The 288,358-nt window shown below is 39.4% G+C and overlaps 2 protein-coding genes across 3 annotated transcripts in view; one reads left to right on the top strand and one right to left on the bottom strand.

The window, feature by feature from the left end:
• Window positions 1-25,759, top strand: part of PIGK (phosphatidylinositol glycan anchor biosynthesis class K) — a 145,100-nt gene extending 119,341 nt beyond the window's left edge. For both annotated transcript variants that reach the window (XM_049875622.1, XM_049875621.1), the window contains one exon: window positions 22,253-25,759. In XM_049875622.1, coding sequence (XP_049731579.1) covers window positions 22,253-22,355 — 103 coding nt within the window. In that variant the 3' untranslated portion in view covers window positions 22,356-25,759. The remainder of the gene's footprint in view (window positions 1-22,252) is intronic.
• A 33,159-nt stretch (window positions 25,760-58,918) lies between these two features.
• Window positions 58,919-274,405, bottom strand: ST6GALNAC5 (ST6 N-acetylgalactosaminide alpha-2,6-sialyltransferase 5). Its single transcript, XM_049875629.1, has 5 exons — window positions 274,267-274,405; window positions 273,231-273,449; window positions 86,001-86,410; window positions 75,032-75,139; window positions 58,919-59,476 (listed from the first exon to the last, which is right to left on the bottom strand). Exons 1-5 carry the CDS (start codon window positions 274,279-274,281, stop codon window positions 59,245-59,247), a joined length of 984 nt encoding a protein of 327 aa, XP_049731586.1. The 5' UTR covers window positions 274,282-274,405; the 3' UTR covers window positions 58,919-59,244.
• Window positions 274,406-288,358: the final 13,953 nt, after the last annotated feature.

The raw sequence follows: 288,358 nt of genomic DNA, 5'->3' as shown, positions 1-288,358 counted from the left end.
TTTTGAACTATCCTATCAATCTAACTACCGTTTATAACTTGAGTTCCAAAAACACCTTTTCTGATTTCATAAAACTGATAATAAAAAGAAAATTTGGAATATAACTCATTCACTGGTTGAAGATTGCCTCTACTAATTCTTTATCTGTTCCCAGCCACTGTGGGTAGCCTAGTAAACAGGGGGATGTCCAAAGTTGTGTGAAAAAAGTGTCAAAGAACCTTGATAATCATTCATTTGCATGAGTGAACCTTGAGTACTTGAGAATTAGCTACATACAACCAAAACAAACAATCAGTAATTAAAAATAACTAGACAAATATTTCTTTCACAAGTCAAAGTAATTTAGGGTTCATCACATTTAGAAAGCAAACATCCCTGGTGAATATTAGGCATTTGATCCTTTGTATTGTTTTGAATGTTAAGATACTTGGTAGTAATTAACTTTACCCTCTGTATTGAAGCTTCTTCATCTTAGTTATGAAGACAAAAAGCTTTCAGAAAGATTCGAAGAGAATATATTATAAAATTTTAATTTTAATGAAAGTTTTTTGTAAATAGTAAAACTTGTTAAAATATATTTTATGGTGGGTGGGTTTTCATATTTTTAAACAGATACCACAGTAAAAATCAAAATAACCCATTGCCGTCGGATCGATTCCAACTCATAGCTACTCTATAGGACAGAGTAGAATTGCCCCATAGGCTGGTGGATTCAAACTGTCAGCCTTTCGGTTAGCAGCCGAGCTCTTAACTGTTGTGCCGCCAGGGCTCCAAAATCGTAATGGCAACTCTAAATTGAATTTTTGTTTTTTTAATTATAATTTTATAAATGTGCCAGATCTAAAGAATACTTTCATCTTCTTTATTCCATTATACCAAAATGTATCACATAGCTTCTAATTATTCTTAGGTTTTCTGACTGTACTTGTCTTAAGGGTGAAGTGTAGACCATAATATTGGGGGTATAAATGTGCTTTGATGAATGTTTATTGGTTTTTAATAAATCTTGGCTTCCTGGGGACTGAGGTAAGTAGTACTGGAAATAGGGATATGCCCTTTTCCAGCTCCAGGAAATGGAAAAGTGGCACTCATTGACTAGCTCTTAGTTTCCACTGGTGCCCACTTTTAAGATAATCTGTACAAGGAAGAAAAAGTATTTAATGAAGAAAATAGAACCAGAGCACTCTTGCCCCATGTAACCTGTGCTTCTAGTAAGAAGGTTTTAATTTACAGTACGATATGGTAACTTGACATCTAAGAGAAAAAAAAAAAAAAACAGAGCAATATGTTGTGACTGTCATTAGAATATGCCCATGTTATTAAACTTCAAATCAGTCAAAGCCAGGGATCCACCAAAAGCAATACTAGAAATTCTACTGAAATGAAGCCTGTCTCTTCTCATATAGCTGACTGGATATAAACATATTAAAATATAGTAGTTAGATACTGACTTGCAACAGATTGAAGTAGTGCAACTAGGAGTTATTTAATCTGTCATCTAAATTGACCTAAAATCACCTTAATGTGCTTCCCACTAAGATTTGAGGTTATCATTCACTCTAAGGCTGATACGTGCGTGTCAGAAAAGTCATGTTTTATATTAAAGTAATAAATATATTTAGCTACAGATTTTTAATATTCAGGATTAACTCTCATTTAAAAAATATTTAGTGGGTTATAAATCAAAAAACCAAACCCGTTGCTTTCAAGTTGATTCCAACTCATAGCGACCGTATAGAACAGAGCAGAACTGCCTCATAGAGTTTCCTAGGAGCACCTGGTGGATTCAAACTGCCGACCTTTTGGTTAGCAGCCATTGCACTTAAACACTATGCAACCAGGGCTTCCAGTATATTATTATTTCAGTAATCTCAGATTATAATTTGTAACATCTTTTAGGCAAGCACAGATATTACTCTCAAAGATCTATTTGTTTTACTTTGCTCTGTACCCAAGTGTCAACGGCACTGGGTTTTAATCTGCCAGCTGCTCCTTGGAAACTCTATGGGGCAGTTCTACTCTGTCCTATAGTGTCGCTATGAGTCGGAATCGACTCGACAGCACTGGGTTTGGTTTTTGGTTTAATCAAGGTTTTGGAAACCCTTGTGGCATAGTGATTAAGAGCTACATCTGTTAACCAAAAAAGTCAGCAGTTCAAATCCACCAGGCACTCCTTGGAATCCCTATGGGGCAGTTCTACTCTGTCCTTTAGGGTTGCTGTGAGTTGGAATTGACTCAACAGCAGCGGGTTTGGTTAGGTTTTTGGTTAATCAAGATTTTTAATTGTTTGGTTTTGTGTACCTTTTTTATTTACCAGTTCTATCTCCAAGGTTATTAATAACTTGTGAAAACAGTATACTATCCATTTTAAGTAATTAGTGAGTTTCTAGTTCAAAATGTGCTAGTAAACATCTTAATCTTGTGGAATAATTAGGCATGGTCACTTTTAGGTAATGTTATTAAATCTGTAATATTTCTAGAGAGAGTTATAGTAGTTAGGAATGAATGAATATGTTAGGTACTAATTACCTTTTTTTATGCTAAATATCTCTACTATAACTACAATAAGTAAAGTCTGTGTTGCAGTAGATTAAATTTACATTTCAGCAATTAATTTTTAGAGATTTTAGACTTCTTTTTTACTTCTTTGCTGACACATTTCGGTTGGCTGTTGCAGCCAAAAATAATTGCAATAGACGATAAACCTTAGACTCTTGTCTTGAATTAGTAGAGAAATAGAAGTAAGCTGTTTCAGAGCACTGTCATTGATTAAATCATGTAAAAGGCCTTTAACCTGGGAAAATTATTATGAGTATGGGGAACATAATTATAAGATTTGTTTTTATTGTACAAATATATTAAGCATTTTCATAATGACTGCTATGACTAAAAGTGACTTCTTTGTTAAAAGTACTTTGCTAAACTTCAGATAGTTTATTTTTAAAGGAATCTATGATTTGTTCTTTTTTTGGATCTAAGCAAATGGTGTTCCAAAAAATTAATTTGGCCGAAATTCACTTGTTTGCCCCAAGAATGACTTCAATTAAGCTCAGAGGGAGGCTTACTGATTTATTTTTCACAGCAAATAGACTTCATATCTCAAAAGAGAAGATACTAATGCTCTGACTTTAACATTGAGAGCGTTGTGGTGCCTCTCTTGGGAGACCATAGTAAAAGAAGTTATAAAAATTCTGCCTACAAACAAGGAGATGGAATTTAACTTGCTTAAACAGGAAAGTAACAAGAGCCCATTATTAGTAATTTTTAAACTTTTTCCTTAACTAACCACTTTAAAATAGTTGTACATCTAGGAAAAAAGCATTATTTATTATTGGTGTGCTGGTGACTTGCTCGTTTTGTTTTGTTTTATAGTAGTTTGGTACTACTTTCTGGACTTCCAAGTGGAGTAAGTTGTGCTAAGTATGTAGTTGAGGTTATTCATATCAAGTGAAAAAATTTTTGTAACAATTTGAAATCGTGAAAATATAAGAGTATACTGATTCCTCACTGCTTTCATAGAATCATATTATCCCAATGTTAAAAGACCATCTAGACATTTTTTAATCCATCTAGTTCTTACATGTCTTGGATGGCATCCCACCAAAAGATTGTAAAGTATAGATTAAGAAAACTTTAAATTATGGAAAAGTCCTCTCATACCCCTCAAAACAGCCTGTACTGTCTTTGGACTACTCTATTAGAAATTTTTTTTCTTATATTTAGTTCAAAACAGTCTTTCATACATACCACTCTTTCATTCTAGTTCTAGCACTAAAAAAAAACTGTTGCCATCAAGTCGATTCCAACTCAAAGACCCTATAGGACAGGGTAGAACTGCCTCATAGGGCTTCCAAGGCTGTACGAAAGCAGACTACCACATCTTTCTCCCTCAGAGAAGCTGGTGGGTTCGAACCACCAACCTTTCAGTTAGCAGCCAAGTGCTTTAACCATTATGCCACCAGGACTCCTGCTCTAGTACTAGAGACTACATAAAACAAGTATAATTTTAGTTCCATCTGCAAATTTTATTCAGACATTTGAAAGGTTATTACTTGTCTTTTCAGCTTTTCAAGATTCTACCTTAAACAAGGCTTTCTGGTATAGTGAAAAAAGCATGGTCTTTGGATAAGCAGGGTTCTGCTAATTAGTAGTTTTGGTATCTGAGGCATTTTACATGCTTCTTTTAGTCTAGTTCTTCCTCTGTAAAATGGGGTTATTAATACCTTCACATTTTGTATATTACATGTTCTGATTATTAATGGACGTTTATAGCTGTTACTTCTCATTTTGATTTATGCCACATCGACAAGTGAAAGTTCTGAAGACTTTATTTGCATCGTTAAGGTAGACTGTACCTTGAGGAGGGAGCTTTTACCCAGTTGTGTTTGGGTGCCTTCCAACCTGAGGGCTTCCATATTCTAGGACTATATTGACCAATTCTGTTGTGATCCATAAGGTTTTCATTGACTAATTTTTGGAAGCAGATCGGCAGGCCCTTCTTCCTAGTCTGTCTTAGCCTGGAAGCTCCACTGAAACCTGCCCACCATGGATGACCCAGCTGACATTTGAAATACCCCAGTGGCTTGTTTCCAGCATCATAGCAGCACGCAAGCCACCACAATATGACAAGCTGACAGACTCATGTGGAACCTGTGCATAGACCAAGAGGCAGCCCTTCGAACAGAACAGAACAAGGGATACTGTATAGTTTAAAATCGGGAAAGGTGTGTGGCAGGGCTGTGTCCTTTTACCTTACTTATTTAATCTATATGCTGTGCAAATAATCCAAGAAGCTGGACTATATGGTGAAGAATGCGGCATTGGGATTGGATGAAGACTCATTAACAGCCTATGATATGCAGATGACACAACTTACTTGCTGAAAATGAAGATGACTTGAAGCACTTACTGATGAAGGTAAGAGACTACAGTCTTCAGTATGAATTATACCTGAATGTGAAGAAAATGAAAATCCTCACAATTGGGCCCATATACCACATCATGATAAATGAAGAAATTGAATTGCCTAAAATTTCCTTCTAGTTGAATCAACAATCAATGCCCATGGAAACAGCAGTCAAGAAATCAAATGACACGTTACATTGGGCAAAGATACTACAAAAGACCTCTTTAAAATCTGAAAAAGCAAAGATACACCTTACAAAGGTGTACCTGGTCTTTTCAGTCACTTCATATGCGTTCAAAAGCTGGACAATGAAAAAGGAAGACTGTAGGGAATTATGCTGAATGAAATAAGTGAATCACAAAAGGACAAATATTGTATGAGACCACTACTATAAAAACTCATGAAAAGGTTTACACAGAAAAAGAAACAATCTTTGGTGGTTAAGAGGGAGGGGAGGAGTGGGAGGGAACAACACGAAATAGACAATAGGTAAGTGGCAACTTAGGAAACCCTGGTGGCATAGCTGTAATAAAAAGGTGGGCAGTTTGAATCCATCAGGTGCTCCTTGGAAACTCTATGGGTGGTTCTACTCTGTCCTATACAGTCGCAGTGGGTTGGAATTGACTGGACAACAGTGGGTTTGGTTTGGTTTAAGTGGTAATTTTGGTGAAGGGTAAGACAGTACGCAATACTGGGGAAGCCAGCACAACTTGTATAAGGCAAGGTCATGAAAGCTCCATAGACACATCCAAACTTCCTGAGGGGCCAAATTACTGGGGTTAGGGCTCTGGGACCATAGTGGGGATGGAAAAACACCAAACAGACAATAGGTAAGTAGTAACTTTGGTAAGTCCAGCACAACTAGATGGTGCCAGGCTACTACCACTGACTGCTCTGACAGGGATCACAGTAGAGGGTCCTAGACAGAGCTGGAGAAAAAAGTAGAACAAAATTCTAACTCACAAAGAAAGACCAGGCTTACTGGCCTGCCAGAGACTGGAGAAACCCCAAGAGTATGGCCCCCAGACACCCTTGTAGCTCAGTGATGAAGTCACTCCTGAGGTTTACCCTTTAGCCAAAGACTAGACAGGCCCATAAAACAAAATGAGACCAAAGGGGCACACCAGCCCGGGGACAAGGATTTAGAAGGCAGGAGGGAACAGGAAAGCTGGTAATAGAGAACCCAAGGTCAAGAAGGGGAGAGTGTAACCAACGTCATAAAACAATATAGGTACTAAATGTTTAATGAGAAGCTAGTTCTGTGAAGCTTCATCTAAAGTACAATAATTAAAAAAAAAAAAAAAAAAGAAAAACGGAGACAAGAAAAATTGATGCATTCAAATTTTGATGTTGGCAAAGAATATTGAATTCACTATGGACTATCAAAAGAATGAACAAATCTATCTTGGAAGAAGTACAGCTGGAGTGCTCCTTAGAAGCAAGGGTGGCAAGAATTTTATCAGGTGGGATCAATCCCTGGAGAAGGATAATATGCTTAGTAAAGTAGAAGATTAGCAAAAAAGAGGAAGACCATCAATGAGGTGGAATGACACAGTGGCTGCAACAATGGGCTCAAACATAGGAACGATTGTGATGATGGTGCAGGGCTGGGCAACATTTTATTCTGTTATACGTAAAGTTACTATGAGCTGGAACTGAGTTGATGGCACCTAACAACAAAATACATTCATTGAAGAATTGTTACAAGGTAATGTTTAGAGGGTCGCTATGAGTCAGAATCAACTTAATGGCAAAGGCTTTAGTTTTTTAATGTTTATAAAGCACCTGGCACATTCTTCACACTCAGCAAATGTTGGTTCTTGATAAATGTTGACTGCCTTCCTCTCACCTTTTCTGTCTTCCTCCATATCCTCTGTTTAGGAGCTTTTACAGCGGAATTTTCCTTCTACTTATAATTATTTTAATATTTTATTATTTGACTCTTTCCCACTATACTGTAAATGCCAAGGATCATGTCTGTGTCTTTGTTCACTGTTATACTCCAGTTCCTGATGCAATTATCTGATACATGGTAGGCACTCAGTTTATATTTACTGAGTGATGAACCATTGATCCATGTATCTGACTGGCAAAACTGTATGTACACATAGGACAAATTCCTTAACAAGAATATAACTAGCTGGTATACATAAATAACCAGAAATTTTTGAAGTGTTAACCTATTTCATTCAGCTTCTGTAAGAGATGCAAATGGCAAATAAGCCAGAATCTGTGTACAAAATAAAAAAAATTTCTCATATATGCCATATTTCTACTATACAGTTTAAATTCATATTCCTACTTGTAACATGGGATTTACATTTATTTAACTCTGAGTTTCCTGTAGTATGTTCCCTGAAACACTAGTTCTACAAGACGTTAATAGTTACTGGGTAAAAAAGTGTTTCATAATAAAAGCTTGTGAAATGCTTAATTAGACAAAAATTACATGTTTCTTTATTGTAGGACTTGTGATCATCTTTAATCCACTAATGTGTGTAGTGATGGTATCAGAGATTTAAAACACTATTTTGTCCTCTCTTGAGATTATGCTTTATTCTTCTCTTTTCCTTTATAAATATTATAAAAATACTGACTATAAGATAGAGAAAATCACTACCCAGCAATTCTCTAGAGCAGGGATTAGCAAACCATGGCCCACAGGTCAAATCTGGCCTACCACTTGCTTTTTGTAAATAAAGTTTTATTGGAACACAGCTAAGCCTATTTGTTTATGTATTATCTGTGACTGATTTTACACAACAAGGCAGAGTTACGTGTCAGAGTCGAGTACTTTCGACAGAGATCATATGGCCCACCATGATGAACATATGTTTTATCTGGCCCTTTGCAATAAATCTGCTTATCCCCGCTTTAAAACCTTGAACTATTTTCTTGTAAGCATCATTAATATTTATGAAAATGCCTAATTTACAAAAAAATATTACCTGTACCTTAACTTTTATTTCAGAAAATAAGGATTTGTCTACCTTTTCTGTACAAATTTAAGTGAGAATGATCTTTTTTCATGACCTAAAACTATAAATACAAAATAGCCTATGTTATTTTATACTACTACTTTTGGACGAAAAAATAACTATTTACAAGCCTCTTAGCCCAAGTGGCTTGTGCAATAATGAATTTGTTGAATTATTGATGAAAAATCTAGAAAAATTCAAGTCCAAGGGTATACTACAAAAGGGATTCTTCTAGCTTTAAAATAGAATTTCTGAATTTTGAAAGTGTCTGTCATTCTAATAGGAAAGCCTATTTTACTTAAATTTCCGTGTACAGACATTAGATTTTTACACATTAAAGATGCTGAAATAATGAGACAGTGCCTTTCTATCTTTCATAGGCACTTAAATATCCTTTTCTATCATGAAGTAAATACTATAAGATTTACAAAAGAAAAGAAAATCCTAGTTGTTTTTAAGATAATCATGTATCTGTAGAAATATAAACTAAACCCGTTGTCATCGAGTCGATATATAAACTAGTACATATTTATGTGGAAGTATTTCTTGGTATAAATTATCAAAATTGTGTATGATTAGAAAGACCTTTACTCCAGGCAGTTATGCCTGCCTCCTTGTGCCAGTGTAAAGTTGAGATTAAAACATTTAAAGATGCATTCGTCTAAGCTGTAATCGCTACATGGTCCTGAATCACAGCCCAGGCGCACGGTACTCCATGGGACAGCCAGCATCTCTGAACACTAGGTGTCATAACCCCTTAGCCATTCCCTTGTTGATATACCACATCTTTCTTCCCCAGCTGCACCCAAGAATCATAACACCAACTATATCCAGTATATGCCCTATAGTTTATTGGTCTTGTGCTTATTTAGTTATTCCATAATATCTATGAGGTGAAGGGAGTTGCCCGGAAGAAGAGAAGTCTGGACACATTCCCACAGAGGAATTCTGCAGTTTACTAGTGTTATATAGTGGTAGTCTTAGTTATCCAGCGCTGCTGTAACAGAAATACCACAAGTGGATAGATTTAACAAAGAGAGATTTATTCTCTCCCAGTCTAGGAGGCTTGAAGACCAAATTTAGGGTGCCAGCTCCAGGGGAAGGCTTTCTCTTGTTGTCAGTTCTGGGGGAAGATCCTTGTCATCAATCCTCTCTGGTCGAGGAGCTTGTCAGCGCAGGGATCCTGGGTCCAAAGTACAAACTATTCTCCTGGCTCTTGTTTCTTGGTGGTATGAGGTCCCCCTGTCTCTCTGCTAGCTTCTCTCTTTTATATCTCAAAAGAGATTGGCTTTAGACAAAACCTAATCTTATAGATGGAGTCTGCATCATTAACATAACTGCCTCTAATCCCACCTCATTAATATCAGAGGTAGAATTTGTAACACATAGGAAAATCAAGCCTGATGACTTGGTGGACAGTAGCAATACTGAGAATCATGGACTAGCCAAGGTTACACACATTTTCGAGGAACATAATTAATCCATGACAGTGGTTAAGAGCACAGACTTTGGAATCAAAACCACTTTTCAAACCCCACAAAACCACTTACTAAAGCTCCTACCATATGACTAGTCAGGTTACTCAATCAATGTTCTCATATTTAAAATAAGGTAATAATAATTCTGTCGCAGTACTATTGTAAGGATCAAATCAAATAGTACATATGAAGGCATTACTGTTGAGCTTTCAGTCAGCACTCCATAAATGGTAATCATGATTGAGTAGTGGTTGTAGTTTTTGTCTCAACTGTTAATATTCCCCATTTGTAAAATAAGGTAATAATATTATCTACCTCAAAGGCAGTGCATTAACAAATTTAAAACTCTTAGGATAATGCATGGTGTATGATAAACATTTAAAAAGTGTTAGACAGAAGTACTTTTTGGTTAATTTCTGCTTGACTCTCTTGAGTTCTTCCCTAGGTGTTCTTATTAGTATAGATCTCTCTTAGATCTGACTGCAAAATCCTTTCCTTTTTCTATACTGAGTCTCTCCTGTTTTCAAATTTAGATAAGATGGTAGTTTGAATCTTTCAAGGCATAAGTTGTCAAATTTATTCCCATACAGTTATTCCTTTTTTTTTTTTTTTTTAATGTGCTTTAGGTGGAAGTTTACAGTGGAAATTAGTTTCTCATTCAAAAATTTATACACAAATTGTTTTGTGACATTGGTTGCAATCCCCACAATATGTCAGCATTCTCCCCCTTTCCACCCTGGGTTCCCCATATCCACTCGTCCAGTTTTCCTGTCCCATCCTGCTTTCTCATCTATGCTTTTGGGCAGGTGTTGCCCACTTGGTCTGGTAGACTTGATTGAACTAAAAAACACATTCCTCATGTGTGTTATTGTTTGTTTTATAGGCCTGTCTAATCTTTGGCCAAAAGGTAAACTTTGGGAATGCCTTCAGTTCTGAGTTAGCAGGGTTTCTGGGGGCCGTAGTCTCAAAGGTTCCTTCAGTCTCTGTCAGACCAGTAAGTCTGGTCTTTTTTTGTGAATTTGAATTTTGTTCTACATTTTTCTCCCCCCTGTCTGGAACCCTCTGTCATGATCCCTGTCAGAGCGGTTGGAGGTGGTAACTGGGCACCATCTAGCTCTTCTGGACTCAGGTTGGTGGAGGCTGTGGCTCATGTTGTCTGTTAATCCTTTGGACTAGTATTTTCCTTCTGTCTTTGGTTTTCTTCATTCTCCTATGCTCCAAATGGGATAGGACCAGTAGTTGTATCTTAGATGGCCACTTGCAAGCTTTTAAGACCCCAGATGCTACTCACCAAAGTTGAATATAAAACGCTTTCATTTTCATTCATCTCAAAATATTTTCCAATTTCTCTTGTGATTTCTTCTTTAACCCGTGGGTTATTTAGAAGTGTGTTGCTTAATTTCCAAGTATTTGTGGGATTTTCCAAGTATTTTTTCTATTACTGATTTCTAGTTTATTACCACTATGGTTAGAGAGATGTTGTGTGATTTCAGATCTTTTAAATTTATTGGGGCTTGCGTGAGAGACCTTAATTTTGTTTATCTAGGTGGTGCAAATGGTTTATGCTCCATTGCTAACCTGAAGGTTGGTAGTTTGAACCCACCCAGCAATACATGGAAGAAAGGCCTGGCTATCTGTTTCCATTAAGATTACAGTCAAGAAAACCCTGTGGAACAGTTTTGTTCTGTAACACATGGGGTCTCCATGAATCAGAATCGACTCCATGGCAGTGGGTTTGGTTTTGAGTTTTGGTGATCGTTACATGTGTACCTGTAGAAATTTTACATTCTGTTGTTGGGGAGTAGAATGAAATTGGTATCAACAACTTGATAAAGTTTTATCCTGTATCTTTACTGATTTTTTGTTTACTTGTTCTGTCAATTCTGAGAATATGTTGAAAACTTGCAATTATAATTTTACCTATCAGTTTTTGCTCTGTTTTTGTAGCTCTGTTATTAAGTACGCACATACTTCAAATTATGTCTTCATGATGCACTGATCCCTTCTATCATCATGAGAAGTTCCTTTTTATCCCTAGTAATATCCCTTGTTTTGAAGTCTACTTTGTCTGACCTGACTGATATTAAGATAGCTTGCCCAAATATTTTTTTCCCTTGGCATGTTTTTTTGTTGTTGTTTGTTTGTTTACTTTTAACTATTTGGTGGCTTACATTTAAAGTAAGTTTGTTACAGACAGCAAATGATTGGCTCTTATGTTTTTATTCAACCTGGTACTCTCTGCCTTTTAATTGAACTTTTTAGATCCTTTTCACTTAATATATTTATTTATATGTTTGGATTTAAATCTATAAAATATTGCTATTTGTTTTCTGTTTGCCTCATTTGTTCTGTTTTCCTCCTTTCCTGCTTTTTTTTCCCTTGACTGAATATTTTGTATAAGTCTGTTTATTTCCACTATTAGTTTTTATCAAGGAGCCCTGGTGGTACAATGGTTAAGTGCTTGGCTGCTAACTGAGAGATCAGTGGTTCAAACCCACCAGCTACTCCACGGGAGGAAAGACCTAGTCATCTGCTGCTGTAGATTACAGCCTGGGAAGCCTTATGGAGCAGTTCTACTCTGTCATATAGGGTCGTTATGAGCCAGAATTGACTTGACAGCCCACAACAACATTGGTTTATTAGTGTATCCACTTTGTTATTATTGTGTTAGCGTTTACAGTATACATCTTTAATTCATCACGGTATGCATAATATCATTTCAAGTAAACACGAGAACCTTGCAATAATATATTCCTAATTCCTCCCTCTCATCATATGTGCTGTTGTTGTCATATATCTTGATTCCACATTTGTTATGGACCCAGTACATTATTATCATTTTTGTTTTAAACAATTATATTTTAAAGAAATTTTTAAATGAGGAAAATATTTTTATATCTATCCATCTAATTTCTATTTCTTACTGTCCTCCTTTTTTATATAAGTCTACATTTCCATCTGGTATAATTCTCCTTCTGCTTGAAGAACTTCCTGTAACATTTCTTATAGTCTGCTGATGTTGAATCCTCAAAGGTTTGTTTTTTCTGAAAGTGTTTTATTTCACATTCATCTTTGAAAGTTACTTTCACTTGGTACGTTTACCCTAGAATTTTAAAACTGTTTTCTTTTAGTACTTTAAAATGTTTTTCCATTGTCTTCTGGCCTCCACTGTTTCTGACAACACATCTTCAGTCATTCTTTATTCTTCTGTAACAGAGATCTACAAACTTTTTCTTAAAGGGCACCATAGTAAATATTTTAGGCCCGAGGGCCATGTGGTATTTGTTGCAACTACTCAACACTTGGTATAGTATGAAAGTAGCAACAGACAATGTTGTAAATTAATGGGAGGGGGAGGGTTCTAATAAAACTTGTAAAAAACAGGATTGTTGTTAAGTTTTGTTAGCAGACTCAAGCAGTCTTTTTTCTGAGATAGTCCAACTGTCTCTGATTTAACCCCACTACTAAGCTCTGACTGATGCCCTACATATTACAAGGTCTTTCCACTTCAGTAAATGTAAACATGAGCTATTCCCAGTGCTGAATGAGCACTGGCAATTGTTTTACTTGTTGCTTTCAGTGTTTGGGGCTTGTTTGTTTGTTTTGTTTTACCAGCTGCAGTTAGTTTCTTGACATGCATGCACACATAAAATTCTACCCAAAATTCAGAGGGGCCGTCTTGCATTCTCTAGAGCTCTATGTCTGTGTAGTTCCCTTCACTCTAGTATTCTTCCCTGTAAATTCTGCTGCCTAAACCTCCCTAAAGGAGCCCTGGTTGAGCAAACAGTGAAGGGGTAGGCTGCTAACTGAAAGGTTGGCAGTTCAAACTCATCAAGCAGCTCTGTGGGAGAAAGGCTTAGTGGTCTGCTTCTGTAAAGATTATAGCCAAGAAAACCCTATGGGGCAGTTCTGCTCTGTCACTGAGGTCGTTATGAGTTGAAAACAACATGACAGCACCTAACAACAACAGCAACTCTCCCTGAATTCTAATCTGTGTCTTCTCAACCTGGCAAGACTGCCAAGCTCTGTTTGGGTCTCCCTCCTTGTGCTGTGACTTGGAGACTGTTTCCAGGCAATAAGCTTTGAACAGTTAAAGGAATCATCTCATGTGTTTCTGTTTTTCTCAGGAATCAGAATACTGTGCCGTAACTTATACAAAGTCTGAAAACTCTTGTTCCGTATCTTTTGCCTGGTTTTCCAGTTGTTCAGAACTGGCAGATAGTTTCTGTAGCATTTAATCATAGGTGAAAACAGAACTCTGATTATCTCTTAACAGACATTGATAAATACTATTGACAAATGAACCTTTATTATTTATTTGAAATAATAATGAGGGAATAATTTCTCTTAGTTAAGAACTAAAAGCTAGATTCATTATTTCAAACTTCAAATTGTTTTACACATTTTGAATAATTTTTTAACCTATGATATCACACTATGAATTCTTAAAATAGATGGTGTTATTTGATTAATAGCATTATTAATTTTTTCTCAAGTCATAAAACCAAGAGCATAAGCTAATAAATTGGTATTTAACATTTGGTATTTCTTATTTGCTATTTTCAAGAAGAAAATAATATATAATTAGCACAGCTTGATTTATTTATTGTATTCAAGGCTTATGAGACCTTGATAAGTTTCAGAGATTGATAAGATATCACAAAGAGATTAAAGTATACAATCTTACCTATAAATTAACTATAGTATAATATATAAACCAAGTATCATTAGTCCCCAAAGAAGAAATGAATTCTTGCTTGGGTATGTGTACAGGCTTCACCAAGGAGCTGATATTTGAGTTGGGTCTTAGGGGATAAATAGCCATGGAAATGTAGGAAGAATTACAGTAGACTATTTAATTCTCTTTTCTTTTTTCAACATAAAGTTAATATCTTAATTGGTTCTTCCACCCAAGAAACAGGTGTCAGATTTAATGAATGGTTTAATTTTCTGTTAATGTATTGCTTATTCGTCCAAGTTTGACAGTCTTATTTGTGAATTACAGTTTCCACGGATTGGGAGTCTGGGCATGACTTAGGTAGTTCCTCTGCTGAGGATCTCACAAGGCTTTGTTTGAGATGTCGACCAAAGCTGCATTCTCATCTGAGGCTCGGGATCCTCTTCTAAGCTTATTGATTGTTGGCAGAATTCAGTTCCTGTGGTTATGTGACTGAGGCCCTCAATCCTGGAGGCTGCCCACGATTCCCTGTCATGTGGTCATCTCTACAACGTGGCAGTTTGATTATTTAAGGCCAAAAGGAAAGCATCTCTACTGCTTCTGATCTCTCTGATGCCTACTGTCTCTAAACCCTCTTTAAAGGGATCACTTGATTAGGTCAGACTCACCCAGAGTAATCCTTTTGATTAACTGAAAGTCAACTGATTAGGGACCTTACTTACATCTGCAGAATCCCTTCACCTTTGCCATATAATATAACCTAATCATGGGATGATATCCCATCACGTTCACATGCCAGTCTACACCCAAGGTTACATGAGATATGTAAGCCAAAAAAGAGAGATTCTTGGGTTCTGTTTTAGAATTCTTCCTACCACAGTTTGATTTATAATGTTAATATAATTGGAAGAGTACAGATTATGTCTTCCATAGAGTATGTAGTTGGACTGGAAATACTAATAAACTACTACTTATTAAATAGTTGAAAATGAAAAGCTATTGTCTAAGCTAATTATAGCTGTAACCTTAGTAGATATATTTTGTAATTTTTTTTCTTTACCTTTATTGAAACCTTGGAAATTTTCCCTTTACTTCCCAATAAAGATGGACAATTTTGAAAATTCCCAGTTTCCTCTTTTTACACAATTTTAATAGTTAGATCTATGCACTCTTAACTATTTTGAATTTGTATGGTAATGTTCTCCTAGCAACATGAAGGGGGAGACTGAGTACTGTTCACAGTTGGAAGTGCAGTGTTGCTTAGCTACCTATCTTTTTTAATTTGAAATATTAGGCATTTCAATGATAGGTAGCCCTTAAGCTTTTAAGTGTTTGCTCATGACACATTGTGATGTTTGATGTGTGCTTTTCACCTTGATATTATAGCTGTTATTGTGAAAGTTAAAAAAAAAAAAAAAAAAAAGAGGATTGTATTTAATAGCAGTCCATAGAGTACCTTAACTATATAACATCAGGCATTTTATGAGGTCTAATATGAACACAAATGAAATTATAAGGTATACTTTAATATGAACTTACTTCAAATACGGCTGTACTACAAAATGTAATAATTATACCAATCTGTCATTTGATTGTGAGTAAAATCGTTGTAGAATGTCTGAAATGTTACCTATAGTTGTTTTAAAAATAACAATGTTGTTATACAGCAGCAAGATCATTAAATACATACCAGAGAAGCACTTTATTATATTATGTTGCTGTCATGCTATTCATGTTACATTTTCTTAAAGTGGAATATCAAGTACTAAACAATACAATTGTAAAACAGAAAAAAAAACCATTGACATGGAGTCAATTCCGACTCATAGTAACCCTATAGGACAGAGTAGAACTGTTCCATAGGGTTCCCAAGGAGTGGCTGGTGGATTTGAACTACCGACCTTTTTGGTTAGCATCCATAGCATACCATAGCTCTTAACCACTGTGCCACCGGGGCCCCGTATAATTGTAGTGCATCCCCTAATTGGAAAAGGTGAACATATGAAGATTCTTCTGGGTGGAGTCTTTTAATACACTGTTTCTCTGTACACTCTCCCTCTCCCCAAACATTATAATTAAAATATATACCCATTGTAGAAAACATATTTTTCAAAGTATAGATAAGTATAGAGAAGAGATTAAAAACCACCCATAATCCTACTTCCTCCAGAGAGTCTCTTTCCAGAAATACTGTAGGGGAGAGGTAGAGGTGAGAAGTACTGCAGCTCCTTTAAATTGAGGGGTTTGGCAAAGAACGTTCATGAGATTTACCTCTGAAGACAGTATAGCAGATATTTTCCCAAGATGGGTACATCAGAGTCCAGAGGTGAATACCATTCAAGTGAGACAGGTGGTTGTAGAAATCCTTATTTTGTGGACTTTACCTCAGGCTTGGTAAGGGGGTTGGATTTCTCATTCTAGGAGAGTCAGGGGATTATCTTGATGGGCCTCCCCCACCTCAGCAAACTTCATGAGTAATGGTGGAGAAGGGGTTGATTAGTTGCCCTCTATGCTGTTCTTATTTTTGCCATTGTTGTAGAAACCTGAAGCTACCTGTATGTAGATAGAAACTTTTTCTATTATTACAGAGAAGGATCAGGGTTTTCCCTTCCACATTAACTGTTACTTTGCTGGAAGTATTCCATAGCTTTTGATGTATAGCAAAGCACTCCCAAACTTGGCTTAAAATATCAGCCACTTATTTAGGTGATAACTCTGTAGGTTGACAGTTTAGGCAGAGCTTAGCTGGGCAGTTCTTCTGTTCTTACCTGGGCTACCTCATGGGTCTGTGGTCAACTTGAGCTACTCTGTTCAGGGATTTGACTGGTTGTTGGCTAGGGCACCTCAGCTGTTCTCTACATGGTGTCTCTTCCTCTAGAAGACTAGTCTAAGCTGTTTCTCATGGTGGTGGCAGAGGTCTGAGAAAGAGTAGAAGAGGGCAAAGCCTCTTGAGGCTAGGCTTGGAACTGGGACACTGTTACCTGTGCTGCATTTTGTTGGCAAAAGAAATCACAAGGCCAGCTGATTCAAGGGTTGGGGATATAGAGTTCAGCTCTTGAGATGAGGGCTGCTACAAAGCCACCTTGCAAAAAATATGGACATGGAAAAATGGAGAATTGGGCCATTTTCCCATCAATCTGTAAAGGTTGAATGAATGACTCAGAGATGCGCTTAGGACACTATCATCCTCATCAGTGTGAACTTCACTTTTGCTACTACAAACTTATGTCACTCAGCCTCTTTTTATCTCATCCTGTTGTCTTTGTATCTTGTATTGTTTTCTTTTTATGCTATTTTTGAAAAATTTTTGGTTTCTTGGGCATCTTTATTGGAGTTCATGCCAAGTAAAACTTCTCTAAGTTTTATGATTCCTTATTAAATTTTATTCAGAGAGATGTTCTTTGCATTTTGGGATGATATTTCTTTATCATATGTGGAAATGTTTTTACTCATAGACCTCATCTTGGTGGTTTCCTTTTAACTCAGACAGAAGGCAGTGCTTCTCGCTATCCACTTGGGTTTGAATGTCATATCAAATCTGTGTCTGAAGAATAGATTATTTCAGTTGCCAGTGTCGTAAGGCAGTCATCAAATGTGGTTCTGCCGAACTAAGCTAGGATCATCTGCTAACATGTATTCTTGCTTTTCCAGTACTTTAAAAAGGCAAAGTATATGGAAAAATTGTATGTCTTAATACAGACTTACAAATAGGATTTCCCTTGTATTTTCTCTTTTCCTCAGAGCTTTTCATGTGGATATTGAACCTTCTAGGATGCAGTGAACCACTGTCATTGCCCCTCTACCTCCCAACATGTTGCTTACTGGGAATTGTATTTAAAGACATGTATCCTTTTTTTATAAACAGGTGTGGTGTTGGGGAGGTGAGGATGAGCTACACTACTTTGGCTGCCTCATAAAGCCATCCTACAAATAAACACTGTATCTCTTAAACAGCAGACAGAAAAATGTAGATGGTTAAAGTCCCTTTCTTAGCTGACAGAATTACTGTGTTTCATAGAGCAAAGCACATGGTGCCTGGGTGTGTACCAATCAGAAATCTGCCCCCCCATTAATACGTTTCTAGACTTGGTTTCCAGGACTTCCAGGTAGTGAAAATATCTGAGGCTTTTCATAAGTGCTTAACTTAATTTTGATAAGTGTGTCCGGTCATTTTTTCCGTGTTTTTGTGAGCATTCTCATGAGAAGATGAAAGAGGCTCCGCTGGGGGATTCTAGTCAGATGCCACATAAGACTGAGTCCCAAGTGCATTCGTTAATAATTTTCCATTTTTTGTTAATCAAAAATATGTAATCAACGTAAGATAAAAAATCAAAGCAACTGCAAAAAAGCAGTTTTAAAGGGCTAAGATTTAGTGCTTTTGTTAGCCTGTGCAGTTTTTAATATGAATAATTGTACCATGCCGTTATGATTTTGGAATTATAACACGTTTCTTAGCTCCTCATTACTACTTTTGAAGTTTGCTGTTGGGGTACCACAGCTCTAGCACTTTTATTTTCTTTCTAGTCCTCTCCTGGGCGTCAGCAGTCTAGATGTGGGACACTGAAGGGCCAGGAAGCAATGCCTCCAGAATTCTCCAAACCAGCCTTTGGAATAAAAATAGCTTCCAGTACCAATTCTTCAGCCTTTGGTGAAATGATAGTTACTTCCGAGGAAGCCGTTTTCTCTCTTAGTTGTCTTATATCTGGCAACTTTCCGATTGCTAAATTTAAGATCTAATGGCAAAATTACAACCTTGAAGAATCCATCTATTTAGAAAGTAGAGTTTCTACAGCTGTAAAAATAAAATTCAATATTAACTACCTGATCATGATTTTAATAATCTCTGTTGAACCATAGAACTTAAATTACGTTTTTAAAAAAAAAAAAAAAGATTTGGTTTAAACACCTGCCGAACCCCTTTAGCACTGAAATTTATTAATTTGATTTTTATGATGTGTTGTAGCCTATATTAATGCCAGATTTTGAAAATATTTATTTACTTCTCTACATTAGTAAGACAAAAGTTTGGCGGTTTGAATCCACTCAGAGGCCCTTAGGAAATAGGCCAGGCGATCTGCTTCTGACAGGTCACAGCCTTGAAACCCTGTGGACTGCAGTTCTACTCTGCACACATGGGGTCACTATGAGCAGAATCAACTTGATGGCAACTAACAACAACAGTCTAAGTGTGTGTATGTTTGTGTATGACTTTTCAAATACCATGTAAATTAGAGACTCCTAGTTTTGGGGGAAAATCAGAATCTTGTCTCTAATTAGGTCAGTGCTTTTAAACTGGGTTCCCAGGGAACATCTCCAGGCCATTGTATAAAGGTGTTCTTCCATTAATTAGGAATAATGGTTATCTTTTTTTAGTTCATAGAAAAATAATTTAATGGTCTTAAGCTTTTTTAATCTTTTGGCATGAATTACCAACTTTTTGAATAGTAGAAAATAAACAGGACAAAAACTTAGTAGTAGTCAGTCATTTTTAGTTCACTTGCTTTTTTTTTTCATCGACCCATCCTTGTGATGTTCACATTAAAAAAAAAAAAATGCCAAATGCACTGCCCTCGAGTCGATTCCAACTCATAGGGACCCTATAGGACAGAGTAGAACTGCCCCATAGAGTTTCCAAGGAGCGTCTAGTGGATTCCAACTGCCGACCTTTTGGTTAACAGCTGTAGCTCTTTCTTTAATATAACCCACTGCCATCGAGTCCACTCTGACTCATAACAACCCCTTAGGGTTTCCAAGGCTGTAAATCTCTATGGAAGGAGACTGCCACATCTTTCTCCCATAGAGCCGCTGGTGATTTCAAACCACAGGCCTTTACAGTTAGCAGTCTGTTGCTTTAACCACTGTGCCACCATGGCTCCTTTAATATAACTGTGCTTAATTATTATAGATTGCCTGCTGAAATTAAGATTTTTCAGTTTTGCACAAAGAGCACTGTGCCTTCCAGAAGATCTGCCATCTGAAGTGGTTTGAGAACCACTGAAGTTGTTGTGCAAGATATTAGAGACCAAGGACTTTTATATCATCATCATCATCACATGTAATCAGAAGCCATTGTACACATTTTAGTGGGAAGTAACATGAGGAAAATTAGTTTTAATATTTTTTTTTCTGTTTGGGGGTTTTCTGGAAGGAGTGGTAGAACATGAGAGTTGGCAGGGGAGTGATGGTGAGAGGCAACCACTGTAAACAATATTGTCATTTAAGTTCATATTAAACATTTTATTAAAAGTTCCTAATACTCTAGGATTATAATCCAAATTAAAATATTCAGATGGAGTTCTCTTCTTTTAGTTGTACAAGTGAATTTGGAATTGATGAAAGCTGTACAAATTAAAATAATTCAGTTAACAAAAATCAGATTTTTTTCAAATATTATTCCCTCAAACCTGATAAATGCATAAGTATATAAAACATTTTGTATTAGCACCTTATTATATTGCCCTATTAATTTTTTATGAAATGTAAGGATATTTTATATTTATATACGTAGTGCTTTGTAATTTCACAGAGCATTCAACCATATATTTACAAGTTTACAGAATACTTCTCCATAAATTAAATTGCTTAAATTTAAAACATACTTGAAAATTATGGAGGCTCTCAATTTGCATTACTTGACTAACTTGATTAATTCTTATGTATTTATGTTTTAGATCATTGTGTTACCTTTTTATATTGCCCTGCCTATCCCTGTATAATGGAATGCCTTTTTCTTTATTTTGTACTACATATAGTACACAAAATGAAAGTTGTCTAGTTTCACACCATCACTTTTCTGGGTAGGAATGAGTAGCTTTAGACTGAATTTTCAAAAAGCACATCATTCTAGTAATCTTACACTCATTCATTCATATAAGGCGTGTGTTACTATGCCTATTTTAAGAAGTGACTTGTGCAGGTAAGATAGGTCTGTGAAGCCTGTATTGAAGCCGAGGCTTGAATTCAAATCCTTTGACTATAAATCTCATGCTCTTTGAACCATACCACACCATGCCCCAATTTGTTTTTTGATTATTTAATTTTCAAAATCGTAAATGTATGTTTAAAGCAAACAACACCTAAGAGGACTAGGTGCCCTGGCTCTATAAGAGAAAACCAGACAGTAAGATGTGGATACCTCTAAGAGATTTATGAACTTTTTTTTGGACCTAGTGTACATGGTGATTAAAACACGTCAGATGACAATTTCCCTTCACTCTATTCTTTTCTAAAATTTGATTCTCTAATCATCATAACTGTCCTTGCAATCATAGCCACTAATTCACTAAGTAGAGATCATAAAGAGATCATAGTCATAAACCTCCAATCTCAGGGCCATAATGTAGCTGCTGAAATGTGGGGAAAGGCTGGTATACCTTTTCTTACTGAACAAAGAAAGATGAAGACACCTAGCTGAGTGTTGTGGGGTAGGAATGGAGAAAGAAATACTAAATGGATTCAGACAGACTTTGCCCCTAGGAAGTTTGCAGGAAGATAAGTGATAAAGATAGTTATAATACTAGATAAGAGTAACAGTAGAGGGAGTTATGGATCAAGTACTATGAAAATTCAAAGAAGAAAATACATCATCTGGGTTGATCTGGAGGGCTGAGCATTTGAGTTGGGTGAGTTTTGAATAGGCAGAAAGGGATGTGGAGTATTCTGTCTCAAGGGAGCAACATGACCAAAGGCACTGTGCACAAAACAATTATTTGTTGAATTTATGAATGAATGGAGTCAGTTGGCATTTGTTTTTTCACTGTTTGCTCGGTATAACATGTGAGTGTCTTGTATGTGCCAGGCCCTGTGACAGGTAGGTGCTGGGAATAAACAATGAACAAAATAGGAGAAAAGGCCCTCCTGGAACTATAGCTAACAAGAGAGACAGATAAAACCAATAAATTAATGAATATGTAATTTTAAGGTGGAAAAGACTGTTAAGCTACTGAATAACTTGAGTGAGGACAGATGGTTGAATAGGGTGGTCACGGAAGTTCTCCTTGAGGAAACAAAATGTAAACAGACCGATCTTCGTAAAGCCACTTGGGATCGTTTACTCTGTTTAAAGTCTTCACCATTGTTGCTAGGCCAATATATTAATTATTTCCTCTTAAAGCACCATCAGTGAAATTTCCACATTTCCTCAGTATTTGCTTTATTCATTGTTGGATTATTTACCTGTTGTTGTATTTAACGTGTCATTCTTGTTTTGCAGAAACCGAAGCCGAAAGACTGGCATCCACCTGGGGGTTTTATTCTGGGATTGTGGGCACTCATTATCATGGTGTTCTTCAAAACATATGGAATCAAGCATATGAAGTTCATTTTCTAGACTCAGTGATTTATGAAGAAGAGTGAACAAAAGACTGCAGCCTTTGATAAAAATCTGTCATTATGTGTTATTTTTTATGTATATTGCCCATGTGTGAATTGGCAAAAAGTATAAGGAAACTGTAAATTTGGATGTACTATTGATTTTGTAACTTAAAGAAAAATCAAATTGTAATTTGATTGCTTAATAGCACTAAAAATATATTTCAATTTTCTGTTTTTTTGTGTGTGGAAGGAATAAGGATATTAGAATATATTGGTTGATTCTTTTTAAAAATAATTCTCCCTTTTTTTCTCCCTTTATTAGAAAAGAAAAAAATGTGAAGACATTAAACTCTCACATTTAGAGGTAACTTCTGTTAATATTTTCATGTATGTCCTCTCAATCCTTTTTCTATGTACTTTTTTTTTTTTTTCTTTTTCCAAAATAGAGATCACTCAGAATATGCCACTTTGGAACTTCCCTTTTCATTTTACAATATGTAAACCTTTTCCCTCACCTTGGATACTCTTCAAGAACATGTTAACAGCTCCATAGTATCCACCATATGAATGTACAGTAATTCATTGTATACCCTTCCACTGTTAGACCACTTGTTCCCAATATTTTCCTTTGGCTTGTTCTTGAATGTGTACTATTTTACTGTCAGTCATTCATAGAATTCTGCAGCTTTAATTATAATATAAAAAATTGGTTTCAAAGGTGTGATACTGACAGTCTCTAGGACCGTTTTTGCTGTCAGTTTATCTGGAGAATTTAAGACATTTTGGAATTTGCAATATTGACTGCTCAACAGAAACAAACCCCATTATTTTACATTTCTAAGCATGATTCTCTGGAATTGGTCTCCTCTTCAGTTTCTACCTTGAAAAAGACAACCAAAAGGGATTTTATTTTATTCTACTTAAGGTAAACCTTGCTGGCTGGCTGGATCTATACTTCCTCTGACAGCAACCCTATAGTATGGATGACCTGTATGGAAAACTTACCTTTATGGCCCTGCCCTCATGTTTGATGAATCACATTAGGTACTAAGCCTTCTTTCTGGCCTTTGACAAAAGGCAAGAGCTTACATCCCCATCTCTGATTTCTTTTCCTTTTTTAGCCTCTCAGCCATCTTTGCATTTTTCTGAGAGCTGGAAATAGTATTGAGATTGTGCTTTATGACCAACCCCAGATACCGTTCTTTCTTTTCAAAACTTGTCATGCAAGGGGGCAAAAGCCTGAAAGTTCAGTGTTGATGTCTTGTGTTTTATCCAGGAGCTTACATGTTGTCTTTATTCATTGCAAAGATGTTTTATAATTATTAGTAACATTGAACCGACATCTCTTCTTCCATAATAAAATCTCCTAAATTATTATTTTTTAGGATTTGGTTTTCTTCTGGCACTTAGTGTATTGCCCTTTAATTGCATACAAAATGGTCATACTTTCCCAGGTAGAAGATTAACTCTGCTGTCTCCTAAGTTAAAACAAATGATATTGAGGCTTTTGCTAGCTCCGAATCTTTATTTTAATTGCTGTCTTTATTGATGTACTGTGTAAATGAAGAAGGACATTTTTCGGTTATATGGGGAAAAAAACTTTGTGCCTGGAAAAGGGGGAAAGAAAAACCGTTATATTTGAATAGCTTGATCATTGCACGGCTAAGAGACAAAAAGGTTTAATGTTTCGTCCTCCAAACACACAAGATTATGAACATGATGGTGGGATGGAGATACTTACAGTGGTAAAGGAATTATGATTGTTCTTGAGCCAAAGTAATTTACTTTGAATATAATGGCACATATCTCAATAGTAAAGACTGCTGGAAAGTAAAGGATTCCTCATCAGAGGTTGTAGAAGGTGCCCTCCTTAGTTAAAACCAGACTGGGAAAAGTAATACTGGATGTATTAAACAGGATTAATTTTGTCCAGGCAGAGTTTCAAAGGGCAGTTATTTCTCTCTGTTTCATTACTGAATTTTCAGTACATACTTAAAGCAAAAAGCTTAAAATAAGTTAAATGTTTAGCTTAGAACCGTAATCTTTTTACATGATGTATATTCTGCCTTCAGTAGTCAGTAAATCCTCTACAGGTGGTTTAAGTGGGTATATTTAGGAAATATTCTAAGTACAATTAAATAGTCCAGCCTTTAAATGATAACATAAAAGCACATTTTAATTCCACTTGAGACATAAAGAGCTGAACAATGGGAAGGGGTTTTTGCCTTTTCACAGTGTTGTTGAAAGATGAGATAATATTATGACTAAACACTTTGGAAATTGTAAATACTTGGTGGCATTATTGTTCTTATTTCTGCTTAGGAAGATAACGTGCTGGAAGTTAACAGTGACAGTGTCCCTCTTTCTGTTGTACTTATTTACCTTTCTAAGCTATTCAGTGTGATTCTTATTCTCTTTGGTATTCTTTTTTTCCGTTCCCACTGTGTCCTTCAGAGAGAAAAGAAATATAGATAAATGAATCCCAGCAGACACATCCTGACATTTGGGGGAAGGACAGGGTATAATGATGCCATCCGGCAAAGGCAGCCTGCCTGAGAAAAAGAAACCAAATGATGTGATTTTAAAATTACAAAAGACATTCATTTGCAGTTTATGAAAGGGAAATGTAGCTTGGATGCAAAGCTGAATAAACTGGACCAAGAAAAATTAGATTTAAATACATAAAATAATGTATGCATTTATGGTTTCAATCTTTATATATCCTGAGCTAGTTGAAAGCGATGATTCCCACAGCAAGCATAACTCAGCTTGTTTCTGCTGAGTATTTTCTACTATGGTATATGTTGGTAACATTTTTTTCCGTTATGTATATTGTATAGTGGAGTCACAGTTACAGTGGGAATCATAATTTGAAATTTTGATTGTGTGTTTCTAGAATCTTTACAACAAATGTTGTATTAACAGAAGATTTATTCCGTTGATTGTACCAAAATTAAAGCCATCTGTAAAAGATACTGTTTAACTTGTGAAAGAAATATTTTATAAATATACCATAGGGTATGGCTATAAAATAATGAGATCAGTGGCCATTTTTACTTTACGGCATTAGTCTCTTTACTTCATTGTCACATCTCATACCTGTGGGCATTTTCAACAAAGAAAAGATTCTCCAATATTGCTGTTCCGTTGCTGGCTGCTCTACATGTACCTGTCTGAAAAGTTAACTGTGTGCTGCTTAAAGATGAAAGCTTTTCAATTAATAGTCAATATACCTTGGTGGTAACCAATCTTTTTTTTTTTTTTTTTTAAATGCTAAAGATTTATTGGTTTGGAAATGTGGTTTGAAATATTTGATTTAATTAACTGTGTAGACCTGTGAGTAACAGAATTGTTGTAGATGGAGGTGTAACCAAGAAACTGGTTATTAAAAATGCACTTACTTTAAACATGAGAAGGTGGTTGTGATCATTCTTATTTCACCTGGGTTGCTTGCAACCTGCGAGACTTTAAGATTTGTCCAAGGCATACCCAGTCACAGGGTCTGCCAGATGGGAGTCATGTGATTGACCCACGTTCAGTTTTCCCTCTTCTGACCATGGAAATGCCAGCTCTGACTGCTAGAGTCTCAGGATCAGCTGGCATGACCAGTGACGTTATCTTAAGTGTCATTAAATAAAGTCACAGATGTGAAGCACATCACACAATGCGTGGCACGTAGGTAAATTTCAACATTTTGTTCCTTGTTGGGCAGGACCAATCTCTTGTTTTTAACATCTACTCAGACCCCGAGGCTGGCTGGTCACCCTTTAAGGAACATTAGCCTTGGTACTCTTACACTGATCTTTGCAGCAGACATCATTTTAGGGTAAAGTTTCTTTTTGCTTTCACACTATTCAACAATTTCAATGTACAGACTCTCTTCCCTGTCTTTTCATCTTTTTTTCCTATTTAGGTAGGTTTACGCTTTTTTTTAACCTTCCCCACCCTTAGTTTTCAAGTGTCTTCTCTCCATGATCTACCACTTTGTTGGAAACACACCCTTCAGCATGTTTTAACCGGCAGTCTGTCTCCAGCCCCAGGCCCCGGATCATCTGGATAATAATCCATCCTGCATTTCTCCTTTATCCTTCCAAGACAGTGGCTACTTTCCCTTCTCCCCCAACCTCATGTTAGTCAGAACAGTTTTAGTTTGAAATGATAAAAACCAAACTAAAATTTAGCTCTAGAGGGGAATTGACTGGATGTATATTAAACCCATGGCCATCGAGTCGATTCCGGCTCATAGGACCCTATGGGACGAAGTAGAACTGCCCTATAGGGTTTCCAAGGAGTGGCTAGTCGATTTGAACTGCCGCATTTCTTCAGCAGCCAAGCTTTTAACCACTGTGCTACCTATCTCATATAATCTTGGGGAGGGGAGTTTGGTCTAAGCCTCAACAGGAGTGGAATGTTACCTGGATTCTCTTCTCTCTGCATATTCCCTGGAAACTGACGTTCTCACATGGCTGGTAGCTCCAGAGCCTCATAAGCCATGCTTCTACCACCAGAGAGTGGATACTCACTCTCTTCCTTTAATTCCAGTTCTAAAAGACCTGTGGAAGGATTGATTAACCTTAAGAGTACCAGAGGGTCATGGTCATGTATGCATATAATGCTCGTATTAGCGCTTATCCCAGAGGAGAGTGGGATCACAGGAGCTGGGCAGTCACCCTTTAGCTTTAACTAGTTGCCATCAAGTTGATACCAGCTCAGGCAGCCCTATTTGAGTCAGAGTAGAACTGCAGAACTGCACTCCCTGGGTTTTTTAATAGCTGATTTTTCAGAAGGAGATCACCAGGCCTTTATTCCAACTAACGTGCCTCTGGGTGGCTCCAACCTCCAACCTCCAACCTTTCCATTAGCAGCCAAGCACTTTAACAGTTGGCACCACCCAGGGACTCCTTTACTGCCTTCTTCTAACTGATTTGCTATTCACCGTGTGGTCCATGTGTGGTCCGTAGAGCAGCAGTATCATCTTGGTGCTTGCTAGAAAGGCAGAATCTCAGGACCCAGCCTCACACCTCCTGAATCAGAATCTATATTTTAACAAGATCCCCAGGTAATTCATACGCACATGAAAGTAGGAGAAGCACAAATCTGCTACACCTCCCTGGACTAAACAACTCAATTTTATCTCCTGAAAGGAGATTGTAAAAGAAGATTACAGACACACACTTGTAAAACAAACAGCCTTGAGTAGCTTATTTCATGGGTTAATTGACAGCATTGTCAACTTCAGTTGGACCTTTTAAGACTGGACCACTCTCAGTCTCAGTTTTTTTTTCTACTTCTGAGGCTTTTTTAAAATGTAAGAAATGCTTAAAATCAGTCATCTGTTCAGTGTTTACTGTGGTTGGCATCTGCAGATTCTTTGACACTCCTCTCAATAAGAGGTGGAGTCTCAACTCCGCTCCCTTGAATATGAGCTGGCCTTAGTGACTTAATTCTAAAAATAGAATGTGGCAGAATAATACTGCATGACTTCTGAGGCTAGGTCTTAACAGGTGATGCAGCATCTACTGAGCTCTCTCTCTCGGGACACTTGCTCTTGGAACCCAGTTACCCAAACAAAAACACCATTTATATGTATTCTGGCAACAGCCCCACCTGAAGTCCCAGCCAATAGCAAACATCAACCTCCAGACATGTCAGTGAGGGAGCTTTTACATGTTTCCTGACTGCAACCACATGAGAGCCCCCAAGGGAGAACCACCTAGTTGACCCCTAGAACCATGAGAGAGAATAACTAGAAAAGATTGTTTTATGCCACTATGTTTAGAGTGGTTTGTTGTACAGCAATAGTTACTAAAATAGTATTGGTATATATTACCCACTCCAATAGGTGCCATGTGGGATACAAAGAAATATGAGTTGTTCTTAAAGAGTTACAAATTAACTCTAGAAAAACAAACATGAAAAGATGAAATAACTACATGGCAGAAAATGACATGCAATTTAAGAGCTATAGAGTAGAGATTTTTAAGAGTAACTTACATATTAATTGCTATTGTTGTTAGGTGCCATCGAGTTGATTCTGACTCATAGTGATCCTATGTACAATGGAATGAAACACTGCCCCATCCTGCACCATCCTCAAAATCGCTGCTATGTTTGAGCCCATCGTTGCATCCACTGTGTCAATCCATCTCTTTGAGGGTCTGCATCCACTGTGTCAATCCATCTCTTTGAGGGTCTTCCTATTTTGCACTGACCTTCTGCTTTACCAAGCATGATGCCCTTCTCCAGGGACTGGTCCCTTCAAATAACTTGTCCAAGGTATGTAAGATGAAGTCTTACCATCCTTGCTTCTAAGGAGCATTCTGGTTGTACTTCTTCCAAGACAGATTTGTTCATTCTTTTGGCAGTCCATGGTATATTCAATATTCTTTGCCAACACCATAATTCAAAGGTATCAATTTCTCAGTCTTGGACATTTTCATCCCCACCTGTCATTTCTGCTATTATCTATACATCATTGACAGCCAAATTTCTATATTTAATTGCTATGTAACTGTTATTAATATTTGTCGTCAGCTGAACTGGCAGACAAGACAGGGAGGAGGAAGTGAAATTTAACTGAATTAGGATTTAAAGGCAACCAGATCAGATTCCTCTATTCCTTTCTCCATTTCCCACTACTGCTCCTTCAAAGTTGTAACTTTTCTTCAATTCTCCTGTTCCACCAACTCAGACCTTTCTGTCATCAGAAGGTTTTGCCTTATAATCTGAAAATTAAATTGAAAGAGAGTAACCAGCTAAACCTCCTGCTCTACCTCCTACAAGTTTACCTGTTTCCTCCTACTCCTCTCCTACTCTCCACTCTTCTGGTCTCAGAGATTGAAGTAGGGATTTTCCACTTTGAATTTTTGATTACATCCCTTCTTCTGGGACCTTGTTCACAAATCACCTCATCTTTCTATCTCCCTTTGTATAAATGTGCTTTTCTTTGCATTTTATAAGATGCTCAAGTCTTGCGCATTTTAAAAACTCTCAGAATTCTATGTTCCCTTCTGAATGCTATGTACAGCTTTTCTCCATTTCATAGCCTATTATTTTGAATGAGTGGGCTGCATTCATTGACTTGGCTTCCCTGCCTGGCACTCGTTTGTGAGCCCTTTGTAATCTAGTTTGTACTTTCCCTACTCCCCTGAAACTATTCTCTTTACAGATATCAATGATCTCCTAATTGTCAAATCCAATGGAAACTTCTTCCTGTGTCTTCTTAATTTCTCCTTAACAGTTTTCTTGTAGAAAACTGTCCTCCTTTGCCTTCACAATACGGCTCTTTTCCCAGGTTTTCTTTGCTTAAGCCACTCCTTTTCAGTCTTCTCCAAGAGCTACTCTTTGGCAGCCCACTTCAGATGTTCTTCAGAGTTCTGTCCTCAAAATACTCTGTCCCTGGACATTTTCACCCCCACCTGTGATTTCCACTATTATCTGTACATCATAGACAGCCAAATTTCTATATTCAAGTATCTCTCCTGAGTTCCAGAAGTGCCCCTTTCTATGTGAAAATCCCATGGAAATCTCAAACTCAACATATTCCAAAACTGTACTTATCTTTTCTCTTACTACCCAGTTCTTCCTTCTCTATTCCCTTTTCTTATTTTGTTTTCCAAATCCCCTCTGAATGGGCACGTATTGTGAAGATATCTGTGGCCCATGTTTATGCCCAACAAAAGGCATCCACTGCAGAGGAGGTTCTTAATAATCAGGTGGGCAAAATGGTGCACTCTGTGGATGTCAGTCAGCCTCTTTCCTTAGCCACCCTAGTATTTCTCAATGGGCCCATGAACAAAGTGGCCATGGTAGCAAGGACGAAGACTATGGACTTTCTCCTAGCAAGGCCGATCTGGTTAATACTACTGCTGAATGCCAAACCTGACAGCAGAAAAGACCAACATTGAATCTCCAATATGGCACAGTTTCCTAGAGAAAACATACTGTCATTTGATGGTACCCAAAAAAACCCAAACCCATTGCCATCAAGTTGATTCCGACACATAGCAACCCTATAGGACAGAGTAAAACTGCCCCATGGAGTTTCCAAGGAGTGCCTGGTGGGTTCAAACTGCCAACCTTTTGGTTAGCAGCCATAGCACTTAACCAGTATGCCACCAGGGTCATCTGATGGTAGGTTGATTATACTGGACTTCTTTCATCATAGAGGGAACCAAAATTCAACTTCACTGGAATAGACTCATATTCTGGATATGGATTTTTAGTCCCTGCTCCTAAAGCTTTTGCTAGCAGCACCACCATCCATAGACTCAGATGCCATGTTCACTGTCATGTCATTCTGCACATCACTGAACCTAACCAAGGAACTCATTTTACAGCAAAGAAAGTGTAACAATGAATTTATGTCCATGGAATTAGCTGGACTTACCACATATCATATCCCATAACCCAGAAGTGGCTGGATTAATTGAAATGTGGAATGGCTTACTGAAGACTCAGTTATGGGACCATTTGGGAGGCAACACTCTGAAGCATGAGGTTCTAGTTTATAGAATGCTGGATAGACTTTGAGTGAGTGACCCATTATATGGTGCTCTTTCCTCCATAGTCAGAATGCATAAATTAGAACCAAGGAATAGAAGAGGGAGTGGCTCCTCTCACTATTACATCTACTAATTCATTCACAGGATCTTTGCCTGCTGTCCTGGCAACTTTAAACTTTCCCAGCTCAAAGGAGGCCTAGCCCCTAAAGGGAGTACATAGTGCTTCCACTGAATTTGAAGGTAAGATTGCCATCCTGCCATTTTGGGCTCCTTATGTCACTGAATAAACAGGTCAAAAATAAGGAGTTATTCTTCTGGCTGGAGTAACTGATCCCAATTACCAAAGGGAAATTGAGTTGCTGCTACACATTGAGGACAAGGAAGATTTATGTGGAACCCAGGACGTTTCTTGGGGGGTGCCCATAGTAGTTCCATGCCCAATAATAAAGGTTAATATAACCTTTAACCTATGACAACCAAAAAAGGCAAAACAATTGAAGACTCAGACCCTTCTGAATGAAGACCTGGTAAAGAACCTGGCCGACTGAGATACTGGCTAAGGGCAAGAGAAACATGGAATGAATAGTGGAAAAAGGGAGCCATGGATATCAACTATGGCCTTGTGGCCACCTCCAGAAATGATGACTGTGGTAGCTTTGCATTTTCTCTTCGTGTGTTATATGTACGTGTTTCTTCGTGTGTGATAACCATTTTCCTTTCTCTCTCTTTTCCTATTTTAGTTTTTATGCAAGTTGGTGGTGGTTAGACTTACAGTTTTGTGTTTAGGTAACACGATATTCTGTGGGACTGCGATGGAATTTGAGGAGTAATTGATATACTCAGCAATGGATACAAGAACTGTGCAGACTTGCACGTCACCTCGTTCTGGGGAAACGGCGAGAATGTATTCCCTTGTAAGAAGGATAACGGTATCTTGTGAGGTGGAAATACAGAGTTGTTTCATTATTGTACAGAAGCTTAAATGTGTGTAGGAGGGTGAATATGGAAGCTGAGTAGCCAACGGAGTTGTCCTAGTTTCCAAGTCCTGCCGTAACAGAAATGCAACTGGGCGGCTTTAAAAAACAGAAATTTATTTTTTTATAGTTCAGGAAGCTAGAAGTCTGAATTCAGGGCACTGGCTATGACGGAAGGCTCTCCCTCTGTCAGCACCCGGGGGGAAATGCCTGTCTCTTTCAGCTTTTGTAGCCCAAGCGTTCCTTGGTTTTTTGGTGATCTTCACATGGCATCTATCCCCCATTTGTGCTTCCTGTCTCTGTGTCTAAGCTGCTCCTTGTAACCCAGAAATGATTAGGTTTAGGACACACACAGCACTGATATGATTTCATTAACATAACAGAGAAAACCCTATTCTCAAATGGGATTACATCCACAAATATAAGGGTTAGAATCTCAGCACTTATTTTGAGGGGACATAATTCAGTCCATAACAGGGGCATACTGTACTAGTTATCAATTCGCTCTCCCTCAGCTCCAAATCTACTCATTACTTGTTCTGTGATAATGAAGCTGAATCCTTTAAAGAAAGAATTTTGCCTTCACAGTGAACACATTGTTAAGCTCTGTTACCAGGAGGAAAATCTTCACTTCCTGTATCCAATGTGTTCCTCACATAAGTCTCCTGCAGTATAGTGTGTGTGTGTGTGTGTGTGTTCTGCAGCACCCGGTGGCTAGCAACACAGAGAACCTTCCTGTGGGCTGCTTCATAGAGAGGGTTATGGGCAAACACCTCCCCATTAATGACTGCCCCATGTACTCCTGCCTCTAGTGGCTTTGCAGTGGAAGATAGAAGGCATATCCCTTTGAACCCCTTCCCCCAGCACACCACCTGGGGCATCTCCATTGTGGAGTGGTGCTGGCAGGACACCTTCCCGTAACAACTTTCCCTACTACTCAATAAGTTTTTAATTTTTTTTGTACTTTAGATGAAAGTTTACAGATCAAATTAGTTTTTCATTAAACAATTAGTACACATATTGTTTTGTGACATTGGTTGCCAACCCCATGACATGTCAACACTCTCCCCTTCTCGACCTTGGGTTCCCCATTACCAGCTTTCCTGTCCCCTCCTGCCTTCTTGTCCTTGCCTCTGGACTGATGTGCCCTTAGTCTTGTTTTGTATTATTGGCCTGTCTAATCTTCGGCTGTAAGGGTGAACCTTAGGAGTGACTTCGGTACTGAGTTAAAAGAGTGTCTGGGGGCCATACTCTCAGGGTTTCCCCAGTCTCTGATAGACCAGTAAGTCCGGTCTTTTTTTGTTGTTTTTGGCTATTTGATAAGTTTTGAGGCATGGTTCCCCCTTGAGGGTAGCTTCCCCTAGCACTCCAGAGGGTGACTTTCCAGTAGGTCCTGCTGTGGTGACACCTCAGTGAACTTCTCTGCCACCCAGTGAGCCATGGCCATGTCCTCTCTAATATATTCTGCAAATATATTGCCTGCCTTCATAGCTCTTGGTGAGGTTATTATGGACCCTCCTTCCTCCCCTTCACATTGCTGGCTGTAGCTCAATCATACTGTTATAATATTTCTAGCATCAGATAGGAAGCTGATGAGTGATTTTCAAACTTTCTGGCTACCACCCACAGTAAGAAATATATTTCATATTGTGACTCAGTACCCATATATGTATATATATCTATATGACTGAAAATGAAGTTTTACAAAATGGTATCCTCTCTAATGACACAGTGGTTAAGTGTTTAGCTACTCGTTGAAAGGTCGGCACTGCTCCGTGGGAGAAAAATGTAGCAGCCCGCTTCTGCAAAGTTTACAGCCTTGGAAACCCTATGGGGCATTTCTACTCTGTCCTATAGGGTTGCTCTGAGTCAGAATTGCCTTGATGGCAACAGTTTTTTTGTTGTTGTTATTATTGTTTTTGGTTACCTCCCCTTATATACTCTGCCATTTTCTATTTTTTTGCATTCTGTATTACAGCATTATCTCATGTGGAAGCTAGATCAACGGTTTTCAAAATCTTTTGCTTCCATCCACAGTAAGGAATACATTTTACATTGTGACTCAATGCATCTATATAATTAAAAGAAGTTTTACAAAACATTTGCCCTTTTTTATATAATGCATATTTTAATTTCCTAATCCATCGTATTATAGTTCTCTATAGATCGGCAGTTCAAACCCACCGGCCACTCAGCAGGAGAAAGATGTGGCTGTCTGCTTCTGTAAAGATTTAAAGCCTTGGACTGCAGGGACCATGGTCTTGGGGAAACATCTAGCTTAATTGGCATAACATAGTTTATAAAGACAATGTTCTACATTCTACTTTGATGAGTAGCGTCTGGCATCTTAAAAGCCTGTGAGCGGCCATCTAGGACACTTCAGTGGTCTCACCCTTTTGGGAGCAAGGAAGAGTGAAGAAAACTAAAGATAACAAGGGAAAGATTATTCCAAAGGACTACTGGACCACATATACCATGGTCTCCACCAGACTGAGCCCAGTACAACTAGATGGTGTCTGGCTACCACCACTGACTGCTCTGATGAGTATTGCAATAGAGGGTCCCAGACACAACTGGAGAAAAATGTAGAACAAAATTCCAACTCAAGAAAGAAAGGCCAGACTTACTGGCCTGACACAGTCTGGAGAAACCCTGAGAGTATGGCCCCCAGACACCCTTTCAGCTCAGTAATGAAGTCACTCCTGAGGTTCACCCTTCAGCCAAAGAGAGGACAGGCGCATAAAACAAAACCAGACTAAGGGGGCACACCAGGCCTGGGGCAAGGACTAGAAGGCAGAACGGGACAGGAAAGCTGGTAATAGGGAACCCAGGATTGAGAAGGGAGAGTGTTGACGTGTCGTGGGGTTGTTAACCAATGTCACAAAACAATATGTGTACTAACTGTTTAATTAGAAACTACTTTGTTCTGTAAACTTTCATCTAAAATACAATAAAAAAAAAAAAAGATTTACTGCCTTGGAAACCCTATGGGGCAGTTCCTTTCTGTCCTATAGTGTTGCTAAGAGTAGGAATTGCCTTGATGGCAGTAGGTTTTGTTTTTTTGATTTGATGATATGGCTTGCCAGCAATATATGGCTATATTTTCCCCTCCAAACATCCTACCAAACAGACTCAAGTGAGGGTATGAAGAACCACAGCCAAGGAAGGTGCCCAACAAAGTGGTAGAATTATTACAAACATCTTTGTACTGACAATGCACTTTACTGGTCCCTGCTGCTGATCTGATCTATACATTGTCCTTTTGTTCCAACATATGTGAAGTATGAATACCTTCTATGTGAATGACACAGCCCCTATCTCTAAGGCGCTTATGGTAGAGAGTGGGGAGCAAGACAACGGTGAAGAGAGCTCCAGGAGAGTCTTAAGGATGTGTCATTGAATGAAGAGTACCAGTCAGATACAAAGTTTTAAATGTGGCCAAAAATACAACACAAATATGCTTAAATAACAAATGCAATTTATTCTCAGACTGAATGTTCAGGAGAAATTTATCTTCAGGCTCAGCTTGATCCAGGACTCAGTGACATCCTAAGTGCCATCTCTCTGGCTCCATTCTCACACTGGCTCTCCTTGTGGTAGCAAAAATGGCTACAGCAGCCCCAAACCCTAAAGCACATGAGTTGAGAAGAAGAGTGTGTCTCTGCATATGGTCATGTTCTTATCCCTGAAACAATGCCTGGAAATACAGGATTTGCTAATAGGTTTAAGACAATCAGGGCCTAATCCTGGAGCTGTGTTTATGACTAAAGAGAAGAAAAGAAAACTGTTGCCATTGAGTTGACTCGTAGCGACCCTATAGGACAGAGTAGAACTGCTTCACAGAGTTTCCAAGGCTATACTCTTTATGGAAGCAGACCGCCACATCTTTCTCCCGTGAAGCGGCTAGTGGGTTCAAATCTCTGACCTTTTGGGTAGCAGCCAAGCACCTAACCACTGTGCCACTGGGGCTCCTTGCATATGGGACTAATTCCCTATAAACAACATGGTTAAGGCTGGAGGGATTGATTTCTCTGAAAAATATGGAGAACTATGACCTGAAAGTGAGAACATGGAAGCTGGACTGCCAACAATGGATGTTTACCCTCCTGAGCCTCAAAGGCAGTGTGGAGACATTAAGAAGCTGTGGTGGGGGGGCCTTGTTCACAGTTGGGGACATGGAGAGAGGAGGGCAGCACTCTAGGTGGTGGGAACAGCATGTGGGAAGCCTGGAGCTGCCTTAAGTTTCCCTGTGTAGCTGGAGTTTAAGGACACATACCCAGGAGGAGTGAGAGATAAGACTGATGCAGACAGGCAGACTGTGGAGCCCTGCATTCTAGGCTATAGAATGAGGACTAACTCTAGCAGACAGTCAGAATTCAGAGAAAGGCTCTGAGCAAAGGTTTGTACTTTATGAGACTGATTTTGCATTGGGTAGGATGAATTCATTCATTTCTGGGTAGAATGAATTGGAGAAAGGCAATCCTGGAAGATCACAGCAGCCCAGGAAGGAGTTAAACAAGTGGGACCAAGGTGGTGATAGTGAGCGTGAATCGAGGAGAGGAACAGATTCAAAAGCTCGGGCTCCTCCATCTTGTTTCCCCATGAAACTTCCAATTCTGTTGACTTATGCAAAGGAGGCAGAGATCCTTTAATATTTAAGTGAATTCAAACAAAGATTAAATCTGGAAAGTTTACTTTTCAGAAGGGAAGAAGCCACCTATTGAGGACAAACAACAATACTAAAAAAAACAAGCAAATGGTTATAAAACTCATTATACAAGTCTATCCCATTAAATGTGTAAATTACTTTGCAAATAAACTAGCTAGAATAAAGACATTTCCACCTTACCAGACAGCTCTGGTCAGAGTGCCTCTCCTCCCTACCCCAGAGAATGTCAGTATCAGCATTACATACATGCATCTTTATCACCCACTAGATTATGAGCGCCAGGCACTCCTTGGAAACTATCGGGCAGTTCTACTCTGTCCTATAGGGTTGCTATGAGTCGGAATCGACTCGACGGCAGTGGGTATAGATTATGAGCTGGAGGACAGAAATTTCTTTCTGTTGAGTGATATCAAAATCATTTCTTTTTTTTAATTTCCTTCACTCCCTCTTTTTCCCAAGGACCTCTGCTTGGATCTAAGCACTGTAATACACCCTGTAGATAAGGAGATGAATCACAGCTAGACTTAATCTCAAGGAGGCTCCAGTCCAGTGGAAGAAGTGAATCATTTAACAGGTGCTGGTACAGATATCTCTACCCAGTACAAAGGGAAGAGGGTCAGCCCTGCATCCAGCAGGAACAAAAAAATTACCAAAATGTGACAAGAGACACAAAGTGAGCACATGCTGTTGGAAAAATTGTGCTGATAGACCTGCTCAATGAAGGGTTGCCACAAAACTTCAATTTGTAAAAAGTGCAGTATCTACAAAGCACACTAAAATGAGACCTCTTATAAAATGCAAACATTGATACTTAAAGTTATTTTGATGTTTTTCTTTAAAAAAAGTCTGTAGCAGAAGAAAAAGTTTTTAACATTCCTAGATACTAAAGCACTGCTTTGTACATATGACTTCCGTGCTATGAACTTCACTGATACACTGCTAACATCACCAAGTCCATACCCTTCAAGGTGGCATTCAAGACCCTGAATAATTTCACCACAAACCTTGTTTCTAGTTGTACTTCTTAGCTTTCTTCTTCATGCCTTGTAGTTTTCCCCCTCTTTGTTCATGGTCACTTCTCTCTACTTACTTAAATCATGCTGGGTAGTTTTGGCCTCATTGAGGGCTTAGCTGGATGACCACTTTGGTAACCATCCAACTCACATCTTGTCCTTATCTCAAAGAAGGAAAACAAGAACTGATAATGAAAATGTAGGACGCAAATTACTGAGACAATCCCTCCAATCTCTTGTCTCATTTCATCCCTCGTTAAAAATTCCAGGCAAGACACTCATATCTCTTTTGAAATCGAGGGGAGGAGGGAGGCAGACATGTGGGTCTAAGAGGTGGAAGAACGTCGTTGTGACACAAGGAAAAGAATACTGCAAAGATGGGTTATATTCTAAATAAGCCAAGGTTCATAAAAAAGGGCTTTGAAAATTCTTTGTTCAAAGTAAGAACTTAAGAGAGGGAATGCAGTAGTCACCAGGTGCCAGCTTGGTTTTCTTTTCAGGTTGGTGATAGACTAGAGGAATGATATAGACAGAGAATATTTGTATTTCAGCAAAGGGGTCGCTGAAGGTTTCCACTGCATCCTTGTAAAAAAGCGGTGAAATATGCACTGAAGGAACGTTGCAAATGCTGTATGGATCAGTCCTTTCCAAATTATCAACTTTCCCATCACCATAAATAAACACTCACTAAACAAAAACTCCTCCTTTCCTTCTTCCTCCTGCTCCTGGTAAACTCTGATAAACTTTGGTCTCTATGCATTTGCCTATTTTCGTTAGTCCATATAAGTGGGATCATATAATATTTGCCCTTTTGTGATTGACTTACAATATTTATGGGTGGAGGTTACTCAACATGATTAATGTAATTGATTCACTAAATCGTACACCTAAAAAATTCTGAATTGGCAACTGTGTTATATATATTTTTACAACAATAAAAAAACTATCAACTTCCTATTAATCTACAGAGAAGCCTCTGCTGGAATGCCATCTTTTGAAAAAAGTGTTTATGAACTGTACACTTGGCACAAAAAATAGAAGATTAGATATGTGTTGAGATGACAGTATTAAAATTACTTTGACAGGCCAGAACAAATAAGATTAAATTTAACATAGATAAATGTTAGATTCTTTATTTAGATTAATTGATTTTCCTTGAAGAGTAATATGGTTTAGCATGTAGAATTTTAAGAAGATGCTATTGGGAATTGTAGTTGATCATATGGCAACATGTCCATTTTAAAAATGCATTTAATTAAAAAAAAATATTCCATATTTAATTATTTTATATTATGTACCTGATAATTCAAAAATCTAAAGTTTGTTATTTCTGTTGAACCTCCCTTTGATCGTTTATGTCCTTGGGTGTCTGATGATTTTCAACAGATTAAACAGGTACAGGCGTAAGAGGAAGCCTACAAAGGAATGTTGCTGCTCAAAAAACATGTATGAATAGAAATATAGACTTTGATGAAAGGACAGGTATCTAGGAGAGGAAATAGGTGAAGAGATACAGGCTAATAATTTTCCACAATTGACGAAAATACAAATTTATAAGATATAAGAAGTACCCTGTATACTGGGCAGAATAAATAAAGAAAATTACACTTAACTGTATCTAGTGAAAAATCAGAACTCCAAAGACAGAGATCAGAACTTAAAAGCACCCAGAGACCCTACAAAGGAGTAATAAAGTGAATAACAGCAGACTTGTCAATAAAAGCATATGTCATATCTGTAAATATTGAGAGAGAAATCATTATCCACCTAGAATTCTGCGTACAGAAAAGCAAGGATAAAATAAGGAAGTTTTCAGATGCTGTCTCAGTTATCTAGTGCTGCTATAACAGAAATACCACAGGTGGACGGCTTTAACACAGAGAAGTTTATTCTCTCACAGTCCAGTAGGCTAGAAGTCTGAATTCAGGGTGCTAGCTCCAGAAGAAGCCTTTCTCTCTCTGTTGGCTCTGGAGAAATGTCCTTGTCATCAGCCTTCCCTTGGTCTAGGAGCATCTCAGCACAGGAACCTCGGGTCCAAAAGACAAGCTCTGCTCCAGGCTCTGCTTTCTTGGTGGTAGGAGGTTCCCAACTCTCTGCTTGCTTCCCTTTCCTTTTATCTCCTGAGAGATAAGATGTGGTGCAGGACACATCCCAGGGAAACTTCCTTTACATTGGATCAGGGAGGTGACCTGAGTAAGGGTGGTGTGACAATCCCACCCTAATTCTCTCAACATAAAATTACAATCACTAGATGGAGGACAACCACAGAATACTGGGAATCATAGCCTAACCAAGTTAACACACATATTTTTTGGGGGGATGTAATTCAATTCTTGACAGATGCATAAATTGAGTGTGTTTCCCCGCAAATAAAACTTTGTCAATGGAACTTCTAAAAGATTTGATTTAAGGGGGGAAAAAGAGAAAAACAGAAAAACACTCTAAGTTGCAAAAAAAGAAAAGAAAAAAAAGTAGAGCCCAGAAATAAGCAAGCAAATATAAATTTAAACAAACATTATACATATTTGTATGTATATACATATATAAAATAAAAATTTCTAATGTAAGGCATTGAAAAAGAGGCAGATGAAAACATATTATATTTACGAAAGGTATGATTGAGAATTAAAGGGTTCTACGGCCCTTAATTATTCAGGCAGGAAAGGGGAATCTATAAAAAAAATAGATACTGATTAATCATAAAATTTTGTAAGTTGTTAAATATATATGATAAAATTTAAAGAGTGATCACTAGCAAAAAGAGTACATAACTTCCAAATCAATAGAGAGAAAATGGAATATTAATAACAAACACGCAAAGTCAATCAATTGAAAGAAAGGGGCAAAACAGGACAGAAAAGCTTAGAAAAGGAATAAACGGAAATTGCAAAGTAAGGCAGTAAAATAAGTTTAAATACCACTAATCTCTCAAAATTGGAAATGAATTCAATTCTCCAATAAAATAAATAGCCAGATTTGATAAAGAAAAATATCTTATGTTGTTAACAAGAAATACCTAAAATATAAGGGCTCAAAAGACTGAGAGTAAAAGAATGATAAAAAAGATATTCCCAGAAAATAGTAACCAAAAGAACACTGGAGTATCTATATTAATAGCAGAAAAAAAAAATAGACTTTAAGGAAAAAGGATTGTTAGGAATAAAGATGGTTTATACTAAATCATAACAGCTAATTTTACCAGAAAGATAAAAACAGTTCTAAATGTGTATGCACCTCAAAATAGCTTAAAGCAAAATTCTTGCAGACTTACAGAGGGAAAGTGACAAATCCAGTATCATAGTGGGGGATTTTAAAACACTATTTTATTATTGTTTGGCCAACCAGTCTAAAATTAGTAAAAATATAGAAGATTTGAGCAACACAGTTAACAAACTTGATTTAATGGACACACAGAGAAATCTGGACCCAAAATTTAAAAAAAATACACATTCTTCTCAAGTGCACATGGAACACTTATACAACTTGCCTATGTACTATATAAAGCAAGTCTCAAATATTTCAAAAGATTTGTATCAGGCTGATGATATTCTCCAACCACAAGCAATTTGGATAGATAGCACAAAAAGACAAATAGGACCCTATATATTTGAAAAATTTAAAAACCTGAATAAATGGAGAAGAGAGAGCTCTGCCTTATAGCAGAATTCCAAAACGCAAAGAAAACAAATGTAGAATAAATGATGAAAACAGGAAAAGAATCAGCATTTGACAGACACTACGGTAATAATTGTGGCAGCAAGAATTATCAATGATGGTTAAATTAGTGGGTAAAAGTATGAGTATAAGCAAGGTATTTCCATATTTACAAAATATCTCCTTGTAAGATTCTTAATGATTACAAAGGGAAAAACAGTAACTTTACAGTGGAGAAACTTGAGACACCACCTTAATGTAGTGACCACGTTTAATATCATTGATAATGAGACATCCTGACATCACATTATCTCCTGAAACAATGCATTTATTAGAATACAACATTACTTCTAGGATCCTGCATAACCTGAATTTAAACTTTACAACAAAAACTGAGAAACTGTCACAGATTGTAGGAGAATATGGAGACACGGCAACTAAATGCCATGTGAGATCCTGGACTGGATCCTGGTCCAGAAAAAGGACATTCATGGAACGATTAACAAAAATTTATCGATACTGTGTAGATGAGCTAGTGACACTTTATAATTATTAATTATTAATTTCTTCATTATGATAATGATATTGTGGTTATGTAAGATAAGGCAAAGGAGCCCTGGTGGCACAATGGTTAAGAACTTGACTGCCATCCAAAGGGTTGACAGTTGGAACCCACCCAGTGGTTCCATGGGAGAAAGACTTGGCAATCTGCTCCAATAAATGTCCCAGCCCAGGAAACCATTTGGGGCTGTTCTACTCTGTCACATGGGGTTGCTATGAGTCAAAATCGACTCAGTGTACCCAACAAAAACAACAAGAAGGGGAAGCTGGATAAATCTTATGCTGGAAACATTTGTACTATTTTTTGCAACATTCTTTTAGTTTGAAATCATTTGAAAATAAAAAAAAATAATCAAAATTAAATGAGTGAAGAATTATAATGGATATTGATAAATATGTAGGACTGATTAATAATTAAAAACTAAGTTATAAAACTTTTGAGGTGTGGAAAATACAGTAACTTGTGGGGGATTTATAGTCATAAAATTTTATATTAGAAAAGAGGGTACATATTAATTATGAACTTCTTCAAGGTAAGAAATTAGAAAGAAATAAAGCTTAAAAAAAGCAGAAGGAATAATATAATAAAGAGAGGGACAGAAATCAATCAAATAGAAAGCATATATGCGAACAACAAAGAAAACACTAATGAAAATGTTGTCGTTAGGTGCCGTTGATAGGTTCCAACTAATAGCAACCCTATATAATAGAGTAGAACTGCCTCACAGGGTTTCCAAGGAGCAGCTGATGAGTTTGAACTGCTGACCTTTTGGTTACCAGCTGAGCTCTTAGCCACTACATCACAGATATCTAATGATACCAATGAAGAAAAAAAGATTAATTCTTAACTTGAAAAATAATCTATACCAAGTCTTTATAAGAAATACCAAACTAATGTTAACATTAGGTTTTCCTGGTAATATCAAAGTCAAACTAATGAAAATCAAAGACAAAAAAAAAAAAAAAAAATCATAAAATCAGCCAATAAAAAAGGAAGGAACAACACTGAAAATAATAGTAGACTTTTTAACAGAAAGTATGGAAGTAAGAAGATAATGATATAATATCACTCAAGTGCTGAGGGAAGAAAAAAGAAACAAAACAGTCAAAGTAAAACGGAACACTCAGGAAATATATCCTTCAAAAATGAAGATAAAACAAACATTCTTTATGACAGACAAAACCTGAGCAGTTTCATTCCCAGCAGACTTACCTTTAAAAAATACAAAAAGAAGTTCTTAAAACTGAAAAAATAAATCTCCGTCTGGAAATATGAAATTGCAGAAAGAAATGGAATACCAGAAAGGATAAATATATGGGTAACATGAAAGAATAATGATTATTTTAAACAATAATAATAAACTTTGTGGGGTTTACAATAAATGGAGAAAGTAAAATATATGATACCATAATAGCACAAAAGGATGACTGGAGTTAATGAAGTTAAACTCTCATAATGTTTTTACTAATGAGAGGTGGACTATAATAAGTCAGTAATAAATATTGTGACCTAGAATGACCAGTAAAGGATTCATAACATACTATATGACTACAAAGCTGATTGTTGTTATTGCTGTCACCTATCAGTCAGTTTGTTGTACTGTGGGGGCTTGCATGTTGCTGTGATGCTGTACTATGCCACTGGTATTGAAGAAATACCAACAGGGTTACCCGTGGCGAACAGGTTTCAGCTGAGCTTCCAGACTAAGACAGGCAAGGAAGAAGGACCTGTCTACTTCTGAAAAGCATTAGCCAGTGAAAACCTTATGAACAGCAGCGGAACATTGTTTGATATAGTGCTGGAAGATGAGTCCCTCAGGTTGGAAGACACTCAAAAGATGACTGGGGAAGTGCTGCCTCCTCAAAGTAGAGTCAATTTTAATGACATGGATGGAGTTGAGCTTTTGGGACCTTTATTTGCTGATGTGGCGTGACTCAAAATGAGAAGAAACAGCTTCAGACATCCATTAATAATTGGAATGTGGAATGCACAAAGTAGAAGTATGAATCTAGGAAATTGGAAATCATTACAAATGAAATGGAACCCATAAACATTGATATCCTAGGCACTAGTGAACTGAAATGGACTGGTATTGGTCATTTTGAATTGGACAATCACGTGGTCTCCTATGCCAGGAATGACAACTTGAAGAGGAATGGTGTTGCATTCATCGTCAAAAGGAACATTTCAAGATCTATGATGAAGTACAATGCTGTCAGTGATAGGATAATATCCATATGCCTGCAAGAAAGACCAGTTAATATGACTATTATTCAAATTTATGTACCAACCACTAAGGCCAAAGATGAAGAAATTGAAGATTTTTACCAAATTCTGCAGGCTAAAATTCATGAACTACGCACTCAGGATGCATTGATGAATTACTGGTAATTGGAACGCAAAAGTTGGAAACAAAGAAAATACTGCCTTGGTGATAGAAATGATACTGGAGGTTTCGCAGGGCCAACAACTTCTTAACTGCAAATACTTTTTTTCAACAACATAAACAGTGACTACACATGTGGACCTCACCAGATGGAATACACAGGAATCAAATTGACTACATCTGTGGAAAGAGACAATGGAAAAGCTCACTACCATCAGTCAGAACAAGGGCAGTGTCCGAATTGCTCATATGCAAGTTCAGGTTGAAGCTGAAGAAAATTAAAAGAAGTCCAAGAGAGCCAAAGTACAACCTTGAGTATATCACCTGAATTTAGAGACCATCTCAAGAAGAGATTCAAGCTGGATTCAGAAGAGGAGGTGGAAGCAAAGATATCATTGCTGATGTCAGCTGAAAGCAGAGAATACCAGAAAGATGTTTACCCATGTTTTATTGATTATGCAAAGGCATTCTACTGTGTGGATTGTGACAAATTACGGATAACATTGCAAAGAATGGGAGTTCCGGAACACTTAATTGTGCTCATAAAGAACATGCACATAAGTCAAGAGGCAGTTGTTTGAACAGAACAAGGGGATACTGCATGGTTTAATGTCAGAACAAGTGTGCATCAGGGTTATATTCTTTCACCATATTTACTCAGTTTGTATGCTGAGCAAGTAATCCGAGAAACTGTACTATATGAAGCAGAATGGGGCATCAAGATTGGAGGAAGACTCATTAACAACCCGCATTATGCAGATGACACAACCTTGCTTGCTAAAAATTAAGAGGACTTGAAGCGCTTACTGATGAAGACCAAAGACCACAGCCTTCAGTACGGATTACACCTCAACATAAAACAAAAATCCTCATAACTGGGCCGATGAGCAACATCACGATAAACAGAGTTAAGATTGAAGTTGTCAAGGATTTCATTTTACATGGATCCACAATCAACACTCATGTAATCAGCAGTCAAGAAATCAAACTACGTATTGCATCAGGCAAATCTGCTGCAAAAGACCTCTTTAAAGTGTTAAAAAGCAAAGATGTCACCTTGAAGACTAAGGTGCGCCTGAGCCGAGCAATGGTGTTTTCAATCACCTCATATGCATGCAAAAGCTGGATAATGAATAAAGAAGACCTAAGAATTGTTGCCTTTGAATTGTGGTGTTGGTAAAGAGTGTTGAACATGCCATGGACTGCCAGAAGAATGAACAAATCTATCTTGGAAGAAATATAACCAGAATGCTTCTTAGAAGCAAAGATGGCGAGACTACATCTCATATACTTTGGACATGTTATCAGGAGGCATCAGTCCCTGGAGGAAGACATCATGCTTGGTAAAGCTGAGGTTGAGTGAAAAAGAGGAAGACCCTCAATGCGATGGATCAACACAGTAGCTGCAACAATGGGTTCGAGCATAACAACAATTGTGAGGCTGGCACAGGTGTTTTGTTTTGTTGTACATAGGGTTGGTATGAGTTGTAACTGACTTGACGGCACCTAACAACAACAAAGAGCTAATTCTTGTTGTTATTATTGTTGTTAGTTACCATCAAGTCGATTCCAACTCATGGTGACACCATGTGTGCAGAGTAGAACTGTTCCATAGGGTTTTCAAGGCTGTGACCTTTCAGAAGCAGATCGCCAGGCCTGCCTTTCAAGGCAGAGAACAAAAATTAAGGTAATTGAAAAACCACTCAATCTAGTAGAAGGTGTGACAGAAGAAATAAAGCAATAAAGAACAATGAAAACAAATAGAACATAAAGTAGCAATATCGTAGATGTAAATCTGTATCAGTAATTACATTAACATAAATGACATAAACATCCAAATTAAAAGACATAGATAATCAGACTTGATAAAAAGGCAAAATTCAATCATTCCTGTTTGTAAGAAAACATTTAAGTTAAAGAATATAAAACAATTAGAATTAAAAGGATGGAAAATGACATAAACACACACACGAATAAAATAAAACCAAGTTTAGCTATACTGTTAGACAAAGCAGCCTTTAAGGAACAAAGCATTGTAATGAAAAACAAGACATTTAATAATGATAAAAGAGTTACTTCACCAGGAAGACTTAACAATCCTAAATGTGTATGTACATGACACATTTTCAAAATATATAAGTTGAAAGTACATAGACTAAAATAGGAAATAGCAATTTCACAGTGATAGTTACAGATCTCAATATACCCCTCTTATTAACTTATAGAAAAAAACAGACAAAAAAATATATCAGTAAGTTTAGAAAATATTTGAACCATGCTCATAATCAGCTCGGGGCCCTGGTGGTACAGTTGTTAAGAGCTCGGGTGCTAACCAAAAAGGTCAGCAGTTTAAATCCACCAGCTGCTCCTTGGAAAAACTATAGGGCAGTTCTGCTCTGTCTTACAGTGTTGCTATGGGTCAGAATCTACTTAACAACAACAAACAGTAATTAACTTGACATAATTGACATTTAAGGAAACCCTGGTGGCTTAGTGGTTAAGAGCTATGGCTGCTTACCAAAAAGTTGGCAGTTTGAATTCACCAGGTGCTCCTTGGAAATACTCTGGGGTAGTACTACTCTGTCCTATAGGTTCCCTATGAGTCAGAATAGACTTGATGGCCATGGGTTTGGTGGTTTGGGAATTGACATTGAAAGAATACACAATCATAGCAGAATACACATTCTTTCCAAGTACACATGGACAATCACAAAAGTAGATAACACTCTGAGCCATAAAACTATTCTCAATAAATTAAAAAAGCTGAAATCCTACAGAGTATGATCTCTCACGACAATGGAATTCAATCAGAAGTTAATAAGTAGAAAATATTTAGAAAATTCCTAAATATTTTAAAATTAAGCAACACACATCTGAATAGCCCATGCATAAAAGAAGAAATTACAATGGAGATTAGCAAATATTTTGAACTGAATGATAATGAAGACTGAACATATCAAAGCCTGCTAAAGTCACACATAGTGAAAAATTTACGGCCCTAAATTCACATATTAGAGAAGAAGAATGGTTGAAAAATCAATGATCTAAGTTCTATCTCAAGAGAAGGAGCTAGAACAAGTACAGCAAATTAAAAAACCCAAAGAATGGAGGGGCCCCCTATTGTGATCCCTGTCAGAGCAGATGGTGGTGGTAGTCAGGCACCATCTACTTGTGCTGGACTCAGTCTGGCGGAGGCTGTGGTAGTTGTGGTCCTTTAGTCCTTTGTACTAATCTTTCCCTTGTTTCTTTGGTTTTCTTCATTCTCCCTTGCTCCAGATGGGGTGGGACCAGTAGACATATCTTAGATGGCTGCTCAGAAGTTTTAAGACCCCGGACGCTACTCACCAAAGTAGGATACTAACATCATTTTTAATAGTGAAATATTAAATAGTTTCCCCTGGGAACAAGATGAAAATGATCACTCTTAAAAACCATAGGACCAAAAGTCTTGTTCAGTGTAATAAGAAAATAAAATACATAAAAATTGGAAAGAAAGTAATAAAACTGGCAGTATTCACAGAATTATGATTGTGCATGAAGAAAATCCAAAAGAATCTGCAAACAAACTTTTAAAATCACTAAGTTCATTTACCTGGAATGATGGGTATAAGACTGATACACAAAAAAATCAATTGTATTTCTGAGTACTAACAACAAACAGATAGAAATTTAAATTGAAAAAAAAAAAAATGCCACTTATAATAGCACAAAAAGATTCACCAAATGCCTAGGAATAGTTCTAACAAGAGGTGTGGAAGACCTCTACACTAAAAACTTCAAAACATTTTTGAAATTAAAGAAGATCTGATTAAATATTGGGATATACCATATTCATGAATTAGAAGACTTGATATTGTTAAAAAGTCAATTCTTCCCTCAAGTGACCCGTAGATTCAGTGCAATCCCAATCAAAATCTTTTTGTTATTGTTGTTAAGTGCCATCGAGTTAGTTACAACTCATAGGCACCCCACGCCCAACAGAAGAGAACACTGCCAGGTCCAGTGCCACAGTCACAATCGCTGTTTGAACCCATTGTTGCAGCCACTGTGTCACTTCATCTTGTTGAGGGTCTCCTCTTTGTCACTGACCCTCTACTTTACCAAGCATGATGTCCTTCTTCAGGGATTGATCCCTCTTGATAACATGTCCAAAGTGAGCAAGACAAAGTCTCACTAACCTCACTGCTGAGAAGCATTCTATCTGTACTTCTTCCAAGACAGGCTTCTTCACTCTTCTGGCAGTCCATGGTATAGTCAATATTCTTTCCCAACACTGTAATTCAAATGCATCAATTCTTCTTTCTTCTTCCTTATTCACTGTCCAGCTTTTGCATTCATATGAGGTGACTGAAAATACCATGCCTTGGGTCAGGTGCACCTTAGTCCTCAAAGTGACATCTTTTTAACACTCAAAGAAGTCTTTTGCAGCAGATTCGCTGGATTCAATAAGTCGTGTGATTTCTTGACTGCTGTTTCCGTGGGTGTTGATTGTGGATCCAAGTAAAATGAAATCCTTGACAACCTCAGTCTTTTCTCCGCTTATCATGATGTTGTTTCTTGGTCCAGTTGTGAGGGTTTTTGTTTTCTTTATGTTGAGGTGTAATCCATACTGAAAGCTGTAGTCTTTGATCTTCATCAGTAAGTGCTTCAAGTCCTCTTTACTTTCAGCAAGCAAGGTTGTTTCATCTGCATATCATAGGTTGTTAATCTTCCCTCAATCCTGATGCCCCATTCTTCATATTGTCCAGCTTCTCAGATTATTTACTTAGCATACAGATTGAATAAGTATGGTGAAAGGACACAACTCTGACACTCACGTTTTCTGATTTTAAACCATGTAATATCTCCTTGTTCCGTTTGAATGACTGCCTCTTGGTCTATGTACAGGTTCCGCATGAGCACAATTAAGTGTTCTCGAACTCCCATTCTTTGCAATGTTATCCATTGTTTCTTACAATCCACACAGTCAAATGTTTTTTGCATAGTTAATAAAACACAGGTAAACATCTTTCTGGAATTCTCTCCTTTCAGCTAGGATCCATCTGACATCAGCAATGATATTCCTTGTTCTGTGTCCTCTTCAGAAACTGGCTTAAATTTCCAGCAGTTCTCTGTCCATGTATCACTGTAAACGTTTTTAAATTATCTTCAGCATAATTTTACTTGTTTGTGATACTAATGATATTGTTCAATAATTTCTGCATTCTGTTGGATCATCTTTCATTAGAATGGGCACAAATATGAATCTCTTCCATTTGTTGGCCAGGTAGCTGTCTTCCAAATTTCTTGGCATAGACAATGAGCCCTTCCAGTGTTGCATTCCTTTGTTGAAACATCTCAATTGGTATTCCGTCAGTCCCTGGAGCCTTGTTTTTCACCAGTGTCTTTGTGCACCTTGGACTTTTACCTTGAGTACCATAGGTTCCTGATCATCAAAAGGCTGAACATCGATCAATTCTTTTTGGTATAGTGACTCTGTATTCCTTCCATCTTCTTTTGATGTTTCCTGCATCATTTAATTTTTTTCTCATAGTCTCCTTCAATATTATAACACGAAGCATGAATTTTCAAAATCTTGCCAGCTTTTATTACAATTGGAAGATGACACTCTGATTCTAAAATTGCATGTAAAATACAAATTGCCAGGAATGGTTAAGGCAATACTGAAGAAGAAGAAACTGGAGAACTTTCACTCTAAATATCAAGACATAAAGTTATAACGAAGTAATGGTTCAAGTATAAAAAATGGAATAGAATTCAGAGTCAAGAAACAATCCTGACCCTATATAGTAACCTGATTTAGCACCAAAGCACCCCTGTAATTCATTGGATAAAGGATAGTATTTTCAATACATGCTTCTGTGTCTATCAGATTTCTCTAAGGGGTGGAGGATGAACTGTGACCCCTATCTTACAATATACTACAAAGTCAACTTGAGATGGATCATAAAACCAAATATGGAAGACAAAGCAATAAAGCTTATAGAAGAAAGCATAGTAGATTACCTTCATGGTCTCAGGCAATGCAAAGGATTCTTAAACAGGACACAGATGATATTACAAATGAAATATGTGTAAGTTGGGCTTTATTAAAATTAAGAACTTCTAATCATCAAAACATACCATTAAGACAATGAAAAGACAAAGCACATACTGGTAGAAAATATTTGCAATTCATATATCCAACAAAAGACTTGAATAAAGACTGTACAACTCCTACAAATTGATAAGAAGAAAAAAAAAGACCACCCAATAGAAATATAAAAGAGGATATCCAAATGGTCAGTAAGGATATAAAAAGATGCTCAACATCATTATTCATCAGAAAAATGTAAATTTAAAACCACTGTGTTATCCAGGAAAAAAAAAAAAAAACTTTTTTTTTTTTTTTTGAAAGAAGGGTTAAAATTTAAAAGGACCGAGAATGCCAAGTGTTGGCAAGTAGCTGAAGCAATAGCAGCTCTCAGTTGTTAGTGGGAGGTACACTTGGAAATCTATTTGGCAGTATCTGTTAAGGCCAAATGAAGGCATGTCCTACGATTCAGCAATTCCACTCCTTGCCATATACTGAAAAGACATGAATGCTATGCCCACCAATAACATACGCACAAGATATTCATAACTGCCTTATTCATAGTATTCCTAAACTAAAACAACTCAAAAGATCATTAACATTAGAATTAATCATTTAGGTGTATTTATACATTATACCATATGGCAATGAAGGAAGAACTACTGCTATACACATAGAAATGGGTGGATTTTATTTTGAATGAAAGAAGCTAGAGGTAAAATTGTATATATCACATGATTCCATTCATATGAAATTTAAAAACAGGCAAAACAATGTTGATGGAAGTTAGAACGGTGGTTACCTTTGACTGGGAGACTGCATGGAAGGGAAAACACAGTGCTGGAGATGTTCTATGTTTTGATCTTGCTTACACAGGTGTTTTGTTGTTGTTGTTACTAGTTGTTGTCAAACCAGCTCTGACTCACGGCCCCCCATGTGTGCAGAGCAGAACTGCACTCCATCGAGTTTTCAAGGCTGTAACTGTTCGAAAGCAGACGGCCAGGACTGTTTTCCCAGGCACTTCTGGGTACCCCCGAACTGCCAACCTTTCGGCTACTAGTTGAGCTCTTAAAAGTTTGTACCACCCAGGGACTCCTTCATGGGTGTATACATATGTAAAATTCCATCACTCACTCTATATACATATGATCTATGCATTTAACTGAATGAAAATTACACATCAGAAAAAATGTAAAAAGGAATGAATGACAAAAAAAGATAAGCGAGACGTTTCTTAGAAAGAAGAATAAGGGGGAATTGCTCTACAAGATACTAAGACTTATAAAGCTATAGTAGTTATGACAGCATTGTATTAACACAGAGATGGAGAATTTGATCAGAATGGAATAGAGAGCATAGAAATAAACTCCACATATACGGAAATTTGACTGTAGATCACTGGGAAAGAATGAATTCTTTGGGAAATGATGCTAGGACAATAGGAATCTTCGTAAAAACAAAATTGATTCCTACCTTACATCATAAAAAAAAATAAATTTCTGACTACACATGAAAGACAAAAATGTTTTTAAAAAATTTGAATAAATTTTTTAGAGGAAATATTTTAGAATAAAACTAGGAAAACACTTAATGATTGCAAGTAGGGGGATTTATTAAATAAGATATAAGAAGTTCTCATCTTATAAGAAATGATTAAAAATTGGCTACTTTGAAATTAAAAGCTTCTGCTCATTAAAAGGCACATACAGAGAAAGAAAAGTTACCAGTTGGAAGGAGAAATTTATAACACATATAACTAACAAAAAAATAATATCTTGGGTATATTAAGAACTCTTTAAAAGAAAAAGAACCCAGTAGAAAAGTGAGCACAGACTCAAAAAGCTATTTCATAGATAAGGCAATGGAGAATGAATATAGCAAAAAAAAAAAATCTTAACTTATATGGATTTGGGAATTACAAGTTCAAAACACAGTAAGATAACATTTACATCTAAAAGATTGGTAAAAACTTACAGTCTGAAAATACCAAGTAGTAGCAAGGGTGTAGGTAACTATTACAAGGAGAATGAAGTGCCCAACCACTTTGGAAAACAATATGGCAATATTGTGCACATATGAAAAATTTTACTCTATAACCCAGCAATTTTATTTCTGGGTATACATACCCTAGAAAAATCTTGCACATATGCACTAGAAGAACGTTACAAGAATGTTCATAAAAATATTGTACATATTAACAAAAATGAGAAAACAACTCAAATATTTGCTGAGAGGAGAATAGATTAAAATAAATTATGGTATATTCACACAATAGTATTATACAGCAGTGAAAATAAATTAGAGTAATAGGCAAATAAAATGGATACATCTTGAAAAAAAGCAAGTTGCAGGAGACTATATACGATGATATAACCTTTTTGTAATGCTCACAAATATGCAAAAGTAAACAATATATTATTTACAGATATAGTTGTATGTAATAAACTATTTAAAAAACAAGAGAATTGATAAACAGAAAATCCAAGATAGTAGTTGCCTCTGGGGGGAACAGAGGGACTGGATGCGGAAGGAATACTCAGGTAGCTTCAAAGGTAATGGAATGTTGTACTTCTTATGTTTGTTTAATGTTACGTGTTTGTCACATATTATTTGGCATGTATCAAATATAACATGATAAATGTAACAGAATTTATGTTACCGATAGGATTAAACTTCTTCCAGGCAGTACACCCTGATTAAGGACAGAGACTCCCAAGACAGACCCTCTGGGTTCTAATCCTGTCCCTCTCACTTAATAGCTGTAGGACCATAAACAAATCACTGAAACATCCTTTGCCTTCGTTTTTCCATCTGTGAAGTGGAATAATAAGAGAACTTAAGTCATAGAGTCACTGTGAGAATTAAATGCATTGACACATGCGAAGCATTTAGACAAGTGCCTCACGAGGGGCAAGCCATGTGTTTGCTCTCATTTTCTTCACACTGGGTCACATGACCAAGGGGATGCAGACGCACAACCTCTTTTAGTTTCAGCTTGCTTATTTGCAAAATAAGATAATAGGATTAGTGTAAAATGATATACATAAAGCAAATGACACTGTGCAAAGTGCCCAGGGTCTATAAATGTTCAGTAAATGATATATTATTGTAAAAGTTTGATTCCATCTGCATGGCAAAGAACTGAAGATGCCAACACCTGAGATGTTTTATATAGCAGCAGACAGCCTTTTAAGGGTAGTTGGACATAGCATATTCTCGATTTTTTCTAACATCCTTGTTGAGATTCTGTTTAAATCCTATTACAGTGTCTTTCTCAATGTTTTACAAAATAATACTGCATGATCATAATAAAATTCTTGAAAATGTAGGATTATCTACTACATTCAGAGATAATCACTGTTCTTAGTTTAATATAGTGTCTCCTATCCCTTTCCCTGGGAGCCCTGGTGGTGCAGTTGTTAAAGAGGTTGCTGCTAACCAAAAGGTTGGGGGTTGGAACCCACCAGCTGCTCCACAGAAGAAAGATATGGCAGTCTGTTTGATTTATAGCCTTGGAAACCCTACAGGGTCTCTATGAGTTGGAACTGACTCAATGGCAGTGGAGATCCCTTTCCTTGTGCTTTATAAAATAAAATGGAGGTGACGAGTAAATAAAAAAAACGTAAATAAGCATGTGAAAAAGAAGACAATGAAAGGTGCGAAATCTGAAGTGTCTACATGTTCAAGAAAGTAATGATTATGGTCTCTTGTAAAGTACCCATTGGCAGCCAACTCACCTTTACCGACTTAATGCAGTCTCGCCCTCTCTTATAACCTGGGGAACCGGACACCAGGTGCCAGCAAGGACTTCTAGGTGGTGACACAGGAGCCTAGGACAGTCTGTCTAAGGACATCTTTTCCCAAAGTTGTCCTTTCCCCTTACATTCTGGCAGAGATGAAAACATTTTAGATCTGCCTCATGGAAACACAAGTTTTTTTTTTTTTTTAAGATAAATGTATGCTTAATTTTTATAGACCCTCAGCAACCACAAATTTTATCCCCAGCAGCTGTAGGAAACTGTCAAGTTTAAGGCAGGAGATAACTGGCCTCATCTACCCTCCCTTTTTAAGTTGAGCCACAGAAGTCCGAGCCTGAGCTGCCTTTCTGTGGATGATATAGCATTTGTCAATACTAAATTTAATTTGTGCCAAGAGCAGCTCGCTAACAGTGAGAACACAAAGCTTGCTGAATTTTACTTCGCCTGTGTGCTCAGTACATCCAGCATTGGCAAACCTAATGAATTCAGCAACATTATCCTATCCACATCTAGGTCAGCTGTGTAAAAACATTGTAGGTTTAAGGACTGACCCTATGAAAGCTCACTTAATTCTTCTCTTGGTCCTCCATAATGTAACTGTTTCATCACCTACTCTGTCTTCTATACTTTTAAAATGAAAGAATGTATTTATACCCAATTGCCGATCTGAAGTGACAATATTGAGATCATTGACAACAGACATTTATTGAGCGCCTATTGTACGCAAGGCACTATACTAGGCACGAGGCTACAAAGAAAAAGGAGAAACAGTCCCTGCCCTCAAGGAGCTTACAACCTAATTAGATAAATAAGACATATACATACAAAGACAAAAAGACAATCCAAGGTAGCATGTAATATTAGGGCACTGAGTAGAAACAAAGAGAACTTCAGCCATTTTTGCATTTCTATAGTGGCTCAGTACCCTGAACAGGTGGGACTGAGTGAGCTAAAATCGAGGGGCTAGTCCTTTTCATTTTTAAGCCTTACAGACACTCTCTCACTTCTTCCTGTTTCAAAGTATCTCTGGCATGTACTAGAACCTAGGCAATTGCTCATACGCCCCACCCCCCCACATGTTATTATTATACTTCTCTTTGAAGTGGCCATCTCATAGGGTCATCAGCTGTCCTGGTTTGTCTGTTACTGCACTGGTTTTAGCACTAAAAGTCATTTGTCTTGGAAATCCACTCTCCCCCCAAATAACAAAACCCATTGCCATCGAGTCGATTCAGACTCATGGTGACCCCACGTGTTACAGAGTAGAACTACTCCATAGGGTTTTTTGGGCAATAATCTTAATGGAAGCAGATTGCCAAGTCTTTCTACCGCAGCACTGTTTGGTGGCTTCCAACTGCCAACCTTTAGGTTAGTATTTGAACACAAACTGTTTCCGCCACCTTGAAACTTGCCCTCTATTTGAAGTACCTTGGTCTATTTGAAGTACCTTGCTCTGTAGCTAGTATATTCCTCCCATCTACCATGGTTATTGCTTGGGACAATCTGTTCCTCAGATAGTTCTCTAGTTTAAAAACCTACAAGGAAGACCTTGGCAGCCCCTAAACACTGCTGGTTTAAAAGTATACTGCAGACAAAAGAAGACAATCAGGAGAGAATGATGGTGAAGAGACTGAATGAGGTTCAAGACAGAAGCAGGAAAGATGGAAGAAATAGTTGGGTCTGGTATGAAATACACGCCTTTTAACTTCACCTCCTAATACTGCAGAGAAAAGAAAAGGCACACAGTCTTCTCTCAGAGGAGGTCTATTTAACGATTTGAATTATTACCTGGTGTAATCTACGGTAGATATTTGAAAGGTCACTTCTACACAAGGGTAAAAATTTGGGCAGGTATTAAATAGGTATATGTAAGTTTAAATAACCCTGTCTTAAACCTAACATTTTTAACTTTTTCCTTCCACTTTTACCTAGCCTTCACTTAGTTTCTAAATCAATAATTTTTTGAGGGGAGTCATTATTTCAAAATGAGGTTTTTCCTTCCATTCAAATGTAATTCAAATAGGTCAGTAATGGTGAGAACTTCAGGAATCAAAGGTAATATGTCTCAAGAGGTGTTGTTTTGAATGTAGTACACAAATCCGGTTGTAACCTAAGGATTCCAAGAGACAGCGCAAATTTCTCTTTTAGGCATAGTGATTTGTGTTTTGCTTTCATTTATTTATTTTAGAAGAAAAAGGCAAATTCTGAAATCTTAGGACCTTGGAAGTTCCCAAATTGCTTGGCTTTATGTCAAGCCCTCAGGAGTACATCCAGGGTTAGCGAAGCACAGGGACTTACCTGCCAACACCCATTAACCTTAATGGAAATCACACAGCTAAGTCCCCACGCAGCACACTGAATATTTACCTCCTAATGTTCTTTTAATGTATGTTTTCTTGGGTGAATATTTACTGTAGAATATTAAATGTGAGATCCCTCTTTTTATGGGCCATTTGAAGTGATTGATTTTGTTTGTGCATTCCTGTATCTCTGCCCGTAATGGCTATCTATTGTAATGGCCCCTGCCAAATGTTCCTGCGTTGAAATAACAGAAGCCATGGATCGGCCAGCTGTGGCATTGTATTACTGTGGTCTTAAAAGCTACGAGAAAGCTGATGACACAGCTGGGGAGGAAAGAAAAAGGTATGAAACATAATGAATATGACTTAGGCTTCAAACACAATATGGATCTTAAAGTCATTGAGGTCTGTAAACACAGTTTCGTAGTCATCTTTTACGTCGGAGTTTGTGAATGGTATTGAGTGGTATTAAGACTGACAGTCATGAAATGATAGCAGCAAGACAAGAATTCAATTGCCCACAACCAGATCCATCAGCACAATCTACCGGAATTTTAGTCATTAAAAAAATTGCTGTAATAAAACCATTGCCGAAGTGATCATTTCTTGCACTTATTTACATTGTATTATTATTATTTTTTAATATGAACTTAACTTATCTAGCCACATGTAGATTTAAAACATTTCCCGACGAAGCCAGGAATTTCAGAATTTGGTTGCCTTTAACTGTTTTGAGCATTTGAGAGGGGCAAGTCGCAAAAAAGATGACGCTATTAGGATGGTCTTCTTGTTTTTTCCTTTAACCTAAAACTTGAAGATACACAGACACTTGAGATACTAGTAGACTACATAATACAGCTACATCCTTGCTTGGATGTTCCAACTATGCCTTTACAAATTTATACAAATAGACATTGTCAAAGGATCCATTTACATCTGAGCAACATAATCTCTTCTGGTGATGGTAAAGTCGGCCTATAAATCAATTGGATAAAATTCACATCATTTTTCATAAATTCCTAAAGCATATGTCCAGAGTTCTTGCTACCCAAGAGACTGTGTTAGAATAAAAGTCTATGGTCCCTTTAAAAACTATAAGAACATCTAAAGACCACATTCTGCTATGTTTTGGGCCCCTCCCCAAAAATGTTTTGGACAGACATTTTAATTTTACTGGCTTTGAACAGCTCAAGCCACACCACAATAACATCAAGTCTGTTTTTGCTACATGAATATCTGAACCTTGTTTGCATCTCAACGATAGTACTCCTTATAATCAATAGTACTTCTTCCCTGTCCCCCACCCCTGTAGTTAGTGCAAGGGAATTGGATCTTAGTACTAATTAAGGAAAGGGAAAAGAAGTGGTAATATGAGAAATTTTTAATCACAGGCCAGATCATGTTCTGTTAAACAGTGTAGGTCTAGCTACCTATATTTGTTGGTGCCTTCAGATTTGGCATTTAGAGAAACTACTACCTTCTAGGCCATGTGTAAAGGGAACACTGGTATATTTTTTTAAAAGAACCAATTTTGAATATTATTTGTTTAAATGAAAATCTTTAATACTAATTGATCTTGGCTCTGAATAAACGAAGTCCTTCATACTCAACCAGACCAGGGAATGGCAGTGAATAACATTTAAGATTTGTAGTAAGTGAGTTTGAATAGTTCATAGGATAAATGAATTGTGTGATAGAAAACCTCCTTGAATTCTCTTCTCTCTATGGAACTGCAGTTCTTCATTCTCGTAGCTAGGGAATACCATGGAAGTAGGTCTTTTTTTCTTTTTTTAGGGGTTGGGGGGAGTGGTGCAAGAAGCACCAGAGAAGCAGAGGGTAGATTTTAGCCAATGGGGACAAGGTTTCTAACCATAAGAGGGAGATAGGTAGTAGGGAAATACAAAAGGACCTTCAAAAATAATGGCCTGCTAATGTTGGAATCCATCATTCCACATGCAAAGTCCTCAAGAGGTCAATAAGAGGCTCACAGAATTTTAGACTTAGACTAAACTTAAGAGGTCAGTAACCTCATTCTGCACAAGAGGAAATTAGGGCTTAAGAAAGTGAAGTGAATTTACATCAATTACCACTGAAGAAAACTATCTTTAAAAAAGTTTCTCTTATTAGCCTTTTTTTTAATAACACAGTTTTTGGTTTTAAATTTTGTCATTTTGGAAGCACTTCTGTACACAGGAAAAAGTCATAACTATTCTTGCCATAAAATAGCAAATCTGAAGTCAAGGGGTTCAAAAAATACAGCACAACATTTCCAAACCAAATATCAGCTACCTGCTAACAGTGAGCATTGTGAACACAGTGGCTTATCAGCCCAATTGTAGGTTTTCCCAACTATCATTCAGGATTAAAGGATTAGGAAGCATAAATTATCACATAATCATAATCTATAAAAATACTGGCCTACAAGACAAATTTAAGGTGCACTAAAAAACTGAATGGATAAATATTGGATGTTTGCTTTATGAGAGTCAGTGGAGATGTGCTCTTCAGAAATCATGTCCATACTTTTAGGTGGCTTTTTACAAATCACACATACAGACTCCCAACAGATGACAAAGATTATAGATCGGATTAGAATACAACTTGATAGAAAAATGTCTTTTGATGTGGTATTTCTATAAAGGAAAGCAATTAATATTGTTGAGTTGCTCATGTTTTGGTTTTGAAGGCAATACTTAAAGAGATCCAACATGTTTTTAACCTTGGCAGCATCAATAAAAAGTGTTCAGCTCCTATGGTAACCCCTTCGAAAGGGACAAACTCATTAGGATGTGTTCATTCTAGAAAATTTCCTTAAAAACCAACTGCACTGCTCTGTAGTGACACCTGGTAGTCATCTGTCCATGGTACTTCTTGAGGAGGGAATCTATTTCCTGCTACAAGTTCTGTTCACCTGTCCTGCCTGGTGACTCCAGGAAGTTCAGTGCCCAGGTGACTGGTACAGTGGGTACTTGGGATTATGGTCTTGCTCATTGATTCCTCAGAACACAGGCTTAGTCTCAGGATGATTTATAGCAAGTGATTCTGGTTTCCAGTCAGGTTGGAAAAAGTGAATATTGAATGTCCGTGCCCAGTTCTTGAAGACTCGCTTCTCCGTGATAAAGCGGTGATGACTGCCCTTCCGTCCACGCTCGTGTGAAAGGTACATCGTACATTCGTCAGGTCCAAAAGGTTCATAATAATGATAAGGTACTGAGGGGTGACTGGGATCCCTGTGGGCAGAAAAGGAGATAAGTGATTGAAGAGAACAAAAAAACAAATAATCCCTTGGACTGGTTAAGGTAAGATGTTATCTTTAAAAAGATGATGAGCACAAATCATATTTTCTAGTTATATAAATTTCAGCAAATGGTTTTTCTAATGTTTAAACAATAAGCAAGTAGAGAGGTTTTGAGTTGCCTAAATAAATGCAGTGACTATCGTTATCAAATAAAAAGATTAAAAATGTGCTGTAGGGCAATTAAGTTCCCCAGATTTGAAACTACATTTCAGGAAAACCCAGCTTAATTCTTGTTTCCAAACCAAAGTCTATCTACCAGAAGGAGCTACACAGTCTTTTTACGAAACTTAAAACAGACCGTTTACCATAACCCCCCACCCCAAACAAAAAAAAAAAACCAAAAACCCACTGCTGTTGAGTTGGTTCTGACTCATAGCAACCCTATAGGACAGAGTAGAACTGCCTTATAAGGTCTCCGAGGCTGTAAATCTTTACGGAAGCAGACTGCCACATCTTTCTCCTGCAGAGCAGCTGGTGGATATGAACCACAGACTGTTTGGTTAGCAGCTGAGCGCTTTAACCGCTGCACCACCAGGGCTCCTCACAGCCCTCCAAGTCCTCTAGAGACTTCCTGATATACTAGGAGCATGTCCTACAGGGTGTTACATGATCAGCTCCTCTCCAGAAATCTTGTAACCCACTTGGCCTTGTCCACTATGCTAGACATACTGGCCCTTCTGGTCATCAACTCTGCCAAGCTCTTTCGTACCATGTGGCATTTGCACCTGAGAGCAGTCACCTGCCTGGAACATTCTTCCTCCATTACATCCTCATGGCACTCTCCTCTTCCCATTGGGTATCAACTGTCTCCTCCTCTGATAGGCTTTACCTGATGCCCACCCGCCTTTACTCCATCTTACTCTGATATATTTTCTTTATATCATCAATCACTCTGAGATTGCTCCTGTTGTTTGTTTGTTGCTTGTCTGTTCATGAGGCCAGGACTGTCTTGTTCCTAGAACAGTGCCTGGTAGTTGCTCAACAATTATATTTTGAACTTCTGTTATTGAGAGAAATTTATATGGAGTTCACAAGTTAACAGCAAGCCTCTAAGACAATTTCTCCTCTAAGTACGGAAAGTTGATGATCCTACTTTGATCCCACAGGAGAAAAAAGAAGACATCAAACAGATGCCACGATTTTCCTCTACTTGCTCTAGATAGATTATGTACTAGTGTCAAAATTTAGTCTCTAAATATATTCTATTTCCTCAGTTCCCATTGTGCAGCCTGGCAGTTCCAAAGTATTTCTAACTCTGTAACCCCAGGTCATCCACAGACAAAAAACACTAGCTCATATCTTCAAGGTGGTGTCCATAAGATTAACACGTGAGGGTATGCGGGGGCTCTTGCTGTAGGATTACTAAAAGGTTTAACCTCGAAGGGCCCTGGTTTCAGAGACTAGTCTCCATTCTAGCCCAGCCCACCCACATCTCTGTCTTTTGGAGTCTGGATGATAAGATTAGTCAAGACTGCCCAGTAGTCAAACCTCCCTGCCTTGAACTACCCTCACCAACTGGCCTTGTTGCTAAGACTAAAAAGACAAACAAGGGAGCCCAGCTTCCTGTTAACCACCATCCAGCGTCTGAATGACTAGGGGCTTCCCCTTCTCGTCACTTGGCTCTATTCTAATTACAGTAACTTGGTTTCTCAAGGATGCTCATCCTGTTAGACACCTATTCGTTTTCTTCAGAGGGGATCAATACACAAATGGCTTTTAGAGTAGCAACTTTCCTGGGGGCAGAGATCGAAGTCTTTTATCAAGAGGAGTATCGGGTTTGTGGCTCTGACAACAGTACACCTTTGAGCTGTCTCTTCTTTTAGGTTAGAGTTCTTCCAGGAAGAGAAAATTTATTTTTGTCATGCACCATCCCTCATCCTTGCTTGGACGTGGTGCTGCATTAACACTTTGCGAAGTATCTCATCTTCTATAATGGGACATTGAATCCTGTTATGTCCTATCTTTTTTATTATAGATTTCACTAATTTACTTATACTAGAAATTGGAACCCCCTGAAAATTGTAGTAGAAAGAGCTCAATACAGAAAATGCATGCTAGGAAAAATTCAGGTAGGAATTGACCACTATGAAGAAAAAGAAATGAAAACTTATAAGACAAACCTCCCCTGATTCATGTGACATAATTTTGGAAACCATGCCAAATTCATGCTGCCATGGGATACCCAGGGTTAAGCTTTTATTCCATCATGAGTTAGGTTTTAATTCTGATTCATCCTAGTTTGGGACATATTATTGGCATCAATCTGACAAGAGAAACAATTAGGTTTCTAAAAATATCATGAAATTGATTTGGCATCTAGGAATAGAGGGTAATTGCAAACCAGCTAAAGGATGCTATAGGATCAATTTTCTTCTTCAGGAAGACCATGTCTTTGAATGAAAACTTATCTGGCTCCATATCGATCACCTAAAAGGAGAGTTAAATTGACATATTTTGTTACTATGATTTCAAAGGCGTCAAAATAAGCCATCCTTGTAAATGAGGGTTGTTTATATACTTTAAACATCTGTCCAGCCAGCAAAAAAGTGCTCTGTGGGTCCTGGAAAGGCAGAGCCATGGTCACTGAAAGAACGGCTCTCACCAAGGTGAGTTAGGCATCAGCAGAATCCACCACTCCTCTCAGAAATCCCTTCTAGTTTAAGGTCATAATTCCTTAGAACTTTTCTCGACCCCGACTCTCTAAAGGAGGCCACGGCTTTTCCTTCCTTCACCTGACCACAGTAAAGATGACAATAAACTTTAGCAGAATTTCCACAGAAGAAATTGTAAAAGGGGGGATTTTGGTACCCTGGCTCCTGTTTTTGGCCAGGGGAAGCTGGGGGAATGGAGGTGTGGATGGTAGATGATAATCACAGAACCACTTCTTCCCAACAGGCTACAGCCTGTCATCAGCACCCCAAAGGCCAGTAAAGGCACAAATCTTACGGAATAATATGAAGAAGGATTTTTTTTTTTTTTTTTTAAGAGAAAACAGGTAGGGAAAGTGAAAAAACTAACATTTAGTGCATATGGGAGCTTAAAAAAAAATACCATTGCCTAGTCTCCACCCCCAGAGATTCTGGTTTAATTGAATTGGAGAGGGCCCAGGCACAGGTATTTTTAAAATGCCTTAGGTTTGAACACCAAAATAAATGACAGCAGTATTGAATTACAGAACCCATAAAATAAATATCCATGAGTCCATGGTGATTTTAATAAATAACTGAATAAATCAATGGGAGGGAAAGGACAGCATTTCCTTACAGAAGAATTCCAATTATAATAAATGTGGGAAGAATGAAGGAAACAGAAAATCACCATTGGAACAAAGCACTAGTTTTTGCAGGCAAGATTTATTGTCCACGATGAATGCAATGTCACTGAGGAAAAAGATGAGGAGAAACAGGTTATTTGCATAGTCTTAAGTATCTTATGCCACTAAGATATTTATTAATGTCAAAAGGAAAAATAGTAACCTTACAATGAGGAAATCTAGTGGACACCACCTTAATCAAGTGAAAAGTTAACATTGCCAGTAATAGGACATACTGACATCATGTGGCCTCTGCACATGATGCCAATATGGTGCAGTGGTTAAGGGCTGGGTTGCTAACCATAAAGGTTGGCAGTTCGAACCCATCAGCCGGTCCTTGGAAGCCCTACGGGGAAGTTCTACTCTGTCCTATAGGGTTGCTATGAGTTGGAATTGACTGGACGGCAACGGGTTTGTGCCCTCTGCTAGGTGCACTGAGAAGGGAACATTGCTTCTGTGGCATTCTTCTATACAATGCATAACCTTCAGTCTAATACTGTGAAAAAAAAATCAGGTAAATCCAAAGTGGGCATTCCTACAAAATCACTAACCATGAGACATGAAAACTAAATGCAACACTGAATGCTGGCTCGGGTCTTGGGGCAGATAAAGGACATTAGTGGAGAAACTGATGAAAGCTGAATAAAGTCTGCAGTTTACTTACAAATATTGTACTGGTATTAATTTCTTAGTTCAGATCATTGTACCATGGTTAAAGAATGTGTTAGCATTAGGGGGAGCTGGATAAAGAGTATCATATTTTTGCACAAATAACTTGAGACTTCCGCATTTGTTTACCAATCGCTCCCTCCCCTTGCACTAGTATGGCAAAGTTTTTTTTTTTAACCTGTTGCTGTAAAAAAAAAATTAGCATAGTGCACTTATGAAAATACCTCAGGTGGGGAGAGACTTGGCAAACAAATGCAAAGAAAAGACATACATTATTTGCTTTAAAGTTTAGTATACAGGAACACTCTGGACTAGTTTTGCCACTTTTCTGTACATCTAAAACTATTTTAAAACAACAATTTTTTAAATTCATTTTTAAGAAGTTCCTTAGGAGATTCTAATATGGAGGTAGGCTCAGTTTTGAGACCACTAACTTAGTGCTGTTGCATTGTTAAGTGTCATTGAGTTGAACCCTATGTACAACAGAACAAAACACTGCCTGGTTCTGCACCATCCTCACAATTGTTGTAATGCTTAAGCCCATTGTTACAGGCACTGTGTCAATCCATTTCACTGAGGGTCTTCCTCTTTTTCACTGACCCCCTACTTTACCGAATATGATGTCCTTCTCTAGGGACTGACCTCTCCTAATAACATGTTCGAAGTATGTGAGACTTAGTCTCACTATTCCTGTTTCTAATGAGCACTCTGGTTGTGCTTCTTCCAAGACAGATTTGTTCATTCTTCTGGCAGTCCATGGTATATTCAATATTCTTCTCCAATACCACTATTCAAAGGCGTCAATTCTTCTTCAGTCTTCCTTATTCATTGTCTAGCTTTCACATACATAGGAGGTGACTGAAAACACCATGGCCCGGGTCAGGTGCACCTTAGTCTTCAAGGTGACATCTTCACTTTTCAACACTTTAAAGGGTCTTTTGCAGCAGATTTGCCCAATGTATTTCGTCTTTTGATTTCTTGACTGCTGCTTCCGTGGGTGTTGATTGGCGATCCAAGAAAAATGAAATCCTTGACAACTTCAATATTTTCCCCATTTATCATGATGTTGCTTATTGGTACAGCTGTGAAGATTTTTGTTTTCTTTATGCTGAGGTGTGATCCATACTGAAGGCTGTGATCTTTGATCTTCATCAGTAAGTGCTTCAAGTCCTCTTCACTTTCAGCAACAAGGTTGTGTCATCTACATAACACAGGTTGTTAATGAGTCTTCCTCTAATCCTGATGCCCTGTTCTTCTTTATATAGTCCAGCTTCCTGGATTATTTGCTCAGCATACAGGTTGAATAGGTATGGTGAAAGGATTCAACCCTGACGTAACCTTTTCTGACTTTAAGCCAGGCAGTATCCCCTTGTTCTGTTCAAACAACTGCCTCTTGGTCTATGTACAGGTTCCTCATGAGCACATTTAAGTGTTCTAGAATTCCCTTTCTTCGAAATATTATCCATAATTTGTTATGATCCACACAGTCAAATGCTTTTGCATAGTCAATAAAACACAGGTAAACATCTTTCTGGTCTTCTCTGCTTTCAGCCAGGATCCATCTGACACCAGCAATGATGTTCCTGGTTCCGAGTCCTCTTCTGAATCCACCTTGAATTTCTGGCAGTTCCCTGTTGATATACTGCTGTAGCCATTTTTGAATGATCTTCAGCAAAATTTTGCTTGCATGTGATATTAATGATATTGTTCTATAATTTCTGCATTCGGTTAGATCACCTTTCTTGGGAATAGGCATAAATATGGATCTCTTCCAGTCAGTTAGCCAGGAAGCTGTCTTACACATTTCTTGGCTTAGACGAGTAAGCACCTCCAGCGCTGCAGCTGTTTGTTGAAACATCTGAGTTGATATTTTGTCAATTCCTGGAGCCTTGTTTTTTGTCAGTGCCTTCAGAGCAGCTTGGACTTCTTCCCATAGTACCAAACTCTTAAGCACTGCATAATCTTTGGCTGAAGGGTGAACCTGAGGAGTGACTTCAGTATTCAGTTAAAAGGGTGTCTGGGGGCCATCACTGGCTGATTTTTGGAAGTAAATCTCCAGGCCTATCTTCCTAGTCCATCTTTGTCTGGAAGCTCCACTGAAAACTGTTCAGCATCATAGCAACACTCAAGTGTTCACTCAAGGTTGGGTCGTGGCTGCACTTGAAGTGCACTGGTTGGGAATCAAACCCAGGTCTCCCTCATGGAAGGTGAGAATTCTACCTTCCTACAATAGCCTTTCCTGAACTATTTCCCCAGGCTTCTGAGGACCTTACTCTGGTACTTCAATGTCTTGCTCGTAGAGTCTCTTTAGAAGCAAAGCTGCTACACATATTGGAAGCCTGTGGAATAACACTCATGTGTCTGGAAGTGCCCACACTTCAAGGGGCAAACAGCCAAAAGGAATCACTTAAAACCCGCCCCTGCCACTGACTCAGGGCACTTCAGGTGGTGCCATAATGTCCCATATTTGACCAGTGAATATTCCACGGTACCCACGGGGGAGAAGGTACAAAACAAAAAACCAAACCTGTTGCCATCGAGTCAATTCCGACTCATAGCGACCCTATAGGACAGAGTAGAACTGTCCCATACAGTTTCCAAGGAGTGCCTGGTACATTCGAACTGCCGACCTTTTGGTTAGCAGCCGTAGCTCTTAATCACTATGCTACCACGGTTTCCAGGGAGAAGGTAGGGGATAAAAATAGTGACTCATCAGCAATTATTAAAAGTTGGCCAAATTATGGCAAAGTTGGAAGAAACAAGAAACATCTAGGAAGAAATGCAATAACGTATTTTAAGTCTCCATAAGATGTAAACTACGTGGGTGACATTACCATTCCATACCAGTCCTCTGTAAGCCTCTGCTTCTACGCAGTAGACTGTTGCCAAGTAGGGACTTTCCCTGTTATGCTGGCAGCTTTATTAATGTTCACTAGCTAATAATTCTAGCAGAATCAACCCTCTGATATTCACAATACCTTTGAGATGTCCTTCACATTATGAATGAGATATTAATTTAGTTCCATGACAGTGGTCACTCTGAATCATTACTCCGCTAATTAATACTCATGAAATGATGGGTAACAGGGAGTTTTAAACTTGGTAATGTGCTAAATAAGACTGGAAATAAGATTATTAGGTAGAATCTAAATGCTTAGCCCATTATTACCAAAAATAATTTACAATGGAAAATGAGATTAAAAATACTCATTGTAACTTAGTTTGGAAAGCAATGATAACAGATCTTTTCACTGCAATTTGTAGTCCATCAGAGAGAATAGATTTGGCTTCCTATATGGATATGGCATGATTTAAAGGTCTACTGTCCAGATTAATATATTTTGATGTTGTCTGTGATGTGACATAGCATTAATTTTCTCCAGCTTTCTGAACACTGATGAGGCTTGGAGTCTGATTATGGAAGCAGAGTAGGGGACTGATGCCCAAGTCTCTCTTGGGGGACTCAATACTGGCTGATTATGAAACATGGATCCTCCTCCAAGGTGGTCACTGTTGGCATCTGGGGCCTCTCAGAATTTGAATTTGCCCTTTTCTAATTATATATTTAATTATTTGGCATTTTTGGTTTCAAGGTAAGCTCAGAATCAGTCTCTTAAAACTCCCCCAAGGAAAGGAAGATTTTTTAATGTATTCATTGAATCAATATATACTTGTTATGGATTGAATTGTGTCTTCCAAAAAGGTATGTTACAGTCCTAACCCTAGTATCTGTGAATGAGACCTTGTCTGGAAATAGGGTCTTTGAAGATGTAATTAGTTAACATGATACGATAATAGGTTGGGTCCTAATCCCATCCGAACGGTATTTTTATAAAAGAGGAGGAGAAACACAGAAAGACACACAGAAGAAGGCGCATCTATCCTATCAGCCAAGGAATGCCAAGAAACACCTGGGGTTACCAGATGCTGAAAGAGACAAGGAAGGATATTCCCTGAGAGGGGATACAGAGAGGATGGTTCTGCCAACACCCTGAATTCATACTCCTAGCCTCTAGAACTGTGAGGCAACACATTTTTATTCTTATAAAACACCCAGTTTGTGGTATCTTGTTACAACAGCCCTAGGAAACTAATAGAGTACCGAATATATACTATGTGCCAGACACAATGACAAGTGCTAACGATACAAATGTAGACTGGGGCATGGTCCCTCCTCTCAAAGTGCCTGCAGGTGAATGAAGGAGATCAACAAATCAATCGGACTGAGGGTCAGGGGTGGAGGCGGCAGAGGGTTTATAGTAGGGACATAGAGTCTGACTTAGACAGGTCAGGAAAAGCTTCAAGGAAGAGAGGCTGCTTCATCTGAGTTGAGTGAGGAGTTAAGAGCTTTGGTTCTCAGGAGCCCAGGATTCAAATCCTACCTCTGCTGCTTCTCTGCTCTATGACCCTGGCAGGCTGTTTCATGTCTTTGAGCCTTTTGTGTAAAATGGTGATGATAATAGTGTTTGCCTCATGAGATTATTACAAAGATTCTATGAAATCCTGCATGTATTTATGACTACCATAAAAGAACAAATATTGTATGATTCCACATATACAAAAAAAATTTAGAATAAACAAATTCATAGAGACAGAAAATAGATGCCAAAGGACTGGGGTTAGAGAGAAATAGGGAGCTATTGCTAAATGGATACAGAGTTTCTATTTAGGTGGTAAAAAAGTTTTAGTAACAAGTAGTGGTGATGGTTGCAAAACATTTAAATGCCATGGAACTGCACACTTAAAGAAATGGTCAAAATGGCAAGTTTTACGTTATATACATTTTACCAAAATAAAACTAAAAAAAAAATTTATAGAATTAAATTTAGCATTGAAAGTAGAAATAGACATATTTGAGTCCTATGGCAAAACATACTTCTTTCTAACAAGACTACCTACTTTATTGATAGAAAATTGTCACTGCCTTTTAGCCACTAGTATTAGCATCTGGGATATTTAAGATGTAGCAGCATGTGGGCAATTTCATAAATTTTCAACCTGAAATGAGGTATCAGTAGGTGAGTCTCATCCCTTCTGCTGGCAACAAAGTGTTCAGTACTGATCCAACAGATGAAGTTTATTCTGGAAGAGAGGAAAACCAATCCAAGGAGAAGTCTTCGAGCACACAGATTATTTAAAGCCCTGTTGGGAAAGAATTATTTTCTGTTTTTTACTCAGTTTCTTCTGTATTTTGCAACTGATTTGTTTCCACTTTCTGTTTCATTATTCCTCAGTAAACCTCATGAAAAAAAAAATTTTTTTTAACAAAATCTTTTTAAGTAGAGAAGAGACTAAAGTGGTGTGTAGGAGCAGATCCTGCAGGGTTTATGTGCTGAACTAGGGAGTGTAAACTTGATTCTAAAATTTTTGGGGAGCCACTGAAGGGTATTAAGTGACAGGATCAGACTTGTGGTTTTATCTAGCAGCATAGTGGTGTTTGAAGAGGGAAGAGAAAGAGTTGGAGAGAGAAGTCAGAGAATACCACAGTACCAAATTAAAGAGGAAAGATTTGCATATTGGTCAAATGACTTTTAGTTGATATTAGATTTTGCAGTATAAACTACGCCTCTCATCTACTATCAGGGCCAGTTGTATGTATAGTGCTTTCATTCACGGTTTGAAAAAAAAATGTGTTGCTACAGTTCTTCCCATAGAGCCTATGGGAGGTGACTAGAAATTTTCTTGCCACTGAATGACTCCTAAAAGTAACTCAGGCTTTTTGAGCGGAATGAGAAGGCAAGACTACCTCCAAAAGAGCTGGCTAGAAAATAATAGCTCTAGGGCTGTAGGGGCAAATGTCCAACACGCACATATCTCAGAAATCAGGTACCTGCAGGTTCCTTAGCTGTTTGCTCTCACAAGATATAATTTAGCCCCAACTTCCTCTGCCATCCCTTTCCCTTCCTCGCACCATATATATGGCAGCTGCTACTGTCTTTGGGTCACTGCCATCCTAAATTATTAGAAATGACTTCAGGAGTTAAATTCAATTCTTTGTCCTCTGTGCCTTGGTTTCCCTGGCAATGAGAAGGTGATAAGTCAATGTTCCTGAAAAGTGTGTGAGATTTTGATTTAGATTGGAAAGCACCATGATTTTATGTTAGTCCAGAAGTTGTCTTATTTGCCATGGAATTCCTAGTTAATAAAACACAGAAACAAGTTTTACAAAGGCCCACATATAAAGTAGATAGAAGTGAGTCTGCTTTTCATAAAGTGGGATGGGAGGACCAATATTCTGTTATCTTGGCTCCTTGCTCCAGTCCCTGTCTAGTTGATAGGGTAAGAGAAATGCAAGGACTCCTCAGTACATAGTTTGAAATTTAGAGAATATTTCAATAAAGTTCAATGGGTCAGATCTACTGACAGGCAGAGAGTGAATAATACCTCCCACTAGGTCCTTTGTGTAATCTTTGGTATCTCATGACTGAACTGCTTTCAAGTGGACTCAGGCAACTGAAGGTAGAGGTCCCATCTCATTCATCTTTGATTACCTCCCCAGTGCCCAACACAAGTTAGCTGACTGAATTAAAGTCTCTGTGGTTAATTTAAATGACTTCTTTTGAGGAGACTAATTGTGTCTTGGAGCTCTGGTGGTACAATTGTTAAGAGCTTGGCTGCTAACCAAAAAAAGATTGGCAGTTCAAATCCACGAGCTCCTCCTTGGAGATTCTACAGGGCAGCTCTACTTTGTCCTGTAGGATCACCATGAGCTGGAATCAACTCAACAGCAGTGGGCTTGGTTTCTTTGTTGTTTGTTTGTTTAATTGTGTCTTACTGGGGGCAGCAGTGGTTCAGTGGTAGAAGTCTCACCTTTTATGCAGGAGACCCAGGTTCTATTCCTGGCCAATGAACTTCAAGCACAGCTACCCCCTGACTGTCACTGGAGGTTCGTGTGCTGCTATGTGATAAGCAGGTTTCAGCAGAGCTCCTAGACTAAGACAGGTTAGGGAGAAAGGCCTGGCAATCTAATTCCAAAAATTAGTCAACGAAAACCCTGTGGATCACAATCACCAGGCAGCATTTTATTCAGTTGTGCATGGAGTCGCCATGAGTTGGGGGCTGACTTGATGGCAGCTAACAGCGACAACTATGAACAGTTAATTTTCCAAAATGAATAGTTGATGCTCTTTGGTTGCTGAATGTGGCCCCAATGGCTAATTCTTTATTTAGTGTGAAACTGGGCAAATTAAGGAAGCAAAAGAATGGCTAGGTACACTGTGACAGTCTATTTTCCGACAAGGAACATGAGACAATGCGAATGGTGAAGAAAAGTAAAAACCAGTATTCAGTTCCCACAGGCCATTCGTCACCCCCTTTCCAACAGCCAGCCTCCTTCTCCCCCCAACTGAGCATCATTACTTGGTATTATCTGGACATCACCTTAAAAGATGCTAATGGGTTTCCACAGTCGCAGATCGGTAAGTCCTTTTAACTAGTAACTTACTGTATGCTTAACATACGCCATGACTGTGACAAGCATTCTTCATCTATTCTTCATCTCGAGATGTACTATCATCAACACCATTTTACAGATGTGGAAACTAAACTTCTGAGACATAGAGTCATTAATAACTTCTCTAAGGTCATTAAGTCTCTGTAAACCTGTTGCCATCGAGTCGTTTCTGACTCATAGTGACCTTATAGGACAGAATAGCACTGCCCCATAGGGTTTCCAAGGAGTGGCTGGTGGGTTCAAACTGCCAACCTTTTGCTTAGCAGCTGAGCTCTTAACCACTGTGCCACCACAGCTCCCTTTAAGCCTCAATGAAGTCAAGTAGTTTTCTCAAGGTCACAGCTTCTGAGAGGGAGAAATGGGTATTCTGACTCATATACAAATGGCCTTTGACTACAGCACTAGGAGGGAGTGGAACACAGTGTCATTTACTCACCTATGCTTATGGAGCACTGTTATATCCCAGGACAGAAAATATAGACTGTCCTATGCACTAGGACTCCAGCAACGAACCAAACAGCCCAAAATTCCTATTCTTAGGGAGTTTACATTCTGGTAGACTAGATAAATTCACAAAATCTTCCCTTACCACTTTGGGCCCTGGTGATCTCTTATCTCCTTAAGTCCTAGAGATCACAACACATGTACCAAGTTTTTTTTTTTTTTTAAATTGGACTTTAGGTGAAGGTTTACAGAACAAACTAGCTTCTTATTAAATGGTACACATACTGTTTTATGACATCGGTTAACAACCCCATGACATGTCAACACTCCCTTCCTAAACTTGGGTTCCCTACTACCAGCTTTCCTATCCCCTCCTGCCTTCTAGTCCTTGCCCCTGGGCTGGTATGCCCCTTCAGTCTAGTTTTGTTTTATGGGCCTGTCTAATCTTTGGATGAAGGGTGAACCTCAGGAGTGACTTCACTACTGAGCTAAAAGGGTGACCAAGGGCCATACTCTTGGGGTTTCTCCAGCCTCTCTCAGGCCAGTAAGTCTGGTCTTTTTTTGTGAGTTAGAATTTTGTTATACATTTTTCTCCAGCTCTGTCTGGGACCCTGTATTGTGATCCCTGTCAGGGCAGTCAGTGGTGGTAGCTGGGCACCATCTAGTTGTACTGGATTCAGTCTGGTGGAGGCTGTAGTAGTTGTGGTCCATTAGTCCTTTGGACTAATCTTTCCCTTGTATCTTTGGTTTTCTTCATTCTTCTTTGCTCCAGGCACAGTGAGACCAGTGGACTATATTTTAAGACCCCAGGCACTACTCATCAAAGTAGAATATAGAATATTTTCTTTAAAAACTATGTCACACCTATTGAGCTAGATGTTCCCTGAGACCATGGTCCCTATAGCCCTCAGCCCATTAATTCGGTCCCTCAGGGAGTTTGGATGCGTCTGTGAAGCTTCCATGATCTTGCCCGGTATAAGTTGTGCTGGCTTCCCCCATATTATTGTACCATGCTTTTGGCATTTAATAGATTTGCCCCTTACAGTTGTCTGCCAAAAAGGATTCAGCTTCTTTCAAAATAAAGATGAGATAAGGAATGATTAGACCAGTAGCAGGGCTGACTGACAAGTTGCTTTCTTATTCTCTGGTGCAGGCAGCATTTGTAAGAGTAATTTGACTCTTGGATGAGAACTGCAAAAAGCCACTTCTTTTGCCTTCAAAAGGTAGGTAAGTGGCTTTGCTGTGTTCACTATATTTTTCTGTGGGTAAGGTTTATCACAGCCTTTAGAAGCCAAAAGCTGTGTTCTATTCTTTTACTCCTGCATAATGCTCAACACCTTTCGGGGCAACTCGGAAGTGCTGGGTATAATGTTGATAATCTTTCCTGAGCACTAATTATATGCTGGGCACACCATCAAGCATTCGCGTCCATTATCTCATTTAATCCTCATCATAACTTGATTGCCCTTATTATTTTCTTTACAGATGAAGAAAATAAGGCTCAAGGTCACCCAGTGAGGAACTGGCAGAGCTACATTTCAAACCTACTTCTGCTGCTCCCAAACTCAGGCTCTTAACTATCATGCTATGTGCCCGGTGGGCAGTTCAGGCAACATGCTCTGGAAGTGAAGATTTGAGGAATTTGGGAATAAGTCTGTGCTGCTCCTGGTCTTTCCCTTCTCACCCTTTCCAAAACAGGAATTATGACTGAGAGTAGGATTTTCCCTCTAGCCCTAACCCTCTCCACCAGATGGCACTTAGCAAACTTCACTTTTCAGAGGAACTCCGGGTTCTTTTGAAGAGCTGTTGCTGAAAGCATCTTGTGAGAAAAAAAAACAATTCTTTGGGATGGTAGGATCAGAACAGAAAACCAGTGCTGGCTGCAACATATAGTGTACAGACATTATCTTGATATCATTGTATCACTCCATAAAGTGTTTCCATCCTACTGTATATGAAGTCATGATGAACTAACTCTGACTAAGAGAAATGACAGGTTAACTTGTCTTCCATTTGTTTTCCATAATAAATGGAATATTTCCTTGGACACTCTAAGTCATTAATATTTTAATTTATTCATGCTTTTTCTCTCTGGCATTCTAAATGGCAATATTACATAATTATATCAGCTGCATAGCCATCAACTTTGACAGCTCTTTGCATGCCCACAAGTGCTGTTCCCACTGCCTTGGTTAGTCTATTGATCTGGGAAGGCAGTTTGCTTTTTTCATACCCTCTTACGTACTTTCTGCACATGGGTTGTTAAACAGGGAGACCACATCAGGGAAATAATTGATGAGGAATAGGGTGGGGATCCAAGCTAGCTCTTATCATTTGCTCGTCATATGCCAGGTGCTGTTCCAAATACTTTACATGTATTAATTTATTTAATCTGCCCACAAGTGTATGAGGCAGAGTCTATTATTATCATCATACCCATTTTTGTAGATGAGAAAACTGAGACACAGAAAGGTTAAGCAACTTGCTCAAGGTCACATGATTAGCAAGTGGCCAGGCCAGGCTTTGAACCTGTGCCACCTGGCTTCAGACTACACTACATTATATCACCACCGGGAATGAGATGTCAAAGTCCTGCTCTGTCCACATATTTCCTTCTCCTTTTGGTGACCTGGCTCTTACACATGAGCTAGTCCTGCTGTTATGTTGGGCCTTTGGGCTTAAAAGGGTAGGAGAAGAGTGACAAAACGGTAATGGCGTGATTAAGTTATCCTTTCTCATCATTGCCTCACATATCCAAAGTGTAGCTTTTGGCTAAAGTCCCATGGCCTTCAAGAAGTTGTTAGATTTATAAGACACAGAAGTATAAGCAAACATAAATTTTAACTAGCAAGTTTAAAATGCCTCCCACCCTAGGTTTTACCATATAAAGATCAAGATTGAGGCCAAGTGCAGGTCATCAGCCATTCCAGAAAACCAGGGCGCTTTCTAAATTTATCAACATAACTTCATTACATTATGGGCGTATTTTCAAGCATGCTTCCACAAATCAGACCCCAGATACTTCTCACTATATTAGCTGGTACACACCAAATCCGGCCTGGGCACATGCCAGGAGGTAACTACAGGTAGCAACCAAGATGCCTGCATATTCTATTTAAAGTGATACATCAAAATAATTAGGCCTGTGCTCTTGGCCTTAGAAACACCAACTGAGGCTGCTATTGCGGCAATGGAAAGAGGCTCAGCGGAATATTTTAATTTTAGAAAACAGGCCCCACTGCCAAAGGAATTGCCCTCTTTAATGCATTAAAGAGTACCACGTTCCTTTCAAATAAGGAGAAAACTAATATTTCTTACTGCTTTTAATAATATGCCAATTATTATGTTACTTTTGGCTGACAATTATTCAGAGGATAAATGAAACCCACAAGATGGATTAATTCTCCAGCAGTACGAACAAAAACTTTCAGTATTTTACATCACATAATTAAATGCTGTTTGTTGTTTCTACAACCAGGACTTGGAACATGTTAATTAATTGCTCCAAGAAGACAGTTAGACATGTTTCATGGTTGATATTGGGAATCAGGTATTTATGAACCCTACACAACACCACTGATGGATTATGCTTGCAGGATAAATCCTACCTGCAGAAGTCTGGGGGCACCATTCCATAAACATTGATTCTGTCACAGAGCTCCAGTGCGATTGTCATCGTGAACCAGCCAGTGCTGAGCCAAGTGTTGGAGATCTTCCTGGAAGGAACAACAATTAAGTCTGCAGGCTGGCAAAGTAATCATACCCACTCCCGTGGAGCAAGGCTGACTATAAATTATCTCTCTATCTCACTCTGTCTGGTAAATATCTAGGATATTACCAAATAAAAATATTTTACCAACACTGCCATATTCCATGGTATAATGCTAACTGATGTTGATGCTCCACCATGGTGAATTTGTGTCACTAAAAGATGCTCAAGGGACTTCTACATCACTAAAAGTGATGATCAATGTTACAATGTTTAAGTGCATGCTGTTATTGTTGTTGGGTGCTGTCAAGTCGGTTCTGACTCCTAGCGACCCCATGTACAACAGAAGAAAACACTGCCCGGTCCCGCGCCATCCTCACAATTGTTGTTATGCTTGAGCCCATTATTGCAGCCACCGTGTCACTTCATCTCATTGAGGATTGTCCTCTTTTTCGCTGACCCTCTACTTTACCAGGCATGATGTCCTTCTCTAGGGATTGGTCCCTCCTGATAACATGTCCAAAATATGGGAGACAAAGTCTTGCCATTCTTGGTTCTAATGAACATTCTGGCTGTATTTCTTCCAAAACAGATTTGTTTGTTCTTCTGGCAGTCCATGGTATATTCAGTATTCTTTGCCAACACCATAATTCAAAGACATCAATTCTCCTTCGGTCTTCTTTATTCATCGTCCAGCTTTCACATGCATAGCAGGTGGTTGAAAACACCATGGCTTTGGTGTTTGTCCTCAAGGTGACATCTTTGTTTTCTTAACACTTTAAAGAGCTATTTTGCAGCAGACTTGCCCAATACAATGCGTATTTTGGTTTCTTGACTGCTGCTTCCATGGGCATTGATTGTGGATCCAAATAAAATGAAATCCTTGACAACTTAAATCTTTTCTCCATTTATCATGACATTGCTTATTGGTCCAGTTGTGAGAATTTTTGTTTTCTTTATGTTAAGGTGTAATCCATACTAAAGGCTGTGGTCTTTGATCTTCATCAGTAAGTGCTTCAAGTCCTCTTCACTTTCAGCAAGCAAAGTTGTGTCATTTGTATATCACAGGTTGTTAATGAGTCTTCCTCCAATCCTGATGCCCTGTTCTTCATATTATCCAGTTTCTTGGATTATTTGCTCAGCATACAGGTTGAATGAGTATGGTGAAAGGCTACAATCCTGCAGTACATTTTTACTGATTTTAAAACATACAGTATCCCTCTGCCCTTTTCCAATGACTGCTTCTTCATCTATGTACAGGTACCTCATAAGCACAATTAATTGTTCTGGAACTCCCATTCTTTATAATGTTATCCATAATTTGTTATGATCTACATAGTCAAATGCCTTTGCATGGTCAGTAAAACACAGGTAAATATCTTTGTGGTACACTCTGCTTTCAGCCAAGATCCACCTGACATCAACAATGACATCCCTCGTTTCATGATCTCTTCTGAATCTGGTTTCAATTATGGCAGCTCCCTGTTGATGTACTTCTGCAACTGTTTTTGAGTGATCTTCAGCAAAATTTTACTTGAGTGTGATACTAATGATATTGTTCAATAATTTCCACATTCGATTGGATCACTTTTCTTTGGAATGGGCACAAGTATGAATCCCTTCCAGCTGGTTGGTCAGATAGCTGTCTTCCGAATTTCTTGGCACTTCCAGGGCTACATCCATTTGTTGAAACATTTCAGTTGGTATTCCACCAATTCCTGAAGCTTTGTTTTTCACCAATGTGTTCAGTGCCGCTTGGACTTCTTCCTTCAGTACCATCCGTTCTTGATCATATGTTACCTCCTGAAATGGTTAAACATCAATCAATTCTTTTTGGTATGACTCTGTGTATTCCTTCCATTTTCTTTTGATGCTCCCTGTGTAGTTTAATATTTTCCCCATAGAATCCTTCAATATTGCAACTTGAGGCTAGAGTTTTTTCTTCAGTTCTTGCAGTTTGAAAAATGCTGAGTGTGTTCTTCCCTTTTGGTTTTCTATCTCCAGCTCTATGCACCCATCATTATAATACTTTACTTTGCCTTCACAAGCTGCCCTTTGAAATCTTCTCTTCAGCTCTTTTACTTCGTCATTTCTTCCTTTCGCTTTAGCTACCACTTCTTAATTCCTTATAAAATTACAATCTCGGTGTAGATGACAACACTTCATTAACCAGAATACTTGATGAACTAGAAATACTAATTGTTCTCCAAGCAGGCTAAATAATGAAAAATTTATTAAATACAAATCGACACAGAGATATCTATCTACCTATCATCCGTCTCTCTTATCTATTTATCTAACTATTTATCTGTCTGTCTGTCCTATCTACCTATCTATCTGCAAAATTTCCCTTCAATTAGACTGATTAACACCAACATTTTGACTGAATGTCTTTCCTTAGAAGGAGTACATTCATTTGGGGAAAAGTTAATGACCTGAGGAAAAGGGCCACAGGGATGCTTAGGTTTAACTGAGCATTTATTTCATTTTACCTCAGAATTTTCAGTTTTCTGAAGATTAGTTATTAGAAGACCAAAAATTGACAGCATTTTAAGGAATGAACCTGTGCATTCTGACATCCATATGTCTGCCCATTCAAACATCTGTATTGAGCAGCACCCATGTGTCAAGCCTAAGGATCACTGTGGAGACATAACATCAAGGTTTAATTTGACTCTCTGACAATGACTCTTTTGGTCTACCATGCTATGTTGCTGTGAATATTAATTTCAGTTCTTCAGGGTTGCTGCTTTTACTTTTTTTTCAGTGCTTATGGCATGCCTCATTAGCCAGTTTCAAACACCTTATCCCCAAGGTCAGACTGTCTGACTTTGCCCGGCCAAAGCACCATATGTGATGTGAATACCAGAGTGGCTGAAAAGCATTTTTAGTTGCAGGGTGTACCACCCTGCCTTGAGATGAAAGGAGACTTTTGATAAACTGTTTGCATTCTTTTCATTTCACATAAGGACCCTGCCAAAAAGGAAAAAAAAAAAAAAAAGGACATTTTAAGGAGTCTTTTGTCAAATGTCTGACAGGTATATGTGATTTGGTCATTCCTGAGTTCATGGCTTCAACTTTCTAGTTCTGACTGCCTTTGCTCATTTTTCTCTCCATTCCACTGTATCCTGACTCAGCAATATCCCAGGAAGGATATTTAAAGTTGAATCTTTAGGAATTCTTAAATGTCCTTCCTGGGATATTATTGGGTCAGGATACAGTGGAATGGGGGGAAAAAAAATGAACAAAGGGAGTCAGAACTAGACTGTTGAATCTTAAAGAGCCCTGATGGTGCAGTGGTTAAGCACTTGGCTGCTAACTGAAAGGTAGGTGGTTCGAACCCACCAGCTACTCCGTGGGAGAAAGATGTGGCAGTCTGCTTCCATAAAAATTACATCCTTGGAAACCCTATGGGGCAGTTTTACTCTGTTCTGTAGGGTCCCTATGAGTTGGAATCAAGTTGATGGCAACAGGTTTGTTTGTTTTTTGCTTTATATTTGTGGATGTAATCTCATTTGGGAATATGGTTTTCTTTCCAATGTTAATGAAGCTATATCAGTGTAGGGTGTGTCTTCAACCTAATGACTTTTGAGTTATAAAAAGAGCAGATTAGACACAGAGAGAAGCAAGCACAAATTGGGGAAAGATAGATGACATGTGGAGAGGTCCCTGGAACTGAGGAAGGCCAGTGTTAGGAAGCCAAGCATCTTCCCTGAAAACCAACAGAGAGATCTTTCCCCTAGAGTTGGTGCTCTGAACTCAGACTTCTAGCCTCCTAAATTGTGAGAAAATAAATTTATGTTCTTTAAAACCATCCACTTGTGGTATTTCAGTTACAGCAGCACTAAGAAACTCAGACAAACGAGGAGGACGTGGTGCTCAGGAGCAGAATGACACTCACTTACATCCCCAGGATAACAGATCTGGGAATCAAGCCTGTATTCCTATGCTTTTAGAGGTGTTGGAAGAGCCAAGGAGGCTTTTCCTGGGCCAGAACTCTCACATAATTTTGGCTTTGTTTTGTGTGATGCAGTAGAGCCTGAAACACAGGAGGATGTGGCTCTACAGACCAAGGTTTCCTGGGTAAAAATGGGGAGAAGTCATAGTGGAAGACTAAAGGAACTAAACTGAAGAGTTCTTTTAAACTGCCACTTAAAATTCGTTAGACTTCCTAAATAATAGCCTTTTGGGATCATACGCAATGGAAATGCAATTGCTTTGTGCTGTCTTTCTAAAAAGATTTCAACTCTTTTTCCAACAAAGGAATATCTACTGTTTTTACACTTAATCAGCTATAATGAAAGAATATGAAGAGCTGTCATGTGCTTATTAGGGAAAATTATCAGATATTCTTTTATATGATGAAGTAACACACTGAGCTGGTAATTCTATAGTGCACACTAAATTACAATTAAAGGCTTTTCTGCTCCACCAGAATCTCATTTATAATCTCTATGGAAATATTCTTCCTGCAGTTATTTCATTTATACTTCCTTTATCTAATTACTATAATATTCGTTCTGAATCATATTTTCCTAATGTACCCTTATTCAATTATAAAGTTATTTTCAAGTACAGTTACTTTCTAATATCAAAGAATACCACTTGGCCATCTATGTCATTTGTCATGCTTCTTAATTGCAGATAGTTCTTGAGCCATTTTTTTTTCTTACACTTTTAACTAGAGTGAAATTTCTATAAATCAAAATCTATTGAATTATCCCATTTCTTCAAAATAATAGCCTGAAATGATCATGCGATATGCAAAATTAAATATTCTACACTTGGTGTATCTTCGATACGTGCTACTGTTTTCTCGGGTTTCAAGAAAACCATACATATAGGAAATACTGTTGGATCCTAGTGGTTTTGTGTTTTAATGTACAGAAATTGTTTTGTTCTAAATGGCTGTTTCTGATTAAGTTCTAGATTGGAGCAGGCTGCAGGTTAAGAATGGTTGTTGTTAGGTGCTGTCTAGTTGCTTTCAACTCAGTGACATCATGTGACAGGGTAGAATTACCTCACAGGATTTTCTTGGTTGAAAATTTTTTTCTTTAGTTTTATTTTATTGTTGTTGTTGAGAATATGCACAGCAAAACACATACCAATTCAACAATTTCTACATGTACAATTCAGTGATATCAATTACATTCTTTGAGTTGTGTAACCATTCTCACCCTCCTTTTCTGAGTTGTTCCTCCTCCATTAATATAAACTCACTACCCCCTAAGGTTCCTATCTAATCTTTTGAGTTGCTGTTATCACTTTGGCCCCATACAGAAAGTTCTTAAAGAGCAAAATGCTCAAGGCAGACATTTTGACAGCAAAGGGTTTGGTTTTGGTTTTTTGTTGGGCAATGGGTCCAGAAAGTCTGCAGTCCATGAGAATTTGAAATTCTGTTTTCCCCTTTTTGATCAGGATTCTTCTATAGAATCTTTGATTAAAATGTTCAGTAGTGATAGCTGGGCACCATCCAGTTCTTCTAGTCTCATGGCAAAATAGGCAGCTGTTCATAGAGGCAGTTAACCACGTGTTCCATACCCTCCTCCTATTCCTGACTCCACTTCTTCCTCTATTGCTCCAGGAGAATGGAGACTAATTATCATGCGTTGGATGGCTGCTTGCAAGCTTTTAAGAACCCAGGCACTACACAATGAGCTAGGAGGTAGAACAGAAGCACTACACATATTACTAGGCCAATTAACTGGGATATCCCATGAAACCATGACCCTAAACTTCCAAAACAAGGAACCAAATCTCTTAGCTATAAACTTTATGGAAGCAGATTGCCAGGTGTTTCTCCTGTGGACTGCCAACATTTTGGTTAGAGAATATTAAGTCAATCTTAGCTTTTATAAGACAGTTTCCTAAGGTCAGAGGCCCAAAGTTTCTATAAATGACAACGTATATTGGCACCCTATAAACTGTAACTGTGAATTCACTGAATAGGGACTGTGTAGACAACCTGCAGTCTGCAGAAAGAGAAACCCAGTGGCCAGTCTACAAAGATTTGGCTTCTTCCTTATCAATCCCTCACCAGGGTGATAGACCTGGTGAATAAGAGGTTTTCACTGCTCAGAACTTAGTAAGTGGGATATCCTTAAGTGAGATTGCTCCCTAAATATCTAAGTGACCAAAGGGCAGAATGACTTTGTCTCCTTCTTACCAATTTGAAATCATCCCTTAAGAAGATCCAGAAGCAATGTGTTACAACCCTAAATAGCTAATACTACAGCAGTCTTCCAAAAATACTTAAGCGTATCAGTACTTATAATTCAGAAGAGAGACGTGTACTGCTGAAGAGAATATTCATAGTTATTTCAAAGCTTCCAACCAGGAAAAAAATGAAACAGTAAAAAACTTCTCTCAATCTTTGTCCCTTATATAATATTTTGTTACCTGAGTAACTCATTTAAATGAGTGATAGTCTGTTTTATTTGTGGTTTTTAAGACGGAAAGAAATGACTAGGGGTTTTGGCAGCATGGGATAATGATCAGCATCCTTATGTGATCTCCTGTCTGGGCTAGACATGGCACCTGCTGGATCTTCAAGAAAGGGGGCCATAGTGGGCAGTGGCTGGCACTCCCTGTCTTTTCTGCCCCAGACTCAATGCCCACTCCTGCCTGGACCAACCTTCAAATAGTCACAAGGTTTCCAGGATTTACAAGGATAGTTCTTACACACCAAGAATTTGGAGACACTGGGACTTCTGGGCAACCTGGTGCCATAGACAGAAGCACCACACCGTCCCTCCACAGCAAAGACCCGAAAAACAAAGTAAAACAGAGACAAGCATCATTCCTGGAACCTGAAGTGCCAAATGAAGAGATAGAGATCTCAGCCAAGCACTGAATGGAATAAGAAACCGACAGAGGGCGGAGAGTGAGCAGAGATACGTGTGGAGGGCCTCATCAGCTAACGCAGCACAGATCTGCCATCTTGGACTCCAGCTGGGGATCAGCAGACAGGGAGCATGGAAAAGCAGCTTCGAGAAACTCCCAGCAGGAGACAGAGGACCCAGTAACAAAAGATACATGCTTTCCTAGCCCCCTTCTCCCCCTCCCCACCCGCTCCCTGGCCTCCTCTGCTTCTTGCCAGCCACAGTATCTTGGCCAGGGGGCAACTGCTTTGGCCTCGGGCTGCTTGAGTTCGCTCTGCTCACAATGGCCAGGCCCCTGAGTTGCTGTTGGTTCTTTCCATCTCTTCTGGTTTCTTCTGTGCCTCCTACCACCTCTCCCTCCTTGTTCTGGAACACCTGGCTCTGCGTGCCATCTTTGCTTCTTCTTGAAAGGCTGTGAAGCCATGCTCAACTGGGGAACCACTGCCCTGGCCCGCAACACTATGCTAGTGGATCCCTGGGGCTTTTTTTCCCCTTGTTTTGCTTTGTTCTGTTTTGTTTGTTTTCTTTTTCTTTTTACAGCTCAGGAGCCCCTTCTAGCTGGGTTGCACTGCGCGGCTTAGGAGCCACTCCCCCAATCTGCGCAGCCACGAAGGGTGGGATCCCTGGGGACATTTCTTTTTTTCTTCATTTCTTTCTTTTCTCTCTCTTATTCCCTTTCTGTCTGTCTTCATTTCTCAGTTCTCGTCTCTCTACAGTTATCTTCTTCTCCTGTCTTCTACATACCTGGTGCTGTGTGACATCTATACCCCCTCTAGCTAAGCTATACTGCACAGCCTGGGAGCCGCGTCCTCAGTCTTAGAAGCTCCGCCTGTGGGACTTTGGGGCTCCTGGGGACTTTTCTTTTCTTTTTCTCTTTCCACTTTTTTATCTAGTTATTTTTTTCTTTCTTTTTCTCTTTTTCTTTTTGCTTTTTTCATCTCTCCACTCCAATGGCAAGCTCCCTTAGCACTATTTTTTTTTCCCCTTTTTCTTTGCTTGTTTGTTTTTGGCTCCTGTTTCTCTCTCCCCCTCTCCTCTTTCCCACGCCCCTATTAGCTCCACACATCACAACCTCCCCCCTCTTTCCTGCCTACCTGGGCCATGCACTAAACACCACACCCCCAAGTAGCACAGGGCATGGCCTACTGGAACCTGCCCAGCACTGATTCCTGACCCACCCTGTCGGCCCTAGTATGTGCTACAAACAACCCATCCCAGCCCCTCCCCTTTGACTGGACCTGCCCTGCTGCACCATAGCTGAATGACAGGCCCTGCCCATTGGACAAGGAGGTAAAAAGTATCATGACTACAGATGAGCAAACAACAAAGAATGTACAGCCCACCTGCCCGGACATAACCAAATAAAACAAAAAAGCAGGACAAAACAAAACAAAAAAAAATCCACAATCAAGAAACAAAGAAAATAACTACTGATTGTCCAAAGACAACATACAATATCAAAACATATAAAAAAAACAGGACAGGATGGGTCCTGTAAGTATCCAAAATAAACACCAGATGACTTTCCAGTAGAAGAAAAGGCACTAGAACTTCGTGACGGGGAATTCAAATCTCTAATATTCAGAGCAATCTAACAGTTGAAGCAAAAAGCAGACAAAAATGAGGAAAACCCAGACAAATTTTTGGAAAAGGCAGACAAATTCATGGAAAATACTGACAAAAAAAAAAAAAAATGGAACAATTCAGGAAAGTAATACAGGAAAAAAATGCCAAAATAAATTCACAACTAGAAATCATACAAAAAGACAACAATTAGAAATCCAAAAGATAAACAACAAGATTTCAGAACTGGACAGTGTCACAGAAGGGCTGAGGAGCAGGTTTGAAACAATGGAAGACAGAACCAGTGAAATTGAAGACAAACACTTGGATACAACTGTGAGGAAAAATCAGAAAAAAGAACAAAAAAAATGAAACCCTGAGAATAACGTGGGATACAATCAAAAGCAAAATTTTACAAGTGATTGGAGTTCCAGAATAGGGAGAGAAAATGGAAAACACAGAGAGGGTCACTGAAGAATTGCTGACAGAAAATGTCCCTAATATCATGAATGATGAAATGCTGACCATCCAAGAAGCTCAACAAACCCCATATAGGATAGATCTCAAAAGAAAGACACCAAAGCATATCATAATCACACTCCCTAAAACCAAAGACAAAGAAAAAATCCTGCAAGCAGCTCAGGAAAAACAAAAAGTCACATACGGAGGAGAAACAATAAGACTAAACTCTGATTATTCAGCAGAAACCGTGCAGGCAAGAAGGCAATGGGATGACATATACAAAACCTTGAAAGAAAAAAATTGCCAACCAAGAATAATATATCCTGCAAAACATTCGTTCAAATATGATGGTGAAATTAGGACATTTCCAGATAAACAGAAACTAAGGGAATATGTAAAAACCAAACCAAACTTATAAGAATTATTAAAGGGAGTCCTTTGGTCTGAGAACAAACAACATCAGACCACAGTCTGAATCTAGGACACAAGATTGTACCAGCCAGATACCAATCTAGGAAGTGAACTCTCAAGGGCTACCCAAAACCGAAACAATTGCAACAGGGAACCAGAGAGATTAATCTGTAAATGACAACAACAATGTCAGAACAATAAAAGAGGGAATAAACGGTATAGGTATAGAACTCTCTAGTAATAGAGAGCAGTTCTACTGTCACACAGAGTCAGAATCAACTTAATGACAACTTTTTTTTTTGGTATACTGTATATGTATGTGTACATATACATAGGAAACCCTGGTGGTGGTAGTGTAGTAGTTAAGAGCTACAGCTGCTACCCAAAAGGTCAGCTGTTTGAATCCACCAAGCACCCTTTGGAAACCATATGGGACCGTTCTACTCTGCCCTACAGGGTCACTATAAGTGGGAATCGACTAGATGGAAATGAGTTTTGTTTTGTGTGTATGTATATATATATATACACACACACACATAAACACATGCATACATATATTAGGTTTTTATTTGATTTTTTCCTAATTTTATTTTTTTAATATATAATTCAGTGGTTTTAAATATATTCACAGAGTTGTGTAACCATTACCACTATATCTAACTTCAGATCACTTTCATCACCCCCCCCAAAAAAACTCTCATATATGTATATCTTTTCTTCATATATGTATATTTATATGTATAAAAACAAAATGAAGGTTTCATGAAACAATACTTTGCCTAACTATGTGGGATGCATGCTGATATTGTCTATTCTATTCCATTCTACTCAATTTTTTCCATTGTTTCCATTATATTAAAAAAAAATCTTATCATGACTTACTACATTGATTGCATATCCCATTATTGCGTTGAAACCAACAGTCTGCAAAACAGCGCCCTAGACCATGTCAGGCCTTCCTGTCCCAGGGGCCACAGCACCACTTTCTTCCCCTTGCGTGACCCTCAGCACACTGGTCATTAGAGGGAATGTCTGTCCTCCCTGTAAATTTTACGTCCATGAGGGCAGGGTCCAGATCTGTCTTGTGTTTGACGTGTTCCCAGTGCCAGGCACGGTGCGGAGCAGGTAGTAGGTACTCATAAATACTCGTTAGATGAATAAATTTTTGCCTTTGAAAGGGAAAATTACACCCACACGCTTCTTTTGCTTTGTGTTCACCTGAATAAAATGAAACTCAATAAAGCTGTTATCTTGCACTTATTACCAGTGTAGGCCAGCAGCTGTGCAGCCTTTTCCTCAGAAATAAGGCTTTGGACTTGAATTATCCATACAGTTGTCTCAGTGCTTCATTTCCCTTTGCCTTATGCATTCAGTTTGAGCACCCGAGTCACCACGGGGACTCTATAGGTGACTTCTATCAATGACGCGAGCAGTACGGTGTGCGACAAAAACCCTTAGCAAAAGCTTTGCTTTGGATGGATCAGCCAGCAAGGACGTTTCCTCCCCCTCCCCTGCACCCTCTGTCGCCTCCCACCCTCCACGCTTTTGTACCTGTCTTTGCCAGTCTCGTGCTTGAAGAGTTCATCGAACTGCAGCATCTTGTGGCGCGTGATCATGAAGGCTTTGAGCCGTGGCAGCACCTGGCTCAGGAGCTGCAGGTTGTTGTAGACCTGGCCCTTGCCATCCCGCCGCATATAGCTGCTGGGGCCCCAGAAGATGAACACGGTGCCCTGGCTCACGTTGAGCAAGTCATGGCGGTTCCGCAGGATCCTCTGGATGCTGGAATGCGCGATGACCCTCAGGCTGGTGCGATTGCCAACATCACCCCCGTAGCCACGTGTGGGGGCGTCATTCATGCGGATGACACACTCTGTCTGGTCAATCTGGGACCCTTGCCGGCTGCGCAGCAGATGTCCCGAGCTTGTCACCAGGGCACAATCCCTGCAGTGCATTTTCAGGGGCTGGAAGGCAAGGGGAGAAGGACACTGTCAGGGGCAAGGGGATTAACCCCACTTGGCACCTGCAGGCTACTTCCCTGCCTCAGGAGAAGGGTGCCCATCCCTTTCCCCTCAGAGTATATCCCTTCTGCTACTGCTTCTCTGATCCATATATTCTATTTCAAATTGTTGACAGAGAGAGTTGGAATGAAAAGAGAGCTAGCGTTGACCTGTCACACATGGGCTAGGAAATTTACTTGTATTATGTAACCATATCATCACATCAACCCAGCAAGGCTGCTATTCTCACCATTTAACAGATAAGGATTGGAACTTAGAGATGTTAACGAATTTCCCAAGTATACATAACTAGCAAGTAACAAAGTCATATTTTCAAACCCAGGTCTTTCTGAATCCAAAGTTGCCTCCCCTCCAAGTCAAAGAAAAGTCTATACTACAAATTACTGTGATAAATTAAGCATTCATCAATACTCTGGATGTTGTACAAATATGTTTCTCCTAAATAAGCATCAACTTAGAATCACCAGGAAATGACATGCAAAGTGTAATCCCTTCACTCTGTAATTTTGAAATGACAATTAGGGTTGTTTCTCCAACTTTAAGGGAACACAGAGAGAAAGTGAGTTGGTCCATCTTTGTAAAGGTAAAGATGGAAGTTTGGCCCTGTGGTGCTTACCAGGGACAAATCCAATGGAAACGTTCATTTCAACACCCTGGCACACCTATGATTTGATTTCTGGACACCTACATTTGAACAAATTACACTTTCCTCTATTCATGTTTAATGAGAAACATCTCTTAGTTTCTGTTCAAAGATAATATAATTACACCTTGAGGCCAAGGCCAGCAAGTGCACAAGAATCAAGAATGTTCTAAAGGAATGTTGCATTTTTAGATTTTCCCCAGACTCTTCCCTTCTTCTCTGTTAACTTTGAGCAGTATACACTGGCTCCTGTGCAGCCTCAAGAAATCAAACCTAATTTAGTACTACATATATTCAGTTCTGTATCTTTTTCTGAGCTCTAGCTAAGTCTTCAGAACAAGACATAGAGTACCTTGAGGGCAGCCACATTATTTCAATGTATAGAGGCCAAGAGCACCAATGGTCCCAGCCTTATCTCCGCCACCTATTAGCTATCAGGCCTTAGTAAGTCACTAATCTCAATAAGCCTCAGTTTTCTCAGCTTAAAACTGAGGATAATGCCTCATTCTACCTTGGTAGGGTGAGAAAATACATATACGCACAGTATTAGGTTGAACCTTTTGAAATTACCAATATTTGACTATTAAAAGCCTACAAAAATAGCAATTGTATGTGGTTGATTCTAATACTTACCATAGGACCTGGTACAAAGTAACTATTCAATAAATGGTCTCTGCTATTATGGTTATCCATAATTGTGGAGCCTGTTGTAGCACTCACTAAATCAGTATTGACCACTCTGTGTTTATAAGGGACACATGGGCTTGTAAAATAGCAATCTACCCTTGCAAAGTCTCATCATTCATTCAACACTCAATTACTCTTAGGTGACAGGCCCTGTGCTAGGCCATATGAATGCAAATGTGGAGACAACAGAACCCCTCAAAGAGCTCATACTCCAGTAAGGGGCAGTGGGTCTATAAAGAGTACAACAAAGTGTGACAGTGTGAAGAGAAGGGGCTGGACAGAGAACAGCAAGGCCGGGGGCACAATGCAACGAGCTATCAGTTAGTTAATATCTGAGTGTTCACCAGGTGCTGGCCACTGTTCTGAACTCTTTATATAATTGCATTAATTCTTCAAATAGCCCTATAAGGTAGATACTATCATTATCACCCCCATTTTACAAATGACAGTATTGAGGCATAGAGAAGTGAAGCAACTCACTCAAGGTCAGTTAGGAAATGGCAGATCTGGGATTTAGGCCCAGGTAGTCTGGTTACACAGCCTGTGGGATTAACCATTATGCCATTGCAGTAGAGTAGAATAGGGAGAATACGTGCCATGGATATTGCTTTACTCCTTGCCTACCTCCCTTCCTCCCAGAAACTCACTGATACTATTTCTTGAACCGTAGTGTTGGTACTGCTCTTAGGGCACTAGGCTAGGTGGATGCAGTAAAAATGACAGGGTCTTCTATCCAATGCCTCCATTCCTCAGGGACTCATTCACAATAGATTCATCCAGCTAGGGTCTCAACTCTATGATGCTGAAATGTGGTTAAAGCCAAACCTTCATCTGAGGAATAATCATATTCTAGATTCCCAGAAAGTGCTCCCGTGCCGTTGAAGAACCTGCCGGCCTTGGATTAAAAGGAGAGTTCAACTAAGATTTATTCAACAAACATACTATTGTTATTGCTGTTGTGTGCCAGTGCATCAATTCTGACTCAAAGGGACGCTATATGGCAGAGTAGAACTGCTCCATAGGCTTTATGTTCCAGGCACTGACCGTGGTGCTGCAGATAAAAAGATGCAGAAGACACCGTCTTTCTCTCAAGGAGCATACAGTACAGGGAGAGGATGCCTCCCTGACAAATAATTATAGGACCATGCAGGAAGTACTATAACACAATTAGACACAGGTGTCACGGGAATGAAGGTGAGGGAGCATTTGAGCCTATCTAGAAGAGTTTTTTTTTTTTTTTAGAAGAGTTAAGAGACATGGGAGAGCAACCAGGAAAGGATGGTGCAACAGAACCAATGGATAAGACCATTTTTAAAAGGAAGTTCTTAATTTCTTAGTGTTGCTATAACAGAAATACCAGAAGTGGGTGGCTTTAACAAACAGAAATTTATTTTCTCACAATTTAAGAGGCCAGTCCAAAATTGGAGCCTTGGTGGCCCAGTGGTTAAGTGTTACAACTGCTAACCAAACTTCAGCAGTTCAAATTCACCAGCTGCTCTTTGGAAACCCTATGGGCAATTCTACTCTGTCCTGTGGGGATGCCCTGACAGTGAATAGTGTTGGTACTACTCTTGGGGCACTAGGCTAGGGTACTGCCTCCAGAAGTCTCTCTCTGTCCACTCGGGGGAAAAATCCTAGTCTCAGCTTCTCTACCATTTTCCATGTGGCATCTGTCTTCCCTCATCCCTGCTCACTTACTTCTGTGCCTAATCTGCTCTTTTTATATCTCAAGAGTGACTGGCTTAAAACACACCCTACACTGATATGGCCTCATAAACATAACAAAGAAAACCCTATTCACAAATGAGATCACATTCACAAGAATAGGGGTTAGGATTTATAACCCATATTTTGGGGGGGTGCACTGTTCAATCAATAACAGTAAAAAAAAAAAAAATTTTTTTTTTTACTATTCAATCAATAACAGAGGAAGTTGTCAAAGATGCCACTAGCCATGACAGAATGAGTAAAAAAAGGCTTGAAAAGTATTTTTTGGATTTGGTGACCTCTGACAAAACAGACTCTGTAAAGCAGAGGTGACAGAAGTCTGACTGTGGTGGGAGGTGAGAACGTAGAGGCTGACGCTTGGCTTGGAAGGGCTGATAGGGCGGTTGACGGTGGAACAGCACAGATCCACAGGACTGACTCTGCCAATATGGTTGTCCATAGTTGTCCCCGGTTAAGCATTGAAAGTTCTATATTCTGAGAAACCTTTCAATCTCAAGTAAACTAGGACAGTGGGTCACTTTATTGCCACTTATGAAGAAGCCCACCTTTAAAAAAAAGTACAAAGATGACAAGGAGTATCTACAAACAGCATGTTATCAATAAGGATTAGGGTCTGGAGACCCTTGGCCTAACATGGACTTTGGTTTTTTTTTTTTTTTAAACAAACGAGGTACTTAACTTTCTCACTGGTTAAAGAAAAAGGTGGGGGAATCAACTAGATACTCATGGTCAAATGACGTTCATTTGTTTATTCATTCAAAAGACACTTACTGAGCACTTAAATATACCCCTGAGGTACTGTATTAACTCAGTACATTTGCTTAATAAGGCCACTACATAAGATTTCATCCCAATGGACCCTGCTGCCGTGAAATTTGCTTTTTTCTCATCAGCCTTTTCTATAGCTATCATCCTGATTTTTCCAGTTTGATTTGTAGTTTTCAATACATTGTGCCTATTATTACTCAGAAAAACATTTTGAAGGTCCCAGGAGCACCTCTTTCACTCATAATTAATTATTCTGCCTGTGATTCTCACAGCTGGAGGCCAGCTTTCCTTTGCCCACAAGAGCCAGGGGAAGACCTTTTGCAGGGAAGGCCAAGGTTGTTGACCAGGTCACACAGACTCTCTGTTGCCATTGAGTTGACTCCGACTCATGGTGACCCCATGTGTGTCATGGAAGAACTCTGCTCCATGGGGTTTTCAGTGACTGATTGTTTGGAAATAGATCATTGGGGCTTCCTTCTGCAGTGCTTCTGGGTTGGGCTCAAACTTCCAACATTTTGGCTTTAAACATCTGGACCATTAACAGACCTGTGATTACTAGGAACCACAAAAACGTACCCGGGTCCACCCAGTCCCAGAAGTCCCTCCCACATGATTCCTGCCCACCTGCCTTAGTTCCGAAGCATTGATTACCTCAGGCACCAATAGCCATTCTTTGAGTTGTGCGGATGCAAGAAACAATGCAAAAAAGATTGACATCTGAATTATGCCTTAAGTGCCTTTTAGTAAGTGATGCCAATAAAATCGGCAATTGCTGCTCTAAACATAATGTTATACTTCCAACAGTTGGGAAGACCATGTGCCAAGGGCTGAATCACTTCCAAAGAAGGAAGAAATGAAGTCTGTTCCCTGCATTCAGAGGGACTGATGACGTCTTGGGAGACAGAATGACTAAAAATTATACCAGCTCTGTGACCCTGTTTTCTCAAAATGTATTACAGTCCTCTGATAGAGCCGTGTTCCTCCACATCTCAGAACCACTATAATCCTCAGTGTCTTAATGATATGGGTGGAAATATTCATGCCTTGGTGAGTTAAGATTCCTGATGCACTATTTACATGTACTTCCCTTAAGCACTCATATGCTGGGTTGATGAATCACTTAGCGAACTGCAGGAAGGTGAACTTGTGGCTCTGCCAGTTGGCCTGGGAGATGAAGCACCATTGAGGACTCAGAAGGGGAGTCGGCTCCCAGGGCCCTCGCTGCCTAGCAAGGCCTTCTCTCTGCCTTCTTTCTCACAGTAATTGAGCCTCCCTGATTCTGTGGAACATGTTCCGTCCATTAGCAAGAAACATAGACACCCATATTAGGTCGCTCCAATCTTGAAAATTTCTTTTCTGTCCTGATTCATATAAACAAAAAAGCCCAAACTAGTGGCTGCTGAGATGATTTTGACTAATGGTGACCCCATGTGTGTCCGAGTAGAACAGCGCTCCATAAGGTTTTCAATGGCTGATTTTTTGGAAGTAGATCACCAGCTTTTCTTGCAAGGAAACTCTGGATGGACTTGAACCTCCAACCTTTTGGTTAGCAGCTGAGTGCATCAATCATTTACACCACTCAGGGATTCCTGATCCACATAAAGTACTTATTAATCCTGAGTACATGGGTCGATAGATAAATGAAGACATGAAAGCCAGCCCCCCACCTTCTCTGTCCTCTGAGAAACAAAAACGAGGTGTAAAGTGGTACCCTTACCTAGAATTTGCCTATAAACAGCAGCCCTTGGTGCTGATACTGTGGAGACAAGAACGGAGAAGGGGCTGTGGAAGCCTTCTGTCTGCAGAGATGGAGGCCGTGGCCATTTGCCTCAGAGCAGCCTCCAGGTCTGGGCAGCCATAATGGCCAGAGCCCAGGGTACTTCCTGGAATTAATGGCTGGCTGGGAAAATGGCCCAGGACACAGCAAGGGCCATTAAGCCCAGCCAGTTATTAATCCCTAGTAAGAGCTTGATGCCAAGGACATTAGAGCTGTTGTGAGGTGAAAAATGCCCAGGAAAATCTACAGCGCTTGGAGGAGTTGCCCTTTCTCAGCTGATACTCAGAGCTGCAGTCTATTCCCCAAGGGGCTGCTGTTCAGGTGGCTGTGGGGGATGGGTGGGCTGGCTCTCTAGAGGGAGCCTACATACACACACAGACATGTGCATGCACGAACACACACACACACACACACATACACAGAGCTTCCCATTTCGTTTGTGCTGCCACTTCTGCTCTTTTATAATGTGCAAGCATTTGTCATCATCCCCAGAAACTAAGATCATATCTGCCACTTTGTGGGGGCTCATGAATATTTTAGAATGTGTGAATGACTTTTTCTATCCCTCCAGCCCCTCTCTCTGACCAAAAAAAAATGTATATCAGGGAATAGGTGAGCACGACAACTTTCATCACAATTTACTCCTTTGGGCTGTAGAGATGAGAGTAATCCCTATTTGAGGAACGGTGCTCAGGGAATCAAGGTCTGATTTCTGTCACAGCCTGAGGAGCAAGAGCAGAGAGGGATTCTCCCGGTGACATAGCTAGTGCTTCCTGAGCCTTTTTTAAGAGAATAGACCAGGCCAAGTCAAATTAATCTTGACACCTAAAACACCCAGTGATGTCCTTGCAAACATCTGCAGCATAGCAATACCAGGCTTCACTTTTTAAAATCCTGATTTATCTGGCAGAGGAAAAGGTACCTCAGAGCATAATGTCCATTAGCTCAGTAATGAGACCAGCCTTGCTCTGGGAGCTGCCTGCTGGTCTGGAGCAAATATAAGATATATTAAATGGCTGCAGGTGTTTTGAGAATCTCTGCACTTTCCAAATCGGATGTTTTCCTGTAATTAGTGGGCTTTTACTAGCTGTCAATCTCAGTACAGCCTGACACTGGGTTTAAGCCACTCTGATTATTTAATGTGATTCACTAGTAAAGTGTTACTCTTCCAACTCGCTCCTTTTTCTCTTATTCAATGATAAGCCCACCCACCAGTTTTCACTACCAAGCAGTCCTCTTCTTGCTACCCAAGGCCACCTTATACAATTTCTATTTATTGGCTGGATAAGGACCAAAGAGCTCCATGGTCAGGAGGCAGTTCTGAGCAGTGTTTAAAATATGCTCTTTGGAATCACCTGGCTTTGAATCTGCTTCTTCCACTCCTTAGATGAATAATTTTGAGCAAGCAGCTTAGCCTCAGGTTCCTCATCTATAAGATGGATACAGTAAAGCTGATCTCACAGGGAAGGTCTGCCCTCCCAGTTAATGGTACATCTCCCACCCAGTTGCTCAATCCAAAAATCAAGGATCGTCCCCGATACCTTTCTTTCTCTACCCTCTAGCACCAGTACCCGTTGCCTGCAAGTTGATTCTGACTCATGGCAACCCCATATGTATCAGAGTAGAACGGCGCTCCATAAAGTTTTCAATTGCTGACTTTTCAGAAGTAGATTGCCAGGTCTTTCTTGGGAGGCACCTCTGAGTGGACTCCAGCCTCCAAATTTTGGGTTAGCAGCTGAGCATGCTAACCATTTGCACCACACAGGAACTTCCCTACTCCTTCCAGCCCATCTGATTCTGTTGGGCCTATCCTCCTGCATCTATCCCCAAATCCTACCACTTCTAACCATTCCTGCTTCCACCACTTTCATCTAAGCCACCATCATGTCTCCTTAACTCCTGCAGCACACTTTTAACTCTTTACTTTCCTCTTTTTTCCCCTCACCTACATTCCTGTCTCCAAGATGCTGGTGGGATGACCTCTAATATGCAAATCACAAGATATCTGCTCAAATCCTCCAGTGATTTACTATTGCAACGGGAAGAAAAAATCAAACTCTAAATCTAACTCTTTACAATGGCCCTAAAGATATACCATTTCTACCCTTACCTGTCTTTCCATTTTGTACAGCACCCTCCCTTGACCACCCTGCCATTTCTCCATTTCTCAGTCACACCACGTTCATTCCTGTCTCATGCTCTTTGTGATAACTATCCCCTCTGCCTCCACCAAGCCACTCTTCCTCTGACCTTCGTATGACCCCTTCTTCACATCCTTCAGGTGTTAGCTCAAATCTCCTCCTCCGGAAGCCCCCCTGACCTCTCAGTCCAAACCATCCCCCCTTTTCCATCTCCTGTCTCTCCCATTATCCAGGTTTAATTTTCACTACCTAAAGGAGCCCTGGTGGCACAGTGGTTAAGTGCTCAGCCGGTAACCAAAAGTTGGCGATTCGAACTCACCATCTCTCTCTGGGAGAAAGACCTGGTGATCTGCTTCTATAAAGATTACAGTCTAGAAAACCCTATGGGGCAGTTTTACTCTGTTATATAGGGTTGCTATGAGTTGGAATCGACTTGACAGCATCCAACAACATCACTACCTAAAATAATCTTAATTATTGGCTTGTGTATTTACATGTTCATTGTCTTTCTTTACTAGAATGTAAGCTTCCTGACAGGAGGGGCTTTGTCTGGTGTACGCTGTACCTTCAGCATGAAGAGCAGTGCTTCAATTATATTTAAATGAATGTTTGAATGATAAAGCATGTAAAATATTTACCACAGTGCCTGGGGCATAAGAATGTTAAGTAAATGAGTTTATTTTATTTAAGTGTCACCATTCTGCTAGTATCCAGTCCTTGATATTTTCCGTCTGGTTATTTTTCTAGAACACAGTATTATGAGTCTCATGTGTACATTATAACTACCTTCAGCACTACATAACCTTCAAATATAGGCCCAGGAAATCCCATTGGTTTTTTTTTAAAAAAACACATTCTATTTTTAAAATGTATTTTTATCAGCTTTACTGAAATATAATTTACATACCAAAAAACTAATCCATTTTAAACGTGCAATTAATGATTTTTAGTGTATTTACAGAGTTGTGCAATCACCATCACAATTGAACTTTAGTACACTAATATCATCCCCAAAAGAAACTTTATTCTCCCTTCCACTCCTAAAAAAGGCAACTACTAATCTACTTTGTGTCTCTACAGGTTGATCCTTTCTGGACATTTTATATAAAACAGAATCATATAATATGTAGCCTTTCACATCTGGCTTCTTTCACTTAACATAATGACTTTGAAGTTTATCCATGTAGGAACATGTATCAGTACTCCATTCTTTTTTACTGCTGAATAATATTCCAATGTATGGATATACCAGATTTTGCTAATCAGCAAAATCTCTTCATGAGCTAATTCACCAGCTCATGAACATTTGGGTTGTTTTCATTTTTTGGTTATTATAAATAATGTTATTATTAACATTTGTATACAAAACTTTATATGTCTTCCACTCTCCTGGATAGATGACTAGTAGTGGAATTGCTGGATCATACGGCAACTTTATATTTATTTTGAGAAATTGCCAAACTGCTTTCCAAAGTGGTTATACCATTTTCGTTCTCACCTGCAACGTATAAGGGTTCCAATTTCTCCACACCCTCCTCAACACTTGTTACTGTCTGTTTGATTATAGCCATTCTGGGGAGTGAGAAGAACTATCTCCTTGTGCCTTTGATTTGCATTTTTCTAGTGAATAATGACTTTGAACATCTTTTCATGGGCATCTTGATGCCATCAGTTTTCAGGTTTCTAATTCCACCTATTGTGCCCCTCTTCCTATCCCAAGAAAGTGTCACCAAGGGTAGGTGATTCTGTTGAATGCGGAGTCAATATCTTCTGCTGGCTTCTGCATGAGTCTTGTGTGTGCAAGACCCCCTGGCCAGAAGAGAGTGGGTGGCCCACAGGTGCAGAAAGCAGAGAGAAAGAGGGTCCACTTAATCTTCACACTTGTGTGTGTGGGAGTAGGGGCATGGGAGCAAATTCTAAGTGGAAAATAAAGTGAGCATTTGCTAGGGCATATTTTTATGCTTAAACTAGATTTTCCTAACTAAAGTTAGAAAATTCACTTCATCTAGTCATATTACATTGAGTTTCACAGAATTATAGAATAATATCTCTAGCACAAATTTCAGTATCCAGCCCAGTAATTCTCACAATGTGGTTCCCAGAACCGCAGCAACAAAGCCTAGGAACTGGATTGTGTTGTTAGCTGCCTTTAAGTTGGCCCTGACTCATTGTGACCTCAGGCACAAGGGCACAAAATGCTTCCAGGTCCTGTGCCATCTGTATGATTGGTTGGGGATCAGACAGTTGTGATCATAGGATTTTTTTTTTTCTTTTTTTTGCAGCTTAAAACAACAAACTTTTATTATCTCACACAGTTTCTGAGGATCAGGGATCCAAGAGTGGCTTAGCTGGGTGGTTCTGGCTCAGGGTCTCTCACCAGGTTGCAGTTAAGCTGTCAGTCAGGCTGCAGTCATCTCAAGGCTTGACTGGGGCTGGAGAATACACTTCCAAGCTCCCTCATGCGGTTGTTGGCAGGCCTTGGTTCTTCACTGGCCGTTGGCCAGAGACTTCAATTTTTTTTTTTGCCACGTGGGCCTCTTCACGGGGTTGCTTACAAAATGGCAGTTTGAATTAATCATTTATTTAAACCAGGAAGGATACAAGCAAAGGGACTCATTAGGCAAGGTCTGGGGCAGTTGTGGCATGAGACTTCCATTGTCCCCAGGGATGTGCCATGTTCTCTGGTGTATGGATGTTCTCTGGGAAGCCCAAAAGAACAGTCATAAGGTTTTCTTTGGCTGATTATTGGAAATAGATCACTAGGCTTTTCTTCTTAGTTCATCTTAGCCTGGAAGCTCTGCTGAAACCTGTTCAACATCATAGCCAACATGCGCCCTCCACTGACAGACAGGTGGCGGCTCCACATAGGTTGCTGTGAGTCAGAATTGACTTGATGACAGTGGGTTTTGGGTTGGATGTGAAATCCCAACCAACGCACCTCATGTGGAGTCCACATAGAAGACAAGAATTCTACCATGGAACCACCAATGTTCCTTAGAGGACTAGACAGCAATGCAAAATTTTGAGCCCTTCTTCAGACCTACAGAAACAGAAGCTCTGGGGTGAGGCCCAGTTTTAACAAACCCTTGAAGGGATTCTAATGTACCATCGAGTTTGAGAGCCACTGACATAGGCCAATACCTTTATTTCACAGATGAAAAAGCTGAGACTCCGGAGGTTATGTGATTTGCTCAAGATTGCACAGCTAAAGGCAGCACTTAGGCTGAAAACCCAGGTCTCCTCATTCCTAAAAAGGTAAGGTAATCCATTTACATTCAAAGGCTTTTCTAAGTCACCGGGAACTCACTGAAAACGAATCATGAATTAATTGCATACTTAAAATAGAGCCTAAAAAGTGGATGTGATTTTTTAAAGACAGGTGAACAAGAAGGAATATCCCTTGTTTGACATGCTGCCCTCAGCAGGGCCGCCTGCCCTGGCAGCAGCAGCTGACGTTTGCAGAATAAGCAATGGGGAATATCTGTATAGCATCTGAACCCTCAATTACAGGGAAGGGGCTTCTGCCTGGTGGGTTGCTCTTGACCCATTAAATTGGACACTTGGGCTTCTTTTTGGCCAGCATAGCCCCTCAAAGTTGTAGCCAGTCAGGACTTTCCTGCCACTAACAAGGTCTCTAAAATCCAGTTGCCGCGGAATCCATTCTGACTTATGTCATCCCCATGTGTGTCAAAGTAGAACATTGCCCCAAAGAGATCTCAATGGCTGATTTTTCAGAAGTAAATTGCCAGGACTTTCTCCTGAGGCACCTCTGAATGGACTCGAACCTCTAGCATTTAGGTTAGCAGCAGAGCTTCTCAACCATTTGTACCACCCAAGGACTCTGACAAGGTCTCTGTACCCTCTGCCTAATACCCTCCCAGCTTCAGCACCACCCACCAATGCTCCTGCCTGGTCTTGCAACTTTCATTCTTGCAGTTCATTCCCTGCACAACTGTTAGACTGATATTGTAAAGCACAAATCCTCTACTCTCCTATCCTGCTTGAAAAAGAAAATCTAAACTCTTTACCTGATCGGAGTCTTGCCTGTCTCACAGCCCTCACCTCACTTCATTCTCCCTCTCAGTCTTCGTTCTCCAACCCAGCTGATCTCCTTTCTGTGCCTGGGAGACACCAGGCACTACTTTTCTGGTCTCCAGCCTTTGCTTCTGTAGCTCTTCCCTTGCTCAACCCCTTCTTTCAGGTTCTGGCTTAAAGTCACCTCCACCAGGAGGCACTCCCTGATGGCCTATGTTAGTCATCTAGTGCTGCTGTAACAGAAATCCCACATGTGGGTGGCTTTAACAAAGCGAAATTTATTCTCTCACAGTCTAATAGGTTACAAGTCCAAATTCAGGGTGTCAGCTCCAGATTAAGGCTTTCTCTCTCTGTCACCTCTGAAGGAAGGTCCTTCTCATCAGTCTTCCCTTGGTCTGGGAGCATCTCAGTGCAGAAACCTCAGGTCCAAAGGACGTGCCCTGCTCAGGTCCAAAGGACACACTCTGCTCTCAGTGCTGGTCTTTTGGTGGTATGAGGTTCTCAATTCTCTGCTTGCTTCCCTTTCCTTTTGTCTCTTGAGAGATAAAAGGTAGTACAGACCACACTCCAGGGAAACTCCCTTTACGTTGGATCAGGGAGGTAACCCGAGTAAGGGTGGTGTTACAATCCTACCCTAGTCCTCTTAACATAATACAATCACAAAATGGAGGACAACCACACAATACTGGGAATCATGGCCTAACCAAGTTGATACACATTTTTGGGGGACACAATTCAATTCAAGACATTGCCCCACTTGGAAGGGGCCTCATCTCTTATGCTAAAACAAAGGTATTATCCACTGATAATGGGGGCAGTGACAGCTTTAGTGGTAGAATTCTAGTCTTCCATGTAGGAAGCCTGGGTTTGATTCCTGACCGAGGCATGTTGTGCACAGCCACCAGCCCTGTCAGTGGAGACTGGTGTTTTGCTATGATGCCGAACAGCTTTCAGAATAAGATGGGCTAGGACGAGAGGTCTGCTAATCTCCTTTTGAAAATCAGCCAGTGAAAACCCTATGGATCACAACGGTCCGCTCCTGTTGCGTATGGGGTCCCCCTGAATTGGGGGCTGACTTGACAGCAGCTAACAGTAATAACCACTGATAACACTGACTGAATGTTCCGCTAGTGTTCCAGGCACTGTAGTAAGCACCTTACATAGATTATCTCATTTACTCCTGAAAACAGCCCTGAGAGGCTGGCTCTACCATGGTCCCTGTTTTATCAGATGAGGCAAAATGAATCACTTATTATTACCCTGTTCATGTCCTTTATGGCCCTTACCACAATCTTTAATTTTTTATTTATTCATTGTCCCCACCACTAAAATGAGGGCTGGGATCCCACTCAGTGGCTGGCATACAGCAGGTGCTCAAGAAATAGTTAAAGAAATCTCATCATACCTCACTGCTGTACTTTCTCAGCAAGCAGTACAGGAGTGTCCTCTGTCCAAAAGGGGTGTGACAAGCAGAGCTGGAGCCTACTTCTTCTCTGGAACACCAGTACAATGGCTGACCTTATGCACTGGCTCACCTGGGGGACTTTCAAATAACTCCCTGATGTGAATTTCCTCACAGGTCACTCAGGATGCAATTACTTCCTCTAGGAGGACACTGGACCTACAGGACCCTGCATTTGCTAAAAAAAAACACAAAGCTGCATTTTCATCAGAATAGGGTGGTATTTAGTGACATTTGAAAGGGCCTTAAAATAAACAGAGCATAGCCCAAATCTGGGAAGATAACTAAGAACTGACGGTCAAAGACAAGAAAGTTATGAAAACTATGAATTTTCATATGAGAATTATGAGCTATATATCATACCTGAATTGCATGGAGAAAAAGCTAAGGTTTTAGATGATGGAATGAAAAAAAATCTAATTGAACAGAACAATTTATTTGTAGTGTTAAGCAGAAAAGGCAGGCTTTGGGGTCAGACTTAAGTTTGAATCTCCGTTTTGTCATTTATTAGTAGGTACTTTCCTTTTTTTTTTTTTTATTCTTGGTGTCAGTTTTCTCATCTGTAAAATGGTCATGGTGGACACTCAATAAGGAATAGTAATTAGCATTATTATGGTTTAGTCATTAAAGACTGCAAACAGACTCTCCTCAGTAACCTGCTACACCCTCTCCCCTTACATCAGGGCACTTGTTACCTTGCTGACTCAACCTCCCTATTTCTGTTAAATTTGATCACTTCTCTCCATTTGAACATTGCTTCAACCCACCATTATCATCACCAGACCACTGCTATGCCTCATAGCTAGACCTCCCACATCCACTTCTGTCTATTGTACACACCAGCCAGGGCGGCCTTTCAAAAACGAATATCTAATTATGACCTGCACCTGCTTACACTGGCCTTCTATTGTTTTGAGGATGAAGTCCTTCCTGTGGCTTACTGGGCCCTACTACCTCAACAAGCTCCTTTCTCCCTCCCTCTCCAGACTCCAGTCACACTGGCCTTGTATGACCCTGTGGCTCCTGGGAGCTCCAAGTGGCGCCATTCACAGAGCATTGCCTCGGGGCCTTTGCACATGCTTTCCTGGAACCTCAGTTTTCCTCAGTTGTAAATCAGAACAGTAATACCTACCTTGCAGAGTTATTTTGAGGCTTAACTGAGATAATAATAGTATTAACGATTTCCCTACTCTGTCTCATCTCCTGATACATTACTTTTCTAACTCCTTCACCTCTCATTCAAAGCATCACTTTCTTGGGGAACTTTCCTAAACTCCAAGTCTAGTTTAGCAATCTTGTTTCTCCCTTTGTAATTCTGATCATAGCTGCAATCATTGATTCAATGTCTGTCTTTACAAAATTATAAGATTCTTAAGAACTAGGTTCATGCCTGAGTGAGTTTTTGTTGTTGTCGTGTGCTATTGAGTCTATTTTGACTCATAGTGACACTATATGACAAAGTAGAACTGCCCCATAGAGTTCCTAGGCTGTAATCTTTACAGGAGCAGATTGCCATGTCTTTTCTACCTGATTAGCAGCTGAGCACTTAACCATTGCACCACTAGAGCTCCTTGAGTTGGGATTAGGTCTTACAATATCCACAAGACCTAATACACAGTAGTTGTTTATTAAATATTTGATGTACAAATAAATAAATTACTTAATTCAGGATAGGGGATACTTCCAGAGCTATAGACTCTCCCATGCTTTCCTTTTGGGCTTCCATTTCCATCAGTGTTCTTGAGTATAGACCAAGAGACAAATCCATCCAAAACAGCACCTTTAATTTGGGGCAAATACTCATTTTCTCATAAAAGACCAAGTAGCACAAGCTAAACTAATTACACTGCAACCTGACTTCTACTCACTTTATTGTCTAGGCATAGAGGCGTTTCCAGAAGGAATCATTATTTGCGGTTCTGGACACTGACTACGGCCAAGTAGCAAATAACCAGATTGTGTCAGTGTTGACACTTTGATTCTCAAGCTGATGGTTTGTTTATCGAACTGCCTGTTTTAGGGGCTCTGAGAGTGAATGAATGGTCATCAGCAGGCTGGATAACAACTCAGCACCCCAGCTAGGAACACATGAGTAAACAAAAGCATAATTTTTCACTTTGCCAAGTTCAATAAACACCATCTTGATGAGCTACCAGCAAGGCAGCCATTAGTTAAATAAATAAAGCATGAGGCTGCGAACAGGATTATTGACATAGGCACAGTCTATTCATTTGCTGACCACTGATGGACATTAGCTGTGATGTACATACTGGGAGGTACTTTGCCACCTGCTTTAATCTTGCTGAACATGATACATCCTCTGGGCCACAAAATGGCTTATTCTGTATTAGTGAAAAAGAAAAATCACCTTTTCTTCTTTTTCTTTTTCATTTGTTCAACACATAGTTATTAAGCACCTACTATTTGTGGAATGGGCCCTCTTGGGCAGGCTGTCCAGTACAACATGCTTTGCTTCTCTGGCTATACCCAGACTTGGAAAGAAGCTGTAAAATAACAAGAAGCAGACTTCTGGCAAGAGAAGGAGGTATACCAGCTCCTTCAAGTAGCCTGGAAGTGGCTGGAAGGAAATAGGATTAACAGCTTAAGAGAATTTCAGAGTTTAGAAGAGTTCCCTTTTTTAAAAAAAAATTTTTTTTTAAGAAAAAAGGAAGAGTTTTACCCAGTTTTTTCTTTTCTTGATACTCCTCTGTTGGCTTCATCCATTTATATTAGATCTTTCTCTGGCTTATGCTCAAGTATCTTAGTAGATCCTTAACTCCTTGAAGGCTTTCAGGAGCCTCATTCGTGGCTTTGGCTACACATTCCATGGAGGTGTCTCCCGTGTTCTAGCTCTTCCTCAATCCTTACTTGTATCCAACTCCCTGGAGTCTTGTGTGGTTTCTCTTTCTATTGATGATGCCAATAAAAACCAGACCCTATCAGTGCCAAAATAACAATAATAATGTCTACCTTTTCTTTTTTTTTACAGAGAAACCTTTTATGTTACTATTATCTCAATTAATCCACAAGCTACACATTACCACCTCAGTTTATATTTGAGGAAACAGAGGTTCAGAGGTTAAACTGCTCCAGGTCATAGAGTTTCTAAGGCACAGCCAGTGTTGGCACCTGGGTCAATGCCATTTCCAAGCATGTGCTAGCTCTTCCTACCATAACATGACAAAACAGAGGTGAGTGGAAAAATTGGGAAGAAAAGATTGAAGAGTTTCCAAGGAAGCAAAAAGAACATCTACAGAGGGAAAGGGCTAGTAGATAACAAAAATGGCAGGAGAAACTAGGAAGCATTGAGAAATGTAGAAATTAGAGGCATTGAGAAGACACAGTGACTGTACAAATACTGTGAGGGCCAGAAAAGTTCAAGATGCAAAGTTCAAGAGCAGCCTAGAACTCTGGAGACATTCAGTGCAAGAACAAACATTTCCACACCACTCAAAAGCCATGTGTTTACAACACAGTGCATTATAAGTGACATTTATGATGGGGATCTTAAGTCATCAAGAAAAGCTTAAATTAAACTTTGTTCACTTAGGTACGAAAGTATAAAATCAATTTGGAAGCCTCAAAAATAATTTGGATAAATAAGATTTGGGGCTAGAAGGGTTGTGCTTATGTTATTTTAAGCCTCCCTCATAAAACTCATTCCACAACTAAGCTTCAAAATGAGGTGCTAGGCTACTTTGAAAAGTTATTGCTGAATGTAAATAAGCTTTTCTTCCCTTACTCAGGTGTGATCGTGATGGTTTACTGTCTACCAAAATTTATGCTTCCCCTCCGTAGAGTAGATCATTGAGGGAAGTGGCTGCCCAGCCAGGGACTGTATTTCTAGCCCCCAGGCGTCTAAGGCAGCCTGGGTACAGGAATACGGCAGGAGTCATGGGCGTGTTTAAGGAGCAGGTGCCTTCTCTACTCTCTTCCCCTTCTGAAACCTTGCTATCTGCAAGCACAGTGAACTTGGAAGCATGGGTTGAAGACAACAAAGCCACAGAACGGAAGGAGACAGAGTCCCTGAATTGTTCCTTGAACGAGAGCTATTAGGAAGCCTTTGGAAGCCCCACTTTTTTGTCAATGTGAGAAAGAAAAAAACTGCCACTTTTGAGCCATTATACGTTTCTTGGATGTTTACGACAGCAACCAAGGTAGCTGCAATTATTTTTATTAGCCAGGAAGTTTTCTGTTTTCCACTTGTGTACTAAGTGGCTACAGTGGAAGAACCATATTTTCTTTTTAAAGCACAGTTCTGCCACATCACCCCAGCTCAGCGATCTTCCTTAACTCCCTACTGTCTACAGAGAGAAGTCTACGTGTCTTAATGCGTCCTTTTATAGCTTATTTTTCACTGATCCATTTAAAAAACCTCATACTCCCCCAAACTAGACCACCACTCACCCCATGGTGTCCTGTCCTCGCCTTTGCCCACAGTGTAGCCTCCATCTAGAAGGCACTCCTTCTCCCTGGCTCATACCTGAAAGTCAACACACAGTTCCATTTCCTATGTAGAGGCCACTTGCTCAACAAAGTCTTAATTCCTAATGCTTGGATTCAAATTCCATTGCTTACCAACTATTGACCCTGGACAATTTCTTACCTTCCCTGTGCCTTAGTTTCCTCATCTATGAAATCATGGTACTAGTAGAACCTTTCTAATAAGGCCGTGAGGCTGAAACGAGTTCATCCTCAGAGGAGCTTCAGCCTGCTCCTCTGCCAACAGCATATCCTACTTTATACTGCACCAATTCTTGGATGGCAGAATAATAACATTCTGTCTTTGTGTCCCAAAAGTGGCTCAAATGTAGAAGATGCCTAATGAATTTTTTTTTAACCCTAAAGCTGCATGAATTCGTTCCATTCTTTCATATTCATGTTTCACTCAGAGGGACTGTAAGTTTTACCTCCGGCTTGAATTCTAATCAGAGAACTATAAGGCCTTTCTTAATGACCTGAAGTTTTGAAGAAGTTCTGATTATTTTTCCCACTTGTAATGAAATTGTCTACCACTTGATAATGGGGACTGGTTTTACATGGAAGTTTTGTTTTGGCTTTTAAGGCAGGAGACTCAGTGAGTCTCTCTGGTCAGGTCTAGCAGAGGTGGTCACTTTCTTCATTTGTGCTTATTTCTCAAATTATATATGGCCTCTCTACAAAACCCTAGGTGTCTCTAAAGCTTGAGGCTTTAGAGACACCTAGGGTTTTGTAGAGAGGCCATATATAATTTGAGGCTAGAAGAACTAAGTATGCTTCAGCTCTGACAACACAGGAGGCCAGAAGGCGGAGGACAGGGGTCCCAGAAGGAAGGCATTGCTAAATACAGAACCTCAACAGACCGTTTCCCCACTGGTCTGGCCTGGCTTATATCTAGTTACACTCAGGACTGGTGTGGCGTTTGTTTCAAAATCAGACTTCCTTGCTGCTTCCGTTAAGATTTACAGCCTTGGGAACCTTTTGGGGAAGCTCTGCTCTGTCTTATAGGGTTGCTGTGCATAGGAATCGACTTCACAGCAGTGGGTTTATACTAGGACTATAAATCAGCCTTCAGTCAAATTCAGGAGGACATTATTGATGTTTAAAAATATTCAAACAGTGAAACTCCCCTAATCTTTAAATAAAATCTGATATTAAATTAGGGGGGCCGTGATAGCACAATGGTTAAGAGCTATGGCTGCTAACCAAAAGGTTGGCAGTTTGAATTTACCAGCCACTCCTTGGAAACCCTATGGGGTAGTGCTACTCTGTCCTATAGGGTCACTTTGAGTCAGAATCAACTTAACGGCAATGGGTTTTTGGTTTGGATATTAAATTACCTATTTCCTCAGCTGCTGTGGAAACGGTTTGGCAGTTCCTCATAAAACTGAACATAGAATTACTGTATGACTTAGCAATTTCACTTTTAGGTATCCATACAAAAGACTTGAAGGCAGGAACGCAAACAGACACTCGTACACCAAGTGTCTATCAATAGATGAATGGATAAACAAAATGTACATACATCCAATGGAATATTTTCAGCTATAAAGAGAAACGAAGTTCTGAAATATGTTAGGACATGGATGAACTTTGAAAACCTGCTGAGTGAAATTAAGTCAGACACAAAAGGACAAATATTGTATGATCTGACTTACATGAAATATCTAGAATAGGCAAATGAATAGAGACAAAATTTTACTGGTGATTATCTGGGGCTTGGGAGGGGACAGTGGGGAGTTATTACTTATGGGGTGCTGACTTTCTGTTTGGGGTGATGAAAAATTTTGGAAATAGGTAGTGATGATGGTTGCACAACATGCTGAATATAATTAATATCAGTGAATTAAAAACAAAAAATTATCCCGCTTCCTAGTGGACATCTCCCCTTGGGTGGCACATAGGAGCCTTACCCTCAACACATCTAAAGCTGAACTTATCTTCAGTCTCGTCAAATCTGCCCCTCTTCCTCCCATGCAGTAAAGACATTACTTCCACTCCATTGCCCAAGTTACCCTTGCTGTTGTTGTTAGCTGCCTTCAGAATCAGCCCCAACTCATGGCGACTCCATGCACGACTGAATGAAACACTGCCCAGTTCTGTGACATCCCAGGATTGGCTGGTTGCAGTCCACAGGGTTTTCACTAGCTGATTTCTAAATCGCTGAGTCTTTCTTTATAATTTGTCTTAGTCTGGAAGCTCCACTGAAATCCAGTCATCATCACAGCAACTGCAGCTCACCACTGACAGATGGGTGGTGACTGGGCATGAGGTATATTGGTGGTCGAACCCGGGTCTCCCACATGGGAGCCAGGAATTCTATGACAGAACCACCAGTGCCCCAAGGAGTTACCCTCAGCCCCTCCCTTTCTTTCTCCATCTCAACTAAACAATTGTTTAGGTCTCTTATCCTTCATTATCAATTTCTCTCAACTCTGTCCAATCCCACTGTAAACATTTCAGTTCAGCTTTCCACCATCCCTCACCTGAACTACTATAATCCTGTATTACGGCTGTTGTTTACTTTACAGCGTCCCTCACTAGACTACAAACTCCTTGGGGATGCGGTCTTATCCATTGAGCTTAGCTCAGTGTTCAACACGGTAAATAAAAAACCAAACCCATTGCTGACAAGTGGATTCTGACTCATAGTGACCCTATAGAGCAGAGTAGAACTGCCCCATAGGATTTCCAAGGCTGTAATCTTTATGGAAGCAGACTGTCAAATCTCTCTCCTGTGGATTGGCTGGTGAGTTCAAACTGCTGACCTTTCAGTTAGAAGCTGAGTGCTTAACCACAGTGCCACCAAGGCTCCTTTCAATTACATTATAGAGTCCTGTAAAGACCCATAAACACTCTGCAGTGGAGCGGGTCCCTTGTTGCTCTCCTTGTATTATTCACATTCATTACTTCCATTTTTTGGAGTGGAGGTGAAGGAACTCTTTTGTTACTACCAACCCTTTCAAACTTCTTCCATAACATGGGGGAAGAGTCAAGCAGGGGCAAAGGGCCCTTGGGCAGCTGATGTCCCAAACCACTGTCCCTGCTGCTAGGACCTTTGCTTGCCTTGCAATCAATTGGTTCAGGGGCAGGCCTGGGAAGTGGGAGCTGGAACTCCAAGAGCGTGTTCCACAGCACAGCACGTGTACCTAACACATTCCCATTCATTCAGGAAATATTTTTTAGTAGCCCACTCTGTTCCAGGCATCATTCTACATGCTAAGCACACAAGTGTGAGTAAAAATCAACAAAATCTCTGCCATCAGGGAGGTTGCACACTAATTAGGGGACACGGATAGCGTGGTACGATGAATTACTTAATGTGGTCCTTCTAGCCACTATCTTTGTGAACCACATACAGTGGTTGGGTGGAACCACGCAAATAAGATCTATAGAACCCTAATGAAGGGATTGGTCAGGCTAGGCTTAAAAGAGAGTCAATTCCAGAGCAGAGAGAGGATCTCACCACCACTGAAGAAGAAGAGCCAAGAGCAGAGCACATCCTTTGGACCTGGGATCCCTGTACTGCAAAGCTCCTGGAATCAGGGGAAACAGAGAGAGGGCCATAACACCGAAGATGGTGAGAAGCAGCAGCAGGAGGGACCAGCGGCTAGAGACATGTAGGAGACAGCTCTGTGGGCTTCCCAGGCCCATGGAGCGACAAAGGAGCAACAAAGTTGAGTGCCTCCCGGTAGGAGGCTTGCTGGTGGAGTAGGGCGCCTCTGGGTACTTGGCAGAACTAGGTTTGCTGACCCATGGAGCTAAAGCCGAGGTTACCGGTGGACTGAGGTGCCTCGGGGCCCTTATCGGCAGAGCTAAAAGAGCTTTATAACACCTGCCTGAGCAGGGCAGAGGCCCAGGGGCCAGAGAGAGATTTGCCTGTAGGCACAGCTGAAAAGAGGCTATCTGAATAGAAGAACTGTATCCTGAGCATGCCTGAACCTGCATTGTAACCTGTTACTTCCCTAATAAACCCCGTAATTGTGAGTGTTGTCTTTGAGTTCTGCGTGGCCATCGCAGTGAATTATCAAACTCAGCAGACAAGTAGAGAGTGTCACGGGAGGGACGGTTGGTGCCAGAATTGGTATAGATGGCAGAGAGAAGAGGCATGTCTGACCTCTGCCTCAGAGGAATCAGCCTTGGACTGTTGATCTTGATTCTCCTTCACTCTTGTGAAGTTAGAAGAGGTCAGATGCTGCCCCCACGGCATTTTTACAGATGGTAAATCGATAAACAAGTAAAATATATTGAGTGGTTGAGAACTCTTGTCCAGTATTTCACACCTGGGCCAGGACAAAGCTTTTTCCTAGACTTGCCCAGAGAAGAGTGACAACAGGTACCACCAACAGGGCCATTCTCTGCTGACTGGAGATTCCTGTACATCAAGCTGCTACTTGGCACAGGGAACCTGGGCTATATTTCCCCTGCCCTGGCTCAAACAGCTAGGCACTCCAGAGTTAACCAAAAGGTTGGTAGTTTCAACTTACCCAAAGGTACCTTGGAAGAAAGGCCTGGCAATCTTCTTCTCTGAAAGGTCACAGCCACTGAAAACCCTATGGAGCAGTTTTACTCTGCATGCATGAGGTTGCCATGAGTTGGAACTGGCTCGATGGCAACTGGTTTGGTTTTTTTTGGTTGGAGAGTCACTAAGACCAGCCCTCTGAACCTGCAGTGGCACCTTGACCAGCCAGTGCCAAGGCTGAAATTAGGTCTCTGAGATGAATCAGTCCCAACTCCACACAAAGTCATCCCAGGCAGATGCATTTGTGTGCCATTTAGCAAAGCAATTTTAAATGCAATTGACCATGCTGTGCTTTTACACAGAGACAGCAGGATTGGAGAGAAGGAGGAGAAAATTAATATGAGAAGAGCTGAGGCTCTATGGGCTAACAAACCAGGAATCTCTCCTCAGTTAAATGCCCCAGGGTACCTTTTTCCAGGAAAAGGGCACCAAACAGTTCGAAGGTGGCAAGACCTTTAAAATAACCCCCATAAGAACCATGGAAGAAAGAGCAGCTCCAGCAGGTGAGCGAACTTGTCCAGCATGACAGGGTGAGTCAGCGCCGAAGGCAGGACTAGAATTGGGGTTAAAATGTCCAGCCCAGTTTCCTTTCCATTATGTTATGCTGCTTCCTAATAGAAAAACTTGGGGAATAATGTTCTTTCCTGAAATCAGTTTTGGACAGGTCTGGGCCTCCTTATGGAAATGAGCTATCTGAGGGAAGACTGAGGGACCTGTCTATATTTACATGTTTACCACCTGCTGAGGGCAGTTAGGCCTCTGGCCCAGGGGGTCTTGGAGGGCAGTGAGTCAGTAAAGACTGTTTGTATTGGGAAGGGGCAGCATGAAGGGGAGAGGCCTGGGTTGGGACAGGGTGATGCTGACACAGTGGGTGAAGCTGTGAACTGCTCTTCCCTTTGGCCCATTCTCCTCTTTCCTTGCATAACCCCTACTCCCCACCCCACCAGATAATCAGCACGCTGACACTGTCTACCTCCTGGCCGCCCAAGGATCCCACTGTGGCTACAAAGGCACCCCATGTTCCAGAGTTTCTTAACCAAGTTTCCTCATCAACATCGATCTACTCCATGACCCATGTTTTTCATGACAATTCCAGATACCCAGAGAGGTGACCCTCACAAAATAAACTGTGTCCAGGTAGTCTCTCTCAAATGAGGCAGTGGTGGTTCCACGGTAGAATTCTCACCTTTTTTATGTGGGAGGCTCAGGTTCGATTCCCAGGCCAGTGCCCCTCACGCAGCCACCACCCATCTCTCAGCGGAGGCTTGAGTGTTGATAAGACCCAAGCCTGTTCTGATGGAGCAGACAAAGACTGTAACAGTTTGCAGAGCACCAGAATCCCCATCTGCCATTTCAGGGATTTCAGAGAAGCTTCCTATCTCCTGAGTCCTTCAGCTGTGGCCCACGTTTCCATTTGATCCCAACACTGGGCAGGTCATCTCCCTTACCTTCTGCCCCTTCTAATTTCTGCATCCTTCTGTGGTCCCCAGTGGATCCTGTTTGTCCTAGGAATATTTGTAGTAGGCATCCACCAACCTGGGATAACTTGAAAGATGCTGGGAAAGCCCCATCAATTCTGAAGCATGCTAAAATGTCTGATATTCCACCCCAGTCTATTGGCTTAAGGAATTGAAGGTTCCTAGTAAAATGGAAGTATTTTCTCTGAAAGAGATAGTTGTTGTTAGCTGCTGTTGAGGCAGCCCCTCAGCTCTCAGCAGTGCCATGCACAACAGAACAAAATACTGAACAGCTGTTCTTTAGTTACCTAGTGCTGCTGTAACAGAAATACCACAAGTAGATGGCTTTAACAAACAGATATTTATTCTCTCACAGTCTAGTAGGTTAGAAGTCTGAATTCAGGGTGCCAGTTCCAGGGGAAGACTTTCTTTCTCTGTTGGTTCTGGAGGAAGGTCCCTGTAATCAGTCTTCCTCTGGTCTAGCAGCTTCTCTGTGCAGGGATCCCAGATCGAAAGGACACATGCTCCTGGCTCTTCTTGCTTGGTGGTAATGAGGCCCCCATGTCTCTCTGCTTGCTTCTCTCTTTTATATTTCAAAAGAGATTGACTTAAGGCACAGCCTAATCTTGTAAATTGAGTCTTGTCCCATTAACATGACTGCTGCTAATCCCACTTCATTAACATCACAGAGGTAGAATTTACAACTCATAGGAAAATCCATCAGATGACAAAATGATGGACAATCACACAATACTGGAAATCATGGCCTAGCCAAGTTGACACAAGTTTTGGGGGGACACAATTCAATCCATGACAATAGCCATCCCCAGAATGCCTCTTCCCACCTGTGAGGACTGTGGACTTTACAGACAAAGATCATATCCTAGCCCAGTCTCCACAGGCAGGTCCACTGCCACCTTTTTCTTACAGAGAGCTTTTGGGCCTCACAGGTCAAAGTCTCTTCTGAAATTCACAGAATCAGACTCAGCTGTTGAGACTTTCCCTGGCCTTTCAGATCAGAAGGTACTAGCTGGAGGGTATGTGTTCTCCAGTCTGCGCTGAGCCGTTGGAGGCCCTGAGGCTCAGCTGGTCCCAGGGAAGGCTGTCCCTCCTGCCCTTGATCTTCTATGCACCCCACTACGTTCCACTAGGGGTGAGATTCTGACTGCTTGGGGGCATCAACATTGATCAACTCATTTATTCACTCATCTGCTCATTGAACATACATTTTTTGAGTGTCAATTCTTGCCAGGGACCAGGTTAGGTACTGGAAATACAAGGGAGAGTAAAATAGCCAGGGATTCTGCCCTCTTGGAATCTACAGGTTAGTGGGGAAGACAGATATTAATCAAACAACTGCACAAATACTTGGTTACGAACTGTGATAAATACTATAAATGAAAAGCACAGGGTGTTATGAGAACATTTTCTGGGGGAGCTTATCCAGTCTACTGGTGGGAGTTGGAATAAAGATGTGGCCCTGGTTTCTAAGAATAACCCAAGCTTCTGAGCCCTTAAGAACAAAGCAGCCCTCTCCTCTGCTGCCTTGAGCTTAGGCTGCAGCTTGTTACCTGGGCTGTGTCAGAACTACCTCCCTGACAGTGACCCCTTATCTATATGGGTGGTATTTAGCCAGTGTCAGCACAGGAACCTGCCTATGGCACCAAATCACCCCCCTGATTAGTCCCTTTTTAAAAACTCTTCCACCTGGTTTATAGCTTATGCTCTTCTAGTTGGTTCTTGTTATGGGTTGAATTATGTCCCCCCAAAAAGATATGCTGAAGTCCTAATCCCTGGCATCTGTGAATGTGACCTTATTTGGAAATAACTTCTTTGCAGATGTAATCAGTTAACATGCGCTCATGCTGGAGTCCTTACAAAGAGGAGACAGACACAGAGATTGGAGTTATGCTGCCACAAACTAAGGAATGTCTGGAACTACCAGGAGCTGAAACAGACAGGGAAGGCTCTCTGCCGACACCCTGAATTCAGACTTCTGGCTTACAGAACTGTAAAAGAATACATTTCTGTTGCTTTAGGCCAACCGCTTTGAGGTACTTTGTTACAGCAGCCCTAGGAAAATAAGTAGCCCAGTTCCACCACATCCCATGCTCTGTCTCTCGCTTCTCTTTCTGAGCTATGAAGCACAGTATAATCAAGTGCAACGAATAAAAAAAAGCACCAACCCCAAATTCCAAATTTGAAGGGTCCTGCCTTCTTTCCTGCCATGATTTCTGAGAGTGCCTCAGATTTCAGATATACTTTATGGAGTTCCCGCCCAGTCCTGTGTTACCGCACAATTCAGAACGGCTCTAATCCTGATGCTGCCATGTCAGCACAAACCTCGGTTATTTCTCTGCCTCTCAGCGAAAGCCTGTGCTGGGAAGGCTTCAACAGCATTTGTTGCACAGGCTCTGCCCGACTCCGGTGACCTGGGGCTGAGTTGTGGAGGAGTGCCACAACTTTAACTCCCAAACAGTAGACTGGGTCACTGTCACCCTGCACAGAGCCGTACATGAAAATGTAAAAGGGGCTTTTAGTTCCCTAAACAAAATGAGTTTATGTTACATGCAGGGAAAACTCCCAGTTTTCCCAGAAATATTCATTCAAAAGGAGGACAAATGTTAGAGGAAGAAAAACAGAAGAGTTCTGAGATACCATCACTTTCAATAGGGCTACCACCACCCATCTGTCAGTTTGTCGTACTGTGATGGCTTGCATGTTGCTTCAGGCTGGAAGTTGTGCCACCAGTATTTCAAATACCAGCAGGGTCACCCATGGGTGGCAGGTTTCAGCAGAGATTCCAGACTAAGACAGATGAGGAAGAATGGTCTGGCAACCTACTTCCAAAATTAACCTATGAAAACCTTATGGATCACAACAGAGTATTGTCGGATACGGTGCTGGAAGATGAGCCCCCTCGGTTGGAAGGCTCTACACAATGGCTGCAACAACGTACTCAACATATATCAACGATCATGGAGGTGGCGCAGGACCAGGCAGTGCTTCATTTTTGCTGTACAATGGGTCGCCGTGAGTCTGAGCCTACTAGACGACAACTAACAGCAAGCTAATCCAAAGGAGTGTCCCATTTCCAGCAGTGAAGACAAGATTAGGAGTAAAATCTAGCTATTCAAAAGAAGTTTTTTGCATGTTTATTTTCCCCAATTGATATAACTGGGTCTGAATTTTGAGTTAAAGTATATAACAAATCCAATTTACTTGAACGTTTTTTTAAAACTAGTTCTCAATGTGATCATGCTGTGTGATATGTGAGACAGAATCCTCTTTCTTTGAGTTCCATGTAAACAGATCAGCAAATCATGAATCTAACTTGGATTGCTTAAAAACTTTGGACTTGATAAAACAAAATGAAAAGCTCAAACCCATTACCACTGAATTGACTCTGACTCAGAGTGACCCTATAGGACAGAGTAGAACTGCCCCATAGGGTTTCCAAGGAGTGGCTGGTGAATTTGAACTGCTGACCTTTTGGTTAGCAGCCGAGCTATTTTCCAGATATTGGTATGCATTTAAAGAGCACGCTGAATCCAATACTACTGAAGTCAAATATTGTATTGCCTTGGTTTCCTGCATATTTTAAGGGTATAAACTTCTCATGAGAAATCAGAAGTTTTCACAAATACTTTCTTGGGTCTGGAGAAAAAAAAATTCAGCCCAAGCATGTATCAAATCAAGATGGAAACATTGTTTCTATAAATCTCTCAGGAGATGAGTTTTTCTAGGAAAGATGCAGTTATATTACAAAACGAGGATCCAGCTTCAGTGAGGGTTTGCAACCACCCTAATTTTCTGTTTTTTGTGGAATTGACAGCAAGTGAAAGCTTTCATTAGAGTAATTAAAATACCACTCTCCTCAGAAGAGAGAAATGATGCACGCTGGGGCTTCCAGAAACCTGCCACATCCCAAATAGCACTTACCTAGATGTACATTCTGCTGGCTGGGGGAAAAAAGATAAAGAAAATAAAGACAAATGGGGGCATAGTGCAGACTGCTGAATGGCATGACAGCGTCTGTGTATGAAAGGCATCTCTGTTCTCATTAGGAGGTCTGATTACATGGTTCTCCAATTCCCCCTTAAGCCTCCTGAGATGAGTGTGAGGTGCAACCTTGTAAATTGTCAGTACATGTAAAGCTAAGATTTAGAGAGTGGTTTCCACTGTGCATCCTATAAAATGTGTCCCATGAGGAAGATTAGTATCAATCACAGGCTTATTGGAGAGGGAGATGGGATCCAATGATAACCTGGCACTATCAACTAGAGTAATGGTCTAAGAAGAAAAAGCAATCAGAGAGGAGAAAGGAAAATCCACAAAGAAAGACAGAAGTAGAAAATCAGAGTGCAATGTATCATATTGATGAACAGGCGCTGTTACCCAGGACAAAGGCTCATGTGAACAATGCCGGTTCTGAAGCAATGGTTATTGCCTATTGCTTACCTTAAGTAGAATGCGAGGAGACACACCTATCACATCGAGCCGCCCGACTCCACATACGGTAGCACCAAAATAAAATGAAGTCATCACCAATCAGGAGTCTCAACTACCTTACTCTAGAATCATTTGCTAATTTCACAGACTTCTGAAAGAGAGAGCTCGGCACGCCAGTTTCCTGGATAACTTCATCTTGGAAAAGATAAAAGCCACATACCCCAGCCTCAACTCTGTTAGTTGATTCTGATCGATTTGAGTTGTAATTTCTCAGAATTCGAGTTGATAAGCAGGGGGGTGGAGGAGAGGAGGCTGGCTTGACTACTTTTTTATGGTTTGTTTTTATTGTGATGAAATATACACAACCGAAAATTTATCATTTCAACCATTTTAAGTGTATGATTCAGTGGCATTATTATTATCGATAATTCAAAATGTTTATTTCCCAAACCACTATTTATTCCGAAAACATCACCACTATTTATTCCCAAAACATTTTCATCATCCCAAACAGAAACTCTATACCCATTAAGCAATAACTCCCACTTTCCTCTCCTTCCAGCCCGTCTCAACCACTAATCTACTTTCTGGCTCTGCATTTATTGATCACGGATATTTCATTTAAACGGGATCATACAATATTTGCCATTTGTGTCTGCCTGATTTCATTTACCACGATGTTTTCAAAGCTCAAAGCATATATTAGGGCATCATTCCTTTTCATGGTGGAGTAATATTCCATTGTACATATATACCACATTTTGTTTATCCATTCATCTGTTGATGGTAATTAATTACTTCTTTAAAAAGACTGATTTGAAGTTCTTCAGGTCCTCAAATCCTTTGACACTCCTCTCATTAAGAGGTGGAGTCTGATTCCCCCTTGCCTTGAACAGGGGCTGACCTCAGTGACTTGCTTCCAAAAACTATGTGACTCCCAAGGCTAGATTAGCAGTGAGGTTGTGGATTCTTGCCTGGTCTCTGTCCTTGGGATGATTGGCTTTTGAGCCTAGCTGCCACACTGTAAGGAAGCCTAGGCAACATGAGGAGGCTATTTGTGGGTGCTCCAGCTAGCAGATCCTTTTGAGGTCCCAGTCAACAGCCAGGCAGATTCCAGAAATGTGAGTGAGGGGGCCTTCTGATAATTTCACTTCTGCCATCGACTGCAACCACATGAGGGACGTTGAGTGTAAATTGCTTCGCTAGATAAGAGTCAACTTCCAGAACTCTGAGGGATGACATTAATAAAATATGATTCTTGTGGTTTCATGCCAAGTTTGGGGTGGTTAGTCATGTAGCAAGAGATAACAGGTATATTCAGTAAAAGACTGGCATAAACAAACAAATTTTTTCCCCAAATCACTGAATTACTATGGTAAGGAATCTGAAAATAGTTTGGAATTGCCTTATGAATGCAAACCCACGGCCTCAAATACCTTAGAACCACATTCTAGGCAATTTAAAACTGTAAGTTAAACACAAGAGTCCTTCCCAAAACAGACTTGCCATCCTTACATAGCCTGCAAGGAGATACCACCGTTAAAAAACTATCCTCAATTAACAGTTCAGAGGTACTGTGGAAGCCTTACTCAACGTTGTCAGTACACTCAAAGTTTCCTTCATCACCAAAACAATAATGGATACTTGTCTCAGTTCTTTGCATTAAAAAAAAAATTTTTTTTCATTGTGGTGAAATAATTGTAACAAAACACTTGCCATTTCAACCATTTTCTTTGTATTCTTGTGATGAGTTTTCATGTCAATATTTTCTGTTTAAGCAGCATGTTGGCAACATGGCCAGATGGCCTGTTTTCTGACTCCAAGGCTTTTCAGATTTCAGGCAAGTGTAAAGTATTAAAAAAAACTATACACTTTGAGTCGATTTTGACTCATAGCAACCCTATAGGACAGAGTAGAACTGCTTCACAGGGTTTCCAAGGAGCGGCTGGTGGGTTAGAACTGCCAACCTTTTGGTTAGCAGCTAAGCTCTTAACCACTGCAACACCAGGGAGCCAGTTTAAAGCATATGACAGGAATTTGGAGGGAGAAATGAAACAGAAAACACTTCTACATTCCCATAACTACAAGCAAAACAGTAATTTTAAAAATTGACAAGCGTATTAAAAAAAAAAAAAAAAGCCAGGACCTCAGGCACATCCAAGGTAGGTTTTTTAGTAAAAAGAACTATCCTCTGAAGCATTGCAATTGGGCAAGAACTTTCAGAAACCCCTCTGCTACTCATATCATTGTGAACAGAGGACTCAAACATGACTTTTCCATAAAGCTGGGCTAATTATATATTCTGTGCAGAAGTTCCTCCAGGCCAGCCTTTAGAATTAACGTGAAGTAGAGAATTGAGATGGTGCTCCAGATAGTTTGGGGAACTTTCTGCCTGAGTTGCCTGCATAAACCGATTTCAGTTCTTTCTCCCCCTTTAGCAATGAAGATGCAGGATCCCACTGTGAGAACTAATGGGGGTTTGAACATCTTGCACCACAGATATGAGGAAGGCAGTATAGAAAACAAACCTGACTGGGCCATTCCTTACTGCACCAAGGGCTTTATTCTGCCCGAATATCACCTCTGTGCCATGAGCCACATCTGTGTGGTGACAAGAAAGCACACGACCCCAATGCATAACTCAGCCTCCTCCTCCCTTCACAGGCCTGATCTTGAGAAAGGACGTGCTTCCAAACGTCCCATGCCACTTTGCTGTGGGAGATACTTCTGCCTGTAATAAATTTCATTTGGGAAGATCCAGGGGTATTTTCCTCCTGTCCTGTTACGTAAAGGATGTGATTTCTATACAGTGGAACAGTTTAAGGAGAGATGGCACTATCCCTTCTAAAAGTTCGGGAGAATTGATATGGTTTCTCTGCTTTGTGGTGCTTTCTAAGAAGTGATCTGTCCATTCAGCAGAGCTGAGAAGCTGGATCGAGGCCACTCAGGTCCTTTCTAAGCCTCTGTCTCTGATCACTTATAAAATGTTCTGTTTGTATATTAAGTGATTTGTTTGCTTTCCTGCTTGACATGATGGCTTTGCAGCTTCTTGCTAATGGCAGTTCAGTGAGAAAAATGATAATAGAGCATAATTATGGATTGTTGTTAGATGCCATCCAGTTGTTTCTGACACATGGTGACTTTATGTACAACAGAATGAAACACTGCCCAGTTCTGTGCCATCCTCACAATCCTTGCTATGTTCGAGTGCATTGCTGCAGCCACTATGTCAATCCATCTAGTTGAGGCTCTTCCTTTTTTTTTTGTTGACCTTCTACTTTACCAAGCATGACGTCCTTCTCCAGAGACTGATCCCTCCTGATAACATGTCCCAAGTATGTGAGATGAAAACTCATAATCCTCAATTCCAAAGAGCATTCTGGCTATACTTCTTCTGAGGTAGATTTGTTCACTCTTCTGGAAGTCAATTGTACAGTCAATATTCTTCACGAACAGCATAATTCAAATGCATCGGTTCTTCTTCAGCTTCCCTTATTCGTTGTCATATTGTTAATATGGACAATGGAAAAACACATGAATAGTAATGAATGGATACCATTGAGTCAACCCCTAACTCATGACAACCCTGTGCACAAGGTGCACAATGGGATGAGACCACTGTGATGCATATGGTTTTCACTGGCTAATTTTCAGAAGTAGATCACCAGGCCTTTCTTTTTAGTCTTTCTTAGTCTGAAAGCTCCACTGACACCTGGTCAGCATCATAGCACCAGGCAAGCCTCCATTTACAGATGAGTTAGTGGTGGCTGCAGATGAGATGCACTGGCTGGGAATCAAACCTGGGGCTCCTGCATGGAAGGAGAGGATTCTACCATTGAACCACCACTGCCCCGATGCCAATAATTGCAATCATTTATTGAATGCTTTCTATATAGAGAGAAGATGGAAGGATACACAGAGTCATTGTACCAAAAAGAATTGGCCAACTATTTCAGGAGGTGGCATATGATCAAGAACCGATGGTACTGAAGGAAGAAGTCCAAGTTGCACTGAAGGCGTTGGTGAACAACAAGGCTCCAGGAATTGCCAGGATATCAATTGAGATGCTGGCAAAAGGATGCAAGGCTAGAAGTGCTTACCCGTCTATGCTGAGAAATTTGGAAGACAGCTACCTGGCCAACTAACTGGAGGACATCCATATTCATACCCATTCCAAAGAAAGGTGATCCAATGGAATGTGGAAATTCTCGAACAATATCATTAATATTACACCTAAGTAAAATTATGCTAAAGATAATCCAAAAACGGTTTCAGCAGTTCATCCACAGGGAACTATGAGAAATTCAAACCAGATTCAGAAAAGGACATAAAATGAGAGATATCATTGCTGGTATCAGATGGATCTTGGCTGAAAGCAGAGAATACCAGAAAGATGTTTACCTGTGTTTTATTGACTTTGCAAAGGCATTAGACTGTGTGGATCATAACAAATTATGGATAACATTGCAAAGAATGGGAATTACCTAAGATTTAATTGTGCTCATGCAGAACCTGTACGTAGACCAAGAAGCAGTCATTCCAACTGAAAGAGGGAATACTGCATGGTTTAAAGTCAGGAAAGGTGTACGTCAGGCTCGTATCCTTTCACCATACTTATTCATTCTGTAGGCTGAGCAAGTAATCTGAGAAGCTGAACTATATGAAGAAGAACAGGGCATCAGGATTGGAGGAAGACTTATTAAAAACTTGGGCTATGTAGATGACACAACCTTGCTTGCTGAAAGTGAAGAGGACTTGAAGCACTTACTGATGAAGATCAAAGACTACAGCGTTCAGTGTGGATTACACTTCAATATAAAGAAGACAAAAATCCTCACAACTGGATTACACCTTAACATAAAGAAAACAAAAATCCTTACAACGGGACCAATAAGCAACATTATGATAAACGGAGAAAAGATTGAAGTGGTCAAGGATTTCATTTTATTTGGATCCACAATCATTGCCTGTGGAAGCAGCAGTCAAGAAATCAAATGATCTATTGCATTGGGCTAATCTGCTGCAAAAGACCTCTTTACTGTGTTGAAAAGCAAAGATGTCACTTTAAGGACTAAGGTGCGCCTGACGTAAGCCATGGTATTTTCAATTGCTTTACTTGCTTTCAAAAGCTGGACAATGAATAAGGAAGACTGAAGAAGAATTGATGCATTTGAATTACAGTGTTGGCAGAGAATACTGACTATACCGTGGACTGGCAGAAGGATGAACAAATTTGTCTTGGAAGAAGTACAGCCAGAGTGCTCCTTGGAAGAGAGGATGGTGAGACGTCCTCTCACGTACTTTGGACATGTTATCAGGAGGGACTAATCCCTGGAGAAGGACATCATGCTTGATAGAGGGGAAATGAAAAAGAAGGCCCACAACAAGATGGATTGACACGGCGGCTGCAACAATAGGTTCAAACATAGCAATAATTGTGAGGGTGGTGCAGGACCGGCAGTGTTTCATTCAGCTTTGCATATGGATGCTATGAGTTGGAATTGACTCGATGGCACCTAACAACAACAATCCATTATTATGCTCTATCATCTTTGCAACTGGTTAATTTTTGTTGTTGTTATTTACTGAATGCTTACTATGTGCCAGGTACTGGGTTAAGCACCTGACATGCCTTTTCTAGTTCATATAATCCTCAAAACATTTGTCAGATACTTTTATTCTTTCTGATTACAGATCAGAAAACTAAGGCTTTAATGAGGTTGGATTACTTCCCCAAGGACACCCAGCTAGCGGCAGATGCAGGATTTAAAGTGAGCCCTGACTCCCAGAGCCTAAACAGTGCAGAGCATGTTTTTGCCTCTTGAGAGTGATTAACATCACAAGCTTTAAAGTCAGGGTGCTGGGTGTTTTGCCTCCTACTAGCTGGGTGCCCTTGTACAAGTGACTAAGCCTCAATTCTTCCATCTGCAAAATGCACACAGTAACAGTTCTTTAGAAACCTATCACTTCTGGTTGTCATGATGAATATGCCCATTTCTACCCAGCCCAATGTCTTGCACAGGATAGTGCTCAGTAGATAGCTGCTGTTGTGAGGATTCTGAAGTGGTGAAGGTTTATTATGGTCCCAAAAGCGAGAAGATCAGGAAGCAGAGAATAGGGAAAATCCTGGTGTCAAGTGGACGAGGGCAGACCAGAATTTTTCCCAGAGGTGTCCTCTTTCTGGAACTCTCCTTCCTCCCTTCTTTCTTTATTCTCTGCACCCTTATTCTTGCCTGTAGTGACATAATGGAAAAGAATCCTGTAAGTCAGAATGAAACCAAAACTGCTCAGAGCCGATGGGGGATTGCAGATGAGGGGCCATGTGGATTATACATGGGGTCAGGGAGGCTAAGGTTAGAAAAGAGCTCAGATAGAATTTGATTCAAGTCTTTGGCTTTACTGATGAAGAAATTGAGGCTGGGGCTAACTAAGGCTTAGCCCCATGAACACACTTAGAATCAGAAATTTCAATTCTATGTTCAATGCTCTTTCTACTGTCCTATACTACTTAAACTTTTAACATATTATCTCTGAAATACGGCTTCCAAATTTTGAAGAAGCCTTGTTTTCAACATTTATTACCAAATTCTTATCCCGCATTCATCCCTTTTCATACTATTCAGGTTTACAAAATCTCACATAGGAACTTTCAATAATATATGATAAGCCATCACTTTCCCTCCTATTAAATAAGGGTGTAAACCAATGGTTGCAACATTTCAGAATGAGGAGCCCTCTTATTTAAAACAAAATCAATCAAACAAAAATGAGAATTGTGGCTTCCTTTGAAAACTCAGAGGATCTGGAGCACCAGGTTCCTATTTCATCATAATCAAGGTCATGCGGAACTGAGCAGGCAACCCTGTTTAGAGGGTGTTTGCTCTGTGCCGCTGGTATTCATTCTCAGCCAGCCTCACACATCTATAGCTCCTATCTTGCTCCTAGAGGCATTTATATTTGCAGCCCCTAAAACCATACCAATTAGATAGCTACCAAGTCTGTTCTTCAATGAACAGAGTAAGACCCAGGTATCATTTAAAACTTGTGGAAACATCCTCTGTCCTACTTTATTGATATTCTGATGCAGAAGGAAATAGAAACTGACATTGTGTACTTGGAGAATGGCTCTCCCAACAGGAGCCCCAGTGTCTACTGCTGGGAGGGAAATGGCAAGAGTGGTGGGATGGTACTAGTCTCCATTTTCTTTTTGCCTTTTCCAGGCTACAAAGTCTGTAACACAGAGCTTTGATGGGCTGGCACCCTTCATGCTCACCAACTTTGAAGCCTTACGAGCAGGCTCAATCTTATTTTCTTTTTTGAATGAGTGCAGTCAGGTTTGCAGCACAAAATGCACCGTTCACATCATTGCTAATTCTCCTTCCTGTTAAATTGCTTCATGTCACTCAGAAGCAGGAGGTCTTAATAATGAGGCTTTCCACATTGTTTCTGAGACAATTTTGAGTATATGAATTTCACCCAATTAAAAAGGAAACATTCAAGAAGTTGCTAAAAATCCTGATTTTAATACAACATTCTCCCTGCTTCCCTCATTTGGATGTGGGAGAGTTTAAAGGCTTGAGAATCGTGTTATTTTCTCCAATACGAAACAATTTGGAAAAACAAAAAGATGTAATTTAAAAGAATGTGCATCCCAGTGGGCTTTCAGAGTGAGAAGACTGACATACAAAGAAGCTCAAGGCAGTACTTAAATGCCACTATGAAAGAAGCTGGGGCAGGAAGCCTGGCCTCAAATCCCACTCTTCCGTGACTAGCAGTGAGTGACCTTGGTCAAATGGCTTAGCCTATATGGTCTTTCTCGGGGAATAAATGTTTGAGTGAGCAATCACCATTGTGTACTTTGCAATGGAAGCATTACCCCTGCCGGAGCTATTCTGAGAAGCATCTGATGGTGACCAAAATAAGTCTGCTTCTCCTGGAGAGGAGGAGGAGGAGGAGACCGAACTTTGCCAGAGCTGAAGCTGAGCCCACTGTCTTTCAGGGACAGTAAATGTTCAGTAAATATTTGCTGACCGAAAGAGAGAATAAAGATGTGTACACACACGAGCAAGGTGCCTACGGGTGCAAATGGTTAGTGCTCAACCCGGGCCCTAAAGGTTGGCAGTTCAAACCCACCCAGCAGTACCATGCAAGTTTGGCCTGGTGTTCTGCTTCCATTAAGATTACAGCCAAGAAAACCCTATGGAGCAGCGCTACTCTGAAACACATCGGGTTGCCATGAATCAGAACTGATTCTATGGCAATTAACAACAACATATACATGAGCAAATTGGTATGTCTGAATCTACTGGCTGGGAAAATATGGTTTAAGAAGAAAAGTATCTGGTCTAGGAGAGCTGGAATCTAGACTCAGTTTTGCTGTTAAGTAGCTTGCAGGGAGGTCACTCAAATTTCTACACCTGAGTTCCTAAACTGAAAAATGTAAACTTTGAAAACAAACAAACAACTACTTTTTCTACTTTACAAATCATTGTGAGGAATGAATGTGGTAATGTTTGCACAGAGTCTTTCAAAAGTTAAATGTGCCATTTTTCCCAGAAAAATTAACTCCCGATTATTTACTGGTGGGCTTCTATCCTGGTCCCAGAGGCCTTAGAGGCACATCAGGTTTGGGGGCACAGAGAGGGAGAGAAAGTGTGCATATGAATCTGTGTCTGCATCCATGCTTTGTCCATGATCCATATTGTCTCACCCACTAGGGTCCCACAAACCTGGGCCACTGGTAAGGTTTTAAAGATGCCAGTCAACTTAATCAAGAACATGTTCCATTTCCAAGTATCTTCTGAGAGGCCAGTAGTTAATATCACAAAATTCACTGCTTGGATCATTCCAAGCCATTTTGGGGGGTGGGGGGGTGGGGGAGAGTCTTCCTCTCCACATCCTTTATTCATAACTTCCAGAACAGCTACACTAAATCTGTCATTGCCTCCTGCTAATTGCTTGTAAATCACCCATGTGTGAAGTTCCACACGCTTATCCACAGGGGTAATGTTGAAAAAAAATGAAGGGCCCCACATATTCAAAGGCCCTGGTGGGGAATCCTGTCATTTAGCCCACAGAATGGTAATAGATGTGGAAGCCAGTGATGCATAATGGATCATGGGATTTAAAATCCAACTTCCATATCCGAGCTGCCTGACAAGGTTAGGGGATTAGATGGCTGCAGCCACATCAATTATGAAATAAAAAATAATCTCCCTTCCCCTTCCATCTCAGATGGTGGTAAACATTTTATGCTGGTTCCCTCTGTAAAAGCAAATGACTCTTGCTTTAATTGATTAGCCTGGGGTCTAAGTAGGTGAAAGGGATAGGAAAACATGGTCCCAAGAATGCCTGGCAATGATCCCTTACTTATGACTTTATCCACAATTTGGCTTGACAATTGATGGGAAATGAAATGTGACCTGGTAGCATAGTGGTTAAGTGCTTTTGGCTGCTAACAGAAAAGTTGGTGGTTCGAACCCACCAGCTGCTCTGTGGGAGAATGCGAAAGATGTGGCAGTCTGCTTTCCTCACTGAAACTCTATAAGGCAGTCCTACTCTGTTCTGTAGGGTTGGTGTGAGTTGGAATCGACTCCACAGCAATGGGCCTGACCTGCCAAATTGTTGATTGAATAATTAAAGTTCAGTCTGAGCAGCCATTTTGTATAGGCCTCTCCAAGACAAGTCCTGACGGCATACCAGAAAGGCCAACCTGCTGCCAGGAGCTGAGATGTTAATCATTCATCCTTTCACTTAAGGCCATGAGCCACCATGTCAATGTAAATAAATGTAATAGTCCCTAAGGGACGAATGGCAGGTGGGAGTGGAGCTGTGAGGCAAGTCACTTAGAGAAGTACAACGTAGCTTTAGGATTTAGGGATCACTTCTCAAAGACGAAGGAGATACAGCCAAATGCAAATATAACCCTCAAGAGAAACAAGAGCCACAAGTGTCTCTGAGTTAAAAGAGGATGCTTCTCAGTGACTGATTAAGACCAGCAGCTACAGGTTGGTGAGAAAGCTGCTAGAAAAGGAGATTCTGGAAAAAAAATAAAAACAAAAAAGAGACAACAAACAAAACCTAAAACACCTACTCTGCGCCAGTCTTGTTGTGACTGCTCAAGAAATATTAGCTCACTTCCTTCTCGGCGGAAACCCTGGTGGTGTAGTGGTTAAAGTGCTACAGCTGCTAAGCAAAGGGTCGGCAGTTTGAGTCTGCCAGGCGCTCCTTGGAAACTCTGTGGGGCAGTTCTTCTCTGTCCTATAGGGTTGCTATGAGTCGGAATTGACTCTAAGGCACTGGGTTTGGGTTTTGGGTTCCTTCTTGGCAATTCTAATTTCACAAAAGGGGCTAATATCACCCATTGTCCAGGTAGTGATCATGTGAAATTATACATGAAATCACAGGAGGCTCTAGGAGACATTGAGTCTGACATTAGACTGGCACTTGGGGTTCTCTGGATCTGGGCTCAAACATTACAACAAAAGACTATACAAGGATGGGGTGACCAGATGGCTAGTTTTAGCTGTACACAACGTAACTGCAGTTTTACAGGGCTGCCTTTGCCCCATGTTCTCCTGTGCACACGCCACTCCCTCTGCCTGGGATGCCTTCCTACCGTCAGCCTGGGGAAGAACAAACCCTTCAACGACATAATCCAAGCCTCTCTTCTTCAGGAGGCTTTCTTGAACTTGATATTCCCTCCCCTAAGAGATTTTTGGAAAACTTAGTGGCATAGTGGTTAAGAGCTACGCTACTAACCAAAAGGTCGGCAGTTCGAATCCATCAGGCTCTCCTTTGGAAACTCTATGGGGCAGTTCTACTCTGTCCTATGGAGTCGCTATGAGTTGGAATCAACACAGTGGCAGTGGATTTGGTTTGGTTTTTGAATTTAAGAGATTTTCAAGTGCTCTTGTCTCATAGCTAGAGTGCCAAAAACCAAACCCACTGCCACCAAGTCGATTCCAGCTCATAGCAGCCCCATAAGACAGAGTAGAACTGCCTCCAAAGAATTTTCAAGGAGCAGCTGATGGATTCAAACTGCCAACCTTTTGGTTAGCAGCTAAGCTCTTAACCACTGTGCCACCAGGGCTCCCATAGTGATGATAATAACTTTCAAATAGGTGTATGAAAACACCACATGAAGCTGCAGGTGGCTTACTTGCCTGTCTCTACCATTCATCTGTGAGGTTCTTGGGGACAGTGACCATTTCTGTCTTCATTGTTCTATCCCCTTCTGTATCCCCTTCTACTGTATTCCCTAGAGTACTGCCTGGTTCATGGAAAATGTTCGATAAAAGCTGACCAAATAAATAAATGAAATAAAAAAGGTGGCGCGGTGGTGCAACAGTTAATCACTTGGCAGCTAACCAAAAGGCTGGTGATTTGAACTCACTCAGCGGCTCCACAGGAGAAAGACCTGCCCATCTGCTCCTGTCAATATTACAGCCTAGAAACCCTATGGAGTAGTTCTACTCTGTCACATGGGGTCACTATGAGTAGACAATCCACAGCACTCAACAACGAGATCTTCTGCAAACTCCTTTCTAACTCACCCATAATCTTCTGGAACTTCAGCTAAAAGCATCTAAGCCAGCCCCTCCACTGGCTCAAAATCACCAAGACCCCCTACCAAGAGGAGGCCCATTAAATCCAATTAGGACTTGTTCTTCTAGCCTTCCTATCCGTACAGAAGGGTTTCCATAAGACAGAAAATCTATCAAGGCTTTTTACCAGAGCCCTAAATTATTTCATTGAGTCTTATACCCCTTTCTCTACCATTTCTAGTTTTAACAGGCATTCAGAGGCAAGACTGCATCCCGCTTCTCTCACTCCCAGGTTGGGTGAAGCCCAAGAGCTACTTCATATTGATGGTTTTCCTTCCTCACCTCCAGAGCAAATACTGACCTGGAGCTCCTACGGATTCCATAACCATTTTGGAAACCCACTGCTGGATCCTGCACATTCTGTTTTTCTGTGGTCTTGGTCATTAATCAACTAAATATGCTCCCGGCCACAGATGGATGGTCTAAGTTTATCTAAGGCTCAAAGAACTTCTAGACATTACTGCTACAGAGGAGACATCTTTCTTTCGCTTCCTATAGATCTGTACCTTTCCACTGTCTAGTAATACAACTGTCTCCTATCAAATTTCCAAAAGTTTCTGGTCACTTGAATGAGTGCAGTATGGTAGTTAAATGCTCAGGCGCCAGAATCATCCAGGTCTAGGTGTGGATCTCAGCGCCGATGCTAGCTATGGGACCTCGGGCAAGTCATTTAGCCTCTTTGTGCCTCTGTTTTCCCATCTATAAACTGGAGATTACAATGCTACCTACTTCATAAAGCTATTGTGAAGATTGATGGTGATAAGGTACATAAGACAAAGCAATATCTTATATATAATCAGCAGTACTTAATATATACTAAGTTAATATCACTTGGAGCCCTGGTGGTGAAGTAGTTAAGAGTTCAGACTGCTAATCAAAAGGTCAGCAGTTTGAATCCACCAGCCACTCCTTGGACACCCTATGGGGCAGGTCTACTCCGTCCTATAGGGTTGCTATGAGTCAGAATCAACTTGGCAGCAATGGGTTTGGTTTCTTTGGTTTAAAATCACTTAACATCATCATTATATTATAAAATACAAATACAAAAATATTACATATACAATCATCATATTGTATATACAGTATATATACAAAATATAGCATAGATATTTTATATACAAAATAAAATGTTATTTTTAAATATAAAATAAAACAAGTTCAGTTAGTCACAGGTACAACTATGTGACATACAGATGGAAGATTGCTCTCAAGGACAGTTATTCCCAAACTAAACGGTGCATTAGAATCATTTGGCCTATTCATAGGAAGAAAAAAAAAAAAAAAAAAACCCTGGGCTGTATCCCCAGAGTATATTTTTAATGGCTTTCTGTCCCCTGAGAGCAAATAAGCACTCTATTACTTCAGAGGTATTGCCTTTGTCGATCACACTTCTAAGGCCTTAGGTTTCAGTCTAGTTTGTATGTGTGGGTGGCCTTGTGCAGGCTGGAGAGACCGAGGGACATAAAACAGAAATATTTCTACATCTTCTCATTCTGTTTGAGGAGTCAATGCTTCCCAGGGGAAACGCTCTCATTATCACTAATCACTGTTGTCCTACTGACTGCCACTCACAGATTACTGCTTCTGCTGTGGTACTAGCTGCTGTGAAGTCGACTCTGAGTCCCGGTGACCCCGTGTGTGCCAGAGTAGAACTGTGCTCTGTAAGGTTTTCAATGGCTGATTTTTTCGGAAGTAGATTGCCAGGCCTTTCTTCTGGGTGGACTTGAACCACAGCCCTTTTAGTTAGCAGCTGAGTGCCTTAACCTTTTGCACCACCCAGGGACTCCCCTGCCACAGTAGACCTGGGAAAAGACTTGTGTTTATCCCAGCAAAGAATAACCTGCCTTCCAAAAAGTGCTAGGACATTCTATCTCCCTGCTTTTCAGAGGCCAAAAAAAGCTGGACTCAGACGTCAAGGAAAATGACCAAAGGGGGTTTTTTTGATCCACACTGAAACATCAGGGGATGAAGAAATGTCTGCCTCCTTAGGGTCCCCAACATCTGGAAAACATGTGAATTTTTTTTGGGAAGAGAGAAAACCTTTCCTTTCAAACACAATTTTCAGAACATATGAACTGAATCAATTTGTCCCCAGCTGCAGTTGCTTTTATAAATAATCTAAGAATTTCTATTTCCAGCCTAATTAGAGCATGATCTTTAACATCCTAAGGAGAGGTTTAGCCAGGGATTTAGCCCAGAATGTCCAGGTTCCCTGAAGCCACAGGTTCAGAGCTGGTCTCACACTGGCCTCCTGACTGCCTAGGGTAGAAGCCCTGGACCACACGTTCCAGGAAGGATAATGACTCAGGGTGGCGAGGCTGCTCCAGGGACAGAGAGAAGCGCTTCCCAGAGCAGAGCTATAAACGACCACTTCTTGGAGATGTTATCCCCAGTGGTTTACAACTGTATCTGGCAAAGTTACTATTTTACATGATAGATCATCTGTCCAATCATTGAATAAATATTTACTGAGCACTGATTGTACACCAGGCCCTGGATAAGACAGCACAATGAAGCCCCATGTCTACAGTGCTGTCAATTCATGGACAGCCACAGGTAAAATGCCCAAGGACTCAACTTTCTTGGAGCAAACCATTTTAATGCTCTCAAGGTGGTTATTGCTATGAGGCTGACAACCCCTTCAATTCAATTTTTCTATCTTCAGTCTAGAAGTTAGAAGGGATAGCAAATGGGAAGGGATCAAGGTCACTCTATTAAAAAAAAGTATTCCAGTATTTTCCATAAAAAAGGAAATTGCCAATTTGTCCTAAGAAAATACTCTAAGACTAGTAAGAAACTTGAAGACACCTCAATTTTCACAGTGATAGAATTATGATTTCCTTAGGGGGAAAAAGATCACCTATAACAAGGTAGGAGGTGAGAGAAATACAGCTCTAGAGAGAAATAAATCCAGGCAGGCAGATCAGCTTCCTGTCACATGGAGGGGGACAGGAACATGGTATTTTTCCAGATTGCATTACAGTTAATGGGGCTCATATGACTCAGCTGAAAATTTCACCCTCATTCATTTCCTCTCTGAATTCCCCTCCTAGTCTGCATGGTGAAATGGTTAATGTACTTGGAGGCTAACTGAAAGGTTGGTGGTTTGATTCCACCTACAGGTGCCTCAGAAGAAAGGCCTGCAGATTTACTTCCAAAAAGACAGCCACTGAATTCCCCTTCTAACTCTTTGCTCTCCCCAGCACCAGAGCCTTGGGATTCCTTCGGATATCTGGAGATAACATGTGACCCTTTCTCTAGTGTCCCAGGTTTATGGTGAAATTGGACTGTCCTAGAATACACAGGTTGTATGGTTCCTGTATTTCTCCCTTTTCCTCCTTCCCACTGAAACTTCTGTTCCCATCCATCAATGTCTACTCCCAATCAAACTCCCACCCCACCCAGCTGCTATTTTCAGCTAAGCCTAAAAAGGAAAACACAAGAATGAGTAAATTCACATTTTGGTAGTGAGCTCTTCCAGACACGCTGGGGGAAAGTTACAAAGGAGATATTTCAGGGTCTCTTTCTCATACCCAGCATTCCAGGCAAGGCGCTTAATATTGTTCATGTTTAAAGTGTTGATTTTTGTTATTGTGGTTGGGGAAGGGCCGGTTTTTGATTGCTTCAAAAAAAAAAAAAATTTTATGGCAGCTCCATGTCCTAGACAAATTTTCCAAATCTGCCAAATAGAAATTCCTGATAAACATCAAATTTTAACTACATAAATTCCCTTATCTCAGCTTTGATTGATACTAGGGTGATTCACAGAATAACTGGCTTGTACCTTAGATTCTGTTACGAAGAGCCAGTCCAAAGGCAGCTCTTCTTGATGATTAAACTGTAGTAGGAATAGTCCTCATTGAGATAACAGCTTTCAGCTAGTATTTTTATCAACTGCTATTATTTGCCAGGCACTGTGCTAAAGGTTCTCACACACATTCTCTTAATATTTCCAAATTTCATGACGTAGACAGAGCTAATTCAGAAATTATGGAAAATATTATTAATATCACACACAAGTAAAATTTTGCTGAAGATCATTGAAAAAAAAGTTGCAGCAGTACATGGACAGGGAACTGCCAGAAATTCAAGAAGGTTTCAGAAGAGGATATGGAATAAGGGATATCATTGCTGATGTCAGATGGATCCTGCTGAAAGCCAGGATTACCAGAAAGATGTTTACCTGTGCTTTACTGACTATGCAAAGGCATTCAACTGTGTGGATCATAACAAATTACGGATAACATTGTGAAAAAAAGGGAATTCCGGAACATTTAACCGTGATCACGTGGAACCTGAACACTGACCAAGAGGCAGTCATTCAAAATGATTAAGAGGATACTGCACAGTTGAAAAGCAGGAACGTTGTGTGTCAGGGTTGTAGTTTTTCACCATACTCATTGTCTTGGTCATCTAGTGCTGCAATAACATAAATACCACAAGTGGATGGCTTTAACAAAGGAATTTATTCTCTCACAGTCTCTAGTAGGCAACAAGTCCAAATTCAGGGTGTCAACTCAAAGGCAAGGATTTCTGTCTGTGTCGGCTCTGGAGGAAGGTCCTTGTCGTCAAACTTTCCTTGGCCTGGGAGCATATCAGTGCAGAAATCTCAGCTCCAAAGGATGGGCTTTAGCTCCTGGAGCTGCTTTCTTGGTGGTATGAGGTCCCCCAGTCTCTCTGCTCACTTCTCTCTTTTATATCTTTGGAGACTGAGGCAGCTTAGCTTCCTGTATTCCTTGTCTCTTCAGCTCTTTGGGCCTCACGCCCCCATCTGCCCTGCTGGGGCAAGTGTTCCAAAGCTCAGTAGCTCCACGATAAGTGTCCGGAGGCACTCCACTCTGCCAGGAAGCCTTCTGTGCACAGGCACTCAGTCCTCCCTCTCAGTCCATAAGTCAGCTCTGGCGCTGTCTGGTGTTGGTCTCCTGGGTCTGCCGCTGCCAGTTCTCTGCTGCTACCACTTCTGTGCTGCTCCTGGTCCTCTATTCATTCACAGTTTCAAGACCATTTCCACATTTTAGGTACCCGTTAGAGCAGCACCCTACTCCTGGTACCTAATTCTGTCTTAATCACCTAGTGCTGCTATAACAGAAATACCACAAGTGGATAGCTTCAACAAAGAAAAGTTTATTCTCTCACAGTCCAGTAGGCTAGGAGTCTGAATTCAGGGTGCTGGCTCCAGGGGAAGGCTTTCTTTCCCTGTTGGCTCTGGAGGAAGATCCTTGTGATGCATAAGGACTGGAGGAAGGCTCATTAACAACCTGTAATATGCAGATGACACAACCTAGCTTGCTGAAAATGAAGTGGACTTGATGTACTTACTGACGAAGATCAGAGACTACAGCCTTCAGTATGAATTATACCTTAACATAAAGAAAATGAAAACCTGCACAACTGGAACATGATAAAAGGAGAAAAGATTAAAGTTGTCATGGATTTTACTGTACTTGGATCCACAATCATCACCTGTGGAAGCAGCAGTCAAGGAATCAAATGACTTATTGCATTAAGAAAATCTGCTGGAAAAGACCTGCTGAAAAGCAAAGATGTCACCTTAAGGACTAACGCACACCTGACCCAAGCCATGGTATTGTCAATCACCTTACATGCTTCTGAAAACTGGACCATGAATAAGGAAGACTGATGAAGAACTGATGCCTTTGAATTATGGTATTTTTGAAGAATATTGAATATATCAGGGACTGCCAGAAGAACCAACAAATCTGTCTTGGAGGAAGTACAGCCAGAGTGCTCCTTAGAAGTGAGGATGGCAAGGCATGGAGGAGGACATCATGCTTAGTAAAGTAGAGGATCAGCAAAAAAAAGAGGAAGACCACCATTAACCAGATGGATTGACACAGTGGCTGCAACAATGGGCTCAAACAGAGCAACGATTGTGAGGATGGCACAGGACCAGGCAGTTTCTGTTTTGTTGTACACAGGGTTGCTATGAGTCATAACTGACTTGAAGGTACCTAACAACAATAACAAGGAGTGATATTATCCCATTTTGTAGATGAAGAAACTGAGACCCAGAAAGGTTAAGTCATTTGCATAGGGTCAACACTAGTAACTAAAACATCTATTTGACTCCAAAGTATGTGCTTTGAACCCTTTCATGCTATTTCCTAACTCTCCCATGGAAATGCCTGATTACACAGTGGTGTTCAGTGAAAGATCTTGTTCATGAAAAGAGCTTAGTGCCAGCTTAGTTGACCAAGTGTCCCAGCATCTCTGAGACATGAACTAATTGGCCATTAAGTTGGTCTGCTCTCCAGGTGCTCACACTTTTAGTCTATAAAAATCAACTTTCCAACAAAGTAGTACTACTTTAAAAATATAGAACCCCATTCACTCCCATAGGACCACACACACACACAAATATAAAAGAAAGAAGTTTCCAAAGAAAATGTCTATTCTAGACACTCATCACTATTCAGTTGTGTGTGGCTCTTCAGTGTCCTTTAAAACAAAACAAGACAAAACACATTGCTGTTGAGAAGATTCCGACTCATACAAACTCTATAGGGCAGAGTAGAACTACCCCATAGAGTTTTCAAGGAGCACCTGGTGGATTCAAATTGCTGACCTTTTGGTTAGCAGCCACAGATAGCGCTTAACCACTACGCCACCAGGGTTCAATCATCCTCCCTCAGCCAACTGTGGGGCCAAAATTTTAGGCTTCAAACCTTCTGTAAAGCATCAAGGGGGTAAAAGACAAATACATTTGCTTTATACCAAGATTTTAAGTTAAAAATGAATTCACATGTCCATATATAGCTTTACATCTGCTTCTTAGCATTCAACTACTTAGAACTTTCAATTATTCAAACTATTTTCCTATATTCAAATATTCAGAAAAACACAAAGGGGTAAAGAATGGAGAATGAAGAACAGTTCTTTTGACTTTATTAGAAAACTATTTCCTAGACATGTGAAGGGAATCCAAACACATTTTAGCTCCCCGTCTTAGTTATCTAGTGCTGCTGTAACAGAAATACCACAAGTGGGTGACTTTAACAAACAGAAATTTATTTTCTCACAGTTTATTGCTTGTTGTTGTTAGGTGCTGTCAAGTTGGTTCTGACTCATAGCGACCCTGTGTACAATAGAATGCAACACTGCCTCATCCTGCACCATCCTCACAACCGTTGCTACGCTTGAGTCCATTGTTGCAGTCACTGTATCAGTCCATCTCATTAAGGGTCTTCCTCTTTTTTGCTTTTTTCTACTTTACCAAGCATGATGACTGGTCCCTCCTGATAACATGTCAAAAGTAATGTAGTCTCACCATTCTAGCTTTTAAGCAATATTCTGGTTGTTCTTCTTCCAAGACTGATTTGTTTGTTCTTTTGGCAGTTCAATATTCCTCACCAACGGCATAATTCAAAGGCATCAATTCTTCTTTGGTGTTCCTTATTCATTCTCTATCTTTCACATATTTATGTGGCGACTGAAAACACCATGGATTGGGTCAGGTGCATGTTAGTCCTCAAGGTGACGTCTTTTCTTTTCCACACTTTAAAGAGGTCTGTTGCAGCAGATTTGCCCAATGCAATGCATCTTTTGATTTCTTGACTGCCGCATCCAGTGGTGACGATTGTGGATCCAAGTAAAACAGAATCCTTGACAACTTCAATATTTTCTCCATTTTATTGTGATGTTGTTTATTGGTCCAGTTGTGAGGGCTTTTGTTTTCTTTATGTTGAGATGTAATCTATACTGAAAGCTGTAGTCTTTGACCTTCATCAGTAAGTGCTTCAAGTTCTCTTTACTTTCGGCAAGCAAAGTTGTGTCATCTGCATAATGCAGGTTGTTAATAAGCCTTCCTCCAGTCCTCATGCCTCATTCTTCTTCATATAGTCCATCTTCTCAGATTATTTGCTCAACATACAGATTAAGTGTGGTGAAAGGTTACAACCCTGACACGAATCTTTTCTGACCTTAAACCACGGAGTATCCCTTTGTTCCGTTAGAGCAAAATTAAGTGTTCTGGAATTACCAACCTTCGAAATGTTATCCATAATTTGTTATGATCCACACAGTCCAATGCCTTTGCATAGTCAATAAAACACAGGTAAACATTTTTCTGGTATTCTCTGCTTTCAGCCAGTGTCCATCTGACACCAGCAATGATATCCCTTGTTTCACGTCCTCTTCTGAATCTGGCTTGAACTTTTGGCAGTTCCCTGTTGAGGTACTGCTGCAACTATTTTTTGAATGATCACCAGCAAAATTTTACTTGTATGTGATATTAATGATGTTGTTCCATAATTTCCGTATTCTGTTGGATCACCTTTCTTTGGAATAGGCATAAATACGGGTCTCTTCCATTTGGTTGGCCAGGTAGCTCTCTTCCAAATTTCTTGGCACAGACAAGTGAGCACTTCCAGCATTCCATTTCATTTGTGATGATTTCCAATTTTCCTAGATGCATGCTTTGTACATTCCACGTTCCGATTATTAATGGCTGTTTGCAGCTGTTTCTTCTCATTTTCAGTCATGCCACATCAGCAAATGAAGGTCCTGAAAGCTTGACTCCATCCACACATGTCATTAAGTTTGACTCTACTTTGAGAAGGCAGCTCTCCTCAGTCATCTTTTGAGTGCTTTCCAACCTCATCTTCCCACACTATATCGGATGCTCCACTGCTATTCATAAAGATTTCACTGGATAATTTTTTTCAGAGACCCTGAAACTTCCAGTAGCTAAGGCAAAAGGAAGGAATGACAAAGTAAAAGATTTCAAAGGGTGGCTCCAGAAGACAAAGTAAAGTATTATAATGACATGTGCAAAGAACTGGAGGTAAAAAACCAAAAGGAAAGAACATGCTCGGCATTTTTCAAGCTGAAAGAATGGAAGAAAAAATTCAAGACTCGAGTTGCAATAGTGAAGGATTCTGTGGGGAAAACATTAAATGATGCAGGAACCGTTAAAAGAAGATGGAAGGAATATAGAGTCACTATACGAAAAACAATTGGTCTATGTTCAATCATTTCAGGAGGTAGCATGATTCCTCCTGATCTGGTTCTTGATCCAATGATGCTGAAGGAAAAATTCTAAGCTGCATTGAAGGCATTGGCAAAAAACAAGGCTCCAGGACTTGACAAAATACCAATTGAGATATTTCGACAAATGGTTGCAGCACTGAAAGTGCTCACTCATCAATGCCAAGAAATTTGAAAGACAGCTACCTGGCCAAACGACTGGAGCAGAACCAGGGATATCATTGCTGATAACAGATGGATCCTGGCTGAAAGCAGAGAATACCATAAAGATGTTTACCTGTGTTTTATTGACTATGCAAAGGCATTCGGCTATGTGGATCATGACAAATTATGAATAACATTGCAAAGAATGGAAATTCCAGAACACTTAATTGTGCTCATGAGGAAACTACATGGATCAAGAGACAGTCATTTGAACAGAACAAGTGGGTATTGCCTGGTGTAAAATCAGGACAGGTGTGTGTCAGGCTGTATCCTTTCACCATACTTATTCAATCTGCATGCTGAGCAAATAATCTGAGAAGCTGAACTATATGAAGAAGAACAGGACATCAGGATTGGAGGAAGACTCATTGACAACCTGCAATATGCAGATGACACAACCTTGTTTGCTGAAACTGAAGAGGACTTGAAGCACTTGCTGGTGAAGAACAAAGACCACAGCTTTCAGTATGCATTACGCTTCAACATAAAGAAAACAAAAATCCTCACAATTGGACCAATAAGCAACATCATGATAAATGGAGAAAAGATTAAAGTTGTCAAAGATTTCATTTTACTTGAATCTGCCATCAATACTCATGGAAGAAGCAGTCAAGAAATCAAAAGAGGCATTGCATTGAGAAAATCTGCTGCAAAAGATCTCTTTAAAGAGTTGAAAAGCAAAGATATCACCTTGAAGTCTAAGCTGCACCTGACCCAAGCCATAGTGTTTTCAATTGCTTCATATGCATGTGAAAGCTGGATAATGAATAAAGGAGACTGAAGAAAAATTGACAACTGACACCTTTGAATTGTGGTGTTGGCAAAGAATATCAAATATACCGTGGACTGCCAAAAGCACAAACAAATCTGTCTTGGAAGAAGTACAACCAGAATGCTCCTTAGAAGCAAGAATGGTGAGACTACGTCTCACATATTTGTACGTGTTATCAGGAGGAATCAATCCCTGGAGAAAGATATCATGCTTGATAAAGTAGAGGGTCAGTGAAAAAGAGGAAGACCCTTGATGAGACGGATTGACACAGTGGCTGCAAAAATGGCTCAAATAGCAATGATTGTGAGGATAGCAGCGGACTGGACAGTGTTTTGTTCTGTTGTACACAGGGTCACTATGAGTCGGAACTGACTTGATGGCATCTAACAACAACAACAATTTTTTTCAGAAGTAGACTGCCAGGCACTTCCTCCTAGTCTGTCTTAGTCTGGAAGCTCAGCTGAAACCTGCCCACCATGGGTGACCCTGCTGGTAGTTGAATACCAGTGGCATAGCTTCCAGCATCAGAGCACACAAGCCCCCACAGTGTGACAAACTGACAAATGTGTGGGGGTCTCAAAATTTAGCAGACTGGAGGCTTGAATTCAGGGCACTGGCTCCAGGGTAAAGTTTTCCCTCTGTTGGTTCTGGCTCCTTGGTGATCTTCATGTGGCATTGTTTCTATCTTCTCCCATCTCTACTTGATTGCTTGCTTCTTTAATCTCTTTTACATCTCCAAAGAGATTGATTTAAGACATATCCTAAACGAATACAGTCTCATTTACATGGAAAAGAAAGCCCATTCCCAAATGGGATTTTAACCACAGGTATAGGGGTGAAGATTTACAACACATTTTGGGGCGACACATTTCAATAACACTCCCTAAACTTCTTCACCTACAGCAGAATTTAAGTCCCATGAGAGCAGGGACTTTGATTATTTTGGTGATGGCTATCTTCCCAGTGCCTACAGGAATTCCAGATAAATAGATGCAAAATGAATATTAAATGAATGAATGAACACGTGAGTGGGTAGCATTTTAGAGATGCTGGAGCATGCATGCAACTTCAGACATTATTATGCTCTATTCCCTGATTATTATGGCAGGAGAAAGTTTTCAGAGAACTTAAGTGTTCATCAGAAAACTGAATGAAAGAGGTAATGGTGGTTTCCTCTACACTGACTCTGGGTTTGGCCAGGTGACTTGCTTTGGGTAATGGGACAAGCAAAGACCTGAAAAGTACCTCTGCGTTGGGCCTGGCCCATAAGGTTTCCAAGGAGCAGCTGGTGGATTCAAACTGCTGACTTTTGGTTAGCAACTGAGTTCTTAACCACTGTGCCACCAGGGCTCCAACTACCCCTGCCTAAACCAAAATACCAAACTCAGTGCTGCTGAGTTGATTCTGATTCATAGTGATCCTATAGGACAGAGTAGAACTTGCCCCACAGAGTTTCCAAAGAGTGCCTGGTGGATTTGAACTGCTGACCTTTTGGTCACTTAACCACTATGTGACCAGGGTTTCCAAAACCAAACCAAACCCATTGCCATTGACTCAATTCTGACTCATCGCAACCCTATAGACCCTGCATAGTAAAAAAAAAATTTTTTTTTTTTTACTGCATAGGCTGTAGAAATTGCTGTACGAAGCACTAATGAAAAATGTTATCAATAAACAATGATTAATATTTATTTTGCTCCTAAAAATGAAATTCTCTCCATATACGTTTATGTACTTTTATAAGAAAACACAATTAAGAATAAGAATGGTAAACGAGCTTGAGAATTTAGGAACAGGAACAGGTGTGTTTTGGGGGAGGGTTGGGAGGGCTTAAAGTAAGGAGTTAGATTTTGAACTCGTAAATTTAAGACGCCTGTAAACCATCCAGGTGAAAATGTCCAGTAGGCAGCAAGATCAATGGGCTTGAAACTCATGAGACAGAGCTGAGTTAGGGAGTTTGGGGACTCACTAGAGAAGATGTGGGAACATGTCAAAGAACTGAATAAATGTGCCCAGGAGAGAGAACAGTAGAACTAGCAAGGAAGAAGGCTGAGGTAGGAAACTAAAGGCTTAACATAAGGTGAGAGAAAGGGCCACATAAACCAGAGAATTCATCAGCCAGAGACTGGAAGAGCTAGATGGTACCCAGCTACCACTGATGACTACCCTGACAGGGAACACAACAAAGAACCCGAGCAGAACAGTGGGATGCAGACCTCAAGTTCTCATAAAAAGACCAGACTTAATGGTCTGACTGAGTCCAGAGGAACCCCAGAAGTCACGGCCCCCAAACCCTCTGTTAGCCCAAGACTGGAACCATTCCTGAAGCCAACTCTTCAGACAGGGATTGGACTGGACTATAAGACAGAAAATGATACTGGTGAGGAGTAAGCTTCTTGGCTCAAGTAGACACATGAGACTATGTGTGTAACTCCTATCTGGAGGTGAGATGAGAAGGCAGAGGGGGACAGGTGCTGGTTCAGTGAACACAGGAAATACAGGGTGGAAAGGAGTGTGCTGTCTCATTGTAGGGAGAGTAACTAGGGTCACATAACAATGTGTGTATGAGTTTTTGTATGAGAAATTGGCTTTAATTGTAAACTTTCACTTAAAGCACAATTAAAAAATATATTTAAAAAGGGAAAAAATAAGGTGAGAAAAAGAGGACTGTTTATGGAAATTGAATAAGAAGTGGTGAGGAGGATTCAGGATAAACTGGTAATAAAAGTTGATGATTTTCAGATAATTCTCAGTGGGTTTGTGCTAAATAATTGTGCCCTTGCTTTCAAACCTAGGTATTTTTTCATTTGCATTCCATGAGAGAGAACTGTTGAGTCCTAAAAGTCACCTTTTAACTGGTATATGGCCTCAGAGTTAGATTCCCTCTAGAATAATCTTGGGTTTGCTTTCTGTAAGCCAGCAATCTTCGCATCATGTTTGCTACAGAAAGTCCCTTTAGGATTGTGCTTGGCCAGCTGGTGGCTCCATAGAGGTGCTGCTTATCTTTGATCTGCCCCTCCTGATCCATTCCCTACTCTCCTTCACACTGCCTTAGGGGGAGGCCGACCTTTATTGATTGATCAATGGGCTATATTGTCCTCTGGCTTTCAACTGGGAGGCACTGACAGGGGCTGGGAGAGTGAGAGGAGTGAAGTTGGGATCCTCCTCCCCTGCCTTCTGATGGGGTCACCCCAAGTTGACTGCATTCCTCCGCTGAAGGCCAGGGTTCTTTTCAGGAAGTCATCTCTACACAACTACCCTCTCTTGGTTCCTGTAATCACCCTCTCTTAGTTCCTTCAGACCCAAGGATGGTAAAACTCCCTGCCATTTATTCACAAGCCCCAAGATACTGTGCTGTCCTTTGAGTGCTTTCCCTAACCCCTGCCACAGGGTTTATAGTCCCACAATATTAATTAATAATGTCTGTATTAAATTCTCAAATTACCCAATTTGAGTATGCCATCTGTTTGCCGCCAGAAAGAGGTTAGTTCATAAAAAAAAATCATCAACCAATGATGAGACCCATTTTCACATTGGCTCCTGCACTAAGCGGGGACTGTACTGAGGAGATTAGGTAGGAGAGGGAGCAGGAATGGATCGGGGAAGGCTCAGGTTTGCCTTCTTGTAGATTCTAGCTTTTTGCACAGAAATCTTGGAGCCAGTGCCTAGAGATTCTTCCCCTGGAGCATTCCTACTCAACCATTTAGAATTGAGCAGCAAAGACAGCAGAAGGCTGAGAAGGTACACATTTCACCCTGACAGAACTGACAGATTGGGGAATGAAACCTCATGTGTCTGGATTTTCAGGTAACTGCTGTTTGAGTTCATGCTCAGAACCATCAATTCTGTGGTGAAAAATTCTATAAATCACGTTGCCATACAATGAGCAATGTCTGCAGTTGCAAAGATGTTTTCATACTATTTTTGCCTCTGTACAAAGAAACCAAAGTGGCAGGAGAAAGAATCTTCAAAAGCATAAGAGAATATCTTCTTGGTGGAGGTTGGAGATGGAGTGGAAAGTTCCAGAATATTCATGGCTGTGGAACACAGTCTTAGCCTTTTTCTATCTGGAAACCACCATGAAGCAAAAGAAGAATGGCATAATCAAAACACAAACTCAATTTCTAATAATACTTCAAGAGATAATCTAACATTTTTAAGATTTTTAAAAAGCAACTGAGTTCTCCCAGGAGGATATAGAGAGAGGTTGAGGAGAAATCTCAATATCCTGGTGGTAGGAATGCAGATCTCAGGGACTGCCACAAGACTTCCCCTCCTGAAAGTAAGAGTTATACACTGAGAGGCAGAAGCTGGGCTACTGGCTTCCATAAGTGTGTTCAGAAACAGAAGGTCCCTTTTCATCTCAATAGGATATGATGGATTTAATAAAAAAGAGGAAGCAAGGCCAAGTGAAGGCTCCCACAGGCAAAACATACTTGTAGAAGCCTCTGTCTGTGCAAGCTGAGAAGAAAATCTTTGCATTGTGAAACTGCTATCCAGAATGCTAACCCAGTCCCCTCAAGAAATCTCTTATAAATACCTGGTCTAGGACAATGAAAATCATTCTGTGAAGAACAATAAAAAAAGAAACTGTTCCATTATCAATACAAGATGCTCTAAGATAAAATGGAGAAAAGGAGCAAAATTCACTAACAAAGGATATTCTTCTGTAAAATATTACCATAAATCAAATAAAAGTTGTGAACTAATATTTTGCCAGGAATTGGGGGGGGGGGTGGGGAACACAATGAGCAATCATCTTGATGAAGGAAGACATGCAGAAATGGAAGAATTCAGGGAAAATATGGAAAGATGGCAAAAGGAAATAAGATATGAAGTGGCACAATTTAGGAAAGGTGTACAAGAAAAATATAATAATTACAAAAATGAAAACAAATACAGAGTACGAGAGTAAACTGACACTGAGGAAAACACAGTGTATTAATAGAGGGTAAGAATGAAAATGTTCATACAATAAAATACAAGAACCAGAGCAACTAATGAGGAATATTCTTGTAAAGTCACTGGGCAGATAGGTAAAAATATCATCACCTTTATAATGGGGGATGGAGAGAAATCAAGCTGGCCTCATATTTTCATTTGCTACAATGCTAAATAGGTTTCAGGGGGAGCTTCCAAGACTAAGACTAGGAATAAAGGCCTGGGGATCCATTTTGGACAGTTGCTGTTCTCTCTGTTTTGATTGTGTAGAGGTTAAGAGCTATGGCTACTAACCAAAAGGGTCACTGTGAGTTGGAATTGACTCAACAGCAATGGTTTTTTTTTTTTTTTTCATTTAGAGTTATAATCTCACAAGATTAGGATGAGAAAAAAATGAGAGGTGTAAAAATTTGAAAAAAGAAAGAATGATAAGTTTTTATGTTTAAAAATAAGAAATAAAGGAATGGAGTTATGTATCTAGTTTTAAAACTAACATACAGAAACCAATATTCATGTAAGACCCCATTTACAACAGTAACAAAAATAAGAAAATACTTGTGAATAATTTACCAAGAAAATTTAGGGGCCTCAATGGGGGGGAGGAGTATGATACTCCTAAAAAACACAAGAGATGACTTCAACAAATGAAGTCATATTAACATTATTTAATATGAAGATTTGACATCACAAAGATGTCAATCTTCCCTAATTTACAGCTTTAATCTAATTCAATGAAAATACCAACATGGTTTTTTTTCTTGCAACTTGTTAACCTGATTCTTAAATTTCATAAACTAGAGCTGTTAAGAAACCAAACAAGGCGGGGAGAACTAGCTTTGTCAAAAATTAAAATATTCTATGAAGCTTCAATAATTAAAATTGTCTGATTTTGGTGCATAATGAGGCAAGTAAACCAACCCAATCAGAACATAAATCTTATAAAGAGATCTAAACACACATGGAAATGTATTATGTAATGAAGGTTGGTACCTTAAACCAGTGGAAAAAGATGATTATGATCATATTCAGTATATGCTACTGAGAAAATTGAGTTACACACATATGAAAAAAATTCAAGAGAATCAAAGATATAGATATAAAAAAAATTAATCCATGAAAGCATTAGAGGTAAAAATGGAAGGATTCTTTCATAACTTTGGAGTGGGGAAGGCCTTTCCAAATATGACACCAAAACAAAGAAACCATAAAAGCAGAGATTGAAAAATTTGAACATATACAAAGAAAAATACTCCATATGCCAAAAAACAAAATAAAACACATTAGCAAAGTCAAAATATACTTCATGAACAGCAAAGTCAAAATACACTTCATGAGGAGGCGGGGCCAAGGTGGCAGAGTAGTCAGATGCTTCCGATGATCCCTCTTACAACAATGACCCAAAAAAACAAGTGAAATGATTATATTTATGACAAAATAGGAGCCCTGAACATCAAATGCAAAGTTAGAAAACAGACTGAGCATCAGGGGCAGGGAAAGATGGTTCAGAAGTGGAGAGGAGTTGCCAGACCTGAGTAGCTGGGAACCCTCAGGCACCATTCCCGGGAGTGACTGTGGCAAGCTAGTGGTAGTGTTCCAGCTGCAGTTTCCTCAGGGAGAGACAGCCAGCCGCAACAGCCAACTCACACCTCCGGAACCAAAGAAGAACAGTGCTCTCAGCAAAAGCTAAGCACATGCGTTTATTTTACCGTGCCCCCAGCCCACTAGCTGACTTCAGTGGCTGTCGATTTCCCTGGGCCTGAGATAGGCCCTGTTGAATGCTTAGAGCCATTCTCCCAGTCTTGGAGAAGGAATAAATTCACAATTGGTGGAAAAGATAACCTCCACTAACCTGGAGAGCTCAGAACAGAAGTGGCTCCTATACAGACATAAACGGTCTGTGGACTTTGAATTCATTTCCGTGGACTTTGAATGTATGGACTTGTGTGGGCCTATTTCAGGAGAATAGGCCCTTGTTGGCAGACTACAACTGCTTCAGCTCTGTGGTGGAGAGGTGGGTGTTTAATATTTGACACTGCTTTGCCTATTAAACGGGGTCCTCACCTACCCACATCAGGGGCCTAAGGATCAGTGGCCCCACCCACGTTGCCCAGCCACCCAAGAGAGGGGTCCAAGGATAACTGGTACCTTCCAGTCCTTACAACCAAAAGCATTGGGTGCCCATCATCCATTTGCAGAACCCACCCACCTATGCACTCTAGGGAACAGGGAAGCGCTTTCCTCACAGACACTTGGGGGACAGTTGTCTGCCCCCTGCCTTGTTGTGAGCATAACCACCTGCTGCAACCAGATATCTGTACCTACACCAATCACCACTGCCACTCTAAGACTGTAGGATAGAGCCTGTACCACTCACTTGATGACCACATACCTTGACACCTGAGCTGAAGCCATATAAGAAAAGTGAATAGACTCCTAAATTGATATACCTGATAACAGCTCTAGCCATCTGGTGACAGGACATCAGCGCTTCAAAAGCAAAAATAATCAAGCTAGCTCACTCAAGAACCTATTTATGCATATCAAAACAAAACAAAGCAAGAAGCTGGGATACAGTGAGCAAACACAAAATAAACTATTACCATAACTTATAGGTGGCTTGGATACAACTGTCAATATCAAATTACATAAAGAAGCAGACCATGATCACTTCAACAACCTCTCAAAACAAAGTATCAAGGGATCTTCTGGATGAAGGTGCCTTCCTGGAATTACTGGATGCAGAATACAAAAGGTTAATATACAGAACTCTTTAAGACATCAGGAACTAGATCAGGAAGGAGATCAGGGAATACACAGAACAAGCCAAGGAACACACAGATAAAGCAATTGAAGAAATTAAAAAGGTTATTCAAGAATATAATGAAAAATTTAATAAGCTGCAAGAATCCATAGAAGGAAAGCAATCAGAAATTCAGAAGATTTAACAATAAAACTACAGAATGAGATAGCTCAATGGAAAGTCAAAGGAGCAGAACTGAGGAAGTGGAAGGCAGAATTACTGAGATTGAAGATAAAACATTTGGCACCAATATATTTGAAGAAAAATCAGATAAAAGAATTAAAAAAAAATGAAGAAACCCCAAGAATCATGTGGGACTCGATCAAGAGAAATAACCTACAAGTGATGGGAGTACCATAACAGGGAGGCATAACAGGAAATACAGAGAGAATTATTGAAGATTTACTGGCGGAAAACTTCCCTGATATCATGAAATATGAGACAATATCTATCCAAGATGCTCATCGAACTCCACATAGGGTAGGTTTTAGAAGAAAATCACCAAGACATGTTCTAATCAAACTTTCCAAAGCCAAAGATAAAGAGAGAATTTTAAGAGCAGCTAGGGATAAATGAAAAAGTCACCTACAAAGAAGAGTCAGTAAGAATAAGCTCGACCTACTCAGTAGAAATCATGCAGGCAAGAAGGCAATGGGATGATATATAAAACACTGAAAGAAAAAAATGGCCAGCCAAGTATCACGTATCCAGCAAAACTGTCTCTCAAATATGAAGGCGAAATTAGGACATTTCCAGATAAACAGAAGATTAAGGAATTCATAAAAACCAAACCAAAACTATAAGAAATACTAAAGGGAGTTCTCTGGTTAGAATATCAATAATATCAGATATTAACCCAAGACTAGAACACAGGACAGAGCAACCAGATGTCAAACCAGACAGGTAAATCACAAAAATAAAACAAGATTTAAAAAAACCTCAAAACTGGGAAAGAGTGATGTCAATATGTAAAACAAGACAACACTGATAGAATAAAGAGGGATTGTGAAATGTAGTCATAGATCTTTCATATGGGGAGGAAGACAAGGCAATATAAAGAACTAAACAGACATACGCACCAACTGCTGTCGAGTCAATTCTGACGCATAGCAACCCTATAGTGCAGAGTAGAACTGCCTCATAAGGTTTCCAAGAAGTGGCTGGTGGTTTCAAACTGCCAACCTTTTGGTTAGCAGCCATAGCTCTTAACCACTACACCACCAGGGCTCCAAAGAAATAAATGTTGAATTTAAATTTAGAAAAATAGGGGTAAATATTAAGGTAACCACAAAGAAGGCTAACAATCCTACTCATCAAAATGAAGTACAAGAAAAAAATAGAGACTCAGCAGAAACAAAATCAACAACAATGAATAAGAGGAAAAGAAAATATATAAAGGTAAACTACTCAGCACAAAAAACTATGTGGGAAAAAGAAACTGTCAACAACACACAAAAAAAGACATCAAAATGACAGCACTAAATTTATACCTATCCATAATTACACTGAATGTAAACAGGCTAAGTGCACAAATAAAGAGACAGAGAGTGGCAGAATGGATTAAAAAAAAAAAAAGATCCATCAATATGCTGCCTACAAGAGACACACCTTAGACAAAGAGACACAAACAAACTAAAACTCAAAGGATGGAAAAAAATGCATCAAGCAAACAACAATCAAAAAAGAGCAGGAGTAGCAATATTAATTCCTGACAAAATAGGCTTTAAAGATAAATCCACCACAAAGGACAAGGAAGGACACTATATAATGATTAAAGGGACAATATACCAGGAGGATATAACCATATTAAATATTTATGCACCCAATGACAGGGCTGCAAGATACATAAAACAAATTCTAACAGCATTGAAAAGTGAGATAGACAGTTCCACAATTACAGTAGGAGACTTCAACACACCACTTTCGGTGAAGGACAGGATATCCAGAAAGAAGCTCAATAAAGACACAGAAGATATAAATGCCACACAATCAACCAACTTGACCTCATAGACATACACAAAACACTCCACCCAAGAGCAGCCAAGTATATTTTCTTTTCTAGTGTACATGGAATGTTCTTTAGAATAGACCACATATTAGGTCAAAAAGCAAGCCTTAGCAGAATCCAAAACATTGAAAAATTACAAAGCATCTTCTCTGACCATAAGGCCATAAAAGCAGAAGTCAATAACAGAAAAAGCAGGGAAAAGAAATCAAACACTTGGAAACTGCATAATACCCTGCTCAAAAAAGACTGGATTATAGAAGACATGAAGGATGGAATAAAGAAATTCATAGAATCTAATAAGAATGAAAACACTTCCTATTAGAACCTTTGGGACACAGAGAAAGCAGTGCTCAGAGGCCAATTTGTATCAATAAATGCACACATCCAAAAAGAAGAAAGGGGCAAAATCAAAGAATTATCACCACAACATTAACGAATAGAAAGAGAGCAACAAAAGAAAATCTCAGGCACCAGAAGAAAGCAAAAAATAAAAATTAGATCACAATTAAATGAAATAGAAAACAGAAAAACAATTGAAAGAATTAACAAGACCAAAGGCCGGTTCTTTGAAAAAATTAACAAAATTGATAAAGCATTGGCCAAACTGACAAAAGAAAAACAGGAGGGGAGACAAATAACCCAAATAAGAAATGAGATGGGCGATATCACAACAGATCTAACTGAAATTAAAAGAATCATATTATGAAATTTTGTACTAAGAAAAATCATACTCTAACAAATTTGAAAACCTAGAAGAAATGGATGAATTTTTAAAAACACACTATAATTTAAAAACTCCTAACAAAAAAAAGCCCTGGCCTGGATGGCTTCACTGGAGAGTTCTATCAAACTTTCAGAGAAGAGTTAACACCACTACTACTAAAAGTATTTCAGAGCATAGAAAAGGACGGAATACTCCCAAACTCTCTCTATGAAGCCAGCACATCCCTGATACCAAAACCAGGTAAAAAAAAAAAATTAAAAGACACCAAAAAAAAGAAAATTACAAACCTCCATCCCTCATGAACTTAGATGTAAAGATCATCAATAAAATTCTAGCCAACAGAATTCAACAACATATCAAAAAAATATTTCACCATGACCAAGTGGGATTCATACCAGGTATGGTTCAACATTAGAAATACAATGAATGTAATTCATCATATAAATAAAACAAAAGACAAGAAGCAGATGATCTTAACTGATACAGAAAAGGCATTTGACAAAGTTCACCCATTCATGATTAGAACACTCAGCAAAATAGGAATAGAAAGAAAATACCTCAGCATAATACAGGGCATTTATACAAAGCCAACAGCCAACATTATCCTAAATGGACAGAGTCTGAAAGCATTCCCCTTGAGATCGGGAACCAGACAAGGCTGCCCTTTATCACCACTCTTATTCAACATTGTGCTGGAGATCGTAGCCAGAGCAATTAGGTAAGATAAAGAAATAAAGGGCTTCCTGATTGGCAAGGAAGAAGTAAAAATGTCTCTATTTGCAGGTGACATGATCCAGAAAAACTACTGGAACTAATACAAGAGTTCAGCAGAGGGTCAGGATATAAGATAAACATACAAAAATCTGTTGGGTTCCTCTACACTAAAAAAAGATCATTGAAGAGGAAATCACCAAATCAATACCATTTATAGTAGCACCCAAGAAGATAAAATACTTTGGAATAAATCTTCCCAGAGACATAAAAGATCTATACAAAGAAAGTACAAGACACTACTGCAAGAAACCAAAAGAGACCTACATAAGTGGAAAAACATACCTTCCTCATGGATAGGAAGACTTAACATTATAAAAATGTCTATTCTACCAAAAGTGATCTATAGATACAATGCAATTCCAATCCAAATTCCAGTGACATTGTTTAATGAGATGGAGAAACAAATCATCAACGTCATATGGAAGGGAAAGAGGCCCCAGATAAGTAAAGCATCACTGAAAAAGAACAAAGTGGCAGACCTCACATTACCTGATTTTAGAACCTATTATACTGCCACAGTAGTCAAAACAGCCTGGTACTGGTACAACAACAGATACATGGACCAATGGAACAGAATTGAGATTCCGGACATAAATCCATCCAAATATGAGCAGCTGATATTTGACAAAGGCTCAAAGTCAGTTAAATGGGAGAAAAAACAGTCTGTTTAACAAATAGTGCTGGCATGAATGGATATCCATCTGCAAAAAAATGAAAGAAGACCCATACCTCACACCATGCACAAAAATGAACTCAAAATGGATCAAAAACCTAAATATAAAACCAAAAATGATAAAGATCACAGAAGAAAAAAATAGGGACAATGCTAGAAGCCCTAATACATGGTATAAACAGTATACAAAACATTACTAACAATACACAAACACCAGAAAAGAAACTAGATAACTGGGAGCTCCTAAAAGTCAAACATCCATGCTCATGCAAAGACTTCACAGAAAGAGTAAAAAGATTACCTACAGACTGGGAAAAACTTTTTAGCTATGACATTTCCGATCAGTGTCTGATCTCTAAAATCTACATGATACTGCAAAAACTCAACTACGGAAAGACAAATATGACCCAATTAAAAAATGGGTCAAGGATATGAACAGACACTTCACTAAAGAAGACATTCAGGTAGCTTATAGATACCTGAGGAAATGCTCACGATCATTAGCTATTAAAGAAATGCAAATCAAAAATACAATGAGATTCCATCTCACTCCAACAAGGCTGGCATCAATCCAAAAAACACAAAACAGTAAATGTTGGAGAGGTTGTGGAGAGAATGGAACACTTATTCGCTGCTAGTGGGAATGTAAAATGGTACAACCACTTTGAAAATCGATTTAGTGCTTCCTTAAAAAGCTACAAATAAAACTACCATTGGATCCAGCAATCCCACTACTTGGAATATATCCTAGAGAAATAAGAGCCTTTACACAAACAGATACACGCACACCCATGTCCACTGCAGCACTGTTTACAATAGCAAAAAGATAGAAGCAATCAAGGTGCCCATCAACGGATGAATGGATAAATAAATTATGATATAGTCACACAATGGGATAATATACATCAACAAAAAACAATGATGAGTCCGTGAAACACTTCATAACATGGAGGAATCTGGAAGGCATTATGCTGAGTGAAATTAGTCAGTTGCAAAAGGACAAATATTGTATGAGACCACGGTTATAAGAACTCGGGAAATAATTTAAACAGAGAATAAAATATTCTTTGATTGTTATGAGAGTGGGGAGGGAGGGAGGGAGAGGGGTATTCACTAATTAGATAGTAGACAAAAACTATTTTAGATGAAGTGAAAGACAACACACAATGCAGGAGAGGTCAGCAGAACTGGACTAAACAAAAAGCAAAGAAGTTTCCTGAAGAAACTGAACACTTTGAAGGCCAGCGTAGCAGGGGCGGAGGTTTGAGGACAGTGGTTTCAGGGCACATCTAGGTCAACTGGCATAATAAAATCTATTACGAAAACATTCTGTATTCCACTTTGGAGAGTGGCATCTGGGGTCTTAAACGCTAGCAAGCAGCTGTCTAAGATGTATCAATTGATCTCAACCCACCAGAAGGAAAGGAGAATGAAGAACACCAAAGACACAAGGTAATTATGAACCCAAGAGAGAGAAAGGGCCACATAAACCAGACACTACATTAGCCTGAGACCAAAAGAACTAGATGGTGCCTGGCTACAACTGATGACTGCCCTGACAGGGAACACAACAGAGAGTCCCTGAGGGAGCAGGAGTGCAGTAGGATGCAGACTTCAAATTCTCGTAAAAAGACCAGACTAAATGGTCTGAATGAGACTAGATTGACCCTGGAGGTTATGGTACCCAGACCTTCTGTTAGACCAGGACAGGAACCATTCCCAAAGCCAGCTCTTTAGACAGGGATTGGACTGGACTATGGGATAGAAAATGATACTGGTGAGTGGGCTTCTTGGATCAAGTATACACATGAGACTATGTGGGCAGCTCCTGGCTGGAGGGGAGAGGGGATCAGAAGCTGGCTGAATGGACATGAAAATAGAGAGTGGAGAGAAGGAGTGTGATGTCTCAATGAGGGGAGAGCAAGTAGAAGTATTTAGTAAGATATGAGAGACTGATTTGATTTGTAAACTTTCACTTAAAGCACAATCAAAATTAAAAAAAAATAAATACACTTCACGAACTGAGAAAAACTCTTTGTTCAGACAAATGACCAATATCCCTGATGTACAGTGAGTTCCTATTAGTAAATAAAGACCAACAAATGAAGGGAAGAATGGGTAAAGGAGATTGACAGTCTCAAATGATCCTTAAACTTATGTAAAAAATGTTCTATCTAAAGCAACAGTGACTTATCATTCTAAGTTTGCAGAATAGCAAAAATCCAAAACTAGTATACACTGTGGGTGAGAATATGGGAAAAAAAAAAAAAGTCTCAATTATTGGAGATGCAAGTGTAAAATATTACAACCCATATGAAGGGTAACTGGCCTTGTCTAGCAAGACGATAGATGTATATACCTACAGACCAGCAACCCCGCCCTCAAAAATTTATTGTGCAGATATACATTCACATGTACAAAATGACATATGTATTATGTTAGTCAGGTTTATAAAAACAAAGGATTAGAAAGAACTCCAAATTTCATTAGTAAGAGATTGGTTGAACTATGGTATATACATATAATAGAAACCCATGTATTGTAAAAAAGGAATGAAGATCTTGATGTATAAATATGAAAAGTTTTTGAAAATATACTATAAAGTAAAAAATAAAAGCAGGATGCAGAATAATGTGTAAAGTATGTGTCATCTATATAAAAATGGAAAGAAAATAATATATCCTTATTTGACTTGTATATGTATATTTTTGGACGAATAAATACAAAAATGCTTAACTAGATGGATGCAGATCCAAAGAGGGAAGGAGGGTTTTTATTGTATAATGTTTTATATTTTCTAGTATTTGAACAATGTTGTTGTTAGGTGACGTCACGTCGGTTCTGACTCATAGCACCGTATATACAACAGAATGAAACACTGCTTGATCCTGCATCATCCTCACAATCGTTGTTATGCTTAACCACAGTGTTGCAGCCGCTGTGTCACTGAGGATCTTCCTCTTTTCTGCTGACCCTCTATTGTACCAAGCATGATGTCCTTCTCCAGGGACTGACCCCCCCGATAACATGTCCAAAATATGTGAGACAAAATCTCGCCATCCTTGCTTCTAAGGAACATTCTGGCTGTACTTCTTCCGTGACAGATTTATTAATTTTTCTGGCAGTCCATGGTATATTCAACACCCGTCTGACTTTAAACCATGCAGCATTTAAACAATATGTACACGTTATTTACTAAAAACATTAATAAAAATAATGGGGAACAATTTAAAAATTAAATTAGTTTCAGTAAGGGAGAACTAGGTAATTAGGACCAACCCTCTCACCAAGAACACATAGAAACCCTCCCAAAAAGTTTTAAAAATTCTGTTGAAGGCATTGGACGGCTAATAAAATAGTGAAGAGGTACCAAGTTAGCATCCAGAGGAGATCAAAAGCCTAAGAAGGTGGAGGCTAGGGTTTGGGCTTACTTTTCTCTACAGGCTATTGTGAATTTTGGAGTGCCACCTGAGAGGCTAATGACACTGTCAACAATGCCTAGTATAAAAGCACAATAGAAATAGATGCACAGAGACCCCAGATATTGAATTTTCAGACACAGAGTTTAAAATAACTACATTTAATTTCTGAACCAAAAAAGGACAAAATAAAGAATTTTGGTACAGAACTGGAAACAAAAAAGGAAATCATAAAACTAAACAGCTACAAAAACTAAAATTAAAAAGTCAATAATTAGATTTAACAGTAGATTAGACAGACAGAATAGACAATTAGTGAATTACAATATAAGTCAAAAGAAAATACCCAGAAAACAGAGGCAAGGATAAGAGACACAGTAGCTACAATGAGAAGGTCTAACATATATACAATTTAAGCCCCAGAAAATAAGGAAAGAGAGGATGGGGATAGAAGCCATACTTGAAGAGATAATGGCTGATAATTTTCCCAAAATGAACAAGAACACAAAGCCACAGACTTAAATAGTCCTAAAAATCCCAAGCAGGATAAAAATAAGACAATGCTCACTTAGGCACATTAAGGTAAAATTTTATGGTTAAAAAAGAAAAAATTAACAGATTTTCTTCAAAGGAGCAACAGCTAGACTGACAGTTGATTTCTCAACAAAGAAAAAACAACCACAGAAGATCGCAGAATGTGCTTTTAAAAAAAGTACATGCAATCCTAGAATTCTACACCCAGCAATAATAGTCTTTAAAAATTAAAGTGAAATAAAGACATTTTCAGACAACTGAAAATGAAGAAAATGTGTCACTAGCAGAGCAACACTAAAAATACAAAAGAATTCTTCAGGCATAAGGAAATGATCCCAGATGGAAAGTTACAAATGTGAAAATGAAAGAAGATCAATAAAATGATAATTGGGTCAATTTAAATGAATGCTGCCTGTATAACAACAATTAAGTTTTATGGGCTTTAAAATATGCAAACCAGTTGCTGTTGAGTAGATTCTGATTCATAGAGACCTCATCTGTGTTGGAGTAGATCTGTGCGCTATAGAGTTTTCAGTGCCTGATTTTTCAGAAGTACACCACCAGGCCTTTTTTCCTCAGAATCTCTGGAGGGAATTGAACTGCCAACCTTTCACTTAGCAGCTGAGTGCCTAACCATTTGCATCACCCAAAAACTTGTTAAAATATGCAGAGATTTAATATACATAAAAAAATGATTCATAATTATGCAGTGGAGTAATAAAAGTATTCTACGATCTTTACATTGTCCAGAAAAAGCTTAAAGTACCAACCGGTATTAGACCTTGATAGTCAAAGAATGAGGTTTCAGTCTTTAGTGCAGTAGTGGGCCCTGACCAACTGCATCAGTATCACCTGGGAACTTGAAATTATCAGACTTGATTCCAGACTTATATAAGGAAAAACCGAAGGTATGGGGCCATGAAATACATATTTTAACAAGCCTTCCAGGAGGTTCTAATGTGTACTAAAGTCTGAGAATCACTGTTTTAGGATAATCACTAATAGAATAATGAAAATGTATAATTTCCAAGTTAATACCAGAATTAAGTGGAATAATAAAAACAATGTAATCACCTCCAAAGAAGGCAAAAAAAAAAAAAACATAGAATTGGGAAGAAAAATAGAACGCATTTACTAAAATTATAGATAACTCAAAAAAAGGTATCAGTAATTATATTAAATGTAAGCACACTAAGTCCTCCAATTGGAAGAAAACAATTGGTGTAATGGATAAAAGAAATAATCCAACTGTAGTCTGGAGATACACTTAAAGTATACATATAGATAAATTTTTTAAAAATTAAAGACTGGAAAAAGTATGTCATCATTGGCTGCTAACCAAAAGGTTAGCAGCTTGAACACACCAGCCACTCCACAGGAGAAAGATGTGGCAGTCTGCTTCCATAAAGATTTATAGCCTTGGGGATCACAGTAGAGGGTCCAGGACAGAGCTGCAGAAAAATGTAGAACAAAATTCTAACTCACAAAAAGAAGACTGGACTTACTGGCCTGACAGAGAATGGAGAAACCCTGAGAGTATGGCCCCTGGACACCCTTTTAACTCAGTACTGAAGTCATTCCTGAGGTTCACCCTTCAATGGAACAAAAGGAGATTAAATGGGAACATCAGCTCAGGGGCAAGTACTAGAAGGCAGGAAGGGACAGGAAAGGTGCTAATGGGGGCCCAAGGTAAAAAAACGGGAGAGTGTTGAGATGTCATGGGGCTGACAACCAATGCCACAAAATAATATGTGTATTGTTTAATGAGAAACTAATTTGTTCTGCAAACCTTCATCTAAAGTACAATAAAAATAAAAGAAAGTACAGAAAAAAAAAAAAATGAGAAAACTGAAAAAAAAAAAAAAAAAGAGGTGGCAATTAAAAAAAAAAAAAATTTCCAGCCTTGAAAACCCTGTGGGCTGCTATGAGTCAATATCTACTTGAAAGCAGTGGGTTTGGTTTTGGGGTTTATATAACTATCAAACAAACTAGAAAATAAGCAAGAAGCATTACTAGATGTCAAAACGATCAATCTACCAGGAAGATTCAACAATTCTGAATTTGTTTATACCAAGTTACATGATTTACAATTTAAAGCAAAAATTGGGACAGCAACTAGAAGAAATAGATAAATCCGCAATCATAGTAAAAGTCTTTAATACTATTCTCTTGGTAACTGAAAGAAAAAAGTCGGACAAAAAATTCAGGAAGAATATAAAAGATTTGAATAACGTGATAAGGTAACTTAATCAACAATTATAAAACACAACAGTAATACATACATTCTATATAAGAATGTTAAAATATTTACAAAAATCACCGTATGCTTGATGATAAATGACTGAAATTATATAAACCTTATTCTTTGACCATAAAGTAACTTAGCTAGAGATCAGTAACAAAAAAAACAATCATTAGAAAATATGTTTGGAAATTAAGAAACACTATTCTAAATAATCCATGGATCAAAGCTGAAATTATATTGAAAATTAGAAAATATCTTAAAATAAGTGAGAATAAAAACGTTGCAGGATGCAGCTAAATGTGGAGAAATCTACAGCCTTATATTTCCAATTTTAATAAGTTAGAAGGATAGAAAATTAAACTCAAAGAAAATAGAAGGAAGGGAATAATAAAGAGCAGAAATTAATGAAATAGTAAAAAAAAAAAAAAACAGGATCAGCAGTTGGTTCTCTGAAGGAAATAATAAGATTGATGAAGTTCGTAAAGAGTAGTGAAAAAAAAGATATGTCACAATATACCAGTATAAGTAATTGGAAAGGGAACATCACTACAGATATTATAGATGATAAAAAGAAAATTAAAGGATATTATGAAGCATTTTTTGACAGATTCCTAGAAAAACACACTTGCCAAAAAAAAAAAAAAAACTGACACAAAAAGAAACGAAAAATCTGAATCTCCAATTTAAAACTTTCCAATAACAAAAACTCCAGGCCCAGAAGATCTCTCTGGTGTATGCTACGTTACTATTAGTGTAACTATATACCAGCCACTTTTTGTACCTCTGGACCTCATAGGTAGTATGTTATTCAGGTTCTAATGCATTTAGTGTCAAGGCTGGTCATTTTTGAAATGTGTGAAGCACAGCAGACTGGAGTTGGAGCCTCACTGTTGTGTAGGTTGAGCACTTTATTAGGGGATGCTTCCTCGGTGTGTTAGTTTTGTAAACTTTTGCCTTTTCCCCTTTATTTCGGTGAGATAAGGCTTGCAAACATGAGTATGGCTTTCCTATGTGATAGCTCGGGAGCCCTGATGGGTTTGTTTTGGTTTTTCTGTGTCAGATATTTTGAAAACTAGAGGTTCTCCATGTAACCTACTGGAAAGGTGCTCACAATAAACTAGTTCTTATTGGGATATTGTCATACCACAGATTGGTGGTGCCACTTTGACACTTGACTTATTGGTGGCTTGTATCACCAGATCATATATCTCAAAATCCACATCTCATAACAAAAATTCCCAATTGGTTTTTGAATCAGCATGCCGTAATTAGTGAAGACACATAGCATCAAAAAATTATTTTTAAATAAAAATTTGGCAATGAAAGGATTTTAAGGGAGAAATTATGCAAACCCATGCAGAGAGTGTAAAAAGAGGGTCGATCCCCAACTTGGTTTATGAAGCCAGGAGAGCTCTGATACTAAAGTCCGATAAGAACATTATGGAAAAATAAAATTAGAGGACAATCTCAATCAGACCATAGATGTAAAAATCCTGAATAAATTATTAGCAAACTAAATTCAGCAATAAACACATATATACATCATGATCAAATGGGGTTTATTTCAGCTTGGTTTATTGTCACAAAGATTAATTAATGTATTTTGCCATATTAACAGTAAAATAAAAAACAACAAAAATCATATCATCTCAGTAGATATAGAAAAATCATTTCATGAAATTGAGAATCATCCATGTCAAAACATTTACAAATTAAGTGTAGGAGGTGGCTTTCTTAATCTCATAAATGCTATTTACAAAACAAAACAAAAACTTTTAACATACCTAATGCTTAATAATGGCTGGCTGAAACCTTTCTCTCTACTATTGAAGATGAGGCAAGAATGGCTGCTATTGCCACTTCACCATTGTCCCAGAGGTCCTAAGCAGTGCAATAAAAAAGAACGAGAAGTAAAAAGTAGAAGTTTTGGAAAGAAATAAAACTTTTACTATTTACTAATGATGAGTTTGTTAATGTAAAAAATCCAAAGGAATTTAGCAATACATTATTAGAATGAAAATGAAAAAGCTTCAGCAACATACAACACATAATTCTCAAACATAGTGTTGAGTGAAGGTCATACTCAAAAGAATACTTACTGCTAAGAAACTAACAAAACTAAACAATATAATTTAAACCAAAAAAAATAAACCAAACCCATTGCCATCGAGTCAATTCCGACTCGTAGCAACACTATAGGACAGAGTAGAACTGCCTCACGGGGTTTCCAAGAAGCGGCTGGTGGATTTGAACTGCCAACCTTTTGGTTAGCAGCCTTGCTCTTAACCCCTGGGCCACCAGGGGTAGCATATATATATGAAAGAAGTAAGGAAAAAATTATCATAAAACTCAGAAGGTAACTTCTAGGTCTAGAAAATTAGTATGCCATGAAGTTAGGGAGGCAAACAGTGGGTGAATTATGCACAGCCTTGCAGAACACGTTAAGAATTCTGGGCTTTATTCTAAAGGAAACGGATTCATTGAACACTTTTGAGCCAGATAATATTATCGATTTGGTATTTTACAAGATGATAACTGAATGACTGTGGGTTGTGGAGGGACAGAACTGGAAGCAGGGAAACCAATTTAGGGGGCTACTGCAGTAACTCAGATGGTGATGGGGGTGGCCTGGATTAGGGGATTGTATTAGTGACTTGGAAACCCTGGTGGCGTAGTGGTTAAGTGCTATTGCTGCTAACCAAAAGGTCGGCAGTTTGAAACTGCCAGGTGCTCCTTGGAAATTCTATGGAGCAGTTCTACTCTGTCCTATAGGGTTGCTATGAGTCAGAATGGACTCGATGGCAAAGGATTTTTTTTTTTTTTTTTAAATTAGTGACTTGGAGTCCCCATATGGTGCAAATGGTTGTCCCTGCATGGCTGCTAACTGAAAGGTTGTCGGCTAGAGTCCATCCAGAGACATCTTTAAAGGAAGGCTTGGTGATCTACTTCTGAAAAATCAGCCACTAAAAACCCCATGCACTGACACACGTGGGGTCACCATGAGTCAGAACTGAGTTGACAGCAACCACTTATTAGTAGCTTAAAACAACATGAACGCATTATCTTACAATTCTACAGGTTAGAAGCCCAACACAGATCTCAATGGGCTAAAATCAAGTTGTCAGTAGGGCTGTGTTCCTTACTGGAAGGTCTAAAGGAAAATCCATTTACTTGCCTTTTCCAGCTGCTAGCGGCCAGCTACATTCCTTGGCTTATGCTCCCCTCTCCATATTGAAAGCCAGCAACATGGCATCTCTCTCACCAACCTTCTATAGTCACCTCTCCCTTTCATTTTGATTTCAATTGAGAAAAGTTCTCCAGGTTCTCTGCTTTTAAGGACTTATATGATCAGGTTGGGCTTACCTGGATAATTTAAGATAATTATCTCTTTAGGTCCTTAACTTCTTCACATCTACAAAGTCCCTTTCATCACATACGTTAACATGTTCAGGGGTTCTAGAGATAAGAACATTGACATCTTTGGAGGGGGCATCTACATGGTCGCTATGAGTCAGAATCAACTCCATGGCTACAGGCTTGGTTTTTTTTTTTGGTACTACAGGAGCAGAGGTGGAAATGGAGAGAAAAGTACATACTCAAAACATTCATCTGCCTTTGAGAACCAGTCTGGAAGTGTCTGGTAGCCTCTACTTACCTGCTGAATTAATATAAATTAGACTCCCAGCCCACTTCCTTCGTATATGATGACATCTAAATCAGGCCTGTGATTTAAACACCCATTCTTCAATCTAGACCTGTCCTGAATTCGTTATTTAGTCACTGTCTTGCTGAGTCCTACTTATTCCTTCTTCCCAGGGCCCTTGGGCTTAGAATGCTTCAGGTCAAAGACATTCAGACCAAGTCAAGTCTTTGGTCATGTACAATTACATGGTGGTTTTGTAGGAAGAACTATATCCACTCTGATAGCAAAGGTTGTGAATGTCAGCAAGCTAGTTAGCTAGAGCATTTACTGTGTGACCTTAATCTATTACCAAGAAAGCACAGGCTGGTCATGTTCAATTTTTTCTTCTAGCTGAAAAAAAATGTGTGGCTATTTGAGTCATTAGCCACATTCTTTTTCTGTGATAAGTTGTAATTAACCAAGTTTTAGGTAATAGACAATATCTCTTTACTACCATAGTCCCCCTAGGATCCCTGGTGGTACAGTTTTAACGACCGCTAATCAAAAGGTTGGCAGTTCGAATCCAGAAGCTGCTCCCTGGAAATCCTATGGGGCAGTTCTACAATGTCCTATGGATTGCTATGAGTCAGAATGGACTCGACAGCAATAGATTTGGTTTACCATAGTCCACCTTAGTTCCTCTTTAGCACTGACTGTCCCCAGTCATCCTACCAACTACCTTTAGCATCTGACTTGTGTAAACAGATCTTTGTTAAAATTAAAGTCACTGACATTATCACATACACCAGTTGAGTTTTGGATCTAGAATTACAACTCCTTCAAGTCCACTTGACTTTGCACTGTAAGTCCCTAACTTTCAGTGAGCTGCTTGACATTTGATCTGGATCATGCAGGCTGCCCTTCTCACTGTATCTTTAAACTCCTTGTGGCAGTGATGAGACTAGAAATGAACGCTGTGCTTTTAGATGTAACAAGCAAGTAGCTTTGAATTTTTTTTTTTTATCATGTTTTCTTTAACCTTCTTCCTCAAATTTCTCTCTTAGTTATTCCATCTGCCTCTCAGGTTATGTATGTATACAGTTGTTTCAGCATCTTTATCACAAATTAGCAAATAATTTTTTTAAAAACTCAGCCAACTGTTTATGTTTAAATGATTGTTCAATATCTGTTTCATTTTAGACATTTAGCCCTCACTACTTGCTTTACGGAAACCCTGGTGGCATAGTGGTTTAAATGCTATGGCTGCTAACCAAAGGGTCGGCAGTTTAAATCCGCCAGGTGCTCCTTGGAAGCTCTATGGGGCAGTTCTACTCTGTCCTATAGGGTCGTTATGAGTCAGAATTGACTCGATGGCACTGGGTTTTGGGTGACTTGCTTTACATTAATCAATTTATTCATGCATTCAGCAAAAAATTCATTCAGCACCTCCTATGGGCCAGCCTTTGTTCTAAACAAATGGGATTCAAAAAGTGGGCAAAAAGAAACTATTCCTACAGTAGCGGCAGTTACAGTCTGGTGGGAGAAGAGGGCATTAGTGAAATGTGAATTTACAACTGCAAGAAATACCCTGAAGTACAAATTGTCATGAGAAAGAGTAACAGGGGCATTCAAGAAAGACTTCCCTGAAGAAGTGATATTTGACCTGAAACTTGAATGATACACAAGCATTAACTAAAGAAAGAGATGGGATAGGTGCATTCCAGGCAGTAGAAGAGCATATACAAATATTCTCTTGTGGCAAGAAGCGTGGAGTGCTTGAGAAAATGAAAGGAGGCTAGTGAACTAGGCTGGTGGCTAGAAAGCAAGGGAGTTGGGTTAGCAAATGATGTTGGAGAGCTGGCAAGAGGCCACTGCAGAAGACCTCAGAGGCTTTGTTAAAGATTTGCCAAGAGCAAGGCAAATAATTGAATGGCTTTATCCAAGGGATGGTGACATTGTTCAATTTTCCTGTCCCCCTGTCTATTTTTCGGTCTTTATTTGCAGTCCAGGGACATGTGTGTGACGTGAATAAGAATTCCACACAGGTAACTCACAGAACTTTCAGTAACATCAGATCTTCTGGATTTGCAATTGAGAGATTCTTAACTGGAGTTGTAATCCAGCCCCTCCAAAAGTGCTTTACGGGTAACACCCAGGCACATATTTGGGTGGCTGTTGTTGGATATACCCATGGGCTATATATTGAAAAGAGTTATTGACAGCCTATTTTTTTCTCTGATTGTTGAACAAAATGAAAAGAGCCTTAGGATGTTAAGGAGACAGGCCTCAAAGAGGCTGCATAGCACATAAGTGCTCCTATACTCATTCCTGCTGAGTGCCTTTGTTATCAGCCCTCCAAGAAAAAGAAACTGCTTTTGATGCAACACCTCTTGTGATCTCAAGGAATAGGCATTCAAAGGTGATTGAATAGTCCCTGAGAGCTTATTTTGGGTAAGGCCCTGGGCTGGGTGCCCTGGGAAAAGAGGAAGTCGTGATTGTTCATGGGAAGATTAAAACTTAATAGAGAATTTGGGACATAAGCAAGTGACTAAGAAGGTGACAATTTATAAAGCTGTTGTGAGGATTCTGGTGAGCAGCCAGCTTTGAAGGGCAGTGGATCCTCAAAGAACTAAGCAAAAAATAGAGCCTCAAGTGCCAAGGGGCTGGCACTGAACTTTTGTAAGAAAATTTGCAATCAGGTCTTCCCTGTCCCCGCCCATTTTGTGCTTACAGAGAACATCAACCATATTTGGACAAGGCCCTAGCTTACCCCTCATTTTTCTAAGCATATAGCTATTTCTAAGCAAACTAGGCCATGATTCTTTATGCTCTGTTTTCTCCACTGGCCATAACAGAAGGTCTAGATAAGCAAGCCAAAGAATGGTTCCAGAAAAATGAAAAGAGTTACATATAAAAAGCAAACCATGCACCAAAAAAAAAAAAAAAAAAAACCAAAAAAAATCAAACCCACTGTTGTCAAGTTGATTCTGATTCATAGCGACCCTACAGGAAAGAGTAGAAAACCATGCACACACACACACAAAAAAAAAAAAAAAAAGAGAGAGAGAAAGATATAATTATGCTACCACGCTAGATTAAAAATGCAAAATATACAATTATATTCACATTAAAACACCAAAAAGTAAGAATAAATATCTGCAGACTTTCCATTTCCATACATTAACTAAATATAACTCTTTCCACATATCCTCCAAAATTTATGGAGGTCATCAAGGAGAGCAAATAAAACCACTTATAACCCCTGTCTATGCCACAACTGGAAACCCTGGTGGTGTAGTGGTTAAGTGCAATGGCTGCTAAACAAAAGGTCATCAGTTCAAATCCACCAGGCGCTACTTGGAAACTCTATGGGGCAGTTCTACTCTGTCCTGTAGGGTCACTATGAGTTGGAATTGACTTGATGGCAATGGGTTTGGGTTTTTGGGTTTATACCACAACTAGGAGACAGCAACTGCTACAAATCTCCATTTACACAAAGGTGGAGAAATAAAAGCCTGAAACCTGTGAAGCCAGAGCTGAAGCCCTTGCTGGATCTGAAAGTCAGGTGGAGAATGTGTGGAAAAAAGAGAAGGCAGCAGGGCCTAGCACCAGCAAAGCACACATAAAATCATTTCCAGATAGAAAGTGTCACACTTTGGGGACGGGCAGTTGACTTGGAAGAGGGAGGTGGTCTTTGAGTCTAGGTGGTGAAGACAAGAGACAAGTATTCAAAAGTAAGGGTCCACTACAAAGTAGAAAGAATACCCTCCTTGCCCCCTAACACATTGAAAGTGTTAACTATTTTAAAGAAAGCTCATTCCACTGTATCAACAGAAAACTCTTGAACTAAGAAACCAAGTGAGCCTCCTCAAAATCTTACCTTTGCCTACACAGAGTCAGCTGTTTTTGCTGGTCAAGGAAAATACCAAAAAAAAAAAAGCAAACCTACTGCCATGAAGTCGCTTCTGACTCATAGCGACCCTATGGGACAGAGTAGAACTGCCTCACAGGGCTTCCAAGGAGCACCTGGTGGGTTTGAACTGCCGACCTTTTGGTTAGCAGCCGTAGCTCTTAACCAACTATGCCACCAGGGTTTCCAAGGAAAATACAGGACATATCAATTGATATTCTATCAATTCCTAGAGCCATGTTTTTCACCAATACATTTAGTGTAGCTTTGACTTGTTCCTTCAATACCATCAGTACTTAATCATATGCTACCTCCTCAAATGTCTGAACATCGACTGATTCTTTTTGGTACAGTGACTCTATTCCTTCCATTTTCTTTTGATGATTCCTGTGTCATTTAATATTTTACCCAGAGAATCCTTCAGTATTGCAGCTAGAGGCCTGAATTTTTTTTCCAGTTCTTTCAGCTTGAGAAATGCCAAGTGTGTTCTCCCCTTTTGGTTTACTATCTCCAGTTCTTCGTGCATTTCATTACAATACTTTTCTTTGTCTTCTTCAACTGCTAACTACATGAATCATGACAAATTATGGGTAACACTGTGAAGAATGGGAATTCCAGAACACTTAACTGTGCTCATGCAGAACCTGTACATAGACCAAGAGGCAGTCATCTGAACAGAACAAAGGGATATTTTGTGGTTTAAAATCAGGAAAGGTGTGTGACAGGGGTGTATTCTTTCACCATACTTATTCAGTCTGTATGCTGAACAAATAATCCGAGAAGCTGGACTATATGAAGAAGAACATGGCATCAGGATTGGAGGAAGACCCATTATCAACCTGCCATATGCAGATGACACAACCTTGTTTGCTGAAAGTGAGGAAGGCTTGAAGCAATTACTGATGAAGATCAAAGACCACAGCTTTCAGCATGGATTACACCTCAACATAAAGAAAACAAAAATTCTCATAACTGGACCAATAAGCAATATCATGATAAAGGGAGAAAAGATTGAAGTTGTCAAGGATTTCATTTTACTTGGATCCACAATCAGCACCCATGGAAGCAGCAGTCAAGAAATCAAGACGTGTCGCATAGGGCAAATCTGCTATAAAAGACCTCTTCAAAGTGTTGAAAAGCAAAGATGTCACTTTGAGAACTAAGGTGTGCCTGATCCAAGCCAGGGTGTTTTCTATGGCCTTATATGCATGCAAATTCTGGACAATGAATAAATAAGGCTGAAGAAGAATTGATTACTTTGAATTACTGTGTGAAGAATACTGAACAGATCTGTCTCAGAAGAAGTATGGTCAGAATGCTCCCTAGAAGCAAGAATGGAGACACTTCATCTCATGTACTTTGGACATGTTATCAGGATGGACCAGACCCTGGAGAAGGACAACGTGCTTGGTAAAGTAGAGGTTACTGAAAAAGTGGAAGACTCTCAACGAGATAGATTGACACAGTGGCTGCAACAATGGCTCAAATAGCAGTGATTGTGAGGATGGCACAGCAGAGGGCAGTGTTTCATCCTGCTGTACCTTGGGTCGCTACGAGCCGGAAGTGACTAGATGGCACCTAACAACAACAACATCATATTCTGGAGCCCTGATGGTGCAAATAGTTAAGCACGTGGCTGCTAACCAAAAGGTTAGTGGTTTGAACCCACACAGCACCTCCATGAGAGAAAGACTTAGCAACATGCTTCCCTAAAGATTACAGCCAAAAAAAATTCCTATGGTGCAGTTCTACTCTATGACTTTGGGTCACCATGAGTCAAAATTACCTTGAGGACACCTAACAACAACAATTATGGTATCAATGTTAAATTTCTTGGATTGTGATAACTGTATTGCAATTATGTAGGAGAATGTCTTTACAAGATACAAGCTAGCTGAAGTAGTTAGGAATAAAGTGATATGTCTAGCATTTACTTTGAAAAGGATCAACAAAGCCTAAATGGATGGATGGATGGATGGATGAATGGAGTTAAAGATAAAGCAAATGTTCAAAATGTTAACAATTGGTGAATGTAAGTAAAGGTAAAAAAAACTTGCAGTGAAAATATTTCTGATTTTTCTGTAGGTTTTAAATCTTTCAAAATCACAAGTGGGGAAAAATAAAAACCAATAAAACAAACTTAAAAAAAAATCTTTCAATTCAGATGCATTTATTGAGGTTCTATAGTATTAAATATTTCTTTTGTAATGGCATCTTAGACAATAAAACTAAAATCTCATTTACATAACTTTAAAATCTATACAAAATGGGTTTGTTGTTAGGTGCCTTCAAGCTGGTTCCCACTCATAGCGGCCCTATGTACAACACAACAAAACACTGCCCAGTCCTGCGCCATTCTCACAATTGTTGCTATGTTTGAGCCCATTGTTGCAGCCACTGTGTCAATTCACCTCATTTAGGGTCTTTCTCTTTTTTGATGACCCTCCGTTACCAAGCATGATGTCCTTCTCCAGGGACTGATCCCTCCTAATAATATGGCCATAGTATGTGAGACAGTCTCATCCTTGCTTTCAAAGGGCACTCTGGATGTATTTCTTCCATGACAGACTTACTCGTTATTCTAACAGTCCATGGTATATTCAATATTCTTCTCCAGCACCACAATTTAAAGGCATCAATTCTTCAGTTTTCCTTATTCACTATCCATTTTTCACATGCATATGAGGTGATTGAAAATACCACGACTTTGGTCAGGTGCACCTGAGTCCTCAAGTGACATCTTTGCTTTTTAACACTTTAAAGAGGTCTTTTGCAGCAGATTTGTCTATTGTAATATGTTCTTTGATGTCTTTTTTTTTTTGCTTTTTTTTATTTAGATGAAGGTTACAGAGCAAATTATTTTCTCATTAAACATAAAATAAACTTAAAAAAAATATACGCATAGTGAATGGCCATCTAAGATATTGCACTGGTCTCACCCCTCCAGGAACAAGGGAGAATGAAGAAAACCAAAGACACAAGGGAAAGATTAGTCCAAAGGACTAATGGACTACGACTACCACAGCCTCCACCAGACTGAATCCAATACAACGAGATGGTTTCCGGCTACCACCACTGACTGCTCTGACAGGGATCCAATAGCAGGTCCCAGACAAAGCTGGAGAAAAATGTAGAGCAAAATTCTAACTAACAAAAAAAGATCAGACTTACTGGCCTGACAGAGACTGCAGAAACCCCAAGAGTATGGCCTGTGGACACCCTTTTAGCTCAGTAATGAAGTCGCTCCTGAGGTGACTTCATGAGGTTAGACAGACCCATAAAACAAAATGAGACTAAAGGGACACACCAGCCCAGAGGCAAGGACTAGAAGGCAGGAGGGAACAGGAAAGCTGGTAATAGGGAACCTGGGTTGAGAGCGGAGAGTGTTGACATGTTGTGGGGTTGATAACCAATGTCACAAAACAATGTGTACTAAATGTTTAATGAGAAGGTAGTTTGTTCTGTAAACCTTCATCTAAAGTACAATAATAAAAGACAACATAGGAAAAAATAATTTAAAAATATGCATAGAAAAAAGAATTCAATATGCCAACACACCAATTTCCTGATAGTTTTAAAAGAGTTCCTGGCATCCCAGTGATCTTAGAAGACGTCCCTAACTCTCACATTAAAAAGTTCACTTCAACATCTTCTTCCCTTTGCCTCCAATCTAGGTTAAGGATTGTATGTGATTTTTATTATTGCACAAAACTGCCAGATGTTTAAAACCTGGGAGGCCACTGGGAGTTATACTGGTAGGTTATGGAAATGCAGTTAACCTTCAATAGAAGGGAGTAGAGGGAAGATTCTGGGAAGAAGATAAAGGGACAAAATAGATCCTCCATATACAGGCACAATGGACATCCCATAACAGTCAAAATACGAACAAAGTCAATATTAGGCCTGGACTGAGAGAGAGAAACTGTATTCTGTCCTGTCACTTCCATGTTGATCCTGATCCTGAATAGTAATCTGTTACTTCCCTAATAAACCCCATAATAGTGAGTATGGTCTGTGACTTCCGTGTGGCCATTGCAATGAATTATCGAACCCAGCAGAGAAGCAGAGAGTGCCATGGGACAGAAGGCTGGTGTCAGAATTGGTTAAAAAGGATGGAGAATGGGGGTATGTCTGACGTCCACCTCATTGGTATCATCAAAGCTCTGATGCTACATTTTACACTCATTTACCTCAAACTGCTGTGTAGGCAGAGCAGTGCCTCTAACAGAGTTTAACCCTGAAATTTCAACCCTCAGTGATTTGTGGTGCGTGGGAAGAATCCTGCTAACAGTAAGATCATGGATAATTTTTATTTTCTCCTTTCTAGTTTTTGTTATTTGCCAAGTTTTCTAGAATAAAATGCAGTTAATTTGATAATTAAAAAAATAAAGAAAGAAGGGAAACAGAAAATAACGATGTCCCTCTTACTTCTCATCAAAAAATGGAGGTGGTAGAGGTAATGATAAGAAGAGATTCCTTTTGTTTTAAAGTAAAAAGAACATCAGCAAGAAGCAGATGTGTTCTGAAGCCTCCAAGGCCTCTGCCCTTGCCTTGCCCTGACCAAGTAGCTGAAACTGAGGGTGGTGGCTCAGTAGGTCAGAGCAGGCTTATGAGAAAGTGGGAACAAAAATAAAATACATAAAAAGACTCAGATTGAGCTCAGTGAAAAATTCTGTTGAAAACACACAAGCTCAAGCAGGAAAACAAAAGGACATCAACAAGTTTGGAGGTTTATTTAATGTGGATTTATGGACTTCATTACAAAACCAATAATTAATAATAACTAACTTCTAAACAAAACCCAATTCATACTAACAGCTGAAAATAAAAGTAGTAAACACTGCAGCAATTATTTGATAGTTCCAGGCTTCACAATTCTAGCTCCCTAAGTTCTTTATTCTTAATTTAGTCCATTATAAAAGGGGCACAATGAGTAGAGAGTACAGTGGAAAAATGTTATTAAAGAATATAAATATATAATGGTGGATATATGACATTACGCATTTGTCAAAACCCATAGGACTGCACAACACTAAGAGTGAATCCTAATATAAACTATTGATTTTGGTTAATAATTATGTATTAATATTGATTCACCAGTCATAACAAATGTACTACACTAATGCAAGAAATAAATAATAAAAACTGCATGCAGGGTGGAGGGATATATGGGAACTTTCTATACTTCCTGCACAATTTTTCAATAAACCTAAAACTACTTTAAAAAATAGAGTCTACAAAAAAATAAATACATATAGTACCTGTCCCAACGACTACCATATTCATTGCTGAATTTACTTGTGTCTCTATGTAAACAAATCCCTGCTTGACACATATGATACCCAGGGATTCTTAGAGTAGGAAGGAGGCCTTAAAGCACATTCCGTTCAGCTTTCTATGCAGAGTGGTTATTCCAATACACAACATAAATGACAGTTCAGGCCGTCAGACAAGGTCTCCAATCCTCTGCCTCTGCCACCCTGATTTTATTCAAATTGGTAAAAATAAAAACAGCAACCAATTAGCAACAGTGAGATAGGAAGTGTTCAGGGTCTTTTATTTGTCTGTTTGAATCATAGCACCTGTTTTTCTTCTATGCCATTTACCACAAGTTGTAATAGCATTTTGTCATCATTGTTGGGTGCTGTCAAGTTGATTCTGACTCATAGTGACCCCTCTGTGACAGAACAGAATGGCTGTAATCCTTATGAAGCAGATCACCAGGTCTTTCTTCTGTGGGGTCACTAGGTGGGCTCAAACTGTCAACGATATTACAGTATTGTCAGCAGCCAACTGCATAACCATTTGTGCCACCTGAGCTCTTTAATACCATTTTACTACTCTGCTTATTTGTCCACTATCTCCCTCCCCTCGCTGTAAGTTGTTTGTGGGCAAAAATCATGACTACTTTGCCCAACACTGTATTCTCAATCACTGGTACAGAGCCTGGAATTCATCAGATATTTGTTAAATGAAGACACACAGCTTCTGATTTCTTGATATTCTCCCCATTTTAACATGAAGGGAAACTAATGGTCAATGAAGTATTAATCCAAAACTGGTAAAATGTCAGAGCCAAGATTCAGTCCCAGATCCATTTGACCACAGAGGCCATCAATGGTCTACCAGGCTTCCTGGCCACCCAATTAGTTTGGGAAAAATCTATTATAAAATGAAATGAAAAGTTTTGTGCCCAGGAAAACCTGTACAAGAGTGTTAATAGCAGCTCTGTTTGTGATAGCCCCAAACCAGAACCAACCTATATGTCCTTCAACGGGTGAAGCCTTAAACATATTCTGGTATATCCATAGAATGCAATGCTACTTAGCAATACAAAAGAATGAACTACTGACCCATGCAACAACCCGAATAGCTCTGAAGTGCATTATATGCTAGGTGAAAAAAATCATACTCAAAAGTTGACACAGTGTTGTAACCAATGTCATAAAACAATATGTGTGTAAGATTTTTTGAACGAAAAACCAATTTGCACCGTAAACTTTCACCTAAAACACAATAAAAATTTTAAAAGTTTGCACATTTTATGATTCCATATTTATAAACCCCAAAACCAAACCCAGTACCATCGAGTCGATTCCGACTCACAGCAACCCTATAGGACAGAGTAGATGTGCCCCATAGAGTTTCTAAGGAGCGCCTGGCAGATTCAAACTGCTGACCTTTATGGTTAGCAGCCGTAGCACTTAACCACTATGCCACCAGGGTTTCCTTCATCTTTATAGCACTCTTGAAATCACAAAATTATAGGGATGAGAACAGATTAGTGATTGTCAAGAACAGGAAGAAGTAGTGAGACTATAACGAGGAAGCATGAGGGAGTTCCTTCATGGTGATGGAATAGTTCTGTATCCTAATTATGTCAGTGGTTACACAAATCTATTCATGGGATAAGGGTGCACAGAAATACACATGCACTCACACGCACACACGCAGAGTGTTTGCAAAAATGGTGAGAACTAATTAAGATCTTATAGTAGTATTGTACTAGTGTCAATTTCCTAGTTAGTTATATATGATGTCAGCACTGGAGGAAACTGGGTGAAGCATATGCAGGACTGTATGTACTATTTTTGTAACTTTCTATGTTTCTATAATTATTTCAAAATTAAGAGTCAAATAAATAGAAATAAATACTCAAACCTCATCACTTTCTAATTGTTTTGCTATTAACTACAGCATGAGGTTATTTCCATTATCTGTATGGTGGGAATATTATATAAGGGTGCTATGGTGCATCTCTCCCCAACTCTGCATTCAGCGGTATCACACTGATAGCTGGAAACCAGCCATGAAACAGTATTTACTTCACAGAAATAAGCAAATGCCACAAAACCGGGATTTGGCTTATTGTATCATTGCTTGCTAAGAAAGTGAGGCAGAAAATGCAAGTACTGCAGATTAAACATCAAAGTGTGCTGTTTCTGTAGCCGTTACATTTGAATGGCATAACACATTGAGGAAATACTCTTCCATATTTGAAAACTACTACTTGACTCAATAAAGAAGCAGTTCACATTATTGAGGAGTGAAGCTCCAATATAGGTCTTAGTGATTTTACTCATCATACTCATTAAGGTAATCAAAATATTGGCCAACATTCATGAGGGAAGGACTACATTCTTTCATCAACTGCAACCACAGGTTGGCTACAGATACAAAAATTTGCCAAAAATCGATGAAAGCATTTGATGAGAATCAATTGCAATATGGCATTTACAACAAAGAATATGGTACATTCTATTGTTATTTGTAAACTGTGTGCTACCCAATCTTTCCTTTTTGTTCTTACTTCAGTAGAAACTCTTTAAAGCTCCTCTTTAAAGTGATGTTGTAGGTTAATTGTGTTGTACCAGGCTTTTAGCTTTTGCAGATGCTGTGTTTCAGGGAGACTGATTTGAGACATGGTATGTTCAGAATGGGAATTCCAGAACACTTAATTGTGCTCGTGAGGAACCTGTACATAGACCAAGAGGCAGTCCTTCAGACAGAACAAGGGGATACTGAGTGGTTTAAAGTCAGGAAAGGTGTACATCAGGGTTGAATCCTTTCACCATACCTATTCAATTTGTGTGCTGAACAAATAATCAAAGAAGCTGGACTATATGAAGAAGAACAGGGCATCAGGATTGGAGAAAGGCTCATTAACAACCTGCCATACGCAGAGACACAACCTTGCTTGCTGAAAGTGAAGAGGACTTGAAGCACTTACTGATGAAGATCAAAGACCACTGCTTTCAGTATAGATTACACCTCAACATAAAGAAAACAAAAATCCTCACAACTGGACCAATGAGCAACATCATGAAAAAAAGAGAAAAACTTGAAGTCGTCAAGGATCTCATTTTACTTGAATCCACAATCAACAACCATGGAAGCAGCAGTCAAGAAATCAAAAGACTCATTGCATTAGGTAAATCTGCAGCAAAGGACCTCTTTAAAGTGTTGAAAAGCAAAGATGTCACCTTGAAGACTAAGATGCCTCTGAACCAAGCCATATGCATGTGAAAGCTGGACAATGAATAAGGAAGACCAAAGAATAACTGATGCCTTTGAATTGTGGTGTTGGTGAGGAATATGGAATATACCATGGACTGCCAAAAGAATGAACAAATCTATCTTGGAAGAAGTACAACCAGAATGCTCCTTAGAAGCAAGTATGGTGAAACTGCATCTTACATACTTTGGACATGTTGTCAAGAGGGATCAGTCCCTGCAGAAGGACATTATGCTTGGTAAAGTACAGGGTCAGCAGAAAAGAAGAAGACCCTCAACGAGATGGATTGACACAGTGACTGCAACAATGGGCTCAAGCATAACAATGATTGTGAGAGTGGCACAGGACTGGGCAGTCTTTCGTTCTGTGGTACATAGTGTCACTATGAGTCAGAACTGACTTGAAGGCACCAAACAACAATATCTTCAGATTTCTGTATACACAGTCAATGGCCTATTACAACTGTAAACCCTGTTGACTTTACAGGAACATTCTCTAGTTTTCGGGGTTGAGTCAGTTTCGTTTTGATTTTCATTTAGACACCAAGTTCACAAGTTTTCTAATCAGTTAAAAAAATAAGAAGAAAGATTCTTTATGGCAGATGGTTCATATTAGTCACGTTTGGTCCTTGCCTACTAAACGTTTTACTATTCCAATGGTGAGGAGCTCTGGTGGCACAGTGGTTAAGAGTATGGCTGCTAACCAAAAGGTCAGCAGTTCGAATCCATCACCTGCTCCTTGGAAACCCTATGGGGCAGCTCTACTCTGTCCTATAGGGTCGCTATGAGTAGAAAGCGACTGGACAGCCAAGAGTTTTATCCCAGTGGTGTGTCCTATGCACTGGTCAAAGGCCAAATTTACCAACTGTTTCACTCTTGGATTCCCTGTACAGTTAAGAGTTTTGGGCTCTGTGCTTCTGTTTATTCTGGAAGGCCTTTCTGCCTCAATTCCAAGTGTCTAGCTCCTACCCTTCTTTTGAAGTTAAGTCCAGTTACCTCCTCCTTGTCTTTCCTCCCATAACCCAGTCAATGTGAGAAAAAAAAAAAAATCTTTCCCTTTCTTGAATTTCTCCAGAATCTAGGTGTATCTCTCTTTTAATACCAGTCGTATGTCTCCATTGTATTACTGTTTTATATACCTGTGGTTTACATCACACATTACTATTATCCACTTGAGGGCAAAGGCCTTTCCTAATTTATCTCTAAACTCCACCACAGTGACTAGTTCCACGCTTACACATAGCAAAGACTAAAAAAAATTGGTTTAGTGGAATAAGTGCAGTATTATGTCATCAAATGAATAAGTTAGTCCATCTTTCTAACCCTCAATTTTCTTATAAGTTGGGGATATGGGTATAATAATGAGGTTATATCCTATAGAGTTTTTTTTGTGAAAAATACAGTTAAGATATAAAGCAGCACAGTGGCTGCTCAAAAAATTACACACACACACATACATGAAACCAGTTGCTGGTGAGTCAATTCCAACTCATGGTGACCCCATGTATGTAAGAGTAGAACTGTGCTTCGTGGAGTTTTCAGTGGCTGGTTTTTTGGAATTAGATTGCCAGGCCTTTCTTCAGAGGTACCTCTGTGTGAACTTGAACTGCCAACCTTTCTGTTAGTGGTTGAGTGTGTTAAGCATTTGCACCACTCAGGGACTTTCTCTCTCTCTGTCTCTGTGTGTGTGTGTTGTTGTTGCTATGTTAGGTACCACCGAGTCAGTTCTGACTCATAGTGACCCCATGTACAACAAAACAAAACACTACCTGGTCCTGTGCCATCCTCACAATCCATTGTTGCAGTCACTGTGTCAATTCATCTCATTGAGGGTCTCCCTTTTTTCTGCTGACCCTCTACTTTGCCAACCATGATGTCCTCCTCCAGGGACTGGTCCCTCCTGACATGTCCAACATATGTGAGGTGAAGTCTCACTTTCCTTGCTTCTAATGAGCATTCTAGCTGTACTTCTTCCAAGACAGATTTGTTTGTTCTTCTGGCATCCATGTTATATTCAGTATTCTTTGCCAACCCCATAATTAAAAGGCATCAATTTTTCTTCTATATATATGTGTGTATGTACATATGTATATTATACTTTATGTGGTATATATTATTACTGTTATTGGTACTATCATTATCATTTTATTACTATTCTTGGTGCCAGAGTCAGGCTTCATTGAGTGTGTCTGAATTATTTGGTGCAGTGTGGTGTAAGAGCACTGGCCTGTGAGTCCAGAGAACAAGCTGTCATCTCAGCTTTGCCCACTGTGCTTGACCTGTGCTAATCAACCTCTCTGGGCTTCAGTTCTCTCATGCATAAAGTATGTGTGAACAAGGGGAGAGGACTGAGCCTCTTTGCCCCTCTAAAGGTCTACAATTCCACAATGCTGGGTAGCAAGTCCCCTCAGGCAGAGTTGGGCTCCAGTGACAGAGCTCTGCCTCCAATAACTCCCTGCTCTAAACCCACAGACAGTCCCGGAGCAATGGGCTAAGTATCCTTTGGCAAGGTTGTTTCAGTGACATATTAAAAAAAACCAAACCCACTGCTGTCAAGTCGATTCTGACATATTAAAACCAGACCCAGTGCCGATGAGTCAATTCTGACTCATAGCATATTAGTGGGTGCAAAAATACCCAGCCATTCTACTTTGGTGACCAAATGGACTGGGGAAGGATTATTACCTTCTTCATTTTGTGACCATGTATTTGGAAGCTGTAGAGGAAAAAAAAAAATCAATGCCAATGAGCTCCAGAGGTGATGTGTCTGATGGTTTTCCTCTTGGCAAGTCACCATGGGAGGGATGCCTCTCAAGTTAATCAACCTGGTGACAATGCTTCAACTCATCCGTCTTGCAGACCCTGTATGACACAGGACTGGTGACCTCAATTACAGAGGCAGGAACGTGGACTCCAGGGTAACAGAGTGTCACAACTGGAGATCAGAGAGGCCAAAGGACTCCTCCAAGGTCATAGAGTGAGCTAGTGGGAGAGGTGAGTCTGGACACCGTACCTCCTGGAATCCTGGCTCAAATCTGCACCTCTTACCAGCCCACCCACTGAGGGTCAGCATCACTATCAGCAAAGATGATCTCTGACAGCAAAAGTAAGCCAAAAAAAAAAAAAAAAAAAAGGCAGACACCAATTGGCCATGTTCTGAATATATTGCGGATTATCCGTTCTCAAAGTCGGATAGATAAAGGCTGTTGCATAGAATTGAAGTTAGTCATAGGAAAGACTAATTCCAAATTCTTAAAAAGCTTTCTTCTTTAATGTATATGCCATTCCATCCTGGATATGATCATTCTGGAGCAGTAAGCAACTGGTAGGAGCCCTGGTGGTGCAAGAGTTAAGCTCTCAGTTACTAACTGAAAGGTCAGCGATTCAAACCCTGGTGATCTTCTTCCATAAGCATTACAGCCTAGGAAACACTACAGGGCAGTTCTATTCTATCCGGTACAGTCACTATGAGTCAGAATTGACTTGACAGCACCTAACAACAAAAAGCAACTGATGTGTTCAAGTCTCTTTTCTTAGTGAAAACCCAGCTACACACCAAGAAGCATGAGTTACAGCAAATAGTGGCTACGTTTCCTGTAATGTATCTGCCCAGATTCAGATGTCAGCTGCTAGATACGAGCTCCTTGAGAGGAGTGTAGCCTCAGGATCAAGCTGCCACAAGGTCTGGCACTTGGAAGGTGTTTAAAAAGTTGGTTGGATGAGTCCAGAAAAGTGTCACTCATGCTGGTCACCAAATGCCACAGAATATTTTGTAGACTGAAATGGCTTAGCAATAGTTACCCTTTAAGAAATGAGGATAAGGTTGATGAGTGGCTCAGGGTGGAAGCTTGATGTCTTTGATATGTTTCAGAGTAGAAAAATCTAGTTTATACTTTGTCATATTCACTGCAGTGGGAGGACAGGAGGTAGAGTGATAAGTATATTCTTATTTCAATAGTATAAGCATATACTCTGATTTCAATATTTTCTCTCTACTCTTTATGGAAATGATGTGTAAGCTAATCTGGTTAACACTGAAATACGGTACCATTTTGGAATTTTATGCTCATGGGGTTTGGTATGAGAGCTAGTGCTCTCACCTGATTTCCCTCCCACTCTCTCTCACCGGAAGGTACGCTTTCATTGGAGGGATGTTTGGTTTTGGGGGAATCAAAGGGCCACACAGTAGCCCTACAGAGAGAAAGCAGTAAGTTGCCTGGAAGTTTCTTGAGATAAGAAATTTAGAAACTCTCCTGTTGCAGAGAAAGTATTAAGTATACCTCCCGTCTACTTGCTGCCCACACACTTCTCAACCTCCTTTGCATTAATTAGGTGGGGACCATGCGGCTGAATTTTGGTCAAAGAAATATGCTAGGAAATGTCATGAGGCACTTCTAAAGCTGACTCTTGTGTTTGGTGCAAACTTTTAGCTTTCTTCCCTTGAAACAGCACCCTAGCAAGCTACAAAATGGAAAAGGGCCATCTGACTCATTTTGGATTTTGAATGAGTGCAAAATAAAGCCTTGTTGTGTTAAACAATTAACATTTTGGAGTTTGTTACTGAACCATAACCTATGCTATTATGATTGTTATTCTGACCTTTCAAGCCCATCTCACCTGAGGATGAATAGGGGCAGGAATGCAGGGCAGGAGGCTTCTGTAGGATTAAAGATTTTGTGTTTGTCTGAAGATCCTCTTCAGTTATCCTGTTTAGGAATATGAACGTGTTGGTGCAAGATGGAGGGATTTGAGAGGAACTTTTACATATGACCAAATTTTCTCCTTTTTGTTAATATTTTTCCAATGTCTTAGTTTTACCTCATTGCTCCTTTTTTCTTTTACTGTTGTTAAAATAAAAATCATATTAAGCCAATAAAAGACATTGATTGAAGTTTATTTAATATAAAAAAAATTTTTTTTTAATATTAAATACAATGTGCAAATTGGGGTAATAGTCAACTAAAAAACCAGCAATATTCAACTAAAAAAAAAAAAAATTCAACTAGGGAGTTAAAAATGTTCCAAAGATTAAAGGAGTTCCAAGGACTCTTATACCCCATCTTATTGACATTGCCATGGAAACGGGGCAAGAACAGTGTTTATATAGTAAGAATTTACCCTAAAAGACAGCTACTAGTGCTAGTCTGACCTTAGAGTTGTTTCTCGAAAATGACTGCACATAGATAAGCCCAAGGTCTAAGGCAAAAGAGTCTTCACTAAGCTACTTACTTGGCTATTGTTTGACTCAAAGGTGACTTTAGGAACCAGTTTTCTCAAGGCTCAAGGTTCAAAAGAATATCTCAGGGTAATGGCCTGGGTGGGTCACTCCAACTCCACAAACCCCCAGAAATATGGATTCCAGGAGAATTAAACCTCATTCCTCACTATCTTTGAGATAAAACTTTTAAGAAAAAAGATAAATTTTAAGATGAATCAAGTATTTCAGATGTTTTTGAACTATAAACTTTCAATACTTTTGTAACTTTTTAATAATCATGATATAATCAAAACCTGAACAATCGATCATCTCAAGTTACTTATTTAAAGAGCTAAATTTCTACTTATTTTCTGCTATGTGATGGTATGAAATAATAATAATAAAAGCTACACAATATAGCTTTTAGGCCAATATTCTTTACATTATTATCATCCTAGGTATATAAACGAAACCCTGGTGGTGCAGTGGTTAAGAGCACTGGATGCTAACCAAAAGGTCAGCAGTTTGAATCCACCAGCTACTCCTTGGAAACCCTATGGGGCAGTTCTACTCTGTCCTATAGCATCCCTGTGAGTCAGAATCAACTCAATGGCAACGAGTGTGGTTTTTAGGTATATAAATGTATGTTCATCCGAAACTACAGTTAATGCCTAGTTAAAAAAAAAAAAAAGCAAATTCATGAATTCTGAATCTAGTTACATTTTGTCTTCAAGGTTAATGTGTTGCTAATAAATAAATTGTTATGAATTTGAATTGCTGCCCATGAGGATTAGAACCATGGACGACTATGAGAAAATAAAAATGTGTTTGAGTTTAAATATGTTTCATAAATGTAGTATTTCACAAGAGAAAATTGAGTTCAGCTAGCATACTAAAACTTGTAATTCATTATCTATTTAAATTAACTTTGTAATACAACAGAACGCCCGTCTATCCATTCAGGGACAGGCGCAGCCATTGGAAAATAGGTAAGTTAGATGCATAAAATATGTGTGGGTGTCGATCCTTATATATACAGAATGCACCATTAAATTTAGACAGAAAAGCACAATCCAAAATCATTTAAAAATTGCTAGATTAAGTCATTTAAAGTGTTAAAAACAAGCAACTGAAACTTAAAATTTTTATCATCTACAGACCATTCTGGCTCACTCTTGCAAAAAAGCTCACAAGGCAATTTGGGTTGGAGGCATTTTTCTTCTTTGACTCTTCCAAATGCAGCTTTGTATTAGCATGTTCAATTAAGCAAGTAACAAAGTAACAGTTTAACTCCATTACTTGGAACCATTCTTGACCCTCATTTCATTCTAGTTGGAGGTAATTACTTACTGCTAATGCAAAATGCCAAAGACAGCCTTAAATTCCGTTGAATTATTATGTAGATTGGAAATCAGACCTTCCCAATTCTTCTCTTAAAACAGCACTGTAACTCTATTCTCTACCTACTTTGTCAATTTCAAAAGTCAATCTGACTTTTCTGAGTGAAAGCTTCTCACTTGTGTAAGATATTGGTCCCAGACCTGGTGGAGGAAATGAGTGAATTGCCTTGGGAAGGAGGTTAGGAATGAATAAATAAGTAATAGTGGAGGTGAGTCTTTCTTCTTGGAGCCCTGGAGGTGCAGTGGTTAAGAGCTCAGCTGCTCACCAAAAGGCTGGCAGTTCGAATCCATCAGCCGTTCCTTGGAAACCCAATCTACTCTGTCCTATAGAGTCGCTAGGAGTCGGATTCTATTCAGTGGCAATGGGTTTGGGTTTTGGTGTTTTATTGGATATGAAGTATATACTTTCAGTTATCTAATACCCATTAGAATTGTAGATTATAGCTTTTACTCTCTTTTTTCATGTCCAGTGCACTGAAAATACAAGTTTTCGCTTAGGCAATGGAGCTTAAAAAAAAAAAAATGGAACTAGAAGCTCTAAAATTTAGCCACAATCGCTGGATAATTTTGTTGTTTTACCAAAGTCTATATGGAAGCTCAATATTAACTTGTTTAAATTAAAATCAATCGTTTCTGTACATTAAACTCATCTCTGTATTAATAGCATTTTTTTTTTTATGGTAAAATAAGGCAGAATTTTTCTTAGCTTCATTCCTGGAATCAATAAAAAAAACAACAGTAACAGGCTATTTCTTTTCTGTGAATACCTAAGTGACTTCACAACCATTATTCCACTCGGAGGAAAAATTATTCTTCTGTCACAGCAAGGGGGAGAGAATGCATGGCTTCTATTAAGACTAATGGAGGCTGGTATGCAAAGTTCAGTTGTTAGGAAGGAAGTTATTTGCCACAGGCCTGGGAACTCGAGGGAAATTTACTAATTAGTTTCTCTGTAAATCAAGGTGCTTGTTGTTTTATTCTCCCTCTCCTTTATGAGAAAGTAAAGCACAGGTTCATTATATATTCCTAAAAAGGGTAAATTAAATATCTTCCATAAATTAAAAAGATGGCATATATAATAATATAAGCTTAAATATATGAGGTTGTGCGTTAACAGCCATTTTTTCCTCACTGTAGAAAATTAAAGCCTACAAAATGTAGAAAACATCACACGTGAAAAATAGGGGATAGCGAATGATGATTTATGACCTGGGTTCATCTCAAAAGAGCAGGTCCCAAGCATATTCCACTACTTTCCATTTTCTAAAATTATGCTCCTGGTCTAATCAAAGCACTATTTTGACACAGCCTTTTTAATCTTCCTTTTTTCTTCCACAAATATCACCTCAGGCATCACACATCCGTTTTATTGGAAGCCATAATCTTGTACTTAAAGAACTACTCAACCATAAACCAGGGCCCTCTGGACACCTTTTATCAAATTTAGGTGAACCCTGGAATCTTAGAATGTTAAATAGGGCCCAGGTCAGCATGGAGGGTTTTACAGAGGAGGAAACAAAGTCCCATTTGGCCAGCCATTCACCACTATGGTTGGTGCACCACCCAACACAGAGCCACTCACCCAGGACTATGGCATTGCCCTGGGCCAGGGCAGACCTGGAGTCAGTCCGAATTTCTCAGAAGAACCACCTCCCAGTGGGCCCAAGCATCCAAATGAATGTCCCATTGGCAGCCGCGTCACCGTCCGTCTTCAGCTTCCAAGCCTCATATTTCGCAAGATGGTTAAGACCTTTTGTCTAATTTGGTTTTACTCAATTTGCTAAGCTTCAATGTAAGGAATACAATTTTTCCTCAGGTGAATTCTAAGGAGAAAAAGCTATACAAACAAATCCAAAACAAATGTTGGAAAAGAAAAGGCGATGAAGAGAAGCAGGAAGCAGTTTCCACAGAACAGAAATGTCATCAGGCTGCATGCCAAAATCACAAATTCTTTATCTTAAAGGTAGCTTTAAAGCCTGTCCTTTAATCAGGAAGCTGCTTTATAGAGAGTGCACTAGGTTACTTTAACAAATGAATTCTTTTTAAAGGATAATTCTTCACATTGCAACTCATTGATTTATTCATTCACTTATCAGTGAATATTTATCAAATGCCAATTATATGCCACACTCTGTTTAAAGCACTCGGAACAAAACGGAGAAAATCCCTGCCCTCTTGGAGCTTACAGTTTTATGTTGGGGGACAGAATAAATAATTAGGGGGATAAGCCAAAAAACCAAACCCATGGCCATAGAGTCGGCTCTAATTCATAGCGACCCTACAGGACAGAGTAGAACTGCCCCATAGGGTTACCAAGGAGCATCTAGTGGATTTGAACTGCTGACCTTTTGGTTAACAGCCATAGTTCTTAATCACTGTACCACCAGAGTTTCCAATGAGGAGGATAGGAAAGGGATATTGGGTGGGGGCAATCTATTCTTGGTACCTTAAACAAACTTTCTCTTTTTCATACTCATCATGATGAATATCAATCACATTTCTCAGTCCCAGATCATCCTGACCTATAAACTGTTAGCTGTGGAAGTGATGTAACAGCCATCTATCTCTCTCTTTTAAAAAATGAAATCAATTCCAAAGGAATTGTTGCCAGTGTTCTCCAACAGAATCAGGACACGTTTACCTGTAAATTTCTGGCACCGTGTACCAGGGCAGTACTTCTGCCTGCCCACCAGGATGAAAACTATTGCCTTGGGCAGCCTTAGGGTAAGAGAAGCAACTCCAGGGATGCACAGGCTTCCCCCTTTTGATCTGCCTGACCCTCTGGCCATGTGCTCATTGCACACAGCTACTAAATAACCTGCTGGATGCCCTCACTTCTTATGCACCCTACATCTGCAAATCCATCCCCTACATTTCTTAAAGAATTCAATATTCACATATTGCTGTACTTTAAAGGAATCCTGCACCATCTGAAATGTGTACTAATGGAATGTTGGTTGCTAAACATGCTTTCAGATTTTATAAGTAGTTTCCCTGAATTAGATGCAATATCTTGTCATAATACTAAATTAAAAGCATGAATTATATATTTGAGACACTGAAAAAAAAATTTCAGTTAAACTCTTACGGTACTTGTATTTCTAATTGTCAATATATAGAATTGGATGCCCTCCCCAAAACAGTTATAAAGGGCTATGACATTGGGGAACCTAGGTTGCCTTTGGACATGCTTTGGGGTTTCATAATACACAGGAGAAGTCAGTGCAGCTGGGTCTCACCTTGTAAGGCATGGAAGGCTGTTTTGGAGAAAGGTGCTCTCTCATCAAGGACATGTCTTGGCACTTTAATTTTCCTTTTTTTCTACGATAATTTTTAAAATGATCCAGAGCAGAGAGATCAGTATCTGTAGCCAAAGAACCTAGGTTCTTTGCCATCTGACCACTTACTAGCTAACCAACCTTTGATCACAGATGGGTTAACAATGCATGTTGCTTTGGTTCTGTAATGGCAGCCTAGCATGATGGTTAAGACTGTGGACTCCAGAGCCAAACTATCGGAGTTTGAATTCTACCTCCGCCACTTAACTGCCTTGAAAATTAATCAAATTACTTAAGTCTCTGTCTACCTCAGTTTTCTCATCTTTAAATGGAAATAACAGCACCTACTATGCTATGAATTAACAAATGAATTAATACCACTAATATGCTTAGGGAAGCCCTGGTGGCATAGTGATTAAGAGCTATGTCTGCTAACCAAGGTCAGCGGTTTGGATCCACCAGGTGCTCCGTGGAAACTCTATGGGGCAGTTCTACTCTGTCCTATAGGGTCACTATGAGTCGGAAGTGACTCGATGGCAGAGGGTTTTTGGTAATATGCTTAGGGACTCCCTGCATGGTGCAAATGGTTAAGTGATTGGCTGCTAACAAAAGGTTGGTGGTTTGAATCCACCCACAGGTGCCTCAAAGGAAAGGCCTGGCAATCCACTTCTGAAAAGTCAGCCATTGAAAGCCCTATAAAGCACATTTCTGCTGAGACACGTGGAGTTGCCATGAGTTAGAATCAATTCCAAGGTAACTGTTTTTGTTTTTTTCCCCCTGGCTAATATGCTTAAAGCAATGCCAGGCAGACTAACATCTCATAAACACTGGATGTGGTTAGAAGAAGGACGCAGTTTCCTTGTGAAAAATAACCAGAACAGGCTAATGAAGCTCTCTGTGCGTGACTCTTAATGTTATCATCTTAATGTTATTATCACTTTAGGGAGAAATAAGGAAGTTGTTCTTAACGGAATTTATGATGGTTTAAATTAGAAGAATGGGTCCTTCTAGAAGCTATGTTTCTGTGACAAATCCAGTGCAAATCAGCTGCTGTGATTCGAGTTAAGTTCTTTCTGTACCTGGGTTGGGGAGGGCTGCTACAGATGTCTGCAGAGGTGCAGAGGGAGAGGAGAGATGAATTTTTCCAAACACATCATCCCACATTTTCCAGAAGCCCTGTGGAACATCTCATTTATTTCAGACCTAGGTTGCTCTGATTCAGGCTGGGAGACAGTAGGGCCCAAGAGAAAATCAGTGAAAAGTTAAGAGTCTGAATGAATCTCAGCAGGCAGCACCAGGTCCAAAGTCTGCCAAAATTCAGAAGATGACCTGCAATGCTGAGAGCTGTGAGAGGCCAGGGCCACACCTGTTCTGGGCACCATTGGGCCCTCTGTGCCTAGCACAATGCCTGGTAAACACAGGGCTTAATAAATATTTCAAATGATGAAATGAATGAACAGAGAAATGAATGTTAATAAACATTCCTCCAAAATCCAGTGCCGTCAAGTTTTGCAACTCATAGTGACCCTATAGGGCAGAGTAGAACTGTCCCATAGGGTTTTCACAGAGTGGCTAGTGGATTCAAACTGCTGACCTTTTGGTTAGCAGCTGAGCTCTTAACCACTGTGCCACCAGGGCTGCAAGCATTCCTCCAGAGGCTCTCAAATAATGGTGTTGGGAATATAAACTGCTCCAATTATTTTGGAGAGTAATCTGACGGGTACAGCTTGGCTAGTGTATGGAGACCAAGTGAATATCCGAACTTGTATCAGTCAGGGCTCTCCAGAGAGATCTATCTATCTATCTGTCTGTCTGTCTATCTCTCTATCAATCTATGTATCTATCTAATGTGTGTGTGTATGTATATGCACACACACACACATACAGATATAGAAGTGTGTGTGTGTGCACGTGTGTATAGACAGATAATATTTCTTCTAGCCCTGATGGCACAACAGTTAAGTATTCAGCCGCTAACCAAAAGGTTGGCGGTTTGAACCCACCCAGGGGCTCTGTAGGAGAAAAGACCTGGCAATCTCCTCCCATAAAAATTACAGCCTAGAAAATCCTATAGGGCAATTCTACTTGGTCACATTGGGTTGCTATGAGCAGACAATCAACTCGATGGCACTCAACAACAATATACTTATACATAGATTTATTTCAAAGAATTGGCTCATGCAATTGTGACCACTGGCAAGCTTGAAATCTGTAAGACTGGCTGCCAGGCTGGAATTGACATAGCATTCCTGAGGAAAAAAAGCCTTCTTCCTCAGGGAAACTTTAGTTTTTGTTCTTAAGATCTTTCAAATGATTGAATGAGCTCTATCCATGTTATTGAGGGTAATCTCATTTATTCAAAGTCAACTTACTGTAGAGTTAATCACATCTACAAAATTCTTTCACGGTAACACCTAGCCTAGAGTGTGGTTGACTGGGTACTATAACCTAGCCCAGTTGACACATAAAACTAACCATCATGCATCCTGGAAAGAGCATCAATCCCTTATGTAACAGACACAGGATAATGAATGGTAAAGGAAAAAGTGAATGCTAATTTAAATTTTAATAATTAAAAAAAAAAAGGTGTCCTCCAGTCAACTCTGCTAATGGTGACCCCACGTGTTTGAGTAGAACTGTGTTCCATAGGGTTTTCAATGGCTGATTTTTTGAAAGTAGCTTGCCAGGTTTTTCTTCCAACGTGTCTCTGGGTGGACTTGAACTTCCAATCTTTTGGTTATCAGCTAAGCACATTAACCGTATGAACTACCCAAATCCATTGCCATGGAGATAATTGTGATTTATGGCAATCCCAGTGTTAAACAACAGAATTACTCCACAGGATTTTCTTGGTTGTAATTGTTACAGAATCAGACTGCCAGGTCTTTCTTCTGTGGTGTAGCTCGGTAGGCTCAAACCACCAATCTTTGGATTAGTAGCTGAGTGCAAACCTTTTGCACCACCCATGGGCTCCAAATAAATGGTAGAAGCAGTTAAAAAAGAAAAGGAATCTTGCTTACTCAACTAGTGGTGCTGAAGTCCAAACTGCTCTTATATTTCAGATTAAAAGACAACGGGAAATTTGGGGCATTCTTCCACCACATACACAGGAGGAGAGGAAAACGGAAGTATGTGTTAGAAAACAAGTGAAATGCAATCCTTTAGCAGTAAAGGACCAGTGCAAAAGAATATGTAAATACTTCCTCCAGCATCTTGGTGCCAGGCCTACCCATACTTGCATCTCACTCAGGCAGAACAGCCACTCCTGCTTCCTCATAAGAAACCCATCTTCTTCACTAACACAATTAGTGTTATTCAGAACTGACTCTAAGAGACATGGACCCCATCTCATACTCTCATTCGGTGGAGCTCTCAACTCATAGCTGGCAAGTGTATTAGTTTCTGGGGCTACTGTAACAAATGACTACAAATTTGGTGACTTAAAACAACAGAAATTTATTGTCCCACAGTTCTAGAGGCCAGAAGTCCAAAATCAAGGGGTTGGTAGGGCTGTGTTCTCTCTGAAGGCTCTAAGGGTAGAATCCTTGCTTGTCTTTTCCTAGCTTTGGGTGGCTCCAGGTGTTGTTGGACTTGTGGCTGCATCACTCCATTCTCTGCCTCCATTTTATCTATGCCTTCTCTGTTCTGGTTGTCTTTTGTAAGAGCATTTGCCATTGGATTTAGGGCCCACCCAGGTAATCCAGGATGATTTCATCTCCAAATCCTTAACTTAATTACATCTGCAAAGTCTTGTTTCCAAATAAGGTCACACATACACGTTCTGGGGTTAGGAGATAAATATCTCTTGGGGGGACCACCATTCAATCCACCGTTGAAAGACAGGGCAGAAACCAGTTCTCATAATATAGTCTGTGGGCTTCAAGCAGAGCTCTGTTCATTACCTCCTACAAAAATAGTTAATGATAACAGTGCTTATTATGTTCACGATAAGGTGAACTACTTGGCATGGGAAAGTGGATGATTCCAGGATAAATCTAGATCCATTTTGGAAGGAGCTGGCTATTAACTTCTCTGAATGCTGCCTGCTGCATAGTCAGTGCAAACAGCCTAGAGAAAGTCTAGATAGTTAAGAAGGCACAAAGGTAGTACTTAAGAGGCCTGTGTGAACAAGAAATTACAAAATGTCTGACCCATTATCCATGCCAAAAAGGTTGTCAATTCCGACAACTGGTCACCACAACCACATCTACATCTTGTCTCCTAAAAACTGCTTAACTAGAGCTGTGTGCAGTAATGACAACCTTTATTTAATACCCACAATTTAAATGCTAATTTTGTGAGTTTCCAAACTAAAGTTTCAGTGAAACTACATATGCATAACTAAGTCACAGTGACCCAAGGAAACCAGCTCTGATTGCGAGTCCTGTGATTTTTGTGTCCAGATTTATTTTCGTTGGGAGCTCAAAAAGACAGATGGCAGAAAAGTGGGGGGCCAGGGACGGCAAAATTAGTGTGTTCCAAAACTTCTAACTAAGGTTGGCATGGAAGAGAAAGACGTTTGAATTCTGCCATTGTGGTGCGAATCCTATTTAATGTCATCGTCATTGCACATGAGATGAAGTAATTAGAAGAGAGGCAGTGTGGGCAAAATAACAGATTTTAATTCTGTGTTGTTATGGATTAAATGGAGTCCCCCAAAGTGATAAGTTGAATCCTTAGAACCTGTGAACTTGAACTTGTTTGGAAATAGAGTTTTTGAAGATGTTAAAATCAGTTAACATAGGGTCATACTAGATTAGGGTGAGTCCTAATCTCATCTGAGTGGTCCCCTTATAAAAGAGGAGAAAGACAGAGAGAGACTCACAGGAGGAGAAAGGTTGCCATGTGAAGGTGCATCTATAAGCCAAAAAGTCCAAGAAACATTCAGGTTACCAGAAGCTGAAAGAGACAAGGAAGAATCTTTCCCTAGAGCAGAGAGAGAACATGGCCCTGCTGATGTCTGGAATTTGGATTTCTAGTTTCCAGAACTGACAGACAATAAATTTCTGTTCTTATAAGCTACCCAGTTTGTGGTACTTTGTTATGGTAGCCCTACAGAAACCATACACAGGCTTAGCACTTACCATGTAACCTGGGCAAGTTGTTTTTCATTATGAGGGTTTCAAGTTTCACAATCCTGAGGGAACTAGACCACATAAATTTCTATGGTTCCTTCCAGTTAATATATGCTTAACGTTTTTGTTGTTAGGTGTCATCAAGTAGGTTCCAACTCATAACAACCCTATGTACAACAGAAAGAAACAGTGCCCAGCCCTGCACCATCCTGACAATTCTTGCTATGTTTGAGCCCATTGTTGCAGCTACTGTGACAACCATCTCACTGAGGGTTTTCCTCTTTTTCAATGACCCTACCTTTTGTTGTTGTTATGTTGTTACTTCTTATTGAGTAGGTCCTGACTCATAGCGACTCTGTGTACAACAGAACAAAACACTGCCCAGTCCTGCACCATCCTCACAATCATTTTTATGTTTACGCCCATTGTTGCAGCCACTGTGTCAATCCATCTCTCATCAAGGGTCTTCCTCTTTTTCACTGACCCTGTACTTTATCAAGCATGATGTTCTTCTCCAGGGACTGGTCCCTCCTGATAACATGTCCAAAGTACGTGAGATGAAGTTTCACCATCGTTGCTTCTAAAGAGTGCTCTGGCTGTGTTTTGTCCAAGACAGACTTGTTCATTCTTCTGGCAGTCCATGGTATATTCAATAAAGACATCAATTGTTCTTCGGTCTTCCTTATTCATTGTCCAGCTTTTGCCTGATATTTTGGAAATATCATGACTGGGGTCAGGTGCACCTTAGTCCTCAAAATGTTGTTTTTTTAACACTTTAAAGAGGTATTTTGCAGCAGATTTGACCACTGCAATATGTCATTTGATTTCTTGACTATTGCTTCCATGGGCGTTGATTGTGACGCCAAGTAAAATGAAATCCTTGACAACTTCAATCTTTTCTCCATTTATCATAATGTCACCTGTTGGTCCAGTTGTGAGGATTTTTGTTTTCTTATTTTGAGGTATAATCCATACTGAAGGCTGTAGTCTTTGATCTTTATCAGCAAGTGCCTCAAGTCCTCTTCACTTTCATCAAGCAAGGTTGTGTAATCTGCATATTGCAGACTGTTTATGAGTTTTCCACCAATCCTGATGCCATGTTCTTCTTCATATAGTTTACCTTCTCAGATTACTTGCTCAATATAGACTGAATAAGTATGGCGAAAGGATACAACTCCGACACATACCTTTCTGATTTTAAACCGGCCAGTATCCCCTTGTTCTGTTCGAACAACTACCTCTTGGTCGATATACAGGTTCCTCATGAACACAATTAAGTGTTTTGGAATTCCCTTTCTTCGCAATGTTATCCATAATTTGTTATGATCCACACAGTCGAATGCCTATGGATAGTGAATAAAACACAGTAAACATCTTTCTGGTATTCTCTGCTTTCAGCCAGAATCCATCTGACATCAGAGATGATATCCCTCATTTCATGTCTTCCTCTGAATCTGGCTTGAATTTCTGGTAGTTCCGTATCAATGTAGTGCTGCAACCATTTCTGAATGATCTTCAGCAAAAATTTTACTTGTGTGTGATATTAATGACACTTTGATAATTTCCACATTCTGTTGGATCACCTTTCTTTGGAATGGGCACAAATATGGATCTCTTCCAGTGGGTTGGCCAGGTAACTCTCTTCCAAACTTCTTGGCACAGATGAGTGAGCACCTCCAGTGCTGCATCCCTTTGTTGAAACATCTCAATGGGTATTCAGTCAATTTCTGTAGCCTTGTCTTTTGCCAATGCCTTCAGTGCAAACTTGGACATCTTCCTTCAGTACCATAGGTTCTTGATCATATATGCTACCTCCTGAAATGGCTGAAAATGGATCAATTCTTTTTGGTACAGTGGCTCTGTGTATTCCTTCCATCTTCTTTTTATGCTTCCTGCATTTTTCAATATATTGCCCATAGAATCCTTCAAAATTGCAACTCGAGGCTGGGAATTTTTTCTTCAGGTCTTTCAGCTTGAAAAATGCTGGATGTGTTTTTCCCTTTTGATTTTCTAACTCCAGGTCTTTGCACTTTGAATTCTTTGTTTTCTTGAGCCACCCTTTGAAATCTGTTCAGCTCTTTTACTTCATCATTTCTTCCTTTCTCTTAGCTACTCTGCATTCAAGAGCAAGTTTCAGAGTCCCTTCTAACATCCATTTTGGTCATTTTTTTCTTTCCTGTCTGTTTAATGACCTTTGCTTTCTTTATGTACGATGTTCTTCATGTCATCCCAGGCATTATCTGGTCTTTGGTTATTACTGTTTGATGCATCAAATCTATTCTTGAAATGGCCTCTAAATTCTGGTGAGATATACTCAAGATCGTATCTTGGTTCTCATGGACTTGTTTTAATTTTCTTCAGCTTCAACTTAAACTTGCATATGAGCAGTTGATGGTCTGTTCTGCAGTCAGCCCCTGGCCTTGTTCTGATTCATGATATTGAGCTTTTCCAGTCTCTTTCCACAGATGTAGTTGATTTGATTCCTTTGTTTTCTACCTGCTGAGAACCATATGTATAGTTGCCATTTAATTGTTGAGAAAATGTATTAGCAATGAGTAAGTTGTTGGTCTTGCGAAATTCTATCATGCAATCTCTGGACTAATTTCTATCACCAAGGCCATATTTTCCAACTACGGATCTTATTTTTGTTTGTTTCCAACTTTTGCATTCCAATCAGCAATAATTGTCAATACATTTTGATTGCATATATGATCAACTTCAAACTGCAGAAGTTGGTAAAAATCTTCATCTTTGGCATTAGTGATTGGTGAGTGAATTCGAATAATAGTCATATTAACTGGCATTCCTTGTAGGCTTATGGATATTATCCTATCATTGACAGGACTGTACTTCAGGATAGTTCTTGAAATGTTCCTTTTGATGATTAATGCGATGTCATTCTTCTTTAATTTGTCATAGCCTGTCATAAAAATGCACACGAACATGTATGTGAATGTGTGTCAGCTTACACTGATTAATTATTTCATATGTACCAGACACCACACTAGTACTCCATTATGTCCATTTTACTTATCAGGTACATGTTCATCATAAGTTTCAGAGGCTAATAGGAAGCCCTTAGGGACTAATAATGATAATAACAACACTAACAACCACTAGCATTAGTTGAGCACTTATCTTATGCCAGGTATTAACTAATATTTCTGACTCATTACCCAAACTCAGAAAGTTGTCCTCTGTAACATCTGGTCACCACAGCCACATCTTCTGTATCTTATCTCTAGAACTGTGAAACTAGAGCTGTCTCAGTAATGATAATTTTCATTTAATACCCATAAGTATAATGCTAATTTTGTGAGGTCCTAAAAAAAATTTTCAGCAAAACTGTACATGCATAACTAAGCCAGAACAATTCAATGGAACCAAGTATATGTGCCAGTCTTGTGATTTCTGAATTGTATTTGTATTCCCTCATTTAATTATCATAACTGACCTATGAGGAAAAAGGAGACCTATGGGCACAAGTGATTAAATGATTGGCTACTAACTGGAAAATTGGTGATTTGAACCCACCTAGTGGCTCTGCTGGAGAAAGACCTGGTGATCTACTTCTGTAAAGATTACAGCCAAGAAAACCCTTTAGGGCAGTTCTACTCTGTCACATGGGGTCGCTAAGAGTCAAAACAATACAACAGCATCCAGCAAAACAACAACACCCTATGAGGGAGGTACTATGACTATTACCATTTTACAGATGAGAAAATCAAGTCCTGACAAAGTTAAGTAACTTCTCCAAATTCACTCAGCTAATAAGTCACAGAATCATGACTCAAATCTGGGAAGTCTTAAATTCATTAGAATATAAGTCCATGAAGGTAGCAGCCGTGTCCTTGTTTTTTTTTGATCGCTTCGGTGGGTAGCACAGTGCCTGGCATACAGCAGGTGATCAGTAAGGATCTGTGGGATGAATTAAGGTCTAACTCAAGTCCCTCACTCTTAAGCACTATGCTGTATAACCAAAATCACATTTGCTGCCGTCGAGTTGACTCTAACTCATAGTGACCCTATAGGATAGAATAGATCTGCCCTATGGGCTTCCAAGACTGTGCTCTTTATGGACCAGACTGCCACATCTTTTTCCCATGGAGTGGCCAGTGGGTTTGAACCACCATCCTTTCAGTTAGCAGTTGAGTGCTTAACCATGGTGCACCAGGGCTGCTTCTATGCTGTATTTAAAAAAAAACACCTGTTGCCGTTGAGTTGATTCTGAATCAAAGTGACCCTATACAACAGTGTAGAACTGCCCCATAGGGTTTCCGAGGAGCACCTGGTAGATTTGAACTGCTGACCTTTTGGTTAGCAGCCATAGCTCTTAATGCTATGCCACAAGAGTTTCCCTATGCTGTATAGGTCAATTAATCTACCCTCCTAGTCATCTTGTAACTGGTGACATTGTTGACACCACTAGTGAATATAGGCAGATTAGCACAGTCTTTTCCATCTCTACTCTTTGAAAACAACTGAAACTAACCCCATGTTTTGTTGACCATGGGTCCCCCTTAGTGAAGGAAGGATGACAGAACCATAAGATATTTGTGTCAGGGCTGCAGGAGTGGATAAGCCTGTTTCCCTGGGCCTTTGTTCTGGAAATGGCATTCCCATTGATGGTGGGTCTTGATTATGTTTTGGAAAAGTTTTTTGGCTAATCAGTGTGTGAGTGACAATCTCTTGTATGAGCTATGATTAGTTTTCATCACGCCTCTGCCTTTGACCACAAATAACGTTGTTTTACTTTCCTAGCACCAGAACTGGCTCTTTGTTAATGTGTTTTCGAGCCCTAACAGAAGAGAAATGGAAAAGGAGATGGTGTGAGTGTCCAATAGGCACTCAACCTACTAACACTAATGCAGAGCAGAGCAATCCATCCCATTAGAGTTGACAGAGTGTCCCTGAGACAAAACGGATGCTGTTGCTGAAGCCATAAGCACACAGAGTGCAGCCACCTACTGAACACTAGTGTGCAAAGGGGGCCTCCTGGAGGAAAGCTTTGCTGCAAATCAAACACATTTAGCTCTGAGCAATCCAAAAGGGTTTATTGTTTAGTAAATATTTCATTGAGAACATTAGCTGTGGAATTTGGATGCTTAAGTGATGCAGATAATTAAATGCAAATAATTAAAAATTAATAATGTTTGAAATGGTAAGCATAATTAAGCAGGCTATATATCAGTAATAAAAGGGGTCCCACTCATCCTGAATATCTGCTAACCACCTTCAGGGCTGTGCTACTACAGAAATGGCCTGCAACAATTCCTAGTTCTTCCAGGGATTCAATCCTTCACTCAAGCTTGGTGTAAAGTATTATCAGCAGATGGCTTCTGGCAGAAAGGACTACAGTACAGATATCTTTACAGATGAACTATACAGAGCAGTTATTGGTGTGCATGTGTATGGGGGTGGTGGTGTTCTATAAATGTATTGCTAAAAATCACACTTCCAGTCAAAAGGAGCTAGAAATGAAACAAAGATGAATCCACATTTGTTTAGTGAATTATGTAACGGAAATAAGCCCTCTGGAGACTCGTTCCATTTATTCTTTTCTCTCGCTCTTCTCGTTCACTCATCTTCAATCGTTTCTCTTTTCCTTTCCAGTAGCTACTTTTCTTCAGTCTAAAAATAATACTGTTCAAGTGTTCCTCATCTTACAAAGAGAATTCTCTCAACGTGTCTCCCTCCTCTCTCCATTCTTTCCTCATCAAAATGCTGGAAACTGTGGGGCACAGCCCCTCCATCATTTTCTGCAGCATCCTTTCTCTGGGATAGCAGCCTGGCTCTGTCCTCACCACACCGTGTAAAAGCTGCCCTTACCAAAGTCACCAATACTGTCCCATCTGATAAATCCAATTATCTCTTTGGACCTTTTTGCAGCATCTTATATTTGCTACTTCTGAAATTCTCTCCTCCTTGGTTTCAGTTCTAACATTTTCTCCTGATGTATCTGTTACCCCTCCGATGTCCAGTTCTTAGTTCCTGGCCTACCTTTAGAGGTGAACTTTTCCCCTAAACTCTTGTCTTCCCTGTGCAACAGTCTACAAACTGAAATTCAACAGAGAAAAGGAAGGAAATACAAATGTACGAAATGTGTGGAAGTTGGGGAGTGGTGTGGAGTAGGGATTGGTGGCGCCTGTGGCACATGGAGATCGAACACCCTAGCCCAGAAGGCTTTCAAATTTGAATACAGTCAATTCTGATTTCTTCAAGGGCCTTACTGAGAGTGATGAGTTATGAGTTTATTATTGGTCTGGTATATCAGAGGAGCAAAAAAGCACTTTTCTCTTAGGTGAGTTAGCTCCTCTGGTAACTATGAGACTGATATCAGTATCAAGCACAGCTTCATGTTGTCTTGATTTTCTCGAGCTCTGAATGTTTTGCACAGACAAGTAACAGCCACTGAGCACAAAATGCACTAGCCAGCTGAATGTATTCATTCCCCATTCTTCTTCTGTGTTTACATGTACTCTGTCTTGAAAGTGTCTATTGGAGATTTCTCCCAATCAGTGCATTTTGCTTTTTTCTCTACAACTCAGCAGCCTTAATCCTTCCCTACACCCCTCCCATCAGGCTATTAATCATTTAATTTCTTTTTTTTTTTAAGATATAACCCTATATTTACAATAGTATTTCATTATTTATCAGGTATACGATATGTCTTTTTAACAGTGTTGTTGTCTTATTAGGGTTATTACTATTATTTTTGTTCATGTTCTGGTTAAAGACCTATGTGTGTTGAGTGGTCCATATCATTCCTATTTTCCCCATAAATCTTGTTATTTTTGACGCATGATTTTGCCAAACTCAGGCCTTCCAGAAAAGCCCATATAGTCAAGCATCAAAAACAAACAAAAAGAAATAACAAAGCAAAAAACAGAAAGTACTTGCAGGGCCAGCACATGACCTCTGTTCTGCACCCTCTCCCTCAGTGACTTAGCTTTCTTTTTTGGCTTTTATTACCACTGCTATGTTACTGACTCCCAGACCTATATTCTCCAACCCAGACCACTCTTGAGAGGTAGGTGATATCTACAAAACACCTCAATGTTACATCTCCAAAATGAGTTTCTTACAGCTCCCCTCCCCAGCCCATCACACACACACACACAGAAGCCCTGCCCCCTTCTTGTCTCCTAACCTGGACTGTGAATTGAGACAGTTTTGAGCTTCTCCTCTCCCTCGCCTTCCACATGCAGTGAGCCACTAAGTCCTATCAGTTGCCTCTTACAATTGCTTTTACATCTGACCCTTCACCATCTAACCCTGTTGCCATTGCCCTAATTGAAGTTCTACCAACCTCGAACTGTTTCTCTAACTCCACTCCCTCTTGCCTCCAATATATTTTGTGCATTGGAGTTTCAGACAGACTGAAAGATAGCCAGTAAGGGGAATTGGTGAATAACAAAATTGGGTATTCTTAGCCTTTAATTTCAGTCAGCATCAGCCTTAGGTCTTCAAGGGGGCCTTGCTGAAGGGAATGAGTTGTGAGGATAAATGGTCTTGGACAGATAGGTCAGAGGAGAAAAGAAGTCAGACCATCCTAAGAATCACAAGGATTCCTTCTGTCTGATGGCTGTCAATAGTGAGTGAAGATGACCTGCTGAGTGTCTGGCACATAGAAGGTGCTTGTTAGATATTTGTTGAAGGAAGGAACTCATTATACAACTTCCTTGTCAATTTCCCCAACACCACTCTTATTTCAGATTCTGTCTTAAAGCCTTTCCATCAACACAGAGAAAGGAGAAGCTACCTGGCATTTAGTCAGAAGTGTTTATTCTTTTGGCAGAATAAGCCTTAGATTGAATTTTGGGGGTCTCCTTCTTCTCAGAGTTGCCAGGGAATTGATAATGGAGTGTGGGGTGGCCTTGTAAACACGAGCAGACATCTTCTTTTCTAATTTTTGCCTTTTCTTCTAGCCATACCCTATGCTTCTGTCCAAAGGAAGCTCTTTTGATCTGAATATGTTCAAATGGTAGCTCATTATACTTAATAGTTAAGTTAGAAATTGCATCTTCTATAATTCTTAAATCTGCATTATAAAGGGTCATGTAGAGCAAATCTGTACATTTCAATATTATTCAGTAACTTCCCATTATCCTAACATATTATGAATAGGCTCTTCACCCCAAATAGGTTCTTTGTATTAGGGCTCCTACCTCCTGTCACCTTCAGCTCTTGACTCACTTTTGTAAGGTCGGAACTAGAGACTGCTCAGCCCTGGGCTGATTACTGAACACATCCTATTTATGCCCTTTCCCCTGCTTTGACTTAAATTTTTCCCTCTACTGGAAATGTGTTCACCTTTGGCTTCTCCCATCATCCTTTTAGGCCCAGGTGAATTACTTCTTTCTTCGCGAAGACTTTCCTGATCCCCTGTCCCTTTACAGTGGGTTAAGAGGCTTCTTTCTTCTAAATCTCCAGCTACATAAGAATTCAGATAAAAATTATATCAATAAAGAAATATTACATGGGTCCTCCAGTTTTAGATTGTCATTCTTTGTTTTCTTGATTTATTATGTCTGTTGATTCTTACACATTGACCATGATGTCTTATTCAGTTCTGCAACTCATGAGACAACCAAATGGTACCTATGATTCCCGGATCTTTCCTTGTCTCTTTTCCCAGGTTCTCCTTTACAAAACCTTTAAATGCTGAGGCTATTCAGGACTCCAACCTGAATTCTTCTCATTTTACACATTTCTCATGTTATTCATTTCTGTGACTTTAAATAATATTTGCATACCAAAAACTTCCAAATGTGTATTTTCAGTTTAAATTTTTCATTTGAACATCAAATTCAAATAGCTAAGAGCCAACTCAGATACCTAAAACTCAACATGTACAAATTAATTTTTGAACTTATCTAAATCTTCCAGGAAGGAGAAGAAAAAAGAAGCATCATAAAAAGGAGGAAAATAAATCCTATTAAAAAAGAGGAAAAAAATTCCAATGGTCCTAAAATTACCCTAAATGAGCCTTAAAGGAGACAGTGGTGGGTAGTGGTAGAATTCTTGCCTTCCGAATGGGAGACCTGTGTTTGATTTTCAGATGATGTGCCTCAGTTGCAGCCACCGCCTATCTATCTAGAGGCTTGCATGTTGCTTGTGCGATGCTGAACAGGTTTCAGAGGAGCTTCCAGACAAAGACAGACTAGGAAGAAAAGCCTGGTGATGTACTTCTGAAAAATCAGCCAGTGAAAATGCTATGGATCACAACAGTCTGATCCCATTGCACAAGGGCTGCCATGAGTAATAGTCCTACTCAATGACAGCTAACAACAGCGAAGAGTCCTGAGAATAGTCCAGTTCATACCCTCATTTGTAGTGAAAACCCATGTCTTCTGGTACAAACTCCAGTGATCTTCTCACTGCCTCACCACATAACCTCTGCTACGAGCCTTAGAAAAATCTTTGGTGTCCAAAATTCATCACTGATAGTTCAACAGTTAATACAATTTCAAAATATAAATTATTATAAAACCGAAAATAAATTTCTCAGTTTCACTTCATTTGGTCAACCTTACAAGTGGTATTTCATTATCGTATAATAATATTCTCTAAATTATACAAAGAATGGAAATTCTAGAACACCTAATCGTGCTCACAAGGAACCTGTACATAGACCAAGAGGCAGTTGTTTGAACCGAACAAGGGGATACTATGTGATTTAAAATCAGGAAAGGTGTATGTCAGGGCTGTATCTTTTCACAATATTTATTCAATCTGTATGCTGAGCAAATAGTCCACGAAAAGCTGGACTATATGAGAACGTGGCATCAGGACTATATAAGAAGGTCAATGGAAGACTCATTAACAACCTGCAATATGACACAACCTTATTTGCTGTAAGAGAAGGGAACCTGAAGTAATTACAGATGAAGATCAAAGACTACAGCCAAATAATCCAAGAAGCTGGACTATAAGAAGAAGGATTAGAGGAAGACTCATTAACAAATTGCAGTATGCAGATGATACAACCTTGCTTGCTGAAAGTGAAGAGGGCTTGAAGCACTTATGGATGAAGATCAAATACTACAGCCTTCAGTATGGATTACACCTCAACATAAAGAAAACAAAAACCCTCAAACTGGAACAACAATCAATCAATGCCCATGGAAGCAGCCGTCAAGAAAACAAACAACATATTGCATTGGGCAAATCTGCTCTAAAACACCTCTTTACACTATTGAAAAACAAAAATTTCACTTTGAGGATTAAGGTGTGCCTGGGGTTTTTTTTTTGACCCACGCCATGCTATTTTCAATCACCCCATATGCATGTGAAAGCTGGACAGTGAATAAGGAAGGCTGAAGAAGAATTGATGCCTTTGAATCATGGTGTTGGTAAAGATTATTGAATATAACACAGATTGCCAGAGAACAAACAGATCTGCCTTCGAAGAAGTACAGCTGGAATGCTACTTAGAAGCAAGGATGGCAAGACTTCATCTCGTGTACTTTGGACATGTTATCAGGAAGGACCAGTCCCTGGAGAGGGACATCATGTTTGGTAGAGGGTCAGCAAAAAAGAGAAGACCCTCAACTAGGCGGACTGACACAGTGGCTGCAATAACAGGCTCAAACATAGCAGTGATTGTGAGGATGGCACAGGACCGGCAGTGATTTGTTCTGTTGTACATAGAGTTGCTGTGAGTCTGAATCGACTGGATGGCACCTAACAGCAACAGCAACAAATTAAAGGATGAACCTAAAAGGGAAGTACCCCATAGAAATGATACCTTCCTCCTCATGCATATAATGTCTCAAGAAAGAATGTCCTTCAGTGAAACCTGAAGTCCATCAACTTCCGTACAAGGGGCAAGGATCATTCATAAGAAGAAACGAGCCATTATTTCTGGTGTGTACATTTTCCTTAGTATATTTTAGTATATAAGCACATAAACTGCAAGTTTGGTTTTTACTCCACTATGAAGATAGATCTGTTGCATCAAATTCAAAACAATGAATAATACATTTGCTTTAAAAGCTGTATAAAGTAAGTGATAGACTGGGGAGTTATTTTTAGTACAGATGACAAAGGTATAATATCTCAATTATATAAAGAGCTTCAAGTCAATGTGAAGATACTAAGATCCCTGTAAAACAGTTGAAGAACAACTTATAAAAGAAAATACAATGAGCAAGCAAATACATGCAAAATTTTCAACCAACTACAGGTATCTTCTATAAGGGTTCGTAAGGTTTTTGATGAGAGCCAAAGTACAACCTTGAGTATGTCCCACCTGATTTTAGAGACCATCTCAAGAACAGATTTGATGTGTTGAACACTAGTGACCGAAGACCAGACAAGCTGTGGAATGACATCAAGGACATCATATGTGAAGAAAGCAAGAGGCCATTAAAAAGACAGGAAAGAAAGAAAAGACCAAAATGGATGTCAGAAGAGACTCAAACTTGCTCTTGAACATCAAGCAACTAAAGCAAAAGGAAGAAATGATGAAGTAAAAGAGCTGAACAGAAGATTTCAAAAGGCAGCTCAAGAAGATAAAGTAAAGAACACACTCGGCATTTCTCAAGCTGAAAGAACTGAAGAAAAAATTAAATCCTAGAGTTGCAGTAGTGAAGCCTTCTATGGGGAAAATATTAAACAATGCAGGAAGCATTAAAGGAAGATGGAAGGAATACACCGAGTCATTATAACAAAAAGAATTGGTCAATGTTCAACCATTTCAAGAGGCAGCATATGATCAGGATCCTATGGTACTGAAGGAAGAAGTCCAAGCTGCTCTGAAGGCATTGGCAAAAAACAAGGCTCCAGGAATTGATGGAATATCAATTGAGATGTTTCAACAAATGGATGCAGAGCTGGAAGTGCTCACTTGTTTATGCTAAGAAATTTGAAAGACAGCTACCTGGCCAACCAAATGGAAAAGATCCATATTTATGCCTATTCCCAAGAAAGGTAATCCAACTGAATGTGGAAATTAAAGAACAATATTATTCATATTACACGCAAGCAATTTTGCTGAAGATCATTCAAAAGCAACTGCAGCAGTATATTGACAGGAATTGCCAGAAATTCAGGCCAGATTCAGAAGAGAATGTGGAGCCAGGTATATCATTGGTGATGTCAGATGGATCCTGGCTGAAAGCAGAGAATACCGGAAGGATGTTTACCTGTTTTTTATTGACTATGCAAAGGCATTTGACCGTTTGGATTATAATAAACTATTGGTAATATTGGGAGGAATGGGAATTCCAGAACACTTTATAGTACTCATGAGGAACCTGTACACAGATCAAGAGGCAGTTGTTTGGACAGACAAGGAGATACTGATTGGCTTAAAGTCAGGAAAGGTGTGTGTCAGGGTTGTACCATTTTACCATACCTATTCAATCTGTATTCTGAGCAAATAATCCCAGAAGGTGGACTATATGCAGAAGAACGGGGCATCAGGATTGGAGGAATACTTATTAACAACCTGCGTTACGCGCAGATGACACAATCTTGCTTGCTGAAAGTGAAGAGGACTAGAAGCACTTGCTGATGAAGATCAAAGACCACAGCCTTCAGTACAGATTACATCTCATCATAAACAAAAATCCTCACAACTGGACCAATAAGCCACATCATGATAAACGGAAAAAAGATTGAGGTTGCCAAGGATTTCATTTTACTTGGATCCACAATCAACACCCATGGAAGCAGCAGTCAAGAGATCAAAAGACACATTGCATTGGGTGAATCTGCTGCAAAGGATCTCTTTAAAGTGTTAAAAAGCAAAGATGTCACCTTGAAGACTAAGGTGTGCCTGACCCATACCATGGTATTTTCAATTGAATCATATGCATGTGAAAGCTGTACAAAGAATAAGGGAGACCAAAGAGGAACTGAGTTGTGGTGCTGGCGAAGAATATTGAATATACCATGGACTGCCAAAAGAACAAACAAATCTGTCTTTGAAGAAGTACTACCAGAATGCTTCTTAGAAGGAAAGATGGTGAGAGTGTGTCTTATGTACTTTGGACATGTTGTCAGGTGGGACCAGTCCTTGGAGAAGGACATCATGCTTGGTAAAGTACAGTTACAGTGAAAAAGAGGAAGACCCTCAACGAGATGGATTGACACAGTGACTGCAACAATGGGCTTAAGCATAACAATGATTGTAAGCATGGTGCAGGACCAGGCAGTGTTTCTTTCTGTGTTACACAGGGTCGTTATTAATTGGAACCAAGTCAACGGCACCCAAAAACAACAACAACAGGTATCTTTAGGGCTTCTTTTGTTAGCAAACGTCATTTGAAAATTTAAGATTTCATCTCTGCTAAAGATAACCTTTGAGCTACACTAGAGGAAAGTGCAGAGTGTTTAGGAGTCAGGCTGGTGCTAGCTCCTGGTTCATTCCCTTACAAATGACATCTCAGAGTATCAGCTTCATTTGGTGAGAAACTGATATCTGAAAGATTTACGGGTCAAGTATACCCAAGATGTTGTACACAGGGCCAGGCACAGAATCCATGCTTAAGTATAAGCTTATGGGAGCAGAAATTTATTTTGTTCACTACTGTATCTCCAGGGGCTAGAAAGTGTTTGGACTTGTTTGGATTTTGGAGGCACTTAATATATATATATATATTAAAAAACCATATATATATATTTAATTAAATCTAGTCTAAAAGATTTGAACTACCACCTTGCTATAGGTCTCTTGGGTTTTGGCTTTTTTGGTGTAGGTCTCTTATAGAAATCTCTAATGTTTTGCTATGCAATTTATAAAATTTTCCAAAGGTGTTTAGTTTTTGGTTAACTTCACAATTCAAATATTTGACATCTGGGCAATTACCTTCTTCAACAACAACAATAAAAATTAACCAAGGAGTTTAAATTATAACAACCAACTGGAGCAACACCAATTTCAGTCCTGAACAGGCAACATTACTTCTGGTTATTTGGCACTTCACAGTGGAATTAATTTGCCAGCCTCTACCTTTACATATGCATATTTACTCCAGTCAATGGAGTACGCCGCCGTCACACTGACTGAATATCACCACTAGTGATGATTTGTGCCTAAATAATAACCCCTGAATAGAGCTTATTGTTTTATGGGTGTTTGGTGGAATTTTTAAAAATGAATTCTGCACAATGGATGACATTAAGGTGGAATAACCTCATAATCTGATTTTTTCCCTTACCAACATAATTGTATTAGATTCCTTTTATTCATCTAAGCAATGAAATCATTTTGACATACTACCATTATTTATTATTTATTTCCCACATATTTCTAAGAAGGGATTTAGGGTAGTCCGTTTTTTTTTAGTGCTTCACAATTTGGTTCCCTGGAAAGAGCTGTGACATTGAACTATACAACCAGCTCAGGCTGACGTACTATAAAGCCAATTCCTCCTTTGACAGATAAATAAGTACATGCCTGTATACTTATCACGCAGAAGCAATTTCTATTAAACCAGCAATTAAGCAAAGTAAATGCGACTTAGGCAACAACCAAAAGCAGAATGAAATGAAAGTAATTAGTCTAATTCATGAATACTGAATATAGCTTGGAAATACTACCTACAGATTCATAATATAATTGATTAGCTCAAAATTTTAAAATCATAACTGAAGACCCCACAGAGGCTATCTTCCTTTTTTTTTCCCCCAGGACTGTTTCAGAAGAAACGAAGAGCAAAGGCTTCTCGTTTAGCCTGTTAATAACTATCAAAATATTCACAGTATTCCCTGGGCTGTCACCACTTCTCCCATCATCAGGTTTTAGCATGCAGGCCTTATTCTCAACCCAATTACCTGTATATGAAGCAGGAACTTCGCAGCTGTCACAAAACACCTATGCCATTTTGGAAAGGCATTGCTATCAATAATCAAAAACGGAGATTTTTATCTCAGGCAATATGTGAAATTGCACCTCGCTGACAAAACCGCTGCAGAACCCGGGTGATAATATTATTATAGTAATTACCACATGTCTTACATCAAATGCAACTCCAGTTTTATTATCATTCAAGTTTTCTAGAAAGAGATAGGAGACAGCTGTCACAGTTAGACAGATAGCTTGTCCTCTAGTCAGCTGCCAGCTCCCCTCTGAAACACAGGCCTTCTATTCTAGGAAAGGAAATACAATTGTAACTCCATTTGCATGGCGAACAAGATAAGCCCTAGGTTAATTACAGGTAAGGTTCTGTTTACATTCCCTGGGGCTAGCCGCATCCAGACTCCATTTCTGAGGTGAAAAAAGCTGCTGGAGTTTGAACTAAATCCACATTTTTATTCCCCTCTTGAAATTCTGTGTGACCAAAGGAGGCCTGTCACTCATAGCTCTTTCAAAACCTAACCTCTGAAACCTCCATTTTCCAGAGTCTGAATGTAGCTAAAGTAAGTTCAAAACCTAAAGACTAAACTAAGGAAAAGAAAGGTGGCAGTTTGGGGCCAACCCTGTGAATATCAGGAAAAGGCAGGTGGCATTATGTTCATGATTAGTGTTATATAACCAACTGATTAAAAATGTAAGACAAAGGCACAGTAAAAGGAGAGAGTTCTGAATGTAAATATCTTAAAAGGGTTGACTAATTACTGACAAGAGACTGGGTTTTAAAAAAATGATTTTTCTCCTCTCTCAGGCTTTGGAAACCTTGGTGGCGTAGTGGTTAAGTGCTGTGGCTGCTAACCAAGAGGTCGGCAGTTCAAATCTGCCAGGCGCTCCTTGTAAACTCTATGGGGCAGTTCTACTCTGTCCTGTAGGGTCGCTATGAGTCGGAATCGACTCGATGGCAGCGTGTTTTGGTATAATGATTACTGAAGATCTGAATGTTGGCTCTGGCAGGAGCCATTGCCAGAGCTTCGTCTACACATAGATGATCTGGATAGGATAGATATTTTCCTTGCAGACCACTTCTCTAGAAGCAAAATGCGAAGAATCCACTTAAGAAATGGAATGGAAAGCACTTCCAGTTTTATGGTCATAGATTCTTCTGTGAAAAAAAAACCCAATTATCTCTATAGAGTTGTAAGGCATGCAGTTTCCAGAACTACTCAAAGAGAAAGATGAAGGATGACTCTTAATATCATTTCACTTAAATCTGGAGAAGAGAGAGGTGGAGGCCAAAAATGTTACCAGCTGGAAGAACTTAAAGTAGTAGGACCCCTTCTAGTGAAGAAGGTGGGCATACTACTTCACTGCAATGGATTTGCCTATCATTTCCAATCTGACCACCTGAATTTTTTTCTTCTTGTGACTGTACTAAATTAAAAATAAAGAAGAAGAAGCCTAGTTTACTGGCCAAGAGACATGAAAATATTCAGTATGAGTGAAAGCCAGTGGGATGACTTTGTTGCTAGCCTTGAGGCTGGACTGCAAGGTCTTGTCAAAGTTCATGTTTCTCACATTACTGAAGCCAAACTAAAATCCCTTTACCTTCAACTCCAAGGTAGATTTCATTATAGTACTAACCTTCAATTATGCATTCTGGAAGTGGGGAAATCACTACAGAATGAGTTCAGGGACCCATTGGACCCACTGTGAAAGGAACCTGAACTAAGACTTCATTAATAATCTGACCTCCATATGCCCCTAATGTGACTAGTGGGCCACAGTGACATTTTGGGTCTCCTGGAATTAATGTCAGTTCAGAGCCACTATCCAGTAATCCCTGAAAAGCATGATTATTTCCTTTTCCCTAATGAATAGCCATTCTTGTGAAAGTCCGTAGCACCCCCTTTGGGGAAGGCTGGGCGATAGATTAATTTTTGGTAATGTAGTGGGGTCCTTCCTCAAGGGGACCCAGCCTCCCCTCATTCAAGGGATTGTGGGTTTGTAAACTGGCTCAAGTCTGGGAATTGATTATGGGGCCATGACTCTCTATTCTGGTGATTCTAGTTACACTGCTGTTCACTTGACCTAGAATTCTTCCACTTGTATGGATCAAGTAAATATTTAGTATCCTCTATTCTGGTGATTCTAGTTAGACTGCTGTTCACTTGACCTAGAATTCTTCTCCTTGTACAGATCAAGTAAATATTTAGTATATTTCCCACATATTTCACTCCTAGGGACATCATGACTAAGTAGCCAATGCCATAAGTCCATAAGATTCAGAATATTCTGATTACTGCTTTGAGTTCACTGTCCATTACAGTAACCACACTCACCTTGTCTTTGTCAGTTGGGTGCTACCACTTGGCCACTACCACCATGGGATCCAATCTGTTCCACTGTAGGCAGGTATCTCAATTTAGTGAGAGCAATACCCACTGTGAAATTTGACTTACATAAAATGGCAATCACAGCAGCCTTCAAGGATTCTGTGGCTCCCCTCACAAGTTTATTCCTCTCCATCATGGAAAAAGGTGTGTCCTCTGGGCACTCCATGTGTGAGTGTGTGGGTTTACCCTGATAAACCCACTCTAACATGCCAATTTCCCTAAGCCTTTGGATACCATTTTCCACAGTATACCAAGGCAGGTCTGGTGCTTCAACAAGATTTAGTGTAAACCCAAACCCAAACCAAACCCACTGCCATCGAGTCAGTTCTGACTCATAGTGACCCCATAGGGTTTCCAAGGCTGTAAATCTCTATGGAAGTAGACTGCCACATCTTTTTCCCAAGGAGACACTGGTGGTTTCAAACTGCTGACCTCTCAGTTAGCAGTTGATCACTTTATTCATTGTGCCACCAGGCCTCCTCTGATTTAGCATAGGCCACTGCATAATCTATGCTTCAGTAAACCAACCGAATAAATTATTAGCTACTTTTCTAACTTCTCAAGTTTTAACACTGAATGAAGAATCTGTGCATAGTGGGTCCATATTAATAAAGTCAGACCGATACAATATTATGTTTCAGACACAATTATGCTATACTCTTAATAGCCATTCCCATACATATTCCCCAGTTTCATATTTGTATATATTAGAAAAGTCAAGCAGTTCTTTGGAATGTAGCATACCTCCTCCTGGGTTGTACTGCAACTTCAGGGGCTCGCTGGGACTTAAGTCTAGTTATAGGTCTGGAAGCTGGATGGTGGGCTGTGTTCTGGGAACATTTAGTACTGTATTCTATGGCATTTGCCTCAAGCAATGTCCCAGGCAATGACTCATATTCAATATCTCAGACAAATGTTCTTCAGACACAGCTGGGTTAATCTCATCAGATGGGGGTGGAGTGGCTAATGGTCTTATTCCGGAGGGTGCCTTAAATAACAAAAATGGAGTAATCTCTTCAGATGGGAGTGAGAGGGTTGGTTCTGTTGGCAAGACTGGCTTAACTTGAATTTAGGAGCTCAGAGTTCTAAGAGTCCTGATTATCTACCCATATGTCCCCATCTCAAATTTCAGGATCTCATTTCTTCCCAATTAATGACCTCACTTTAACTTCAGACATCATTTGAGGTTGGGAATTCAATTGGAGTTGTAATGTAGCCATTCTCACTATAAGACTCTGGGTTTGGTTTTCAGCAACATCAGCTCTGTTACTGTAAGAAATAAAAGCTTTCTTTCAGGGCACAAGTGGCAAGTTTGAGGTTGTTTATGTGGTGGTTAAGATTTGACTCTGAAGCTTGAGCTCATCTCTTTCTTCCACCATTTTGTCTAGTGAAAGTAGGACCAACCAACCAGCTTCCTTATACTTCTCATTGATATGGACCCACTAAGCACAAATTGTATAGAAGTATCAAACATGTGATCACTTAGAGCCTCACTTCTCACCAATACTTGATCTACTGGTGTGATATTTTGCATCTTTCTATTGTCACCTCAAGCCATGTATTAGCAGTGCCCTCTTTACTACTGGAAGCAGAGTCATCAACATCTTAAGACTAACCAGACTTGAGAACCAATTTAGAAAACTCATCCTTACAATTTTGTTTCTCTAGAACCACTCTCCGTACCAAATGTCTCAGTGTGGACTCTGTATGAGTGAAACCAGTAAAACGTATATATATGTATATATATATATATATATATAGATAGATAGATATAGACAGTGAATGACAGAGAGTAAGACAGAAACAGACAGAGACACACAGAGAGATACAGAGAGACATGGAGAGAAAGACAGAGACAGAATTATCTCAAGGAAACAACTCATGCGATTGTAGAGGATGGCAAGTCCAAAGACAGTGTGTTAGTTGTCAGGCTGAATGCTTCTTCTGGCTCACATAGCTGCAGGGGCTGACAAACCCAAGATCAGCAGGACAGACAGCAGGCTGCCGGCTCATAAGCTGCAGAGGCCAATGATTCTCAAGACTGGTAGGCAACACAGCAGGGCATTGGCTCAAGTCTCAAAAACCAGAGGTCAGATGATGACGAGATGGGTGCAGAATCCAAAGCAAGCAAAAACCAGCAAGCTTTGCCAGAATGTCCATATACACTGGATGCAGGCCACACCTCAAAGGAAACTCCCCTTAAAACTGATTGGCCGATCACATCTTGGAGATGATTACATCATATCACAAAATAGAGGATAACTATAGCATTACGTAACTGCCAAATTATATCATTGCACAACTGTCGAACCACCAAGAATCAAGACCCAGCCAAGGTGACATACAATCTTAACCATCCCACTCTATGACCCAGTAACTCCGTTCCTAAGTATATACTCCACAGAACTGATATGCAGACATACACTTGCATATCGATATTCCTTGCAGCATTATTCACAATAGGTAAAATGTAGAATCAACCCAAGTGCCCACAAACAGATGAACAGAGAAAGAAAATGTGGCACAAGTACGTACATACAATGAAATATTATTCAACCATAAAGATAAATGAAGTTCTGATACATGCTACAACATGAATGCACATTGAAAATGTTATTAGGTGTCATCAAGTCAGTTATGACTCATAGTGACTCTATGTACAACAAAGCTAAACACTGCCCAGTCCTGCACCATCCCCACATCATTGCTACATTTGAGCCCGTTGTTAGAGCCACTATGCCAATCCATCTCGTTGAAGGTTTCCTCTTTTTTGATGACACTCTACTTTACCAAGCATGATGTGCTTCTCCAGGAACTGGTCCCTGCACATAAGATGTCTAAACTACGTAAGACGAAGTCTTGTCATCCTTGTTTCTACGGACTATTGTGGCTGTTCTTCTTCCAAGACAGATTTGTTCATCCTTCTGGGTGTGCATGGTATATTCAATATTCTTTGCCAACGTCATATTCAAAGGCATCAGTTCTTCAGTATTTGAGGTTGTTTATGTGGCCCTTATTCATTATTCAGCTTTCACATGCATAAGAGGCAAATGAAAATACCATGGCTCGGGTCAGCCACACCTTGGTCCCTTAAAGTGATATTGCCGCTTTTTGACACTTTAAAGAGGTCTTTTCCAGCTGACTTGCCCAATTCGTCTGATTTGATTGCAGCTTGCATGGGCATTGATTGTGGATCCAAGTAAAATGAAATCCTTGACAACTTCAATATTTTCTCCATTTATCATGATGTTGTTTATTGGTCCAGTTATGAGGATTATATTTTGTTGTAGAAAAAAAAAATTAGCACAGCATGCTTATGAAAACACTTCCGGCGGGAGGGCGCAGTAGGCAAACAAACATAGAAGGTGCATTTTATTTGCTTAAAAATATGGTAAATAGTGGTGATGGATGCAAAAAAAAAAAAAAAAGGATCCTGGGCACAATTTAGTTGGGTCCTCTGCTTCGGGTCTCAAAAAGTTGCAATCAAGGTGTCAGCAGAGGTTGTGGCATCATTTGAGCCTCAACTGGGGAAGGATTGTTTTAAGCTCAATCAGGTCATTAGCAGAATTTAGTTCTTTGCTGTTGTGGAATGGAAGGTTTCAATTTCTTGATGGCTGTTGGCTGGAGGTTTCCTAGGTTCCGAGAAGCTTCCAGCGGGTTCTTGCCTCGTGGGATTCCCTAACAGGCTCACTTGCTTCCTCAAAGCCAGCAACAAGAGGAGAGGCTCCAGTGACATGGTTGCTACAATATTTTTGTCATGGTAATGCAATCTTTGTCATGTTTTCATGTACAGGTAATTGTAGACATCCTGTCCCCTTTGCCTTATTCTGTTGGTTAAAGGCAAGTCACAGGTCCCACCTACATTCACAGGGAGGAATCACACACATGGTCACCAGGAACCAGGGATCATAGGGGGCACCTTTACAATTTGTCCAACATAACCGATTTATGTTTTTTCTTTTATATACAGATTACACAAGTATCTTAATTCTTGACTGACCTCAAAGTGTCTCTTCTCTAGTTAGTTAACAAATACGTAAAATTTGAAAGGTAGTTGGCAACAATGCTCCACATTGTAAAGAATCTATTCCCTAGCTTAAACAAAAAATCCCATCGATGTCGAGTGGATTCTGACTCATAGCGACCTTATAGGACGGTGTAGAACTGCCCTATAGGGTTTCCAAGGAGAGGTTGTTGGATTCAAACTGCCAGCTTTTTGGTTAGCAGCCGAGCTCTTAGCCACTGTACAACCAAGGCTCCTTTCCTAACACAGAAGCTTGAATTTTCATATTTTAGATATTTTTCAAGATATCTCACAAAGTAATAAGGGGCTGCAATGATGTGGAAGAGAAAAAAAAAAAAAAAAAAACATACATTGGCCATTCATTTCAGCATTCTTCCCCTAAATAGTCTGCTAGGGAGTCATGTAATTAATTCATGTGGGTTTTATCTCCTTTTCCTCCACCTGCTCTGGGAGAAGAGGAGGGTGGGGAGAAGGTCACTGAACTAACAAACTATAAAAATGTTCACCATGACTGTCTACAACGACCACTACTGCCCCTAGAAAAATATAGGTTATTCACAAAACCACTAGACAAAAACTACATTATCCATTTGGTAATTCTAACCACTGGGGTGGAGGCACTAGTGACCAGTGAATCTATTTACTTATTAAACAGGGACTTAAAGAGTGCTTATTATTTACCAGACTCTGTTCTCAAAGTGACTTATACATGTAACTATCTTTATAACAATACTTTGAGTTAGGAACTATTGCTATCTAGAGTTCACAAGATAATAAGGCAGTGTGAGCATAAACAGATTTTGTAGGTTGCTGAAGGCTACAGAGCCAGTAGGGGGCAGGATCTGGATTCGAAACAAAACATTCTGCCTTCTTTATCCGGTAGTAATATAATGCAAGGCACAAAATGCAAACCATATCTGTAATTTAAAATTATCTGGTGACCACATTTCAAAGAAATTGAAAGAACCAGGTGAAATTAATTTTAATAACATTCTTTTGACCCAGAACATCCAAAATATTATTCTGACACGTAATCGATATAAAAATTATTAATGAGATATTTTACATTCTTTTACTCATACTAAGTCCCATATATCTAGTGGCATTTTACAATTATAGCACAACTCAGTTTGGACTAGCACATTTCAGTTGTTAATAGCCACATGTGGCTAGTGGCTGGAGTACTGGAAAGCACAGCTCTATACTATACTTCTCTACTCTACTGCTCATAGCAAAGCCCCCAGAGGCAGTTTATTATTTTTTTTCTTTTTTAATATGTGGGGGGATACTTAATTTGTTTATACAACCTGAAACTTGAAAGCATGTGAATTGGACACACTAGACTATTGGATTATTCCATTAGATTGTAATTCCCTGAAGGCAGGAGGTATTTTTGTCATTTTCATCACTCTGTTCTGCATGCTTAGAACAACACCCACAGTATAGCAAGTATCCAACAAATAGTTTTGGAAGGAAGAAAGACAAACTTGAAGGAAGGTGGACTTTGTATTTTTTAACCATTAATTGCACGCATTTATTGCTTAATACATCTGGATGGCGAGATTGTGTTCTTTCAGTTGAATTCATCGAATGTCACCTTGCGCTGGAGACTGTGACAGGCAACAAGCCTGGGGACATACAGATGATAGAGTCAGATCTTGCCCTTATGGTGCAATAAGGGAAACATATTTTAACAGCTCAGTGTGGGCATGGACAGGGCAAAGAATTCAAACAGCCCTGGCAGTGATTAATTGACTCCAGGAATACAGGATGGGGCAGGAGGTGGGGATGACAAGCGACCACACCCTGAAGTGAAAAAGATGATAAGCACTAAGGCTTGGTAATAGCAAACATGCACATTTCTGGAATAATACACCTTTCTCACATATTTTATCCAGTTTGTACCTGACCCTTCTGAGCTGGGCTAGACTCACCCACATGATTTAGGTGAAATGCCCATGGAAACTATAAGCAAAACTCCCAGTGTTTCAAAATGGCTCTAAAACCTAGGTAAGGAATATAACCAAATGTGCTGCATTTATTTCTACGAAATTGAAAAAAAAAAAAAAAAAACGGCCCTACTGAATTACAATATATATTAAGGACTTGATCTGACAGTCGATACGGCACACAAAATCACAAGCATTTCCTTTCATTAAAAGCCACACTTCCAAAAGCATAATTTTGGTGTGCCACACTGTAGCAAATATGGGCTATAACACATCACATCATGTTAAAAATCAATGAAGGACGAAAATACCAGTACTGTATTCCAAACAATTGAGATTGGGATAAAGCTGTCGACCTTTATGTTCTAGTCCCTGGTCTTAGGAGAGAGGAAAGAGAAACAACAGACCTGGTAGTACAATGAGAGACTACTCTTCACCTTGGTTGGTACTGGAAATCCCACAATACAAATTGTTGAGTAACAGCAAAGTAAAAGGAGGCCTATCTCAGGGCTCCTTCCCAACTCTGTTCTCTCAGACTGTCCCTCATCAATATGTGATTTCCTCCAATAAATCACATATTGAAAAGATCACTACTTCCCACTTTGAACCCCAAATTGGACCCTGTAACATATGGCTAATCTTCTGGAAAGCAGCATCAACACTGGCATGCACAAGTACACAAGAATCACAAATAAACGACTTTAACAGATATATGAACGACCTTTATAGATAAGCTCATCAATCAAATTTAAACACTTGAGAAAATTAAATAATGCCATTTATTAGACAAGCTTAAAGAGAATGCATACATTTTATTGTTGCCAAAAGTAGCAAAATGCAATGGAGTTCATTAGGGGCCCTGCAGTTTTGGGAATAAAGAAAAGGCCTCATGTCTCATTAAAACAAAAGAGGAAAGCACAAAGAAAAAAAAACCTGGAGACCCAACTAAAATTACAAATCTACTAAAACACACAAATTAAATGTGCTATTGTCCTCTTTCACTCCCTAAATTATTAATTTTCTCCCAGGGCTATGCTATGCTGATTTTTTTTTACAGCAATAGTAAAAAAAAAAAAAAAAACTGGCACAGTGATTCTCATGAAAATACCTCGTGGTGGGGAGGGCACAGCTGGCAAATAAATGTAGAAATCGTGTGTTCTTTGGGTAAACTATGTTCTTTTTCCTAACACACTCTCATCTTTTTTTCAAGATATCACAATTAAGCCTTTGCTAAATCTTTGTTCTTTTCCCAAAAGTGAGAAAGGAAAAAGTCTCACTTCACTTTCAAGCTCTCCTGTAACTAGGCTTTTGAGGATCATGGTTACTTTATTTTTTCCTCTGCTCACCACCTGACTGCTTTCCAACACGGCATTATTTATGATGGTGAGAAAGTGGAAACAACAGGAAGACAACGAATGATGATGCATTCCTTGAATGTACTTTATACAGTTTTTAAAATATTTTACCAGAATTTTTAATAATAAGGGAAAACAAAAACAACATAATGTTAAGAAGACAAAAGTCAGATATGAAATTATGTATTGGGCATTAATTGCAGGTATTAGAATACATGCAGAACCTTAAAATTTCTATATAGTAAAAACATCATAAACAAATCAAAAGACAAATAAAAATTGGGAAAATATTTGTAATACATGACAAATATGAAGAATTTATAATATAAAATAAACCCTTACAAAGCAACTTTAAACAAGATTTTTTTTAAACAAAAAAAAATCCCAATTAGAAAATGGATGGTTCACAAAAGAAATAAAATGGTCAATAAACGTATGAAAAGATGTCTGGTGAAAAGCTACCAGTAAAATTGATCTATCATTTTTACCTAACATATGCATTAAAATTTTTACTTTCACCAATAAATTGGGGAAATAATAACACAGATAAAGGTATTGGAAACCCACTCTTCTTGTACGTTGCTAGTTGGAGCATAAATTCTCACAACCTTTCTTCTGGCAATCCTGAAATAGATATTGATATTGACCCAGACTTCCTCTTCTAGAAATTTATCTCAAGGATATATTAGGTTAAGTACAAGAATACATTACAAGGAACTTCACTGAAGCATTATTTCAAACAGTCTGATGCACAACCAATCACAGGGATGGCTCAGGACCAGGCAGCGTTTCCTTCTGTTGTATGTGGGTTGCCATGAGTCAGGGCCGACTCAGTTACAGCTAACAACATACTGAAAATATGGACTGGCTGAATAAATTCCAGAACAACATGAGTCAGGGCCAACTGGGTTATAGCTAACAACATACTCAAAAATAAGGACTGGTTGAATAAATTGTAGAGCATCCACCCATCCATTCATTCAGAAGGACTGTATGCAACGATTACAAAGAATATGTATCTGTATTTCCTGATATGCAATGACCTCCATGAAACCCAGCCAAAAGAAAAAAAAAAAGCCAGATGCAGGGCATGACGCAGAGAATGGTCCCTTCTTAAGGTACAGGAACAATCACATGTGGGTATGAAAAAAGACATGGTAGGGTATTCGCCAAAACATTAACGATCATTACCTATGGGTTATGAGATACCTTTTTTCTATACTGCTTGAATTTTCTAAATAAGCACAGCATTTTAATTGTTGAATGATGTTTACCTAAAGGAAAAAGTCATTATCACTTGACAGTGGGATTCCATAAGTGATTTTTTTCTCTTACTGCTTTCTGTTTTTTCTAAGTTTTGTACTATTACTTTGCTTTACTTTTTGTAACTAGAAAAAATGGAATAACAAAGAAAGAGAGAAAAGATCTGAGGAATTACGGGTGTCTACTTCCTCTGATCCTATATGGCAGACCCATTTGCTCTTTTCCCATAAATGTGTCAGGTGTAGAAGGTGCAGAGGTATCAGTGTTCTGCTGACTCCTCCAGGTTTTCATACCAGGGAGCCCATAAAACCTGCATGTGGTACCATTAACAGCTGCATGTGGGTCAAAAGCTCTGATTTCATTCAGTGTTGCTGGCTTATGGATTAAAATGCGTCCATCTAGATCCCAGCCTTCTCTCCTACAGAGCTTTGTGACTAACTATCTTTCTAATATTGTCTTCTTAAGCCAACAAAAGCAATGGAATCAGTTCTTGAAATGGCATTTTGTATCTTCCACAGGCTGAAGGAAGGGGAGAATTGCTTACATTTATTAATAGAATCCCTGAAAAAGTTGGGATATAGGTTTTTAAAGTTTTTATATATTTATTTTTTAAAAACATAAAAAATGACGGAATATATCATGTAGGAGACAAATACCCCTTTTTTTAGATATCAAATATTTGGCTTGGGTGCCTGTACTTAATGGTGGAAGTTTTCAAACTCTCGAATGCACTTTCATGAGAGACTTTGTCACCTGAAAAATTTTAAAGCAAAGGACATGCAGCTCGTATTTTGAATTAATTTGAGTACTGACTGAAGGAAGAAAAATGGACTCTCCTCAGGTCCATTCCAACTTTATGATCTTCAAGTATGAGTCACTCTGATGGCAAAGATAAATATATCTTTTGTTTTGAATTGACAAATTCAAATAGATTGCTGGAATCTTTAAGGAAACTGTGCCAGCCAGAATTACTTATCCTTTTTAGTTCCCAAAAAGTGAGGAAAAAGAAATCTACTGCTCAGGAATCTGTACTGGTCAGGAATGTTTGAACCCAAAAGATCACACATTTCTTAAATCTTCAAGGTCTCTTGGAACCTTTTGGTCCCCTTAGTTGAAATTTCCCTTGGTCTGAAATCCTGGGCATTTAACTTCACAGAATTGCTGATGCTCCAGCCACAGTTGTACAACAGCAGTAGAGTGGAGAGGAGCCTTGATGTGTATGTGAAAGTATATGAGAAAGCAAAAAAAAAAAAAACCCAAAATTTAGACTAGTCCTTCAGTAAAGCTGACATTGCAGAGAAAGGCAAACACAAAAATCCTGGTTATAAACATTTTAGAGAAAGGACAGTGTCTTAAATACTTTGGTATCCTCTATAAAGTTTGTCTTAGTTTCCTAGTGCTGCTATAACAGAAATACCACAAGTGGATGGCTTTAACAAACAGAAACTTATTTTCTGATAAATTTAGGAGGCTTGAAGTCCAAATTCAGGGTGCTGGTCATAAGGCCGGGGGGGAAGGCTCTTGTGTATTCAGCTTCTGTTTCCTGGTTCCTTGAAGATCTCCACGTGGCTCCACCTATCTTCCCCGATCTGTGCTTGCTTAGCCTGCTTATTTTATGTCTTGTAAGAGCCTGACTCAATACACACCCTACACTAATTCTGTCTCCTTAACATAACAAAGACAACCATTCCCAAATAAGGTTATAACCACAGGCATAAACCTGTTGCTGCCCAGTCAATTCCGAATCGTGGTGATCCTAGAGGACAGAGTAGAACTGCCCCATTGGGTTTCCAAGGAGTGGCTGGTGGATTCTAACTGCTGACCTTTTGGTTAGCAGATGAGCTCTTAACCAGAGGTTAGAATTTACAACACATATTTTTGGGGGACACAATTCAATCAATAATAAAGTCCAATAAACTGTAGACACAAAGCAGGGTTTCAATAATACATGTGGATTCATCCTTCCTCTCAACAAATATTTGTGTGCACCTACAGAAAAGCAACTGTCTTTGGGATGTTAAGATTCATGAGCTATCCCTGCCCTCTAGAAACTTGATTTGAATAATGAACCTTCCAAAATAGAAACATCGTCTCTAGATACTTAGATTGTGGGGTAACCCTCCAATTTTCAGCATTTACCTTATCACAGTTGGGACTGGAGTGCAAGGGCTTGTTGTAGAAAGCAATGCCATTGAATGGACGGTAGTTTGTAGGCTTTGAAGATAAATATAATACTTCTTTTATAAAAAAAAAAAGGGGGGGTTTAATTCAGGCCTCAGCTCATACACGCACAGATACACACACACACACAAATTAAGAAAACCCAGCAGAAATCTGTCTTTCCCACTCTTTAGTATCACAGCAGTGCTGATTTGCCCCCACCCAGCTCTAATGCTCATTTTAGTACCTTCATGCTGTGTTTACTTGACCATGTTTTCAACAGGATCTTCATTTGATGCAACTGCAAAGTCCAGGGTGCACCCTGCAGTATCTTTTCAGGGAATAGTACATTAATTTTTAGTGTCGAAGCTGATACAGTATAGTTTCTGTGAGGATCTGTATGGTATTTACTACATGTGAGGCAGGGTGGTCATATCTGGGATCATACTTTTCCAAATAAACCTGATTGTATCAACTGCTCTGCAAATTCATGAAATATAATTCAGCAGGGAGACCTGGTGGCCGAGTGGTTAAGAGGTCTGATGCTAACTGAAAGATTGGCAGTTCGAATCCACCAGTCAACTCCTTGGAAACCCTATAGGGCAGTTCGACTTTATCCTACAGGGTCACTATGGGTTGAATGACTCAATGGCAATGAGTAGTTAAGCAACTGGGTAATCCTTTTATTCATCTCTAGTTGACAAATCAGTACCTTCCACTGGGCTGTCCCATGCCGCAAGTCTCCGTTTTATATCCCAAACCTCCACTCACTCTTCTTTTGTTGTTATGTAGTTAACAATGGTAACATATCGGAAAACTGTAGTATATATCACAACCAGGGTACTGACACTGAAACAGTCAAGATAAAATCATTTTCATCGCTGCAGGATCCCTCATGTTCGCCTTTTATGGCCACATTCACCTCCCCTATCCCCCGACTCTCACTCCCTGGCCCTTATCTCTCAGTCCTGGAAACCACACATTTGTTCTCCATTACTACAGCTTCGTAATTTCAAGAATGTTATGTAAGTTAAACCATTAGATAAGTAAGCTTTTGGGATTAATTTTTTTCACATAGCATAATTCCTGGAGATTCACCCAAGTTGTTATGCATAACAACAGTTTGTTCCTTTTATTGCTGAGAAGAGCCCTGGTGGCGCAATGGTTCAGAGCTTGGCTGCTAACCAAAACGTTGGCAATTTAAACCCACTAGCAGCTCCATGGGAAAAAAGACCTGGCGATCTTCTCCCATAAAGATGTACACCCTGGGAAACTCTATGGGGGCAGTTCTACTCTGTCCTACAGGGTCGCTAGGAGTCCAAAACTACTCAATGGTACATAGCAACAATTCCATGAGAGGCATATACTACAGTTTAACTATTTGCCCCCTGACGGACACCTGGGTTGTTTCCAGTTTGGGGCTATTATGGATAAAGCTGCTATAAACATTCATGTGCAGGTTTTTGTGAGAACATACTTTTCATTTCTGAGAGATAAATTACCAAGAGTGTGATTGCTGGATTATATGATCAGTTTTAGAAGAAACTGCCAAACTATCCTCCAAAATGGTCATACTATTTTATATCCCTACCAGCATTGTGTGACTGATCCAGTTTCTCTGCATCCACGCCAGCACTTGATGTCGTCACTAATTTTTATCTTAGCCATTCTGATAGCTGTTTAGTGATATCTCGCTGTGGTTTTAATTTGTGTTTCCTTGATGGCTGACCATGTTGAACATCTTTTCATGCGTTCGTTTTTCCATCTGTATATCCTCTTCAGTAAAAAGTGTGTTCATGTCTTTGACAATTTTCTAACTGGATTTGTTTTTATTTTTATTGCTGAGTTTTGAGAGTTCTTTTTATATTCCAGATACCAGTCCTTTGTTGGATATATGGCTTGCAAATATTTCCTCCCAAATTGTAGCTTGTCTTTTAACTCCCTTAAAAAGTTCTTTTGATAAGAAAAAGCTTTTAATTTTGATGAGGTCCAATTTATCAATTTTTCCTTTTGTGGATTTTGCTTTTGGTGTCAAGTCTAAGAACTCTGCCCAGCCCTAGATCCTGAAAATTTTGTATTTTTATATTTTATATTAAGTCCATGATTCACTTGAGTTAATTTTTATATAAGGCTTAGGTCAAGGCATATTTTTCATTTGCCTGTGGAAGTCCCAATTGCTTCAGCACTATTTGGTGAAAAGGCTACCCACCCTCCATTGAATTGTTTTTGCACGTATGTCAAAAATCACTTGGGCATATTTGTGTGAGCCTGTTTATAGGTCCATAAAGAAAACAAAAATCCTCACAACTGGACCAGTAAGCAACATATGATAAACAGAGAAATGATTGAAGTTGGCAAGGATTTCATTTTACTTAGATCTACAATCAATGCCCGTGAAAGCAGCAGTCAAATCAAACAACATATTGCATTGGGCAAACCTGCAGCAAAAGACTTCTTTAAAGTGTTCGAAAGTATAGATGCCACTTTGAGGACTAAGGTGCACCAGACCTAAGCCATGGTGTTTTCAATTGCCTCATACTCATGGGAAAGCTTGACAATCAATGAGGAAGACCAAAGAAGAACTGATGCTTTTGAATTACGGTGTTGGCAAAGATCAACACCCAATTCTAAGATCAGGATGAAAGCATCTAGTCTTTCACTGTTCAGTATGATATTAGCTGTAGATTTTTTGTAGGTATTTTGTATCATGTTGAGGATGTTCTCCTATATTCCTAGTTTACTGAGAATTTTTAATCATGAGTTGGTATTGAATTTTTTTCAAATACTTTTCTGCATCAATTGGTATGATCATATGTTTTTCTTTTTATAGCCTGTTGATATGTTGGGTCATATTGTTTGATTTTCAAATAGTAAATTAGCACACCTGGAGTATATCCCACTTAGCCATGGTGTGTAATTTTTTTTAAACATCATCGAATTCAATTTGCAAATTTCTTTTTACAGATTTTTACATCTAAGTTTATAAACTTTTTGGTCTATAGTTTTTTGTTTTCTTTTTTGTACCGTTTTTGTCTGATTTTGGTATAAGGTAATGGTTGTCCCATAAATTGAATTGGGAAGTGTACCCTCCTCTTCTGTTTTTCTAAGAGAGATTGTGTAAGATTAGTGTTATCTCTTCTTAAGTGTTTGTTAGAATTCTCTAGTGAAACCGTTTGGGCCTAGAGTTTTCTTTTTTCAGGAACTTTTCAATTACAAACTCAATTTCACTAATATTAATAAAACTAATCAGGTTGTCTATTTCCTTTTGGATGAGGTTTTGTAGTTTCCAAGGAATTGGTTTACTTCTTCTAAGCTGTCAAATTTATGAGTTTAAGGTTGTTTATAGTATTCTGCTACTATCCCCTTTTGTAGTGATATCCCATTTCATTCCTGATACTGGTGATTTGTGTCTTTTCTCTTTTTCTCTTTGTCAGACTTGCTAGAGGTTTATCAATTTTATTGATTCATTTTTTGAAAAACCACTTCTTGTTTCATTGATTTTTCCCTCATATTTCTTGTTTTCAATGCCTTTTTCTTTCTCTTTATACTGAAGATCAAGTTCCCAGGATGGGAAAGCAGAGCTCTCTTTTTATCCCATTTTCTTTCCAAGTTCTTGGTACCTTCTGCTATCTTTTCCTCAACCTTCTGTATCAGAGGAAGCCTCCTCCTTCCTCATTTCCAAGTCTAAGGACTCCCTCCCTAGTTTAGTTTTAGTTTCATTTATCTCTGGGGTCATGCCCCATTCAAAAACTTTGCTTTCTCTTTCAGCTTCAAGCTCTTTCACCCATAAATTTGCTCCCAATCTGCAGCCTACCCTAAATAAAGTCCTTCAGGTGTGGCTCCCACTAAACTACTAATTTATTGCTTCCTTTCACCACCAAACTTCTCAGGCACGCTGGCAGGCACTTTACTTCCCATTTGTTCCTGCTGCTCCCTATTCTCCTGACTTCATCCTAACCATGTCTCAGTTTACTTCTGATTCTGCTTGTCAGCTTCTACTTCTCCTGGCACTATATTACTTACTAGTTGATGGTTTCTAGTCTCTAAAGAAGCCCTGTTGGTATAGTGATTAAGAGCTCGGCTGCTAACCAAAAGGTCAGCAGTTCAAATCCACCAGCCGCTCCTTGGAAACCCTATGGGGCAGTTCCACTCTGTCCTATAGGGTTGCTATGAGTTGGAACCAACTTGATAGCACCTAACAATAGTGCTCTAACCAACTACTGACCCTCTAATTACTTCCACCTCGTATCCTCTGCTTTCTTGAGGCTTCTGTTTACTGCCTGCTACCTGTAAAAAAAAAAAAAATTTTTTTTTTTTTTTTTTTTTTTTACCTGTGTGTCTGCTGGCTTTGTCATTACTCCATTGCTTATGTTTCTGCAGTCAAACTCTTCAAGTCACTCTCTGGTACAAATTGCCTGATTGACCACATATCTACTGTCATAGGCTATAAGCTGACTTTGGGTGGGCCATAGATCTCTAATCCGGTTGGCTGTGGTCAGTGTAGCAAAGTACTGTGGTACAAAGTATGGACTCTATGCATAAGAAACTTGTCAGAAGGGGGCTGGGGCGGGGAGTGGAATCTGTTAGGCACCCAGAGTAAACCACAATTTTAATCTCAGATTTGGTATATTTATGGTGTTGGTTTGACGTTTTGGCCATTTTTAGTAAAGGCAATAAGTAGACTATCCAATGATAAGCATTATATCTAAACTGGCAGACTTTTTTTTTCAAGCCTAAATATTAGTATTTTTAGTTTTAAATTTCTTCAGTTTCTATGGCACATGAGTCTGAAATTCACCAAAGATTATGAGTCATATGACTGTTTTCCTTTAAGATGTCAAAGGATAATTTGAGATTTATTCATGAAAAGTTACTATATTTACTGCAGCCTGCATTTTTAAATTTCTAGGTTTTGTTATTTCTCTGTAGAAGTCAAGATTAAAAGGTTGACCAGCACTTCAAAAGGCCAGATATGTGGAGCTGACCAGAGAAGCTCTTCTAATATGCTTGTCTCTCGTTTCCTGGACATGATATACATAGACTTTCCATTCCTTTTTTAAAAATTTACATGTAAAATATAGCCACCACCAGAAAGATGAATACAGCATGTCAAAATATGACACAGGACATTATTTCTCACTGCCTTATTTTTTCCACAAATATTTCCATCTTCAGTCTTCAGTAAAGCTTTCTACCTTATTTAACACCATATTTTATGGTGTATTCTGATTTTTTTATTAGCAGTCCTACGTGAAAGTGGTTACGACTCTGCTATTATTTCGTGCACAAAGCTTAAAAATACATTCAATAACACTACAGTTCTCATTCTCACTCAACTTCCAACACCCTGATTACAAAGTTATTTTAGGGTAAATGTATTCTGAGTTTGCCAAGGTTACAGTGAAGAAAGCTCCGAAGTTTATTTCATGTTTTAAAAGTAAACAGGAGATCTCTCTCAACAAAATAGGAATAGAAGAAAAATTTCTCAACATAATAAAGGGCATTTATACAAAGCCAACAGCCAACATCACCCTAAATGGAGAGAGCCTTGAAAACATTCCCATCGAGGTCGGGAACCAGGCAAGGATGCCCTTTATCACCACTCTTATTCAACATTGTGCTGGAAGTCCCAGCCAGAGCAATTAGGCTAGATAAAGAAATAAAGGGCATCCAGTTTGGCAAGGAAGAAGTAAAAATATCTCTATTTGCAGATGACATGGTCTTATACATAGAAAACCCTAAGGAATCCTCCAGAAAACTACTGAGACTAATAGAAGAGTTCAGCAGAGTATCGGGATACAAGATAAACATACAAAAATCAGCTGGATTCCTCTACATCTACAAAAAGAACATCGAAGAGGAAATCACCAAATCAATGCCATTTACAGTAGCCCCCAAGAAGATAAAATACTTAGGAATAAATCTTACCAGAGATGTAAAAGACTTATACAAAGAAAACTACAAAACACTTCAGCAAGAAACCAAAAGAGACTTACATAAGGGGAAGAACATACCTTGCTCATGGATAGGAAGACTTAACATCATAAAAATGTTTATTCCACCCAAAGTGATCTGTATATTTAATGCAATTCTGATCCAAATCCCAAGGACATTCTTTAATGAGATGGAGAAACAAATCACCAATTTCATATGGAAGGGAAAGAGGCCCCGGATAAATAAGCCATTACTGAAAAAGAAGAAGAAAGTGGGAGGACTTACTTTACCTGATTTTAGAACCTATTATACCGCCACAGTCGTCAAAACAGCCTGGTACTGGTACAACAACAGATACATGGACCAATGGAACAGAATTGAGAATCCAGACATAAATCCATCCACATATGAGCAGTTGATATTTGACAAAGGCCCCAGAACAGTTAAATGGGGGAAAAGACAGTCTTTTTAACAAATGGTGCTGGCATAACTGGATATCCATCTGCAAAAAAATGAAACAAGACCCATACCTCACTCCCTGCACAAAAACTAACTCAAAATGGATCAAAGACCTAAATATAAAATCTAAAACCATAAAGATCATGGAAGAAAAAATAGGGATAACGTTAGGAGCCCTAATACATGGCATAAACAGTATAGAAAACATTATAAAGAACATAGAAGAAAAACTAGATAACTGGGAGCTCCTAAAAATCAAACACTTATGCTCGTCCAAAGACTTCACCAAAAGAGTAAAAAGACTACCTACAGACTGGGAAAAAGTTTTTAGCTCTAACATTTCTGATCAGCTCCTGATCTCTAAAATCTACATGATACTGCAAAAACTCAACTGCAAAAAGACAAATAACCCAATTAAAAAATGGGCAAAAGATATGAACAGACACTTCACTAAAGAAGACATTCAGGTAGCTAACAGATAGATGAGGAAATGTTCACGATCATTAGCCATTAGAGAAATGCAAATCAAAAATACAATGAGACTCCATTTCACTCCAACAAGGCTGGCATTAAGCCAAAAAACACAAAATCATAAATGTTGGAGAGGCTGTGGAGAGATTGGAACACTCCTACACTGCTGGTGGGAATGCCAAATGGTATAACCACTTTGGAAATCAATTTGGCGCTTCCTTAAAAAGCTAGAAATAGAACTACCATACGATCCAGCAATCCCACTCCTTGGAATATATCCTAGAGAAATAAGAGCCTTTACACGAACAGATATATGCACACCCATGTTTATTGCAGCACTGTTTACAATAGCAAAAAGATGGAAGCAACTAAGGTGCCCATCAACGGATGAATGCATAAATAAATTATGGTATATTCACACAATGGAATACTACGCATCGATAAAGAACAGTGAGGAATCTGTGAAACATTTCATAACATGGAGGAACCTGGAAGGCATTATGCTGAGTGAAATTAGTCAGTTGCAAAAGGACAAATATTGTATAAGACCACTGTTATAAGAACTTGAGAAATAGTTTAAAATGAGAAGAAAACATTCTTTTGTGGTTACGAGAGGGGGGAGGGAGGGAGGGTGGGAGAGGGGTATTCACTAATTAGATAGTAGATAAGAACTACTTTACGTGAAGGGAAAGACAGCAAAGAATACCAGGGAGGTCAGCACAATTGGACTAAACCCAAAGCAAGGAAGTTTCCTGAATAAACTGAATGCTTCGAAGGCCAGCGTAGCAGGGGCAGGGGTCTGGGGGCCATAGTTTCGGGGGACCTCTAAGTCAATTGGCATAATAAAATCTATTAACAAAACATTTTGCATTCCACTTTGAAGAGTGGCACCTAGGGTCTTAAACTCTAGCAAGCAGCCATCTAGGAGAATGAAGAACACCAAGGACACAAGGTGATTATGAGCCCAAGAGACAGAAAGGGCCACATGAACCAGAGACTATATCATCCTGAGACCAGAAGAACGAGATGGTGCCCAGCTACAACCAATGACTGCCATGACAGGGAACACAACAGAGAACCCCTGAGGGAGCAGGAAAGCAGTGGGATGCAGACCCCAAATTCTCATAAGACCAGACTTAATGGTCTGACTGAGACTGGAAGGGCCCCGGTAGTCATGGCCCCCAGACCTTCTGTTGCCCCAGGACAGGAGCCATTCCCAAAGCCAACTCTTCAGACATGGATTAGACTGGACAATGGGTTGGAGAGGGATGCTGGTGAGGAGTGAGCTTCTTGGATCAGGTGGACACTTGAGACTATGTTGGCATCTTCTGCCTGGAGGGGAGATGAGAGGGTGGAGGGGGTTAGAAGCTGGCAAAAAGGACACAAAAAGAGAGAGTGGAGGGAGAGAGCAGACTGTTGCATTAGGGAGAGAGTAATTGGGAGTGTGTAGCAAGGTGTATATGGGTTTTTGTGCGAGAGACTGACTTGATTTGTAAACTTTCACTTAAAGCACAATAAAAATTATTAAAAAAAAAAGAAGTAAATAGGAGATCTTAGTTTCATCTTGGGGAATTTAGCTTAATTGAAAACTTACACTTAGTGAGGCACGGGAGATGTTAAGCCAAATAATACAGGTTCTAATATGAAAGACCTTACAGTCTAGCAGATGAGACAGTTGGAGATAAGTTTCACTGATGCTCAATGCAACAACTGGAAGCTTCCTCTGGGTGACAGAAGAAAGGCACTCCATCCTTTTGAAGGAGGGAGAGAGGATGCAAGAGAAAACATTTTGGAGAAGAAGGTGCCTGAGCCACGCTTTCATGAACAGAAACCCATTAAGGGAACAAAGTGAAGAGTTACATTTGGTGAGAAGGAATTTCCACCCAAGAGATGCAATAAACAGTATGAACAACGGCTCGGTAATTCCTTGGTATTTGAAACTACTGGAGAATAACCTGCCTGGCAGGGAGGAAAGAAACTAAGGCAAGCCAGGTAAGATGGGAAGGCTGTCCAAGCCATGCTAAGAAGCTTTCACAAAATGTTTGGGTTACCGGGGAAGTCCTGAAGCAGTTTAATTTGGGAGATCTGCGGTCACATTTGTTCTTTAGAAGGATCACACAGGCACCCACACGGAAGATGAATTTGAAAGAGTAAAACCACAGGCAGGGAAACCAGTCAAAGAAATTTGCACTCATGATTGAAGGTAAAGATAATGAAGGCCTGAGAATAAGGCGTTGATAAAAAGAGGAAAGTAAAAGGTAGGGTTTTAAATGCTATTTTACTACAGTCTATTGACACTTCAGCAGACCTAACCAAAGAATACAAAGAAACGGAGAAGAGGACAGGAAGTGGGCAGAATAAAATCCTTATTATCCTTCTGTATAGAGGCAGCTTCACTAAATTTCATTTTTAAGGTGTGTGTGTGTGTATATATGTGAAAGAGAGATGGATACAGTCCATTTAATATTTATTTGTGTTGCACTTCCAGGTAAAGAGAATGTTTGTTGACTAGGGACCAAAGTATCAAAATCTGGCAAATACTAAAGCTGGATTAGGAGTGTCTGGTGCATGTGGGGAGCCCTGGTGGCACAGTGGCTAAGATCTCAGCTGCTAACCAAGAGGTTGGTAGTTTGAATCCATCAGCCTCTCCCTGGAAACTCTATGAGGCAGTTCTACTCTGTCCTATAGGTTGCTACGAGTCAGAATCAAGTTAACAGTGGTGGGTTTGGTTTTGATTTTTTGTTCATGCAGGGGCCCCATTCCGTGATTTTCCTCTTCCAAGACTAATGATGAAGTAAAAATGACCCACACATTTAGAAACATTTTACTGAGATCTCTTCTTGTTCCCTTTCTCAAAAGGTTGGAAAATCCAGATGATTTCAGGCACATTATCAGCTTGACTGTCATCTATGTTCCATTTTCTAGAAAGAAGATAAAATTTCTATCCATTTGATTAACATTCTTTTTTTTTTTTTTAAATAACATTTTATATATTACCTGGGTAATAGATTATATATTAAAGGAAAATCAAAAACCAAGTATTTGTAACCCAGAGATCACTCAGAGGCAACTGGGATATTGTGCGTGTATGTGTGTAGGTTGGAGATTTGTTTTAAAAAAAAAATTCAGTTATACTGTATGTATTAGTGATCTCACATCAGTGATACACCATGGGCAGATACAGGACATTTTGACCCTGTGGCCAACATTTAGCCTAATTTTTCCTAGATTAATTTGAACAACGTTCAATGTTTTAAGCAAGTTGGTTTGTGTCTACCACAAATTTTACTCTATGTGGTTTTAGTTCTCTTAGCTCTATTTTGTGTTGATCATTTGTACAGTAACGTTCATTACAAATTGAATTAAAAAACAAAACAAAAACCTCGTAATTCATATGCAAAGAGCAATACTAAAACAAATGCATAAAATCTTGTTTCAAGGCAGGATCAAACAATGGGGTCAAAATTTCCTTTTCCAGAGGAAACCTGGTCTAGTTGAAGGAAGGTGGGGTTCAGAGCCTTGTTCACCTGGCTTTCCACTTACCCCTAAGAAGCTGAGTTCCTGGGGAGACTTCACAATTAATCCAGAAGGAATTAATTCTGAAGAAGTATATCTACCCTATTTAGGATTTTTTTTCTATAGTTTGCTCTTTATACTTTAAATCAATGTTCTCTGTTAATATCTATACTTAATTTTTAGTGGCATTTAATATTGATCTCAGGAAGGCATAATTTACAGGGAAATTACACTAACATTATTTTCATGTTATTAGGAAACACTTATTGTTTGGACCATGAAGCCATAACCAAAGGTAACATCAAGATATATCCTAATTGCAAGAAAAACACTTAAAAGGAAAAAAAAAAAAAAAACTCTCAAATTTTAAATTGGCAAACCATAATCCTATTTTTTTAAAAAAGTTATTGACCTTCTGCCTAGATTTTACTGGAGGAATATGGAACAGTTTATTCAAGCCTTGTGCTTCTTTCTTACTGAGTACTGAGATTGCTGCCAAGTCCCATACTTTAATAATTCATTCATGTTCCAGTGGATACCAAAATCTCCGTCTTTAAAGACACTTCTTCTGTTCACTGTGATGTGAAACTAAAACTCAGACCACAATTGAAAGAGAGAATTTCTTGATCATGCAGTTTTTAGTTCCAGACCCTAAGACTAATGCATGGGGTTTGAACAGAGCATAAAGAGTTTTTGTTTACCGTACCTAACCAATTGCCATCTATTCGCCTACGACTCATAGCGACCCTATAGGACAGAGTAGAACTGCCCCATAGAGTTTCCAAGGAGCATCTGGTGGATTTAAACTGATGACCTTTTGGTTAGCAGCTGTAGCACTTAACCACTACACCACAAGGGTTTTGTTTAGGAACTGAAAAGAGAAAAGAAGAAACTTGAGAGTCTCTCTGGCAATGCAAGACAGTTTTTAAGATGCTAAGCGAGGGATGGGTTGTTAGAGAAAATGTCAAGCAGCTGTGCACAGCTGTGTGGTGCCCGCGTGGTAGGCAGCATGTCTTCTTGATGCCTTATCTGTCCCAGCCTCGCACCTGCAAACTGTGTCTCAGAGACACTAACTTAGAACAAAGGTCCAGGAAGCATTCTTCAATCAAAATTTCGATTGCTTCTTGGTTCAAAGGTAAAAGATACTTTTCTCCTAAAAATGCAGCAAATCACTAGGTGTGTTCTACTTGAACGCTTCAGTGGAGGCTTTGTTTTGTTTTTTTAAATACAGATAAGTAGATCGATCTTGCCTTTATTTTGGTAGAAAATTTGTTTTCTCTTCACCATACAAATTCTCATATACACAAAATGACTATTATTACCACCAAGCAAGTTTTACAAATGTGTTAAAATCTTAACAAAGATCTCTCCCAGCCTCAAGTCTTCCCTGAGTGGTGTGCACTTACTTGTCTGTCTCTCATCTTGCAATGGTGACCGCAGTTCATTGATTAAAGATGAATGCAGTCCAACAGACTGCTCTCTCGGCATACATGGAATCCTAGAGAAGCTAGCTTGATTAAGGCCTGGTTTTAATCATTGAGATTTCCAGGGGGTACTGAACCTGAATTATGCTTTTTTTTCCTTAGCCTTGACCACTTATTTAAACATACCCTTTACCTAACACCTAATCAGTGGGTGAGAATTTTATAGTCACAGGAATTTTAAAAGGCATAAAAATCACCACTGTATGTATTGTTGGAAACCCTGGTGGTGTAGTGCTTAAGTGCTATGGCTGCTAACCAAAAGGTTGGCAGTTTGAATCCACCAGGCGCTCCCTGGAAGCTCTATGGGGCAGTTCTACTCTGTCCTAGAGGATCACTATGAGTCGGAATCGACTCGACGGCAGTGGGTTTGGTTTTTTATTTAAATGTATTTTTATCTACAATAACAAAAATATCTCTAACTCTTCTAGTATTAATAATACACATTCAGTTCACAGGTATTAATAAATGCTTCTTTGAAGCCATATATATATCCTTCATAAGGGTATTGTCAGAATCATACGATCCTCAGTTTTTATGTTTTAAAGCTCATATTGAAGTTTTCTTTCTAAGTGCATCGCCAGATATCAAACTGCTTACTTAAAACTAAGATTTACAAATTTTCTCTAAGTTATAAGTACAGGGAAAAGCAAAACCTCTCATGAACATCTAAATAAACAAAATGTTCGGTTGATTCTTTGGGTAATCAATTTAGACAGCTGAGATGCGCTCCCATGAAATTACTGTGTTTACTTAGCTTTTATTTTTTTCAAGGATTAAAAAAATTATACATCTTTAACCACTGCAATTGTGACACTGCATATCACCACCCGCATGTTCTAATTCCATGATTGCACAAATTATATAATAAGATGCAATTACGATAATTACTGAGGAATAGGCAACAATTGAAAAACCTTACAAATTCCCATTAAAACAACACTAAGTGATATAAAAATCATCAGACAAACCAGTACAAGAAAAGAAACAGTTATAAGATGAACAGCAAACAATCCAGCAGAACAGTCTAATCTTAAGGAACTGAATCATGCAGTACTGGGAAATTGGAGTCCTAAGGTTTAAAGGTAGCATCTTTTTCCTTTAAATCTGTTTCTCAGTCTTATAATATGGATGTGGAACACCTTGATTTTCCTAAACACATTATAACTAAAAACCCATTTTCCTTGGGGATATCTTACTGTTATTTGAAAGAAAAAAGGGAGAATAATTACTACAGTAATAAAACATGAACAGGCTATAGATAACTCTATGGAATTTTAATTAAAGAGCAGGTCCTGCTATGACTTTGTTGTCCTTTTTTTTTTATATAAGCTGTCTCCAAGTGTACACCTCATTTTTAAGGGTTTATGATCTGAGAATATTGCTTGACCAATTCATTTTCTTCTTCGAAAACAGTATACATAAGACAAATTATGAAACTGATAAATTGAGTTCTCCGTAAATTGTTCTATACTGTATTTTATCTGCTTCCCAATTTCTTTCTTTGTTCTTTTACTTCAGACAAATATCCTTAACATAAAAATTTGGAAGGTTACCTCTTTTATTTCCTTTTGTAAAGATTTTCCTAGCTGTGAGGCCATGTCTTGCCAGCCTGTGGGAGTGAAAAATGAATATTCTGACCCACCAGAATTCCTCACAAAGGAACTTAAATGTATCCTTCAAGCCAGTTTATTCATAATTTCTGTATGTGCCAGGAATTGTGCTAAGTTCCTTATTCACACCCTGTGAGATGATCTTTTTAGTCCAGTAAAAATCCCATTTTACAGATGAGGAAACTGAAGCTTGGAGGCTTAACTATAGAGATAGGTATCTGAGACAGGAAGTAACTGAGCCAAGACTTGAATTCTGGTCTTAAACATTTTTATAAACATTTATTGACTGCCAACATTGCACTAAATTTGAGATTGTGAGCATACAAAGATGAATATGACATGATCCCTGCTTGAGGCACAAACTGTCTTACAGGTTAAAGAGACACACACACACAAAAACACAATAATTTCATTATAAAATGGAAAGTGCTGAAAGAGAGGCCTGCAGAGTCTTTACTATGGAGCTATCTATATTACATGCCCCAAATATTTTACTGTACAGAAGCATGACTTTAATAAATACTGGGATATTATTATTTAAAGTGGAGATGATACAAATTCTTCAAGAAATAAAACTAAAGGATATTTCAGAAAACAAAAATTCAATTTCTTACAGTATTGAAGAATCCCATACAAGTGTACATTCATTGATTCACTGACTAAATGATTATTGTAGTGATTGATATGCACAGGCTTTGAAGATACAATGGCAAAGGAGGGCATGAATTCTGCCATTATAGAGCTTACAGACATTCAAAACCACCCAACAGTGTATGTTCAGTGCCATATGGTGGTGAAAAGCTCTATCTCAGATTTGCTGGAGGATGCGAGGTCTAAATCAAGATTATCAAGTAGGCAAGAAAAGAGGTAAGAGCCCAGTGGTCCAGAGCCAGTCCATTGTTTAAGATCCTTGAGAGGAAAGAGAGCCTGGCAAGAATAAGAACCCCAGAGAAGTTTCATCTGCTTGGAGCCTTTAGGTTGGAGAGGGAAAGTGGAGAGAGGTAATTATCATCAACAAGAAATGTATTGCGTTAAAATAGCGTTTTAGGGAGTGCAATTAGGAGTATACAGCAAGGTGTATATAACTTTTTGTATTAGTGACTGACTTGATTTGTAAACTTTCACTTAAAGCACAATAAAAAAATTTTTTTTAATGGGGTTTTAGGTGAATTGCACATATGGGAAATGAACCCTTCTAGAGGTTCTGTGGAAACCCTGGTGGAATAGTGGTTAAGAGCTACTGCTATTAGGTCAGCAGTTCAAATCCACCAGACGCCCCTTGGAAACCGTATGGGGCAGTTCTACTCTGTCCTATAGGGTCAATAAGAGTCAGAAACGACTCAACAGCAGTGGGTTTGGTTTTTGTTTTGTTTTGTTTTTTGGTAGAGGTTCTGTGGGTGGTCTTGCCTCCTGGAAATACCTCGTGTTACCTCAATAAAAACATAATACGCTAAACATATGTTTATAAAGGTCCTAGTTAATAAGATATATGAAAACATGGATACACATAAAGAAGGGAACTAGGAAGAGCCTATGTTCTTGGGACTAAAACTAAAGAGAACTAAGGATATAGCTGGAATCCACCAAGAAGAGCATAGGCTAAGTTCAAACATCCATCACAATGGTCCCAACTATGGGACCTTCCTCATGGTTTATAAGGAGCAAAATCTTATGTAAATGAAGCACACCAGATGAAGTAACCAGAGTTAGGGTAACATGGAGGGGACCCTTGGGGAGTTGGAAGAATCTGAGTTCAGGACAAAGAGTAGGATCACATGGGAAAGCACTTGGGTGATAAATTAAAGGGCTGCCCAGAGCCTGAGGATGTAAGAAGTTGTGGAGAAGAGCACCCAATTGTTATTCCTCTCACTAGTACACTGGCAGCCAATGGAAATACATCAAATGTCTGTCCTACTTGTCACCTTCATCCCATGTAAAGGACCCTTGTCTCGGACTTGGTGACTTACGAGTTCACTTGGGCTATTAGCAAATGTGACGGCTTGAAGCCTCAATTGCTCTTTGTACCCCTTGCCCTCACCAAAGAGGATTAGGCATGCTCAGAGACAATAGAAACAGGAGAGGTCCACAGTGGCTAAAGTAGTAAACAGGGCAAGATCACAGAACCCTATAAGCTTTGTTAAGGATTTGATCCTAAGAATAGTAGAAACCCAATGAATGGCTTAGGCAGAGACATGACATGATGGGAGTTGAATTTTAGAAAGATCCCTCTAGTGGTAATGGATTAAAGCGGGCAAAAGAGTGGATGGCCATAGGAAGACTAGTTAGGAGAATGTTGAAGGACTCAAGTGGCGAAATGATGGTGGCCTTCTCTAGACACAGGTGGCAGTAGAATTGCAGAAAGTGGGTGGATTTGGGAGACATTTGCAGAGTTATTGATTGAGTTGGTATGGCACTGGAACTGGCAGAATCCAAGGATGATATCTAGATATATGATTTTGGAAACTGGTTTAACAATGATTAATAGGAAACAGAAATAGGAAACATTAGTAGAGGGCCAATTTCAGGAGGTGGGAGACAGCTTAGATGATGAATTTCACTTTAACATATTGAATTAGGATAACTCTAGAGTATTCAAGGGAATATGTCTAGTAAAGTTGGATATGCAGATTTGTAGCTCCTGAGAGAGACCTGGGGTGGAGATATACACAGATGTCTGGTATTAATCATACACATGCTTCTATGCAAAAAGAGACAAGTTCAAGTTCCAAACACATACACCTTTATATTTAAGAGAACTTTTGGTTCGTACTCCATCTTATCAATCAGAAGTGTCTTCATAAAATTCTTGTCATGCCTGTACACAAAATCAAAAAATTATGTGAGAAGTACTATATTTAATGATAGTATTCCTCTAAAATTCAACACTTTAGGTGGCATTAATTCCCTTCTCCCATCTCGTACAGGCTTTCAAAAATAATTACCTGATGGGGAAGTTTGAAAGTTCAGATATTGTTTTAACTGGCTTTCTCAATACAAATTTTTGCTTTACTTTTTGCAACAGTCCTAAAAGGCACAGTTACCCTAGTTCCCCCATGGAGGAAATGATTCCTGAGAAGTGCTGCCAACAAAACCCGGCTTGAGAAACTTTAATGAGTGTTGCTTTATTCTTGAAGCTCTTGGAAAGCCCACTTTGGTTATAAGGGGGTGTGTCACGTTTCCTGTCATACTCCCCATCCTGAAAGGGTTTTTAACTCATCTATATTACTGGCCAGTAGAAAAGAATTTTGGCAGGCATTTTTTTTTTTTTTTTTTTACTTTAGCTCAGAATATTTTGTTACAAGATAATAGCTTAAATACCATTTGCCACTGTTCAGTTAAGAAAAAGAAAAAAGAAGGACTCATTATGCCTTTTCCTCCCCCAAAATGATGAATACATTCAAGACAAGACCATTTTGCTTCCTTTCAGGCAGTTAGGTCATGCTAACTCTCTGTGCATGCTTATGAGATTAAGGTAAATTCAACAATAGCACTATAGAAGGCACCTTTCTCAACCTTAAAACTAGCTAAAGATCACTCTCCTCTAAGAGAAGATTGCAGCAAATGAAACAGATGAATGCATGACTCCCCTCCCCCAAATTCTGCTACATCCAAATGAATGTACTGGGGCACATTTAAGTTGGTTTGATATATAATCAAAAAAACTTACAAACATGCTGTACTACATTCATTTGGATGATTTTCTTGGACCCCAATTTGCAAACGACTTCTTAAGAAACTACAGTTTGATTTTATTCTAAAACATATTTTCAATACAGAATGTAAGCTTTGTCTTTGTAACTGGAAAAATTATTTTTATCCACTATTATTATGGATTGAATTGTATCCACCGAAAAGATATGTTGAAGCCCTAACCCTTAGTACCTGTGAATGTGACTTTCTTTGGAAATAGAACCTTTGAACATGTTATCAGTTTAAGTTAACATAAAGTTATCCTGGAGGAGGATGGGTCCTAATCCAAGTTGAGCAGTGTCCTTATTAAAGAGAAGAGACACACAGGGAGAGGCAGAAGAAGGACAGTGATGTAAAGATGTACCTACAAGCCAAGGAATGCCTGGGTCTACCAGAATCTGGGAGATAAAAGAAAGGATCTTCTCCTAGAGTTTTCAGAGAAAGCATGGGTCAATCAATACATTGACTTGGATTTGTAGCCTCCAGAACTCTGAGACAATAAATTTCTGTTGTTTAAAGCTACCTACTTTGTGGAACTTTGTTATGGAGACCTGGGAAAATAATACAATTATCAAAACCCAGAATTTTAAATATTTCACAGAACTCAAAGAAGCACCCCTCCCAAACCATGGTTTGAAGAACTCTGCTCTAGTAGTTAACAATCACATCACTTATTATCTGAGGGCGGGCTCTCTAGAGAGGCAAAACCACCAAAGTGTCTATATATGTATATAAATAGACAGAGAGGGATGTATCAAGGAAATGGCTCAAGTGGTTGTAGAGCGTGGAAAGTCCCAAACCTGTGGGCCAGGGTGGCGGCTTCTCCTGACTGATGTAGTTATAGGGGCTGGCGAACCCAAGATCCAGACTATGGATGCTGACGAACCCCAAGATCAGCAGGTAAGCTGCTAGCTCAAGTCCCAAAAATGGGAGGTCAGATGTGTACAGGAGCCAGCTGCAGGATCCACAGTGAGCAAAAGTCAGCAAGCCTTGCCAGAAAGTCCACCTATATTGGATGAAGGCCACACCCCCAAAGAAACTCTCTTTCAACTGATTGGCAACTCACAGCAGATCCAATCATGGAAATGATCACATTATATCAGATCTCATCATGGAGGTGATTACACCATTATATGACTGCTAAGCTACACTGTAACTGCCAAACCACTGAGAATTATGGCCCAGCCAAGTTGACACACAACCGTAACAATCACACTTATTAATGACGGACAAGAATGAGGATGGGTTTTGACTGGGATGTAAGCACATGGTAGCAAAATATACTCTGTTCTCCTCCAATCACACTGCCTACCATGCCTTCTAGTTTTACGTAAATCTGGCAGAGAGGTGTCAGAGCAGCCTGATCAGTGTGGCTGGGAATGACCACAACCACTGTTAACCTATCATTAGGAAGAATTGCTGTATAGCTTGGCTGAAAGACAATAAGAATGAAATGGTTAACCTGGAAGGAGTCTATTCTTTCCATGCCCACGAAATACCCATAACTCCAAATTCAAAAAGCAATTATTCTTCCATTCCATCCTTGGTGAAATTTCTCTACCCCTGAATTAACAATAATGATGATTTGCTGCCTGTCTCTGTTGTTGTTGTTGTTGGTAGGTGCCGTCAAGTCGGTTCCGACTCATAATGACCCTATGCATAACAGAACGAAACACTGCCCGGTACTGCGCCATTATTATAATCGTTGTTATGCTTCAGCTCATTGTTGCAGCCATTGTGTCAATCCACCTCGTTGAGGGTCTTCCTCTTTTCCGATGACCCTGTACTCTGCCAAGCATGATGCCCTTCTCCAGGGACTGATCCTTCCTAACATGTCCAAAGTATGTAAGACGCAGTCTCGCCATCCTTGCCTTTAAGGAGCATTCTGGCTGTACCTCTTCTAAGACAGATTTGTTCATTCTTTTGGCAGTCCATGCTATATTCAATATTCGCCACAAACACCACAATTGAAAAGCATCAATTCTTCTTCGGTCTTCCTTATTCATTGTCCAGGTTTCACATGCATATGATGCGACTGAAAATACCATGGATTGATTGGGTCAGGTGCACCTTAGTCTTCAGGGTGACATCTTTGCTCTTCAACACTTTGAAGAGGTCCTTTGCAGCAGATGCACCCAATGCAATGCGTCTTTTGATTTCTTGACTGCTGCTTCCATGGCTGTTGATTGTGAATCCAAGTAAAATAAAATCCTTGACAACTTCAATCTTTTCCCCATTTATCGTGATGTTGCTCATTGGTACAGTTGTAAGGATTTTTGTTTTCTTTATGTTAAGGTGTAATCCATACTTAAGGCTGTGGTCTTTCATCTTCATTAGTAAGTGCTTCAAGTTCTCTTCACTTTCAGCAAGAAAGTTGTGTCTTCTGCATAACGCAGGTTGTTAATGAGCCTTCCTCCAATCCTGATGCCCCATTCTTCATATAGTCCAGATTCTCGGATTATTTGCTAAGCATACAGATTAAATAGGTATGGTGAAAGAATACAACCCTGATGCACACCTTTTCTGACTTTAAACCACTCAGTATCCCCTTGTTCTGTCCAAACAACCACCTCTTAATCTAGGTAAAAGTTCCTCATGAGCACAATGAAGTGTTCTGGAATTCCCATTCTCTGCAATATTGTCCATAGTTTGTTATGATCCAGACAGTTGGATGCCTTTGCATAGTACAGGTAAACATCCTTCTGGTATTCTCTGCTTTCAGCCAGGATCCATCTGACATCAGCAATGATATCCCTGCTTCCATGTCCTCTTCTGCAACCAGCCTGAATCTCTGGCAGTTCCCTGTCGATATACTGCTGCAGCTGTTTTTGAATGATCTTCAACAAAATTTTGCTTGCATGTGATATAAATGATATTTTTCTATAATTTCCACATTCGGTTGGATCACCTTTCTTGGAAATAGGCATAAATATGGATCTCTTCCAGTCAGTTGGCCAGGAAGCTGTCTTCCATATTTCTTGGCATAGATGAGTGAGCACCTCCAGCGATGCATCTGTTTGTTGAAACATCTCAATTGATATTCCAACAATTCCTGAAGCCTTCTTTTTCCCCTATGCCTTCAGAGCAGCTTGGACTTCTTCCTTCAGTAACATTGGTTCCTGATCATATGCCACCTCTTGAGATGGTTGAACATCGACTAATTCTTTTTGGTGTAATGACTCTGTGTATTCCTTCCATCTTCTTTTGATGCTTCCTTGCATCATTTAATATTTTCCCCATGGAATCCTTCACTATTGCAACTTTAGGCTTGAATTTTTTCTTCAGCTCTTTCAGCTTGAGAAACGCCAAGCACATTCTTCCCTTTTGGTTTTCCATCTCCAGCTCTTTGCACATGTCATTATAATACTTTACTTTGTCTTCTCGAGAGGCCCTTTGAAATCTTCTGCTCAGTTCTCTTATTTCATCAATTCTTCCTTTTGCTTTAGCTGCTCAACGCTCAAGAGCAAGTTTCAGAGTCTCCTCTGACATCCATCTTGGTCTTTTCTTTCTTTCCTGTCTTTTCAGTGACCTCTTGCATTCTTCATGTATGACATCCTTGACGTCATCCCACAACTCGTCTGGTCTTCGGTCACTAGCGTTCAATGCATCAAATACATTCTTCAGATGGTCTCCAAATTCAGGTGGGACACACTCAGGTCATATTTTGGCTCTCATGGACTTGTTCTGATTTTCTTCAGTTTCAGCTTGAACTTGCACATGAGCAATTGATGGTCTGTTCCACAGTCTGTCCCTGGCCTTGTTCTGACTGATAATATTGAGCTTTTCCATTGTCTCTTTCCACAGATGTAGTCAATTTGATTTCTGTATGCTCCATCTGGTGAGGTCCCTGTATATAGTCGCCATTTATGTTGGTGAAAGAAGGTATTTGCAATAAAGAAGTCATTGGTCTTGCAAAATTCTGTCATTCGATCTCCGGCATTGTTTCTATAACCAAGGCCATATTTTCCAACTACTGGTCCTTCTCCTTTGTTTCCAACTTTCGCATTCCAATCTCCAGTAATTATCAATGTGTCTTGATTGCATGTTCGATCAATTTCAGACTGTAGCAGCTGATAAAAATCTTCTATTTCTTCATCTTTGGCCCTAGTGGTTGGTGCGTAAATTTGAATAATAGTCGTATTAACTGGTCTCCCTTGTAGGCGTATGGATATGATCCTATCACTGACAGCATTGTACTTCAAGATAGATCTTGGAATGTTCTTTTTGATGATGAATGCAACACCGTTCCTCTTCAAGTTGTCATTCCCGGCATAGGAGACTATATGATTGTCCAATTCAGAATGGCCAATACCAGTCCATTTCAGCTCACTAATGCCTAGAATATCCATGTTTATGCATTCCATTTCATTTTTGGCGATTTCAATTTTCCTAGATTCATACTTCATACATTTCAGGTTCCGATTATTAATGGATGTTTGCAACCGTTTCTTCTCATTTTGAGTCATGCCACATCAGCAAATGAAGGCCCCAAAAGCTTTAGTCCATCTATGTCATTAAGGTCAACTCTACTTTGAGGAGGCAGCTCTTCCCCAGTCATCTTCTGAGTGCCTTCCAACCTGGGGGGCTCATCTTTCAGCGCTATATCAGACAATGTTCTGCTGCTATTCGTAAGGTTCACTGGCTAATGCTTTTCAGAAGTAGACTGCCAGGTCCTTCTTCCTAGTCTGTTTGAGCCTGGAAGCTCAGCTGAAACCTGTCCTCCATGGGTGACCCTGCTGGTGTCTGAATACCGGTGGCATAGCTTCCAGCATCACAGCAACACGTAAGCCCCCACAGTATGACAAACTGACAGATTTTTGTTTTCCAGGGATCCAAGTAGGTGTGAAGTGGTATCTGATTATAATTTTGATTTGCATTTCCCTGAAGGCTATTGGTGTCAATCTTTTCTTACATTTATTGGCCATTCATATGCCTTCTTTGTAAAGATGTCTATTCCGATAATTTGCCCATTTAAAAAATTGGGTTATTTGTCTTTTTATTGTTGCACTGCAGGAGTTCTTCATACATTCTGTATACAAGCCTCTTATCAGATATATAATTTTCTTTCATTCTGTGGGTTGTCTGTTTTTACTTTATTAGTAACGTCCTTTGAAGCTCAGAATTTCTAAAATTTTGTTGAAGACCAATTTGCCAATATTTTTCTTTTGTTTTTCATGTTTTTGGTGTTGTAGCTAATCTGAGCTCATGCAAATTTACTCCTATGTTTTCTTCTAAGAGTTTTATAGTTTTAGCTCTTACATTTAGGTCTTTGATCCATTTTGAATTAATTTTTGTATGTAGTGTAAAATAAGGGTCCAATTTCATTCTTTTGCATGCTGCTCTCCAGTTTTTCTAGCACCATTTGTTGAAAGGATCATTTTCTCCATTGAGACATCTTGGTACCCTTGTTAATAATCAGTTGGCCATAGACACAATTCATTTCATTTATCTGTATATGTCTGTACTTACACCAGTACTATACTGTTTTAATTACTGTAGCTTTGTAGTAAAAGTTTTGAGCTCAGGAAGTGTTGAATCCTCTAACTTTGCTCTTCTTTTTGAAGACTGTTTTGGCTATTATGGTCTCTTACCATTCCATATTAATTCTAAAATCAGCTGGTCAATTTTTACAAAGAAGCCATCTGAGATTCTGATATGGATTGCATTAAATCTGTAAATCAATTTGGGGAGTATTGCCATCTTAACAATATTAAGTCTTTTGATCCATGATCATGTGATGTTTTTCATTTATTTAGATCCTTATTTTTTTCAACAATTGTTTGTAGTTTTTAGAGTATAATTCTTGCACTACTTTTGTTAAATTTATTCTAAATATTTTATTCTTTTTGAATCTACTGTAAGTGGAATTATTTCCTTAATTTCATTTTCAAATAGCTCATTTTAAATGTATAGGAATATAGTTCTTTTTTATATTGATCTTGCATTCTGCACCCTTGATGAGCTCCCATTAGTTTTAATAGTTTTTTAGTATATTCTTTACAATTTTCTGTATAGACAATTATGTCCCCTGTTTGTTTTTAAAGAAACATAATCACAGTAAAGAGGGAACTTGATAATCTCAATGTATTATTTTCGAACAGTTTTCTGGAGGAGAAAAGATAACATTTTCTGTCCCTGAGAGAAACCATGCAAAGTAATTCAGGGCAGAAGTGATTCTAGAGCATTCTGCTTTCCCCGCTGACTGTACAACTGTGTTTGGGAAAAAACAAAACAAAACAAAACACATTTAACATTTGCAATTAGAAATAGGCTGTTCTATTATATGGCCACCTAATGAACACACCTAAGAGAAATTAAAAATCAGTTATACAATCATTTGTAAAAGTAAAATTCAATTTGATAATGATACTCTAGAACCTCCAAAAACTAATAAGCAGGATTTTATTTGCTACACCGGGAAAATGTAAACTGGTCTGGAAGACTAATTCAATGAATTTTCTCTGCATGTAGAAAATTCCTTCATAGGCATCACAAAACATTTATCATTCTATAGGTCTTATATTCCCAAAGTGCTCTGCTCTCTTGTTTCTTATTATTTCTCAGTAGTTTCTGAATGTACCATAATTTATCCTCATGTTTCCCAGAAACAGCTTTTGATGGCTTGTAATAAAAGCCCTAAAATGATACTACAGTAGACCATGAGGACATATGTCACCACAACCTGGCCCTAATTCTCCCACATAAAAACCTAGGTTTTAACCAATACAATGTAGAACACTGTCCTACTGAAAAGTAAACCCAGCCCTGGGCTGGCGATTATCTCAGTGCTGCCCTCTAGTGGCACACACTGAGAGAGGGCGGGGTAAGAGCAGCAGTAGCAACCTGGCCCCTCTCAACCCTAAATGCTGAAAGTCCTAAAAGGCTGACCAGTATGTTGTGATACACAGTAAGACCTTTTATTCTACCAGAACGACACCGGGACTAAGAAGTAAGACACATCACATGAGTCCACTGTTCTTTATGTCCTTGGAGTATGCTGCAGTCCTGTTGTTGGTGTGTATAAATTTACCAATTACTTATTTTTATCAGAAGAAGATGTTGAAATTAATGTTCCACAGATATTTATTGCAACTATTCAGTTTTCTCTACCTCTGTGTTCTAAAGCAAAACATTTTCCCATTCAAGACTACAGAGGAATTTTATAAACTATCGAAGTGAAAATACGTTGATATTTAATGAGGCAACAACGCACTGACTATACACACCATCACATGACTTCCTAAAACACCCACGTTCTGCACAAATATTAATCCACGAGTCTGTTCACAATTCATCATCTGAATTCATTATATATTCAGGTAACTGTCAACAAACCAATGTTATTAAACTATGGGAAATATTCATTAGAAATAAATGAATCTAAATGTGGTTTTTTAATCACTAAGGAAATATTAATCATATATTAAAGAAAAACTATTTCTACTGGTAAAGTGTAAAAATGAAAGATCTGAAATTACAATTATTTTTTATTAGTCCATTCACTTTGGAATGAACTTACAATTTTTTTTTATCATTCCATTTACTGGTCATTTTCTTCTTTCATTTTATTCAATGATAGCATTTTCACAACTGCTTTGACCACGTATCAGAGGAATTTATTAAAATCCTAGAAAGTAACACAGACAACTCGCTACTCCTTGTGGTAGGTTTGATAAACATTTTCTTTTGCAAAAATATATTCTCTGGGCTAACATCAAATGTTTCTTTGAGAAATGAATATTCTCAGTATATTTTTTATCTACACAGCCTTTAATAACTGTAGTTTGGAATGTTAGGTGCTGGTTATCACCAACGACTGTGGTGGTAACCCCAAACCTTACTCATAGTAACTTTGTATCTCAAACAAATTTCAATTCTTATCCTTTCCAATCCATTTTTACCAGGTACCTACTACCTTCAAGGTAAAAGAAAAACAAAATAGTTGCCCTGGAGTCGATTCTGACTCACGGGGAACCCATGTGTGTCAGAATAGAAGTGTGCTCCATACAGTTTAAAATGACTGATTTTTCAGAAGTAGATTGCCAAGTCTTTCTTCTAAAGTGCGTCTGAGTGAACTCAAACCTCCAATCTTTTGGTTAGCAGCCAAGCACATTAACTGTTTGTACCACCTAAAGACTCCACCTGCAAGGTGCGTGGTAGCATTTTAAAGTTTGGACTAAATATCAATTTCGGATGAATATTACCATCCTCACTCAGGAAGCTACAATGCTGAAAGAGACATTGTGAAAGATGATTTTTTTCCTTGAGAGTGGGCTCAGTCATCTAGTGACAAGTGACAACAGGGTGCCTATACAGTCCATAGGGAAGGTCTACCAGATGCAGCTAGATACAAAGTTTCTTGCCTAAAATTCCTCTCTGCCTCCTGTGTGCTCCAAACTCCCATGTCATCTGATATCATTATCTATATGTGGCTGATTTTTATCATACCGCCCTCCATTAAACGCCTTCAGATTATAAACACTGCTGCCACAGGGCAGTGAGCAGGCAGGGGTACACACTCTGTACCTGGGAATGGCATTGCTTGAGTTGACAGAAGGTCATTCATTCAGCTCTAAAGTAGACTTAAAGGAAATCTCAAAAATTTTATGATGATTCAGTTTCTGTTTTAGCTTCTAGGAAGGTCAAAGGGGGAAACTTCGGTGATTCGACAGATTTTTAGAAAGTTAAATGGTACAAAAAAGTTACAGCTTCTTCTACTGATGTTTTCCAAGACAGCACTGTCTTGAACCTATTTCAAAAGTAAAGAAAAATCTAAAAGCTACCACCCATGACTAATTTGAAAATGTTTAGATTTTGTGCCATGCCACATGTCAGTGTTAAAGAAAACAAATATAACTAGCATCTTCTATTAATGGCTGATTTTCCTGAGTGCCTCTTACATGCTGGGTGCTGTACTAAAGGGGTAACATCTATTGTCTTATGAAAAAAAAAACCCTCCAAATAATCCAATGAGGTAGTTACTATTACCGTTTATATTTAAAGTTGAGGGAATTGAGGCTCAAAATAATTAAATGAATTGCCCCAAATCATACAATCTAAGATTCAAATTCAAGCCTCTGTCTCCAAAGACTTAAACATTACACTATACTTTTCCTCTTTTGGTCCCCAGGCTTTTCTTTGACTTACCTCTTCCCACCTTTTACACCACATCTAGGTCTCAATATACCACCACCAGCTTTTACCTTTCTCTGGTATGAAACATAGAACCCAAGTTTCTCCCTCCCTCTCACCCTATTTCCTTTCCTATTAGCAAATTTTTACTAAACACTTACTGTATATCAAGCTATCTTCTGAGTGCTGGGTCTTCAAAGCTCACACAAACCTTGAGGGCAGGCTCCACATTTTTTTCATTGTGATATCCACAATGCCTGCCAAAACTACATTTGCATATTAAAGAGCGAATACATGAATGATGGGGCAGTTCTACTCTGTCCTATAGGGTCTCTATGAGTCGGAATCGATTACATGAATGATATTTACAACAAAATCCTGTTTGCTAGGAACTCACATGCTTAGGGCTACAGCAATGAATCTAGACATCCTAGAAGACAATATTGCCAGTGAGAACAAACAAGTTATGGAGGGCAGGACATGTGTTGATTCATTGCTGGTAACTAACTGTGAAGCAGCTAGAAGCACTCTCCACTCAGTTGCACATTTAATATTTCTCCTTTTCTTTGTACAACTGGACACACTGAGGTACAAAAGCTTAAAAAAGAGGCAGTTAACTATACATTTTAGCAGGTGCACTTTATGTTGTTTGTTTCTTTCTTAAAAGATTCCAGATACCGGAAAGTGAATTTTTTTCTTCTTTTCTAAATTTCCTCTATCTTCTCTGGAAGTGCCTCTCCTACTTTAATAATAATAAAAAAAGTAGTTTTCTGATATTGCTTAAGGGTCGTCTGTTTTTGCACCTCAGATACACAATTTTTATTTAGGAGTGAGATTAATTTGTGTGGAATATTTAAAGTACATTTAGATATTTCTAGAATTGAAGGGAAAGTTTGAGACACTATTTTTCCTCTATTCATAAACATACAGACTATTCAGGAAGACGATTATCAGAAACCACATTAATTTTCCCTGCTTACAAGTAATGGTGAATGTCCTCCAAAAAAAAAAAAAAAAGTCCTCCAAGGTAAGTGGAAAATCACTCTGACTAAAGACCAAAAAAAAAAAAAAAGATTGGCTCTCTCTTTTTAAGATCTATCTTAAAGTTTTGCTGCTTATTACAAAACCCAATCTTTTGAAACAACAACAGCAAGAGACAGACAAAAAAGCCCTGAACAATAGCAAAAATAACAGATATAGTCTTTTTTCTCTGGCCGTAGTAACACTCTCATGGGAGTATTTTATTCAAAACTGCCATGTACTAGCTGTGAAATCAAGTTTCCTGGAAGTGTCAGTTATGAGAGATCTGAGAACTTTTTTTTTTACAACCTTTTAACTACTTACTCAATAGTGTACAAAGCAGATCTACTTTTAGTCTATATAAAACAAACTCTCAAATGCACAGGCATATTCACAAGACATTGGGAAATAACAGGCCAATATTCTTTTTTATGGCCAAAGACAATCAATGTCCATACCACTCTTAAGCATGCAAGAACATATGATGTCTGATATGGCTAGTTTATACACATACACACACATAAAAACATCAGATTGCTAGACATACAGATCAATGCAATAGAGTTGAGAATCCAGAAATAAACCCTTATATTTATAGTTAATTTATTTTTGACAAAGGTGACAAGACAAATCAATGGTAAAAGAGTAGTCTTTTCAACAAATGGTGTTTGGACAACTGGATATCCACATGCAAAAGAATAAAGTTAAGCCCCTACCTCACACCATAAACCATATACAGTATTAATTCAAGTTGGATCATAGACATAAATGTAAGAGCTGGAACTATAAAAGTCATAGAAGAAAACATAGGAGTATATTTCCTGAGCTTGGATTATGTGATGATTTCTTAGATATAACATCAAAAACATAAGTGACGAAAGAAAAAAATAGATAAATTGCAATCATCAAAATTAAAAAGCACTTTTGTGCTTTAATGGACACCACCAAGAAAGTGAAAAGACAATACATGAAATGGGAGAAAGTATTTGCAAATCACATATACGATAAGGCACTTGTACCAAGTGGAGACCTTGGTGGCATAGTGGCTAAGTGCTATGGCTGCTAACTAAAAGGTTGGCAGTTCAAATCTGACAGGTGCTCCTTGGAAACTCTATGGGGCAGTTGTACTCTGTCCTATGGGGTCACTATGAGTTGGAATCAACTTGACGGCAATGGGTTGGGTTACTTGTATCAAGAATATATAATGAACTCCTACAATTCAATAACAGGAAAGCAAATAATCTAATTTAAAAATGGGCAAAGGATCTAAATAGAGGCTTTTCCAAATAAGATGCTTGCATGGCCAATAAGCATATGAAAAGATGTTCAATACTTTTAGCCATCAGGGAAACGCAAATCAAAACAACAATAAGATACCACTTAACACCCACCAGAATGGCTACAATAAAAACAAACAAACAAAATGGACATAACAAGCATTGGCAAGGATGTGGAATAATTGGAACCCTCAGGTATTGCTGGTGGGATTGTAAAATGGTACAGCCACTTTGGAAAACAATTTGGAAAGTTCCTTAAATAATTAAACCTATTTGCCATGTGATCCACCAATTCCACTCCTAAATATATATCCAAGATAAATAAAAACATGTGTCCACACAAATACTTGTACTCAAGTATTCATAGGGGCATTATTCATAATAGCCAAAAAGCAGAAGCAACTAATAAATGGATAAACAAAAAGTGGTATATCCACAAAAAGAATATTATTTGCCAATAAAAAGGAGTGATACATGCTACAACATAATTACGCTTGAAAAAAATATGCAAACTGAAAGAAAACAGTCACAAAGGGCCAAATATTTAATGATGGCATTTATATGAAATGTCCAGAATGGATAATCCATAGAAACAGAAGGCTGGTTAGTGGTTTCCAGGGGCTGGGGAATTGCAGAATGGACAGTGACTGTTAATGAGTATGGGGTACCTTTTTGGGGTAGTGAAAATGTTCTAAAATTAGATTTCGGTGATGGTTCCACAACTCTGTGAATACAATAAAAACCACTGAATTGTACACTTTAAAAGGGTGAATTTTATGCTTATGAATTTTCTTAATAAAGGTGTTATGAAAAATCTAATCAGATAAAAAAAAAAACTTTTATTCAACATCTGCTTTATTGTGTGCATTTTCTTGGAAGAAATAAAGCCAGAATGCTCCTTAGAGGCAAGGATGGCGAGACTTCCTCACACGTATGTTGGACATGTTGTCAGGAGGAAACAGTGCCTGGAGAAGGACATTATGCTTGATAAAGGTCAGGGACACATAGCAAGACCCTCAATAAGATGGATTGACACAGTGACTACAACAATGGGCTCAAACATAGAATGGCTGAGAGGGTGGCACAGGACTGGGCAGTATTTTGTTCTGCTGTACATAGGGTAGCTATGAGTCGGAGCCGATTTGGTGGCACCTAACAACAATGACAGCATGCATTTTCTAAATATATCGAAAGCTCTTTGCCTCAGAGTTCTATTGCATCTTCCACTGCACCAGCACAGAATTCAGAAATTAAAATTTTGTCACCTGAAATTTTTTTAACAGCCAAATTGAAAGCATCTGAGAATGTCAGCAAACAAGGAATGAGAAAACCTGTCCAACTATCTATTCCTAGTGAATTAGGTCATTTATAGGTACCAAGTGAGAGGTGAAGAAAAATTAACCAATAAGAGGAAAGTAATGGCAAAAATCGCAAGGAGTCCTCCCTTACCTGGGTTGGATAAAACATTAACAAATCCAATTGTGGATAATGTTTTCTCACGGGTCCTCTGGTTGGGGGTAAAGCTGTACTTAAATTTATCCCTCAGCTGTTCCACAAAGGATTTGTATTTCATTCACTGTGCCAGGTCTTTTTTTTTTTTTAACTCCATGCTTTTGATGAAATCTCATCATGTAAGATGGCCATTTAAATAACTAATACTGTTCTATCACTTTGTAATAATGGCTAGTAAAGATGGATGGATGGATGGATGGATGGATGGATGGATGGATGGATGGATGGATGGATGGATGGATGGATGGATGGATGGATGGATGGATGGATGGATGGATGGATGGGTGGGTGGGTGGGTGGGTAGGTGAATGGATGGATGGGTGGATGGGTGGGTGGGTGCGTGGCTGGGTGGATAGAGACAGACATTTGGGATGCTATGTTAAAAGAACTTATAAACAAGAATATTTTCACCATCCACAAATAGATACTGGCATAATGTATGGTTTCATTGTTAAAAATTTCACTAATGAATTACTACATTTAAATTATTTATATTGTGTCAGGTGGATCTTGGCTAAAAGCAGAGAACACCAGAAAGATGTTTATCTGTGTTTCATTGACTGTGCAAAGGCATTTGACTGTGTGGATCATAACAAATTATCGATAACATTAAGAATGAGAATTACAGAACACTTAATTGTGCTCATGAGGAACCTGTACTTAGACCAAGAGGCAGTCGTTAGAACAGAACAAAGGGATAATGCATGGTTTAAAATCAGAAAAGGTGTGTGTCAGGGTTGTATCCTTTCACCATACTTATTCAATCTATATGCTGAGCAAATAATCTGAGAAGCTGGACTGTATGAAGAAGAACATGGCATCAGGATTGGAGGAAGACTCATTAACAGTCTGCATTATGCAAATGACACAACCTTGCTTGCTGAAAGTAAAGAGGACTTGAAGCACTTGCTGGTGAAGATCAAAAACTACAGCTTTCAATATGGATTACACCTCAACATAAAGAAAACAAAAATTCTCACAACTGGACCAATTAGCAACATCATGATAAATGGGAAAAGGTTGAAGTTGTCAAGGATTTCATTTTATTTGGACCCATAATCAATGCCCATGGAAGCAGCAGTCAAGAAACCAAATGACGCATTGCATTGGACAAATCTGCTGCAAAAGATCTCTTTAACGTGTTAAAAAGAAAAGATATCACTTTGAGGACTAAGGTGTGCCTGACCCAAGCCATTAGAAAAAAAAAGTCACCATCAAGTTGATTCTGACTTATTTATTTTTAATTGTCTCATATGCATGCAAAACCTGGACAATGACTAAGGAAGACAGAAGAATTGATGCCTTTGTATTATGATGTTGGCGAAGAATATTGAATATACATACCATGGGCTGCTGGAAGAACAAACAAATCTGTCTTGGAGGAAGTACAGTCAGAATGCTCCTTAGAAGCAAGGATGGCCAGGCTTTGTTTCATGTACTTTGGACATGTTATTGGGAGGGACCAGTACCTGGAGAAGAACATCATGCTTGATAAAGTAGAGGGTCAGCAAAAAAGAGGAAGACCCTCAATGAGATGGATTGACACAGTGGCTGCAACAATGAGCTTAAACATAGCAATCATTATGGCGATGGCACAGGACTGGGCAGTGTTTTGTTCTGTTGTACATAGGGTCATATGAGTTGATGGGAATGTAAAATGGCACAGCCACTTTGGAAAACATTTTTGCAGTTCCCCAAAAAAATGAAACAGAATTACCACATGGCTGAGTAATTCTATTTCTAGGTATGTAGTCAAGAGAATTGAAAATACATGTACACACAAAAACTTGTACATGAATGTTCACAGTGGCATTATTCATAATAGCCAAAAATTGAGAAAAACCCAAATTTCCATCAACTGATGAACAGATAAGTAATAACAGAATATTATATGGCCATAAAAGGCATCAATTACTGCTAAGTGCTGCAATGTGGATGAACCTTGAAAACATTATGCTAAGTGAAAGAAGCCAGACACAAAAGGCCACCTAATGTATGATTATATTTATATGAAATGCTCGAAATAGGCAAACCTATAGTAGATTAGTGATTGCCAGGGGATGGAGGGAGGGGAGAATGGGGGAGTTACTGCTAAGGGGTATGGATGTTGTTTTTTTTTCCTGGTGGGTGGTTGATAAAAATGTTCTGGAATTAGATAGTGGTGATGGTTGTATAACTCTGTAAATATACTAAAAATTGTATGCTTTAACAGACTGAATTTATGGCATGTGAATTATATTTTAATAAAATTGTTATAAAAAAGAAAAAAAAATTATATTTGATGACCTGGCTGGGGACTGAGATCTTATTTTTGAAAAAATTTGCTATTATTTGCTGCCAAAGCTTTCTTCATATAATCCTTACTTTCCCACCCATGAGTATTTTTTAATTATGCTTAAAATTGATACACAGTCAGAAATATATATCAGATATGTATAGTGTGATCTCATCTATGTAAATATAATGTACATAGTAAAAAGACCTTAAGAAAACATTCCAAAATTTTTGCACTGGCTATGCTCTCTCTGGTTTATGCAATCTAGGAGACTTTCATTTTATTCTTCTATTTTTCTATATTTCTAAATTAACCATGATCAGCATATATCAACTTAATAAAAATAGTATTATAAAACGCACTTTTAATGTGAGCACTCACATTAAAAAAATCCTAAAAATATTAAAAAAATTTTTTTTAATTAAGTAAGGTAGGTATAAAGTAAAGAAAATCTACAGAGGTAAAAAAATGAAGCTGGAGTACAAATCTAGTATTATAAGTGGGGACTGAAGATAGCTGCTGCCAGAAGGGTAACTCCTTTAACCTAGTGCCTGGGGTTTCAATAGCCACATGGTGGGACAAGAGGCATGACCTCAAGCATGAGCAGAGTTGGGGGAGGCCCTAGAAGGCCATACCCACAAGAGTGAACTAGAAAAAGAAAATCCATCCAAGCACAGGGAAAGACAAAAAAAACTCTTCCTGTTCCGTTCTTGACTTTTGGTGGAAAGGAAGATAATTTCCCTGGAGAATTCATAAAAAACTCATAGATCTGTGATTTACATTCAACTACTGACATGTATACAGGAGGTCTAGTCTTATTTTAGAGTAGTTGTACCCATGCCAGGAGCTTGTCAGAAGCAAATACAAGCTTTCTGTGGAAGAATTCATTCTCAGCACAGGGCACTAAGGATCCCCACAAACATAGTCCAGATGAACATGACATCAAAATAAACATGCACACTCACACAAAAACAAGCAAAACACAGAAGGAAACAAGCTCCCTCAAACGAAATAAGCACAAAAACAAAAAAATATACTCAGATCTCCAAAGATTTAAGACATTGAAATTGCTATGGGAAAAGACTAGGATTATTTGGGGAAAAAGTCTAGAAAGATAGAATTGTTCAGATAAAATATTGAGTTAAATAGCATATTAGATATAGCTGAAGAGAGAATTAGTGAACTGAAAAGATCAGAAGAAATTATCCAGAATGGTGCATATTAAAACAAATTAATAAAACATTATGAAGAGATAGAATGAAGTCCAAAATATGTGAGATGAAGTTTCACCACCCTCACTTCTGGATGTACTTCTTCTGAGATAGATTTGTTCCTTCTTCTGGTAGTTCATGGTATATTCAATATTCTTTGCCAATACCATAATTCAAAGACATAAGGATTAAGATTGCCTAAAAAAAAAAGACAATTAGCTGGATCGAAGATTGCTCAATAGCAACAACAAGAAGGAGAAAACACAGGAATTTGGTCTTTAAAATACTGAGAAAGAAAATAACTGATGACCTTGAATTGTATACCAAATAAGAATTTTCCAGGAATGTGGATAAAATAAGGGTATTTTCAGATAAATCAAAACTGTGTTAGCTATCAACACAGCTTTATCAAAAGAACAACTGAAGAATGTCTTTCGGGGAGAAGGAAAAAGGAAATCTAAGTTTCAAGAAGGAATGGTGAGCAAAGAAATTGGTAATATGCAGATAAATCTATACAAACACTGACTATCTGAAACCACAACAAAAATAGCACTAATATCCAATTTGTTAGATTTAAAAAGAAGAACTATTAAGCAGTATCATCATGAGTACTGCATTCCTTTAAACAATCAACTACATGAGAACAAATAGTCAACATTTACCCTAACAAAGAAGGGAAGGTAAGTCGGGGGAAGGGAAGCTTGCTTAATTCAGAAAAAACAGGATGGAAGTAATCAAAACGCTAACCCAATGTGAAAAAAGCAATCGATGTCGCTGAACAATATGTATGGTGTTGTTAGGTGACATTGAGTTGGCTCTGACTCATAGGGATACTACGTACAACAGAACTAAACAATGCCCAGTCCTGCGTCATCCTCACAATCCTTGTTATGCTGGAGCCCGTTGCTGCAGCCACTGTGTCAGCCCATCTCCCTCCTCTTTTTCGCTGACCCTCTATTCTACCAAGCATGACATCCTTCTCCAGAGACTGCCCTTCTTGATAATGTGTCAGAAGTATGTGAGACAAAGTCTAACCATCCTCACTTCTATGGAGCATTCTGGATGTACTTCTTCCAAGACAGATTTGTTTCTTCTTCTGGCAGTCCCTAGTATATTCAATATTCTTTGCCAACACCATAATTCAAAGACATCAATTCTTCTTCCATCTTCCTTATTCGTTGTCCAGCTTTCACACACATATGAAGAGATTGAAAACACCATGGCTTGGTCAGGGGCACCTTAGTCTTCAAGGTGACATCTTTGCTTTTTAACACTTTAAAGAAGTCTTTTGCAGTAGATTTGCCCAATGCAATAAGTTGTCTGATTTCTTGACTGCTGCTTCCGTGGCTGTGGATTGTGTATTCAAATAAAATGAAATCCTTTTCTCCATTTATCATAATGCTGCTTATTTGTCCAGTTGTGAAGATTTTTGTTTTCTTTATGTTGAGGTGCAATCCATAATAAAGGCTGTGATTTTTGATCTTCATCAGTAAGTGCTTCAAGTCCTTTTCGCTTTCAGCAAGCAAGGTTGTGTCATCTGCATATTGCAGGTTGTTAATGAGTCTTCCTCCAATCCTGATGCCATTTTCTTCTTTGCATATCCAGCTTATCAGATTATTTGCTCAGCATACAGATTGAATAAATATGGTGAAAGGATACAACCCTGACATACACCTTCCCTCACTTTAAACCACGCAGTATCCCCTTATTCTGTTAGAATGACTGCCTCTTGATCCAAGCACAACTTCCTCATGAGCACAATTAAATGTTCTGGAATTCCCGTTCTTTGTAATGTTATCCATAATTTGTTATGATCCACACAGTCAAATGCCTTTGCATAGTCAATAGAACACAGGTAAACATCTTTCTGATATTCTCCATTTTCAGCCAGGATCCATCTGACATCAGCACTATCTCTTGTTCCATGTCCTCTTCTGAATCCAGCTTGAATTTCTGGTAGTTCCCTGTCTATGTACTCCTGCAACCACTTTGGAATGATCCTCAGCAAAATTTTACTTGTGTCATATTAATGATATTGTTTGAAAATTTCAGCATTCTGTTGGATCACCTTTCTTTGGAGTTGGTACAAGTACGGATCTCTTCCATTCATTTGGCTAGGTAGCTGTCGTCCAAATTTCTTGGCATAGATGAGTGAGCACGTCTGGTGCTGCATCTGTTTGTTGAAGCATCTCAACTGATATTAAGCCTATTCCTGGAACCTTGTTTTTCACCAACGCCTTCAATATAGCTTGAACCTCTTCCTTCAGAACCATTGGTTCTTGATCAAATGCTACCTCCTGAAATAGCTGAATGTCAATCAATTCTTTTCGGTACAGTGACTCTGTGTATGCCTTCCATCTGCTTTTGATGCTTTCTGTATTGGTCAATATTTTCCTCATAGAATCCTTCACTATTGCAATTCAAGGCTTGAATTTTTTTCAGCTTGAGAAATGCTAAGCATGTTCTTTTCTTTTGGTTATTTATCTCCAGGACTTTGCACATTTAATTATAATATTTTACTTTGTCTTCTTGAGCTGCCCTTTGAAATCTTCTGTTCAGCTCTTTTACTTCATCATTTCTTCCTTACACTTTAGGTACTCGATGTTCAAGAGCAAGTTTCAAAGTCTCTTCTGACATCCGTTTTGGTCTTTTATTTCTTTCCTATCTTTTTAATGACCTCTTGCTTTCTTCACGTATGATGTCCTTCCACAACTCGTCTGATCTTTGATCATCAAATCTATTCTTGAGGTGCTCTCTAAATCAGGTGGCATATACTCAAGGTCATGCTTTGGCTCTCGTGGACTTGTTCTAATTTTCTTCAACTTGAACTTGAACTTGCATATGCGCAATTGGTGGTCTGTTCCACAGTTGGCCTCTGGCCTTGTTCTGACTGATGATATTGAGCTTTTCCATCGTCTTTTTCTACAGGTGTAGTTGATTGGATTCCTGTGTATTCCATCTGGTGAGGTCCAAGTGTATAGGCACCGTTTATGTTGTTGAAAAAAGCCATTTACAATGAAGAGGTCGTTGGTCTTGCAAAATTCTACCATGTGATCTTCAGCATCATTTGTATCACCAAGGCGATATTTTCCAACTCTCAATCCTTTTTTGTTTCCAACTTTCACATTCCACCAAACCAAACCCAAACCTGCTGCTGTCAAGTTGCATTCCAATTGCCTGTAATTATCAATGTATCTTGTCTTGGTTATCTAATGCTGTCATAATAGAAATACCACAAATGGATGGCTTTAACAAAGAGAAATTTATTTTCTCACAGTCTAGTAGGTTACAAGTCCAAATTCAGGGTGTTGGCTCCAGGGGAAGGCTTTCTCTCTCTGTCAGCTCTGGAGGAAAGTCCTTGTCCTCAGTCCTACCCTGATCAAGGAGCTTCTCATGTGCAGGGACTCCATGTCCAAAGGATGCGCTCTGATCCTGGTGCTGCTTTCTTGGTGGTACGAGGTCCCCAACTCTCTGCTTGCTTCCCATTTCTTTTATCTCTTGAGAGATAAAGGGTGGTGCAGGCCCCCAGGGAAACTCCCTTTTGAATCAGGGAGGTAACCTGAGTAAGGGTGGTGTTATAATCCCACCCTAATACTTTTAACCACAGGCAGAGATTATGATTTATAACACACAGGAGAATCACAAAATGGAAGACAACCACACATGTTCTAACCAAGTTGACACATATTTTGGGGGGACACAATTCAATTCATTACACATCTTGATTGCATATCTTACCAATTTCAGACTGCAGAAATTGGTGAAATTGGTGAAAATCTTCAGTTTCTTCATCTTTGGCCTTAGAGATCAGTGTGTTAATTTGAATAATAGTTGTATTAACTGGTCTTCCTTGTAGGCTTATGGATATTATCCTATCACTAAAAATGTTGCACTTCAGGATAGATCTTGAAATGTTCTTTTTGATGATGAATGTGACGCCATTCCTCTTCAATTTATTTTCCCGGTATAGTAGACCATATTGTTGTCTGACTCAAAATGGCCAATACCAGTTCACTTTGGCTCACTAATGCCTAGGATATCATTGTTTATGCTTTCCAATTCATTGTTGATGATTTCCAATTTTCCTAGACTTATACTTTGTACATTCCACATTCCTATTATTAATGGATGTTTGCAGAACAGCGTGTATAAACCAAACCAAACCCAGCCCGTTGCCATGGAATCAATTCTGATTCATAGGGATCCTACAGGATTCAAACTGCTGACCTTTTGGTTAGCAAATGAACTCTTAACCACTGTGCCTCCAGGGCACCAAGGAAGCTGCAGAAGAAAGTTCGAAGCTAGCAAAGATTGGTTCATGAGGTTTAAGGAAAGAGGCCGTCTTCACAACATAAAATTGTAAGGTGAAATAGCAAGTGTTGATGTAGAAGCTGTAGCAAGTTATCCAGAAGATCTGGCTAAGATAATTGATGAAGGTGGCTTCACTAAAAAACAGATTTTCAATGCAGACAAAGCAGCCTTATTTCGGAAGATGCCATCTAGGACTTTCATAGCTAAAGAGGAGAAGTCAACGTATGGCTTCAAAGATTCAAAGGACAGTCTGATTCTCTTGTTTGGGGCTAATGCAGCTGGTGACTTTAAGTTGAAGCCAATGCTTGGAGCCCTTAAGAATTATGCTAAATCTACTCTGTCTTTCGTCTATAAATGGAACAACAAAGCCTGGAAGACAGCACATCTGTTTATAACATGGTTTACTGAGTATTTTAGTCCCACTGTTGAGACCTACTACTCAGGAAAAAAGATTCCTTTCAAAATATTACTGCTCATTGACAATGAGCTTGGTCACCCAAGAGCTCTGATGGAGGTATACAAGGAAATTAATGTCGCTTTCATGACTGCTAACGAAACATCCGTTCTGTAGCCCATGGGTCAAGGAGTAAGTCTTGCAAGTCTTATTATTTAGCAAATACATTTCATAAGGCTCTAGCTGCCATACATAGTGGTTCCTCTGATGAATCTGGGCAATGTAAATTGAGAACCTTCTGGAAATGATTCACCATTCCAGATGCCATTAAGAATACTCAATGATCCATGGGAGGAGGTCAAAATATTAACATTAACAGAAGTTTGGAAGAAGTTGATTTCTAGTTTCATGGATGACATTGAGGGGTTCAAGATTTCAGTGGAGGAAGTAACTGCAAACATGGTAGAAATAGCAAGAGAACTAGAATTGGAAGTGGAATGTGAGATGTGACTGAATTGGTGCAGTGAGGAATTGCTTTTCATGAATGAGCAAAGAAAGCGATTTCTTGAGATGGAATCTACTTCTGGTGAAGATGCTGTGAACCTTGCTGAAATAACAACAAAAGATTTAGAATATTACATAAACTTAGTTGACAAAGCAGTGCCAGGGTCTGAGGATTGACTCCAATTTTGAAAGAAGTTTTACTGTGGGTAAAATACTATGAAACAGCATCGCATGCTACAGGGAAATCTTTCATAAAAGGAAGAGTCAATCGATGTGGCCAACTTACATTTTTCCTTATTTTAAGAAATTGACACAGCCACCCCAACCTTCAGCAGCCATCACCCTGATCAGTCAGCAGCCATCAACATTGAGGCAAGAGCCTCCACCAGCAAAAAGATTACAACTCGCTGAAGGCTCAAATGATGATTAGCATTTTTTAGCAATAATGGAATTTTTAATTAAGGTATGGACGTTGCTTTTTTAACCATAATCCTATTGCACTCTTGGTAGACTATAGTGTAGTGTAAACATAACTTTTATATGCACTGGGAAACCAGAAGATTCCTGTGACTTGCTTCATTGAGATATTTACTGTGGTGATCTGGAACCAAACCCAAAATATTTCCAAGGTATGTCTGTATATAGCCTTTCTTGCCATGGTCTTGTAACTCTCACTGAAGTGATTGGGTGGGGCTATGAAAATAAAGTAATTGTGGCCCACCAAGTGGATACCCTGATGGCATAGTAGCTAAGAACTATGGCTGCTAACCAAAAAGTCAGCAGCAGTTCAAATTTGCCAGGTGCTCCTGGGAAACTCCATGGGGCAGTTCTACTCTGTCCTATAGAGTCGAAATCGACTCGACAGCAATGGGTTTTTTGTTTGTTTTTTTTTTTTTTTTTTGGTAATGGGGATTGGTCAGTTTGCCATCCCACTAGGCTTAAAATGAGCCATCCCAGAGGTGGGAGGAGAGGATCTCTCCACCACCAACAAAGAAGAAACAAGAGTGGAGCACATCTTTTGGACCCAGGATCTCTGCACTGAGAAGCTCCTGGAACTAGTAGAGAAAAGAGAGAGAATGAGAGAGCTGTAACACAAAAGACAGAAAGCAGGAGAACCAGGAGACCAGAAGGAGACAGCATGGCCCACACAGTGAGAAATCTGAGTGCCTTTGGGCAGGCTTGTTGGAGCAGGGTGCCACAGGGCACTTGGTGGAGCTAGGTTTGCAAATCCACAGAGCTAGAGCTGAGCGCCTTTGGGCTGAGGCTTCTTGGCAGAGTGGAGTGCCTCTGGGTACTTATTGGCAGAGCTAAAAAAGCTTTGCAACATTTGCCAAGGCTGAGACCACAGGGCCAGAGAAAGGTGTGCCTGCAGGCATGGCTGAGAAGAGGTTGTTATGATGGTATCCTGAGCATTCCAGAACCTGAATTGTAAACTTTACTTCCTCATAAACCCCATAACTGTGAGTATGGTCTGTGAGTTCTGTGTCGCCACTGCAATGAGCTATTGAATTCTGCAGAGAAGTAGAGAGTGCCATGTCAGAATTGGTAAAGATGGTGGAGAAGAGGAGGCATGTCTGACCTCCGCCTCATACAAATCAGCCTTGGGCTGTTGATCTGGACCCTCATTCCCCCTTGAGTAGTTAGAGGAGGTCAGATGTTGCCGCCATACCATTTTTACAGAAAAAAAAAAAAAAAAAACATTACCAATGTGTCAGCAATATATATCAGAAATCACCATAAATGTAACTGAGAAAACATACTTCTTAAAAGACAATGATTGTAATTTTGAATTTAAAATACAATCTTTAAAGTGTCAAAATATTTGTCATATATATTTTATCACAAAAAAGCTATATGCTATTTATGTAGGACTTACAAGTATTACCCTTAATATCACAGAGGTCCTGGTCCCCAGACCTTCTGTTAGCCCAAGACAGGAACTATTCTCAAAGCCAACTCTTCAGACAGGGATTAGACTGGACTATGGGATAGAAAATGATACTGGTGAAGAGTGAGCTTCTTGGATCAAGTAGACATGTGAGATTATGTAGGCAGCTCCTGTCTGGATGGAGATGAGAGGGCAGAGGGGGTCAGAAGTTGGCCGAATGGACACGGAAAGAGAGAGTGGAGGGAAGGAGTGTGCTCTATCATTAGAGGGAGAGCAATTAGGAGTATATAACAAGGTGTATATAAATTTTTGTATGAGAGTCTGACTTGATTTGTAAACTTTCACTTAAAGCACAATAAAGATTAAAAAAAAATTTGTAGGTTGTACTGATGCTGAAAATGGAGATGGGCACTGGTTCAGAGTGTATGTGTGGGGAGTAAGGGACACAGAATGAGCAGAATTTGAGATTGTGATAAAACAGAAAATATGAAAAGGAACCTCAGAAAAGAAAAAAGCTAAAAAAAGAAGTGGAAACTCCTCAAAGAGGCAGGCAGCTTGCATTAAAAAAAAGAAAAAAACTGGAAATAAAGTAGGCAGACTTCTGTCAAGTATTAGCCACATAAAATTCACAAGATGTTATGTTTTTTAGTTAATGTAGATTTAAATAGTGATCAAAACAATAAAAATGAGCAAGAAAGTTATTTTCATCAAATCCACAACTGGAATAGATCAGATGAAACCTTTGAAATTTGAAAATCTTTCCTAAATGAAGATGTAATTACTGATTGAAACAATTAGAATGTACATGGGCCTCCATTTGTACTCTTGTCTCAGGCCCTGCAAATACCAAAGGAGTGAACACGCATAAACATAAGTACACAGAAAGACCAAAAATTATAGAGTGGAAAATGATATAAAAAACAGCTAGTCTAATATCAACAAAACAGACTTAAAGTTGTGTTTTTTTTTTTATTTTTACACATAACATGCTAATATTTAGGTTTAAAAAGAAAGACTGCAAAGTAAAACACTGGAAGAAATAAGTCAAAATTATATCATCTTTACCAATGTGGTAGGATTATGAGAACATTTCCTCTCTTCTATTTTTCTGTATTTGGCAATTTTTTTTTTTACATTTACTTTAGACAAAGGAATACAATTTGTGCGATTAATGGTTTTTCTTCTGACTTAGCCTCTTTCTCTTTTGGGGGGGTGTGGCGATGGGAGGGGTTGGAGGTAGGGCAGCCTGTGCAGGTGTGAGGTGATGAGAGCTGGAGAGCCAGGTGCTGCCATGGCAATAGGAAGGGAGGGCAACAGGAAAGAAGCACTTCAATAAAAGGATGAGAAGGATTCAGTGATGCTTCAATATAGAGGACAAAGGAAATAGCAGGCAGCAGACAAAGGGCTGATTTGAAAAAGAGTTGCTTGGCAAAGATCTCTCGTGTTCTCAGGCTCATCTCTTTACTTAAAAGGCACCAACAAAGACATTTAAAATATGTTCCTTGCCACTTAGTCATCATGGGAGAGGCAGACCCATATCTCTAATGTCAGAATTATTCTACTCATTGACTGGAAGACTGATGGGGAGTTCTGAGATTACGCTCAAATCAAGAAATAACAGCTAATGCAAACTTGAGAAATGTAAGAAATCAAGAGTAGTTCAGAACCCTCACTGAATACAAAAAAAAAAAAAAAATTGAAGAGTCATTAAATAAACTGAGTTAAAATAGGACAAAGAGAATGAAAATGTTCTAAAAAACTGTTGTTGTTGTTGTTAGGTGTTGTCAAGTCGGTTCTGATTCATAGCAACCCTATGTACCACAGAATGAAGCACTGTCCAGTTCTGCGCCATCCTCAGTCTTTGTTATGCTTGAGGCCATTGTTGCAGCCACTGTGTCAGTTCATCTGGTTGAGGGTCCTCCTCTTTTCCAATGACCCTGTACTTTGCCAAGCATGATGTCCTTCTCCAGGGACTGATCCCTCCTGACAACATGTCCAAAGTATGTAAGACACAGTCTCACCATCCTTGCTTCTAAGGAGCATTCCGGTTGTACTTCTTCCAAGACAGACTTGTTCGTTCTTTTGGCAGTCCATGGTTTATTCAAAATTCCTTGCCAGCACCACAATTTAAGGGTGTCAATTCTTCTTCGGTCTTCCTTATTCACTGTCCAGCTTTCACATGCATATGATGCAATTGAAAATAACATGCCTTGGGTCAAGTGTACCTTAGTCTTCAAGGTAACATCTTTGCTTTTCAACACCTTAAAGAGATCCTTTGCAGCAGATTTGTCCAATGCAATGCGTCTTTTGATTTCTTGACTGCTGCTTCCATGGGTGTTGACTGTGGATTGAAGTAAAATGCAATCCTTGACAACTTCAGTCTTTTATCTCTTTATCATGATGTTGCTTATTGGTCCAGTTGTGAGGATTTCTGCTATCGTTATGTTGAGGTGTAATCCATACTGAAGACTGTGGTCTTTGATCTTCATCAGCAAGTGCTTCAAGTCCTCTTCACTTTCAGCAAGCAAGGTTGTGTCATGTGCATATTGCAGGTTGTTAATGAGTCTTTTTCCAATCCTGATGCCCCGTTCTTCTTTATATAGTCCAACTTCTTGGACTATTTGCTCAGCATACAGATTGAACAGGTGTGGTGAAAGGATACAACCCTGACACACACCTTTCCTGACTTTAAACCACTAAGTATCCCCTTATTCTGTTAGAACGACTGCCTCTTGATCCAAGCACAACTTCCTCATGAGCACAATTAAATGTTCTGGAATTCCCATTCTCTGCAACATCATCCATAATTTGTTATGATCCACACAGTTGAATGCCTTTGCATAGTCAATAAAACACAGGTAAACATCTCTCTGGTAATTCTCTGCTTTCAGCCAGGATCCATCTGACATCTGCAAAGATATCCCTTGTTCCGTATCCTCTTCTGAACCCGGCCTGAATTTCAGGCAGTTCCCTATGGATATACTGCTGCAGCCGCTTTTGAATGATCTTCAGCAAAATACTGCTTGTGTGTGATATTAATGATATTGTTCTATAATTTCCACATTCTGTTGGATCACCTTTCTTGGGAATAGGCATAAATAGGGATCTCTTCCAGTCAGTTGCCCAGGTAGCTGTCTTCCAAATTTCTTGGCATAGACGAGTGAACACTTTCAGTGTTGCATATGATTGTCAAAACATCTCAATCGATAGTCTGTCAATTCCTGGAGCCTTGTTTTTCGCCAATGCCTCCAGTGCAGCTTGTACTTCTTCCTTCAGTACTATCGGTTCCTGATCATATACTACCTCTTGAAATCGTTGGACTATGACTAATTCTTTTTGGTATAATGACCGTGTATTCCTTCCATCTTCTTTTGATGCTTCCTGCCTCATTTAATATTTTCCCCATAGAATCCTTCACTATTGCAACTCAAGGCTTGAATTTTTTTCTTCAGTTCTCTCAGCTTGAGAAATGCTAAGTGTGTTCTTCCCTTTTGGTTTTCTATCTCCAGTTCTCTCTGCACATGTCATTATAATACTTTGTCTTCTTGAGCCGTCCTTTGAAATCTTCTGTTCAGTTCTTTTACTTCATCATTTCTTCCTTTTGCTTTAGATGATCAACATTTGAGAGCAAGTTTCAGAGTCTCCTCTGACATCCATCTTGGTCTTTTCTTTCTTTCCTGTCTTTTCAATGACCTCTTGCTTTCTTCATGTGTGACGTCCTTGATGTCATTCCACAACTCGTCTGGTCTCTGCTCGTTAGTGTTCAACTCATCAAATCTATTCTGTCAGTTTATTGTACCATGGGGGCTTCGAGGTTGCTGTGATGCTGGAAGCTATGCCACCAGTATTCAGATACCAGCAGGGTCACCCATGGAGGACAGGTTTCAGCTGAGCTTCCAGACCAAGACAGACTAGAAAGAAGGACCCAGCAGTCTACATCTGAAAATAATTAGCCATTGGAAGCCTTATGAACAACAGCAGAACATTGTCTGATATAGTGCTGGAAGATCAGCCCCCCAGGTTGGAAGGTCCTCAAAAGATGACTGGGGAAGAGCTGCCTCCTCAAAGTAGAGTTGACCTTAGTGACATGGATGGAGTCAAGCTTTTGGGACGTTCATTTGCAGATGTGGCATGACTCAAAATGAGAAGAAACAGCTGCAAACATCCATTAATAATTGCAACCTGGAATGTATAAGGTATGGATCTAGGAAAATTGGAAATTGTCAAAAATGAAATGGAATGTATACACTTCAATACCCTAGGCATTAGTGAGCTGAAATGGACTGGTATTGGCCATTTTGAATCAGACAATCATATAGTCCTCTATGCTGGGAGTGACAACTTGAAGAGGAATGGCATTGCATTCATCGTCAAAAAGAACATTTCAAGATCTATTCTGAAGTACAGTGATGTCAGTGATAGGATAATATCCATATGCCTACAAGCAAGATCAGTTATACAACTACTATTCACATTTTATGCACCAACCACTAAGGCTAAAGGTGAAGAAATTAAAGATTTTTATCAGCTTCTGCAGTCTGAAATTGATCAAACACGCAGTCAGGATGCATTGATAATTACTGGTTATTGGAATGCAAAAGTTGGAAACAAAGAAGAAGGATCAGTAGTTGGAAAATACAGCCTCGGTGATAGAAACAACACCAGAGATCAAATGATAGAATTTTGCAAGACCAACGACTTCTTCATTGCAAATACCTTTTTTCACTGACGTAAAAGCCAACTATACACATGCACCTTGCCAGATGGAATACGCAGGAATCCAATTGACTACATCTGTGAAAGAGACGATGGAAAAGCTCAATATCATCAGTCAGAACAAGGCCAGGGGCCGACTGTGGAACAGGCCATCAATTGCTCATATGCAATTCAAGCTGAAACTGAAGAAAATCAGAGCAAGTCCACAAGAGCCAATATACAACCTTGAGTATATCCCATTTATAAACTAGAAGATGGAAAAGAAATACAGAAAAAGGTTGCTAATTTTTTTACAAAGGTGGTAATTATTTGTGCCGTGAAATTTTTTTTTAGGAAAGATCCAAACCAAAACCAAACCCATTGCTGTTGAGTTGATTTTGACTCATAGAGGCCCTATAGGACAGAGAACTGCCCCACCAAGTTTCCAAGGCCATAATCTTTTCTTTCTTTCTTTTGCTTTAGATGAAAGTGTGCAGCTCAAGTTAATTTCTCATACAAAAATTTATACACATATTATTAGGTGACATTAGTTGCAATGCCTACAATGTGACACCACGCTCCCCCTTATCACCCCAGTTTTTTTGTGTCCATTCAACCAGTTCCTGTCCCTTCATGCCTTCTCATCATGCCTCCAGACTAGAATCACCCATTTGGTCTCGTGTATCTGACGGAACTAAGAAGCACACTCTTCACAAGTATTATTTTATGTTTTATAGCCCAGTCTGATGTTTGTCTGAAGAGTGGGCTTCAGGAATGGCTTTATTTCTGGGTTAACAGAGCATCCGGGGGCTAGTTTTGAGGGTTCCTCCAGTCTCAGTCAGACCATTAAGTCTGGTCTTTTTTATGTGAATTTGAGTTCTGCTCCACACTTTTCTCCCACTCTGTCCAGGACTCTGTTGAGTTCCCTGTTAGGGTGGTCATTGGTGGTAGCTGGGCACCATCTAGTTATTCTAGTCTCAGGCTGATGGAGTCTCTGGTTTATATGGACTTTTTATCTCTTCAGCTAATATTTTCCTTGTGTCTTTGGTGTTCTTCATTCTCTTTTGCTCAAGTGGGTTGTGACCAACTGATGCATCTTACATGGCCACTTGCAAGGTTTTATGACCCCAGATGCCACTCACCAAAGTGGGATGCAGAACATTTTCTAAATAAACTTTGTTATGCCAACTGACCTAAACTCTGGTCCCCAGACCTCAGCCCCAGCTACTCTGTCTCTCAAAGTGTTTGGTTCGGTTCAGGAAACTTCTTAGCTTTTGCTTTGGTCCAGTTGTGCTGACTTCCCCTGTATTGTGTGCTGTCCTTCCCTTGACCGAAGTTGATCCTTGTCTACTATCTAGTTAGTGAATTTCTCCCCTCTTCCTTCCCCACACTCGTAATCGTCAAAGAATGTTCTCTTCCATTCTTAAACAATCATCTTGAGTTCTTATAATAGTGGTCTCATTCAATTATTTGTCCTTTTGTGACTAATTTCACTCAGCATAATGCCTTCCAGATTTATTCATGTTGTGGGATGTTTCGCAGAGCTATCACTTATCCATTCATCTGTTGATGGTCACCTAGGTTGTTTCCATCTTCTTGCTATTGCGAACAGTGCTGCAATGAACATGAGTGTGCATATATCTATTCATGTGACGGCTCTTATTTCTCTAGGATTTATTCCAAGAAGTGGGATTGCTGGATCATATGGTACTTCAATTTTAGCTTTTTAAGGAAGCACCAAATTGTTCTGTACCATCTTACATTCCCACTAGCAGTGTTTAAGTGTTCCAGTCTTTCCACAACCTCTCCAATACTTACTATTTTGTGTTTTTTGGATTAGTGCAAGCCTTTTTGGAGTGAGACGGTATCTCATTGTAGTTTTGACTTGCATTTCTATAATGGCTTATGATCATGAGCATTTCCTCATGTATCTGTTAGCTACCAAGGCTGTAATCTTTAAGGAAGCAGACTGCCACATTTTTCTCCTGCAGAGTGGCTGGTGGGTTCAGACTACCAACTTTTCTGTTAGCAGCTGAGTGCTTAGCCACTAGGCAACCAGGGGTCCCTTGAGGAAAGACAGGTTAAAAAGCAAACCTGTAGTATACATGGACAGGGAATTGGATCTGGACATGCCAAACAACAGAGCCAAAGCCCAGAAAGCAAGGCAAAATTGAGGCTTCATATGAACCAGGGGCAATGCCGCTGGCCATGAAGCTAGCATATCTGTGACAGTGTCCTGTGCGCCTATGTGAGGGCACCATCCTCAAAAGAGCTACTGATGAGTTGGAGGGAGTTTAAAGGAAAATGACAATAAGGATTAAGGGGCTATTGGGAATAATTTATAAAACTTAAAAATAGGCTGCAACACATTCTTTAGCTGAGTGAACAGGCAGGGGAAAAAAAAAGTAGGGATAGAAACATCGTCACAAATGAAAAGTGCTGGAGGGTTGTAAACAACAGGGAAAGAAAGAAATTTTTAAGCTATTAGAGGAATGCACATACCTTTAAGATTAGTAAGGAAAGAATTTAGCACAAACACATGTTTCCTTATTATTCCAACCACAATTGGAATATATTTGAGTTTTAAGTTATTAAGAAAAGTCTTTAGAACTATGGTGCAACAGTAATGCTGACTGCCTCCTTTATACCACTGATCGCATAGTACTGATAATACAATATACACATAGACACACATCCAACCAAACCAAAACCAAGCCTGTTGTCAAGTTGATTTCAACTCATAGAGACCCTATAGGGCAGAGTAGAACTGCCTTATAGGGTTTCCAAGGAGTGGTTGGTGGATTCGAACTGCTGACCTTTTGGTTAGCAGCCATAGCTCTTAGCCACTGTGCCACCAGGGCTCCACACACTCAAAATGTATGAATAAAATACTAGCGGGGAAGTACATTAAAACATCATATATGCACACATCTGATACGTAAGAAAAAAGCTATAAGAAAACACATTAAAATATCAAAAGTAATTATGTCATGATGGTAGATTTATGAATAATTGCTATTTCCTTCTTATCAGTTTTTGTAATTTTGAGAATACAATGAGTATATATGCTTTTACAACTGGAGAGTGGGTAAAGTTCTGTTTTTTAAAACTGGTCCCCTGGTTCTCTTCTTAGTACTTTTAAACATGTTGTAGTGGAGATGAAACAGAGGAAGCTTTTCCCAAATGGAAGGCATCCAATGCTCTCAAATATGGCCTACAGGCGTAGTCTGCATGCAGTGCTGCTAGTTTGGGTGTTGAGATGCTGGCAGAATACCCAGGAAGCTACAGAAAGTAAGGCCTGGCCTCTTTCCACCTGTCAAGCCTTCCAAAGGGTGCCACAACATGAAGATGCTGGTCAGGCTTTTTAAGAACGGCCCTTTACTTGACAGAACTTGTCAATAGTGAGATTCGTAACTCCCTAGTAGACGCAAATCCACTCATTTTAGAGTGGCACTGTGGTGCTCATTCCAGAAAAAGGCCTAGTCTATACTCTTCCCCAGCTATCATGGTCCTAGTCAAGGGAAAACTGAGTGATTCCCTTGCCCACTGTTGTTCTGGGTCTATGATCAATCAGCAAACCAAATCATATTCAAATGTAATATTGATAACTGTGACCACTTCATTGGCACTTCAGAGCCGGTGACAAGCCACCCTTATTTGCCTTTCCAGAACCCAATCAGCATATCATGTTTGAGCAGCCAGAAGAGAGCCCCTTTGATAATGGGGGAGAAGCAACCAGTGTTATTTTTCACTCTAATCCTTATTCTTAGTGCTGGGTCTAACGATATCGTTTTTACCCTTCAATATTGCAGGTTCATTCAGTTGGGATACTCTGTTCTCCATTACCTATTTCTCTGACTTTCATTTCTGAACTTTTGGATTAAAAGCTCATCACATTTCAAGCTCAGCCAAAGCCACACACAGTAGTTATGGGCATGAATCTTCAAGGGGTTAGAGCTGGCTAGAGCACCAAGGCAAAGCTTCATCAGTCAGGCTGGAGCATTGGTGGTGTGAAACATCACAGATCCCGATAGTCTCCTTCCCCTTCTCTATGTTCTGGGATACAAGCAGAATGTTACCACTGCCTATACTTTGATTTGCTCAAAACTTAGGACAAGTGGAATAAAAATGAAACGAACCAGCTTTATGATTTGCAGTACGGAGTTGAAGAAGATAACACTCCGGGTAATGTGAGACAACTTAGAAATTCCCGACAACAGCCTTGCAGGTGCTACATTGCAAGCAGCTCCAAATATGGGCCCTATAAATTCAGATATATATTTTTGCTTCAAATCAAATGTTTTTGGATGAATTAGGAGCCAGCTTTCCTTTCGACACATTTTACGTGGCTTTATGGCCAATTTCCTTCTGATGCAAGTGAAATAGAAACTTTACTTGCTTTAGGAGTTGTTAACAAACTTAAGTGATTTGAAAAGAAAGGTAATTGCTCTCTATATAGCTATGTGGGAAATGAAAGGAGAGGAAACCACTCTTCATCCCATCCTTCCAACAGATCTATACCTGGTAAGGTTTATTACAAAACAAAGTCTCCCTTGACAAGGTTATTCTAGAATAAAGTTTTCCCTGGTAGAACTGTTACATAATAAAGTCTCTGGCAGAACATTTATTCTACGCCCCACTGGCTCTGTGCAGGTGGAGGGTTTAATTCCTGTCACCAATGAGCATTATGGAGTCCCCACAAGCAGCTTGTCTCAGTCTGAACCATAAACACCATTGTGTTGCTTCAGTCAGTATGTGGTATTAAGATGCACAGTGAGGTTCAAAATTAGACAAAGTTGAAGCACCATCTGGGATCATCCTCAAACTCTCCTCACCCACTATGGAGAGGCAATCTTGAACCACAACCTTCTGCTGCTCTAGAAGCTACATTTAAACAGTCTACACAGTCACAGCGGGATGGAGAATCACATTCTTAGGGCAGGCAGAAACATTACAGGTTTCTTCATCCTTAAGACACCATTATATCTCATCCACATGACAGCAACACTGTTAACTAGTGCACCTTCCTATAACCTGGGACTGCTCCAATCTCTGCCACGCCAAAACCAGGGTGATCCATTTGAAGCTGGCATCATCCAGTGGACTCACACCTCTAATTTACCAACGCTTCCTTGAGGAAATCCAATCTCCACAGCATGTAAATACTTACATCACAATCTGCATTGTAATTTTACGTCTGTTTCTCTGCCTCTCCTGATAGTTAAGTTCCATGAAGTGAGGGGCCACACTTTATTCATCTTTGCCTCTTCTACTGGTAACAGAGTGCCAGGTAGATGGTAGGTACAGCATTGTGTTTCAAAAATGAGAGAATGAATGAATATAGCTTAACTTCCTCTTCTACTGACTAGTTCAGTTCAGGCTTAGAAGTTACCTGATTTGCCAAAGAGCTCACAGCAAATAAAGTTACCTGATTTGCCAAAGAGCTCACCGCCTTGCCTCCCATGATACCATACTGTCCTCAGACATGGGCATTCCTGCCTCTCAACACCTCATGCATCATTCTGGAAAAGTCATCAAATGCAGCTCTGTATTTAAAGGGCAACCAGAAATCAAAGGCGTGTACGCTGCATATGTAAAGTCCTTCTGCCCCTACTTATCATTTCTGTTCATTCCTATGGTTAAGTAATCTATTCACCAGACTTATTCAAATTCCTTTACATAGCATATAATTACAACAGGGCTCTGTCCACTCAACACACATTTATTTAACAAAGATTTGCTGAGCTTCAACACATATGAGATAGTTTTAGGTTCTGGAGACACTAAGATGGAGAAGTTATGTTCCTGGCATCAAGAAGGTATAGCCTAGTCAAGAAGACAAGCAAGTGGGCAAATAATTGCCATATTAGAGGCATGGGAAAGATACAGAGAATACAGATATTTTAGCACTTACTGAAGTATAATAATTATGATATTTATTTCCTCCACTGTGATTTTCCTGTGGGCAGGGACTAAGTTCTTCATCTCAAAAAGTCCATATGTAATTAATTGATTGGTACATGGGTGGTATAAGAAAAAGTCTGATCTTTTCTACATTGACGTTGTATCTGGGGAAACTTTAGAGAGGAGATACTTGAGCTGGAGCTTAATGAATGATTAGTTCTCTGCCTGGTGGGCAAAAGGAGAAAGGGTATTCCTTCCTGAAGGAAAGGCCATGCAAGTATGAAACAGCAACCTGTGTTCCCTGCATGTGTGGGGCCTGGGCTGGGAGGGGGTGGGGCCTATGGGAGGTGAGGTGGGAAAAGTAGAACAGACAGGCACCGTATCTTCTTGTCGTTTGCCATTGAGTTGATTCTGACCCATAGTGGCCCTATAGAGCAGAGTAGAACTGTCCCGTAGGGTTTACAAGGAGCAGCTGGTGAATTCAAACTGCTGACCTTTTGGTTAGCAGCTATAGCTCTTAACTACTGCACCACCAGGGCTCCAGCTCCTACAGGGCATTGAAATCCTTCTGAAAAAAAAAAAAAACTTCTGAAGGAGTTCTAAACTCAGTCTTCTAGGCAAGAGGCAGTCATTGGAGGCACACAAAAAACATGCACAGATCTGTAATTTAGAAATGCAATAATATTGCAGTTCAGTCAGTAGAGATGTCCCATCTGTGCAATTAATTTCCAGAACATGCTTTCTTATTAAAAAAAATTATTTAACTCCATATTTCAGTGTTCCAGCGTATACTCGCTCTGTGATGTTCCCAGAAACACCAAACACCTTCTTAGCATATAATAAAAAAAGTTTCCTTTTCATAATGAGCTACAAAAACTACCATAGGTAAAATGTTTTCTTATTTGCCTAAGGTAACTCTATGCCAGACAAGTACATCTCAGACTTTTAGAGGAGCCAACAATATTTGCAGAATGGCAGTTCTTTAAATACACGGTTAACTGAGCCTCCTGATGATATTTCTTCTCCACTGTGGAGAACGTAGTGCAGCTAAATGAGTGGTCTGGCCGCGGCAATTTCTTCAAATAATTAAACATGACACTCCTTTTGGCCTGGTTTATTTTTTAAAGGCAAAATCTACTCTGATTTGCAGACCGTTCCAATTACACCAGTAACATGTATTTTGCGCAGTCTGTACAGTGCCCACTGCGAAGTCAGTCATTGGTGGAAGGCTCTTTTAACTATTCAGAGGCATATTCTCATATTCATTTCAGAGTAATAAGATATTTAAATATTTATTTCTTTCCAATAACTGGGTAGGCCCAGGCTCTTCATTTTAATAAATTCTGTCCAAATAACGTTGAGCCACTGCTTAGAAGACCTTGACACTGAATTTTCCTTATGGTAATGATGTTCGCCTTACAGATACACATTTTAAGCCCTAGGCTCTGCCACTAACCCATGACCTTGGGCGGATCACACAGCCACCTGTGAATTCCTTTTGATGATTTTCAAGTTTTACTTCTAGCTCTAAAATTCTCTGTTTTAGGGCTCTGATTACTACTAGAAGGCAGAAATGAATTAGTTACAGAACTACAAATTGTGACAGGAGAAACTGATATTTATGATGTGTAGCCATCTATCCCTTTCCAGTAACTCCAGACAGAAACTTGCGAGGAGCCTTATCTGAGGAGAAATTTAAAAATCATTATGTAGATATACTCATTAATTCAACAAATATTTATTGAAGACCTATTATATGCCAGGCATTATTTTAAGGGCAGGGAGCCCAGGTGGCACAATGGTTAAGCACTTGGCTGCTAACTGAAAGGTTGGTGGTTCGAACTTACCAGCTGCTCCGTGGGAGAAAAACCTGGCAACCTGCTCCTGTAAAGATTACATCCAAAAATACCCTATGGGGCAGTTCTACCCTGTCACATGGGGTCACTATGAGTTGGAATTGTCTGGACAGCACCTAATAACACATTAAAGGCTCTGAATGTTATCACGATTAAGAGTAAAAAAAGTCCCTGGACTCTGAGAACTGATGGAGCGGGGAAGGCAGACAATTTTAGATAAGAAGTAACAAGAAGCTGAATAAGTATGATCATGGGATTCTGCTATGAAGACAAAACCCACAGGTCCAGATCTAACCTAGGATACAGGTCAGGGAAGGAGTCCTTGAGGATGTATGTCTAAGTTGAGAATATGCATGCCTGTGACTTTTATTTGGGAAACCACACTGAACAGAGCATGCAATAAAATTTTTTTTTTTCCCAGACCCAGACTAACTATTTAAGACTAAAGGAGCTTGTAAAGAAGGATCTGAGTATATTTCATAAATACCCATCAAAAGTTTTTATCATTTGATCATAAATTCTCAAGGCAATTCTCCTCTTAGACCAAGTTCAATCCTTGTCTCTCTATACTTATGACCCTTCATAGCTGCTCAAACAGTATACAATAGGCATATAGGAGGCTTTCAGCAATGACTTACTGATTAGTGATGCATTTTAACTTCCCAAAGTCCTTCTTCACCCTTAATCTCCCTTTATCCCAGTATCTACTGGATAGAAATTATACTGCACTGCCATCTGACCCTAGAGGTTATGGAAAATTACCTCTGTAACAGATGCCAGGTTTCCAGGACAGACTCAATTGCAAATATTCTGTCTTGTGGTCAACGTAAGTATATTCACATTGATCACACTGAGAATTATGAGATTTGCTTTGGGTAAAATGGTCATTATACACAACAGAGATAGTTGAAGCAGGTTAGCCCCTCTTCAAGAATCCAGGAGGCTCTACGCCATGCCAAAGGGAAATCATGAACAGATTTAATATTGTGATTTTAAAATCAATTCACCTTGAAGTTTCTTTGATATCCAAGTTGTTTACTAATTATTCATTGGACAGCTATATATACCATAAAAGGGGCTAAGAAAGTAACAATGTTAGTTTGAAAGCTTTACAGTTTCTCAGGTAATAATAGTATTTCACTTATTTCACAGGTGGAGAAAGATCACAGGAATTGCCTCCCTTTTAATGTCAGGCTCTTGATCTATTGTTTCCTGGTTTCATATTATTCAGCACTTGCAATATTATTTAACTTTCTTGCTTCTTTATCTTTTCTCTCCAATTAGATCAAAGGTTCTTTGAGGTAGGGACTGTGTTCTTCCTCCAGAATACCTAATTTTGCAACTATTAGACACTGAATGAGTATTTACTAAGGGCTATGATTAAAAAAAAAAAAAATTTTTTTTTTTTTTTATGATTAAGTTCAAGAACCCAGAAATGAATATGCTACAGTTCTACAAATTGTGGTGACTAAAAAACATTTCAAACGTGATTTTCAAACTTTAAAGTCCACAAGAATTATCAGGAACATTTGTTAGAATACCAATTCCTAAACTCCGTTCCCAAACATTCTGATATCTTAAATCATTTTCTCCTCTACCTTCTCTTTCTTTTTCCCTCCTTTTCTGCAACGCAAATTTAGGAACAATGAGACTGAGTCGGGACACACCAGAGCTTTGGGGCTACACTGATATTTCTTGTAAAGAAATGACATTAAGGGTAAAGTGTCTTGGCCCTCCACAGTCTCATGTTCCTTCTTTCAATAAATACATATTGTGGTGCCTACTAAGTGCCAGGGACTGTTCTAGGCCTCTGGGGCCAAACTGGTAAACAAGATAGGCGAAGACTTTGTTGTCCCAGTACTTAGATTCTAGTGGGGAAGAGGACAGACCAAAACCAAGTAAACTTTAAGATTATTTTAGATATTGGTTAACCTCATAAAGAAAACAAACTAAGGTGATATGATAGAGAATGACTATTGAGGAAGGGGTTACTTAAGGAGTGTGGTCCACAAGAAGCTAACATGTGATCTGAGGACTGAATCGCAAGATGAAACCACCCATGCAAAGATCTTGGGGAAGAGCTTTCCAGGGAGAGGGAATGGCAAGTGCCAAAGTCCTGAAGCAGAATAAATGTTTAAGAATCAGCATGCCTAGAACTTGACAGGGAGCCAGGTCAGACTCATCCACCAAGTACAGGCTGAGCTGTGGCATGGAATTATCCTAGGATTACCCTTGTGGGAAGCTGAAGAAATGCTCCTGGCTCTCAAAGAATTGAGAAAGGTTAAGTAATTTAAATAAATGTTATAAAACACTTTTCCTGTTAAAAGCAACCATATTATCCCAAGACTCCTTACCCATGAAAAATAATTCTTCTCATGACTCCTATTGGTTTATGTTTTGTGGTAACAAGGTTTCATCATCACTGACAGGTTTTAATTTTGTAATACTTCAACCCTTAAAATTGAATTTCTTTGAGATTCAAATGATTATTTAAATCATTGGATGACTCAAATGTCATAAAGTAAAAATAAAAAAAAAAATTTTCATTTGAGAATTTACATGCTTTTCTAAAGTAGGAATATTTATCCCAGTTTCACAATAAGTTATATGACATGTGCCTTTTTTCTGGTTAAAATTATTAAACTCCTGCATTGACTTGTCTTACACTCCAACTGATTGTCTACCAGTTAACAGGAATAGAACTACTACTAAGCAGTTTTGTTTTGCCTGAATAACTAGAGGAAAGAACCATGGACAAGTATGTTATTGGTATGTGTAAAATCTATCCCTGGGGCTACTTCTGAAGTGAGGAGATAGCTGCTCAGCTTTAGACCCCGCTGATCACTGCCTTTCACAAGCCATCTCAGAAAAGGGCAGCCCAGGTGACAATGGGCCTTCTGTGATAAGGGCTCCTGTCCACTGGAAATGGGAATCAGCTCACAGTTTCATTTCACAGGGTCCACCAGATGGCAAGTGACTTTATCTGCCCAGACCAGATTCAGACTGGAGATAGAACAGTGTGCCATGTCCCCTTCCACTCTGCTGTAAGACTTGAAGCCTTTTTCTGAGGTTGTTTTGCTTGATTTAGTGTGTGTAGCTTTTTTTTTTTTTAATTGGTTATATATTACATGTTGCAGTTTCAAATGCAAAAGTTTCCCAAGTCATGAAATTTGACTTCTTTATTTGTGTCTGGCTGATCTGGTTAGAAATCAGTGGCTCCCAAAAGACGAGAGCAAAAGAGTAAGAGCAGGATACAGATAACAGAGCTGTAGCCACAGACTACAAGATGGAAAGGAGATGGTGGAACATTTGGGAGAAAAGGCCTGGGTAGAGGGGGATTGGGAATGGAGAAAAGTATCTAACAGAAAACGGAATGCCTTTGCTATACAGGGAACTATGAATATCATTCATTTAGTCAGGCTGGAATTATAATTTCATTTGATATTTTGAAAAAGGAAGTGGGGGAGTATGCCCATGGACAGTGGTGTTTTAGGCTTCAACACATACTGCTCATCAATGATTACTGCCTTGACTTTCAACATATCTTTCAACAAAAGTACATAGCGATTTAATCTCAACAGTAATTCCCTCTGCAGCCGTATAAGACAAGACTATCATTGCAGACAGGTTATAATTTATGAAATTCAGGTGTTGTGGATTAGGACCACCTGTTGGATTTAATCTTGGAGTTAGCAATGTTAATACCATCATGTAACTGAACATAAACGCTATATATTTATCAGTCTTGGGGACCTCCAACCATGGAGATGGAACATTTTCCTAAATGGTGTCTGTAACTCTCTCCAGGCTCTCTAAATCAATGGCAAATAAAAAGTCTGTTGGAATTCTGATTCAATATGCAGTACCATATGGCTTGCTGGTCACCACATTCAGCTCATCCTATAATTTTTCTAAAGCCTGATGCGACAGCGGAAAAAAAAAAAACAATCAGAGTATCATCTGGTAACATAATAAGAACAGGAAAGCTTTCATTTCTTACCCTCCTCTATGTTAATTAGAAAAAAAAATCTCAGCCTTTTTTTTTTTCAACACATGATTTCTAACTCTGTCTGAGCAAGACTATAGGAAGATTCCAAACAAAACCTAATTAAACAGCAACTTTGAGAGAAGACATAAACAGCATTTTATGCATCAGCTTCAGAATGCTATCAGAAGTACAACTCCACCCAATTTCCAGACAGTAAATAGTAGCAGGGGGGCATTAGTGGTTCACTGGTAGAATTTTTGCTGCCTTCCATGTGGGAGACCCAGGTTCCATTTCTGGCCTTTGCGCCTCAATCACAGCTACGACCTGTCAAGTGGAGGCTTAGGTGTCACTATGACGCTGAACGGGTTTTCACAGACCTTTCAGACTAAAATAGAATAGGAAGAAAGGCCTGGTGATCTAGTTCTGAAAAATCATTCAATGAAAACCCTGCGGATTACAACGGTTCAATCCCATTATACATGGGGTTGCCATGAGTCAGGGGCCAACATGAAGGCAGCGAACAATAATAAGAAATAGTAGCAGCAAATAGGGTTAGTCATTACATTTTGAGCAGAAGTTTACATTCAGTTCAGTGGGACAATTGGGATAATGCCTAGAGATAAGACACAATTTTTAAAATTCACTTTTGTTCCTTTGTTTGGGGTGGGGTAAGCTCTGTTGAAACCTTCTTTGGGAATATAATTTTGTGAGATGTTGGTTTTCTATGAAAGAATTTGTCTGAAATTATCTGATAATTATCTAAAAAGATCTTCCTGTTCACATTTATAATTCTCTGCTAAGAATTCCAAATACTTTCATACAATATTTATCATTCATATAGCACTGCACAGTTTATAAAACCCTTTTACTACAGATTATCTCAATTTCTCAGGTAGAATTTCAACATTCCTTCCAAAGTAGGAAAGGACTGTTCTTTGTTTAAGTGAAACAAGGCTCAGAAAACATTGAAAAATGGGATCATATATGCTTGTGTGAATAAGCGTTATTTTGAAAATGAACACAAGGGCATATTTTGCCTTAAGCTATCAACATTCTTAGCTGGTGTCTGCCCAGCAGTAGAACACCGGAAGGAGAAAGTACCTGGAACATCTTTCCAAAGGTAGATCAAAACTTTCAGCAAATGTACCTCTTGACATTCCTTTTAATCAAGGTTTCACAAATATTAGATAGTTTCCACCAAACAATAGCCAAGAAAATCCAGTGAGTTCAATGTATTCATCATACATCAAACAAAAACCTAAATATACCCAGTCACACATAAACACCACATCCACCCCCAGCCAATGCCAAAGTCAGAACTTTCCTAAAACTCAGCCCTTTAAATCAGTTGTTTGCACATGCAGATACAAAGTGTGTAATCCATCAACAATTTGGAGAGAAAACTGAAACTAATTGTAAAAATGATGGCGCACTGCTTTTGGATTTTAAGTCTACCAGCTCAAAAACAAAAACAAAAAACCACTTTCTAATGAGATCTCTTCCTCCTTTCTGCTTCTCTGAATTCTTCCCGCTGCAAGCTCCACCTTTTCAAAGAAGCTTTCCTTGATTCTTCGAGCACAGTGATCTCTCATCATTGCATCCCTACAGAACTTTACTGTATATATCTGGCATTTACTATATGTTTATATTCACTGATCTTTATCTATCTACCTACCTATCTACCTACCTCTCTCTCTATCATCTATCTATCTATCATCTATTTATATATCATGGCAAGTTGTTTTTTCCACAGGCATCAAAGATCCCTGAAGCCTGGGTCCTACCTTAAATTCTTTTGTACCCTCCAAAATCCTTAACACTATGCGTTGCATGTGGTGAGTGGCAATATTCTGAATGCCACATAAAAAACAAAGTTTGGCTTTTTCATGAACGATAAGAACAATCTTTTCACGCATAAGGAGGACCCATTAAATATTACTTTGGTTCACAAACCTAGAATTTAGTAAATATAAAAAGTAGAATAGCTGGGAAGTTTCAAGAAATCCTCTAGTTTTACAGAGCAGATACCTAGTGGAATGTGTTTTAATAAAAACATATTAGCACCTTCAAATAATGGGGGATACATATAAACTGTATTAAAATATCTCTCCAGAATCAGAAAACTTGATTAGGGTTCTCCCAGAAGCTTCACACACTACAACCAGAGATTATTCCAGGGAAAGATGGCTCAATTTTTAAAACTTCATCTTATTAATTATTAGCCAAGCCATGCAGCAGCTTCGGGGAAGGCAAAGGAAAACGGGTTCTCAAAGGTTAGTTTCAAGCCAGTGGAAGCTGGGTTTGTGCCTCAAGCCTTCTGCACCTGACAGAGCACCTCTCCCCAGGGCTGGGGGGTAATTCTGCCCAAGCAAACGGCAGGAGGGGTCAGAGGGAAACCCTGGCGTCTGAGCGTCGGCCGCAGGCTGGCTGCTCCTCATCTTCAGGTTCTCTGTCTTAGGAACGCTCTGGCTGGTACCCGCGCCATCCTTTCCTCCTCCCACCGGGGCGCAACTTGGCAGCCAAACCAAGGCTTCAAGAGCCGGCCACCCACTGGCAGCTTCATTCTGGGGATGAAGTGCGGGTTGCTCTTAGAAACTGAGCTTTTAGTGTCCACTCATCTCACCCCTATTCCCTGAAAAACTTTGCATTCTTCTCCAAGCAGAAATACATACCAAGCAGGATTTACCCCACCTCACCCCAGCTGGTCCACTCCCCTTCCAACCTGCGAACGGCACCTACTCACGGCCCCTCCCAGCCCCGGGAAAGGGGGCAGGCTCAGGTGTGCGGGATTCCCAAGCTGGGTGGCGGGCAAGCGGGCGGGCGAGTCATCACCTTGTGGTTAGCCACACCGAGGTATCCGTCCAGCGGCCGGGGTCCCGCGGGCGCCCCCGGGTGCGGCTGGAGGCTGCTCTCCGTCGACGGCTGCGCGCTGCCTGTCGCCGCCTGCTGCTGCTGCGGGGGCCGCTCCTTCTGGCCGCCGAGGCTGCTGTACACGAGCAACAAGCTAGTGCACATGGTGGTGAGCGCTAAACACACTGCCAGACCATGGCGCTGCGGTCAGGCGGGAGAGAGCAGAAGAGGAGAGGCTGAGAGCGGATCCGGGAAGAGCGCGCCCGGCGGGAACACCTGCGCTAGGGTCAGACGAGCGGGGGAGGTACGAGGGCGGGGGTGACCTAGGCCCCAACCACCGAAGAGCGCAGCGCGGGAGCGGAGGCACGGTCCCTGCCGGTACCGCAGGGGATGCTCCCGGAGCGTCCCTGCTCTCTGCCGCCACCGCCCAGGTCCCTCAACAGGGGGCAGGTGGTGCGCGGAGCCAGCCTACGCTAGGGAGTGCGCGCTCGGCGGGCTAGGACATGGGTCTGCTCGCACTTTAGAGAGATAGCCCTCTGCCCCAGTTCGGCTGCTGTATCTTTAGCCATCGCACCCCCTTTCTTCCCTGGATCCCTGAGGCTCTTTCTCGGCGATTCTTGCAAGTTTGAAACCCGACAAGGAAACCAAGAAAGTCTGCAACGGTTCCCCCTGCCCGACCCTCAGTTTTGCCAGGCTGTTCTCTGGAGTACCCCCGACCCCCCGAGCAATCTGCTCAGCCCTCTACGGTTTCTCCAGCTGTCCGTTGGCCCCTTGGACCTTGGCCAGAGGTCCAGGAACCGAGGCAACTCGAGTTCCCTATCCTGGCTTTGGGATTCCTATTCAGGCAGCGCCCCGGAGTCGAAAGGGGACGCGAAGCAGGTGGAAAGTTGTCCCTTTCTAACAGGCGACCTCGCAGCGCAGGGTTAGCCCTCCCCATCCCGGGCTCCCCGCTGTGCCTGGGGACGCTGCGCTCGCGGGTCCCCGCCTCAGCCCGGAGGAGTTATAACAACTGACTCACCATCAGGGTCTTCATTTTGGGCACCTCTTTTACGCGGAATACTCAGGCACGCGAGTCCGGGACCACTTTTTCTTGGAGAGATTCCATAGTGGGTGATGGAGCCGGGTGGTTCTGATTGTTGCCCGGCGGCCGGCCGCGGCTGAGCAGGCGCGGGAACCGCGGGACCCAGGAAGCGCCGCTGTTGCAGAGATTAGAGACAGAATTAAAACTGAACCGGACCCTCGTAGTCTTTCAGTGATCTACACAACTGCTGCCTGCCGCCGCCTGCTGGGTCCTAAAGCCCTCCGTATCCCCCCTCCAGCCCCCAAAATAATAATCTTTTCAGCCGAGTGGAATTTCTGGGGCTAGAGAGTTAACCATGCCATATACCCACCTCTTGGTCTGAGGGCTTATTTATCTTTTATGAAGTCATCAAGCAAAATGAAGGAGAACCGGACTGGATTCTAAATTTGATAGCCGTTTGGAAATTTCCAAACTAAATTTTTGGCTTTGTGGTTTTGATAAGCACAAGTCAACTGCCCAAATATCAACAGTCTTATTTGTAGCTTATGGATTTACGTTCATAGCATGGAGAAACCTATCACAAAATTATTCCCCTCCCCCAAATTGTTTACTATTTCAGTTTTCCAAATGTAAGATTTCTAACATCATCCTTTCCCTAAATTGTATCTTTTAAATCCGGGCATTATCACGCAATCTTTTTATGTCAATATTTCATCTAAATTATTTCATTCGTTGTTTTAAATATTACAATTTATACTTCTGTTAATCCTCTGAGATTCCTAGTGTTCATCTCAATGATTTTAAAGTTTTAAAACCATTCAGCACGTTGTATCCATATGATTAACTGGACCTGTAGAGTCTTCCTAATTTTAATGAAAAATTTCTGGCTGCTAGAGATAAAACTGCTCACTGCTTATTTCATAAGAATCTTAAGGTCTTTGATACTTTCTTATGTTGGCCTACTACACGGGTGGTACATAATTTCACATTCAGAATTTCGATGAAAAAATCTGTAATTATTGTTTTATGTTGAGAATTTCACATCAATAACCTGTTTTAAGGATACTCTCTCCCCTTCACTGAATTACAAATCACATTTCTTAAATGTCTAATTTAGCTAAAAACATATTTCTTTTGAAATTGCTCACTGAAAATAGCTCTCTTAATCTATTACTTAACATCTCACCTGTAGCAGTGTAATGTTAAAGATTACATTAGGATGGAAATGATCAGCAGGCCAACTGAACCATGAGCACAATAACAGCTTTCTCAAGGCCAAAAAAGGCATTACAATCCGTTTTTAATCTTCACTAATCCATTGCTGGACTGATGGTTCAAGAGGAACTATATTTAACTTCTGAGGCATCGTTTCATACTTAGTATTAAGAAAGTAAAGTTACTAGATGCAATTTTAATAATTTTATGAGTGCAAAATATTTGGGGGAAGGCAAGAAATGCACAGGATTTAGCCTTTCAAGGAAAAGCAAAAAATTCAAAACACTGCCCAACATTGCCAGCCTTGGAGCTACTTATTCAATTTGTGCTTAGGCATGAATAGTACCAGTTGTTAGGGCAGGAAAAGCAGCAGCTGGAGGAGAATCTTACTGGGTCTTGGCAATTCTTTATTGTATGGTTGCACTTGACACTCAAATTAGTGGAACAAAGGACCAACTTGATGAATCATTGCAAGCAGATATCTGTGTTTCTCCAGAGCTACCTTTGAGATGCTACAAGAAGTAGCTCCTGCATTTTTTAGGATTGCTCCTGCTCCAGCAAGTTGCTCAGTGACCAATAAAACCCCTCTCATATATTTTGCCATGCCAAATACAGGCATCATATTTATGATTTAAGCTCATGGTGCCACGTTGGACATCTGTTACAGGGTATAGCTGATCAAATTCATTAAGCGTATGCTTTTTTTTTCCCCTCCTGGGATAGCAGTTAGCTAGTTGCTAAATCTACTTATGAAATGGCCAGAGTAAATTTAGAAATGTAATTCTGAGCTTGATTGGAACGATTTCAAGGTCTCTGGCTCTCAGATATTCAACTAGATTGATATGATGGTTTTAGGCACCCTGCCCTGAGAGGCAAATGGATAAGGTGGACTAGGGGAGGGGCAATGCAGAAAACAAGTAACAAGTTAGAATCCTCCAGGCTGTCTAGTTCAGTGATTGTTTAATGCTCACCCGCTATCTAGAAAGTTCTATATTAGGGAATGCAGAGAAGAATAAAACACAGACACTGTCCTCGAAGAACTCACAACCTAGTGTGTGTGTGGATATATGCATAAATATATATAAATAAATATAAATGTGTGTGTCTACGTAATGTGCTGAGACAAGTCCATGAATAATCAATAAAAGACCAAGTACTATAGATTTAATGTGTATTTATCAAGCACCTACTATGCTGAGTGCCTACTATATGCCAGGCATTTGGGATACCTGGATGGGTAGCCCATGTGTCTGCCCTCAAAGAGTTTACAGCCTGTTCCCAGATAAACATGTCATGTAACTTGATGCTAAAAAAGAAATGTTATGAACTAGGAAACAATCAAAAGAATTGATTTACCTTTCAACTTCTGAATGGTTACTTATTTACGATCTGAGGGCTTTGATCTTCCAAGGGCATCTACTTAAGTTTATGAAGAATAGCCAGGAAAAGCAGAAAATGGGCAGCATTCACAAACACTTGATTGACTTGGAAGAGAGTAGGCAAGTGAGTGAGGCTTGTTTGGTGCTTCTAACTTTCCCAGTTCAACACAAAGTGAATCGAGAAACCACAATTTGCTTTGCCAAATCCAGGTAGCTGAGGCCGGTTTCTCACCATCTAATATTTTGCCACATTTCTGCCTCTGATGCCAACACATCCAATCAAATAGATTTCTATTTTGGGGGAAGAAAAAGGAAATTGAGTGTTTCACAGTGTAGGTTATGTGATAAAATGAAGCTGAGGATTTATCAAACAAGGCATGTGAGGAGGAAGGCAGAATTTGAAGCTCAGTGGGAGTGCCAACCTGTGCCTGTGCCAAAAAGGCAGCAAAGGAAGAGGAAGGACAGACTTCATGGGCCCTACCCAGGATTCCTGAGTGACTTCTTAATTCAGGAAGAGACAGTTCGTTTAAAGATGAATGAAAAGCAGAAAATAACACAATGTGAACCGCGTTTGAGATACAACTGCTTTCTGCCTTATGATCTTAAAGAAAAAGTTCTGCTAAACACAACAAGAGCAAATAGTTTAATAATGAATGGCAAAAGGCCCTAGAACAAATTTGTCCATTTACATTCTGCGTTTTACTTAACTCATGTCATTCAGAGGTTAGGCCTAATGAGCTGGTAATTGAGAGCAAGACCCTGGAGTTAGGCTGCCAGAATCTAAATTCTGATTTTTGTAATCAGTTTTCTGATCTTGGGAAGATACTTAGTTTCTCTATGACTTAGTTTCCTCATCTGTAAAACAGCAAAAACACATACCTCAAAGCATTGTTGGGAATGTTAAATGAAATACTGTACTAAAAAAAAAAAAGTACTTAGAGTAGTACTAAAAAGCTGTTAACTCTTATTAGTAATATTTTATGATTATGATCAATAAACTGAGTTTGAAAGCAAAGGATTAAGGTTTGGGCCTTGTTCCTAACAGCTCTTATTGAGCTGTTATTGTTGTTGTTAGTTGCAATCAAGTCGATTTTGACTTATGGTGACCCCATGTGTACAGGGTAGAACTGCACTCTGTAAAGTTTGCAGGGTTGTGACCTTACAGAAGCAGATCTCCAGGCCTTACTTCAAAGGTGCCTCTGGGTGGATTTGAACCACCAACCTCTCAGTTAGTAGTCCAGCTCTGACACTTATCTCTACCGTGACTAAGAGCAAGCCACTAATCTCTCTTCTCAACTTCCTCATTTGTAAAGGGAGGATAGTAAAACCCTTATGGCAGAACGGTTGTATAGGCTAAATATATTATGTAAAGTCTTCACCACCATTTTGTTTATACAAGTGAATCGATCAGAAGATAAAGTTTTTCATAGGGGGCTGCTTGTTTGGTATAAAGAGATGTGCATTTATCCTTTAAATGTTTATTGAGCTTATAATAAAAATGATAGTTAATACGTATTGAGTGCCTGCTGTCAGTATTCTGCTAATTACAGGCAGTGGCTTGTTTAGTCCTCACAGTGACTGTCTGAGGCAAGTAATGATGTCATCTCCATTTTACCAACAAAGAAATGAACATATAGAGTTGTGACATGATTTGCCCAAGGTTACTACCAATGGCTAAAAAGTGATGGAACCAAGGTTTGACCAGGTCTGTCTGACTGTAGAGCCCACCCTCACAACCTCCACACTTCCTAAACACTCTGTCTGATGCTAGGCTGGGACCTCTGTTAGGTGCTGAGAATAGAAAAGGAATAAGAGGCAAACCTCACTGCAGTAGACAAACGCATAAACAGATCACGATAACCCAATGCACTAAGTGTAATAATTGAGTTATGAACAGAAATGTAGAGGGCACACAGATTACCGACACCTATCCATGCCAGAGTAGTTCAGATGTTATTTCTGGCACAAGGGAAATGCTGAGCCAGTTTTAACAGAGCACTAGAAATAGGCAGGAAAAGGCCAGGTTTTCCAGGCAGAGAAGACTGCATGAACGAAAGTGTGACAGCATGAAATATAGCTGCTGGGTGAAGACAATTCGTAGGTGAGGTGGGAGTGGTCAGAATCAGGACAGTCATGTACAGTTGTGCAGGATGTGCAATGCACAAGAATGCTACACCTAAGTGGTCATCACTCATCATAGACATTGCAGATACGCATTTTTATTTGGTCATTTACTTTAAAATATCCCGCAGGCATTTTGTTCTAACAATATCAGAATATTACAATTTTCTAATAGATAGAACAGGAGTCTTTTAAGATTTGCACAAAGGTGCCATTTAGGCTAGTAGCAGCCTGCTCAAAACTGCCTTCTAGGTGTACCTCTCTAAAGGCAGTGAGTAGGGTGGATTCGTGAGGAGAAAGACTGGGCCAGAGAGAGCAGCTAGGAGACTGCTGTGAAAATCCAGGTGAGAGACGAGGTCTTTAGCCAGAGTAGTGCTGGTCAGGCTGTATTCAAGAAATTCTTAAGCAAGTATTATGTTATAATGCATAAAGTGGAGCAAATTCTAACTTTGCAAAAGAGGATTTATAAATACGAACCAAACCAAACCCATTGCCATCAATTCGATTTCAACTCATAACGATCCTATAGGACACAGCAGAACTGTTCCATAGGGTTTCCAAGGAGTGGCTGGTGGATTTAAATTCCTGACCTTTTGGTTAGCAGCCATAGCTCTTAACCACTGCACCACCAGGGCTCCCAGAATAACTCTGAAAAACATCTTACATGTTGTCTTAGTTTGGGTTCTTTCCTAAGCACACCTTGGAATAAGTATCCTCATGCAAGCAGGTGAAGGAAATGCCGTTGGGGGAAAAGGGAAGTGATACAGGGAAGGGAAGGTGGGCACTAAATGGAGAGTTATCATGCAGGTTACCGTGGTGGGCAACTGGAGCTGGATCCTGCTGGGAAAATTCTGGACGCCAGTGTAGAACTCAGGCCTCAGTTACTCCACCTGAGGGACGAGGGAGCTGTGGCATTTATTTGGTTGGGGTCTGCTCTGGGTGTGGGGTGGTGGGCGTTCATTCCTTGGCATGTGCGGCCGACTGCACAGGCGGCAAAGCAGGCAGGCTCTGGAGGCGGGAAAAAGCCCTCAGGCAGAGTTGTGCAGGTGCTGGAGGTTTAAAGTCCCTGGTTTGCGCTAAAGTGGCAGAGGCAGGGGATATGGACAGGGCAACAGCAGCATCTGCTACACGTGGAAATTTCGCTTTAGCATTTTCAAAGGATTCAAATTCATTATGCCATTTGAACCTCCCAGTAAACTTGTGAAGTACAAAAATGCATGGTTTCCAACTAAGGCTGGGCTCTGCTTATTAATGTTCAGTTCCTCCTGCCTCCCAGACTGGCTCTTTCCCCAAAACATCTCTTGTCAGGGTCTTTCCCCTTTTTCTCCCTACTGATTTGTATAGATGTCTATCTTCTTATCTAGACTGTGAGCAATTGAATTAAGGATTTTGTATTATTTGCCTTTATTTCTCCAAAAAGCAAAACCAAATCCATTATAGTCAAGTCAATTCCAATTCCTGGAGACCCCATCTGTAACAGAGTAGAACGGCTCTATAGGGTTTTCTTGGCTGTAATCTTTATGGAAGCAGGTTGCCAGGCCTTTCTTCTGCAGCACCTCTGGGTGTGTTTGAACCACCAAGCTTTAGGTTACTAGTGCAATACCACTCATTTATGCCACTCTTTTGTTTCCCTGTGGGAGAAAGATGTGGCAGTCTGCTTCCGTAAAGATTACAGGCTTGGAAACCCTGCAGGGCAGTTCTACTCTGTCCTATAGGGTCGCTATGAGTTGGAATCAACTCGATGGCAATGGATTTTTATTTCTCCCATGCTGGGGAAACAGACTGGAGGAATGATTATCATTACCATTTTAAATTTGGTAAAATTTCAGCTGCTACCCATTTGTCAGTTTGTTGTACTGTGGTAACCTCTGTGTTGCTATGATGCTGGAAGCTATGCCACCAGTATTTCAAATACCATCAGGGTCACCTGGGGTGGACAGGTTTCAGCAGAGCTTCCGGACTAAGACAGACTGGGAAAAAAGGCCTGGAGATCTACTTCCAAAAATTAGTCAATGAAAACCTTATATTTCATTGACTTATATGAAAACCGCAACAGAATATTGTCCAACATAATGCTGGAAAATGAGCCCTTTAGGTAGGAAGGCACTCAAAATACACAGTGGTTTCAACAATGAATTTGAGCATACCAATGATGGTAAAGATGGCACAGGACCAGACAACATTTTGTTCTGTTGTACATGGGGTCACCATAAGTCAGAGCCACCACAGCAGCTAAGAACAGCAACAAAGTAACTTGCTTAGTAGAACCAGGACTTTGGAGAACCCTTGCTACCACACACAGCTCCGTGAATATGTACATGGCTAGTCTTTACTGGGAATTCATAAACCTCCTGGACATGCTAAGTTTGGAGAATTTGAGGGTAGGCACAACTGTGAAGAAAGACGTGGAAACTTCAACAGAGGAGCTTTTCACATTAGAAATGGATTTTTGTTTTATTATTTATAATGTCTCAAAGTAAACCAGGGAAAGATAAATACAGTCAAAAAATATGATCCTGAAAGAAAAAAATAATTGTCCAAATATTGAAGATACAGGACCATCCCTGTAGGACCTGGTTTAACAATGGGTAGCTTCTCTGCGCTCCTGGTGAAATCAGGAAACCGGGGGTGATGCTGGGTTTACTTGAAGGAAGGAAGGCTTTTTTATGGTTTTAACATTGCCTACAACATAAGGGGTAGCAGCTGCAAGAGGGGAAACCAGTTAAAGACTTTTCAAAACGAATTTAAAAGTGCATTCTTGAACGTCCTTGCAATATTTCTGCTAAGGTAAGAGGCATGATTGATCTATATGCGTCTTTCTGCCTCTTTTCCCACACTAATTTATGGCTTTCTCCTATCTTCTTACATTTGTTTGGAAATGTTGCATATGCCAATGTGTCATTTAAAATAGTTGGTTTTATTTAAGCAGCCATGAAATGTTAAACTTTTTAAATGTCAACATTTTTTAAAGCCAACTAGAACCTGGCCTCCTCATCAAAAGACTTAAATTGGTGATTTTTCAAATTTCTTTTCATCTGTAGAACCAACACTTCGCCACTACGTAAGGGTTAAGAGTCAGGCTCTGCTGTTGAATAGATCTGTTTGAATCTCTGCTCTGCCTCATACAGACTGTGACCTTGAGCAAGATGCTAAATCTCTCTAAGCCCTAGTTGTCTCATCTACCCAACGGAGTTGGTGATGCTGCCTTCTTCAGAGGGGCCGCTTTACAGATTAAATGAGATAATGATAAGAGAACTGTTATGAATTTAATTCCGACTGCCCCCCCAAATATGTTGTAAATCCTAACCTATAAAGGAGCACTGGTGACACAGTGGTTAAGTGATATGGCTGCTAACCAAAAGGTTGGCAGTTCGAATTCACCAGCCTCTCCTTGGAAACTGTATGGCAGTTCCACTCTGTCCTCTAGGGTTGTTATGAACTGACTTGTTGGCAACAGGTTTAGGTTTTTTGTTTGTTTGTTTTTGGTTTTTATGCCCTTGGTCATAATCCCATTTGGGAATGGGTTGTCTTTGTTATGTTAATGAGGCAGGATTCGTGTAGGGTGTTCTTGAGTCAATCTCTTTTGAGATGTAAAAAGAGATTAAACACAAGATAGCAAGCTGAGGTGGGGTGAGATAGATGCCAAGACACGTGGAGATCTCCAAGGAACCAGGAAACAGAAGCTGAAGTGACAAGGACCTTCCTTCAGAGCCCACAGAGAGAGAAAGACTTCCCCTCCATCCAGCACTCTGAATTCGAACTTCTAGCTTTCTAAACTGTGAAAAAACAAATTTCTGTTTTTCAAAGCCACACACTTGTGGGATTTCTCTTATAGCAGCACCAGATAACTAAAACAAGAATCTAATACTCATATAGCGCTTTGTGTCTGGCTATAGCAGTCCTTGAGTGGTGCAAATGGTTAATGTTCTTAGATGCTAAACCAAAATTTTGGCAGTTCAAGTCCACCCAGAGGTACTTCAGAAGAAAGGCCTGGCAATATACTTCTAAAAAATCAGCAGTTGAAACCCTATCGGAGCACAGTTCTACTCTGATACAGATGAAGTTGCCATGAGAAGCAGTCAACTAAATGGCAACTTTTTTTTTGGTTTTTATATAGTCATAATAACCCCCTTGTGTAGTTACTACTATTATCCGCCTTTTATAGACGAGGAAACTGAGGCACAGATAGGCAAAATATATTGCCCAAGGTCATATACATATTAAGTGGTAGTGTCAGTATTTGGACTCTGGCATATAATGAACTTCCCAAAGAAATCCCACCAATTCTTATCGTTAAAATAAAACCTTACAGGGAAGCTCATGATATAAATTAAAATTGGAGCTGCTCTGGTTAATGTAAAAGTGAGAGGCCCAGGGTGCTTCCTCCTCCCGGAGACAGCCATGAAGGCACCTCCTTGGAAAACAAGCATAGCTTGAAAACCACTGGCCTTCCTAATGCTGGAAGAGAAAAAGAAACATTAACAAAAGATGAAAACCAGCCGATGGATCCCTACACATTATATTCTATGTGTAGTGCCTTAGATGTTGTATTGGATAGTTCAGAAAAAACTACCTCTCCTGTCATTCCTCAGATAAACAGTATCATCTCTTGAGGTGACAGACAAGATCCATGACAGCAGTTGGGCCTGTTTTTATGAGGTCCAAACTTGGCCATGACAGTGACACAGCCAGATGAACTTGCATGAAAAGTTGTGCTTAAATAAGCAACTTAAATAGTTTAAAAATAATGAATTCATGAGGTCATTCATTTGTTCAACAAATATGATGGAGCACATTGTATGTATTAGGCACTGTTCTAGTACTTAGGTGTGGCAGTGGTAAGCAAAACAGCTAAAGTTCTCGCATGTATGGAGCTTATATTCTTGTGAGGTACAGAAGAGGAGTGATAAACAAATATCTGTCAATATCAGGTGGTGTCTTAGTTTCCTAGTGCTGCTGTAACAGGGAAAACCCTGGTGGCTCAGTGGTTAAGAGCTCAGCTGTTAACCAAAAGGTCGGCAGTTTGAATCCACCAGGGGCTCCTTGGAAACCCCATGGGGCAGTTCTACTCTATAGGGTCACTATGAGTTGAAATTGACAACAACGGGTTTTTTTGGCTGTAACAGAAATACCACAAGTGGGTAGCTTTAAGGAACAGAAATTTATTTTCTCACAGTTTGGAGGCCAAAAGTCCAAATCGTGGTCCTGGCCATGTTGGTTTCTTCCTTGTAGGTAGCCCTGGGTGTTCCTTGGTTCCTTGGCAGTCGGACCTTCACATGGCATCTGTCCCCTCTGCCCATGTGTACGTATCTCTGTGTCTAATCTGCTCTTCTTATAACTCAGAAGGGAGTGGATTTTGTGCTCTCCCTACATGTGAATGATCTAATTAACGTAACAATGAAAACACTACTTCCGTTCAGGATTACATCCATAGGTATGTTTTTGTTGTGTGCCATCCAGTAGATTCCGACTCAAAGGAACCTTATATGACAGAGTAGAACTGCCCAGTAGGGTTTCCTAGGTTGAAATCTTTACAGGGGCAGACCACCAGGTTTTTTTCTCACAGAGCCACTGGTGGATTTGAACCACCAACCATTTGGTTAGCAACCAAGCACTTAACCATTGCATCACCAGGGCTCCACCCATAGATATTTTTGTTATGTGCTGCCAAGTTGATTCTAACTCCAATGACTATTCCAAGAGACACAATTTAATCCATAACAGGTGGTCATAGTACTATGGAGAAGAGTGACATAGAGTATGAGGAATAAAGAGTAGGGTTTGAGGGGTGGTTAACATTCTATGTAGTGTGAGCAAAGACCTCACTCATAGGGTTTAGTGTTTGGATTTCTTTACATTTCTTGGGAAATTTATGTTTTTCTGAATCCTGGGAAAAATCAGTAAGAAATTTAAGAAAATGAGATCAAGTAGGACTGCCATAAAAAAGTAACAAAAACTGAATGACTTAAAACAACAGAAATTTATTATCTTAGAGTTTTGGGGGCTAAGAGTACAAAATTAGGGTCAGGCAGGTTTGATTCCTTCTCTGAGGGAGAATCAGTTCCATGCCTCTCTCTTAGCTTCTGGTAATGGCCAGTGATGCTTGTCCAATCTTCACATGGTCATCTTTCCTGTGTATCTATCTCTGTAACTGTTTTCATCTTTTATAAGGACACCACTCAGATTGGATTAGGACCCACCCTACTCCACTCTGTTCTTATGATAATAACCCTTTGAAGACCAAATTATTTTCCCCTTAAAATTTTTTCATTGATACTATATGTTTTCACTAATGGAAGACATACTGATTAAAGGACCAACTCAGAATTTTTGTTATGAGTTATGGATTTTGATATTCATTATCTAAGATCACTATGTCCCAGCAGATGCTAGACGTAGTAAAGCCTACTGATATGAATCAATGATAAAATCTTTTTTTTTTAATTCTTGAAAATTTGCAAAATATGAGGTAAAACATGAAGGCACCTGGCAACAACTGCACATACATTTTATTCTAGTCTCCTTCTTCTTAACCTTTTTATTATTTTTCTTGAAACTTTTCAAACATGGTACAATGCTTTCTTCCTTACTGCAAAGGCAGCACTTATAGCCCAAATAAGTAAAGCCAAGGGATTTTTTTTTTAATCTCAGTAAAATTACCACTACAATGCATCCTTCATTACTGCAAAAGCAGTACTGATAGACCAAATAAATAAAACTAAAGGAATTTGAATCTCAGAAAAGTTACCACTAGTATGTGTTCTTCATTATGGCAAAAGCAGTACTAACAGCTAAGGAGCAGACACAACGGCCCTGGAATACTGCAGGACCGCTCAAAGCAGTGCATTTCACCCGCTACACATGGTAACAATGATTGGGCCCTAAGAATAACTTGGAGGAGTTCAAGTCTCTTGAAAAGTACCACTTCGATGCATTATTCCTTATTGCAAAGGCACTATTTACTGTGCAAAACTAGAAAAGCAGAGATCCAGCAACACCTGGAACCAATGAATGATGTCGGAGGCTTATCACACAGAAATAAAGGCAAACCTGTCAAAAGTTTAGAAAATTCACACATTCAGAAGGTACCACCTAAGACAAATACTCAATCTACACAAAAATGAAGCTCCAACTCAGGATTCTGGAGTTTCACACATTTCAAAAGGCTCCCACCTTGAGGCTAAACTTGTTAAAATCAGGCTTCTACCTTCCTGAAGAATTCCAGAGGTGTAAAAGTGGTTGGAATACAAATGTCCCAAAAATAGGCAAAGAGTTAACATCTTCAAAGGCTCTATTTCCAAACAAGTTCACATTTTCAGGTACAGGGGTTAGGACTTCAACATATCTTTCCTGGGGAAACAATTCAGTCCCTAACAAGTATAATGATTTTCCTTTAAGAGCCAAAACTTAGTCATCAGTATAGGAAGCCCTGGTGGCACAGTGGTTAAGAGCTCAGTTGTTAATCAAAAGGTTGGCAGTTTGAATCCGCAAGTTGCTTCTTGGAAACCCTATGGGGCAGCTCTACTCTGTCCTATAGGGTCGCTATGAATTGGAATCGACTCGGTGGCAACAAGTTTTTTTTTTTGTTTATAGCTGTTGTCATGTTATGAGTGTGTTTTTGTGACCCTATATACTGGTAAAGATGTGTCATTCTTGCAAATGTAATAAAGATAAATAAGTGTATATGCATAGTATACTTTATACAAATCATGTGAGCGATGTTTCAAAAAATGACACATTATGAAACAAAATAGGTCCTTACTTGGCATTTCAAAATGTAACTTCATACAGTGCTGTTGGCCTCGCTAGAAAATCCTAATGTTTCATTATTCCAATAATAACCAATAACATTTACTGGCTAGCATTTCCCGGTGTTTGAATATTCTCTTTAGGTCACAGTTCTTTCTAAACACTTCTAACAGAAGAAATGCAGAGAAGTGTGAATGTGGTTGTGGGACACTCCCATGAAATTAGAAAGAGATCCAAAATCTGAATTAGCAAATGGATTACAAGCAGTCCCCGATTGATGAAAGGGTTCCATTCCAACGATGTTATGTCGTTCTGCTATAAGTCAAATGCATCTTTTTTTTTTTAGTTTTCATTATTATTGCATGTTATTATCAGTATCTTTATAAACCTAATCTTCATTTGTCTTTGGGGGTTGGCATGAGAGTAAAAATATCAGCAAATTATGTGCTGCAAAATTGTATGTACTATATATTACTAATGATAAGATGTACCAAGAAAATGGATGGTCATAAGTGTTGTTCATCATAACTCGATTACATGGTAAGTTGGGGACTACCTGTATTGATCTCAATGATAAAATAATTGATGACCAGTAGACACAATACTTTCATTGTCAAAAATGAAAATGTGAATCTCCATGTACCCTAACACTCAACTTGAAGATGCTTCTTCATGCCCCTTAGTTTGACCAATATAATGCAGAACTAAATACATTTTTCTACATTTGAAATATTTGTCACAAAACAAAGATCAAGGCTATCAGACATGTTCCATGCTGATTTCAAGACTTCAGACCAAGACGATTTGAAATGGTGCACTGCCAGTGTCCAATATACTGGCTTTTCTGATTTTAGGACTGGTAATTTTTCTGCCACTGACTGTTAATCAAAAGGTTGGTGATTCAAATCCACCCAGTTGCTCTGTTGAAGAAAAGTCCGGTGATCTTCTTCTGTAAAGATTGTTATTATTGTTAGTTGCTGTTGAGTCGATTCCAACTCATGGTGATTCCATGTTTACAGCCAAGAAAACTCTATGAAGCAATTCTAATCTGTAACACATGGGGTTGCCATAAGTCGGGGCTGACTCGACAGCAGCTAACAGCAGCAACAATCTTTCTGCTTTCAAACAAGAAGTTGATTTGCTAAATCCTTTCATTCATATTCATATTGCTCACTCATTCATCCAGTAAACATTTACTGGGCTGTGAACAAGTAAAATGCAAGACACTATTCTTCTCCTAGACAAGCTGACCAACACATGAGACATAACACACATGAGCAATGGAAATGCAGGGCTGTATGAGCCTGTAAGTGGAAACATCACTGAGGCCTAGAGGCAACACAGAAGAGCTATGCAGGAGGTGGGGCTGTGTGCTGAACCATAAGGATGGAGAGGCAGAAAACGTTAAATGAATCGGAGCAGAAGCCTACACTGGAAGTAGGGGAAGATGAGCTTGGGAAGTCTGAATGGGCCAGACAAGGAAGATCCTGAGGATCACAAGAAATCAGTGAAGTTTACTGATGACTGATGGAAGATCTTCCCAAAACCCACTGCCATTCAGTTGATTCTGACTCATAGCAACCCTGTAGGACAGAATAGAACTGCCTCATAGAGTTTCCAAGGAG

Source organism: Elephas maximus, chromosome 3 (assembly GCF_024166365.1).
Source record: "Elephas maximus indicus isolate mEleMax1 chromosome 3, mEleMax1 primary haplotype, whole genome shotgun sequence".
NCBI classification, from domain to species: domain Eukaryota; kingdom Metazoa; phylum Chordata; class Mammalia; order Proboscidea; family Elephantidae; genus Elephas; species Elephas maximus.
This window is presented reverse-complemented; position numbering and strand designations above follow the sequence as displayed.

Bases quoted from the DNA above. Each gene is read 5' to 3' on its own strand.
- ST6GALNAC5 (XM_049875629.1), bottom strand. The intron at 86,411-273,230 runs GTGATGACTCGC...CTTGCCTTCCAG, and splicing joins TCGGTGTGGCTAACCACAAG to CCCCTGAAAATGCACTGCAG. The intron at 75,140-86,000 runs GTACAAAAGCGT...TGTTCCTTCCAG, and splicing joins CACGAGACTGGCAAAGACAG to GAAGATCTCCAACACTTGGC.